The sequence below is a fragment of the Melopsittacus undulatus genome, chromosome Z (assembly GCF_012275295.1).
Source record: "Melopsittacus undulatus isolate bMelUnd1 chromosome Z, bMelUnd1.mat.Z, whole genome shotgun sequence".
Lineage (NCBI taxonomy): Eukaryota > Metazoa > Chordata > Aves > Psittaciformes > Psittaculidae > Melopsittacus > Melopsittacus undulatus.
In genome coordinates, this window is record NC_047557.1 from 13,491,756 (window position 1) to 13,780,113 (window position 288,358).

The window sequence follows — 288,358 nt, forward strand, 5'->3', positions numbered from 1 at the left end:
TTGAAAAATGCTATTTCAGAAGCATTTGCTTCAACTGCGTTGCCACAGACTTTCATTAGCAATTTACCTTCCTGGAGAGTAGGAAAACCAGCATATTTACAAACAGAAAAAAATCTAAAATAGCTGAACTTTTTAAGGGACTCTTAAACCTGCTGTGTTTCCAAATGTATTTATCTAAAACAGGTGTTCCTCAATAAGTAAATCTTTCATTATGCTATGTTTCTTTAAAAATTTAATTTATGGTAGGAGACTGTTTTTAGGTTTTCTTTGCAGAATTCTAAGATGTTATTTGATTTGTGAGGAATAGTAACAGTATTCCAAAGCATTCTCATGTACAAAAGAAAATTAAACAAATTATTAATAACTCCTCAGAATCCAGTTAGTAATTGTTCCTATGGGAAATGCCTTTTTGCTGTTTCACCACTGGAGTTTTTCTGAATAGAAGTATTTTATCATCTTTTTGTTTTCACTGTTAATGGTGTTTCCACTGTACAAAAAGACATCTCTTAGGCTAGGATAGCTATTGTTAAAGTAGGGAGAAGTAGGAAAAGCATAGTAACTCTTCTGCAGTTCTGGAAGCAGGGCATTTTTGTAGCAAACAATGAAATACTGTATTTCTCAGGGCTAGGAGCAGCTTTTATAGTGGGAAATTTGTACTTGGAGAATAGAGGGGTTGTATGACATGTCATATGTTACTACTAGAAAGAGGTGAAAATACTTTACAAGGAAACTTCCAGATGAAAAAAAAGAAGATTCACACAGATGCAGTCTCTCATAGGAAGTTGTCTGTTAGCCATTTCTAATGCTATTTATATTAAAGCATCTTATTTTTAATAGGTAACATAAATATTTCCTTGTTCATAAACAAATTGTTTCCTGGTCATGCGGCTTTCCCAATAGCAAAGAAGTTTGTTTTTTTTTTTTTTTTTTAATTTCAATTTGCTTCGTATTTACTGGAATAAAATTATCAGAAAGAAATAATAGAAACCTGAAGTCTAAAGTTGTCTTAGTTGAGAGGGTTTTGGCCGTTAATATGTTGTGTGGTATGCCGAAGGGCATACATAGTCCTTGATGGAATCTGTTGGATATAATAAAGATAATACACACTTCCAAAGTTACAGATTATTGAAAACGATTCTAACTAGTTTACAGTTGGATTTTCCCCTTCTGTACTACCCAGAGTATTATCCAGTTTTCCTTTGCCTATCACAAGGATTCAAATTACTTGATGTGAAAAAGGCAGTAGTGTTCATTTTGGGGAAAGAGCTCCCTGGTTGGCCATGTATATAGCATGCCTCACGATTTGAAGCAGAGAGCCCAAGGCTGCAGCGGTAATCAGAGCAGTCGTCAGCCTCTGAGTCAGTCACAGTTTTACCAACATGAACCATGTTACTGGCAACAGCACATACCAAGATACAGAGGTTTCTATATAAAAAAAAGTAGTATGTTTCTTGCTTTGGTTGGGTTTTAAGTGCTGCAGTGCAGAAATCAATACTGTGACATTTTACTCTATGTTGACATAGAGCCTTCAAGTGTTTTTTCACTGTATGGCTATAAATTTTTTACATATATAACTATAACAATAACTGATTTTTAGTTCTTACTGTTTTCTGCCTTTGAGTACAAGGTCTGTACATGGAAAACTTGTTGTGGTATCTCCCCTAATGAAGTCAAGCTTTTAGAATTAACACTAGCCATACTGTGCTTCTTAAGAAAACAAAGACACTTCCACAATCTAAATAAAAATTATTTTTAATCTTCCACTTCAGTACTGTCAAATTGCATAATAATTCTTGAGTATTTTCATTATCTGCAGCTATAAAAAATCACAGTAGTTTTTTTTGCAAAATTTTAATTAGAAATAAGTATTTTTTAAAATGATTCAGTAATGCCCTTTTGTATTTTTTTGGGGTTCTCTATCGCTTGTATAAATAAGTCTAACACAAAGGCAGGCATGGGTAATATTCAGCATAAGTCTTTTAGTGAGTTGTGGCTATTAAAAAACTATTCAAAATTTTAAAATGTGAGTCAAAACTTTAGCCTTTATTCTGTTGTCGTGGTGTCACTAGTGAGAATATTGAGGTTGTGCTAAACATTAGATCTAACATGAAATGCTTTACAGCACTTATAGCAGTACTTAAATGTGCTTGTGACTCATGACAAAGAAGTTTGTAACCAAGTCTGACTCATCTGATTCCAGTGTTAAGAGCAGGCATTCTGCAGGAATGCAGGTGTTACTGATGCTGCAGGGTGATTAATGGTCAGTTCAACTGATCCCTGCTGTAAAGCTGACATGTTTTAACTCCAAACCCCAGACAGATACTAATGAGGTTGAATTCAAAACACTTGCTGCTTTTGTTGTGGGCCCAGCACCCCTAAGGTATCACACCCTAGAAATAGCCAGAGACCAACACACAAACCCTATATCCTCATTTGCTTCTACTCACTGAAGAGCCATGTCATAACCATACAAGTGTTTCCATGTTCCTCAGATAATCTGTCCTCTTATGAAAGTACTGAGTTTGTAATGGATGAGTTCTTACTGTAAGTAGTAAGTTTTTAGATTTCATGGTTCCTTGACTAAATATTAAAGTTATTGTTGTATACAAATAAATCCATAGTATTTTCATATTTCATAAATGTTTTGAGAGTTCAGTTTGAAACTTTCCAAAATTAAACTTGCAGGTTTTCATCCTAGAATGCACGTACAATTCATTAATCCCTTTCTCATGCTCACTATGCTCAAATTATGCCTGCAGATCCTGTAAGGCATCTAAGGAATCCATTTTTTTATTCTGAGAGAATTCTTGATAGTCTCTGTTCAACCCATCAGATGTGACTGCATCATTTCGAATGATTCAGATGTGGTTTGCCACCTAGAGTTTTCCTGTATTAGGAAGGGATAGTTTCCACTGGCATACATGAAATTGCATACACTATTTGAAGCCTCCCAAGGTGCTGTGTGTCTTCTCCAGAAAAGAAACATAAACGGAGGTTTGGGGGTGCCAAGGAGGTGGGAGGGGAGAGTTTGTTCTGTGTAACAGTACCAGCTCCAGGCAGTGGTGTGGTGGTGGTTGGAGTGTGTGGCATGCATTTTAGCAACTGTCCCTCCAGGCACAGGGTCTGCTACACTGGAGTTGCAAACCTTTGTCATCAACAACCTGACTGTTCCAGTTACAGGTTGTGGCACAGTATTCCTTATTATTCCAGTGGCTATTTAAAGCAGTTTGTTTTGACTTCAAACGAGTTTTTCTTCATCAGTGTTCTTTGTGCAGCTCTGTTGGAAGGTACGTATTTCTGTTTTGAAAACAAGAATCCTGCTGTGTAGAAGCTTCTCATCGACACCTCTCCAGGAGACTGATCATTAAACAGGATGTTTTTCTTCTGTGTTTGTCATGTAGCCTCTTTCGGAAGCTGTAGTTACGAGCACTAAGCCATGTTGCATGGGGGGTGCTTCAGCTGCTGGCTTTGGCTGTAAACCTCAGCTCCCCAGCACCATTTTTGTCAGCTCGTTTTCAATGCACTTCCTCCTTTCCGTTCTCCCAAAATAGCTCCTGAATTTGTTTTAAATACTCCTACTTGCAGTTCTCATCCCAACCAGAGGACTACAAAAATTCTCAGAAATGTACTATGTCTGTCACTACAGTCTACTTATTTTTGAGAAACCACACGAGATCATCTGCTTCTCATTTTGCCTTCACAGGCACAGACTGAAGACTTAGGCTTTCACTGAGGAGCAGCCTTTTATTTAGTATTTTATATGTTCTTGTTAGGGTTTATGCTTGTACAAAAATACTGGAGAACAATGTGCCTAAATTCCTATAAGCCAGGAATACATGCATAGAGAAGAAATTCAATAGGTTTGTGCATCCTGCTTAGACTAAACACACTGTGAATGCTGGGAACAGTATAATAATTCATTGAGAAAATCTATTTCTTTCGGGTGCATGAGGGCTTTTTTGATTGTGAACAGTCCTGTGTGCAGATGGATATTCAAATTCAAAATCAGCCTTGAGCACCTCCCGTCTGATGCATCCTGCAGTTCCAAATGGTACCGCTCCATCTCCATTTGCAAACCCACATGTCAGTTTCATGTAATACCAAGTTCCCTGGTATTTGGATCACTCCTCATCACTCCTGGTTGCTGTCCAGAAGTACTGATATTGCTCTAGTTGACAGGGAGGGAGGATTCCCTCTGAAGTTCTATCACAAAAACAGGACTGACTTCTAGTATTAAACTTTTCCTCACTCTGCATCTCCAGCAGAAACACAGAAAGCAGATGGATACAACCTTCACAGAGTGCAGTAAAACTAAATTCGGACATAGCCATTCAGTGCAAGTCTCAGCCAACTGCAAGCTATGTGAAGTAAGTATTCCTATTTTGCTTCCATCCTCTACTCAGAGTCTTCCAAACTTTTCTACTTTTCCTGCAGTAAGTCAGAAGAGGAAGCTGTGTTCCATTCATCTCAGCATGCTGCTATGTTTCTGGTAATTCTGGACATCTCTACACTCATGAGATAGCAAAAAAAAAAATCAAATTACATCAGCATTTCTCAAAAGAAAAAGGAATATCAGAAAAACTAAGCCAAAAAAGGGGAAAAAGGAATTATTTTAACTGGTTCACAAGAGAATGTTTCTACAAATAAGTTTTTTTAAATGCACAGGAACATTGACTGCGCCTAAAACACTAGCGTATTTTTTTGAAGATAATTTTTTTTTACCTGCGTACTGTGAAAGCGTCATCTACAGAGATGCTTCCAACTGTTATGCTCTCAGGAGAGAAGGATCAACAGAACATCAGAATACTTCAACTAATACAGTATCCATCCTATTTGTACCTCTTAAAATTGCTCCTTATGGACTCAAAAAAATGCCTTGGGCTTGTATCGACGTTGATTTGAAATCTGTCCTCATGATAGACAAAGATTAGCTCCATTGTTGAGAAGCCACCTACCCTCAGCTAAGGATTTTAGCAAACTATAAATATTTGTCTTAGCAGCACATGGCTGAGGAGGATACATATTGCTTTTGTCATTAAAAAACGGCTTCATACCCCATTGTTTCCTGCAGTAAAGAACTCCATAAGCACGACCTCAGCTCCAGCGACAACCTCACTCAACAATCCAACCTCAAACACTCAGCTGGAGTAATCATAATAGCAATAAAAGCAAACCCACAACAACAGCAATAGTAATAATAATTGTAATAATAATAGCTGTGGGTCTGGCTGTGTGCTGTCCAGCCTCTGAGGCCCCCTCCCAGTGTCAGCGACGGCGGGGTGGCTTCTTGGGGGGCTGGGAGGGGTCCTGGGGGCTGCCAGCCCCCCTCTTCAGGGCTCGCCGGCGCCTCCCAGGGCAGCTCTGGCTGCTGCGGCTGGGAGTGGAGGGCCCGGGCACAGGCTCCTGCGGGTCCTCCTGGGGCTCTGCTTGCTCCCCGTGGGTGCCAACGGGGGTGCTGGGGGAGCTGCCGGGACCCCTGCGTAGTTCTGGTCTGGGGGCAGGAGTCCCCGCTCGGGAGGCAGAGGAGCCGGGAGCAGCCCCGGGGCTCCCCTCCCGGCCCCCGGCAGCACGGGTGTTCCCAAGGCCCAAGCGGTGTCGGGCCTCCTGGCTGCACTGGCGCACGGCACTGTCGATGAGCTTGGTGGACGAAGCTCGTTGTGCGCCGGCCCAGTGAGGGCTGCAGCACCTGGATCAGAGCCTCCTCATGCAGCCCAAAGAAGCGCAGGCTGGAGATGATGAGGCTCTGCACTGCCGGCACTGCCTGGGCATCCTCCACCAGTTGCCCCAGCTCCTGCTGCAGCCAGGGCAGCAAGGGATTGAGGACAGCGGGGTGGAGGCGGAAGATGAAAGCCCAAACGTACACGTGGAAGCCGCCCAACGCGTCCATGCGCAGGTCTCCCGCAGCTGGTGGCTGGGGTGCTGCAGGGCCATGGATGCCTTGGGCGGCTGCGTGTGCCGGTGCCCCTGCTGTCAGGCGGACGACGGGCAATGCCGCTGCAGGTGGTGGCAGGACGCGTTCCTCAAAGTCGTCGTCCGCCCGCACCGAGTGCACAATGGACGTCACCCTCCTCTTGCAGAGGGGGGCACTCGGGCTTGCTGTCAACCCACCGCGTGATGCAGGGGTAGCAGAACTGGTGGAGGCATGGCAGTACGTAGCTGGCCTCCTCCCAGCTGTCCAGGCATATTGGGCAGCGGTCCTCCAGCTCCGTGGCCATGCTCTCCATTGGCTGCGGTGGGCTGGGGGGAGCAGGCAGTGTTGAGGCGCTCCCTCTCCCTGGGGCTGCAGCAGCAGGTGTCACGCTGGAAGAGGGGCCACAGTCAGTCATTCGCTGCTCCAGGGAGGGCTGGAACAAATGTCCAGGCTCCTCAAGAGGGAAACCCTCTTGGCTTCCCAGGGTGAGCTTTCCAGGCACAGCTCACCTACCTCTGCTGCTGCGAGCTCTCCTGCGTGGTGTGCCGGCTGCCTGAACCAGACAGGGCGAGTAAAATCCTCCAGTGGCTCTGGGGTCGGGCACTGAGAGTTGCAGTGAAGAACTCCCTGAGCACAACCTCAGCTCCAGCAACAGCCTCGCTCAACACTCCAACCTCACGGACTCGCTCAGCTGGAGTGCGGGCACAGCCGATGGGTGAGACGCGGCGGCCGCCTATAAGCCATGAGGGACATGACATCACAATCCAGCGTTTGGGGAAGTCGTGTTCCATCACTTCGAATGTCACGTTCCATCCCTTGGTGACATCAGATCCCGTTGCTGGGTAACACCACGTTGGTGTTGGGCTCAGTTGGGCGTTCACCCATGTGCCTGACATCACTGCAATGCCACTGTGTGCTAACCTCCCATCTCTTGTTTGTGCCCAGTATCAGTGCTTCATGCCCGTCACCGAGGCCTCAGCCACCTCATCCTGCTTCAGCATGAGGTTGCTCTGGCCGTGGCTGACAGCCCCAGGCACATGCGGCAAGAGGGTCCTTTACATAACACCTCGTGCCTCCCTTGGAGGCATCAGGACACAGTCCCACAAGCTCTCTCCAAACCCCAGCACTGCCGGCAGCCCTCTGGGCTCCCGGCTTCCTGCCGCAGCAGGTCACAGGCAGCAGTCTGCTCTCAGGGATCTTGTTTGACCCAGGGAGAACCCCAGTGGATGGCTGCCTCCAGCCCCAAGCCCTGGCTGTCCCTCTGCCTGTCAAAGATGGCTGCACCACACACAACCCCATGCACATGCCACAGGACGCGGGCCCTTTCCCAGAAGGTGTTTTGTTCAAGGCCACTTGATGGGGTCGACAGGTCCCTTCACACTCAATCCATCCTATAGTTCTATCATTCTGGCCAAAGTTTTTGAGGTGAGCAGCAGGGATGTAGAAACAATAGAAGCAGGAGGTGGTATGATCTTTGTTAACAAGGAGTAACAATGTGAAAAGGGCAAGAGCCTCATGCACAGCAGCAAATCGTAACAGTGATGGGATGGAGATCCTAATGGAGCATCACCAACTACCAGCACCTTTAATATTCTTAATAAAGCTTAATAATATTCTTTAAAAAACTTTTTTTTCTGCTGTGTTCTATCCTTATTCTCTCGTCCTGCTTCATCAGTAGGTCTACACTAGTACTTAAGAGTCCAAGGGTACATTGGACAGCTGTCCACCAGCTTGTTCGCCATGCTCTTCATGGGCTGCAGTGGACTGGTTGGAGCACGTAGTGTCGAGGCACTCCTTCTCCCTTGTTGTTTTGGTCATGAAGATGTCTGCCTGGCTCTGCTCCTCTGGCCCGGTACGCATGTGCTGGCATGCGGTAGCCAGGTGAACTTTCCTCTTTACCTATAGGGTACATGGTCCTCTCTCCCAGCACCACGAGGCCCAGCAACATTTGGTAGGAAAGGGCTGTGCCATTCTCTTGTACACTGCTTTGGTGCTGTCTGGGAGAGTGCTTGAGCCACTGTGGGGCCTTTGTGTCCTCACAGCCCAAGCTATGTGCCACTGAGCCCCAGGAGCCCAGGGGCTGCACCCACTGGTGGCACTGCCAGCCCTGGGCTCTTGTTTGCTATCAGCACTGGCCCTTTTCTTTCTCTCTGCTGACCTGCCCAGAGCCAAGCTGTGAAGAACACAGAACCCTGGCTTTCAAACCAAGGCAGCACTGAATGCCCTGCAAGGGCGATGAAAGGCAATACTCCAGAACAGTTCTGCTACCTATCATTAAGTCCCTGCATTGCTCTTGTGTCATGGTTTGTGTGGCACAGGTACTAAATATCTGGGAAAGAGAATCGGTCATTAACCCAATGAGGGAGGGAGGGAGGAAGGAAAGGAAGGAAAAGAATAAAAGGAAAAAACGAAGGAAGGATTCACTATATGGACACTGTATCTGACAGAGTGATTACTAAGGGTTCTGTGTGAAACTACATTTTCTGCTGAAAACCTAAGCAGCAAAGTCACACATAAACTACACACATTGAAACAATCCCACATCTCATTGGGCTAAAATGGTGTATTGGTCTATTTCTGTTGCTCAGTAGGATCACTGAACTCTGTAGTAGGAAGCTCTTGATATGCAACCCTGGATGGAGATCTGCATCACTTCTGCAGAGTGCATGCCATGCAAGTCAAGTCAGGCTGCATGGGGGTTTTAGCAACCAGATCTAGTTGAAGATGTTCCTCCTCATTGCAGGGGGTTTGGACTAGATGGCATTCAAGTGTCTCTTCCAACCCAAACAATTGTATGGTTCTATTCTATGATCTAAGGGGTCTATGACCAAAAAACAGGATGGCAAATGCAAAGCAGACTCTAGAACAAAATCAGGAGAAAAAACGCGAGCCGGTTAAAGAAGGAAATGGTATGTACTAACTTTTTCCTTTTGCAAAGTTTCAGCTTCTGTGGCTGGGTGTTTGCAGAGATTCTTCGAGGACAAGCGTTCAACTCTGCAAGATTTTGATCCTCAAATATTACAAAATAGAGCAACTTACGTGTAAAACTTGCAGTTAGTGATTTTTTTTTTTCTTTTCTAAAAGAATGCAATGGTGTTAGGAGTTACTGGGTTTTGACTTGTTTGATCCTCCTAGCTTCTATGATAGCTGGCACTTGGTGGTATTTCTTACTGTGTATTTCAAAATTTCATTTAGAGACTGGCAGAGGTAAAAAGAATATCTGGTCCTCTGAGGAGACATACTAAGAAGTTTGATCTCTGCCCCAGAAAGAAAAGTGTCATAGCAGAGAAAGTGCACAAAAACGTGAGTTTGTGGAAGAAACAGGGTTTATAGGTATTTCCTGATCATCCTATTCCCTTGTGTCTTGAGTGCTTCTGTATAATGGCTGCAGTGCAGCTCTGCCTGGGCACCATCTTCAGTCACAGGTCAAGCAAAGGGTGAGTTTAGCCCTGACCTCATGGTCTTCAAACTGCCTCTCTGCTCTTGTATAGTGACTCATGACAGTATGGATCATCAGGCACTTGAAGAAAGGATTCCTCAGCACTCTTAAATGAACTGCTCATTTGCAGTTTTTTCTTCCTTCACACTTTTGACTTCCACCAAAAAGTCCAATTTATTTACTATGAAAAGATAAAAACTACAGTTGTTGGGAAAGCCACCATGAATGCATCTGTTCAGGCTATCACAACTAGCTGATGACCACTGAACATATGGGAAAATTTTCTGCCTACATCTGGAGGATGCCAGAGAAGCTCTAATAAAATAGCATTGCAGCACTTTTCTTTACCTCAGGAAGTACTTGTCCTTAGTGTCTTATACTGGTGTCTGATTTCCCTAACAGAAGTCTGTATTTTATTTACTGCTGCATGACTTCTTGTACCTCTATCAGTCATTCAAAATCTTGAGATTTTTCTGAAATATTGTACAAGTAAGCTGGGTTTAAAATACCAGGGTAATGCATGTGCACATGGGCAATCATACTGGTACACAACAGTAACTGCACTTTGTAAATCAATAGGGACCAGCAGAAACTAATTTTTATTAAACCAGTTTATCACAAAATGTTAAGTTACAAAAATAAGTTCATCTGTAATGATGTTAAATATTAAATACAAAGGTAAACCAGTTATATAGTGCTCTTAAAATAGAATAGAACTTTTTATGTGTAAGTAGCTGACCCAGAAGTTCTTGTTTGAGACTGCTGGTCTGCATTTATCAACGGTATTTAGTTCTTGTGACTGGATGACATACAGAAAGAAAACTACATGTTAAAGAACTGAATTTCACGTAGGCAAGATTGAAAGCAGTGAGTTTCTGTGCTGCTTAAGAACATCACAAATGCAAGCCTCAAATCCATTTTAAGTACAACAATGAAACCAAACTCCAGCAACTGTTCAGAAACCAAACTCCAACAACCACTGAGACATTTCTTTCACTTGTCTTCCACATCTGCAACCATAGCTTCAACTGCATCCCAGTCCAGTTTGCTGAGGATACTTCCTGTGCTTTCAGAAACATCATCAATGTCAACAGTGCCAAGAGGAGAGAAACTCACAGGATGCAAGGCCTGTTGGAGGAAAAGAACATTAGCTGAATCACTGCATATCATTTACGGACAATGCCTCTGTATAGCCAGGAAAAACAATATTGTTATTTTCAGAAATGTCCTAAACAAGTTACATATCTGCATTTATGTGTAGGGCCTACAAGAAATCTGTAAAGGGACTTTGTACCAGGCATACACGGATAGGAGAAGGGGTTATTCTTTGCTCTGATGGTGGCAAGGCACTGGCAGAGTTTACCCAGAGAACCTGTGGCTGCTCCATCCCTGGCAGTGCTCAAGATAGGGCTGGACAGGGCTTTGAGCAAGCTGGTCTAGTGGAGCATGTCACTGCCCATGACTGGGGATTGGAACTACATGATCCTTAAGGTCTCTTCCACCCCAAACCATTCTGTGATTATGCTGCAACAAATACAATTTATTTTCCTGTTTATGCACTCCCACTAGCCATCTGTTGCCTGGACAGACAACATGCCTATACAGTTGTTACAAAGAACTTTCATTTTCAGGGCTCAAAAGAATGATTTTGCTTGTAAAGACAAAATGTAGTTCTGTTGAATCACAACCATTTATATCCCCCTGTATCTACCCCATCCACAGGTTTTGAACAGAGATACACTTTTTAAATAAAGCAGAAGTAAACAAAGTATTAAATGGCAAGTAGCAGATCATTCCCAGAACAAGCAGAATTCTACCTGAAACAGGGAGTCATGAGTATCTCGAAGTATTCTTTGGATATCATCAGGCACAGTCCAGGGGCTTACTATGTCTCGATCAGTTTCTTGATCAAGATCTTCTGTCTGAACTGTGGTGGCAAGGTGTGGATGCTTTTGTTTTGATGTTCTGCTGACTTTGTACTCAGCAGCTGAGGAGAAAACAAAGCCAACCATGGCACTGTAAGATTTCCTGCTGTTTACTTCTGCATGTCTTGAAACTTCTTCAAGAACAGAAACTCTGAGTTACAAAAACTGAAGCTATGTGAAAACATGTGAAGATCAGCATGACCTGTTGTCTTGAACTAATGCTTCATGCTCTGAACTGTCTTCCATACACGTAGATATGTGGAATACAGAACACGAACTGGAACAGGACTATCCACAGTGCCTACAGCATGCAGGCTCTGTAGTGCAGTCCTCAAAAAGGGATATTGATACATTATTTGACAGAGGAAAAAACCTGGGTAAATTCTGGATTAGTGCCCCATAGAAGACATGGAACTTCAGTGATGCCCTTAGCAGTAACAGTATATACCAAAGGATCTGATACAAGAAGGTGATGTTAGAAAAAGGTCAACCTGCATTTAGAGCTTAAAAAGAGACTATATGGAAAGGAGAAGAATGACTTTTTCACACCTGTAGAGGTGTGAAAATCTTACATCTCTTCAAGAATATGATTAGGAGTAAATATTTATGTGAACAAATTTTTCTGAATCCAGACCTACAGAGACAGGCACACAGAAAAAAAAGATTACTAAAATCCCACATTATTTAAAAAAGTTCAGTCATAGATTTTTCCACTCTATGATAAAATTACATCTAAAACAGATACTATACAAAGTGATACTCAGAAAGTAAGCAGTGCTAGAAAGGTAACAGAGAGGCAGAATACTTGTGTACTGTACTGCTAATTAACTTTCTCTGTGTTTCAGCTGAACAAAAGAAAAGTTCTCTGTCCCTCACGACATCATACTGCCTGTTTCAGTATGCTACAGTAATGCTGTATCTGTGGTTTACATTGCATAAATTCTACCCAGGATGTTTTCTGAAATGTGTTTGCTGTCTTGTTTTCCCCCTATCCTATGTAGCTGAACAGCACTATGTCATTGCTCTATGTAACTTACAGTGTCTAGAATTAACAGGACAATTTGCAGCAGTTTTCATTCTTCCTCTGGAAGCACTTTTCTGAAGGAGAGCACAAGCTTTTCCTGGAAAGACAAAGAAAGTGTTTCCTCTATTAGGTGCATCAGATCGAAACTCCACAAAAGATGCTTCAAAACATTCACTTGTGAGCTTGCTTCCTCCTACTATGGCAAATTAAGCTACTCTGGATTTAGAAAGAGATTATAAGGAAAGGTTAACTCATAATCTAGCAGACCAATGACAGCACTGTTACAAAAGTCAGAAGACAGGAAGCCTTCAGAATTATTAATCTGACTTTCTACATAGGTATTAAAGCTCCTCCCTCCCAAAATCCTGTAAAAGTTAAAGATCATCTCCAGTTTGTGCTTTTTTAGGAAAGTTCTGTACTTACCCCTGGAATGTGTTAAACCAAGAGATGGAGTGAAACAGTGTACTTTTTGCCCAAAGCTGGGTTTGGCAGTGATTCTGTTCCTTTCTGACACAACAGAACTGTTTGGATGTCCTCTACAACAAGAAAAAAACAAAGCCCAAATACTTACCACTGTCTACCACACAGCATTCCCCCACACAACTTAGATCTAACAGGTCTTACTCAGATGAGGCAAAAAGACCACAGAAACCTTCTTCAGCCCACTTAGCTGAGGATCAGGAAAACATGCTGCTTGTGGGGCCAGTCAGTCCCACCAGAACTGCTGGCAATCAGAGTGAAGACATACCAAATTGGCTTTACAAAGAGGCAGCCCACAAAACTTAGAAGCTATTACCATTCCTAAGGTGGCTTCCTGCAATGACATTCTCTAGTGCTTCTGATTCTGACAGGGCTGATGTACTTAAACTGCCCTCATAAAGTTCTGTTCTGGAACTTCAATTATTAAAAACAGATGCAGAAATAGTTAAGTTTGGAAGTTACAGGATTATTTCTTCTCCTATTATTCTGGAAAACATAAAATAGTATGTAGAAGAGGAAACTGCAGTATACACCTGGCTTACATATACACACACAACATTAACACCATCAAACAGAATAAATCTACCAATTTATAATACTCATACCATCATCTCCTCAAAAGGCAATAAGCACCAAAGTGCAAAAGAAAGAACAATTCCTAGGTAATGAAAAAAAAACTAAAAAGGAAGACAGCAAACCTAGAGTATGCTGAATTCAAATTAGTCTGTATGCATGGACAACAGTATTTTTATTTGCTTCTTGTTACTAAATGCTCTTCCGATCATTAACTATGTTGCTGGCTATAATCCAGGGCAATTGCTTTTGAGTGGAATGGGTTAGGACACTGATTACAGCTCTGACTAGAGTTGGCTCTGAAAAGCATTTTTAAGGTTCCTTCTAAGACTATACTAGTGGATGGAAGAAGACTGGTACAGGAACTTAAGACACCTCTGATACAAAGCGTATCTTCGATTCTGCCAGAATATAAAGCTTCTCTCAAGCTAATCCTGTATCAGCTTCAAACTGCAGACCGACTTGAAGCATGGTAAAGACACCAATGCATTAGAGCAGGTTTAATACTTAAAGTTGTTACCTTTTAGCAGATGCCATACACCTTTTTTTGTATTCTTGATGTGATCTTGTCTTTGACAGTGTTCTATGTTCATTTGCAGTTAACACCACTGTTTCAGATAACATTTCATTCATCAGTGAAAGTGCTTGTGATATTCTTACATTGTGATGCTCAGTTAACAGGGCTCTGTGGAGAAAAATGTATTACATATTACCTCATGCTGTCACTCATTTAATTGCAGCTCGCTTGTGACTCTTGTAAGGTTATATGCTAACCAGAATAGAACACATTTTTGCACTTTCAGAGAAGATATACTAATTCTTCCCAGCTCATCAGCAAAAAGCTGAAACATTTATTAACAATGGGTTTGTCAGAATGAATAAGTCAATGTTGGGGGAATAAAAAAACTAAAGCAAAAATCATATCCAGGAAGTGAAAAATAAAGTCAAAAGATGAAATATGTTCTGAGTTTTCCTATATCATAAAGCAAATACGGATTATTTATGCTTCTGATTGAAATGTAATTTATAGCTGAATTTTCATAGATAGGCAACCAGGGATATTAATAAATAAACAAGGATACAAGAAGTTACATTTATAGAAACTTACTTGTGTTTTTCTTCTTTCATCTTCTGGAAGCATTTAATATCCTTAGAAGTAAGACTACAATGCTGTGCAAGAAAGAATAATAATCATTAACTTACCATGTATTTCATTCCAATCTCTCACTCTTAAAATGTATGCCTATTTGACTTGACAGTTACTGTTTAAGACACTCTCCTGAATGAACAACAATATGAAAGCACATGAAACTTACACAGCAGAAGTTTAGATTGGATATAAAGAAAAAATTCTTTCCTGTTAGGGTGGTGAGGCACTGGAATGGGTTGCCCAGGGAGGTAGAGAATGCTCCATCCTTGGCAGTGCTCAAGGCCAGGTTGGACAAAGCCTTGGGTGATATGGTTTAGTGTGAGGTGTCCCTGCCCGTGGGAGGTGCTTCAGTCCCCTGATCATCCTCGTGGCCCTCCTCTGGACTTGTTCTAAAAGTTCCATGTCCTTTTTATGTTGAGGACACCAGAACTGCACACAATACTCCAAGTGAGGTCTCACAAGAGCAGAGTAGAAGGGCAGGAACACCTTCTTCGACCTGCTGGTCACGCTCCTTTTCATGCAGCCCAGGATATGGTTGGCTTTCTGGGCTGGGAGTGCACACTGAAACTGGCTCATGTTCATTTTCTCATTGACCAACACTCTCAAGTCCTTCTATGCAGGACTTCCATGAATTTCCTTTTTGCCCAACCTGTAGCTGTGCCTGGGATTGCTCCGACCCAGGTGGAGGACCTTGCACTTGGCATGGTTAAACTTCATAAGATTGGCATCAGCCCACCTCACAGGTGTGTCAAGGTCCCTCTGGATGGCATTCCTTCCCTCTAGCATATCAGCCGAATCACACAGCTTGGTGTCATCAGCAAACTTGCTGAGAGCACACTCAATTCCATTGTCCATGTCAGCGACAAAGATATTAAACAAGACCAGTCCCAACACCGATCCCTGAGGGACACCACTCGTTACTGATCTCCAGCCGGACATTGAACCGCTGACCACAACTCTTTGAGTGTGACCATCCAGCCAGTTCTTTATCCACCGAGTGGTCTACCTATCAAATTGATGACACTCCAATTTAGAGACAAGGATGTCATGTGGGACAGTGTCGAACGCTTTGCACAAGTCCAGGTAGATGACGTCAACTGCTCTACCCCTGTCCACCACTTTTGTAGCCCTGTCATAGAAGGCCACCAAATTGGTCAGGCAGGATTTCCCCCTAGTGAAGCCATGCTGGCTGTCACCAAGCACCTTGTTGTTTTTCATGTGCCTTAGCATGCCTTCCAAGAGAATCTGTTCCAAGATTTTCCCAGGCACAGAGGTGAGACTGACTGGTCTGTAATTCCCCGGGTCATCCATTTTCCCCTTCTTGAAAATGGGGGTTATATTTCCCTTTTTCCAGTCATCAGGAACTTCACCTGACTGCCATGATTTTTCAAATATGATGGACAGTGGCTTAGCAACTTCATTCACCAGCTCCTTCAGGACCCGCGGATGGATTTCATCAGGTCCCATGGACTTGTGTACATTCAGGTTCTTAAGATGGTCTCAAACCAGATCCCCATGTACAGTGGGCCCAAGGTCTAGGTTTTCACAGTCCCTGCGTCCGCCTTCCAAGACTCGGGTGCTGCGGTCAGAGCCTTTGCCAGTGAAGACCGAGGCAAAGAAGTCATTCAGAACCTCAGCCTTCTCCAAATCCTGTGTAGCCAGCTCTCCTGAAAGTTTCCGGAGGGGGCCTACATTGTCCTTAGTCTGTTTTTTAGCCGCTACATACCTATAAAATCCCTATTATCTTTAACATCCCTTGCCAAGTTTAGCTCCAATTGGGCCTTAGCTTTCCTAACTTGGTCCCTAACTACCCGGACAACATCCCTGTATTCATCCCAGGCCACCTGTCCTTGTTTCCACCTTTTATAAGCCTCTTTTTTCTTGTGAATTTTTCTCAGCAGCTCTTTATCCATCCAAGGAGGTCTCCTGGCCCTGCTGCTGCACCTCCTTCTGGTCGGGATGCAACACTCCTGAGCTTGTAGCAGGTGATCCTTGAATATTAACCAAGAGTCTTGGGCCCCCTTGCCCTCTAGGGCTATATCCCATGGAACCTTGCTAAGCAGATTCCTGAAGAGGCCAAAGTCTGCTCTCCTGAAGTCCAGGGCAGTATAACAAAAGCATCAAGTATATATGAGCTGGCAACAAAGGAGAGGGAAAGAAGCAGGACACATTTTCCCTGAATCACTTCTCTCTAAACATGTACAAAAGAGCAGCCAGGTTCAACTCTAAAAGACTGTTTAATACCAGGGGAAATGCTGTAATTCATAGATGAGATCTGTTAATCTTTCTAAAGTGAATACAATTATATTACTTAATAACAGGAAACTTTTGTGTGTTACATGTTTGTTGCTTGGCAGTTAAAAACAGCGTAACTTCATCATGAAAGAATTTACAGTATACCCTGCATTCTGCTGATGATCAAAAAGTACAGGGAATAATTTGCTGTTGCTAGGTCTCATGTCCTGTACCCCTGAAGCTTTCTCTGACTCAGCAGTGTCTTTTCTGGTTCTGAAAGGTATCCAGGTGACAAATGCATACTTTAAGACTTAATACTGATTGAGAAATTATTTCTGAACTACATTTGTACTTCCACTCTCCCATACACCCCCCCCCCACCTTGGGTTACTTCCAGCACAGTGTAGATCAGAAGAAATACATTAGGCCATAAATGTGTTTTTACTAATTAAACTTAAAACTAAAATAATTCTGTAAAGGAAGGCATTGTTTGCTGAGCCTGCATTGAAACCAGCCTTCAAGTCTAACATCTCTGCTGACCCTCTGTAACTGCATACACTTATGTGTGTGTGAAGTTTAAGGACGGCTGCCCTCAGTATCCTGTTGCATTTGTAAAGGATGTTGGCACCTGAACTTCACCTTTTAATTTCATTGAGGGTCTTAGGGAGGTGCAAGGGCAGGTGAAAACAAGATGTAAACACATCTTTAAAACCTTTTTAGTTATCACTCCCTGACAAAATACAGCTTTTATCCATTATATGTTACAGCTTTATCCATTACAGTCAATGGACTATACTTCCTGAATCTAGAGCTGGGGAACAGGTTATAATTGCGACCTGTAGTGAACAGTCTTTACTGCAACCTGGTGTATTTGCTTACTGATCAATTCTGACACAACTACAGATGGTTCCAATAAAACCAACATTAAAATAGAAAAAAAAATCACCAACAACCTTTGTATTTTCTAACCTGAACAATCAACACTTGTAACATACAGAACAATTACTCTTCAAGATATCCACTATTCTTACCCCACTCTTTCTTTGATTGAATGGATTATGCTCTTTCTGTCTTTGTTCATCCAGTTTCTTCACATATTCTCTCATTCTTTCCTTTTGCTTTCTTTTCATCCATGCTTGTATCTCTTTCTTCTCCTTTTCTGTTTTTTGAGAATGTCCAGCAGCAGAATTATGAACCCTGAAAGCAGATGCAAATGGCAAATAATCTAGCTAATCCTCTAAACTGCAAACAATTGCAGCTACACATAATAATAATAATACTGCAATTCATTTACAATTCTAATTCAGCTGAAAGCATAAGTAATGAAAAATTGAGAAATTTTCTTTTACAAAACTTTACTTCACAAAATCCTGCAACAAAAGTAATTTCCAAGACGTTTCCTAATTTTTTTTCTTATTTGTCAACTACATTCCAGGAAATAGGACCAAAGCTTTAAATGTGGACGATATGTTATTGTCTTTATAGGATTAATAGGACAAAAAACCTGCAAGTCACTGTGCTTTGATCTTTCGTTTCAAGCACATATAAGTATCTAAAAAGAAGACCAGCGAGATTGCCATCTTTTTTGTTCCCTCCTGTCAATCTATGATCTTCTTCACATGTCTGTCTGTTCAATGTAATTTTAAAAACACTAACTCAGAATATTAACACCAGAAGACCACAGCCAGTAAGAAATGCTAACATAACGGCATCCTCAGAGTTCTTCAGAAACATTTACTAATTCATCTTGCAACTGTCTTTAAAATAAGCAGCTGGGAAATACATGTTTTCTTCACTGCAAAACTGAAAGTATTGCCCCAGAATTTAACAGATTTTTCCAAGATGAGTGTTTCAATTATAAATGTCTGATTTTTAAACTTCTCTCATTTTCAAGGCTGGTGGGTACTAATAATTCCAAAAACAAAAGAAGGTATGATTGTAGAAAAATAAGATACCTTTAGTAGCTCAACTGAACCTTTAGTAGTTCAACTGAAAGCTTATGGATCAAAGCATTAAAGTCCTCAGGGAATTGCAACTTTGACACATCTGAATGTGATTTACTTTAGGGCAATGGGAAGTGTCATTATCAGAACTGTTCACAGTCATGTATGAAAATAAGTAGGTGATACTGAGTTGCGTTTAGGTCTTTGGTCACGTTTGATTAAATACAACTTGAACACATTTCTGAAATTTTTAGTGATTTTTAAATATTCATATACTTGCACAAAACAGCTAGCAGCATTTAAATGTTGATGTAGTCATTACTATGTGTTTGTAATTCTTGAAGGACTGCAAAGATATATTGATCTCTGCAGAGATTAAAATTTGATGCTCTTGAGATCCTTTTACAATCTAAATAAATCTTAGAACATGTAAACCAGAGCAGTACATTCTACTCAAATCAGTCATTAGAACATCCTGAAATAGGTATCTTAAACTGGTGTGAACTGTTGCACTAATGTAACAGACTGTTTGGCATCCTAAACAGCTGTATTTTTGTCTTGTAAGCAACTGATACCACAAACAACGGTAGAAAACAGCTGTAATTTCAGCCTATCTCAGGAAAGAATACAGCTGATTTTGTAACTGACAGGAAGTTGTAGAAACCTCCAGCAGGGAGGGGAGCGTGACAAGCTGGAGACTGGGGCTGGAAGGTTCTGAAGCTGCTTTGCCACTGACAGGAAATTTCTATTTTATCTTTTAGAAGTCTCCAATCACCTTGCCTGAACTGAATTTCCTGTATATATAGAGCTGTGCTCTAGCCTATACCTGGTAAAAGATGAACAAGCAAGTAGGAAGGAAAGAATTTCAAATCCAAAATAATAAAAATGTAATCAGTACATTTGACAATAATAGCCGTAAAATAGTGGCTATTAAATGGTTTTAATACCAGTCTAATTAACATCAAGTTAAATTACACGCTTGTTTCTATTGTTTACAGGGTGTGAGCTATGAGAAGAATTTAGTGTGAGGTGTCCCTGCCCATGGCAGGGGGGTTGGAACTAGATGATCTTGAGGTCCTTTCCAATCCTAACTATTCTATGATTCTATGATTATTTAACTAACATGTAACAAAAAAGCAGCCATGGTTTACCTGGAGATTTTCTCAGCTTGTAGTTTTGTAAAGCCCAGCTCCAAAGGAGAGACATCACCTTTTACTACAAGATCAGTAATGATATCAGTAACACCACTCAGACCAGTAATTTCTAGGGGATCTTCTAAACGGCTTAAAGTCAGGAGAAAAAATTGTTACAAATTTAAAGTAGAACATGCCTGCAAGAAGAACAAGCTAAAATCTTTATTTTTATGCTTAACAGAAGAATATTCATGTTGTTTAAAGAGAAGCCTTTGGCCTGAATATTCTTTCCCCTACATCTCATTATGCTAATGCACACAAGCAAAACCTGGGTATGTGTGTAGATGCATTGTCTTAAAAAAGTTACCAGACACCACCTTAGCTTTGCTGTCATCTTGTACACTTCAGACAACAATTAGCCTCACAAGTGTGAACGGGACAGAACGAGTGAGATCTGACTAACAACAAGGGTACTGCAACAAAATGGGCTTTAAGTGAACCAGCCAGAAACATGGCCCCATCCAGAGCTGAAATGCCTGACCTCCACTGGGGCGTGGGAACATGGCTGGCCCAGAGAAGGCTGGGCCTGGCAGGCCAGAAGACCAGGAGCATTCGGAGTGCTTCAGTCTGTTGTTCTACCCTGTTCATACAGTAACACTTCCAAAACTTTCTGGTGATAGCTGGCCACAGTAGATGACTACTAGCAGCCATTACATATCCTTGTTCAAAAACTAGTGCTTTGCACATAGAAGAAATAACACATGCACATAGACAATAGCAGCATCTATATTAACAGCTCTGTTACTTGTAACTAGAAAAGCAACTTTGAATGCTAACAACAGCGTTCGCATAAAGTAAATTTAACAGACATTACAGAAGCCGAAGTAAATGCCTGAAATTAATTAATAAAAAGGCTTCCATTCAGTTTGAAAATGAATGCCTATTTACATACGTGACGGTTCCACCTTGACAGTCTGCCTTCTGGTAGGAGTTTAAATTAAACAAAGTTTCAACAAAGCCAGTATCAAAATACATACCTATCACATAATAGATCTTTGCCTGAAACAGAAACAGCCTTTGTTATAAAACGTTTTTCACCTATAGACAAATTAGTAACACAAGTTAAGCAGCCCACAGGATAAAATACAGAAACATATCAACCTGAATATGCTAACATTAAAAATAAATTAATATTGAACATAAGTTTAATGACCCAAGAGAGCATGTCATCAACTGCTAGGTTAATATGTAGTCTTCAGAGAACATTAACAGCTCCCCGACTGACATGGCTAGTTTTGTTAGGAAGACAAGATCACTCTGTTAGTCTTCTGCCACAATCAAACTAAGTTTATTAGTTCCAACTGATTGGAAATCATAGGCTTCAATAAGCTATACTGTGTTCTATGGCAAATTAACAATTGCCATTTAGTTGAACTCCTGGAATTCAGGAAGCGCAGCTGGAGAGCAGTATGGATGTCTTGGAATGAAGAGCATTATTATCCTTCCTAGCCCAAATTCCACTCTCAAAATATTATAGTTGCAATTCAGGATCACCTACAGTGTTTTAGCTTGCAAGTAACAAGTTTATACTTCGAGAGAAAACTAAGTGTATTACTGTTCATAAAATCCATCTGTGTGTGCATGCCATTTGAGATTCACTTCCGCTGTATGCAGAAACAGGAGTTGTGTTTTAACACCTTTTAAGATAGATTGCTGCAAATGTGAGTGGAAAAATGTATGTCCACCTGTACAAAGTACATATCATTTAGAACTTAAATGTATGCAATGCAGGCAACGTGCAGACAAAAGAAGACACACTACATTTTTAAACACAGGCAAAAGGTTGCTTGCATAGTGATTTTTCCTTCTCAATGCTACTGCAGTATTCACAATTGCAAAAATCAATTTACTGTCAGTTTGCAAAACGAGATGGGAATAATGCTTTAGGACACAACCAACAGTTACTGTATAGTGATACAGAACAATTTATTTGCTGATGTGGGTTGGATTTAGTTGAGATTTCACCTCTCTAGACATAGGAGGAAGGTAGAATAGTGACAAGAGATGATATTGACAGCTTTGTGAGGAGGCTATGAGTGTTTTGTGGCACAGCGCCTGTTTATATTCAGGTAGACTTCAGAAATAATTACATAGCACAGTGATGGGTTTGAGAAATAGACCCAAAGTTATTAATTTTTCCTCAATGATGGTGAATTTGAGTGCAAGTATAATTCACAGCTGAACTGTTTTAAAAGCTTAGTGATACTGCTCTCTCATGGAACATATGAACATATTACCAAAATACATCCATGAAGCCATCCTAAAAGCCTGACAACTGACTTTTATGAGCTCATTGGCATTGCGTTACAACAGGAATGAGAAAGTACTACATTGGGAAGAAAAGCTTTACTTATTTTTAAAAGGGGAAAAAGGCAAAAATAAACATTGAAGATTATACCAGAAGATGACTTTGTACTACTGTGAAGTCTAGAAGCAGAAGCTGCAGAGGCAGGGGAGTGTGCTTCCAATGCAGTGTAACTGGGTACAGTATATTGCAGGTTCAAGCCCTCCTTGTCATGACCTGTAACATCTGCAAAAAATCATGCCCCACAAATGATGATCAGATTTTGTAAAAAAAAAAAATAAAAAAAACCAAACCAAACAGTAATTAGTGTAAACCAATGAAAAAAACCAAAACCAAACCAACCCCCCCCCCAAAACATAAACAAAAAAAAACCAAAACTCCACCACAACACATATACTATTAGTCACATTTGTTAGTGGCATAGTTTATCTTAACAACCTGAACCAAGACCAGTTGTGACAGGGCACTACCAGAGCTGTGATGCATGCACCAGCCCCATACAAAGAAACAAAGACTAAAATCTAAGTTGATCGGTGTGAGGCTAATGAGTATCTTAAATAGTCCTACATATAAATAATAGCCATGAGTTAGTTCTACCACTTAGCTTTGTATTAACTTTGTAAGTAGCTTAGACTATGTTTCGGTATGAATGTAAAATGGACCTCACATAAGTACCCCTAGTATGCTCCTCCTTGGCACAGTACAAAAGCTATAATAGACCCTATACAGTCAATTGTTACACAAACAATAAGCCATTCAATACGTCAACTCTAGCAAACACTTCAGCTTCTGTAAGCTTTTATTAAAATCAGCAGATTTTACAACTAAATAGCCATTGAAGATTCATGGAGAAAGTTTCTTTATATATATAATGAAAGCTGAAGATAATATTCTTTAATATCAACAAGCAAAGCACTTATAAGCACCATGATTTGATTTTATGATACAACAGAAATATGTACTTATGTTTAAAAACCTTTTACCAAGTGCTGAATTATGGTTTTGGAAAACATCAAAATACACAGATACTTTCAAATGCATTTTTGTTGAAGTAGTATGCATAATAATCATATTCTCTATCTTTGACTTTCTTTCTCTTTCAACTTTCTGCATATTTCTGCATATTTCAATGATGCCTTTTGGGACTACATTAAACTTAAGTGGTAATTAAAAGTTAATCAACCTTCTGTTAACTGAACACATACCGTCTTTGTTGACTCTAGCATCTTCAGAGAATGAAGGATGAGCATCAAGGTCTGAACTGGCTGCCATTTCAAAATCTTCTATCATCTTCACTAGCTATAAATGAAACCCAAAAACTAAGCAGTGGTATTTTTTTCACGGTACTTCTGAGACTGGCACCTCAGACATTCATGCAAAATTTGCTTTTAATACATTTTTTTTTCTGATAATCTTGTATATAATTTAATGGAGTACCCTATTTTGGTTCAAAACAAGTAAAATTGTTCAGGAAGCAAAGTAGCTCAAGTAGGTTCACTTCAACTAAAGATTTTAACCTGGATCCTTATACTTCTTCTCTTCACCAGTCTGAACAACCCCAGTGCTTTCAGCCTCTCTTCATAGGAGGGGTGCTCCAGCCCTCTGATCATATTCTTGGCCCTTCTCTGGACTTGCTTGGGCAGCTCTGTATCTCTCTTGTTTTGGGGGCCCCCCGAAACTGAATGTAGTACTGCAGGTGGGGTCTCATTTTACGAAATAAACAGGAACAGGTTCCAGAAACAGTTACATATACTGCAGAGGTACAACTGCAGAAATCTTTGCCAAAAACATCTACTGCTCAGATTGAACTTTTATGCTATTTCATTTTCCCAGTTCCAGAGAAACTAAGTATTCTATCCATTCACTCAGTATTCTATCCATTCACCGAGATAATCACAATCCCAGACAGCATTTGGTCCATTGTATGTAACCATGTCAGCCAGCAGATACAGCACAAGAAGTGAAAGAACTTGTTACTGTGAACTTGATTTCTCTCAACACATACTAATCAGATGTAAACATATATCATTCCAAGATGTACATTTTGCCTTTACCTGAAAGAAGTTACGAAATAAATTGTTTCAGACACAAGTTAGCAGCCAGAACTCACCTGTTTAGTATTTCTGAAATCCTCCTCCATATTTTCTGTAATGTTCTGTAATCTCTGTAATTGCATATCCATTTCCTGCTGCTTTGTGGAAAAGTATTCTTTACCAATTACTTTGAATGGGAGCCCTGAAGAAGCAGCTCTGTCATCTTCATGCAGTATGTTCCAGGTTACACTGTCTACCACAGAATCTGGCTTATCTTCCTTCTGCACTTGGCTTGATAAATTTTTCAGATGATTGTCTTGGGAAAAAAAAAAAAAAAGAATGTACTGACATCTTTGAATGTTGGTGCAAAAAACTGCACCAAATTAACTTCACTGTTGGTGGAAACCTGCAAACATTTAAGTAATTAGGCATAGCTGTGCTACACCTAATCACATGTTTTAGGAAGCAGGAATCATCACAAAAGAATTTAAATGTGTAAATATTTTTATGCATGAGGCTAAAAGAGCAGGTAAGTTGGAGAAAGGTTGCAGGCTTTCTGTGGGAGATAACAGTATTACAATGAAAGTATATACCTCTTTTTTTCTGATTTAAATATGAAATAGTTTACCTTTCTTCTGAAGCATCTGAGGTGGAACTGCATTAGTAGCAGATGCTATCATGTGATCAAGTTTTTCAGGAGATGGAATTTCAAGCTTATCATTTTGCTGTGCAGTAGCTGTCTCTTCTGCAGATTCGGGTATCACAGGCAAATTGTTAAGTATATCACTGTCTTCAATATCAATCACACTGATATATTCATGTTCACTCTAAAAAAGAACAAGTTTATGAAGAATTATATGGTATGTATCTTGCATATATTAACCACCTCCTGTGTTTACTTCTTACCAGATTGAATTGAAAGGCTTTTTGTTTTGGAGACAGAATAACTACAGTCTTCCTTAAAGTTTTATACAACTGACTCATCCAGACAAGTCTCAATTCATGAGGTAAGACAGACAGTACACTTGAAATTTGTTTCAATTATTATGTACATTGGACCACTAACCAAATCAGGTGCATCTGACAGAAAGGATGGCAAAGGTGTCTCATTCACATCAGTGGGGAATCTCTGGTTTAAATATGTGTCTTGTACTGGTATCTCAGAGACACTATACATTCCTATGAGAAAAGAATAAGTCAGTGTTATATTTAGAGTTAAAGCCACGAAATTTGAGACAAACTATTTGGAAACAGGTCTGCATTCTAAATGGTAAGAAAAGCTTGGTAAGTATTTCTTTTAAAAAATAGACAATGTACCTTAATAGATATATTTAATGTTCACTTCTAACAATAAATTAGTAAACTATTTGGTGACAAATTAGCAGAAAAATACTCAAAAGATTAAAACCAGAGCAACATACTGCATTCTAAATTGCTTTTCATTTCCAATTCCCTTATGAATATACTAAAAAAGTATATTTTTACTTGATCCAAATATATACTACTTGGCAAGAAAGATCTCCAATAAACTATCTGCAAAGAAGTCATGGGATGTAGTAAAATATTCTTCCAAATGGAACAACACTTGAATTTTAAAAGAAAGGAAAAGTCAATATGCTCATTTGTTACTACAGGAAAAAACACTTAGCTACTGAATTACACATAGTACAATTTATCAAAGATGTATAAAACAGGGGAGAACACCAAAACAAAAAAAAAAAATCTTTCTTAGCCCAAAATCAAACTTACCTTCTAGTTTTTGTTCTACAAACTGACCCAAAAGATGACTGGTTGGGAATAAAATTCCTGTTTGAGACTGGAACATTGTTACGTTGCACATAGCTATTACACAACTCACCATTATGCGTGGAACTGTTTAATTAGCTGAGCTACTACAGCTCGATTTCATGTGGAGCAGTGATCTGTCCCAACATCCCACTTATCAAGCCATTTGGACTACATAACACCAGCTCCCCAAGATTAAGCAGCATTAAAACCAAGCTAAAATTCACAAATGTAATTCCTCATAAAGGAAAACAAAAGCACAGGTATAGTGCACCCATGAAGAATTCCAGTCAAATTCTTCATAGTCTGCATTATAGCTATTTCACAGTTGGTTTTGAGAAGTAGATAAATTATCACACTCTTACCTATATCCTGCATTAAGCTATCTCATTATCAAAAGCCATGTTAAGATAGCAGTATTTTTTCATAATTCCACAAAACTAAATGAAGTAGAGAAAGACTGAAGCCACACCTGACACAGGAAGAGACATGACTGACTTGTTGTTTTGAGGTTCAGAAATTTCATTTCCAGCGCTGACTCCAACATCCTGATATGATTTGAGCACTGGATAAGGGTAAAAAATTAAAAAAAAAAAAGAGCATGAATTTAAGGAAAGTAAAGACATAGATGGCATTATCTGAATGGACATTCCTAACTTCCTAGCTCACAACCAAAGTTGAGGGGAAAGAGGCAGGGGAATAATTTCAGTGACATACTGTCTGAAATGCAAAGATGAAGTCCATCCAACGTACAATCAGCTTTCAGAGAAAGTCACAGCAGAACTGACTCAGAGAAAGCATGTGGAGACTCTTACATGACTGCATCAGTAATATATTTATTTATCATAATGTTAATGTAAAATTGTGTGACTTATTTATCGGTATCTTCTGATTTAATACTTTTTGAAACAAAAAGTTAGGAGCATGAAAAACTATTTTTCCCTTTAAAAACTTCACATTGGAAACTGATAAAATACTTAATTAACAAGAAGCAATACCAGAAATAGTTGGCTACTGCAGGCCACACCAGTAGCACTTACCTGGGTGAGTACTTGTACTTGCATCTTGAGTTTCTGCTGGCTTTTTTCCTGTAGAAGCCACGTAATGTAGAAACGCTGAAACAGTAATTGCTTCCCCTTTTGTGTCTAAAATGTGACAATATACAATAGGCATCCACAAATAATGCAAGTACTATAAATCTATAAAACCAGTGACACTGACTCAACACTAAGGGTTCTAACAGATTTTTCTTTGCATTTCTGACAGATAATTTTAACCTTTCCCTAAGCATATTTCATGAATGATTTTAAGCAAAGTCTGTACTACCTGCCTTGTATGAATATGCTAAAACCTACAATGTTATGTTGAATTAATATTGAGGCTTAGTCTGGATGTGTGATTTTTAAATTAGATATTTTAGTATGTTGTACAATAACAATTTGGTTCGTATTTTAAAAAGGGAGAAATATTTGACATTAATACCTTTCTTTCTTTATTGGTGTTTCTATAGAGATTTGCCAGCCAGTATTTCTTCTAATGCCAGACTTCAGAGAATGGCTTGCATTTTGTCCTTTGATAGGACTAAATATTGTGCTAAAGAAGCAAATCTTTCTATAGGCACTGTTTTTATTTTGCAAGCTAGAAATATCGTAAACATTCAGTTTCTTTCAAAGGAGTTATATTGTAAGTAGACAAAATTATAATAAAATAAATATATTTCAAAACCAAATTATTTAGAATTTAAAATCATTATTTACAGCATTCTTCTGATAAATCATATTAACATAAATCACATGAACGTAGTCACTGCGAGCCATAGTTGCTGAAATTCACTCAGCATACTGATATTATTTCGTGAAGTCTGTTGTTTATAAACATAAATGCAAGATTATCACTGATTTTTAAAAGAACCTAACATACTTCTATAATGTTCATGAGAATTTTCCTGAACTTACAGATAATTGATAAAAGATCTTAAATTTGCATGCATCTCTCTCCACACCAATAACTCAAAAACTGACTGTCCCCCCCAAAAAAACTGAGTATCTCTTGTACATCCTGAAAGGTTTTGCTCATGTTCTGGGGAAAGATCTCACAAGCCATCACACTGTATGGCCCACCAACTGCACAACTTGAGTTTTTTAACACCTTGATGACTGCAGGGTTTTCCTCTGAAATCTAACAAACTTCTGTTCCTTGACTTAGTTTATTCAAGCACACAAAGCATTAAGAAGATTTGTACTTGCCCATTGAAATGAAAAACGGATCTTGAAGGTAAGAGGTAGATTTTGCTTCTTGTTCCTAATATAAGAAGAAAAATAATTATCTTAAAAAATAGTTCCAATGCCAATTAAAAGCTTTCTTACCCCGTTTTAGTAAAGACTGGGGGAGGATCATTATAATGTACTTTTCTTAATTCCCTTTTTTAATACTTCTGATCCATTCCAACTTAGTGGAATTACTGATTATGTACCATTCTTAACCATATGTACCTTGAGGTCATCTGCAGTAACAAACTTCTCTGCTGTCCTATAATTAACATCTCCCGTGTCTGATGAGGCTCATAGAGCCTGATGCTCCTGAGTAGGTTTTAATCTGGTAGTGTTCCAGCTTGAAATCTGATACTTCCAAGGTTAACCCCCAAATATGTGAAAAGATAGCAGAAAAGCCTAGGCAAACAGTAGAGCTCCATAAATCAAAACCCAGCTTGATGAAGACCCTTCTCAGTTTCTCAGCTGAGAGAAAACTGAGACCTCATGCTCCCCATACTCACTCTTGTACTGTCACAATTTAACATCATGTGAAAAGAGTAAAGTCTGGGTCATCTGCTCTACCACTGCTAGGCTAAATATTTATTTATTTACTTATTTATTTATTTAAGCAATTAGTGTTTGTGTGTATATTCATTTTAAATGTACATACACCCAAATATTCTACCAAAATAGCTATGTTAATGTCCCAGGCAGAACAAAAGCAACCTTGGAATATTTCATAAAAAACAAATCTCTTCTTTACAGGAAATGCAAGACATACAGTGTCTCTAGGCTAAAGCCTGAAGGAGATTTACACAATTGTTTTGGTTTACAGTTTCCCGCTTCTTTCTTTCTACTTAATACTTGAATGGAAAATAAAAAAAATATTTTTGTATACCTCAGTCCCTGATTCAACAGCCATCACTGAATCACTGATACTGATGATAGAGTCATCTGAGCGGAAGGACACACTTTGTTTCTTCTTTTCCTCCTTCTCTTTCATTTGTATCTTATCACGCCTCTTTCGTCTGTCAACATATTAAATACAAAGAACAGCACTGAAACAATGAAAGTACCTCTCATTTTCTAAGAAATATTGCTGTTAAGAAATGTATAATGAAATAAAGATGGAAAAGACAACCAATTCAGAAACAGAGCCTGTATTTTGATTTATACTGAAAGTGAATAACCCTTGCCAAAAATTAATACAGTGATGACAGTGCAGATAGTAGCTTGTTGGGATTCACTGGGTAAGCAGCAAAGCACTTCATAAACAGTATCTAGCAAACAGCCACAAACCACAGGTACCAGGCATGTAAATCATTCCTCTTGAAACCTCTTCCTATCAGCCTGGTAGCAGCAACAGCCCCTTCATAACCTAATGCTAAACTTCTCCCACTGAATCTTTATTAATATTTACTTTTTTTTTCTCCTCCACTTTACTTGAAGCTTCTGTAAAAACTCCCACTGATTTCAAAGCTAGAACATACAGGTTACCTGTAAGTGTTTCAAGATAAAGACCCACTTTAAAAGTTGGCTTGCCTTTTTCTATTATTCTGCATTCTTAGTTCAAATGGTTCAACATCAGTTTTTAGTAACTGGATGGGTTCACTTCGGTCTTGTCCAAAGGAAGTACTGGGCACAGTATCATACTGGTGGCATTGCTCAAATGCAATAAGATCTTGAAGTGGAATGAGTTTTGGTGCCTGAGAGTATTCAGAGAGAGAAAGAAGCAAAATGAAACAATGATGCACAAAACAGGAGGGGGACGCCTGTCAGATTGGATGAAAATTTTGGATCTCAGTTATACAAATATCACTCCCATAGCTGTTTTAGAAAGTGAAAATGTAACATGAACAGCATCAGACCAGAATTGCAATGAATGTGTACGTGTGTAAACTATATTCTGAAAGTAAGCAAAAAGAGGGTTGGACTAGATGACCTTCAAAGGTCCCTTTCAACCCAAATTACCCTACGATTCTATATGAATTTTCTTCACAGAACATATTTCACTAATATTTGCATTTCTAATGTATGTAGTTGAGGATGATGGCAGGAACCATGCAATGTACAGAAGGACTGAAGGAGCACCTTTCAAGGAAAATCATTTCCACTCCTTTCAACTGGAATGCATATGTCTATTAGAACACTTCTCAAAACATCAAATTTTGAATCTAAAGGTAAGGTTTTCTTACTAATCCTTTTAGCATTCCATTTCTGCCCTTAAAAAAAGAGAATTCCTTACTGCATTCTTTGTATTTCTGGAAATAATTCTACTTATATTTCTGCAAACAACGGAACTGGGTTTTGTCGTATAAATATTATGCAGTTTTTTAGAAAAAAAAAATCCTATATTCATTACTAATTCATGTGACTTTTGATAGATAATGGAATGTGGAATCAATCTAACATCATTAAAAACATTTCCAAGCTTGCACCATGCCTAATATTGACATGCCAATAAACAGATACCTTAGTTACAGACCCCTTCTGGCAGCTGTGTCAAATGCTTCCACGTTCCATAGTCTGGAAACATTAACTTACTTTTGATGAGTAAGAAATAAGAAAACTATAAACCCCTACAGTTTAGAAAAACATATTATTAAATCCAGTACCTTCTTTTTTTGAGGTAAATTAGCATGGAGTAACGATATTCCTGTGTGCTGTAGTGTTTCTCTGCAGTCAGTCTGCTTTGTTGCAAGTTTAAAAGGTAATAAAGTAGTAGGGATTGGCTGCCTTACAACTGGTGGAACTCTAGGTACTTGTTCAAGTTGCAGGTGCAACAGTGGAATACCAGCCAGGTTCTGGGTGATCAATGCTTTGCCCATATTTACATTTGCAAAGAATTGCTGCTGAGGTGAAACTTCTTGCTGTCTTTCAAACTGATCTAGATTCAGATGTTTGGGAGGTGCCTTACGCACTGCTTCTGCCCATCTTTTTCCTTCCCCATGCATCTGCCTCGGGATCTCAGGGTCATATCTACCCATACTGAAATCTTCTTTTGCCTTACTCCTTCTTGGTGTGATTGCCGACTGATGATTCCATGAGGAATCTGATGAACTCCAAGCCACTCGTGGTACTGGCGGTGGTCTGGCAAAAGCTGGTGACATTTCAATTGGACGTAAAAATGCTGGTTTGCAAAGATAACCTGATTCAAGCTTAAGCAAAGGAAATCCATTTGAGTGGTGCATTTTTTTTTCAACAGGGAAAAACTTTGGTCTTTTCTGGATGTCTGTGGAAGGAGCTAGGAGATGGAATGGTTTAGTAGGTGCTGAAGAATGAAAACCTTGACATGGTGGCATAAATCCCGCTTCTTTGTTGTGATTTTCTAACAGGCCTGAAGAAACATTCACATCCAGATGATTCTAAATCAGGAAAGTGAACAAACCAGCATTTACAAGTACCTTGATGTAGCAACCATGCACTAAATATGCACAAGAATTTTATATATCTTTTTGGCCTATAGCAATCACTACAAAAATATTTCATATTTTAGCAGGACAGATAACATGTCAGACATACAAAACAGTCTTCATAAACAACACTTTGATATACCTACTTTCATATAGCCATTGTTGCTTTCATCACTTGAACTATTCCTTAGTTGAAAATCAGAGCTCTTTTGACCAGGTTTTCCTTTGTCTTCTTGAACAGGCACTTGTGTTTTCAGAGAGCCATTGCCTTCTGCAGTGTGTGCAGGCTGGCCTCCTTCCAGGTGAACAGATTGATGCTGTTGCAAAATTTGTTGCACATTTGGCAGGCTGGCAAAGGATGATTGTACTATTTGCATTAAACTCAGGAAGTTGATTTGCTGTAGCTGGATAAACACACACAAAGTTAACACTGTAAACAAAAGGAATCTTAGCAAAAATTCTGTCTAGGCTATATTATAACCTGCTCATCATCCTGTTAGTATAGGTAACAAAATAAGAAACATCTTGAAGTTTTAATAGTGATTCACTTGTATGATTGTTTATTGTACTGGACTTTAAGACACATTAAATACTTGCTAAAGTAAGACAAATTCCTTCACCTTTTTGTGAAGTTTGAGTAAGTTCAAGGTCACATAAAACTGTCTCAAGGTACTAAGAAAAAAAATAAATCTTAGTATAGCTGCAAAGTTATCACAGCTTCAGAATTTTCCCAATTAAAACACACTGAATTCTGCGAAATTAAACACACTCAAATTTTTATTATTACTCATTTTCTTGAGTCAGAAGTAACAGTTAAGTCTAAAGTAAGTCCACAGTAGTTTATGTGGAACTCGTAAGTTCTGAAGAACTACACACAGAATACATTTAAACCAGTCACTATCTCTGTTGTTTTAAATAGCATAGTTTGTATACTGTAAAAACTATTTTCAATAACAAGATTCTCTCACCTGAACTAACTTAAACATTTCATCTTGGAGCATCTGCCTGACAGTTCCTGATGAGTTTAATTTCTCTTCTGTAGGGACTTTTTCCTTGACTTCTTGCTTCTTTGCAAAAATAGAAGTAGCAGAGGCAACGCTTGACATAGTTGACACAACAGTCTGAGAAGGCTGATCATCACTTAAAGAAATATCTGTATTACTTAAGAAGGAAAAGAACAAAACTATGAAAAACACTCATAGGCAGAACACCTACCTGAGGTTGCCTTAAATTGACCCAGAAAATTTTAAAGATACCTTAATTTTTCTAAAGCTTAATTAATCTCTAGGAACAATTTAGTAATTAACACTGCACAGTTTTGACTGGACAGTATGTACGATATCTTTTTCCTAATACTCCCTAATATACTGAATTAAAAACAGTAGCAAAGATGTAAGTTCTACCCAGTATTTTTGTCACGAGGATATCTGAAATATTATCTTCACTAGATATACAGGCAGAAAACAATGATATGACAGAAAGAGAACAGGTTAGTTGAAAAACCAAATAGCTGATGGAAAACGGAGAAGGACATTATTAACTGGAGTAAGAGAAACAGCATATTAACTTTTATTTAAATAACTGAATGCGGCTTTATATATTTGGAACTGAAAATCAGTAACAAAATTTAAGATCAGAAAACAACTGAAATAATTTGTACCAGATGATACAATATATTGAATTTTCTCAGAGATAATTAGATATTTCAGTAGGTAAAGACTATTAAGTAGTTAAGTCCTTAAGTGAAGAAGAGATTGTTAGAATTTACATTAAGTTACAAAGAAACTGAATGATGACTTTACCTGCATCAACAGAAATTGCCCCAAAAGACATTTCTCTATTTAAGAAAAATGCTAGCATTGCTATATTACAGGCAACTTTTGGAGTATTTCTTGCAACTGAACAGGATGACTTCCAATCATGTGAAGAAACATAAGCATAAAGCAGTGGCTAATGAGCAAGACTGAAAAGGTTTTGGGTATGCAATGTGCGTGAACAGGCACAGGAAATCTTCTGGAAGACAGAATGTGTAAACATGGCCCCAAAGCCTAAAACTTTGAGAATTTTACTTTTTTTTCAAGCTGACATGAAAAACTTAAGAAGGAAATGAGATTAGAGACATGTAAATGGAATCCAAAGTGATGTACAGTTCAGATCTTCCTCTAAATGGAAAGAGATCGTAGAATACCATTCTAGAAGTGAAAGTCTGAGATTAACTCCTGATTCATTTTCCCAATTCCAACATTCTCTGTTTATAGAAATATAATATATATTTATGTGTATCTAGCAGTTACTGTATGACATATATATTTTAATAATTTAATTAAAATATGAATAGGTCTATTATGCTACTGTTTCAGTGTTTTACACAACAATGTACCTTCTATACATACAATGACCCTGTCTGGAACTAGGAAACAAAAGTATTCTCTCGAAATCTGGTAGTTCTGAGTTAACCTGTTTGATTCATGTGATAGTCTGCACAAGAATTAAGAGTATATTATCCTCAATGATTACAGTACAAAAATATTTCAGCAAATGCCACTTAATACTACTGCTTGAAGGTACAATATACTATATCTGCAAATACTTTGTAATGAAACCTCTGTATCATGTTACTTTAGCCTGAAAATTTATCAGGGATAGTCCACTTCTTATTTTACAAAATATTACAGGTTTATCTTACCTGGGAACTGCTGCATCTTTTTCTAAAGAAAACAAGTGAGAAATGGTGCCAGTGACAACATCAGTCATGCTACAAAGAAAGAAAAAACAAGTACTGTAAATGCTACAATAATTTGTTGTGTATCAGAGCTATACTGATCTGCATTGCTTCGACTACCGTGTTATACTGCAATCTGAACTGGCAAATATTGACATCTGTGCTTTATCTCCCTAGCAATAAGGAACCAACTCAAACAAAAGCACTGAAAAGGTTCTGTTTATTCAACACAAACATGAGGGAAAAAAGAAGTTGATCTGAGCTGACAAAAGAAGAGAAAAATCCAATTTAAGCAATGCTGTTAATATCATTACAATCTGCATTCCTGAAAAAGAAAAGCCAGTATCATAAGAAATCCTTGGGTATCATATGTGCAGTTATTTTTGTTTCTCTCAAAATAAAAAATACACCACTTTAAAACAGTACAGGATAAGTCCTTCCATTTAAAATGCTTTCATAAACACTATATATACACAGGAATTTTTATTTATGTGCCATCACAATTATTCAGATTTTCTGAACATTAAAATACTCAGGCACTGTATATCAGAGGAAAAGTTTGCAGTACTACAAATTTAGTGGAATCAAGAAGAAAGCTAACTGAAATGGTAAAAATAGGTTGATACTTTTCTGTGATTAAAACAAATGAAAAAATTTCTAAAGACCAAGATTCTGTATGATAAACATGATGAACTCCGTGTTTACAGAATACAAAGTTTCTTCCCTTGGAAAACTCTGGAGAAATCACATGAACAGTATTCTGTTCAAAAGATGGTTTGTCTAACAGGTTTATGGACCTTTCCTGTAATTTCATACACCTTTATAAATGTAAACATATTTCAGAACAAAATTTTAAAAATATCACAATGAAGTAAATTTTTAAATTGTACAAAATACCTCCTTCTTCCTTTCAGGCGCTAACAAGTTTACTGCCCATATCCATTTTTATCTCACCTTCTGCTCCTAGACACCACGCTCTCTTCTGTATCATGTAACAAATTAACTGTTAAAAATTCCTAGAGTAAGAGATCCCCACCTGTCTTTAGCCTGAAAATGCTGCCCCTATTCCAGCTATGAAGAATGAACTGTGCATCTGAACGCTTTTCCAGTTATTCTCTATTGTTTCCCCAGATATAACATACACATTCCCCAAATCATGCCTCTTTAATTTAATCACTATTAAATAATTGCTCATCCAGCCAGCATTTTGTATTGTGAAATTTGTATTTCAATATGTGAAATAGATGACTTCAATTTTTTTGTGTGTTGAGTTTTGCCTAAAAATTTAAAGTAGCTTTGTTAAAGTTAAAAGAGAAACTAAAAAAAAAAAAATGTCTCTCACACATTCTCTTCAGCCTTCCCTTCTGTTGTTTTTGCCACATTCTGATCTTCCTGGGGATTATCTACTTCTGAAAAGGAGATCTGCTGGAATATAAAAATATGCATATGGACTTGTAAATTTTTATATCAACCTTCTGCTTCAATGAAGTATTACCAGCCTAAGGCAGACATACTTTTGATTATCAGCCACTCGAAAAAAATATGACTGAAAAATAACCAAAATTACATACTTGTCAGAGCACAGCTACAGATCAGAAATAAAGAGACAGCCTAATGATCCATCTGGGAATCTTTCTTTCTAAGCCACTATTATGATTTTTCATTTTGAAATTTATATCCATAAAGTATCCTGGAAAAACACTCTGCTAATCTCACACCTCTTTGATAAAGATGAAAATGCAGAAAACCCAATTTATTTTTTTTATTTACCTGCTTTTTTATATGTGTGTGCATAATCTTATATATTTATTTGCGGTGTTATACACTATTTAATGTAATTTCATGTAATTTACATGTAATTGTATGTACTGTGCATCTAGGCATATCTGTAGTTTTACAAACAGTGAATTTGTTTTCAAAAGGGCTCACAGCACATCTCACTTTACTACTATTTAATTATTTGTGATTTTTATCACTGATTGAAGCAGGGGAAAAAAGAACCAATCCTAAATGCTTTAAGCCCTCAATTACTTGTATTGAGGAATTCAGGGTATTTTGAAAAGAGCATTCATAATAATCTCCTACTCCATGCAAGAGACAGTAACTTGCCTTTCCTCTTTGATGTTCCACAGGTTTGATTTTGACAGAGCTATTGGAGCTCTTTGGAGTTTCATATGGCTCCTCAAAAAACTCTACAAAATAAGCACAATTACTCTACGTCAGAAAACCACATGACATACAGCACTGTTACGTGATTTCTGTCAACGGATCAAATGAGCCTACATTTTCCCTTCCCACAAAGAGAAAGGGATTGAGCAATGTCTCAGAAAATCTGAAATTTCTGCTCTGACTAGTAATGATAAAGACATGTGAAAGAAAAAAAAAAAAAGCTTATTTTCACAGCAGGAATATGATAAACAACTTATGCATACTCAGCTCTTGAAATTTTCAAATCCTATTTTACACAGTTGCATTGATACTTTTGAATGAAAAGAAATGAAAGAATGACATACATTAATATATATTGTCTTATCTCTACAGCAAATACACATTATGGTGTAAAACATCAATCTTGAGAAAGCAACTGTATAAAATTTAGTTATAAAACCTATATAATAATAATTTCAGCAGAACAATAAAAAAATATTTCATTTTTTTATTAAATAAAAAAAACAGACATATATTCCTATTCAGGCAAAACTCCTACTGTCTTAAATGTCAGAGCATAGTAAAATGATCTACCGTAAAAACAAACCTAGATTTGATGTTGTATCTGTCTTCTGAACAAATGGTCCCACTTCATTATCATCTTCAATCACATGAGGTACAGAATAATTCCCATGCTTAAGTTCCTTCTTATTTAAATATTTTGACTTTGCAAACATTCTGGTAATTTGAATTACGAAAGATAATTAACAATAGAAATAATGTAAGTATCTTAGTTTAAGTATACTGTTCTTCTCAAACTGCAGGCTAATGCGTAGTTGTAAAATAAACACTACTGTGCAATAATCAATCTTCATCCAAATTTTCTGTCTGAATTTCCCTTAAACCAAGACTAATACTATTTTTAGATTACATTTATCTCCCTCACTGAAACTTCCTTTATAAAACAAAAAAAAATCTTGTGAGAGAAGATACACAGTAGTATCTCAGAATACTAATACCAAAGATTTTTTGCCTCTTCAGTGTAGCAGAAGATAAAGAGAAATGCCACAAAAGACATTTCCACCATCAAACTGTGTAAGACATTCACAAAATATTTACTCTCTTTCCATCTGTTTTTCTGCACCAATATGAGCATAGCTAGATTACCTATCCAGTTTTAACACTGTGAACTCTCTTCTCAACATGAAGAAAATTATACTAAAGAGTGAAAGTTTTATGAATCCTTTGAGAAAACCATGATACCCATTTTATCAGAAATTTACGTTCTATTTCCACATCACCAAGTCTACAAACAACCATGTACAGTTCACTTCATATGCAACAGCCACATTGTTTTCTAGCTAGAGGTACAACTGCTGACAAAGAATATTTAATCTGCTTCATGCAGCTGTAACCAATATACATGAATTTGAATTTGCACTCAAAAATAAACATGTATACAACATGTATTAACAGCAGAACTCTTCATGCTTACATGCTCTTAGCTGAGGAATTATGACCAATTACAGTTCTCAGGTTAAACAAAGGTAAGTTACCCCAAACCAGTTTCAGAAAGATCATCATAGGCTTGTACGCTCTGGACATCAACAGAAGGATTGGCCAGTATGGAAGAGCCTTCATCTGTACTACTTTCTTTCTCTGTCCTAGACTGTGCTTCTGATAGAGATGCAAATTCTTTTAAATTTTGATTATCCGGACTCTATTAATAATGACAAATAAAATTTGTTTAAAAGAAAAAACAAACAAAAAACCAACAATCAACGAACCAACCAAAAAAACACAATACTCTAAAAAAAACTCAACAACTTCATACAGTATGTTTATGCTTAACTTCACCCCTTTTCTCTATTATAGAGCTCAGAAATTCTGGATTCACAGTTGCTATGGAACCTAAGTTTCACCCCTTTTTGCATTAAATGAAGGTATGGTCCTCTGAATTATCTGAAAAAAAATACAAAATTAAAAGAGATTTGTCATAGTCAATTGAGTATAAGTTGTCAAAGACACTGTGTGATAATATTCTCTGTACAAAGATATATAATTAGATTTGGCCTTCATCACACTCAATACAAAACTCTAAAATTATTACTGAAGATAGTGTAAGTGGCAAAAAGCCATACATCGCCATGCACTTAGATGTACACACAAAATTTCTTCAGTAAGTTCTAAGTAAGATACAGGTGGCACTTGTCAGAAAACTGAGAATACCCCCCCAAACCAAGACAAAAATCTCTTAATTGGGAGAAAAAAATCCTCAAAAAAACCTCCACAACCTTCTCCCCTCAAAGCCTTTCATGCAAAGTTAATTAGAGGATCAATGATCTAGGTGTACCTAAATACAAAGCCATACTCATCAGGTTCTTCTGGAGACCTTTTATATTAACACACATTCTCCAATTCTTTGCAATACTGCTAGTTAGAAATTCAGAATTCACTTTTCACCAATCTTAACTAGTTTAAGTACTCAAGTCAGACTGTATCTGCTGTGTCCTCAAAGACGAGTGAATCTAAACTAAGTAACCCCAGAGAAACTAATTCTTTGTCTTAACACACTCCTATCTCCAGTACTAGCTTTTTCAAAGTTAATGGTTAAAACTAGACACAGAAGCTAAATTTCTAGGAATTTGGTCAAATAACTTAGTATCTAGATAAATGAGTTAGCTTTTGAACAGGACTTCCAAAGAGACTTTTATCTCCAACCAAAGTCTTCCTACATACAGAATTCCAGTATTCCTGGAACATTTCCCTTTTCCTAGCAACAATTAAAGGAAAGGCTATTAATCAATATTCCAGGCTTTACTGAGAACAGAACTATGAGGTAAAAGATGTGTGATAACTCACCATTTCACTGACACACTTATCCTCTTTCTTACCTTACATTTTATGCTCTTTTTTTGAGATCCACCTCCATATAATTGTTCTAACAGCCACAAAGAAGTAAGGACAGCAGCCGCTGATGTTTTCACATGTATCATTGGGAGAACTTCTTGTAAGGAATCTTGTTTATTGGAACTGCAGAGCAGTCTTTTATCGGACCATCTGATCATCCACTCAAGCAATTTTGCAATATTGCTCAACTTACCCGTCAATTCTACAGGTAGTTGCTCTCCTGGTACAGTATCAACCATACCAATAGTTTTGCAAATGTACTTATAAGTTGCCTGAGTTTGCAGGCTTGAGAAAGTATGGTTAGGAAATGTCTGGCTTGCTGATTCAACAGTGACTTGATTGTCACTCTGAGCTCTGTAAGTGGACCTGCGTTTTAAACCAAATAATCCATCATTAAATCCTTTCATTAGGGTACACACAGAAGGTTCTGTTATCTGCAGAGTGGACCGTAAAATGGCTTGATTTTCAGAATTATTTTGGTTTTCATTACAGACAGATGGCGTTTCAGGATTACAAGATGCCAGGGTGACAGTATAGCAAGAACCTGCTCTAAACACACTTTGGCTCCTAGTTTTGCCTTGTCGACGTTTTAGTGTTGTATGAACATCAAAAAAGAGAGAGTTTAACTCATGTTCTCGAAGAAGTCCAGAAAAGCTAGTAAGAAATGGAATTCCAAGGTCACTGTAGTTCACCAGGTCTCTCTCAAGAACGTAACTCAAGAAGAGTTCTAAAAAAATTACATATTCATCATCATCACGTTCAAATTCCCATTCACCAACCACAGGTATAATACATTGATTATGCACATCTTCTCCACATACTTTGTCTTCAGGCTTCGTTTTCCAGTTAAAAGCTTTTATCTTGCTTGTGGTAATTTTACTGCCTATTTCACCTTGTCTCTGATGTTCATTATCCCTGTAAACAACAAACGTAAGTACTGTTAATACCAAAATCCATTGTTAGAAGAATTACATGAAAAAATGAGTAAATGCAACACTAGCTCCTTTACCTCCCACTGCTAAAAATGGGAACAACCTCAAACTTACAGGAACACTTTATGTATTAATACATTAATAATTAAAGTGGCAAATTAATCAAATTCAAAATCCACAGTTTTTACACAGACAGTAACTCAGTAGTACCTATCATATATGAATGTCATCATAGCTGATATTACACTTCAAGAACGTATCAGTCACAGAGTAACTGATGTAACATTGTCATTCTAAGATTTGATAAATTTTTAATTCTGTTATTTGATAAATTATCCAATGTGACAATTATCCAGTTCAGTGAAAAGATTATTTAAACAGGAAGAGACAACTTTTTTCCATTTTGTTTTTTTAATTTAAATAGGAAGATCTCTGCTGCAATTCTTTTCATACCTTTGGAGTGAAGGTGTTTGAGCTCTCATTTCTTCAGCAAACAAAGCATCAGAAAGTGCATCTGCTGTGTCAGCATCACTATATACCTGAGGATTCCCAAGATCAGTAAGTGTGCTTCTGCTTAGACTAGTGCCTAATGAGAATCGGTCGTAACAGTGTTCATCATTTGCTGCTCTCTCTTCTGCCGGCTCCCAAATATTAATTTCTATAGGGCCTATGTTCTTTATTACATGTCTCAAGGCCTTCATTCTCACTTTTTCAGTAGCCTGTATAACAACAGACATAATTTCTTCACTTTCAGAACCTACCAAAAGAAAAAAAACCAAGAGATTTTAAAAGCAAACTTCCACATCTCAATAATTCTCTCAAGTTGAGAAGATGAAACTTCTAATTGTCATAGATTATAGCCATTTAGAAATACAGACAGAAACTGATTAAGTGATGAAACATCACCAACTTGGAAGTCATGATATTCTATTATGGGCGCAGACATAATCAGAAAGAAAATGCAGAATTTGCCACAGAACTCTCTCAAAGTTGTCTAGCTGAAAACTGTAATTGTTTTACATGGATGGTGTGACAGAAGGTATTGTCACAAGTCAATTAATACTTGGGGTGAAAAAAAGGAAAGTTTGTTTAATATTTTGTGAAGAAGGATGCACACTACCTTTAACAATACTGTGTCTCAGTCGCTGCTGAAGTCCATGATATTTATCTCTTAGTGGAACTCTTATATCTTCAGGATTAGGAAATGCTTTTACAAAAATCTCTGCCACCTGCACAAAATAAACTGTCTTTTAAAGTAGCAAAAATATAAATAAGGTAGCATTTCCAATAGAATTTATACTTCTAGGAAGTCTAACTAGTAGATTTTACAAGGAGAAGAAATATTTGTGATAATCTCCATTGCTTTTGGTCTAGCTTTAATGTCTTTTACCTTTTTCACGGGTGGCAATTCTCCAAGCAGACTCAAAATTACATCCTGAACTAATTCTTCAGCATTCATGAACCTGCAGAAAGGAAGCATTCGACAAGCCCACTCCACTGCATTCAGACAATGCTCAATTCTGGAGGCATCATATTCATTCTTCTTCAGATCCTAAAAAAAAATACCTTGCTATAGAAACATTAACTGATACGAACAATGTATTTCAGCTACACTATTCATGCACTGCAAATAGTAATGATTCTTTCCTAGCCAACAGAAGATAAACATCTCTAGTTTAACTACCAAATAGAGAAGTATGTGATGCTAGGAGACGGATCAAGGTTGTTATAAACCATGACTTACGTATTAAATAAGGAGCAAGCTTTTTTAGATCAGTTTAGGAAACAATCTTATTAACACTCTGCTACAGAGCTTGTTTGCAAAACTTCAGGATTTGACTAACATCCTGAAAGTAAATATTTTTACTGTGCTTTAAAGTGATCATAAATTTGTTTTTAAGATGGAACAGTTTATTTTTAAACAGTCAGTAGTTTCTATCTCATTTGTCACTGTCTCAGCACAGAAAAAAAACAAGAGTATCTACCAGTTAAAACAGAGTCTTCCTGTTTCTTTAAAGCTTGTTTTTTTCTTGTTAAGAGAAGTGCTGGATTTGTTGTAAAAAGGAAGCAACCTTGGCTAAAGATAGCTGAGTTACTAAGCCAGATTCTGTACTGTTACAGAATATATGACAAATATCATGCTAGCAATTTCTTACTTTTTCTTCCTTGATCACCAGCAATGATTGATGAGGGTATAATTAGAAAAAACATGATTAGATTTGAACATTTTTATTATTCTTTAAAAAAAAAACCCATGTATTTAACACACCAAATGGATATCCATTTAACATTTTTGGTGTGTTAAATATGCATCCATCAGATAACACCTAAATTAATTTAACCTAATTAGAAAAAAAAAAGGTAAACTTTGGCAGACAACAAGTGTAGAAAACTATTGCTCTTCTGACAGTATATATTCAATTAGAATCACAGGATCATAGAATAGTTAGGGTTCGAAAGGACCTTAAGATCATCTAGTTCCAACCCCTCTGCCATGGGCAGGGAAACCTCACACTACACCATGACACCCAAAGTCTCTGTCCAACCTGGCCTTGAACACCACCACAGGTGGAACATTCACAACTTCCCTGGGCCACCCATTCCAGTTCCTCACTAACCTCACAGTAAAGAATTTCTTCCTTATATCCAGTCTAAACTTCCCCTGTTTGAAATTTTAACCCATCACCCCTTGTCCTTTCACTACAGTCCCTACTGAAGAGTCCTTCTCCAGCAGCCTTACAGGCTCCCTTCAGATACTAGAAGGTTGCTATGAGGTCTCCACACAGCCTTCTCCTCTCCAGGCTGAGCAGCCCCAACTTTCTCAGCTTATCTTCACACAGAAGGCGCTCCAGTCCCCTGATCATCCTCGTGGCCCTCCTCTGGACTTGTTCCAACAGTTCCATGACCTTTTTATGTTGAGGACACCAGAACTATACACAATACTCCAAGTGAGGTCTCACAAAAGCAGAGTCAGGATCGCCTCCTTCAATCTGCTGGTCACAGTCTTTGTTATGCAGCCCAGGATACATCTGGCTTTCTTGGCTGCAAGTGCACACTGAAGCCAGCTCATGTTCATTTTCTTATCAACCAACACCCCCAAGTCCTTCTCTGCAGGGCTGCTCTTAACCACTTCTACACCCAACCTGTAGCTGTGCCTGGGATTGCTCTGACCCAGGTGTAGGACCTTGCACTTGGCACGGTTAAACTTCATAAGGTTGGCATCAGCCCACCTCACAAGTGTGTCAAGGTCCCTCTGGATGGCATTCCTTACCTCCAGCATATCAACTGAACCACACATCTTGGTGTCACCAGCAAAATTCCTGTGGATGCACTCAATCCCACTGTCCATGTCACCAACAAAGATGTTGAACAAGATCGGTCCCAGCACCCATCCCTGAGGGACACCACTCTTTATTGGTCTCCTGCCAGACATTGAGCCACTGACCATAACACTTTCCGTGTGGCCACCCAGCTGGGTCTTTATCCACTGAGTGGTCCATCTATCAAACTGATCTCTCCAATTTAGAGACAAGGATGTCATGCGGGACAGTGTTGAACGCTTTGCAGAAATAAAGCTAGATAACATCAACTACTCTACCCAAGTCCATCAGTTCCATAGCCCCATCATAGAAGGTCACCAAGTTGGTCAGGCAGAATTTCCCCTTTGTAAAATCATGCTGGGTGTCACCAAGCATCTTGTTTTTCATGTGCCTTAGCATGCCTTGCAGCAGAATCTGCTCCAAGATTTTGCTAGGCACAGAGGTGAGACTGACTGGTCTGTAGTTTCCTGGGTCATCCATTTTCCCATTCTTGAAAATGGGAGTTATATTTCCCTTTTTCCAGTCATCAGGAGCTTCACCTGACTGCCATGATTTTTCATATATGATGGACAGTGGCTTTGCAACTTCATTCACCAGCTCCACTAGGACCCATGGATGGATTTCACCAGGTCCCATGGACTTGTATACGTTCAGGTTCTTAAGATGGTCCTGAACCAGATCCTCTCCTACAGTGGGCCTAAGGTCTTCATTCTCACAGTCCCTGTGTCTGCCTTCCAAGACTTGGGTGATGCGGTCAGAGCATTTGCCAGTGAAGACCAAGGCAAAGAAGTCATTAAGGACCTCAGTTTGTTTCTAAATCCAGGGTAGCCAGTTCTCCTGATAGCTACTGGAGAGGGCCCACACTGTCCCTAGTCTGTCTTTTATTTGCAATGTACCTATAGAATCCCTTCCTGATATCTTCCACATCCATAGCAAAGTTTAATTCTAACTGGGCTTTTGCTTTCCTAACCTGGTCCCTAGCTTCCCGGACAAGATAACTGTATTCTTCCCAGGCCACCTCTCCTTGCTTCCACTTTTTATAAGTTTTTCCTTCGAAGTTTCCTGAGCAGCTCCTTATCCATCCAAGGAGATCTCCTGGCCCTCCTGCTGCACTTCCTTCTAGTTAGGATGCAGCACTCCTGAGGTTGCAGTAGGCGATCCTTGAATATCACTCAACAGTCTTGGGCCCCTCTGCCCTCTAGGGCTATGTCCCATGGAACCTTACTAAGCAGGTTCCTGAAGAGGCCAAAGTGGGCTCTCTTGAAGTCCAGGTATATGCTCTTCTCACTGTCCTGAGGATCTCAAACTCGACCATCTAATGATTGCTACAACCAAGGCTGCCCTGGAACATCACATTTCCAACCAGCCCTTCCCTGTTGGTGAGCACAAGGTCAAGCATGGCACCTCTCTTTGTCAGCTCCTCTATTACTTGCAGAAGGAAGTTGTCTTCCACACAGTCGAGGACTCTCCTAGATTGCTTATGCTGGGCTGTACCATCCCTCCAACAGATATCAGGGTGGTTGAAGTCCCCCATGAGAACAAGGGCCTGCGAGCATGAGGCTGCTCCTATCTGTCTGTGAAGAGCTTCATCCACAGATTCCTCTTGATCAGGCGGTCTGTAACGGATCCCCACAGTAATGTCTCCCATCGCTGTTCTACCTTTAACCCTGCCTCACAAACTCTCTACTAACTGATCACCTGTCCCCAGACAGAGTTCCATACTCTCTAGCCTATCACTGACATAAATAGCAATTCCTCCTCCCCACCTGCCAGACCTGTCTTTATTCTAAAGAGCCTCCAGCCTTCCATTCCAACACTCCAGTCATAGGAGCCATCCCACGTTTCAGTGATGCCTATTATGTCATACAGCCGTAGACATCCACACACCGCTAATTCCTCTTGTTTGCTCCCCATACTACAGGCGTTTGTATAAAGGCATCTCAGCCAAGCTCAAAATGAAGCTGGCTGATTGGCTGGAGCAGCTGGAATATCTCTACATTGCTCCAGGCATTTATTATGGGTGCTAGCAACTGACTGGGTGTGTTGGATGGAATGATGCCCCCCTCCCCCAACACATCTAGTTTAAAGCTTCTTTGACCAGTCTGGCAAGCCTCCTACCAAAACTTCTCTTCCCCTTTGCTGTCAGATCAGCTCCACCAGCCTCCAGTAGTCGTGGCGTCCTAAATTGAGTCCCATGTTCTAAATACCGAAACCCCTGACTAATGGCACCACTTTTCTAACCATTTATTAACATGCCAAATCCTCCTAGCCTTTTTAAGGTCCTCCCCTTTGTCCTGGAGTATTGATGAAACAGCTATCTGAGCTAAGAGGTCATAACAACCTCTCCCAGTACTCTGTAGTCCTTTTGTTATCCAGGCTACTGCTGTCTGTACCACTAGCACCCACATGGATCACTAGAAGTGGGTAATAGTCAGTGGGACTTCCTAGACCAGGCAGCCTCTCTGCAACATCCCTGATCCATGCCCCTGGTAGGCAACACACCTCCCTTGGGAGTGGGTAAGGCCAACAGATGGGTGCCTCTGTGCCTTTCAAAGTAGAGTCCCCTACCACTATGACCCGTTGCTTTTTTCTGGCAACACCAGTAGTGATCTTCTTTACCAGTGCATCAGCCGGTTGCTCATGTTGCGAGTGTTTCCTCATTAGCCCCCTGCAGAACTGCAAAGTGATTCTGGGGAGGGACAACAGATTTAGGAGGAAGCCCCTTGCTTTTAGTTGTCCTCTTCCTCCTTTTTTTGTTGGTTAATTATTTGAATTAAATACCAAGCAAAAGCACAAAAGAAGTACTATTAGAAAGTAGTAGTTGACGCGGACAGCACTGTTCTTTAGCATCAAATATTGGATATTGCAGCACTGTGCTAATTTTGTCCTACTAGGTAAATAACAGTTCTCATAGAAATATGCAGCAGACCTTTAAAATTCTCCTTACAGCTTTATACAATTAAACTGAATCTTTAATATACTAGCAATGTAATTACCTTGTGATTGTTAATATTTTCCCTTGCAGTTTGGTATCGCCTACAGTTGTCAGATAATCTTTCACGAACATGAAACATCCAGCACAATGCACACAGCTCTCTGAACCAACCTACAACACAAACATGCAATTTGGTGAGATTCTATTTAAATGAATTGAATAAACAGCTTGAGATTTTTAGCTAGAAGTAACTGACATTATCATAATAGTAGTTCAAGAAAAAAAACCACTCGTTCTTGAATTTTTAATAATGCTTTCCAGCTAGAGTTCTTTAGTTCCACTTAGCATTCATGTTCTTTCATAATTGTCAGATTCATAACACACACAACAATCCTGAACAGCAACTTTCAGATTAGAAGTTTTGATAACTAACAAAAAACCTGGAAGTAGAACCTGGAAATAGAACATGTTTCTGTACACACTGCAGTACACTCAGGGGAGTGTAGTCTCAGAAAACTCAAGAAAGCTTTTTGCACTGTAAATTCTCATTCTTGTGGGGATTCCTTTTCAGCTCTAAATGATCCTGTTTTGTTGTATACAGACCTAAAATTTTGCAGGTAATATCATCAAACTGATGGTCTCTGAAAGTTGTAGTTCTATAGAAAACATTGTGGAAATTGGAGTAACGAAGCAAAGTCTCTGGGAATGGACTCAGTGGAGGAAGAGATTCTCTCGTTCGAATCTACACATAACATAAAAAATAAATAAATAATCAAAATTGAAATAAAACTCAGTTAAAATTTCCTGTATTGCTATTAAACATGCAGCCTCTCAGTTATTAGCAGAATACTCCCAAGATCAGTAAAATTCCCTTATGCTTGCTTTCAGTTTTCTTCCTATCAGTATTCTGAAAATTCATCTTAAGGAATATGTTTAGTATGAGCTATGGCACAGCAAATACTTTTGTTTGCACGGTACTCATGATATTCACGATAACCATGAAATACAAGAGCAACAAAATGTAAGAGTAACTGATATCATGATTAGGAAAACCAGTTTAATCCAACACAGCCCAGGCTGCAGTCAACCAAGCCATACCAGTTTTTGCTCTTGTTTCAGCTGGTATTTCTGATCACCTCTCTGTGCCAGCATTAGGCATGTGACCATCAATGAGCAAACAGAAAGAAATATTTGTCAGTCAGCCCAGCTCCTGATCTGTATCACTACATGAACACTGGTGCAAGGGAGCTGAGGGAAGGCAGACAGTTACACACATCCCCTTCTGTAGCAAGGCAACATTCTTTTAAGTGGCTGTGTAATGATGACCTAAGAAAAGCCAGAGTTTACACAGATTTAAATTTTAATCAATATATCTAAGTTTGGTTCTGTGCAAACAAAACGCCTGAGTAGAACGAGACCTTACAATCCCATGCTCTGTGCACAAGGATTGGCCACCTGACCTGCTGAAGTGAGTGTCACCTTCTCTGTTACATATTCCACCCTAAGTGAACTCTGGTTTCCTGAAAGAACTTAACGAACTGTAAAACTAGAAGACTACATGTAATAAACATAACATCAAAGTCCGTATGGGATTGAATGCTTCTCCAATGCAATTGGAAGCTTGTCAGTAATATTTATGACTGGTAATCAAGTTACAAATACCAAGTTAAATGCTTACTTTTTGCATAACTTTTCTTGCCCGCTTCAGTTTTGTGATATACCACTGTGCTGCAGGGCAGGAACAATGAGCAGCCCGGAACAGCAAGATTATTCGCTGAAGAATTCCTGACACTTTCTGACGACTTTCTCTCTCAATTTTTAGAAAAATGTCATTGCAGTCTTCCTGAAAAATGCAAATTCCAAGACAAAAACAAGACCCAAAATCAGAAAGTACATACACAGTAAGAATCCAACCCAAAGGCTGTGTCTGCTCCAAGAGTATTTCCATTTAGATCCTTTACAGAAAAAAAAACACAGAGTCACTACAGTTCTGTTTAAGTAAATGAATACCCATGGAAAAAAACAGACGAAAAATGAGCTGAAAGGAACTAGAATAAAGATCACTATTATTTCATAAATACATTTAGAACCCAGGAAGCCCCAGGAAACTTCAATCATGCATGCTTACTTCACTGAGAGAAGCTGGCTGAGGACAGTACAACGGTGGCGCTGGAAGATATAGCCCATCTGGAACTAAACCATACAATTTTCTGCTAAGTTCCTTGGCAGAATCCATCAAAAGCTGAAATGTTTCTGAGAGAATATCAGTATCTGCCATAGCAGCTGCTTTAAGTAGTTCCTGTATGGAATTATAAAGAGCATCCACATCTTCCTCTTCAAAGGAATCTATAAAATATTAAGCACAGAAAACAGTAAGTCAATTGTCTCAATACATTACAAAACTGTATTTTCAGAATTTGTATTCACCTCTTACAACGTGTACAACACCTATATTTGCTTTAGGATAAGATCTCTAATGTCTCAAAACAGTATTAGTAATTTTTGCTTCTGCTATGTTAAGGAGAAAGATATTGCCTTTCTAGGTAGCAAATTTAACTTTTCAGCCATGTATCTGCTTGGCATAAAATCCTGGCAAATCTTTCTCATCAAGCAGGCATAAACTAGGTATACTATTTATAATGATCAATAAAACCAACTCTTTTTATCAGTGAGCATGATTATCAAGGAAAGGCCAATGTATTTGTTTGATCTCTTTTACGTATTATTAAATTTTTCCTCATCTCCTAGAGGTAGAATGCTGAAATTATTATTCATTAATTGGACTCTGAAATTCACATAGTTCTATACTGCTCTATTTTCATTTCTACTCCTTCTTCTTGTTACAAAATATGTGCTACCAAGTATTTTCACTACCTATCATACTTAAAGAGTGTTATATATAACACATATGTATGTGTTTCTGTTTGAAATAAAAGCTTAGAAATTGGTACAAAAGAAGAGTTTACAGTGTTTTGGATATGGTTTAAAGATTGATTAACATCAGCCTCCTGAAAGACCCCTGAAATGTGTTTTTTTTCCAAACACACACACAAAAAAAGAGAGTAAGGAATAGAGATCATGCCAGTAAGATTTCTCTAAAATGTAAACAAGGACAGGTGGATCTAGCTAGCTTCGGGAATTACAGCTGTAAGGTATTAAGTTAGGTTATATGATAAGATTATATACACACATACAAAGGAGCAGAAGACAATAGCAGGAACCTGAATAACACCTAAACCCATCCACTCACAGTAGAAAAATCAGCTTAAGAAAGGATCAACTCCACAAGCTCAGAGACGTACAATAGCAAATTAAGCACTTGGACAAATGGGCACCCTGTCCAGGCTCTTCACAAGAAAGCCATCATTCCCAGTGTCCGGGTATGAAACCCATCAAGAAGAGACAATGGGAATGTCCCTCGTCAGGACTTTTTGGCTTGAGGGACTCTGTCAAGAAGGATATTACATGCAGAGAATGCAGGGTAAGAGTTTTCTGGGATTGTAAAAGGCTCATTATGGGACCTTTAAGATAGAAACCAAAGGTATGGTATAGAGCTGTGTCAGCCTCACTTTCTTCCACTAGCCCCTGTTAGTGTATCTATTTTCCTGGGTGAAGGGTTTTCTGCTCTGTGTTCATGTAGAGGACTTTAAGTGCCAGCAACTGGAGGGAGACATAGATCAGAAACCCTGTGTATCTGGGATCTGCAGACTGGAGTCAGGTAAAATCAAGTGCCTGCAAGTGGAGTGGGACCACAGGTCAGGGTACCCACATATCCATAGTACCAGCAACCAAAGAAAGTGAGGCTATGTGACTGCATTGGTGTTACCAAGTATCAACTCAAACCAAGTGAAGTACCCTAGGAGCTAGAGGTGTGTGCATCTCGCTTATGCAAGACAGACCATAGGAGCTTGGAGGGACTAGAGGAAACAGTGAAGACCTGGCCAACTGCCAGAGATGATGGGGAGCTCAGCTTGTGTGACTGCATGTCCCCAAGGGCATGAAAAGGGAATCTGGATACTGTAGGGACCACGCAGGTTGTGATCGTGTGTCTGCAAGGGTGAGGCACATGGAAAGACTGAAGACTGCAGACCAGCTACTAGGTGGACAAAAGATTCAAGGCCATCTACTGTGGGGGTGACTAGACAATGTGTGCGTGTGAGGAGGAAGGTATCTTGTGAGGTCTGTACCAGGAAATGCAGTGGGGCTGGGCATATGTGTAGACACCAACAACTTGGGAGACTCAGCTACTAGCTGTAAGCCTAGCTACTGGAGGGATCCACATTGTACATTTAGATATCTATATGAAGACCTTCATTCTGGCTAGCAAGAGAGGGAAATGGGATGGGATTGTTGGTGCTGTTTGTACAAGTGTTGAACATGTCTGCAGGTGCTGATCTGTGCATGTATACAGGTATAGCATATATGTGTTTGTGTGTGTACCTACTGGGAATACATTCTCAGGTTTGCTGCCTGTTGGACCTGCATGAATGGAGCTGTCAGACTATGAGACACAACTCCCTTTCACCATTAACAGAAAAGATATGGGTGATGTGGTTTAGTGGGAGGTGTCCCTGCCCATGGCAGGGGGGTTGGAACTAGATGATCTTAAGGTCCTCTCCAATCCTAACTATTCTATAATTCTAAGACGGGCAAAAAATTAAAACACCATCATGTAACAAATTTTAAGTATGATGATAGTTTCCATATTGTTTATATGTTCACATTTGCTTCAGGGCATTTTTTTATTTTGTTTTAATGAAACTTCAGCTTTTTTTCAAACTGAAGATAATACCAAGACCAGTCACATAAGGTTTTGGCTGATATGCACAAAGAAGACAAGATTGATAATACAATCCATTCTTTCAATTATGAAAGCCAAAACCATAATGCCTATAAAACTGAAGTATTTTAATACATTTTAACAATAACACACACATTGGAAAAGACAAGGTAATTGTTTCTTTTAAGACAGTGTATAACACAGTATATGAAGTGAAATAACATGAAAAATAAACACACCTATTTATAATTTTACATACCTGTAAACCTCTCGTATTTAAGACACCCTGATGTTTCAGAAGCAACTGGCTGTCCTAACAAAGATTGCAACTTTTCCTGAAAAGTCTGCATTGGTGATAAGCTTAATGGCAGGTGACACTCTCTGTTTTTCAGTCTGGAAGTATAAAAAATTCTTCATTAATAACAGAGTTAAACCCATAGATAATCTAATGAAGGTCTGTTAAATTAGTATCTATGATAAAATAACTAATTTTAACATGTTAGATCCTACTTGAATTTGGGAATATGAACTTTTGATGCAAAGGCTACGTCTTGTTACAATAAATTTCAGCAAATAACATTAATAAAAAGATACAGTGTACTAAATTCCAAGCACAAATTTACCTTGAGAATTCATCAGAGTTCTGACAATACAGCTGGTAGGCCACTCCAATTGAAACAGAGAGTTTCCAGTCCCCAAGTCTGTGTGTTAACCACACAGCCTCTGGAATAAGTCCACCAATAAAGAACAAATCAAGAGCATATTCAGCTGTCCACACAGATGAAAGTTTCTGGTCCCTTACAGCTCTGGTAACCAAACAGTGTTGCAGTGGAATAATACGAGGAGATGTATCTGTGACAAAAAAACCCCCACATTTTAAAGATTAAATACATGTGCACACTGTCAGATGAACCATCTAGAATTCGTCTGTTCACACTTCTTTTGGAGTTGCTGCAGTGCACAACTGCTCTTTATTAGAGGCATACACTAAAGGGTTTATTTGCAGCACACAGATGCAGCTCTGCTGTCGTACAACAGTGAGGTCAAAGTAGGCTGCTTAATAATGTGGGATATGCAAACAGCTGCAAAACCTGTGGGTTATTCTTACTTTAAAGGTTTAATCACACTGATGGAACATTTGCAAGTATGCTACCACATGCTCAGGATATTTCAGAGAGTACACTTGAGATAAGTGACAATGCTGAGTTTTCCAAGTGCTGCTTACTGCAAAAGACAAAAAGTTACAATGCATTTTTAAGAAGAATAGTACATGATTTTAAGAGAGTGTGTCCAGACAAACTGAAGACAAATTTAGTATCTGCTTGTTTCTTGAGGTTTAGGTTTGTTTTCTAAGGCTTTACTTTCTGGGTTTCCTGGAGAGGTGCTGACCAACATTAAGGAGTCACTTGTTCTCTTACAGTTTCTGTTTACTGTTGATGCAATGACAATTATTTAGGGAAATACTCACACTAATTGAAACTTATGCAACACAGTTTTTTCCAAGACTGTCTCACCATGTATACGGATCTTTGACAAATGCAAGTATAAAAATCAAGGTCACATTTTGTAGGTTTTTATCTGGAAAACTGGCTGATTAGAACATCCAAAAGATCATGAAGACATATATACTAGTGCATGCTGTAGTACAAAAGTGTTAGAAATAGTTCATGTATTCAAATGCATGAATACTGCAGAAAATCTAATCAACCAAAATAAGTTAATACAGTAGAGAAATAGCTGGCATTGTAATATTAGCTTAGTAGTACTTACAATACTTTCAACTAACTCTTCATTCCTGTGGACGTTAAATCACTCTGAAAATTAACTCAAACTAAAAATTTCCTAACAAGGGAAGTCTTTAAAACAGACTCTCTTGCAGAAAACAGATAAAACTATCCACTGTGACAAATACTAATTCTCAAAAAAATGCTGAAAACCAGAACTTCAAAGTAACTGTTCAACAAGAAACTAAGTTGACATTCCCACTTGGTCTGATGATACAGTGTCTGAAGCATTTTGGCTTCCAAAAACCGCTTTCCTCTGGCTCTTCAGTTTGGGTCACACCATATCATGAATCCAATTCAACTATTCATAAATCCACTGCTTTTCTCTCACTTTTGGGAGGGTCAGAGTCAGTCAGAGCCACAACTTGAGGCAAAAGTAGTGCATGAACCACAAATTCTAATGTTACTTAATTTAGGTGAAAATCCTACATCATCCTTTTACCTGAATATCAAATTCAGATCACTAACTTCAAAGCGCTGGAAAAAGAAAAAAAAAAAAAAACCCAAACCAACAAACTCATGAACTCGAGGAAAAAAAATCGTAAGTATATATATTGAGAGGCAGTTCTGAAGGACAAAAGTCTCCACGGGGATTGGGTATTCTTAAAGATGCAGGAGCAGGCCATCACATATGCTGAAAGATGAGCCAATGGGAGAAAAATCAGCCTGTCTGGACAGAGAGCTCTGGCTGGAACTCAGGAAAAAAAAAAAAAAGAGTTGAAGACCTTTGGAAGAAGGGGCAGCCAAATCTGGAGGACTACAGGGATGTCATGAGGTTACGCATGGGGAAAATCAGACGGGCCAAAGCACAACTAGAACTTACTCTGGCTACTGCTGTAAAAGACAATAAAAAATGTCTATATAAATAAGGAGCGTGACCGACAATCTCCATCCTTTTCTTTGATGCAGTGGAGAACAGTGACAAACACTGACATACTTGATGCCTTCTTTGCCTCAGTCTTTAATAGTAAGACCAATTTTTCTCAGTGTACCCAGACACCTGAGCTAGGAGACAGGGATGGGGACCAGAATTAAGGCCCCATAATCCAAAAGGAAAAGGCTAACAAGCTGCTCCGCCACTTCAGCATACAAAAGTCTCTGGAGCTGTATTGGATCCACAGTGGATACTGAGAGAGCTTGGTGGAATTGTTCACTGAGCCACTTCCCAACATGCATCTGGAGTCCTGGCAATCTGCAGAGGTCCGAGTTGATTGGTGGTTAACAAATGTGACACCCATCTACAAAGAAGGGATGGGAGGAGGATCCAGGGAACTATAGGGCTGTCATTCTCACCTTGGTGCCAAGAAAGGTTATGGAGCACTTCTGGAGTGCTATCACATAGCACGTACAAGACAAGCAGGTGATACAGCCCAGGCAGCATGGCTTTATAAAATGTATGTCCTGCTTGACTAACCTCATCTCCTTCTATGACAAAGGTGAACCACTTAGTGGATGAGAGAAAGGCTGTGGATGTTGTGTATCCAGACTTCAGTAAAGCCTTCGACAGCATTTCCCACAGCATTCTCCTGGATAAACTGGCTGCTCATGGCTTGGATGGGTGTATGGTTCACTGGGTAAAAAAAAACAGCTGGACAGCTGAGCCCAGAGTGTGGTGGTAAATGAAGCTGGTGGCTGGTCACAACTGGTGTTCCCCAGGGCTCAGTACTGGGGCCAGTTCTGTTTACTGTTGTTACCAATGATCTGGACAAAGTTTAGTGGTGGACTTGTCAGTGCTAGGTTAACACTCAGACCGCACGTTCTTAAAAGTTTTTTTTCCAACCTAAATGATTCTATGATTCCATTCTATGGATGACACAAGTTTGATGTGTGCAAGGGAATTAACAACATAAATATTTTCAGTAATGAAGAGCTACAAAACATTAATACCATACACAGGCACACACACTCCTCACCAAAAATTTACAATGAATCATGATGAAATAAATCACCAAGCTAAAACGTAACAGACCAGCATCAATATATATGAAAAAAAAAAGAGTTAAGCACAGCAAGTCAAACTGCTTTTAGAGAAATACCTTGCTTGATGTGAAGTGGATGCAGGATGTCTACACTGTGTGGGGGAAAGATATAGAGCAGTTGATTTGTGAAATAAGCGGCCATGAATCGTGCCATGGACCGAATCACAGCCATAGCAGTTTCAGTATGAACATCTGTTACCATCCATAGTTCATGCTGAAAATATTTGGTATCTAAAAAAAAAAAACAGACATCAAATTATAACATTATGGAAATTATTTTAATTTTGAATGCTTCTTGATAAGCTTTCAGGACTTGGAGAGCTAATTACATGTTATATTGATATTATAAGACTTTTATAATATGTTGTTAATAACAAGACCTGGACATCTAGTACCTAAATTTAGATCAGTGTTGAGTCAAAAATCTTTGAATTTGGAAATATAGATATCATACTCTGACTCAGCAGAGAAAAAAAGATATAGAAGCATCTGCAAAAGAAAACAAAACACATCAACTGTCAATTTAGGACTGGTGACCAATCTATCATGTTTTCTCATAAGAAATATTTTAAATCAATATAAAATGAAATCAGATAATTCAATCCTTATTTTTCTTATCCAAAGTCTTTCTTTGAGCAGATTTAAATCTAAGAACATTTCATGGGCCATGATTTCACTATTAGTTATACAATTAAATGTTGTCTAAACACTATAAGGGCAGCTGAAAGAACAGCTACGGATCAGAAAAAGATCTTTAAAGTCTTCAAACAGACTTCAGTCCAGTATAAACAGAAAAGTGTGCTGCCAAACATGGCTGTGATGGCACAGAAACTAGACACTAGATTATTCAAATAGTTTCAACATACCTTATGCAATAAGGTATTTTATGCAATATAAACATACCAGAAAATTTTTCCATCTGACCCACTGTCAGCTGTGATCGCCTTAGAATCTCTCCTACCAGATGATCACAGAGTCCCTGAGCTTCACACAAGTTATACTGATACAGGTGGCAAAATAATATTGCAAGATAATATCTACACTGAAGAAAACGTATTCTTTTTCCCCCTGCAATAAAACAGAAAAAATTAACAAACACAAAGACACAGCAGGTTTGAAAATACAAGTTCCTTCTTCTTCAGAAACAAATCTATGTAAAAATATACTCTGAGAAGTAGCAACCAGCACCAGGTATTTTCGGAGATAGGATCCTTCTACGGCCTCTAAGTTACAAGCGAGTTAATGCTCATCAACAAGTTTTACTTCTGGATATTTGGCAGTTTTCAAATAATACAGTGTATAATTGTTTCAGGAGAGCTTGAGAGCCTAGTCTAATGGCTAAATGCCTAAACCACAATGAGATTGCTTAGACATCCACCATGCTTCCAGTATCCTGAACTCTGCATGAGGTACTCCTCATTATAATAACCAGCAAAAAGTATTTCTCATGATGTATGGAAATACACTCTGGAATATCTGTTTCAAATCACCTCCTTAATCAACTCCTGCTACAAATTATTTTGTTCCTCCCCAAACACTAAAGACCAACATTTTTACAGCTCCTAAGGGAATTGATTTTTGTTACCTGCTTTTCATTGTCTCCTTCTTGCTCAGAGGCGTATCTAGAGATTTTCTGTACCACATACTTCATAAGAAAGCTGATAATATTATAGAAATGCACGGAATCTTACCAGGGAACAATCAGACCTACATTTTGCTTTGTCTCTATTTAAATCCCAGCTTAATTACATACATGTGTCATATATGTGTCTTGCCCCGTTTTTAAAGGGCAGAGACTCATAAATAACTATATAAAGTGATTCTACAACTTAACGCCTCCACACCCAAAATAGAACGTATCCCTTACCTTTACCCTTGATTTCACAAAGAGATCTTTTCCAAATGTCCAGAGAGTCTCTGTATGAGCCTAAAAGGAACTTCTCCTCACCTACAGAAGTCACACATATAACAAATTAAAAGTGCTAAACAGATAGTTTTACAGGGGCAAACACACATGCATTTACCTCAGTATTACAGATTTATTAAAAGCACAATGAAATACGTGAGTCTCCAGCAAATTTCTATTGTCAGAGCTAAATCTGTGTTGAACATCTGAATGAAGCTGACTTTCAATACCCTCCCCTGCCTTTTATTTAATTGCTACATCACTATGGGGAAAAAAAGAGATGTTTTAATCACTCCTAAAAAGGCTTTCAGTAACTAAGTTTGTTTGTTTGTTTAGATTAAATAAGGTTATAAACATTAACTATACTTACAAACTTCAGCATTCAACACCTGCAATAGTTTATAACAGTTTACATGGAAAAGCATTTCATCTTATGCTTTCATTTTTCCTATGATGTAAAAGATATTTTTTCATTATAAAATGTAGTTATGAAATTATTTAGCAAGTTGAATACATGTATTCTTTTTCAGTGTAAAAGCACTTTCAAACAACAGGTCTGGATTGTTAACATTTACAGCAATGAAATGTGTTATCTCTCCACCTCTATGCTTATTCCAATTTTTAATACATTGGTCAATTCCTAGATACTTTGACAGAAAGGTAACTGTAAAAGAGTAGAGTTCCTGGGCAAAGGAGAAGAAGGGGAAAAAAAACCCCAAGCCAACCTAACAACCAAACCAAATCAGATAGCACTACTGCAGAAGAAAAGCCAAGGACAAATTTGCCACTCTATCCTGCTTATCAGCAGCTAGCCAGTGCAGGTATTGGCTGGCCCATCAACATATGTGTTACTCTAGCTCATCCATAAACCATATTGTATCTATTTGGCAAACTGAACGCAAACAAGGAACATAATGAATGGGTAGAAAGCTCCATATATTGTTAGGATGAATGAAAGAGACACAAATCAGCTAATGTACGGAGTGATGTAGAAAGAGAAGATAAAAGTAACGTTTAAGAGAGAGATCAAGAATATGAAGAGGAAACAATTTCCGTGGGAGACATAAATAGGAAGTGAGGCTTATTATTAGTTTTGAAGGGGAAAGCAAGACAGAGCATAGGGCAGCTAAGTGTAGGAAATTAGGCTATAATCATGCACCATCTGCAAAATAAAGATACTGAGTTAAGTCTAGTACATTGTTATGCTAAATTAGATGCTTAGTTGAGACCGATTACATTTACATATATGACATGCTCATGCCAGTGGTGATCACATGACGTGAACAGAACTTCTGCACAGAAATTCAGTAAGAGACACATTGTATTGCCAATCTACTTCAGAGGAAATAGCACAGTGCAAGAAGTAAGAATTCAGATCCTGTGTTCAGATTCTCTAGGACATGATTCAAAGCAAACTAAAGTCATTGCAGTCTTCTTATTCAGCTCAATATTGTAATACAATCCACAGGTGTACTAGACATGAAGCACAGAGAGAGAGTTGCAATCAGAATTTTAAGAAAGGTTCCACTCGTAACTTTTCTTAAATCTGGTGGCTATTGATTATCCTTAAGTTTGAACTAATTTTCCTATTATTCAGTTAACCATGCAACTACCTAATACCTGTAGTTCTTTCCAAAGTACTAACCAGCTACAGAATTAATCTTCAGATGTTGCTCTAAGGTCACTCCTGAAGACTGGAGGGTGGCTTGTATATGACATAAAAGCGATTGGGCAACAGACTCTTCTTCTACATTCTTGTTTACTTTTCTCTTCAGCTGCACCTGATACCAAACCACTTTCTTATACAATAATTGCCATAGAACAATCAACCTGTAGTTAAGAAAATAATCAAAAATTAAGTTATATATTTTATTTTCTTATGTTTTGCATTATGTATCTCAAAACTAGAGTTTATTTTCTGCTAGCAACAACTTTCTTGATTTCAATGAGGGGGAAAAAAACTAAACACTTTCTGCCTTGGTTTTTGTATTTTGACCAACATTGATTCTCCTGAACTTGCATAAAAGCAGCATTCTATGTCAAGCACTGAAACATCCCCCAAAATAACCCCTTGCTATCTAAACTGTAGGGAAAATAAATAACCTAGATAAACCTCAAAACACATATCAGTGTCTTTACAAACAAGACTGATTAAAAACACAATGAAAGCGTAACAGAGAAAAGCAAAGACAGGGAAACAAAAAACTGCAGAACATGATTTTAGGGCTTGCAAGTCCCTGATGCCCAGCACAATGCTATTAGATGTACCAGCTCAGATATGTAATAAGTTTTACCAATACAAGCAAATATACATTGCCAGGTACTTGACAAAGCTCACAGAAAGCTGCAACATATCTGCAGCTTCTTCTCTACCATTACTGCTTTCATTATTTATACACACATACTAAATCAAATTCACAGTGCTCAGTACCTGAAGCACAATTAGTCTAGACTGGACTACCTTCTCAGAGAACACTGAAATTTGTCTATCAAATTCACAATAAGAACAGTATTTTAAGATTAAAGAAATAAATATTACTGCAGTAAGATTAAATTTGTGAGTTTCTTCTCACACACCAGCGATACTAATGTATTTCCCAAATAGTTGGATAGCACACTTCAGTTTAAGCTTCTTTCAATTTTACGTATCTGCAAAACAGAAATATCTCTGCTGATTTAATAAAGTTTCCACACAGTGGGGTTTTTCTTTTTGCCCCAGGACTCCATATCCATAACCAAGTGCAAACTTTGCTGACTAAACTGACATTGCAGATATATTGCATATGAGCAGCCTCTTGGGTCCACAGAGTTTGGAACTTTTACATGAAAAAGAGTAGAATGAGCCAGAGGCAGTAAAAGCTTTTGAAGCCTTGTAACTGGATTGATGCTACACTACCACACCAGGTGTGAGCTGTTAATCCACTAATTATCTCTGAACTGATTGGCAGTAATTAGTTAAATCAACATAACAACTATATTCAACCATAGATCTAAACCATAATCTGCATGCTTTAGCAGATTACCACACTTTTTCTATAGAGTATGACACAGAACAAAAACAAAAGGATGTTGTAGTTACTATATTATAGAAAAATAAAAAATGTTCCAACATAAAGAATCATAGAATCATTTAGGTTGGAAAGAACCTTCAATATAATTAAGTCCAACATTAACAAAACACTGCCAAGTGCGTCACTAAACCATGTCCCTACGTACCACATCTACATGTCTTTAAATACGTCCGGGGATGGTGACTCTATCACTTCCCTGGGAAGCATGTTTCAGTGCTTGACAACCCTTCCCATGGAGAAATGTTTCATAATACCCAATCTAAATCTTACTCAGTGCAGCTTGTGGCCGTTACCTCTTGTCCTATCACTTGTCACTTGGAGAAAACACCAACCCCCACGTCATTCAACCTCCTTTCAGGTAGCTGGAGAGAGCAATAAGGTCCCCCGAGCCTCTTTTTCTCCACACAAAACAAGCTCAATTCCCTCAGCTGTTCCTCATCACACTTGTGCTCCAGACACTTCACCAGCTTTGTTGCCCTCCTCTGGACCCGCACCCACACCTCAATGTCTTTCTTGTAGTGAGGGGCCCAGAACTGAACACAGGATTCAAGATGCAGCCTCACCAGTGCCCAGTGCAGGGGGATGATCACTACCTTGGCCCTGCTGCCACACTTGCTTATACAGGCCAGGGTAACAGTGGCCTTCTTGGCTGCCTGGGCACAATTCAGCTCTGTCAATCAGCGCTCCCAAGTCCTTTTCCACCAAGCAGCCTTCCACCCACTCTTCCCCAAGCCCATAGCACTGCATAGCATTGTTGTGGCCCAAGTGCAGGACCTGGCACTGATCCTTGTTGAGCCTCATGCAATTGACTTTGGCCCATTGATGCAACCAGTCCAGGTCAGCCTTCCTACTCTGCAGCACGTAAACACTTTCACCCAACATGGTGTGTCGCCCACAAACTTACTGAGGGGGTGCACTCAACTTTTTTGTCCAGGTCATTGATTAAAATAATATGCAGAACTGGCCTGAATCCTGAGGGACACTAGTGATCAGTCACCAACTAGATGTGACACCATTCACCACCACTCTTCAGGCTCAGCCATACAGCCAGTCTTCTACCCAGCAAACTGTACATGCATCCAAGCCATGAGCAGCCAGTTTATCCAGGAAAATGCTGTGAGAAATGCTGTCAGAGGCTTTACTGAGGTCTGGGTACACAACATCCACAGCCCTTCTCTCATCCACTAAGTGGTCCACCTTGTCATAGAAGGTGGTGAGGTTAGTCAAGCAGGACGTGCCTTTTATAAAGCCATGCTGCCTGGGCCGAATCACCTGCTTGTCCTGTGCATTCTTTTTCCCCGCATAAAGATCATTCATACCTTTTTTCTGTTTTTGCATCATAGTTTACTGTAGGAGGAGGCTCTCTAAGCAGAGATTTCAGTAAGCCGAATTCCTGAGTAGCACTCTCATCAATAGCTAGGAAAACAGGCACAGTGAGGGAGTCAAGTTCTGTGAGACTACTACCATGAGGAGATGAAAAAAGTTCTCGTATTTTAGCACACACACATTACTTAAACTGTGAGAAACCATTTTCAAAAGACAGAAACATGCCAGAAGGTTTTTTGAGAACAACTGATCCTGTTGCTGTATAAGCATCAGTTTTAAAGTTTGTAGTGTCAGCTTTGCCACATGCCCAGTTGGACTGGCTCTTGAATGCCAGCATAAGATTGTTAAAAACTGCTGAAAATATTTTAAGACACAATGTATCCAGTGAGTATTCTCTGCAGACTTGTTTAAAGATGCATCCTGGTTTAACAGAGAGCATTTCACAAACCGAAGAATGTTGAAAAAATGGATAACGCAATTCACTACGTAGTTCAGCATCTTATCTTTCTCTTCTACATTTTTTGAAATCCCTATCTGCCATGCAGCAAGAAGATTTTTCTGAATGGAATGTAGCTCCACTGATAACTTATCTTTCTCTTCAGTATTGTCTTTTGCATGGATAGTATCAAACACTGATGCAAATTCTAAGTGGCCTTGATCAGCTTTACTAACAAATGAATGGGTTCTTTGGCTATAGAAGCTGGAAGGGCTATTGCAGAACTCCTTTTCATCATCCGATTCTTCTTCATAATCCTAAATCAGACAAAACAAAAAAAACAAAAACCAACAGTTTAATTCAAGTCTATTGAGAAAGAGCATAGTCTGCGAGCATCACCACTAGTCAGTCTCACAAATACAATCTTTATTCTTAATTAACTTGCTTAATTGGTAGTAAGTTTCATTCACAGCAGTTTCATCTAGATCTTGAACTAAATGTGGCTATTCGGAATAGCTGTGCAGAAAGAAATTAAATTACCTAACAGCAAAAACAAAATTACAAATACAGCAGTAGTTTTTATACCAGGAAGTGAAACCCTGCCTTTTATTAAGCACAGACCATGAGGAAGAGTTTTTGCTAGATACAGATAATACCTAAAAATCCATTCAACGAAATCTCAGAAATGTCAACAAACAAATCAAAAATTGAAAGCAAGAAAAAGCGTTTGGGAAGGCTGCACGGTGACTTTTATCACAGAAGCCAGAAAGGGGAAAGCTGGGGCTGTTCAGCCTGGAGAAGAGAAGGCTGCGTGGAGACCTCATAGCAGCCTTCCAGTATCTGAAGGGGGCCTACAAGGATTCTGGAGAGATGCTCTTCATCAGGGACTACAGTGACAGGACAAGGGGGAATGGGTTTAAACTTAAACAGGGGAGATTTAAGTTGGATATAAGGAAGAAGTTCTTTACTGTGAGGGTGGTGAGGCACTAGAACAGGTTGTCCAAGGAAGTTGAGAATGCTTCATCCCTGGCGGTGCTCAAGGCCAGGCTGCACAGAGCCTTGAGCAACATGATCTAGTGTGAGGTGTCCCTGCCCATGGCAGGGGTGGGAACTAGATAATCTTAAGGTCCTTTCCAACCCAAATCATTCTATGAGATTTTGGAACTGATGGAAGAATCCTATAAGAATTGAGGATTAATATCTTATTTACCAAGGATAATAATATTGTTGTTATTATTATACTTTAGAGTCTGAGTATATTTAGTGGTGTAATGTTACATTTTATTATAAAGTATGAAACAATAAACTCATGTACAAGTAGATTAGTACACATTTTTCAAAAATTTAACACACTGCTAAGAGAAATAATGTTTGAAAAGGAAAAAATCAAGTTTCAGTTGAGAAAAAAACCATATCTCTTTAAAAAGATGAGAATTTTAACCAATACTGAATTACTTCAAATATACCTAGTAAGAGAAAATATATTTGAAAAAAAAAAGAAAAAAAATCTTTTCGAATCAATTAAAATCAAATCATATCGTCTGCATAGCTTTAACTGAAAAAATGCTATTAAGTACCAGTAAATCCATGGTTTTCTCTCTAATTTCTGCTGTGTCCTCTTCAAGGAATTTTGGAATGGTGGAAAAGATGGAACTTCGGTTTTGCGCATGTTTCAGAAGACTAGCTTTTAACGACGACAATGATCGTAAACACAGTGGTCTCCCTTTAGACTAAAAGAAACAAAAATACCACAAAACATATTACCTGTCTCTAGCAAGATCAAACCAGATACTTCCTACACAATACAAGGAAATTGGTCTCTTCTGCAAAAAAGCTTCAGTTTAAAAGTCCCAGACAAAGAGAGAACAGATCAGCAGGCATATGTTGCACAGAAACAATCATTTGACCATGCTTCAGGCAGGCAGAATTTTCTCAACACCAGATAACTTTACTCTCCTTCATGCTGAAAGAATCTGCTTTCATAATCACTGAAATGATCTTACAATTTTGCTAGTATGTAGGACTTTCTTGCCTTCTTACTAGTAACATGTCTTTTTCAGTTGTCAAACCTTTGCCCACTCTTCTACCTTATACATGAATACCATCATAACTCCCTTCTCCAAAAATCAGAAATACAAACTGAATAGGAAGAGAAGTTGTATTCCATTAGCAAATGAAAAAATCTCAGTTTAGTATCTATTAGATCTTACGTGGTTGCCAAATGTTGCAGGACCTGTTTTTCCAAAGGTTTCCCGTCTTTCAAACTTAGATCAACTTGAAGAGACAGAAAATACCAAATGCTTTAAGCTTGCTTTAATTGACAACTTCAACTGAGGACCTACTGGACACATGCACAGAGCACCACTGGGACTGCTGCTGATCATGCTAAAACAGCAGCAACCTAAGATAGGAAAAGTCTTACAGAATCCTTTCTGAATCATTCTGAAAGAATAAGTTAGTCAGAGTACTGTAATACCTGTCAGTGCTCTGAACCAACTCTATAGACACAGAAATATCAATTCCTTTTAGTTACAGAAAGAACATTTACTGACAGGTAATACTGACCCCTTTACTACATTTTACTTAAAAATTCAACCAAAGGAATAAAGTTTCAGGAAAAAGGTGTATTCATTGTTTTCCAGATCAACACTATTCTCAAAACAACTTTATAATTATAAAGGAATTAATACAAATATCAAAGTACATACAAGTATCAAAGTACCATGGAGAACATAAAGAACTCTGGAGAACATGAAGAACTACAGAGCCCTGGGAGAGGTGGTTAGGGGCTCTGGAGCTCAGATTGCTTTTTTGTCAATTCTCAAGGATACAGGGGAGAATGCTAAAAAGGCTACAGGTTAATAAATGGTTAGAAGAGTGGTGCCATTAGTCAGGGGTCTTAAAACACAGGACCCAAGTTAGGAGGCCAGGTCTACCAGGGGCTGATAAGGGGGAAGACTGGTTTTCGTAGGAGGCTTGCCAGACTGGTCAAAGAAGCTTTAAACTAGATGTGTTGGGAGAGGGGGGCATCATTCCATCCAACACACCCAGTCAGTTGCCAGCACCCATAAATGCCTGGAGCAATGCAGATATTCCAGCTGCTCCAGCCAATGAGCCGGCTCCATTTTGAGCTCGGCTCAGATGCCTCTATACAAATGCCCATAGCACTGGGAAAAAAACAAGAGGAATTAGCGGTGTGTGGATGCCTATGGCTGTATGACATAATATGCTTCTCAGAAACATGGTGGGATGGCTCCTATGACTGAAGTTTTCAAATGGAAGGTTACAGGCTCTTTAGAAAAGACAGGCCCGGCAGGCGGGGATGCGGGAGCTGCTATTTATGTTAGGACATATGAGAGTATGGAACTCTGTCCTGGGGACTGGTGAGCGATCAACAGAGAGTTGTGAGGCAGGGTTAAATGGAAAACAGCGATGGGAGACATTACTGTGGGGATCTGTTACAGACTGCCTGATCAAGAGGAACCTGTGGATGAAGCTCTTCACAGACAGATAGGAGCAGCCTCATGCTCGCAGGCCCTTGTTCTCATGGGGGACTTCAACCACCCTGATACCTGTTTGAGGGATGGTACAGCCCAGCATAAGCAATCTAGGAGAGTCCTCGATTGTGTGGAAGACAACTTCCTTCTGCAAGTAATAGAGGAGCTGATAAGGAGAGGTGCCATGCTTGACCTCATTCTCACCAACAGGGAAGGGCTGGTTGGAAATGTGACGTGCCAGGGCAGCCTTGTCTGTAGCAATCACGAGATGGTAGAGTTTGAGATCCTCAGGACAGTGAGAAGAGCATGCAGCAAACTCACTGCCCTGGACTTCAAGAGACTCATGAGGACAATCAAGGGACTGGAGCACCACCTTTATGAAGACAGGCTGAGAAAGTGGCGCTGTTCAGCCTAGAGAAGAGAAGGCTTCACGGAGATGTCATAGCAGCCTTCCAGTATCTGAAGAGGGGCTATAGGGATGCTGGAGAGGGACTCTTCATTAGGGACTATAGTGACAGGACAAGGGGTAATGGGTTCAAACTTAAACAGGGGAAGTACAGATTTGATATAAGGAAGAAGTTCTTTACTGTAAGGGTGGTGAGGTACTGGAATGGGTTGCCCAGGGAGGTTGTGAATGCTCCATCCCTGGCAGTGTTCAAGGCCAGGCTGGACAGAGCCCTGGGTGGCATGGTTTAGTGTGAGGTGTACCTGCCCATGGCAGAGGGGCTGGAAGTAGATGATCTTAAGGTCCTTTACAACCCTCACTATTCTATGATTCTAAAGTAAATTAAATTGAGGTACTCAGTTTAAAACATTCCACATTTTTATACACTTTTTTTTTCATGAAACCATCAAAGTAATGCATAACCCTACCTTGGATTTCAGCAAATTAAAACGGATACTTTCAAGCCGTTGGGCTGAATCAAGCAAAAGAGTTCTTATGAATCCTGATGGTGAAAGGTTGCTAGGAAATCTAAGCACTGTTATCATGTATCCATCAGAGACAATGAGGTAGGGTAATCTTGAATGTGAAGCAACCGAAAATCTCTGTCTCATAAGGTCACTTTCAGAGGCTGAAGAACCAACAGACTGGCTAGAGTCTTGAAAAAAAGAGTGTTGCTGTCTAAAATAAAGATATATCAACATTTAAGCAATAATAATTAAGTAATAATCATTAATAGAGAAAAAATAACATATGAATGTTTAATACCACTCACATTACTGTCCTTATAGGTCCATTCAGAATTCTAAGGAAGCATCTAAATTTTTAGGATGAGCACTGCAAAGAACACGATTTATGCTTGCAAGAAGCCAGGATTTTGCACAGTTGCAACTTTTTTAATTTAAAGAAAAATAAAAATGGCTCTTACTACTCTCTTCTTCATTAACAAGTATTATACATATTTTTCAGAATATGACTTCAAATTTCTGTATCACACTTTCTTACCTGGCTTTCAGTGTCCGTGACAAGTGCTTGAAGATGGAATTTTAATCAGATGCTAAAAGTCATGTATCATTTCAGACATTCCACAGAAAAATTCTGTATCAACGCACAAGTCTTCCCTTACAAAAGACGGCTTACAAAGTCTATTCTTACAAAGTAATCGGCCCTTACTGAGATAGAAAAATCTGTGTTGTGCATGTAGCCCCATAACACTTTGACATAATGTTGGTGGGTTTGGGGTATTTTATTATTTCTTAATATTCCAAAAGTTAGTACATAAGGTGAAAAAAGTGGCTACATACATTCAATAAATTACTGTAACTGAGGTATTTTAAGGTATTTTAGTATCTGATTTTTCACCACTGTAAGAAGGTATTACACTGCTTTGAATGTTTTCATCAGATGTTAACATTTATACACTAAACAGCTTTAGGCACTCAGAACTAATATGATAAAAAGAAAATTAAAGTTGGGATTTTATTTTGTTTTCCTCTAATTATTCACACTATTTTACTTTTTGTAAGTTGGAATTGATGGTAGAAAGTGTTAGAGATCTTTCTATTTCCCCAAGCATCCAGTAGCATAATTCAAAAATTAGATCTGCAGTACCCCCACATAAAACACTAAAAAAGCTAACTAGCTTTTGTCATACAAATATGTTATTTATGAGACATATAACTATGACAGAAAGTTCTGTAAGTAAAATCAAATAGTGAGCAGAAAAAATGCCACTGGATTAGAATAAATCTGCACTTTCAGTAATTTTGTTAGTTCGATTTCTTCTTATATCATAAAATCATGTAATTTTTAATTACTACTAAATTCAAATACTTCTAAAAATCAAATCACTTCATGTATACTTAGTGTCATAATGCCAATTTTCATCAAAACAAATTCATTATACGAAATAGAAAGAATTATGAATGAGAACAGATATTGAGAAGGCACATGAAAAGCAGAAGAGTGAATCTGAGATAGGAAGTTTATGTGAAATTGTAAAAAATATTAGTAAGATATGATCATACGACAAAAATGTATAAACATTGTCAAATCCTTTTACCTGTATGTTATTAGTGGATGAAATGGAATAAACTCTGCTGGTCCAAACTCTAAAGAGCAGCCAGAAGTAATCAAGGTCAGCAATTCACCCATGCATGTCAATAAAATCAAAGATCCACGTTTTAACATGCAAGCCAAGAAAAGGCTATCAGGCGTCCAACTCATATCGCCAACCCAGTAAGATCTAAATTGGACAAGAAAAAAAAATACTTTTCTCTGTCAAATTTCTGTATCAAACTGTTAAGTTTAAAAAAAAAAAAAAAGAAAAAAGAAAAAATCCAGAACAGCAGCAAAAACCAACATCAGTTACTGACCTGATGAACTTGGATGGAACCGTGCTATTCTTGCTACTACAACCTTTAAGGCTACCCGAAACAGTTACAAAATTCAACGTGTTTAAAAACAAAATCTGAGTTGCCTAGAAAGAAAAAGTAAATGTAAAGAAAATATGCATTTGTATCAAATTGTCACTGTTGTAAGAACCGATTTTCTACTAGCAGTACATTTTTATGTACTGGAAACATTATTATATATGAAAGTGACAGGACACTTTGATATTTTTTTACTAATTAGAGTACTTACTAATTTCTATACCTATTTCTACATTTAATGTATACTCAATATATAAAACAATATGCTTTTTAGCACAGTTTTTTCTAAAACCCTCAAAACAACGCAAGATCACTCTTTTCCAGTTTAGCCAATAAATAAAACCTGGAGCTTTGAAGGACTGTATCATCCCATCCTAGTACACTAAATAAACTGTCCTGTATTCTCTTCCTGTCACAATTAGCACTAAAAACAACATTAAGATTTGACCTCCAAGATGTTAGAAGGAATAACAATATGAAGTGGGCATACAACTTCCAAGACATGTTAATCATGCCTCAGCCTAAGAATCATCTCAAATCTTTGCAGATAAAATGCAGTATCTGAAGCTAATCCATACTGTATTTCCTGGAAATTGGAAATGTCAGAGGGTCTTATATGGATTTCTTAACTGAACAATAGCATTTAAAATATTGCAGGTTACAGCAGAATATTTTAGCTTTGGACCATCAATGTGAATATAATCACATGTATCAACAGGAATGCTGAAAAATCATTCCTACAAATGTGTTATTAAATCACTGCTACCATTTCATTTAAACTGAACTACTAGCTTAAATGATGCTCTGTCTATCACCCATATACCTTTGGATCAGTTTGATTAACAGCTACTGCAAGTAGAAGTCCGTCTCTTGCAAACGCACACAGCAAAGCTCCTCTTGACTTTACAGACACACACTGAGGAACCAAATTAAGAAGCGAACAAGTCTGTTGTACCCAGTGGACCTGGTATGGCAAAGAACTGAATGCCAAAACAAAGACAAGATGTTACTCAGTTATGCTTAATGAGATGATTGATATATAGAAGAAAAATCCCAAACAATCATGCAAGACAAAAACACATAAAGCATGACCAACCAAAAAAAAAATAATTACATATGCATATTTTTCTTCAAAAGTCTTACAACTGAAAAATACTTCATATTTGCAAAAGTTTAAAAATTATGTCCGAGCACTGAGAATTCTTTTTATGGGATGGAAATTTGAGCTATATGTATAGAACATGCAAATAAATATAGATGTATGCAGTATAATTAAGGTGCTTGCATTCTAGCCAAGAATAGCTTCCTCAGACAGCATATCCTCCAACAGAGGAGTTCAGAATTCAAAAATGAAAATCAACAGTATGCTGCAATGAACAAAGAAGCTGCAGATGGCCCATCATTAAAGTGTGCAAAGTGAGGCTGTATTTGTCTTCCACTAAACTGATCTAGTGGAAGCTGTTCTCGCCCATGGCAGGGGGGTGGGAACTAGATGATCGTTAGAGGTCCCTTCCAACCCAAACCATCCCAAGAACCTAGAAAGATTCTTAACATGGTAGAAAATACAAGAAATATTCCATTTGGCAGCATGCCACCTAATACAAAGAAATGAAGCAGTACCATGAAAACACATATTAAACAATAGTAAACAAAAACGAGCCATAGTTGCCATAAAGAAATCATGAGTAACACAGCTGAGAAATGTTACAATTTCAGGCTGCAAGCATTATAGTGTATATATAATATGCACTTCTGCAGTGAGAATGTTATGGCATATTTACTTTTTTTATTAACAGAAAGGTATTAGCATCCTACTGACAAACTGAGTGAAGAGTGATGCAGCCTTAAGAGGACAAGGAGGACATCAGTATCAAGAGTATCATTAACAAAGCAGTTGTATCATGTCAAGTGTAGGGCAAACTTCTAACAAGTTACTCAAGTTATATTTGCAAAGAACATATCTATTTCATTTCATATATAATTGTATCTCACTTAGAAAGAAGAATGGACTATACATGGAATGGACTCAGGATTATTGTTCAATTGCATTTTTAAGAGGTCATATCAGTTCAACTATGTCCGTAATATGGTCTCAGCCCAGATAAAGAAAAAGAGACACACACTATTGTCTAGGCACACATGACAAAAAGGGGAACAGGAAACAAATAAAATCCCAACTCAAAAGCACTTCATAACAAAAATTTTCCTCAAGCTAATTAACTTCAAATATCTTTGAACTTACCTAACATATTTAAAACTATTTTCATGCCATCGAATAATTAAAATGTGAGTACCAGATGTTCTCCAGAGTAGAACACAAATGAGCACAAACAGCAATCACCCAGAACCTGTGGAAAAAAAAAACAACCAAAAAAATCCAAACAACAAAAAAACCCAACACAATCAAAAACCAGAACAAAACCAAAAACCTAGTAACACACAATTCTGTCTGTAATTGTTTACATATTTAGATAACTTGCTATCACAATTCAGATTAAATAACAATGTCATTCAGAAATAAAAAGGTTGTCAAGAATATTACTAGACCAGATAAACTTTTGTCTGATGCAGCAAAACTGTTATGTTTTCATTATATCCAACTGAACTAATAAGCCTACACACAACACCAAACAGGTGAAGAGGCAGACTATGCTCTCAAATTCCCTGTAGCTTCTGTGGCTCTAATTTAAACGAGAGATTGAGTGATTGCTTTAGGGCTTATTTTTTTACCTCATTTTGTATGAAGGCAGCATGCACTCCAATTTCCTTTTCTTCAGCAGAAGGCAACATGACTGATTCATCAGGCAAAATCTGTGTCCAATGCCCAGGAGAATTTTTAAAAGAAGATGTATTTTCATGTTCCGTGCTTTCCCATAAAAAGCACATGCTGTTTGAGTAGTTAATAGAGCTTTTCTGCCATCTCCGGATACATACAAGTACAATCTCATTGAACGCTCTAGGGGAGAAAAAAAGCAACACCACCACAAAAAATAGAGTAGTTTCTGCTCCTTCTGTGAGATTTGGATTTAAAATGAATCATAGATAAAGGAGATTTCTTCTCTATCAAACAAAATCCAAGCTGCTACCCTTAAGTGTCTTTCATTTTCAGCTTCACCATTGACAACAGACCTTGGGCAGCAGGGATGTCAGAAAGGACACCCATTTTTATGCATTTGATTAATTATCTTCCCCACAAGGCTCAACCAGTAGAGTTGTTTGCAAAGATCACCTTTCTTGAAATCCATCTTTCATGAAAATGCTTAAGTGCTCTACTATCTATTACTTTTAGTACCTAAATGCACTACTGATCATCCCCAAAATGAAATAATTGCTTATACAGTACTTCACTTTACAATCTGGTATCAGTCAAATTATTTCATACTTAAATTATACATTCTCTTTATTCACTTCAGTTTATATTATTATAACTATAATTATATTATTCTCTTCAGTTAGCATTTGTCATAAAAATCTACCTACGGAATACATTTAAATTATGCATACAGGTTTTACATCTGATGGATGTCTGTTCTAAGCTATTCAAAGCCTAATAAGGAATGTTTCTGTTAAAAGTTAAAAAACTAACCATTAAAAATACTTACTGGTTTTAAAAATTAATTACTACTTACAGGAGATAACTAAACACAGAAAACTGTACCGTTCGAGTAATACTTAGGACTTTTGTCAAAGCTTAGCCAGCACACAAATTATACAAATGCAAACCAACAGGAAAATACAGGTTTTACTTGTACATTAACACTTAACAATAAGAAAACCACTGTTGGCTCTGTTCTAATTGTTAAAAGACCATTTGGAAAAAAAAAAATACCTTGTGCTGATGCAACTACTTTCCTAGACTCTTCAACTGCTGGCACAATTTTCAAGCAGTCCTGATCTTTATTCCAAAGAAACAGATCTCCTGTTGTAAGTATTCCTGCCAACCAAGCACCTGTGTTCATCAGAAAAGAGATGTTTTCAAGGACATTATTACAAAGTCTTGAGAATTAGTTTCCTTCCATCTTAGTCACAGTTCCAAAGCTGACATTTATCTGTCAGTTCTGAAGCTGACAGTTATCTGTCAGTTAACTTACTAATTCTTTAGATATTCTACCTTTCTAAACTCTAAAAAACTATAAATGAAATGAGTTTTTAAAAGTAAGATGTTATACTTAACCATTTCTTGATGTTGTTAAAAAAAACTACATTTTTTCAGCAATGACTGCAAGTGAGGGATTTTCTTCTTTGTCTTCCCTGATGCCAGGTTAATTTCATTTATACGTTTATCATCTAGAAGAAAAACAGCCTCTTTTTCCTGTTGAATGAAAAAACAAAAGAGCATTTCGGTTTCTAAAATATTATTTCTACCTAAGCCTGGAAAACAATGCAGCAATAAAAAATGTTAGCGAAAAGCAAGAGGAAAAAACATGTTACAGCTGCAATTACGATATCAATTTCATTCTACAATATATTTGCTTTACAGTACATCACACCTAGTATCATTCTACACTGCTAGGATGGTTCACGGGTTTCAAACTAACTAATTTTGCAATCTTTCAAAGAATCTCAACTGAGCTATCTGCCAAGAAATGACAACACAACAACGAATTAGATACTAGTTTTCTCTTGTTGTAGAGTTTAATTTAGGGAGAATTTTGCCAGTGATTTCAACAAAAGAAGGAATTGATCTTAAGTGGTTAGCTACTTCAACGTAAATTATACTGCAGAAGAAAAATATTATAAAAAAAGTTTGAGAAAGCATGTCCCTCAACAAGTGCAAGATGGTATGGGAAAAAAACATCTGTTCACAATTTCCAACAATGTACTTAAAAAAACGGTTATGAAAAACTAGAAGCATCAAAACAACAATATCATATAAGGAACAGGTCTTTTGGAAAACCAAACCAAATGACTCTCCATTGTTTATTTGAGAACTTTTTAATCTTCTGCCTCCAGTCAGTAAGAAAGAAGAATAAGCCTTTTATTTCAATAACTCTTATACTCATATACTTCCTGAGGTTTGCTTCTTTTGTTTTGTTTTGTTCGGGTTTTTTTTATACAGTCATCACCACTACACAGAAGTGCAAACTGTTACATAATTTAAAACCCACTCTTTGCAATTGTTTATTTAAATAAAAAAACAAGAGTTAATTACATTTACCTGTCCAATCCATGAGACACGAGGCCATGGCCTTCTTTGCTTTATAGATGTAGAGATGAGTACATCTAGCTTAAACTCCATTCTTATTTAACTTCTAGGTAGCCATTACAAAGAAAGCAAATAGTGGCATTTTCACCTATCTATAGAAAATTTGAAGAAACAAAGAAAAAATACAAGAAGCTTTTATTATCTGAGAGTTGGTAGTACAAGGTTGGAATCTAGACACAAACTTTTCAACAACAGCAGCTTCCTGCTGAACACAAACAGAACTGATACTTGCCTGCCGTCTACTTTCCTGGAGGCCATTTGCAGTTCAGATTACATTTTTCCAGAAGCGAAAGACGCCTCAAGACCGATGGCTTTACTGAAAGCCTCTAACACAAAACGCAGAAAACAAGGAGGACACATAAAGCCTCCTAACCGAGAGAGATCACGGCCAGAGCACGATACCGGCCAGCGCTCCCCTGATGCTGGAGGAGCGCTCCCGCCCATCGCCGCCTCAGGCCGCGGGACGACGGCGCGCCAGACAACCCCAGTAAAGGGGGAGAGCAGCGGCGGCCCCGGCAGCTGCCACACCTCTGGGACTCACTCGGGGGTGGGTGGCCGCAACCACCGAAGCGGAGCGCGGACTGCTCGGGGAGCGAAGCTGGGGGGAAGACTTCACAATAACTCCACTGCCGCTTCTGCCCGAGGAGCGCAGGCTGCCCCTCAGGCTAACTCCTGCTCGGACGGCGCAGTCCCCATCCACCCACAGCCGCGGCCCCGCCAGCCCAGCGTGCCCAGGCCGCACTCACCACCCGCTGCTCTAGCGGCCGCCAACAGCAGCGAGCTGAGCGCGGGAGGCGGGGCGGGGGCGGAGCAGTACTTAGTGCGCAAGCGTGCGGCCTCCCCGCGAGGGCAGCTTCGCTCTGCGGAGGAGCGGATCCTTACTGGCTCTGCGGGTCCGGATCTGCCTGGGAGATGGGGGGGTTGAGTGACAGTAAGAGGCACAGCGCTATCAGATACAGGAATTCAGGTGGTGTGCAAGAAAGGTGAGCAGATGATCACTGCTTTTCATTCCCTTGCAGAATGCCTTTGCTTTCCTTAAAGTAGCTACTCTCTCAAACTGGTGCTTGTTCCTGAAACCACTTCATACAAAGCTCTTTCCTTCCCTCCCTTAACCAGTCTTGATCGAGAATGAGTAACACTAGGATAAAAGAAAAAAAAAAGACTATCAAAAGCAATTATTCAGTTGTTGATAACCATTTTAGTGAGATGAGATTCATACCCATGTTGTCAGTTACTTCCTTGTACTTCTCACAGGTTTCACTCTACGGCATTCACCCATCCCTCTCTCTCTTCTGATCACAGGCTTCCATATTGCTCCAAACTTAAATTGGGAAACTGAACCCACCCTTTCTCCACCTGAGAGCAAAGTGCGTGCTGTGAAAACATAAGCCAGTGTCTACGCTGAAACTACCTCAAGTCAGATGAACAAAAACTAGATAACTCGCGATACTCTTAGAAATGCTCTTACTTTGAAAACCTTGTAATAATTGCCAGAGGCATTCTTATTAACTGGAAAAAAAAAAAAGCTGAAAATCACATCTGTGTCTTGTACCTGTTCCCAACTTTTTAGTAACTTCTCCAGATGTAAAACTAGAAATCAGATTACAGAATATAGCTCAACACAACATTTGAACCACTTACATGCAAATATTAAAATTTAGAAATAAAAAAATACATCAGGCAAGACCTGGGACATCACTTGTATGGGGTATGAACTGAACTGTAAGAACAAGACCTGGGTATATGTACATGGCATCCTTGGTGTGGAACACAGTACTATCTAAAATTAATGTACTTTTATATGGAAAGATGCAAATCTTTTTTCCCAGGACATAAAGCAATTCCTCCATTCAAATACTTTGTGAAGGAATTTCAACACTGACAAAGAGAAAAAGCCAATATTAAGACTGCAGCTCTATTTTCATCTAACAAGGTAAAAAAGGAATATAATTTACATATTACTTCACTAGGTGCATTCTCCAGCTGGAAACCATCATAATGTACCTGACAGTTCAGAGAATAAATTTTAATACTGCACTGTAAACAAAACTTCAGAGCATAGTAATCACATCTGGTAGTAGAGGTTTTAACTGGATAACTTGCATGTAAATGTCAATCTGTACTCTTTTTCCCTGTTTTTTTTAACACCTCTGATGTGTATATCAGCTACTAATTCTCCTGGGAAAAAAACCCAAGAATACATTCATCTACTCTGTACACATAATTTGCTTCTTCCCCCCATTAAAAAGTTCTTTGATTATTTGCTTATGTGAAGAAGATATTTGAGAAAGACTTAAGACTAGCATGAGCTGGTTATTTCTTGTGCACACTACATAGAGTTTATGTTGTCCAATATGTACAGAATGCATAGCAGTAAACCAGACAAAACAGATTTCCTTTTAAGGAATATACACGATTTGGTGCTTGTGTGCATGCAATGGAAGAAGACAGAAGTCACATTTTGAGTATTTTGTTTTAATAGATACAACATATTCATTAAAATGGAATAAAGTAAGTCGATGGGCTTTCAATACTGTTATTTCATTTGCAATACAATTTAGATTGCTAGTGTCTGCAATTTCATCCAAAATATTCTACCTGCAGAAAACAGTCTCTGTTTCAAGTAAGATTTATGAAATAATGATTCTTTGTTATTGGAAGACCTGGAAATACAATCATGGAGTTATGATTACACCACTACTCCCTGGTATGGCCATGTTTACAGCCTGAGTCATCTACATGTGCTTTTATCATCATCTTGCTTTCTGAAGTTGTCACTGTTTTGATACTTGTGAAAACACCGATAAATTAGATTTTGCATCCTACTTTTCTCCATTACTTCAAGTAAAAAAGAATATTTTCCAAAGTTTTTAATCATCAAGGGAAAGATCACACAATATGCTTTATTCCAAGAGTATAAAAACACTTTCCATTGTTAAAAAAAATTGTAGTAGTAAACAAAAATCTGTCACATTTACATTCTACAATTTGTAGATACCTTTAGAATAGCAAGAATATAGGCCACGCAATCTGTAACTGCAGCAGGAGATACAACTTTCTTAGAATTTCTGATGAGCTCTTCTTCCAGAGATTCATTGCAGACATTCGAACTTTCATTTCACAATTCATTTTGAGCTACTGCTGTGTTATTGGATTAGTCAATTAGTGGAGCCTTTCTAACTTAGCCTGTAGCGATTTAAAATTCCCAATTGTGGTCTGCACCATTAGTGTTGGGGTCATAGACTGAAGTTCAACCAGGTAGCAACTGACTGCATCTAAGCAAACATTTGTGAATTGTCGCCTGTAAAGAAACATAGAATAATGATAAGTTCCTTTTTGTTCTTGTTTATTATAATTAATCTGAAATAGAGTGAGCACTCTTTGAGTTTTAATGGAATAACATACCAGCAAGACATCTATCAGCTACTTTGAAGTATCTACCTTAGAAAAATAGATTTTTGAAATGCAATGCTTGTGACTATGGTATAATGGGAAAATAAATTAATCAGTACTGTTTATCTGGTATTAAATACAAATAATAAAACATGATGCTTAATAAGAATGTAAAATATTTAATATTTAGATACTACTTTATAAAGACAATAAATATGTTATTAATTTAGATAGTAATTTTGAATTCCTCAGTCTCAAAATTTAGGTATTAGTATCTTCAGTAGATTATATTAGACAACATTCACGAAGTTACTAGAACTTTAAATCAGCTAACTATAAGAGATCAACAAAGTGAGAAAAAATAGGTACAAACTCTACATGTAAACAGGGCTATTTATGTGTATATCTTCAAGAGATTAAAAAAATACAATAGGCGAGTTACCAAGAATTTGTCTAGTCTAGCTCACTGCTTCTGAGACACTGATTCTGAGACAAGATAGTTCTGACTGAAGCTTGTATAATTTATTCGCAAAAGTTACTGAAGCTAGAGATTCCATAATATGCAGGCAACTTACTCAAGTACATGGCTGTACTTCCAGGTAGAAACTTTTTTTGTTACAACTGAATTCTTCCCTGTTGCTGACTAAGCAGAATTAAAGTGTTAGAGTGATTCATCCAGCAACCTTTTCCAAGCAACTTGGGACCGTCTACCCCATGTTCAGTCTTTTCCACAATACAAGAACTCAATGCTTTTAGGCTTTCTTCATTAAGCAGTTCAATATTTCATTCACAAAATGCCTAATTCTTATTCTTCCTGACTTCCTTTGATTCCCTCAAATTTGTCTGTACTAATCCTTAAAGTATGTTGCCAAAATTTACAAAATAAGCTTCTTATTCCCTTATGAATCTTCAGTGCAGTGGAGAAAATTATATATATTGAAGCACTTTATAGATAGGACCCTACAGATTTCCACCAACTTGTTTTGAATGAAATATCTTAGTAGCCACTGCTAGGACAGAAATACTTAGTTCACTCAAAAAAAAAAGAAGAAAAGCTTTGGGGATTGCTGAATTGCTGTGCTTTAGGATATTTTTACCTCTGTCACTAGTTACTAGGGTATAGTTGCATTTCTTACCTCAGAAGAACTCTGCTTGGATCATGTACATATGCTGATAATAATACATGAATACACTCTAAAAGGTGTAAAGGCTTTTTCATTCTACTCCAATAAGGATCCTAAAAAGATTCCAAAATATTAAGGAGGCAAATAATGAGACGAGGAAAAAAATTGCCAGCTGATGTAATTACTTATACATTGTAAAAAAAAACATAAGAGAAATGGGAATCCTATTGTAATCTATGTCTATATTTAAGTACTATTTTGACTACTAAAACTGTATGTGAATTTAACTTAGTTTTACATTACCTTACAGTCCATAAAATAATAGATTTTTAGGAAGATCTGAACTCCTTATACTCTAAGATATCTGGGTAAAAAGAATTTGTGTTAATTCTATAAGCCTGTTTTACAAACCAAAATTTAAAAATATGACTTCTTACTCTTTATACTTATTGCATCCATAAATTAGATAAGATGCAATAATACAGCAAATTTTAATCATTAATAAGAATCAAATAAAATTAATATACTCAAGATACGCTGTTTCTTCTGCAACATGACAATTCTAATCCTATTTAATCCAAAATCATCTTTAGGTAAAACAAAAGAATTAAGAAATTTTCTTCATACTTTAGGATTGAAGTGAATAAAATCAACAGGTAGGGGAAAAGCATCAAGAGCCTCTCAGTAAAAAAAGAAAAAAGAACAAAAGCGATGAGGCTGGTATTTTGATATATCATACCTTTTGTTATATAACGTTTCCTGTTAGAGAGAGACCTTAATAGCAGTTGAAAACAAAAATCTTTTCTTTTGTGTATATTTTCCTTACCCGTGCTTTAAACAACTGGTCATATACTTCAAGCAGCCTTGGCAATGGTGTTCCAATTTCTTGCATGGTATATATCACAAAACCTACATCCCAGTTCAAAGTGCAGACCTGTTGCTCTAGAAACTGCACTAAAAAATCTGCAGGATGAAAATAAAGGGATGTTTAGATTCCAATTTGTTACTAGGAGTCTACCAAAGAAAGCTATTTAAAAGCTTTTTATATCTAGCATTTAAAAGCTATTTACATCAAGTTTAATTTTCTGTCTTCCACACAGCTTTCTCCTGTGAAATGCATGTAACAGTTTTCCTGCTCAAAGAAAAATACGCAAAACAAAGCTTAGTCCTATCTTTGGCAGTATAAATGCATGGACAATGACTACTCATATTAAGTATCTTATTATGATTGTGCCATGGAACTGTGCTGTTAAGAAAAAATTACTAAGTTATGTTTCAGCAGAAACCAGTATAATGTAATTTCATTTGCCAGAATAGCCAACAATGCTACTGCATTTTTTATCATGTTGAAGTGTCAGTAACCATTAACAGTGTACTGTTCACCACAAAATGTTCTTACAATACTAAAAATGTGTTGTTCAGCACTATTCTTTCATGATATTTTAGTACTGTAAAAGAACATTTAGTGCTGAATGATATATTTTTCCAGGCATTTATATGATACCAAATTGTCAAAAAAAAACCATCTTAAAAGCGGAAAAAAACTCCAAAAAGTACTAAGAAACCTCCTGAATTCTTTTTTTAAAATCAACCCCTGAAGATAGCAGTAGATACTTTAAGCGACAGCAGACTAAAATCTTACTATATGTATAAATACACATTTTTACTTTGTACTTTGATACAAACAAACGGTATCACTTTTGAAAATGGGATCTGCAGAGCTACCCAAAAATAACTTGCTGCCTTCTAAGCTTCACTTCCCATTCAGGGTGAAAAACTGTAAGTTCTGGTTAAATCCCTAGATACATTCTAGAAAAAACTGCACATGTAAAAACTGTAATGGTTTTGTAATCATACCTCATGATCAATTCCATCACTACTGACAGTTTAAATTATTGGTGAATTTTTCTCCATAGCTGAAGCAACAAATTACTACAGTAATTACATATCATAAGCATGTAATTACATATAACAAAATTATCAATATTCTTTCCTTTAGGATTTAAAAATCTAGACATTTCTTATGTTAAAACCTATTTTAAGAGGCTAAAAAGAAAGCTGAGACCCATTCATGTAAGGTTCATGTTTATTTACTATGCAGGCAAAACAACTTGCCTAAAGGGAAGTAACGAGGTGTGCCAGCATATATCTTTCCAAGCAATACCATCTTCAGACTAAGTGCTTGCATTCTGTCATCAGGGCTCAGGGACAAACTATCGCTCAGCTCTGAAAGTGAAAAGAAATCATGTGAAGTTGCACATTTAAACACAACTATATTGAGGTACTAACACGTCAAAAATGTTACGCTATTGTCAGTGAAAAAATCAGCACGTGGAAATTAAAATACAGTTTTTTTCTGGTGTGTACGTATATGTATGTTCACAGATTTTTGTCTCCTTGATGTTCAAAGCAAATCTACGTAAAAACAAACCAACCCCCTAAAACCTGACCACCAATCCCAACAGCAATCATCCATCACTGTCAGTAATTGCACAGTGGAAACCTCCAGTCAAAACCAAAGTCAACAAAACACTACCAAAAAAAAAAAAAAGGGCGGGGGGACGGGGGCAGCAAGAAAAGAGTGAATGACCAACTCATGGTAAAGGGTGGGGCAGACAATCATAGTAAGTGGCTAGGCTTGTAGAGCTGTGCCCACTACTGTTCTGCTCTGTAAATAGAGAAAGCTCTTGCGTTTCCACGACTGTCAACATTACAAAAATTCTGATCTCCCTTAAGATTATTTAATCTTTGTCACAAAAAAATGAACATTTTTTTGTAATTTCCTACTCATGAAACCTTTGCACACAATTTTAAAATGTTCCGCAGGCCATACATAATGGTATCTAAGAACAAGGAATGAAATGACTTAAATGTTACCTGAAATGTGATTCTTCAATCCATACATGCAATATACTCCAACATATCTATACAAATATTACTTTTCTGTCCTTCAAGCACACAAATAAAAAGCTAGTAACATTAAAGAACTACTAGGTAACTACATTTACCAAATACATTACAGAATAGATCAGAAAAACAGACATCTCACTTGGACAGCATATCAGTAACAGCACACAGTCAATCTTAAAAGCTTCAATTATATCATTTTCCTACAGGTCTAGATTGTACTACTGCTAGTCCATTAAGACCTACCTTTCTCAATGATTTCTTGCCATAGAGTTTGTACCAAGATGGGATCAGAATGACCCGCACAATGTATAATCGCAAGCTTACACTCTGAGAGCTTAAAAGGGTCAGCAAATTCTCCATACAGCTGAAAAAAAAAATTTACTAGGTTTACATTGCAAGCAGGATGAAAAGGAAATCAGCTTTTCTTTATTTTGTATGGTAGACATCAGACTAGCAAAGGTGCAACTTCAATAACTGTTGTCAAACACTAGATTTTTTTTTAATTACATTTAGTTTACTTCTTAAATACAATCCCCAAACTGATTAGAAGTTCAGTTAATACTGTTAACTTTCTAACAAATTTCCTAATAAATTAATAAATGTGAGAAACTTATTAAAGAATATAAACATGTGGAAAAAATTAAAGTACTGTAGATTGAAGGAGTATCAAAGTACAAAAAAGACAAAGTATAAGGTAGCAGACATTCTGAGACTAGGCATGCATAACTATTATTTTTTCCTAGTCTGCATATGATCATCCTCTGCAAAAAATCCCCCTCCCCCCAAAAATGTGATAAGTTGATTTTTAATACAAACAAATTTTTCATCACCCTGGTTATATCCATCAGCTCTGCATCAAGCTGGGAGATGGCTTCTTGCACTGAAGAATGATGGGAATACTGCCGTTGTAACGTTTCTTGTATCTGAAGCTGAATCCTTGCAACCTTGTTTAAAAAAAAAAATACTGTATTTCAAACTTATATTAATTTAAGTTTACAAATACACCCAGGCTTAATTTTACCTTATTTAAATGTAGAAAACATTACTGTGTTATACCTCAGAGTCTCCTATCAGCTGCATAACTTTGCCACATCAGGAAGAAAACACAGAAAACTGTTTCTTCAGAATTGGTAATCAAAACATCATATGCCAATAAGTCAAAGTGAACTAATGCATTCACAGTGTAGCTTAGATTAATAGTTTCCTTACATCCATTTTCTCTTCTAATTCATGTAGGAATTCACCATCTGCAGCTACACAGGACATAGCAGTGGAACTTTTGGCACTCAAAATGGCACGTGCAATGTATTCCAGACGCTGCTGAAGTGAAATTTCTGTGCTGCAAAACAAATATTCAAAATATTAGTTTATTTCCTCGCCCCCAATTACCTCAATATATATAACAGATCTCACATAATCCATACCTGTGCAGGTCAGCCAACTTAGCCAAGATTCTGGCTGCATTATTAAAACTTCTGTTCTTTTCAAAGTATCTCCACAGTAAATCCATGTAACGGACTTTGTTTTGGTCAAGTTTGGCCATCCGTACAAGGTAGGGCTCCAAAAAGGGGGCAGTAACCTACAGAAGTCGTAAGGATAATATTTATATTCCTGCTCTCTCTTTTTTAAAGCATCAGCATTATTACAATTAACTCTTCCAGTTCAGTGGAACCTTCTGACAAATTAATTACTTGTAAAGAGATGAGCTCACCTGTAATAATTTGTCTGTCAAGTCAACTTGTATCAACCAGTTGTAAAGTGTAGTACTGAAGACTTCATCTGTGGAACGCTGAGCCAGCTTTAGCATTTGTTCAAACTAAGGGAAGAAAATGCCAAAGCTGTTATTCCAGAAGTGGTTAATTACATCAAGCACTGAATAATATATGTGACAATACTTAAGTTCATATTATTTGCACATCATCAATTCTATGAACACTCGATACATAAAGCTGCCAATTCATGGCAAAGTTGGACTTTTATCTACTTTGCTAAACTACTCTGTTTTGTTGGTTTTTTTTTTAATAATAAATTCTACACCCCTTCAAATAACACTTTTTTATGGAGGGCAGTAATAATTTTGAGTTTCTTACATGGTGCCCTGCTTCTTCATTGCTTAGCATATTGGGGTCAGATGATAGCACAGGAGGACCTGGCTTTTTGGGTACGCTGGAGACTGAGGAGCAGCTTTACTTTGATTCACTAACTCTTGAAGGGTGTCAGTGATACACTTGTAGCTGTTCAACCTGTGAACAGAGCAAATGAAAATAAAAACCTTACAGTTACAATTATCTATTAAATACTCTTCTCAAATATTATTATTTTATGCCTTTCCAGATACAATTTCTGAAATTCCGAAAGGTCACAAATTATTGTCAGCTAGTTGCTGCAATCCATTTTGTTCTCAGCCATGTCTCGAACAAGTATTTCTGTAATATTCATATCACAACATTTTCTGCATCTATTAGTTTACCCTCTGTTCCAGATTAATGGTACCATATTGACAATAATAAAGAAGAGCATGCTGGGCAAAACCATGTGTATTGTGTCTCACATTATAAAAGGTTTGTTTGTCATTACCCTTCATACCTTCCCCAAGGTACTTTTTCAATCAGTTGGAAAAAAAGTACCCCATATAATGGCAGTAAAGTATCCTGAATGCTTGCCTCTCTTGAAAAGCTTGAAGTCCAACAATATCCTCTTCTGGTTCTCCATTTTTATAGAAATGAAGGCCAAGACCTTGGGGATCTTTCTTCTCAGCAGCTGTGAGAGAAAGCTCAACTACTCCCTCATAGAAACGCACTAGGAAAAAGAAAAAAAAAAAACAACCCGATATCACCATTAGCTATGAAACCTATGACAAAATGGTTACACCAAACACTTCCCATTTTAGCAAGCAAGAAAAAATAAACCCTATTCACTTGAGTCTGTATCATATGAAAGTTTACACCTGTACCTTACCTGTGTGATTCTATGCAAGTTTGAAGTTACATATTTGTAGAGGCAAAAATCTTGACTGTTGCAGTACTTATATCCATATCTAATTCATGTACTAGCTTTTAATGCACAGAACAGGATTCTGAACCATCTTTCAAACAGCATATTTGTATGAAACCTTATCTGCAAAATAGTCATTTACCCCCCACTTACATACAACCCAATAATTTTCAAAAAAATATTTTCACCACATATATATGAAATAAAAAAAAAGGGACAGTGCAATATGAAATAAGTGGAAGAGAATATTTTTATACAGAAGTGTTTTTCTGGTTGGTTGGTGAAATCTAGAAAGGCTTTAAACACAAACAGTTAACAAATACTAATTGTAAGTGTTATTAAAAGCTGTTTATTTTAAAATACTATAAAATCAGTTGAAAGTTGGCAAACAAATCAAACAAAAAATAAGATGACCCAAAAGGATACTACAGATAGTATTTGCCAGAATATGACCAGTGATTTCCTCTTACCTTGCCTATACTGTGCACAAACATTAGCAAGGTCTACTTGATTGCTGATTTTCTGGTCCTCTTTCAGTGACTCTCTTAGCATCTTCTCTTTCTCCATTCTGCTTTGAGCCTGTCGAGAACGCTGAAGCAGTTCATTTGCCTAAAGTCAGGTAATGGGAAAATGGAAATTATTCACATGAACAAAACATAGATACTGTTAACAAGTGGTTACCATACCAAACTTTGAAACAATAGAAACTACATCCTCTCAAAAACACTCTATCATCACTTGGTAACACTAAATTTCCAGCAGAAAGACTGAAGAACAGCAGTAGAAAGAAGGGCTTAAGACTTTAACCAAGTGGTCCCTCATTCTCCCCTCACCAGTTACTTTTTCAAATTTATTTCAAAAGCTTCTAAGATCACAGTTCTTTAGCACAGTTATCTTTTGATAAAACTGAAAGACTCAATATGAGCTGGCAGGGTGCGCTTGCAAGCCATCCATGTCCAGAGCTGCATCAATAGGAGTATGACCCAGTAGGTCGAAGAAGGTGATCCTGCCTCTCTGCTCTGGGGAGAGCTACCTGCAGCACTGAAATCAGCTCTGGGGGCAACAACAACAAGAGGGATGTGGACCCGTTGGAGTGAGTCCACAGGAGGCCACAAAGATGCTCTGAGGGCTGGAGCACCTCTCCTATGAGGCCGGTCTGAGAGAGTTGAGGTTGTCCAGCCTGAAGAGGAGATGGCTCACAGGAGACCTTAGAGCAGCCTTCCGGTACCTGAAAGGGCCTATAGGAAAGCTGGAAAGGGATTTTTTACAAGGTCATATAAGGATAGGACCAGGGGGAATGGTTTCAATAAAGTGAAAGAGTAGAGATTTAGATTAGATGTTAGGAAGAAGTTCTTTACTGTGAGGGTGGTGAGACATTGGCACAAGTTGCCCAGAGAAGTTACGGAAAAAGCAACTGTCCCTGGAAGTATTCCAGGTCAGGCTGGACAGGGCTTTGTGCAAACTGGTCGAGTGGAAGGTGACTCTGCGCAGGGGGCTTAGAACAGGGCAATCTTTAAGGTCCCTTCCAACTCACACAGTTCTGTGATTCTATGTAATTCCACTAGATCAGGAAACAGGCAGAAAACAGGAGACTATGCTGAGGAAACCCTGGATTACATCAGGACAACAGTTTTATTAGACATAACACTTGAGATAAAGACCCTATGAACACTACTAATAACTGCAAATGCTTCAAACCAGAGTTCACATAAGTTTCAGTGTTAGTCAACTACAAGACACAAATATGCACACAACCGGCCTTCCTTAGTTCTTGTGCTCCTGAAACTACTTGAGTGTAACTATTTACTAGCTCCCCAAGCCTAAAGTAGTAGTTTGGTACTGTCAAATCTGGAAGCGTGCTTACCTTCGAACACACAGCATCATCAGTGCTATAAAGAAGAGGACAGATATCTTGCAAATGGGCCAATGATGCCATCCACAGCAGCGTTATCTCTGATGTAACAGTTTACAAGAGAAGCAATCAGTGCTCCAGTCAACTCTCTGTCTCTAATTACCAAGTCTTTAAAAGCAGTAACCTTTAGGTGTTCTTGAAGTTCCTGAAGATAGACAGAATTTCATTAGTTTATGAAAGCTTTTACTTTATTCTGTTTAGAAATGTCACCATGTGGCAGGAAAATTGTTTTCCATTGAATAGAAACACCAATGTGCACAGCACAAAAAAATATTTAAATAAATTATTTAAAATGCACATTAAATAGCAAAATGGAAATAATAAAGCAAGCCCTGTCAGTGAAGGCACGAGACTCTGGGATGCCAAAGGACAGCAAGAACTTCTCTGAACAGACACATCTTTCCTAAGTACCACTTTCAGTTATCTGTACAAATAAAATTAGCAGTCCCCCTTACTTCACAGGCCACTGTCAGAATGCACACCCTATAAAATGAGTGTATCAGATTTTAATAATTTGAGTACTGTCATAGGTGAAAATAAAGACAGATTCATAAAAAGGAGGAATTTTAAGAGTTTGAAGTCTGTGGTCTTTATGTTTTTTTATATTAAATTACATTGATTTTTTTTCTTATTAGGAATATTTGCTTACATAGAATTGCCAGTAGTGGCTGTGTAGTGTCTATGGATGTTCGCTAGAATCAAGAAAATACTATTACAAAAATATTACAAAAACACTGAAACTACTGGTGATAAAAGACTGCATGGTACTGTGCTACCAGTTGGGCATAAACCATGACACCTGCTCTAGGTGACCTTGCTTTGAGTACAGGGGTACAGATAATCTCCAGAGGTCCCTTCCAGCCTCAGCTGTTATGCAATACGTTCTAGACCCTTACAAAAAGGTGTAAGGGTTTCAGACTTTACGGTCATATTGCTCTCCACTGTTAAACCTTTATCAACAGTAAAGGAAAGAGTGAATTCCTCTCGGCTGACAACATTGGTCTGTAAATTTCAGCACAAATTTCACGTTGTGCTTAAAGTGACAACACAGTGATGATAAAACCATACCAATTATTAACTGTCAACAACAGTAAAATAAAATCATTGTGACACTTCAAAATCAGGAGACAAGGTCAATACTTCAAGTCAGTCTCTTAAAAATAAACATAACCCAAATAAAAATCTGTATGTAGTTTAAAATTAATTATGTATTTCTCAATGAATTAAAGTAATATTTCTTTGGGAATATTTAGGGATCAGAAGAAAGTCAGATGTCATATACAAACAAAGTAAAATAGTATGATTCAGTTCGTACCTTCTGAAGCTCACCTACTACAACACTGAATTGGTGCTCACACAGCAACTTCCATAAAGCCAATGCCTGGCAGGTTTTGCGAACAAGTTGCTGGATGCCTTGAAGTGAGGTCTTCTCAGTTAGCTGTGCCTCTGCTGGAAAAACAAAGAGATTGTCAATAAGTAACCATTTTATGCATTTTAAAGTAGCGTGCAAATTTTCAAGGTTTTACAATAACAATCTTCTTAAATTCCCTTTTTTTTTTTCCTCTGCTGTTCTTGATTAATGCTGTGTAGCTCTCTCTGGAGGAAAGTGCCACATTAAGATTTCTTCAAGACATACAGTATCTGTTAACACTTAAATGTAGCAAGATGTTTCATATTCACAGAATAATATGGGCACACTTATTACCTGAGTGAAACAGAATTGCAATAATTCATGTATTTACTTTTGAGTGCTTGCAGTTCAGAAATAAGGCAGCAATGATTGTATCATGTTATTTAGCATTCCAAAAGGGTTTATGGGCTTTGGAATACATAAAAAAGGGGGAAAAAAAATTAAACATCTACCAAATTCTACATAATGACTGATGACTTAACCCTTCCCCAGCCCCTGCCAAAAACAAAACCAGAAACCTTCCCGCTATTGAAAGTGAGCATTACATTGATTAATGTCAAATTTGTATTGAAAAAAAAATTATTTTTACTTGGAGGTTTTAACAAGAAGAGTGAGAAAAACAACATTCAAATGCACCATTCCCTCATACTGTTCAGAAGTAATTGCATACCATGGTATTTCCTCTGGAGTTCTTGCTGGACTTGCTGAGAACTTCCACCATCAGGCCGCATAAAACCCAGGAACCTCTGCTGTAGATCAGCTGGTGTGCCAAAACTGCAATTCAAATAAAAAGATGTTAATATAATTAGAAATACTGAATCTTTTAAAGTGAAGTCTTAACTACTCATTTTTAGCATCTGAATACTTGAAGCTGGAGACTATACATACACCTTCAATCCAACACAGACACTCATGGTATATTTTTTCAAGAGCTGAATATGAAATACCGCTGCTAAACATAACACAATTAATAATACCTTGGGTTTCCAAAGGCTCCTACTGTAGCAAACTGAGAATTTCTATCCAGAAATTCTTGTAAACCTTTTAGTTCCTGTAATACACATTCGAGCACATGGGATGGAACACTGCTTTCTACCTGTAAAAGAAAACAGACTTCTTTACAGAAAGCATAGTTTCCAAACATTTACAATTTTAAGCTAAAGCCACTAAAATACAAACACAGAGAAATTATAACAAATAACTACAATAACAGTAACACTGCGACTAGAGCACAACATTGGTATACCAGTCACTAAAGTGAGGGGACACAGGTGAAGATGCAATAGTCCACTGAACAAACACAGTATTCAACATGCCACCTTCTTTGCCCTTCTGATACCTAAATAAGCTGTATTCTACTATATCCGACTCTGAACTGAAATAATGACTGAGCACTGTAGTGTATGACTGTCAACATCTTCCAGTCTCCCAGTTACCTTATAACTGGAGGAGGAAAGCTCACCTAGTAGTTAATTTGCATTGCTACAATTACTCAGGCAGAAAAGATATTGTTATTTTGACATGGAGAAAAAGTGAAACACTAAGAGGTTACATTAGGGAGATGCTGGACATCTTTTTTATACTGTCACGTAACTGCAATGCTTCCCTAACCCATTTAATTTTCAGCCTTTGTCTGAAGGGAGTAAGCAGAAATGAAGGAAGTGCAACCACTGAATGTGGAGAAGACTGGCCATCGCCAATTAACAACAAAGATCAAATTACAGACAGGTTTCCTAAAAAGTAAAATTTAAAATAGTAGCTTAAAAATATTTAGAACCTAAAATTACTCCTCAGTTAAAAAACACAGAACTTAAAAAAACATTGAGATGTCAGTATTTTTTTTCTCATCGATCTATAATTGGAAACATAAGTATAACAGGACTCCAGACATATGCCATAAGGAACTTTTAAAAATACAAAATTATCTTTTACATACTGCAACAACTTCTCGATTGCCACTTTTGAAAACTCTCTCCACAACTATACTGCCATCCCAAATATTTCTGCAACACAAAAAAAAGTACTGTGTTAACAATGTGTTAAATGCCAATTAATTTAAGTAATCTATAACTTAAGAAAGAAACTGTAATGTTTTTTTACTCCAAGGTGTAAAACAAGGATTTAATTTGAATGACAACTAAACAATCAAAAAAGTTATCATTACACATTCCTGAATGGTACAGATATAGATAATTGACAAAGTTTCAAATTTTAAAACTTTAATCATACTTGAAATATAAGCTGGTATTATTCTCTGGACATAATAGTGTAGGCGAGCAAATGTCGTAACAACCCAACCAGCATGCAAAAAGATGACTAACTAAACAGCTCTGTTCTTGCTTGGGGTGTTTAGCAACTCAGGACTCAACATCCAACTAACAGAATCTTCTTTAGTCTTACTTTATTGCACTGATTTGTGCATATACACTCAATTGCTGGATCAACATCTATGCAGATTTCCTATTCCAGCCATTCACTGGATTTACTATTAAGACAGCAAAGAAGAGAAGGTATTGTATCAATGGGTACCTTAAACACAACATCAAAATCCATTTTACTCATTTCAAATTTAAATGCTATTAAGATAGGATTCATCACCTACAAGCATTAAGGGAAAGAAAAACGATGGAGTGACAGAATCTCTTTTTACGCGAACACCTCACCCTATAATCCGCGCAAAGTATATGCAGATGCCATTGTGCCTTCCAGAAAATACTATGTCAGGGCCCATCATTCCAGCACCAGGGTGAGACATGGAATTCGCAGAAGGATATATGGGAGTTGACATACTACGAGGTTGTAAACCTAGGGTAAGAGTAGGTATGTATCACTCATATGAATGCAAATAAAAAAGCTTGCGTAAAAAAAAAAAAGACATTTTTTTCTTCATTTGGCCAGCAAAGGTGTTACCTTGCCCAGGTGTTGTCAGAAAGCTAAAATTAGGACCTGGAGTATCAACAGACAAGGAGGAACCTAAAAGGAGAAAGAAGTAAAGGTAAGTTTGTTTAAAACAACCAATCAAAACTGAACCAAAGTATAACCCATAAAATCCCTGTGCAAGAGCAGCAAAAGTGTTAAATCAAGTACTTTAAAGTTAGAACTATTCCAACAGGTTTTTTTTTACAGTCAAGTACACCAGACTGCACTCACTTCGTCAACTCAATACTCCATAAGTGAACCAAATGGATATGCTCCCTTCAGGAGCAGTTATTAATGCATTTTTTTTCTCTCCTAGCATTCACATTTTACTTACTGCACACCATCTGTTTCCTGCAGTTAATACAGTACTGTCCATATACTGCTTCTTGTTCAGTACATTCTGACTGTTATCATTCCTGATATGGGCATCTATTCTCAAAGCACTCACTTTCACTCATTTAGATATTTCCAAAGAATATGAATTTTACCTTCAAACCACTCAGCTCAAAGAAACTGGTATTACTGTTCTTAATTGTTACATAGGGCAGTTGAACAAATACCACAGCAACACTGTAAACTTAGAATATTCAGTCTGAGACTGTCTACAGATGCAGCTAAAGTGACTACTCAACCCTGCTGTAAATTAAATCTGAATACCTAACTTAAAACACCAAAATATCAGGAAAACACGTGGTCATCTACAAAAATGTCCATGTACTATCAGCACATAGGATGATACATGACAAAAGGGCAAGAAATGTGTCTCTGGATGACTGGCTTTCATCAAAGAATTTGTCTCTCTTGCCTTAATCACTGCAGTTCTCTCAGCCTGGCAACACAGAATTGCACAAAGGATAACAGTCTTTCCCTATGGTGCAAATGCATTCTCAGAGCACGTTCTCCTGTGTGCCAGGCAAACTATAAACTTGCAGAAAAGCAGCATGCAAATGCACAGCTAGACTTTCAACAGTGAGAACAAGAGGGAACAAAGTTAAAGGTGCCTGGCTTTTTAATGCTAACATTATTGTAATGTAGTATCACATGCAAAACTTCAAGGTGTTTTAATCAATTTCTGTCAGTGCTGTCTGACCCACCACACAGGACACCACAATATCCAAATCTTAATTTCACATGACTGTTCTCTACCCTTTGAGCAAACAGAGTAAGGAGTAGCAGAAGAATGGTGCCATCTTCCACGTGGAGCTGACACTGAAGCAAAATGGAAAAATGTGGTTTGATACTTAATTTCAAAAGGCATGTATAACAGCAAATGATAAAAATATTGAAACATTTAGACTTGGGAAAAATATATTTACTTATAAAAGGAGTCACCATGTTGATTACTTCCCTTAGACATTACTTTCATTCTCAGTCTGCTTTTAGCACCTGCTCTTCCCACAGCTGCTGTCCTCTCCAAATCAGATTTCATTTTACATTCTGATGCCCTGCCGCAGCTCCTGCCCATATTGCTATTGTTCCACAATATCAGGCTTGGAAAGTGATGCCACTGATGCATTAAAAATACCCACTCCTTCTGGTGTTTTAAATACTAGCTAAGAATTCTGGAAGCAAAAAAAAAAAAAAAAAAAAAAAAAAAACCCAACAAAATCCAACCAAAAATGGGTCAACTGTTTTTTCAGAACTCCATCCCAGTTCAGTATACCTTGCTACAGAACTGAGGAATTTGGATTTATGTCAAAAACTGATTGAAATATAACTTCTTTGTATTCTAGGCAATCAAGTTTTTTCCCCAAGTCTGATGTGTAAAATGGAATGCTACATATCAGGTAAGGGTTAAGAGCTTGAAAATTAATGAGCTCCTGATTGAAAAAAAAAATAAAAAACCATTAAATTAGGTAATTCAAAATTACAAGTTCCAAATTCATAATTTCTTTTTTAAAAACCCTTAAGATCTGGAATTGAGTAAATCCTGAAGCAAAGTGAACCTGAGTAATACAGAAAGGCCTCCACTCCAATAAGCGTCAAATTCTGAGGAGCAAGAGCAGACCCTCTTCTCATCTGTAGGTAGAACTGACCAGCAGAAACCAAATGCTGAAGCTTTTACAGAGAGAAATCACTCTAAATGACTAACCCATTTCTTGACCAAAACTTCTGTTTTATTGTCATAAGCAGTTATTTGCAGAGGTATGACAATGACACTGTCAGAAGATACTCTGTTACAACCACAGAACAATAACGTCTGAACTACAGCATTGATGAATTGATCTCTGGCTGATGAAGTGCCTCTGGCAGCAACAAATACATACCTTCTCCACAAAATCTTAACAGATTAAATGCAACATTCAGACATATTTTGAGATCCCATCACCCTCTCATTGACTCCAAAAATCAGTCAAGAGAAATAGAAAGAAAACCATGTAGTTAATTAGACAAGAAGTGGAAAATTACGGACTATTTCAGACAGTAAGAACACAGGTACTTGCGAGGAGACAAAATACAACATAAACTTGAGGCAAAAAAACCCTGTCCAAACCATGAAATGGTTGCTACTTACTCATAGGAATAGGAGAACCAGGAATAGGTGCAATGTTGCTTGGAGCTGATGAAAATCTCATTTGTGCTTCTCCACCATACCTAATGTTTATGTGAAAAGACAAAAATTCCTCACACTTCATACAGAGTTCATTTAATTTTCACATCTTTGAGGATTAACAGCAGTTTTTAAATGGGGAATAAAAACCCATTAGCATAACATTTCAGAAATATTCTGTGTGATACTTTTGTCAGAAGAATATAATTTCTATTCACCTCTCTCCAATAGTGCTACATGAGCACTTTGTAATATCTTTCCTTCTTAACACCCATCTTTCTAGAGTTACCCACATTTTTCCTCAGATAACAAAGAGCAAATATTCGCAGCCTACTGAGAATAAATGACTGGATATAACATCGGCACAAGTTCTGCAAAAGAACAAGCAAGCTTCTGCGAACACAACGTTCAATCTTTTGCACAAGCATACAGTCAAAGCTGCGCATTTTATCATCGTTCTCAACAGCTATTTCTTACCAAAACCCTCTTTTCCTCCAGACTACTTGCCTGTGAGGACAGCCAAGATACCTACAATATATCAAGTTGTTTAAGGCAGCTAATTAAAATATGTATGTCTGCATCATACCTAAGATAAGCAGTACTTAATATAATAGATTACAAATTAATCCTCCAGAGTGAAGGCCAGTATTTCTTCACTCAATGTGTACTGAGTTGGTCTCATTAGAGATACTTCTACGCATTGCATTTCAATGATCAGAGGTACTGTGAAGTATAGATAACTGCATTTCAAACAGATTAAACATTTTCAGTAGCCTTCTCTACAAGTGGAATGCAAGCATCCAAGAAGAGTATTAAGCAGAAATCACTATAGGAAGCTTCCTTCGTTTATGAGCCCTAAGTGAGTACAGAAGCATATGCTACCAGGTTTAGCAAGTCTATGCTTATTCTGAAACAGTGCTGATTCAGGCAGTATGTTAAAAAGCCCGTACAATTACTTAGTGGGTACAATATTCAGAACAACCCCCAGAATTGAAACTTACCTGAAGAATGCTCGAGTGGCCCAGGCAGATACTTCTCTGTCACAGGCAGCATTAGAACATGCCAAGATAAGGCAAGTGGCACAGGCCTGATCTTCCTAGAGCATATTATATTATCAATGTAACAGCTTTTATCAGGTTGGTATGAAATACATAGGAGTTCTACTGCTCAACAACTAAACAGTAAATACTTTTTGCATCATTTTATTTAGAAGGCAAGGAAATTAGCTCTTTCCAATTAATATAGACAGGAAATGAACTATAGTAAGGCATCCCATAGTAGCAGGTAAGTTTCCGTTACGCAGTTTTTGCAAACTCAGTATGCTTACTGGTAGGAAACATTCCCCATGCCTATCAACTAAGCATGACTAAGACTCATGCATTTTCTACATCAACATATATTAAGAAAACTATATAAATAATGGTTTGCGTATTCTAATGGCACATTAAAATATCATCAAGTATATTCTATCAAAGTTTCAAGAGTAGACTACAGTGAACATTCACTACAGATATTAAACAGTACTAGTCAAAACTGTAATCCATGACAACTTCCTTCCTGCTTATTATTTGCTGTAAACAAAAAAACCCCAGACCAATACTACACATCTTACTGGCTATCAAAATGTAAACACATCTTGCAGTGGCAGGAATTTAGCCTTTTTAGAAACTCTTCCTCCCCTACTCTTAGATGTATGCTTTTCTGAAACCAAGAAGTACATTATACTTCTGCATACAAGACATAAGAATTTTAGGAAAAGTGAATTAGACTCACATTTTTAGGTACCAGAAAATGAGAAGTTATTATACAATCTTATGTAGACAATACAGGAGAAAAAACTGATACTTTAACCAATGAATGAAATGTTAACTACATGTTTATAGCAACAAAAAATACTAAAAGTGATTAGATTTACATAGATTTACCTGATGCAACTTGAAAAATCTTTCAATCTCTTCTCCATCTCCACCTATATTGCTAACAAGCAGATGGCGCAGCTGATCGACAGGTCTGAGCTTATGAAACATAAAGCTCCCCTAAAAGTAACCCAGAATAAGTCAGAATGAAGTTTGTCTTTACTCTGAGCATCCCAACATCCGCTTCCCACAATGCTTATCTTTAGCATTCTGAACTTTTTTTCCTAGCAGATCAAAGTATAACATGAGGGGTGCCTAAATCCCAGTTCCCATCTGCTTGCAGAAAATTCTCTAGTGAGTCTAGGAAAGGCTGGAAAAATGCCGCAAAGGTTATGAACTTCCATAAATGGAATTAATTTTGACATTCTTAGCCTAACGTGAAGCATACAGTGTAACATATAGGAAGCATATACAACATCAAAGCTGTATATACCTTGCAAATCCTCAAAACTGTCTGGAAAATATGCTTGAAAAATTAAGGATCAAAGTCATGGCAAGACTCTAGACTCAATCAACTTGCCTGCATCCATACTACTGTAGAAAGTCCAATCAGTACCTTTAACAGAACAGCTGCCTTTAAAAAAAGGCATATTTAAGTCTAGAAATTACAAGACGTTAATGATTAAACTTTTTTTTTTAATTTGCCTGTCAGTTAAGATACTTAAATGACCTAAAATATTGCTCAATGTAATCAGAAAAGAGAATTAGGCAAGTTAATATCTTTTTTCCTTTTGTGGATTTTGTTTTTTGAAAGCCCTTAAAAAAAAAAAAGCCCAGAACAAAACAAAAACTTTGGGACTTTTTCTATGACAAAGACAAAAATTATTTCTTGAAATTCCAACTGCCAACAGTATTACTCAAGCTATTTCTTCTGGGCAGCCAAATGTCTGTTTCAACTTAATAATAATATAATTCAACTTAATATATTCAACTTAATAATAGTATAATCCAGAGCATAATCAAGGTTGTAAGAACTTCTCAGATGATCTGTACTGCAACAGTCTCTGGAGACCAGTAAAACTTATTGATACATTGCACAAATGTAGCTGGCCCAAAAGTTCTGCATAATTTTAAGTAGAATCATGGAACAGTTAGAGTTGGAAAGGATCTTATGCCTAGTTCCAACTGGTTTCATCAGTCTTCTTCCTTATTTATTCTTATGTTCCGAATATAATCCTTAAAACATATTCAAAATGAATAACCATTTACATGTTTAGGTCAGACTTCCAACTTCATATTTCTTCTGATTACCTATATTAGAAAATTAATACTCACTTGAGCTGAAAGCAGAACAAACTTCTTAGATGGCAGCATGTGTTGCTGCACAACTACAGGTGAATCAGTTATTGGAATAATGTCTTTATTTAGTGGTGTTACTATCTTCTGAGCTTTAAATTCATCAATAGCAGAAAGAGCCCAAGAATGTCCATCAACACGGGTGGTCATCTGAACAACAGATAGATATTATCAAAAGTCTGGTAGCAGACATGGCATAGATTTTGTGCATCCATGGTAATGTTTTACTATTTACATTTGAATTTATACAGAATAGAAACTATTCCTGACATGAGGAAACCCAAAGAAAATAGGCAAATGCCTTGGTAAAAAGAGAGGTGTAAACTTTTGCAGGACAGGGATCTGGACTAATTATATAACTCTTTTGTAAGTCACTCATAGCAGCCGATAAAAACCTGACTTTGAAACTTAACTCACACATTCTCTCCTGACCTTGAAACTTAATTTGCACATTCGCTCCTGACCTTGAAACCTAACTTGCACATTCTCTCCTGATCTTGAAATTTAACTTGCACATTCTCTCCATTCATTCTCTCCAAAACTATCACTGCTCTTCCCATAACACTATTTTTGACATTACTCCTTTACTTCAGCACAAGACTTCAAGCTTCCTTCAGAGCTGCAGTACATGAAATGTTCTCCATGAACTGATGGGCAACTACCCAGCTTCAGCCACCTCTTACAAACCTACTCATGCAGCAACCAGGAAAAACAAAAGGGGAGGGGGGAATATATAAATAAATTAAAAAAACAAAAATATGTCTGAAATTTAACAAAGATGTTGCATATTAGTTTCAATAAAGAAACCTGAAGTCTCTACCACCTACATTTTAAACAATTTGTGCCAAATTTTATAATGAGCAAACAACACTATGGACTGTGAACCACGTCTTCCCATGCTTGATCAAAATATGCAGCATATTACAGATAACAGCACTTTCAAATATATTAATTAGAAGTCTTAGAAGTCAAGGCAATTGCTTTTGATACACAGCTGGCATCAAGCTAGAAAGTATGGCTGAACTAGGAATTCCTATTAAGGTATCAGCTACCATTCACTGACAAAACTGCCTATCTTTTCTTTGCAGTGTATCAATTAGTAGCTTTGTAAATGTTTCCAAACTGTTCATGAAAGCTCTCTATGAACTACGCATTTCATGCAGATAGCATTATTCAAGTATCTGTTATCAGAACGAAAAAAGTAGTATCTGGATTGCATCAAAACTGTATAAAAGTTCACTTTAGTACCTGTGTTTCCATCATTGGCTTTTGAAAAGGGAAAGAATCGTGATTAATACACCAGAGGATGTCATTATCTTCATTTTCTGAAGCTGCCATCAGAAGGACCCCTAGCAAGAAGAGCAATATTAAGCTTGCATTAGAAGCAGTAATCATGCATTAGATCCAAATTCATTCACTCATTCTTCATTTAGTAAAAATCAAGTCCTAACGATACAATGTTCTCTCCTGAGTTTGTATGTCACAGGGTTCTCCAGAAAGTCACTTTTAACATCACTTGCCATCTACTCTAACAGGTATAAATGAAAATGAGGCTATAATAGGTGGAATATGACTCAAAAATGAGATGTTTGAACTGATCATGGAGGAAAAAATACCTGGAAATGACTTAAAGGATAAAAAATCACTACATATAACTAAAAGGGTCGGCAACATAGAGACACAAAGCCCCCTCCCATTTCTGCAGCAGTATTTAAAAAGCACTTACAATCAGAAGTGATTTAAAAGTTAAATCATTTAGCAGCTGTTTGGCATCTTATGTGGTTCCAGTAGCTAAATGAGTTAAAAAATAACCAGCAAATGCTAAACTCAGCATGAAAGGTACTAACTAGTTAAGAAGCCTATTCTATTCCCGGCTTTGAAGAACTAATCACACGTGACTAGGACATGTAGTCAAATTTTGAACACGTTAAGTCTACTTTAGGGGGAGATTAGAAGAAAAAAAGGTTGAATAACACATAAACAGAGTCTTCTGTATGACAACCTTCCACTTCAAAAAATCTCCCATTAATGTAAAATCAGTGTGATAATGACTGCAACACACACACAAAGTCAATCTCACGTGAACTGTGCCCCACTACTTACCTTTGCTATACAGAGCTCTGTGAACCTTTGAGGGCTTCTCCACATTAGAAGAAGCTGAAAATCCAGGTGGCAAACGGATGTGAACCAAGGTTAACATGGAGGGACGAGCTGTTGGATGTTTAAATTGTGAAGTACTAAAGTACAGTCGCACACCTGAACAAAAGAAAAACAGGTCACAATTTCGCTAAACCATGCAAATGCCATTTATCAGTTTAAAAAGGAGGCAATTAGAACTTTTCTTACCTGCATGTGTGACTGCTAGTAGTTGACAGTCTATGGATTCAGAATTTTCAATTGCTGCTATTTGAACAATAGGCTTAAATACAGAACGATCTATTGTTCTAAAAAAACAAAACCAAAACACAAAAAAAGATATACTCTCCATGCAAAGAAATAAGCAAACAAAAGTTTTCAAAAATACAGCATGAAACTATTGGCCTTAAAGAGAACTTCCAACCTTACAACTGTCATAAACATACCTGGCAATGCTCCCAGCAGCAGACACTATAGCATTTTGTGAAAGAGAAGTAACCCTGGTCATTCCCTCACCATCTTGTCCCAAATCATAAACCTGTAATTCCAATAATACAGCTTAATGATTTACAGGGGAATTCATTAATACAGCCTCGCCAATCAAACAAGCAATTCAAACTCTACTTTTTTTTATCCTCACGTTACCATAAAATTGAGGGGAAGACAAAAAGGACACTCTTTCCTCAGAAGGAAGTATTTTAGGTCTTCAGCACACACTTTTTACAGAAAGATAAACTGGATTATTATCCTGACATACCTACATGGAATTCTCAAGTACTGAGGAAAACTTTTAAGTTACATTCACATTATTAACACAGCCAACATTCATTAGAAGAAGGCACATACCTGCAGCACTCCTTTTTCTGAGCGGGTGTATAAGATATTTCGAGAGTTGTCAATGGCGATTTGAACTACAGGATCTGGTGAGGGGGCCAAGAAAGGGGAGAACCAGTAAATCAACACAGAATTTAGTGAAAACAAGTTTAAGATAGAATATAAAACAATCATAAGTTAACAAAAACTTCAGAAGTCATACACAGGACTTCCACCAGAAGTGATTTAAAATGCAATCAATTTCATGAATCACTAGTAAACTTAAAAAAAAAAAAGTCAAAAAATTTTATATTTTCACATTAATTTTTCACTAAACAGTGAAACAGAATAAAATTCTACGTTTTGCAGTGATCTCACTAAGAACATACTAGTTTTGTACTAGAGAACACTAACTTTAGTTATAAATGTCAAACTTTCCAGGCTTTTGTATTTATATCTGGAACTAGACACACAGGTGACCTGATTTTTATAACCATCAACCACTGCAAGTGACACTGACAGTAACTAAATGCTTTGAATGAGGAAACTATTCAGTCTGACTTTGTGGTAGAATTATTTAAAAAGGTTACAAAAAATTATTAGCCATGTCTTTAATATCAGTACTTACCATCCTCTGAGAATGTGAACTGCAGCAATGAAGGAATAAGGAAAGACAGCGCACTCTTTGAATGATTAATTTTTCTACAGCGTTGGCTAAACCAGCCTGCTTCAGCCTACAATTTAAAACAAATGTTGTGTTGAAAGAAAAACAAAGAAACACATACACAGCCTCCCATCAAAAAAACCCCACTAATTATATTAATGTAAGTTACTAACAGGACAATTATGAAAGCAAGCAAAAGTCCAACTACACACCACTGACTTAACTGAAAAAGTATGTATTATTCAAGTGAAAGAAACAGGTGATCATTAAGGGTGACCATCAAAAGGAAAATTTTACATGAAAACAGATAGAAGATGTCACAATTTTATTTTTTAAGTTGACCAAAGCTACATTGCTATTCCTCATGTAATTACTACTCTGTCAAAGAAAATGCATGTACACTAAGTCATCAGAACTGTTGTACAACCAAGCCATGCACAATTATGTAAGAAAAAAATACGGAAAACCTGACATGTTTTCAAACTTTTAGTGCCTAGATGCCACAACCATGAAATAATGAAAAATAGTTACCTGATACGCTACTTCATATAAGCAGCCATCTTTTCCAGCCAAAAAGATACGCCCGTTATCACTGGATGTTATTGCCATAACGCAAGTATTGTCAGTTGGGAGTGAATAGAGAGGATCTGGTAGCAGCTGCATTCCACCAGACATACTGTCATTGAGCGATCCAGCACCTTAAATGAATAAATAAATTATCTTTAAGATTCTAAGTTGCTGTAATAAATATTATGGGTCTGTGATAAGAAACATTTCAGAAAACAGACAAGTGTAATTTTCATAAATACTGAACACGCTCTGGAACAGGTGTTCTCCAAAGTGGACCACAGAGTAACAAATCTGGTTTAAAAAAGAACCACAAAACCCAGCAAATTTTCTTTATAAGTTTCCAAATAAGAAAATGCAATGTTTTTCATTTCTATACATTGTCACGTTCTCTAAATCTCAAAAAGTCCATACCACAGGTATTTACTTTTTTTTGTCTTTCACATCAAGATAGTATAAAAACAGAGCAAAAGATTGTAATCCTCTTACTTTCTCCAAACAATTTTGTATTTTCTCTATTAAATATATATGACATAAAAAAAAGTCTTTCTTATCAGGTTTTCATTTCTGTGGTTGGAATACAAATGCCAACCAGCTTAATGAACTGCATTCACCAGCTCAAAGATTCATACTCCATCTTTTCTCTGTTTTTCCAAAATGTTGTTTCATTAACAGGAGCGCCTGTTTTTAAAAGCTCTTTTTATGTTAAACAGGTGAATAATGCAATTCAATGCTCCTATGGGAGTCCAAGTTTTATCAAGTGCACACCCCATAGAAACTACTTCCCCCTGTCCATAACACGACCTAAAAATTAGCAAGGTGCTTCACACATGGTCATTTTCTTTTTATTATTATTATTTTTAAATGGTTGCTAATAAAAAAATCATGTATATTTGTTAATGCACAACTGCATTGATAGTTGAGATGCGAAGATAACAGGAAGAAGAGAGAATTACCTCCTTGTATATTAGCACAACTGAGCCCTAAAATCACAATATCCACAGGGGTAGCCAGAACAAGTAAGTGTCGTACGTGTGGTTGGAAGATACCTAAAAAAGAGTAAACAAAATATTGGTTTGCAGTCAGCCTCTCAGATCAAATGTCATGTCCAATGTGTCCATGAGAAAAGACACACAGTCTGATTAGAGGAAATACATTATACTCAAGACAGAATGATCTGTGAAACTCTAGAATCAGGAAGGAGTTTCAGTCATTGGCTCAGCTTCCAGTTCATGAAATAAAGGATCTTTAAAATTACATTTTTCTAATAAACATACTTCTTTTAAACACAGTCCCTATTGCCAATTCAGCTTTGACTTCAATGTTATGTGGGCATTAGCTTCCAAAAGAACTGGAACACCTAGAAACCCAGGATCTCATGGAAATTATCACTTGAACATGTAAATTTATAAACAACACAATATTATAGTATGATGTAGAAAAAAAGCAAGTTATCAGCATAAATGATTGAGAAACTATGTATAATTTTTGGCTTGTAATTAATTTCCTGTTTTTAAACCCAAAACAAACTCATGTGTCATGTGTTTAGATATGTACACACAAAGCAGATTTTTACATATTTATATATATATAAATATATATACATAAAGCATAGACACAAGGTTCAGTAACTGCCTAATTCCAGTAACTGTCATGTACTTCTTACCTCCCTTTGGCTTTACAAGACCCACTGCAAGAATAGTTTCACTAAGTCCATCAAAATAAGCCAGATCTCCCCTGCCAACAAACAAGAAAAGTAAACAAACCAACTTGCATAAAACTTATTGTACAGTATCACATAAATTAAATCAGATTCTGTATATTTAAACAATAATTAACACTCTGAAACCATCTACCTCTTTTGCTTTGAGTGAAAGGTCTAGAAGAATAGCATGACAGAGAAGTTTCACAACAAAACTATATAGGCAATCATTTGAGCTGCCTGGAGTGCCTACAGGTGAGTGTCAAACCTGATGCCCAGCTGCATTGTTTTGGATTTTTTGATTTCGTTAATTCATACTCTGAATTATGCAGTGCTTCATCTGCAATATGGATTCACATCAAGATGGAGAAACTTACAGGATTCTCCCCCACTGAAATTACCTAAATCATGAATTCCTAACCTACTTTCCAGCATTTTTTGAGTAACAGCATGCAGTGTTGTTTTATTTATGGAATGTATTTAATACACTGTGACGCAATGTAAATGTATGGATAAGAGCTATGTGAGCCACAATCTGAACTTTAATCAGGAAATGCGATAATATGTAGAAAGCAATTCTTACTAAAAGAATTCTTACTACATAGGCAAGGAAAGAAGAAAACCTGCAAATTAGAAACATATCACTGCCACTTGAAAATATAATCAAGTTATTTTTAGTTTTATACATCTTTAAAATAAGCTAGGCAGGAGAGCTTCAATCACAATACTTCTAAGTACTACTGCTATATTACTTACGATTGTGGAAATTATCAGCAACCGTACATGCATCAGAGTACTTACTAAATCTACTTAGAAAATTTAGGCAATTAGTGTAATTTTTTTCTACCTTTTTTTTTTTTGAACAAGCAAAGTAACAGCATAAATACAGCAGTAAGTTTAGGGTTAGCTATGTCTAACCCTAAGCAAATCCCTTTTTTTCACCTCAAGATGATTTGGCAGCAATATTACTAACTCTTTAAAAATCCTTAAAGCCTTATTATTTAAACTTTTAGTAAAACCTAAAAGAAATCAAGATCATGTAACTGACTGCCACACCTCTGAGCTACCAGTAAACAATCTCTCCTTACCGCAGTCACTTAATTCCATGATAATACCAATAACACCATATGCCCACCAAAAATGCGTTCTTTACATACCCATCTTCATAGTTCCACATAAAGATGTCACTGTCAATAGTCAGCCAAGCTCTACTAATTTCTGGAAATACTCCCATCATGCAATTGCACTGCATATCTGAAGTTCTGCAGATGTAAGGGCTAAATGCATTTTGGCTAGCAAAAGCAAAATCCCCTTTGGAGCATTTAGAAAAGAAATAGTATTACTTTATATACAGTAGTACACACACTGTTTATCATAATCATTAGAAGTTCTTCATGCAGGAACTAGTTCCACCAGCAACCCTATGAAAATGGATCTTGTTACCACTTAAGAGTGTTAAAAAGGGAAAGTGAACAATATCAAAGTTCATTATGGGACTCTGACAGAAACACCATGAGAGAAAATGCTGGGAAAAAAAGGTTGATTCTAACATTATCACTTAGGCAATCTAACACAGTCTTTTTCACAAGGATACGTCCAAACTGCTCCACTAGCTCTGGGGGAAGTGGGACTCTGCGGACTGAGCTGATTTCTGGAAGATTAGGTATTGACAGCAAACCTGGTCCTTGCAAAGGATAATCCATATCTGACATTCCAGAAACAGTAGGGCTACCTGCAAGTAATAACAGTAAAAAGACCAGGATTCTTATAAAGAATGAAAAATTACTCACCACCTCCCCCCCCCAAAAAAATTATATTCTCTGTCTTAACCCAACTGCTCCTCAATCTGTGAAATCCAAATTAGAGTAATCATATTTCCCAATTTGCTCCAGGTAAATAGGACAGGCCTTCAGACTATTAAAAAAAACCAAAAATTAAGAGAAAAGCCTTGATCTGAAGTGACTTTAAGCACGTAAATACCACTTTTCACAAGATATGTGTGAACCAAGGCTTCTGTAGGAACAGGTCCCTCAACAACAAACCTGTATCTCAAATCAGACACGAGCAAACAGATTTGCAAACAAACTCTTACAGTAACTCATCTGGATCCCAGACTACTCTTTACCTCCTTTTTACTGTCAATCATAGAATCATAAAATGGTTAGGGCTAGAAAGGACCAGTTGCAACCCCCCTGCCATGGCTGGGATGCCTCAATCTAAATTATGTTGCCCAAGGCATTCCTATGGCCAGACATTAAATATGCATATCAACAAGGCAAATTCCTTCACCTAAGAGCTAATCTGTACTCCCAGTACAATTTAAAATACCCGTATATGCCCATCACTTTATTTGATGCATACCCATGAGGCTGCCAGGGCAGTTACTCTTTGGCCATTCACATCACATTGTATCATAACAGTAAGCAGATACTTTTTGTTGCAACCTGGCATTCCTACATCTTTATTCATTAGGTTACATACAGCTTTGGAGCAGCTCTTCAGAGCCCACCTTGCCAGACAGTAGGCACCAATGAAGTAGGAAATACTGGCATGTTTTAAAGGAAAGAAAACCAATGCTTGAGAGAGATACCTTACACTAACTGCATGTGACATACAGCTATAGAAAAATTAAAGCCAGTTAAGGAAGCTTCAGAGTTTTTGAGGTTCCTTTGATTTAAGGATGGTGCTGGGCATTTAGTGACCCTAAGAACATTCTGAGTAGTCTTCAGAACAGACATAAAAGAAAATAAGGGCTATTTTATTCACTTTCTGTAGGGAAATGGGACTGCGGAGCCAACCCAAACACACTGCTCCTACAGCGCACGCCCCTGCCACGAAGATATCTCGCACCCACCCCTTCCACCCCGCACCAAAGAGCTCACTACACGCTCTTCCCTCCACCCTTCAAGTCTCAGGAGCCGCGGGCTCAGCCCTGACGCGCTGCCGGAGAACGCAGGGCCCGCGACTGCTGGTCCCGGGTTCTGCCAGGGCTGTCGGTAGCCCCCCAGGAGACAGAGATTGCCGCGCGGCCGGCCGGGCAGCGCCGGCCAAGGCCGCCCTGCAGGAGGTGTCGGGGCCCGAGTGCCGGAGGCAACAGGCAGCCGAGCGCTCCTCACCAGGCGCCGGCACGGCCAGTAGTTCAGACAGGTCCGGGTAGCAGCGATCATCTTGGATCTGCCGATCGATGATGCGGCCAGCGATCTCCAGTGCCTCCTGAGCGGTGGGAGCCGCGGGGATCATGGCTGTGGGCATGGCGATGGCTGCGGCCGCACCGCCGGGACAAGGGCCCGTGTTCCGCGCGCAGCGACAAGGCACGAGCTGCCCACCTGCTGCTCCGCCGCCCGCCAAATCCCGGCAGCCCCCGCGCGCATGACGTACTTTTACTGCGCCGACGGCTACTTCCGCCGGCGGGCATTGTGGCGGGGCTGCCACCTCGTGGCTGCGCTGACCCGTGGGGGGGTCCCGTGTCTGGCCTCCATCCCTGGGGATCAGCACCGGCTGTCGTGACGGGCCTCAGATGCACGGGACGGCCCCAAGGAGACGGACGGGAAACGTATCCCATCAGCTTTGTGTAGCTTCTTGTCTGCCCGGCCGTCACTGCTGCTCTTGCGGGAGCGCTGAGACAGCCTAGCCAGAGATACTTTACACCGCGAGCATGCTGTGGTATTGTGGCGAAACTGCATATATTAAACCTACTCGAACATGCGCTGATTTTAAGTGTAGTGATGTCAGCTAAAACCACTGAGGGGACAGGCCTTCAAAGGCACACATGTTCAGTTCTGGGCCCCTCACTACAAAAGAGACATTGAGGTGCTTGAACTGGTCCAGAGAAAGGCAACATAGCTGATGAAGGGTCTGGAGCACAAGTGTGAGGAGTGGTTCGGAGAAATCTCCAGGATCCCGCCAACAAAGCTTTAAGTTGACAAGCAGGTATTCCTTATTGTGGCGCCGGAAGACACGGGGGATAGCGCCTCCTAGCGTGTCTCTCTCGAACATCAACCAGGCTGTGATTATATTATCCCTAAACATACACATTCATTAGATTACATATATATTCATTGAGTTATTGTCCTGGGTTCAGCAGTAGCAGTCATTTTCCTCCTTCTTAGTAGCTGGTGCAGTGCTGTGGTTTTGACTTTCAGCCTGGGAACAATGATGATAACACTGATGTTTTTTTGTGGGTGCTCAGTAATGTTTATTCCACAAGGACTTTCCAAGTCTCATGCTCTACCAGGGAGGAGGGAAGCCAGGAGGAAGCAGAGACAGGACACCTGACCCAAACTAGACAAAGACGTATTCCATACCACAGCATGTCATGTCCAGTATATAAACTGTGGGCAGTTACCTGGAAGGGCTAGATCACTGCTCGGTCGGGCTGGGCATGGGTCAGCGGGTGGTGAGCAGTTGTATTCTCTTCCCTTGTTATTTCCCTTATTATTATTATTGGTGGTAGCAGTAGTGGTTTTCTGTTATACCTTAGTTACTGGACTGTTCTCTCAACCTATGGGAGTTACATTCTTTCGATTCTCCTCCCCATCCCTCTGAGAGCGGGGGGAGGAAGGGGGGAGTGAGCTAGCATCTGAGTGGTTCTGGGTTGCCCGCTGGGTTTAAAGCATGACAGTTACTTATACATTACATCATAAAACATTGTACCATGCCTTCATCACTTCATTTTAGGATTCTTGTCATGTCAGTAACCACCTGGCTGGTTCTGGCCAATTCTTGCCCAAAGCTTATCTTGCCATTTCCTTATCTCTGTAGTTGCTAACAAAGCCTAATGTCCTTGAAGTTACTAATTTACAATCCGGCTCTTCAATCAACCCCATTCTTCATGAGGAATGGCTGAGGGACCTGGAGGGGTTTAGTCTGGAGAAAAGAAGGCTCAGGGGGAGCCTTATCCCATTCTACAACTACCTGAAAGGAGGTTGTAGTGACGTGGGGGTCTGTCCTCTTCCTCCAAGTTCCAAAGAAATAGCCTCAAGCTGCACCAGCGGAGGTTTACTCTGGATAGTACAAAAAATTTCTTTAGAGAGGGTGCTCAGGCATTGGAACAGTCTGCCCAGGGCAGTGGTGGAATCACCATCCCTGGAAGTGTTCAGAAATCTTAGTAACATGATTTAGTGGTGGACTTGGCAGTTTTTGGGGTAATGGCTGGACTTGATGATCTAAAGGTCTTCTTAAATGTAATTGGTTCTGATTCTGAGTACAGTGCCTGTGGAGCTAAGCTGTGCAAGCAGAGTTAAAAGTTACCTTTGCACTGCCCTGACCTGGTATGGCAGCTGTTTTTCCATAATCTGGGATGACACATCAATGGAACTGTAGCTGACAGTAAATGCTCTGGACAGCACAAGCATTCCCAAATGTCATAGAAGTATCAGGGCTGGTTAAAACTTGCATTTCAGGGAGTGGGTGTGGTTTGTAAATCATGTTTGCTGCCCTGACTGCACTGACTCTGCTAGTGGATTGGTCTAGCACCTGTTCTAGAAAGATTTGGCTATGGGAGAAGCACCTGGCATGAGAAAGGAAATTCCAACCTCCTGTCAGTGTCCAACTGGAGAAAACCCCAGTGTCAGACCCATTTCCTTCATGATCCCAAGAATAAAATTAAGACACAAAGGAGGTCTCTCTGAGACAATGGTCCACAGAGTCCCGATTCAGTTTCTCACACCCTTCTCCAAGGCAATAGACATTGTAGTCTTATCTCAATACTTCCCACTCATCAAGGGTTTGGGTATCTAGAACACTGGACTCAATTTAGGAGGCCAGGTCTACTGGAGCTGGTGAAGCTGATCTGACAAAGAAGGGGAAGAACGGTTTTGCTGGGAGGCTTGCCAGACTGGTCAAGGAAGCTTTAAACTAGATGCGTTGGGAGGGATGGGGGGGGCATCATTCCACCCCAACACACCCAGTCAGTTCCCAGCACTTATAATTAATGCTGAGAGCAATGTAGAGATATTCCAGCCGCTCCAGCCAATCAGCCAGCTTCATTTTGAGCTCGGCTCAGATGCCTCTATACAAACGCCTATAGCATGGGGAACAACCAAGAGGAATTAGCAGTGTATAGATGTCTATGGCTGTATGACATAATAGGCATCACAGAAACATGATGGGATGACTCCGATGACTGGAGTTTTGAAATGGAAGGTTACAGGCTCTTTAGAAAAGTCAGGCCTGGCAGGCAGGAAGGGGGGGTTGCTGCCGCAGAAAGGACTCAGTAAGAGATCAATATGATCAGACAAAAAGCCATTTATTGCAAAGCATTAACTCCTTATATACTATATATATATATACCTAAGGCACATGAAAGACAACAAGGTGATTGGTGACAACCAGCATGGCTTCACTAGGGGGAAATTCTGCCCGACCAATTTGGTGCCCTTCTATGACGGGGCTACAGAACTGATGGACAGGGGTAGAGCAGTTGATGTCATCTACCTGGACTTGTGCAAAGAGTTTGACATTGTCCCACACGACATCCTTGTATCTAAATTGGAGAGACATCAATTTGATAGGTGGACCACTTGGCAGATAAAGAACTGGCTGGATGGCCGCATGCAAAGAGTTGGGGTCAATGGTTCAATGTCCGGCTGGAGACCAGTAACGAGTGGTGTCCCTCAGGGAACGCTGTTGGACTGGTCTTGTTTAACATCTTTGTCAGTGACATGGACAATGGAATAGAGTGCGCCCTCAGCAAGTTTGCCGATGACACCAAGCTGTGTGGTTCGGTTGATATGCTGGAGGTAAGGAATGCCATCCAGTGGGCCCTTGACACGCTTGTGAGGTGGGCTGATGCCAACCTCATTAAGTTTAACCATGAGAAATGCAAGGTCCTACACCTGGGTCGGAGCAATCCCAGGCACAGCTGCAGGTTGGGCAGAGAAGAGACTCAGAGCAGCCCTGCAGAGAAAGACTTGGGGGTGTTGGTTGATGAGAAAATGAAGCTATCAGTGTGTGCTTACAGCCCAGAAATCCAACAGTATTCTGGGCTGCATCAAAAGAAGTGTGACCAGCAGGTCGAAGGAGGTGATCCTGCCCCTCTACTCTGCTCTTGTGTGACCCCACTTGGAGTATTGTGTGAGTTTCTGGTGTCCTCAACATAAAAAGGACATGGAACTTTTAGAACAAGTCCAGAGGAGGCCACGAGGATAAGGGGCCTGGAGCACCTCCTGTATGAAGATAGGCTGATAAAGTTGGGGCTGTTCAGCCTGGAGAAGGCAGCGTGGAGACCTCAGAGCAGCCTTCCAGTATTTGAAGGGGGCCTACAGGGATGCTGGTGAGGGACTATTCATTAGGGACTGCAGTGACAGGGTAAGGGGTAACCGGTTGAAACTTTAAACAGCAGAGGTTTAGACTGGATATAAGGAAGAAATTCTTTACTATAAGGGTGGTAAGGCCCTGGAATGGGTTGTCCAGGGAGGTTGTGAATGCTCCATCCCTGGCAGTGTTCAAGGTCAGGTTGGATGAAGCCTTGGGTGGTATGGTTTAGTGTGAGGTGTCCCTGCCCATGGCAGGGGGGTTGGAAGTAGATAATCTTGAGGTTCTTTCCAACCCTAACTATTCTATGATTCTATGTTCTCTGTGATAATGGATTGGTGGAATTACACCCCAGCTTCTCATACCAATCTTTCAGGCAATGGATGATGGAGTCTGATTTCAGTTCATTCTCTCACACCCCCATGCAGCTTTCCAAATAGGGAACCTGAAATTAAGCCCCAAACCCCACAGGGTTTGCATGGGAAAGCTGGAAATGCTCCTTGTATCTCCCCAAGACTGAGAAGCTTGGAGCCAGTCGCCAGTGGAGTTTCCTCAGGACTCAATTTTAGGGCTCTTTAATGTTTTCATAAATGATTAATGATTCTATGATCTAGGTAAAAAAATACATGCTTATTAAGTACGTTTGCTGATACTAAACTAGGAGAAGCTGTGGACTCTTTCAAGTGTAGGGAGGCCTTACAGAGATATCTGGATCGACTGGAGAGCTGGGCAGTCACCAACCATGTAAAATTTAACAGGAAATGCCAGATCTCTACCTGGAACATGATAATCCCAGTGACAAACACAGACTGGGGAATGAGAAGCTGGAGAAAGCCCTGTGGAAGGAAATCTGGGTTGATGGCAAGTTGAATACATGTCAGCAGTGTGTCAGCAGGGAATCTATACCTTCCTCATGAGGGCTGGGTGCAGCAGAGGGGAAGGCTCTGAACTCTCTCTGGTGACTGCCAACAGGTGTAGCAGTGTGATCCCACCACTCCCAACCTGACCTTTATGTCCTAACCCCTACTCAGGTGAAAACCATCATGGTGGTGATAATGTGTCATGATAGCTTCCACCCTCAAGTCATAATCCCAGCCAAGGTCTGACTCAGCACAAGTTTCTGAAGATGGTATGTAAACATGAGTCAATTATCTTACTCCATAGCTGACAGCCCAGGGCCTGTGAGGCTTTGCTGCATGCAGCAGGTTGCATGCAGGATCTCCCTTTGGGTAGACACCTCTCAAGGTTACTCTTTGAGGCTGAGAGATTCCTTGTGTCAACAGATTCTTGGTGAGGGATTAACAGCCTGCTAAACTTTGTAAATCTTAGCTGAAGGATTGATTGTACATTTATTATCCTTTAGATGTAAACATGCCATTCACAGTCTGGATCCAGCCACATGTAGACTGCTCTCCGGGGAGTTTGGAAAGCAAGAGGGCCCTTTCTGAGGCTCATGACTAGTGAGAGGGTGTCCTGACAGTTTTGTCTTACCCTGTCCTCTATGCAGTGAACAATCAAGTATATCTTGCCATCAAATCTCGTTAAAGCACTGTCACATTTACTAACAAGCTTTGTTAAATCCCAGTTTTACATCAATATTCATAGAATCATAGAATGGTTTGGGTTAGAGGTGACCTTAAAGCTTATCTAGTTCTAACCCCCTGCTATGGGCAAGGACACCTTGCACTAGACAGGGTTACTCAAATCCCTGTCCAACCTGGCCTTGAACACTACCAGGGATGTGGCAGCCACAGCTTCACATATTGCTGCTTTTACGCATGACGTGCATCACTCCATTAGTGACAACAGGAAATAAAATGAAACTGTGTAAGGGAAGTTCAGGTAGCACATTAGGAAAAGGTTCTTCATTGAGAAGGTAGTCCCTGGAGCAGGGGGTCATAGCACCAATCCTGTAGATTTCAAAGAGTGCCTGGATGACAATCTTAGTCATGTTGTTCAGTTGAGGTGGCCCTGCGAGGAGCAAGGAATACATTCGATGGTCCTCGTGGATCTTGATCTTACAGCTTGAAATATCCTGCATTTCTATTGATTTGGAGAAAACTCCAGGAACAAACTCACCAGCAGAGTTTCAAGTTGACAAGCAGGTATTCTTTTTTGCAGCACTGGGAGATGAGTGGGATAGCTCCTCCTATCGAGTATCATCCCATTGCTAAACAGGCCACCCTTATATAGTCACTGGGCATACATACATATTCATGAAGCTACATATGAGTTACACCATTTTCCACAGAGTTTCCTGCATGCATATAAAAATGTGATGGTGGTCTTTGAGGGTCGTTTACTTCTCTCAACAATCTTCATTACTTCTGGCAGTCTTTGAAGCACCAGCTTAATAAACATTAGAGACACAGCAATCATCCTGTCCTGCTTTTCAGTTAGTTTAATTGTGCCCATCCTGGACATCTGCTAGTCCCGGATACTCCTCAGTAGATGTTTACACCATCTTAATGGGTTCATTAACATCACAAACATAGCAATTATCCTGTCCTTCTGCTTATCAGTTAGTTTAACATTGCCCACCCTGGGCATCTGCTAGTTCCAGATACTCCCCATTCCCAGGTCCTGTTTCTCTATTTTGCTTTTCTTACACTTTTTGTACTAAGCTCCTAAGCTCCTAAAACTGTGTGAATTACCTTCAAGCACCGAGGTCATTTTGCCTTACAAAGCCATCAACTTAACATTCATTAGAACTGATAACATTTTATTCTATTGTGCCACCTTGTCTCACTCCGGCGATCTCCCTGCAGCCCCGCCCAGCAGCGTCGCGAGCTGCTGGGCGGAAGAGCCTTCCTGACCGCTTCCTGTTGGCTCTGTTGTGGTTCCGGAGCAGTCGCAGCAAGGAGCCGGCGATGGAAGGAGGTGCGTAGCGGTACGGGAAGGGCCTGGCGGAGCCCAGCCCGCGCCCCTGGCTGACCCTCTCTGTGGTCTTTTCTCTCTCCTTGCAGATACAGAGATGCGAGGGGGACCCGACCCGGAGTTGGCGGCCACCATGGGCTTCTCTGGTTTCGGTGCGTTGCTTTCGTTGCGGGTCGGGAGGGTGCCGGGGACGCGGTTAAGGCACGCGGGGTGCGGCTGCTGGGGCTGGCGGGCCTTGGAGGGGTCCCGGGAGAGGTTATGATTGGAGTGGGGAACAAAGCGGCCGTGCCTGTCACCCTGTTGTCCCGCAGCTGGCAACAGTGAGTCTGTGTTCTAACCGCTTTCTTCTTCGTTTTTAGGGAAGAAAGCTCGGACTTTCGATCTCGAAGCCATGTTTGAGCAAACAAGAAGAACTGCGGTGGAGAGGAGCAGGAAGGTTCTGGGTAAGTTATGCAAGTGTAGTCAGCTAGTTCATTTTAAAACATGTTCTGTGGTTTTCGTTTGGGATGATGTTTAAAGTGTCTCAGACTGGCTGTCTAAAGAGCAAAAAAGAAATGCAGTTTTTTTCTCAAGGAAGAAGTGCAACTGTAGAACCATGGAATAGTTTGGGTTGGAAGGAGCCTTCAAAGGTCATCTTGTACAACCCCCTGCAGTGAGAAGGCATATCTTAATCTAGGTTGTGTTGACCTGAACCACATCCAGGCTGGCCCTGAATGTCTCCAAGAAAGGGCTTAAACAACTTGGGTGTTTGTAGATAATAGTATTATTAATTTACATGTGTTATCTGAGTGTGTAAGAGCAGTTTGTATGTGCAACGTTCCTCTTGTGAGGCACAGTGCATTACAGATACAGGAAGAAGGTCAATTTTTCTTTTCTTTTTTAACTTAGCTGTGTATTTGTTTCGCAAGGGAAGGTGGTATGGACACCTTTAATCTAGAGAAAATAGAATAACAAATTAAAAATATATAACTTATACCAAACAGCAGGCTATATAGCAGGCCACAAATTTGTCTATATCTTCTGCAGTGCCAGGAGCAGATAAATTTTCAAGGTAGTGGTTTAAGAGTGGGAGGTAGAGATACTGGTTTCTTTTGTTGCCCATATTAAATCAAGCATCATTCGAAAGAAGGTCCTTGAGAGACACTGGAAGTGCCTTTGCAAATACAAATGTTCATGCTTTCTCATTCTGCTTGGGCAGTTTGTGAAGAGTGTGTGGGTTTTGTTTTGGTTTGGTTTTTTTTGTGTGATACTGTCATGGCTGAGCAACTTCTGCCCTACTAGATTGCACTTAATCTGCTCTCTAGTGTTGCAGTTTATGCAGTTAGTCAACAAAGCACTTTTTCATGAAGAAATCCACTCTGGTATCTTTATATGATCAGTTTGTATGGTAGTGTGTATAAACTAGCAACTGGAAGGTGTTCTCATTTCCCCTGTGACACTTAGTTTTTTTAGGTGATCATTGCAGTATCAATGGAAATTGAGTTTATATGGGAAAGTAGTGCTTTCATGTGAAATCTTATTTGCTGTTACCTTTTCGAATATTTCATATAGGTCATAAAGTGAAGAAAATTCCTTTAGTGTCCTCTAGTTTCTACAAGTCTTGATTATTTGTCATGTATCTTTCTGTATACAGAGGCTCGTGAAAGAAAGGAGGAAGAACAGGCTGAAAAAGATCTTAGAAGTTTATGCACCAGTTCATCAACTTCAGCGTCCGATGCAAAAGGCACTGGAACCACATCAACCCAAAGGTAATTGGATATTTTTCCCACCTGCAGATACAGATACACTTATTCATGACTACTGAATAAGAAACTAATAGGTGAGGTGCCTCTGTATTCACAATGAACAGAATAGTAATGGGGTTGAGGGAGTTCTGTTTTGACATCCGTCTGAAACTTACTTTCAAACTTGCCAACATTTGTGTTTTATTGACAAACTGTAAGTGCTGTTTGGACAGCAGTTTTGATTGGACAGTTTGGATTCTGAAATGCTGGGAGATTAAAGTAGCTGAAGGTAACAGGGAGCACTCTGTTTTGTGGCAGGGATTATGGAGATCAGTGTACTGCAGATTTTTAGGTGTTTAGGTTTCTGCATCTATGGAAGCCTAATAGCCTTAAATATAAGACTTTGGTAGCTTGTATGCATGCATTTTATGGGCTCCTAGACTCTACATGTGGTCTGTTATTATAGACAAACTTGTAGTGTTTCAGATTGTGAAAAAAATTCTGTGGCAAAATTTACCTTTTTGCCTGTTGCTTTATGGAAAATGCAGATAAACCATGGACTTGCGTAAATAAGTGATCACACAATATACTGCCCTACAGAGTATACCACCCTGGAGAACCTGTGTTATGTCTTGTGCATAAGGGAAAAAGATTCTTTGCTCTCATTTGCTTTTGATAACCTCAGGTATCCTCTGGTGAAATAATGAAGGCTCACAAGAATTTAGATGTAATGTGATTGCCTATTGTATATGTGTGATTTCAGTATAAAGATCAATTACAACAATTGGTGAGACGGAAATCAGTCAAGTGATACAGAACCTTTCCCTAGTCAGTTTGTTTCACTCATGGCCTTGACATAAGAGAACTCCAGGGACATTGTCTAAGGGAAGATAGCAAAAACCTTTCTGTATTCTGAGTTACTAGCTAGGTTCTAGTTGCTCACTGGAATTCTGTTGATACTGTGCTGGTGTTTTTTTTTGTTTCTTTGTTTGTTTGTTTTGTGTTTTTTTTTTTTTCCTTTCTGGGGTTTTTTGGTTTTCCTGGAAGTTTTATATTTCCTTGTAAAATACGATAGGTAGCTCGGTACTTGGTGGTGAAAGCATAAAGCTGGTGAAGGAGACATTGTGACTCAGCCTTAATTCAGAGGTATAATCCTACAACTGACTACTCTGAAATATAGGACTTTTAGTCCTTTATAATGTAGAATATAAGTTTTTTTTATAATGTTAAATTCAGTTATTTATCTAATAATTTATGTAGCTTGTTCTATTCTCTAAAAATGGCATAGCTTTTCTGATTATTACTTTCTTTAAACTTCCAAGTACTTTCAGGTACCATAGTAGCCCTTACGGTAATCTTTTAATTGTTAAAAAGGGGTTGGGCACCCTGAAAAGATGCAGAGAACAGCAGTTGATTCTTTTTGCTTTTGAGCTATTTCACTGTAGAGAAATGTTTACAATAGGTACAGTATTTAATATTTATGCATAAGTATAATAATAGTAATGTTTGAAAGCATCTGCTAGTATATAAAAAGAGAAAAACAAGAAATAGAGTGGATGATGTAAAGAGAGTGAATATGTGGGGGGAATATTCCCCCATACTTGTGCAAGTCTCAGAAAGTTTTTTATTTTCCCTGTGTGCCACCCATGCTCTAATGTAGCTTGTTTTTTTTCTCTCCCTGCAGTTTGTTTCACTTTCTGAGGAAGTAATGAAGGAAACAAAAATTAGTTCCGTTCATTTCTCTAAATCCAGAGAAATGGGCTGGCAAATTGTTTCCTATTTCTTTATAACCTCTGGTAGAGTAAGGCTGAAACTTACAGGAAATACCACTTGTTTTGTCCTTTCTGTCAGTACCACTCCTGGCTGCTGTCAGAAGGGTGGTGGGCTTTTGGTCTGGCTGCATTGGATGTTTGACTTCCACTCAGGACAGAGATTGCCGGTAGCTGTAGCACTTGGATGTTCTTGCCAAGCTTAAAGTTTGGTGAGAAATAGCACTGCAATTCTAGCTATTTCACATTCAGAGTGATTACACTGCCTCTCAAAATATTGAAATGGTTGATGATTTATCCTTCTTAGCAAATGCGGGAATTTGTAAGGATAGGTAATTAGAAACTAACATTTATCCTTTGTGTATTATGTATTATTCTTTGTGTCTGTAGAAAGATCTGGAAATCTGGGACTGCAGGATTAGGAAAGGCTTCATAGAATGTTGTACCCATTCTTCTCACTGGCAGCTACAACGTATATTTAGTTCCATTCCAAAATAGTTTGGCTTTTTGGGTTTGCTAGGCTGGGAATACATACTGACTGTTAAAACATAACACTTTCACATAGTTTTGTAAAATTGTTATATTTGGGGATAGCTAACTTGAAGAACTTTAAAGGTCCCAACCCATTCCTCGTGTGCTGGAAAAGCTTCCTATTGGTATAAGGATATTGATTGTCCCATTATTGCATAATAAGAGAAGCTGTTTTAGCTGAATTAGATTTTTTAGCTAATCATATCCTGATCATGGTCTTTAAATGTCTCTTAGCATGCAAAACAAAGTTTGTATGTAGGGGTATTATCTTTTCATAGGCTGGTAAATACAGTTGGAAAAATTAGACAAGCTTTGATACATGCAGACCCTTCTCATCTTTGTAATATCTGAGGACCAAATTCATGTTGGGTTTAGTTTGTTTTGATTTCTTCCTAAAATAGAATTTCAGTTGCTTGTCCAATGCAAATATTTGCTTAGTAATCTACTACCTGCTTGGTCTACAGCAGGTTTGGGGCACAGTTTGGAGCTACATTCTCTGTCACAGTTACACATATTTTCTTTATCCTTTTTTATGTTCTTGGAGTTGTGTATTTTTCTTATAGGTTTTAAATGATAACCAAAACTGTAAACAAACAAACAAAAAACAAAACAAAAAACCCAATACTTCAGTAGTCTTTTTCTGTTTCCTTTAACATACCTTTTGTGTTCAGCTCACTTAATAACTCTCATACGTGCTCCTAAAATATAAGCTCCCAAACCAATTTTTGCAATTGCAGTTTTGCTTATCTTGCTGAAGCTGAAAGGAACATCTGATTTTACCATTGTAATGGTACAGTGACACCAATGTAATGATAGGATCTGCTTACCACCTTCTGGCAGTTAGAATACGACATCGTCGATAACTACCAGCAGGGGGAGAGCATTTATTTCAAATAAACTGAATGAGGGCAGCCTAAAGAGCTCAACTTTTCAGAAATCGTCCAATGCCAAAAAACCCTGTTCACACAACTGATTTGGACAACAGTAAAATGATAATTTGAGGTGACTTTTAGAATCTAGATTTGTGAGAGTGTCAAGTATTTGGTTGAAAGTGCCTGATTCCCTGTTATTCTCTACCAGCATCATAAAGCAGGTGCCATGCTTTGTGTCTCATTCTGGTTGCGGGCCTGGGTGGTCACTGTTTGAATTTCATGAGCCAAAAGAGGTGCAGAGCACCTGCACAGGATACAACCTGAAGCAGAATCTGGAAAATGTGATGTAACAATGTTGGCTTCTGTTGGCTTCTAAGCAATATTGAAATCCATACTAGTGGCATGATACTATTGTTTTTACAATCCATCTAACTTTTTTTTTATTTTGTCCAGTTTTTTGAATTGTCTGTCACTATGGTATGTTTTTTTTTAATTTATTTTTTAAGGCTTTGTTTATGCTGAAAGATGTTGGTGTGTGTACACTCAATCAAAACTAATTTGTCTTGCTGCTAATTCAGTGTTCATGAATTCACAACTGTGCTCCACATTTTTGCTGAAAATTGTTGTGAAATTGCTGATGTTCTCAAAGTAGTAATTTCTAAAAATTCTCCATGCAGAGGGAAAGTCTGGAGTGAAAGTGAAAATAGTTCAGATGATGAAATAACTCCGCCTTTCAAGCAATCCCTGACCTCTGCTCAAGGTCCAGCGGGAGATACTGATGATGAAGATGATGACTTCATTGGGCCACCACTTCCGCCTGGGTTCAAGGATAGCGATGATGATAATGATGATGATACAGAGGAGGAAGATAATGTAAGTATGTTTTTTCTCTTTAATGTCTTAACACTTTGAGTAAATTCAAATTTTTAAGTCTGTTCTTTCCTTTATGATTGAATTTGGAGTTCAAGCATGACTTGTTTGAAATGCATTTTGTGTGTGTATGTGTTTGGGTTTTTTTTTAACCCTAATGATTATTCTATAAATAAAAATAATTACTTTCATTTAAAAATACCAGGATTTAAAAAAATGCATACATGTGAGTCTCAAGGGAAATTCATAATCAATTAGTACATATTTTGTTTTCACATTATGAAATGATTATATAAAAATATATAATTTTTATAGCTTGTTTACTAGTGCATGTGTAGATTTTTTATTTTTTTTATTGCAAGAAAGAGGAGATGGGTTTGAATTTAGAAAGAACCATACTGCCAAAACTGTGGTGAAGGCTTTTCCTTTTGGTTTTTTTTTTTTTTATTTTTTTTTAAACAAATCTAAGAATTTGCCAGATCAGTTTGGGCGAATATAGATTGCCTTTCTCTATCTGTGTTAAAAAGCAAGAAACCCCCTAAGAACCTAACTTGCGTATTGCAGTTACTTGGTTGCCAAATCTATTTAGTTGCAAGTTTAATGGTTTCATGTTCATTTTTCAAGACTTCCTGGATTGAATATTTTGTCGCAGTTGATTTTATATGGAGGGTTCCATGCAATTTTGTAGCAACAATGACAAAAGTCCTGTAAAAACAGCCTTGCAAATGCAACTGTGAACTGCTGGTAGTAGAAAAAACCTCTCATGTCCAGTTGCACAAATATGGACCTAATACTAAACCCCAAATTCCCAGTTGTTTCAAGTGTTTCTTTTAAATTCCATTTCAGTTTTGACTAGATGTTCAGTTAGTTTGTTTTTCAGAAAAGCTCTTAATAATTGCATCTTGTATAATTTAAACATAAGTTTAGAGTGCTTACTTAAGATGAGTGAAAGAAACTTCATAAGCAATAGCATAACTGATTTTCAGAGTGAGCCTTACTTGTATGATCACAGCTTTTTGTTTGTTTTTGTGTTTTCCAGGAGGTAAATGATGCTTTGGTTTTTTTGTTACTTTGATCTGCCTGATTCACTGTTGGCTATGGATTTTTTTTTTAGTTATCACACTGTACATATTAGCACTGCATCTCCTGTAATTTCATCTGTACCCCACACGTGACTTGTGTCTTAGGGAATCAACTGCGGTTAAATCCCAAACTTTCCTTGAGAATGTTGTAAGCCTTAAGTTAAGACTTAATATAAAGGTGTATCAGGCATTTGCTTAGCTGCTAGGTGTCATGGCACTGTGGAATAAGTCCATATTCCTGAAGGTGTCATAGACTTAGTAGATTTCAGTTGCTGTGAATCATGTCATATTGAAGTTACTGCTTCTTTTCTGCTTCTTCTGTGCCAGCTTCTCTGGAATGCCAAAGGAAAAATGATGTGTGGAACTAGCTGATTTTTACTTCTAAATGTCTTTATCAGTAGTCACGTTGTTTGCTGGTTGACTAGTTTAATTTCTAGGAAGATTTTGGTATTATTGTTTTTATTTATAAATGTTTGAATAATGCTGTAACTAGCTTGATAAAATGGACTTCCTGGAAACTGGAGTTAAAAGACCGCAATGTAAAGTTTCAGACAGAAAGGTAACTTGCAGACTGGTATGATTTAAGCTTGTCTGAACATAAGACAATAGTTACAAAACAGTCTAGAATAGATTTGGTTGAGAATAAGCAGAGCAGCAGAAATACGAGACTTGTGGGTTTTCAGTCTAAACAGTTAATTTATAACTGGGAAGATTTTGTGTCAGCATGGATGCCAGAGGCCTTCGGGGTCTGGAGCCTCCCCTTACTGCTGCTTATGAACTCGGTTGTTTTCTTTCCTGTAAAGGGAATCAGGAAGCAGCTGTGCTTTTCTGATTTCCTGTTGATCGATTGGTGATCATAGTATGATCCTGTGAGCCCCAAGGAAAGCAGGTGTTGCTGTTACGAGAACTCTTGTGATTCCGTTTTTTCTTGCTTGTACATCAGGCTGTGGTTGGTACGTGTGGGGGGCAGAACAGGGAGAGGAGAAACGGAAAGCTCCCTTGAATAATTCTTTTGTTTCCAGATGTGCTGTGAGACTGTCTCTCTTTTGTTATCATATTTTGCTGCTGAAGTAACTTTTTTAAAGCACAAGTGTCTGTATTTTTGACCTTAAAGGAAACATTTTCCTTGAATTCTTATGAACTTTGTATAACAGATAAAATGCATCAAAATACTGGCTTTGCCCTGGCAGTTTGCCACTGTCTCTCAAGCCTGACTTTTGATGTGTTTTTTATTATAGGAACATTCTTTTCCACCATTGCTTGTTCAGTTGTTTTTGCTTTCTTGTGAAAGACAGTAGGGATATTTGTCAAAATTGCTTACTATGAGGTTAGCATCTTTTGAGTTGGCCCAAGAATACCCAGCTCACATTGGGTATTTTACTGTGTAATCATCAGAATGAAAGAGTAGCTGGTGGTTATTATCTTTGATGGGAGTTTTTCATACCTTATTGGTGCTTTTTATAGGAAGATGAATACCAGTGTTTAATGGCTGAATGTTTTGGGTCAGCACTGCTACATTTTTACTATTGTACATTTCTGTAATTTACATTTATATGTGATATAAACTGACTATCCATTTTTGAGGTGAGGTGGAGGTACCATATGGTGGTACATACATGAATTCTAAATTGAGTAACTTTTTTCTTTGAATTTATGCAAGTTCATTTGATATACTCCAGTTTTGTGGTAGCTGTTCTAAAGCATTTTTCTGTCTTTAACTAAATTCTCTATTAGTACTTGTTCATTTAGTGTAATTTGCCTCCATTCATGCCGAAGTGGTGATTCTTAACAAGGCATAATATGGTTGTAAGTGCTTATGCAAACATTTTGCAGTGTCTGTTTTGTATTAGTGTAAGGAATACTGCTATATGAAGTATATTTTAGGGAAAACAGGTAAATCTGGTAACAATTCCCTTTGATATTTTCTTCTTATAGTGTTCTGTTCTAAGTGACAAGTTCTAAGTGAGTTGTGATAAGTGCTTTTCTATAGTGCTTTATATTCTAATGATGGAAGAACCTGGTTGGAGTTCAGTGCCAGTTTTTTACATGGTCATAAGCTGAGAGGAGGAGTGAGGAAGCAGAGTTTCTCCTGTAGCCTGAAACTTTTCAGGTTTAGTTTCTGTCCCCAAAAGCATGCCTTTCTGGAAAACTTGAGGAAAGTATTTTTGTTTCCAGGCAGAGGAATCTTAAAAGATTAAACTGTTCATTTTGCAGAGGGCAGATTCTTAATAAGGGGAATATTTCATGTGGTAAATGTAGAGGTTGGATATAGCAGAGTCTTTGCCAGCTTTTTTGCCCTGGCAATATGCACTGGGAGTGTATCTGGTGTTTGTGCAAGTAAAATAAAATCTGTCCGGATGGGGACAGGAGACAAGCCAAAGCAGTTATGTTATTAGGATTGGTGGGTGGAAAGCTTTAAATGTAGGACAGAAGCATTTTTCTATATAATGGATCACACCTATTAAAAGCATTAGTAAGGTGTGTATTCATTGGTAATTTTATCTTACATGGCTTTAGAATTTGTGCTGAAAATCTTCAGCAGAACTTGATTGAATGCTAGCATCTTGTGGCACTTTTCCTCACTTAAAGTAACAGGTGAAGAATAGAGGTGGTTGTCAGAAGAATTTGCCAGATGGATTTGCAAGGCCATATCTTCTGCCTGGAACTTAGTTACAGTCAATTCTTCTTTGGAATGGAGATCTGTTTGTCTCTGTAGTACCAAAGGAATTCATGATCATATTATAATTATGCCCCTGAAACAAGTACAGCCTTGGGCATTTCAAATTATAGTGTAGCCTTGGGCATATTTCCAAAATGATAGTGTAGCCTTATTCCAACTTTTAGAATTATTTTGAGATACTTTTAGATTTTTGCAGAGGTTTAACAGGACATACCAGTAATACTCATTTATTCAGAATGGAACAAAGCCATTTCCTGCTTATTTTCAGAGAGAATAAGTACATTGTAGTCGCTCCACTTAGAATTTGGCTATTCTACCAGGCTAAAAAATAAAGGTAGTGTAAAAATTCCTCTACATTCTATTCTTTGAGAACCTAGATTGCTTACACAGTTAAAGTGGTGGCTACCTTCCCACATGACTCTTTTGTTGGCAGTTGCAAAAAATTTCCAATTTGCTTTTATAAAGAAGCACAAGTGTAATATCGTTCCTATCAGTGTTAGAATATATGAAGTATTTCCAAATTCGGAAGGGGAGCTAACAGCAGTACTAACACTATATTTGACATTGTCAATGTCACTGGGGAGTACAATAGCAGGTTTTCTTTGTATCTGCCATGTGAATGTTATCTTCTTGAAAAAGTTGGAATCATAGAATAGTTAAGGTTGGAATGGATCTTAACATCATCTAGTTCCAACCCCCCTCCCCCTCCCCCCCCCCCCCCCCCCCCCCCCCCCGTCATGGATAGGGACACCTCACACTAAACCATGTCACCCAAAAAAAAAGTTGTTTATGGTCTACCCAGAATAATGAGAAATACAGGTATAGAGAACTCTTAACTTGAATGAAGAGTAAAATAAAGTGGATGATAACAAGTATTAGAAATATTTATAGTGGAGGATGATTAAGTAATTTAGAATGGCTATATTTGAAGGAAGAGTGTAATTGACATGCAGTTACATTTCCTTTCCAAAACAAGTCTTCACAGGATTTTCGATTAACAAAGGATTTATGTGAAACTGTTGGAACTGTGGACTGCTCTAGTGGTATCCTTGGAGAGCAATTTTGTTGACTTGTGGAATGTCTGCTGTTTGTTAAAAAGATGGCTTTGGATTTTTATGAATGTGAGACTGCCACGTGTAATGTTTTACAACTACTACAATGGCATCTCTTATTTGCAGGTGGGCACTTAGCAGGATGCAGGGAATATACATACCTGATGCTAACACTGTCCAGATCACACAGCAATCATACTGAAATTTTTACCTTTAGTCTTTTTCCTTTTTTGTGTTTTAATACCTAATACAGTTATTTTCAAATTGTTAGGACCTTGTATAGTGTTTTATATAGTTATCTTGTCTACTATTTATAAAGACTTATTCGGTGCATCAACTCAGACATAGTGGCCCATTTACAGTACAGAAGGCCCATAGGTCATCTTTCCTATAATAAGTATTAAAGCAAGAAATAAATCCTGGAAAAGCTATAGAATTTAGGAATGAAACTTATTTTTTCTGTGCATGGCCAAAACTTCTGCTGAGGAGAAAACAGTTTAAAGGATATTCAATTCAATATTCAATTCAATTGAATATTCAATTACTTAGTTTAAATTATATCTGGAGGGAAAGCAAAAACTGAAGTTCTCACTAAGAGAAGTTGTTTGTGTGGAAATGCTGGAAGGCATGGCTTGTTTTTTTAAGTATTTCCCAAGTATCCCAAATAGGTGATATTTCCCTATTACTTAATATATGGGGTGTATCTGCATATTACTTTAGGTGTCAGAAAGAGCTCAGATCATTGTAGAGATACAGTGCCCTATGGATTATGAAAATTTTTATGTTAATAGCTGTCCCTGAAGTCTCTTCCTATCATGTAGTACAGGCAAATAGGTCTTAGTACTTTTTACTTTTTAATTTAAAAAGGGAAAAAACAAAATAAAAGAGGAAATAATTCTTTGTTATATATATAGCCTTTTTCTTTTTATCCCTCCTGTTAAAAAAATTAATTGTCAACTTTTGAAGTGCATTCCTGCTGCTGTGTCCTGTGATTTGGCATTTTTACATTAGTCAAACATAGAAGGGCTTAAAGCTTCCTTGATACCTCAGTGTACGTCTGTGGTAGTTCATACCTATTTTGAAATACCAAAAATGAAAGTAGTAAGACTCCAGTTTTCTTGTAATACGCAGATATTTGCAGGTTATATTGCTGTTAGTCATTGTTTCTAAAAGACAGCTATCAAAAACAGGTGACATTTCTAGCATGTTATTTAGCCTTCATTTCTGGGGGCCTAGTTTGAAGCCTGCCTTTGTATCTACTGCAGGTTGAGTAAATGTCTTGTTTGCATATATTGCAGTTGTACTACAAAGGTGCAGGCACAAAGCAATGTAAAAATGTGGGGTTGACAGGACTGAAAAAGCCAGATTTCATTCAGAAAATGAACTATATGTACATATACGGTTGAATTGAAAAGGCAAATCATAGTGGCATAGATTTCAAGATGAATTTGCAAGTCTTCAGAAGAGGTTAACTCTCAGTCTTCATTTAAGCAGAAGGGGAAACAGTGATTACTTCTTAACCTTTTGAACCACATATGAATGGCAACAATTATGGCACCTGAAACAGCCTTTCAGAAGTTTACAGGATTCAAACTAGAATCTTTTCAATGTTTTTGGTTAATACATAATATATATCTGTATAGATCAAGAATGTGGTAGGCTTCACTGCAAATATAAATTTGAGTGAGAAGAATCATAGTTTATAGAATAATTGCTGCTTCTTTGTGAAGTCAGTATCTTCCAAGTTCCATGCATCATCAGGATTTATATAGATTTATCTGGCATTTTCTGACCATCCAGAGTCAAATCTGGATAGAACCATGCTCTTCTATGTAAAGAAGGCAAATCTACACATCAGGTTATTACCACAGTTGTGGGGGTCAGGTTCCTTTCAGTACTACCAGATTTGTAACATTTTTCAGCACAAATAGTGTATGTTTCTTGCAGAGTGAATGTCACGATGTAACTGGTCTTGTCTTACATATAAGAATAAGCACATTTCCAAGTGACATTCTTTTAGTACATTAATTGTATTACTAACTTTTCTACTGAGTAGCAAAAATGCTGGGAATGGAAATTATGGAGAAAAAAATAGCTAGCCGAACCATCTTCAGTGTCTAGGAATTGCAGATGCCTATTTTACAAGACCACTGTGACACAGAGTGCTGAAGCATTTTAAAGTCAATCCCTTCTTGTTCTACACTTTTAAATATTGGTCTTTGTGAACATTCTGGGCTTTAAAACCATCTTAAAAATAAGTTGTTTTTTACTCCGTTTTTTTGTGTGTAAAATAACTGAAATTATGGAGAAGTTGTAAACTCCTATGTGTTGTGTTTTTTTATTACTTGTGTATTTCTTGAGTATTTACTTTTCCTCAGGTTTTCCCTGAGTTTTAAAATTGTAACATATATCTCTTTCCTGCCTAAGATGTAGTAACTTCTTTTAGTGACCTGGAGTTTATTGCCTGTCATTTCAAAGAGTCCTTCAGAGTTGCTCCTTGGATATAAGGAAGAAATTCATTACTGTTAGGGCGGTGAGGTACTGGAATGAGTTGCCCAGGGAGGTTGTGAATGCTCCATCCCTGGCAGTGTTCAAGGCCAGGCTGGGTGAGGCCTTGGGTGGCATGGTTTAGTGTGAGGTGTCCCTGCCCATGGCAGGAGGGTTGGAAGTAGATGATCTTAAGGTCTTTTCCAACCCTAACTATTCCGTGATTCTATGATTGGGTGTTGCCTTATCTAACATAAACTTTGGTAAGAGCAGCTGGTTATTTTGGGGCTTCTGTTTTATTTTTCCCTCTGTTGTAATTGGTAGGGATCAGACATCTTCTGTGTCCCGTTCCTGCTTGTATTCCCATCTCTGGTGACTCCCCATCATATTTTAGTCCTTTCTGAAAAGGAATCTCTGGAAATAGGCTTTTAGCATGCCAAGTAAATATTTCTGTTTGTATTGTGATAGTGTAAACCTGTAAGGAGGTTTTTGCATTTAGAAGCTGCAATTTTAAGAGCAGATCCTTTCACTTAAATCTAAATTAATGGTATAAATAATGCTAGGCTTAGTCCAGTTGCTATCCATAGATCTACTTTTCTTCTGGCAGGCAGTTTTGTTGCGTTGAATAGACAGCGAATTTGAGTAGGCCCAATGGTATTTTTTTTGTAATTTCTCAAAGACTTGTGGTCCCAATAAGAAACTGAAATCAGTGTTTGAATGCAGAATGAGCACTAGTCAACTAATTCATTGCATTTTCAGCAAAAATACTAACTCCCCAGAATAATCTAAATCTGAATTAGATATGTTATTTATAATGCAATTTTAAATGAGCATCTGCCCAAATAACATGATAGTTAAGAAAACTAGTTCTGTCAGCTGTAGTTCAATTGTATGTAGTTTAATGCAATTTGCATTAATGTACCTCCTGGGAGTAATTTCATGCACTGTAGGAACTAAGGAACCTGCAACCCTGTCTGATACTTTTAGAGAGTAACCTTATGATGGACTCCGCAACCAAGTGTATGTGGGTGGCAGAATATGATTGCGATCATGCAAATTCTGTGGCTGATTAGGAGAAAATTTTGTCTGCCTGCATCTTGAAATACTGTGTACAATCAGATTTATGATAGCAGATTTTATAATACGTGTCATGTACAGCAGTTAAAACATAACAGTCAAGTTAGGCAAATAAGAATTGGTAATATGAGAAAACACTTAGTGGTACAGTAAGTCAGTAGGGTAGGAACAGAGTGTAAGTCCTCTGCTCTTTGGGAAGGAGGGAAGAAGAGTTAGTATTCCTCTTAAGTATTGCTCTGAAAAGTATGGAGGGAAAATGAAATTGTGGGAATGCAAGGATTCACAGCTCTCTCTGGCAGTTATGTACATATCAAGCATGCTTGCTTTCTAAGTATAGTAAAAAGTTTTTTTTTTCTGGCGCCAATCTCGGCACTGCCTGTCCACTTTTTTTTTTTTAATAGTAGTTGGTGATACAAATTTTCTTTGGCACATTCAAAACCTAATTTATGTGTAGGCAAGAAAGTAGCTTTAAGCTGTATTTTCTGTCATTGTTGCATAACCCCTAATGTAATTGGCTCACTTTCTGAACTAAATTGAAAAGAAGTTCCTGGTAACTGCTTTTGGTTCAAAGTTGTTTGTACATACTGCAGTTTTTGCAGATAAAAAAAATTAAATTGGGACTGATTGAGGTACAGAGTGTTTGAAAGATCACTGGTTTTAGGCTTTCTTTGTTAGGAAATGTGTCTTGTAGGTCAGGAGTTGACGTGAGAACCAAAACACATGCAGAATGTTTCTTTGAAATAATGTGAATAAATAATATTTAATTTATCTTCAATCTGTAACCACATTTCTCTCATTAAAGAAATTAACGTAGCTTCAGATTTCATGAGTTTTTTTTTTAAACTCATAATGGCAGCCCCTGGTAGTACACTGCCTGACTTTGTGCCAGTCTTCTTGCTGAAGAGGCATGGTGAAGAACCTCTGAGGCGCACTGACAATAATTTCTCAGCTTGGCACTTTAATATTGGGAAGGGTTTACTGTGTAAACCTTAGGCTTAACATACCATGCCTTCTTGTAATTACAGGTTCTAAAGAGGTCATCTCAGGTCTTTCATCGACTGACATTGATAGGTTAAGTTGCATGCAGTTCACTATAAAGCTTATGGGTTGAATTCCTGAAGTGGATGTTTGTAAACAAGTCTGTCTCTTGAGCAGTAATTATTATCTTGAAGCAAATATCTCAGTTTATGGAAAATTCCAGTGTCTTAGTTAGAACTCCTCCACTCCCTTTATTGTGTAGAATTTTGACAGTGCACTGTGTATCTACCCTGTGTCTGTCAGTATTTATAGACACTTCTAAGCTTTTGATACCCACAGCCAACTGCAAAATTCTATTTATATGCATTTGCTCATTCTTGATAGCTTGTCCCTCACCTATGTTCTACACTGATGAAATTGTTCAATATCATAGTGACTGAGGATTTGAGAATGCGTGAATAGCTTTCGATAGGGCTGAGTGATTTTTGTAGATGTTTGTGTCAAACTGATGATTGTATTTTAAAAGCAGGATTCTTGCTTTTTCTGTTTTCTAATTTCTGTACTAGACTGAAATTCCAAGGCAGGTGGTTCAGAGGTAGAAACAGATTATTGTCAATGTCAGGGTTTTCCCATTTTAATAAATTGCCATATATACTGGCTTCTGAAATAATTGGTTTATGAAAGGAGTTTGTCCTTTTCTGTAGAGGATCTTAGGACAGGAACCTGAAGACAAGAGGATGCCATTTTTCTCTATGCAGAGGTCTGGTTTTGCAGTCTAAGATTGTGTGTTTTCTGTGGTAGTTAAATGAAGTGAGGATCTGGAGTATCTGAATTTATGATATAGAAGGCGAGGGAAACTTAAAAAGCAAGCCTGTAAAGAAAAGTGCCTTCAAGTGATTTATACCTAGGAATCTATACTTTATCTGTAAACAGAATAATGGCATTGAAAAACTCAAGGCAATACAGCTTACATAAGCTTATCTACTGTCCTTTCAGCATGGCTTCCAAGAGGTGAAATGTAAGTTCTTAAAAGGCCTGGGGAACAGTCAAGCTTGGGACAGCAGTAGGTGTTAGGTGAGATAGCATTTGTTTCAGAATTACACTGTATCATCTCATGGATCACATGTCCAAGGTCTCCCTTGTCTGGAAAATATCCATGGCAGGGAATTTGAATGAACCTGAACAAAAATTCTTGGGACTGCATTTCACTCAGGGTATTTTATGGGTTATATATTTCTTCCCACCACTTCAACTTTTCCCATGGAAAGCCAGTATGTGTTTATAAGCTGTCTGCTACTCTGACACTCATTTTTGGCTTATTTCATACTTTGTTTCTCTTTCGATAAAATAGCAAGTTGGACCCATGTTTAAGCACTTGCTTCTTACAGGGGAAGAACTGCTAGAGGGGTTTTTTTAAGCTTGTTTATTTATGGGAATGGTAGTTAACGGAACTACTGATTCCATGCTAACTTCACCAATTAAGTCAGCAGGAGACATGAAATACCCATATCTTTTTTTCTTCAACAATTGCAATATTTTGCTTGCAATATAAACATTATACACAGGTATGTAATCAGTAGTGTGTTTTGTCAGGTTTAATTGTAATAATTTGGAATTTTTAGACTACATGCATAAACATCAGTATATTTGATACAATATGCTGGAGGGATATTGACATTGATAGTAGAGCAAGAGATACCATATGAGTGGATAGAAGGTGAATATCACAATTCTTGGGTGTGACTTTTAAAACTGATGGGTTTTAAGATTTGAAGTAAAACCAAGGTATTCACACAGGCTGTGGTTTTTAAGATAGTGCATAGTATTTGCACTGATATTTTGAAAATTATTTTCAGTGTTGTTGGGTATTGCAGCACACTGTGAGTTACTGCAATATGAGATGCATCATCTGGCCATACATGATGCACTATCTTGTTCTGATATTAGAGGAATATACCTGAGTGAAGCATGGAGTGAGATGTTTCTTCCAACTGTGGACATCCTTGTACAATATAAATGTATCTTTTTCTCTTTCCAGATGCATAGTTAGTGTTACTTAGTAATTTATTCTCTTGTCACATTACATAAAATTGTACTGCTATAAGACAGCTTAAATGTTAATGTTTTGACTGTAATTTATGGGTGGCGTGGGAGAATTAGTAATCGAAACAGTAATAGAATTGGAACCAGCTGTGGGAGCTAGATAGGAAATTGGCCTTCCTTCCTGCAGTAACTTAGATATGCTGTAATTTTCAACCCCCACCCCATGCCTTCAACCTGTGGTTGTAGATCATCTTTGCATGATTAGCTCAGTCTCATCATAGACCCATTCCTCCCTGCCCCCCTTTTTAATTCCTTAACCTGATTGATTAGGTAGACAGCTGGAATATTGGGTATTGACTGGAATGGTGTGCATAAATTACTGACTCTTTTAAGATGCTGGAGTAAACTTTTGAATGAACACTTTTTCTACACTCCCAGATGAAAAACTGTTGAAAAGTGGTGTCTGTGGACAACTCTCTCTCTCTAGAGATGTGATTTAGTTTTGCTGGCTATACTGTGTTTGCTAGGAGCAATAGAATCCCTGAGGATTTTGAAGAACTTCACCAACATGGCTGAATAAAACCGAGCATGTAGCAGATTCCTTATGATAGGTATTATTTATTCACATTTTTCAGATGAGGAAATGGGTATGCAGGAATGAAAGTTAAAAGGTCAAGGAATGGTCTGCACCAATGATGTGTTGTTTTAGTATTGGCCATTAAAACATGTATAGTTTAAAAGAGATGGCTCACTAATGAGAGAGGTCTAGAGGTTCTTATTTGTGTTGCCTTGATGCTTCTAAAATTCTGTGCTGACATGATCACCAGAAGTCTTAAAGTGAATATCAGGCTCTTCTTTTGATGAGAAGAAAAGTACATTTTTATTTGCATTGTAGTTATCTCCATGTCTTAGGCAGCAGTTCCATGTATTGAGCATTCATTGGTTACGTTGGATTTTTAAGTTTTGAGGAGTCCAGAATTAAAATTCAGAGTGTAGTGCTGCTGTTGGACTTAATTATGCTGCTTACTAATGCATGTCTGTAGAAGAGCATATAAGTAAAATTGTCTTTTGCTGCATGAATTACAAAGGCTAAATAGTGCCACTGATATGTAGAGGGAGAGTGGTTTTTGTTTGTTTGTTCAGGCTTTTTAAGTTTTGTGCATATATGGTTTTGAAATTCTTACATACTTACTTACATTTTAGGACATATGGTAAATCTGGAGAGCCATGAAGCTGTTCTAATGACTGAAAAACGTAAGGGAGTGTTCTAATTATTAAAAAGAAGGATACTGCTTATAGAATTCTTACTTTAATCTTGATTTTCAAGGTTTCTCTTGGAAGGCAAGTAGAAGAACTTCACTTTTTTCCCTAAATTATGCCAAAAGGTGTCTGTATAGTTTAGACAAAGGACGTTTTACAGAAAGTTTAATGTAAATACTCAGGTGAACTGGCTAACAAGCTGAAAAAATGTTATGCATTGACTAAAGTTAGGTTCAGTCTGCTTCTACATGCCATGTTGTGTTCCTGGGTTCTTTCATAGGTGTCTTTTTGGGCGTACTTCCTTGGGAGGAATTCTACGTGGAATCTGCGGTACAGAAGTTCTTGCCAAGCTGAATGTGATATTTCACATATGGAAGCTTTAGTGAGGCCTTTTTGCATCTGAACTAAGCATTTGACAATTAAGCTTCAAAGAGTTAAAAATTATTATTTGGCCTTTGGTGATTGTGCATACTGGTTTAGCAAATACGAAGTATTTATATGCATTTGAAATAGAGATGATAAAGATTAAATAGGTTGTTATGTGAGCATATCTGTAATATCAGTAGAACACTCAGCGTAAATAAATCAGTCCCCCAGAAACTGCAAAAAAAACCTGAATGGCTGGAGGCAGTTTTAGATTTGAATCAGTTTTATCAGTGATTACAACTGGCTTTAGAAAAAGCTCAGGAGAATTCCTCTAGAATACATTGTGAAAAAAAATCCCCAGGACATAAATATTAATATAAACTATGACTTCATAAATCAAGGGCTTGTTATAAATTTAGAAATTATCTGAAAGAGATTTTAGAATCTAGGTGAAAAATAGCAATCTCCTGAAATCTATCTAAAAATATCTCCCAGGAGATGGATCAGGCAGGCTTTTACTGTACTTCGGAAGTATGATATTTGCAAACCAAGATGAGACTCTAGTTACAGTACCTTTTCTAAATTCTTAAACCATTGGAGTCTTTTCAGAAGGGGTTGTGTCATTAAGTGGCATGAAAGGGAAGAAGAAATTTAATTTATGTTACCTGTTGTGTCTGGAAACAGTCTCTGAATTGCCGTTTGAACCGTATCTAATAAAAGATGTTGTATCTGACCTATCATAACATTACAAATTCATTTTTAGTCAGCTATGTGTTGGAATGAAGATTTAATCTAAGGTCTTTTCCCTTGCTGGTTAAACCTTACTAAACACTCTGGTTCAGATCATAAGAAAAAATTTCATGAGGCTGTGAATTACATGATGTTGAGAGAAGCTAGCCACAGTACTGTTTCCATATTGAATAAACAAACTTGCTTCCTGTAGGCATTCCTAAGGAAGTTCATCTACTCAAGCACCTCTTTAATTCTTGAATGCACCCTTGAGGAATGTGGTGTAGCTCACTAGAGAAAACAATAGCTTCTCCTTTGTCTTAAAATTCAAGACATAAGTTCTAAGTGTTACCCAAATTAAAAGATAACTGGGAGAGATAGCATTTTGTAGGGCTCTTCCAATAGTTCTTTTAAGGTTTTCTGCATTTGCCATGGAGTTACGAGTTATCTACTTTTTTCCATGAGTAATAGGTACTGAGGGTGCTTAATGGGAATATCAGCCAAGGTGATTAACACTGGTGTGTTTGTATATATCCTCCTGCTTTCTGTAATATATTCTTTATATTGTTTTAGGCCAAAATTGCAGATAATACATACACATAGGCCCAGATTCATCCAGGAATTTAGCTGGTTTGCTCCCTCTGTATAATTCATAAAGAGGAGAGGTCTCCATATGATTCATGTTTCTTGACACAGTAATTCTTCTTTTGGAGTCATCTGTCCCTTTTTGAAAGCTGTAAATGAAGTCTGAAGCGTGTTCAGTGTTTAGGTGCATCACATTCAGAAACTTGGATTATATGAATCTGAGCCAAACTGAGTTTAATAACATGCAAGTCTGCATCAGAATACATCTGTCAACTCTTAACACCTAAAAGAGAGGAAATTAAAAGTTGTTGAAATGTCTTTTCAAATCTGGATGCTTCTTTCAAGTTTGTGGATAGCGCACTCCTATTAACCCAACAATGTTTCGGTTTTTCTGTTGCTGTAGAGCAAATGTTGCTCATCTCTCACATTGTGTTTTTTCATGCTCCATCTTTCACTTGAGCCTACACTTGTGCAACCTTATTGTATATTTTAGACATTTATTTTCACTTTTACGTTTTTGAGGAAAATACTGAAAAATACTTGAAAAGCCTGCACTTTTTAGAAGTAGTATTTTAGAATACTATGCAATATTTCTTCAAGTATTCCTCCCTTGCTTTCTTGTCCTTGCTTCCACCCTCTGTAGGCTTCCTTTTTGTGTTGGAGTTTGTCCAGGATCTCCTTGTTCACTCATGCAGGCCTCCTGGAGTTCTTGCCTGATGTTCTCTTTGTTGGGATGTATTGCTCCCGATCTTGGAGAAGGTGTTCCTTGAATTTTAGTGGTTTTCTTGGGCCTTCTTCCCTTGAGGGCTTTATCCCATGGTACCCTACCAAGCAGATCCTAAGTGGCCAACGTCTGCTCTCCTGAAGTCCAGGGTAGTGTACCTGTTGTGTGCTCTGGTTTTAATCGATGTAGAAGGAGTTCTAATCAGTGCATGCGGAGTAACTTGTGGAGCAAACCATGAACACTAGTGTGTGTTTGTGTGCAAAAAAGTTAGAAACCCCCTAGTTTAACAGTTTGTGTACAGCATTCACTGCTGTTGTGGAAAACTCACCTGGGTGCCTAACAGTTGAAAACATTCTAGTCTGAAAAGAAGAATGAGTTATATTTTCTTTCAGATCTGTGGAATAATCCTCTCCACATCATTTTATCTTTCTTGTAATAGTGTTTCAGAGTCAATATTGAAGGGTGGAACAATATTCTGTACTCTGTTTATTATCATGAGAATAGTCTCTCGATTCATTCACTAACACAAATGTACTAGCTCACAAAGTCGGATGTGTGGTATAGAGGAAGAACTGTATGATTGTGTCTCTGAACTTAACTCCAGTACAGGGGGTTTGTGCATGTGTCCCCCTATGATGTGTGATGGACTTTTGTCCCTGAAAAGAGAAGAATTTTTGTTGTATTTTAGATAGCGTTTGAGTAAGAATACTTGGACCTGTAAACCAGATAAATTTGATACAGAAATTAGCAATCAACAATAAGCATGAGTTGCTTTTTTTTTCTTGTAACTTCTGAAATAGAAGTATTCAGAAGAGTACTTTTAAGCCTAGATACTGTAGCAGTTGAACAAGGTTTCTGTGGTGGTGGTTGAGCAGCATATCTGCACAATTCAGTGGTTTTTTTTGTTGTATTTTGCCTATTTAAACAAAATATTTGAAAATAGGGACTTCAATTTTCTCAATTGTTTGAAAGCCTGAGATTTGCGTGATTAAAACCATGGTTTTCTGCTGGGAGCTCTTCATTTGGAAGTTTGAATTGCTGCAGTTTTCTTAAGTAGATGAAGGCAGTTCTATCCATTCCATATTGTTTTACTCCGTTCCCCCCATTCCAATAGCTTTTCCTGCTGTCTGTTATTGACTCAGTTATTCCATCTGTCTTGTAGTTAGGAAGCAGTCATCTTTGTCAGACCATCTCTGCTGAATTCGTACTGTGAAACCCACAGTTCCACCAGAAATGGAGAAATCTCTGTAAAGTGTAGTTCTTGCTTTGTCCCCCTTTCCTGCTGCCCATGAACAAGCAGCATCTTCTATGTGCAGTGTACCAAACCAGTGACTGAAAAGACCAGGGTGTGAGCACTTATGCTTGCAGCAGAAGGGAGTTTATAATATAGTGCTTAAGGTATTTAAATTAAGTTGTAGCCAAGCCAACTTTAACCTTTTCTCACCCTCATGACAGAAAGTGCTCACCTTTATCTTAACTTGTTGTAGTTTTTCACTTTTTTTTTCCCGTGGTGTACCACAGCTCTGATCCCACAAATAAGAGGTCTTCAAGTCTTCAATACGTCAGTGTTTCAGGAGAGCTCTAAAGAAACAAGAGCTATACAGAGAAGGGAATCAGTATTTTCTTCTAGGGCAGTATATAATCCTGAAATCCTTAAGGAAGGCAAGATCCTCTCAGCTGGAATCAAAGGACCGTTGCAAAAACAGGAAAAAAAAAGTATTGGATCCTCTGTTAAAATGTGTTCTTGTGGGTGCCCAGGAAAGTTCTCATTTAAGGACTTGTGAAAGATTACCTATAGCTTGCAAGTGTCTTTCACAAAGGATAGTTTCCATTTAGTGATATACACACTTCTGCAAACAGAGCAGTTGAGGTACTTTTAGGCTTAAATACATTATTTTACCTTTCTCTGATTGAGCCATGAAAAGCTGGAGGACTTGTAGGGGTATTTTTAGTGCAGTTCACAGATACTGTGTGTGTGAGGTCAGCAGAATATGTTTTTGGAATTTCAGTTTTGTTTTTCATAGTCATTGCTTTTATCCATGTAACCTGTGAACATAATTTAATCGTGTTAACCCCAAACGGTCATTCAAAATTAATTCTGAAATGTCTTTTGGATGCCCAGTCTGTTAGGCTAACAGATGATAAAGGTTGAATTGCAAATTCCTCTGATGCTGTTTACTGTATTTTTTTATTATTCCTGTAGGACCTTTATTCCCAGTCCAAATGTTCCGTTTATCGAAAAGGTACCAGCCTGTTATTTTCTCACCTCCTGTATCCCTATGTCTTCAGTCAAGTCCCAGAGATTTTTATCGCCCATATTCACAATCCCAAGGTTATTGAAGGATATGTTGTAGGATGTAGAAATACAAATTCTGACCATTTTTTTTACCTTTTGCATCTAATCCCTCCATGACTGGTTTGGCCTACATCATTGGCTTACTTTTTTTTTTTTTTGTTTTGCCTTTGATTTTTCTCAAGAGATTTCGGAGGCTCTGACGTAGTTCAAGCCTGTGGTTTCTAGTGACATATTTTCTGAATATTGCTTGAGGATATAGAAGCTCCCAAAAGGAACAAAAAAAAATCACAGTATTTAGGGACAGTGGTGCAGTGAGTAGAATCAGGCGGCGGAGCTTAACAGTCAGCTAAGGCTGGAATTCTTTGGGAAAAAAAGTAGCAGCAAACTGCAGATGTGATGCTGGTCTTGTAATATCCCCTTGCAGATGTTATTTAAGAGGTAAGTTATTTAAGAGGTAAGACAGATTTTTGAGGAAAACCTGTGAGCTTCTAGAATTTAGTATTTCACAGATTTAATGGGCATTAATGTGTAAGACAGGGAATTAAGAATTTTAGAGATTTTAACACTAATTTTTTTTCTTTACTGGTTCTGCATATTGGTTTAAGGAAAAAGAAAGCCAACAAAAATCCTGTAAAGATTTAAAATCATGTAGTTTTAATTAGAATACAAATTTTCCAGAACAGCATTCTCGAAACAGTAAATTTCAATAATTTGACAAAGTTGTGGGAACTTAACAGCTGAAATCCAAGCAATAACTGGAATACCTGGAAGTGCAGGTAGACTTTGGACAAACTCTAATTTGTTTTTTCAGACTTACAGTAATATTTCAATATACATTACATCCTGATATTCAGCATTAAAAATATTAACTATATTTTCCTTTGATAGTTTGAAAAAAAACAATTTATGGCATTTCTTATTCTTTGGTATCTAATAAATGGAACAATGGTAGTTGCATCTGATTTTTTTTGTGCATACAAGCACTTGTAGGTTAGAGCTACTTAGAGTGTTTTCAATCATTTAGGAAGTTCATAGTTACTAAAATAGAATAAGCCAGCATGGGTTTTTTTGAAATGGTTAGCTAATCTAAAGGTGTTATGCCAAGATACATTCCTGGATGTTATCTCAATTTTTTGTTTTGAATAATCTAAACAGTCATGCATCCCTTGGACACTGCAGAGAGTAGCACCTCTGGCACTCGCCAGATGTCTAACTTTCAGGCTCAGGTTGCTTGATTTATCGGGTGGCAGAATGCATTCCTATCAGTTCTTCTCTCTTGAAGATAAGTGTTCAACATGAGTGCATTGCAAAGTGCTCTGTTTTATTTTAGTGACTTGCTCCTCTCATTAAAAGAGGGATTTGATTATTGTCACCTGGAGGACCTAGGAGTTAAAGAAGTTTGTTCTAGTACATTTTGTTTATTAATATTTATTAATAGTTAATTTTTTCTTTGGATTATTGGAGGAACTCTTAAAGTAGGTAAGACATCCTCTCAAAATGCAGTGCTGACACAATGTAGACATACAATACCTACTTTCCTGGTAAGGTGTATGAAATGAGTAACCTTATAATATTCCAGTAAGTGGGTTGGAATACAAAATAAGGGACCTTGTAGTGATTAAGGTGAGAATGAATGATCAAAATGGTGTTTCTTCTTTCAGCAATGATAGTTTATGTGAAAGCCTTTTATTAACAGAAGTAGTATATGTTTTGTTGTGAGTGATGGCAATGTGAATCTGGAAGCTGTTTCCTTTTTTCTCACCTGTTTTTTTAGGAATGTGCTTGGAAGCAAGTAAAGGCAGCACCAGTTGCTCAGCTTTTTGTATCCCAAGATCAACAAACACAATTTATAGTGCAGGGAATAATGAGGCATGGAAAACTTCATATTGAAGTTGTATCTTTGTCCAGGTGCTTTGTAGCTTGTAAACCACTGTGTCTCTTGAAGTGTCTTTTAATGCCATGTGGGCTATACCTTTCACAATGTCATGTGTAGCTATTTGTAAACTTGTGATGGATTGAGCATGGCTGCACACCAGTTGCCCACCAAGCTTCTCTATCATGCCCCTCCTCAGGAGGACAAGGAGGGGAGAAAATAAGATGGTGTCCTGTGTTCAGCAGTAGCTGTGATTTCTCTCCTTAGTAGCTGTTGCAGTGCTGTGTTTTTGATTTTCAGCCTGAGAACAATGCTGGTAACATCAATGTTTTTAGTTGTTGCTAAGTCATGTTTACTCCAACCAAGGACTTTTTGAGGTCCACGCTCTGCCAGGGAGGAGGGGAAACCAGGAGGAAGCAGAGACAGGACACCTGACCCAAACTAGCCAAAGGGGTATTCCATACTACAGTATGTCATGCACAGGATATAAACTGGGGGAGTTACCCAGAAGGGCTAGATCACTGCTTGGGTCGGGCTGGGTATCAGTTAGCAGGTAGTGAGCAGTTGTATTCTCTTCCCTTGTTATTTCCTTATCATTTTTATTATTCATGGTAGCAGTAGTAGTTTTGTGTTATACCTTAGTTACTGGACTGTTCTTCTCTTAACCCATGGGAGTTACTTTCTTTTGACTCTCTTCCCCATCCCCCTGGGTGCCGGGGTAGGAAGAAGGAGGGGGGAGTAAGTGAGCGGCTGCATGGTTCTGAGTTAGTGGGTGGGTTTAAACCACGACAGATGGAAAAAACCTTATGGATCAAGGTAATGGCAGCTTAATAAAGCAAAAGAAGAGGGTACACATGGAAGCAAAAGAATTCAAAAGATTTATTCTCTGCTTCTCGTCAGTAGGTGATGTCTAGTCACTTTCCTGGAGGTGGGGCTTGTATATGTGTACCTGTTACTCTGGAAGATAACCACTCAACACATATTCACCTTCCTTCGCCTGACTTTCCCTATAATTGCCTGAATTACATTGACCCTGTTATGGCTGTTGTCAAAGTGGCAGTTGTGCAGACCCATGAGTAATGTCACAAGTGGAATGGGAAGCCAGTCCATGATCTTATTGAACCACATAGATAACTTAGCTCTTGTAATGAATGACTAGATTTTTTTAATTAATTTTGTTAACTTCTTAGAGCACATCCATAGTGATGGATTGACTAAATCACAATTCAATATTAAATATCGATGAATAAGAACCTAAACAATTTAATGCATTTCATATATTAATATGCTTACATATTAATATATTCATATATCTATATATTTCATATATTTTAATAGCTCTTTCTAATATTTTTGAGGGTATATCCATGAAAAAATCTGGAATTAGTCTCTTTCTTAAAAAAGGAAAGAACCTAAAAAGGAACTAACCTATTTTATAACCTTTTATTTTAAAGGAAATAACAATGTGTTTTTTTTATTTTGGTCATAGCACTGTTCTTACTGATGTGGATTTTCTTTTCATTCTAGAACCCTGTCAAGAAAATTCCAGATTCTCATGAAATTACACTACAACATGGGACAAAAGCAGTAAGTGGTAACACGTTTTGTTTTTCCTAGAACTGAGCTAGTCTATGAAATAAGTTAGCCCATGATTATTGTCAGCTGAAGATCAAGAACCTAGCTATTTTTCTTTATTTGTAATGTTAGTGTAGCTCTTGCCTTATTGCAATTGAAAGTGTGTTTTAGGCCTGCCTCTTTGATTTTTTGTAATAACCCAAACATGGCTCTATTTAACTCAATCGAAGTCTCATTTTCTTCTTCCTTTCTGTCAACTATCCTACCTGCAATTGTTAGTGTTCCTCTTCTGGGCTAGACCTTCTTAAACTAGACATAGGTCTAACCTATACCTTTCTTTGACTGTTCATGGATTTTAAAGAATACAGGTCTCCCTCATTTTCCTTGAATCTTTAACTTCCTTTTACATACCATTTTTAATTTCTCGAAACTTTGTTCTTCCTTGTTTTTGAATGTATCTTTTCTAGGTTTCACCTCCAATATTGCTCCTTTACTTCTTCTAAAAAACCTCTCTCTGACTTGGAACTGTACTGTTCTGTAGTCAGTATTTTTATCTCTGGGTAATCTCATTTTCCAACTGTTTTTATGTGCTGGTTGATAGAAGATCTATTTTTGTACTATGGAGTTTATTTTCTGGCTATGAAGAGCCTTGAATCTATTTCCAAATCCTTTCCCAATTTGTTTTATTGTTGTTATATCCCTGTGAAGACACTGCCAGCTAGTTAATAGGATTTGTACTTATGGCACTTCTGAAAGTTTCTTTGGAGAGGGGGGGAAAGAAAAAGAAAAATAGAAAAACTAGTTGAGCAAAATGCTTTCTCATGAGGCTTTAAACAATCCAAGGAAATATATAATTTTCTTGTATTAGATTCTAAAGAAAACTCTTATTTCCTGTTTATGTAATATTTTCAGAAATGTCAAATCATTAGTCTGGCATCAAACTCTGTTGTCTCTCTTAGACTTTGGAGAGGTGGTAAGGCTTACCCAATTGTTCTGTCTTAGTGCTAGACATACAGGCATAGAGGAAAGAAAACGTAATGAATTATAAATGAAAACAGAAAAAAATTCTCTTAGAAGATGTGTAAAATATGCATACTATTACATGCAACGTCTTCACATAATTTCTGTGTATACTAGGATTTGGAAGCTATTTTCCTTTTCTACATGTGTCAGTAATTGCTTCCTCAGTATGCTTGATTCTTGAATACATTTTATATATTTTAATTATTTTCCTCTAAATTACAAGAGTAAATCTGCTGTTGGCTTCTGAAAACATTTGCTCAGTTTATTTCTAACTAAAAGGCTTTGTAAAATGGAAGTTAAAACCTTGGAGGTATTTTAACTGCATGAGAATGCATCTGTCGTCACCTAGAGTAGAAGTGAATTATAATATAGGTATATTCAGCAAAGTTGGACTAGACTGGATGCAGTTAATTAAAAAAAAACCAAAACAGCTCTTCTGCAGGACTCTTCTTTTAGAATAATGAAACTGCTTCTGTCATTGCACACATGTAAGGATGTGTGCAACTTAAGATCTTTATCGGGGTTTCACCTCAGTGTTTGAAAATAGTCTTCTCATTACGTTCATACAGTGTACTCTATTTCAGCTAAACTTATGTATCCCATTTGTACCCCTTCAGTCTAATGAATGTGGGTTTGCTGATGACTCTATTCCTGTGCAGCTGAAAAGCTTTCAGAAGCAAGCTGGAGATTCCTTCCAGAAACCAGATAGATTTCTTTGCCTTGCCTCTGGGGTGCAATAAGAGTTACTTTTCCCAGTGAGACTTCAGCAATATATAAATTTCTTTAGCGTTTTTTTCCTTTTGTTTTACTCTTTTGTTACATAGGTAGGGTATGAAAAAGAATACATAATCAGGTTACATAGGTAGGTATGAATACACAGTAAGAGGTATTCTGAAGAATCTGCTTTCTTATGTCTCATATTACAGATGGTCCTTGTTATACTTGTTATTGTGGGATAGAACACTTGAATGCATTTATTGAATGCATTATTAATTTGAAGAAGGCCATTTTTTGCATGCTAGAAATCATATTAAATGAACGGGATTTAAAAATTGCACTAAATGGTAAAAAGAGCTTTTCTTTTTCATGTATGAAGTTGCTTTTATTTTATTTGAAAATTGAATATGTCACTCTGATACAAGCACTCCGTGGCATGTAATTCGTTCTTAGGAATAGCACAAAGTAGTATATAATCGGGAAAATAAAATTCTGTTAGTGTCACTTCTCCATATGGTGATTTGTACACTAATAAAGTTCTTCAAATAGAGGGTTAAAATATAAATCCGATTTTAATCAACCTTTGATTTAAGGGTAACAAATGAGAGTAGTGAGCATTAAGCATTCTTTCCTCAAAGTTCTCGGTAGTTTTCAGCATCAAGCTTTGTATATGAAGCAAATTTTTCTGATCTTTTTTTTTAGGTAAAATAGGATTTTTTTAAGTAAGTTTATACTTTATTTTTCTTTTCAGAACCAAACAGCATATGTATGTACATGAGTTGCTTAGAATAAACTAGCACAAAATCTTGAACTGGTGATGTTTAAATGCCATTTCAGTCTCTTATTGTTAATATTATTTGTACCTTTGAGAAAAGTTTAGGGTACAGTTTTTTTATGGAAATAAAACATATCCAGTTTCTGCAATGAGATGATTAGAAACTAGCTCTCTTGCGTGGTTTATTGTCATTCTCCGTACCCTTTCCAGAATACTTGGGCATTATACAAAGTCATGAAAATCCACTACTAATGAAATACTGACATACTTTAGGAAGAAACCAGCAGACTGAATTGTTTGGGTTTTTTTATTTTAGTAGTAGTGTGTTTTGGTGACACCTGAAGACTTGTAGAAAAGAAAAGCTGAATAACCTTAATTTTTATTTATTTCTTTATTTAATTTCTTTATAGGTTTCTGCATTGGGGTTAGATCCTTCAGGTGCCCGTTTGATAACTGGTGGATATGACTATGATGTTAAATTTTGGGATTTTGCTGGAATGGATGCTTCTCTGCAAGCTTTTCGGTCACTCCAGCCTTGTGAATGGTAGGTATGAAGACATGTAAAATAGCTTTTGTATCCTATTTCGTGGTTTTGTGGTTTTTGTGTCATTGAGACAGGTTGAGTTTCATAGAAATTACTAGAATTCATTTTCCATATTACTCTGCTTATATGAAATTAATGAAGTAATTAAAACAGTTGACCTCTCTGTGAAGAGGTTATGTGGTTGCTGCCAGTATTTCTGAGTGTGTGTGTGGGGTATCTAGTGTTCACTAAATCCTGGAAGTACTGGTTCTTTGTGTTGCGATGATAAATTAATAGTTACATCGTGTGCATTATGAAACGTGAGTCTGCTGTCTCTTTTAGTGTAAATAGCTATGTATTTACTTATTTTGGAGAACTGGAATGCAGAACTCCTTCAAAAGGAGTGCATTTATCATACACAGCAAACTTTCAGATAGAATCATTAATACATAAATAGATAACAAGTTTTTTTTAGCAGTGTACTTTCTAATGTCTAATGTGCACTATGCAGGATACGTTTATACTCTTACAAAAAGGGGACAAAGTTTATTCTGTGCAGTAAGTCCTTGGAAAGTCTAAGTTTCAAAGAATTTTTGTAATTTCGGAAGATTGGCATGTGTATGACTAATTACAGATGTAGCAAGAATCTGGGTAATGAAAGAGGAAAAGAAGTTGGGACTTTTAGCCTGAGTTATGAGCAAAATAGAAGGGGTGTTCTAAAGTGAAGAATCAGGAAAATAGAAAGCGCACGATGTTTCATTATATGATTTATCTGTGACAGACTTACCTCGTTATAGCAGACTGATGATGGGTACATTTATATTAAACTGTTAGTAAACATGTTGCTTTGAAATAAATGAGACTCTCCAAATATGAAGTCACATTCAGATGTCTCTGCCATGAGTCTCATTTACATGGTTAGTGCAATACAAATGGTATTTTCCTCTTTGTCATAACTGAGCAGTAAGAAAGAGCTGATAGACTGCCACAGTAGGAGATTATTTTAACTGTGTTTTAAGTATTTCCAAACTGAGTAGAAGAGTGCACTCGCATTTAGTAGTACTCTGTAATAATGGTATAAGACATAAATATAGTGTAAAACCCACAAGTACAGTGTATGTTAATGTTCCAGTGCAAGGAAGCAGCTTTCAAATAGATTTGTAGCCTCCCTTTTACAGAAACTAGTGGTAAAATATGAGTTGCAAGTGCTTGTTATCCCTGACAGTGTCCAGTATCCCTGTCCATTGTCCACTCATAAGTGTTTCTGTAGGGATGGTTTTGGTGAAATGTACATTATTGTGGTTTGCATATGTTGAAGTATAGAAAAAATTTAAAAAATATTCAGACTTAAAAAGTTGCTTATGCTGACACTGAGGCATGCTGGTGAGCAATATATGGAATATTATATAGCTTTTTACACCTATGTGTATACATATATATATATATATATGTCTTAGATTACCTTTTCCACTATAGAATTTATTGCAAGGACTATTAGTATTAACAGACCTTACTTTCAAAGAATTCTGAGGAATTCTGGTATGGAGGCTTTAGGTGTTAGCAGAAATCCAGTTCTGGAGCTGTAAATTTAATTTCATTTTAAGAATAAAAACCCTAGAGAACAATTTTATATTGTCCAGGCTTCATTTTGTAGCATAGTATCAGGTTACTCTTGTTAATTTCTCCTTGGATTTGGGATGTAAGGTTAAAGAAAAGAGCATGAAAAAAAAACTGGTATCTTCAAAGTGCACCTCAGTGTTAAAGGCAGAGTCAGTGGTAAGTCAAAGCTGTATTATGTATGTAGAAATTATTTGTGTGTCACAGTGATTCTTCCCATGTATGTAGCTCTGTCCCGGCAGAAAGTACTATGCACATTTGGCAGTTTTATACCAAAAAGTCCTGGATTAATGCTGTTAAGGGGAACTGTTTTTCTAAGTTTCCAAATATTTCTGCTTTAACATTAATAAAAATGTTCTTTAAGAACTACCTCTTCAAAGCCTCACTGTTGGTCATACTCCAGAAAACATCTGCAAAGCTTTGCAAATACCTTGTTTATAGAGCCAATTTTTGGATGCGATTTTAAAAGCTGTATTGCACAGTCACAAAGTTTTGGCATTTTTTTAACTTTACATCAAAGCCGTGAAAATCCTTTCTCTCAGATTATTTTTTTACATCACTGATTTGATGAATTATTAGTTATATTCTCAGGTTCTTTTCCTTGTTAGAAGAAACTTTTGTTCTAACACTCTGGTATTGAAATACAAAGTAATGAGACAGTAGTAGTCAAACTATGAACAGTGCCATCCTGACAGTATTAATGTCTTTAGTTTTAATTTCAGTACTTCAGTGTCTGAAAAACAGTTTTCTCAGACTCTGTGGTCCTTTACATATTACGGATTCTCTCAGAAATCAGAATTTAGCTCTGGGCAAGCTATTTGATCAGATGTAGTGATCAGACCCTCTGAATGCATGATGTATCTATCAAGCAAAAATGATCTTTTAACATAGTTTTTAAGTGTTCCTTTTTGGTTCTTATATTTCAAAAATGGGAAGTGGAAAGCATGAAGATGTGCTTTGTAGATGTATCGGGTATTTTCTTTTGACAATTTCAGTATCAGAAAGCTAGATAGGTACTTCATTCTGCATGCTGTGTACTCAGGTGGGGCTCATGAATATTTTGAGGTTTTGTGAATTGTGAATATGCCAAGAGTATAGCTGGGGGAAAATTTTTAATTCCTAAGATAATGCTTTTAGCTCTAAAGTTTGGTGCATTCTTTAGTTTTATCAACTGTTTGAAGGGAATATTCAAGACTTAAGATACAGTTTTTCTTGTGGTTTTTGTTTAATACAAAAAAAAATTTTGTTTAATCTTCTGAGCAAGTATCCATTTTTGCTCTTGAGGCTCAGGATGCTTTTTCAGGCATTGCTCGTCATATGTTTTAGAAATGCCCAGATTTGAGTGTCTCCTTTCTACTAAAAATCAGAGTTTATAATACATGGGCCAATTTGGCTGCCAGTTTGAATTAGATAATACGGGGTGCTTGACGCAGTTTTTGGCTTTTGAATCATAATGTAATCAGTTTTGCGAGACATTTTTTGAAAGAGAAACTTATGCTTACTTTATATTACTATGATTAATGCAGAACTATGTATTAGAATTATTAGAACATATGTATTAGAATATGTATTAGAATGTTTTTGTGTACTAACTCACAGTTTGAGGTCAGATTTAACAGATAATACCTACTGCTGAATGTGATGAAGTTGCTACAGTGCAAGACACAAAATATTTAATTATTACCTTAAAAGTTGCATGTTTGCTTTTGTTGATCACCTGAGTGTTTTTTTGACTTACGTAAAATTGTGTTAAAAATCCTAGGATTTGAATGTGCATGGTTATGTTCTTCACAAGAAAGAAGATACTACTTTGAGAATAGTTGGGATGCTATAGGAATGTAAATCTAGCTGGCAAATGCAACACAGTCTTTAATTTGGGATTAATTTAGTGGCAGAGTTGAATAGCTAATATGACGTAATGTTATTGTGCATGTTCAGGATATGAGTTCTGGCAGGTGTAGAGTGGATAGACAGGTTTGCATTCTTTGCCATCCTTTTAATGGAATATATCTGGGTGGTGGATCAGAGGGATAAATGAACTCAGTCATCAGCCATCCTCCCATTTTCAGTAAAAGAATTTTGTTGCCTTGCATTTCATGATGTCTTTCATGGTTTTCTCAATCAATAGAAGACATATGTAAGAGAACTTTTCCAGCAAGTGAGCAATGTAGTCTTCCATAAAACTCCGCTGTACAACATTCTTTTATTGTAATTTATGGATTAATGTGAATCCACATGTTGCTTTTGAGAAGAAGAAAAAGAATGTCAACCCTGAAGAGCTGAATCTGGCACATGCTATTCTTATGGTGGTGTTATAAGAGCCTTCTTTAAATTGCTTGCCAGCAGTGACAAGTTTTTAAATTATGTTTACAGTTTTATGTGCATTGTGTATGAAGAAGGAAACATTATATGTGCACAAACACACATACACACACACGTGAGGAATAAAAAGCTTTAATCCATTCATTACTGGTGGGGGGTCCCACCTTTTTGATATAGGAAAGTACATGGGTCTGTTTATGCAATCAATAATTTGTCTAACTATTGACGCTTTTGTTTTAGTCTAGGCTCATAGGAGCTAATGTTTTTATTTTTTTTTCTTTTTGTTTTAGTCATCAAATTAGATCTTTACAGTATAGCAGCACAGGAGATGTCATTCTTGTTGTCTCTGGAAACTCTCAGGCAAAAGTTCTTGACAGAGATGGCTTCCCAGTAATGGAATGCATAAAAGGAGACCAGTACATTGTGGATATGACAAACACAAAGGTAAGGTCAGAATTATTTGAATGCCTGAAAACTAAGTGGTGTAGTTTTTCTCTTAATGAGAAACCACATGAAGTGTAGTAAGAAGAATAATGCATAGCCCTGTCTCTAGGATGCAGTAGTCCCCCCATTGTTACATGCTAGAAGCTGTGAGCCTTTATCCATGGAGATTTTCAAGACCCATAGCTAACTTGATCTGTTTGTTGGCTATAAATCTGGCTTTGAGCAGGAGAGTGACCTAGGTGTACTCAAAAGGTCTCTTCCAACTAATGTTTCTCTGAAGCTAGAACAAATTCATCTATTTAACAGTATATCTCATAAAAATTTTCGGTTTCTCCCATACACTTGTCCAGACTGTGAAAAAGAAAAAATAAGAAACTCTTGATCTGGTCGATATTGCTTTCTTCAACCCTCCTTTCCTTCGCTGTTACAATTTACTTCTTTCAAGGCAATGTGATTATTCTTACTTGCATGCCACAAATTATTAAGAGTAATAAGTAGCAATGTGTGCAGTTTTAATAGTAGCTAAAAATGCAAATGGAGATGGACTGATTAATATTTTTGAAGTATCTTTAAATGGTTGGGTTTTGACTACTTTGCCTTAGTATTTTCACAAACTATGTAAGGCAAATATTCTGTTAACATAAATTCATTTTGGTTTTAAGACAGCTTAAACCTAAAAAGTAATTATAAAATCTCAAACTGATGATAACTGCTCAAACTCATGATTTTTTCTTGTATATTGCCAAGTAACTAGGCTAAATGCTGTTCTTATCAGATTATTTCTTTTTGCTAGTGATACATATATAAAGTGATCAAATAGTAACATGCTTCAGTTCTGTTTACTTAAAAAATAATTCAGTTTCCTTTACAGACTCTTGTAACCTTCTAGAATTCCAGCATATTTTGGTCCAACAGTCAAAATGCTAAAGTATTTGTTATATAGCTCCATTAACTTTTCAGTATTCCTCTCCATATTTGTGCTGAAGGCAAACTGAAGTGATTCCAGCATTGCCAGGAGTAGTTTCCAAATTCCTTTTTAAGTGTAGTCAATGAGGATGTTCCTGTACTTCAAAAAAGAAAAGCCAACTGGAAAAAGATGTTTTATATTGATGGTTAACAAAATGGCACTTGTTTACTTGGGATAAAATCCTTCCGTTCTGTTTTTTTCTATCCTAAACAAACAGGGCTGACATGTTGACTCTTGAATTCTGTTTACTTAGTTTTCTCCAACAAGGTCTTTGGCTAGTATAGTTTGGCATTGATTATACACATCGTGTCACTGTGGTAATTTGTTACTCTTGGCTTTTTTATTTAACTCGGAACAATTAGCATAACACTGTATTGGTACCTGTTTTTTGATCCTTTCTTTGTATTACAGTTCTCCCAAGAGAAAAAGGGGATGTGTGTAAATAGCAGGTTTTCCTAATTCAAAATGAAAAGAACCAATGGTGTAATGGATTAGCATACATAGTCTGTTAATTCATTGTAATGTCAGTCATCCATTACTATTGCCAGAAAGGTCTGATTTGTACTTCAGCTTTCATGTGATTTCACTTGAATGATTTGGAGTAAAATTTGGAAAAAAGAACATCTTGCGAAACATAATACCTCTTTGTTTTTATTTCCTTAGGGTCACACAGCAATGCTCAATTCAGGCTGTTGGCATCCAAAGATAAAGGAAGAATTTTTAACATGTTCTAATGATGGGTGAGTATTGAGGTCTATCTTTGTCAGGGCTTTTTTAGACTGTGTTTTAATATTGTGTCCTATCATTCTTTAAGATCTTGAGAAAGTACTCAATGCAACATTTGGTAGAGATCTGGAAGCAAAAATTTTATGTGACTGGCAGTCTTCTGTCTAGAGAGAAGAGGTCTAAATGGGGATAGGATGTGATCAAAGTTTGAAAAAATGTTTAAGATGGTGGATAAGTTGAATTTTGAGCTGTTGCTCATCAAAACCTCGTGGAAGCTTTTGTTGGAAGTGGCTCAAATTATGTTTAAAATTAAAATACTTCATTTTGATTACTGTTCAAATATATTCTGGAATCTGTTGTTGCAGGAGATTGTGGGGGCAGGTTTAAAAATGATAAAATTAATATTTAGGAGGTTGCATAAGCAGATAGGAAGTACAGTAGGCATTATGACTTCTCTTAAATGACAGTTGTGGATAGTAAGGGGGATTGGAAGGAATAAGCCATCATGGCAAGACTCGGTTAGCATTACTGTTGTGAACAAAGGCTGAATACAGGACTAAATTGATCTATGGCCAGATTTAGTAATATATTTCTTACATTTTCTTATGTTCTTCAGTGAAAGTAATTTAGAGGGAATTTCATGCTAAACAACTTTTGAAAATGTAATGAGCGTCCTCAATATACATTACTAGAAGGTTTATCAAGCATTGGAACAGGGTAGTGGTGTTGTCACTTGGGGACAAGGTTTAGTGGTGACTTTTGATAGTGTTGGGTTAACAGTTGGATTCAATGATCTTAAAGGTCTTTTCCAACCTAAATGATACTACAATTCTGTGACAGTACACTGCCACTCTTGTATACATTGGAGATGAGCTTTGGAAATTTTGCAGTAGATTTATACAATTTGTACTGGATATAAGATTAAATTACTTGAATTATGGTGATTACTCTGGAAAGTCTAGTAGGGAATGAGGTACTATCTCTAACTCTACATACTGAGCTTTAATCCTCACATTGGAAATGGACTGCCACAATTGGCAAATGTGGATAAGGACATCTAATGAGGAACACCAGAATGGGACCCTTTAAGGGGTCAATCCTGAGTGAATATACGGGAATGAAACTAGTGTTGCATGAAGGAAGACTGAACAGTTTCCAGTTTTGCTGATTGTAGTCTCTGTTAGACACAGAATACTGAAGCAAGGCAGTATTAGCTCTTAACTACAGACTTCTCCAGTCATTCAGTCAGTATTCCTGAGTGGATGCCAGACTTTTCATGATGCATAAAGGAGTTAAAAAGCAAACTTTGCAAGTAGACCTAAGGACACAAAAGAAAATACATTTTAAGTGTATTTGAAATGCTTTAGAAATAGTCAAAGTACTTTTTTTAAGTTATACTGTTATAATTTGAATTGCTTGGGGATGCTCTTATGTGCTTTTGAGAGTTTATTTTGATTCTGGGTGATTAAGACTGTAGTAACTAAAAACTTATTGAAATGAAGGCTTTTAGAATTGCTACTGTAAAATAACTTTTGAAGGATGGTCCTGTTTCTTGGGATTTATTCTGCATTCAGATTTGCTCAAAATTTTAAAAATATAAATCCTACAAATTAGGTTTTGACTACTAGGTGTATTCTAATTTGTTAGGTTTTTACACTTCTTCTAAGTTTATTACTTCAGACTGCAGATATATGGGTTACCAGCAGGGAGTCTCATTGTGTTATCTATGACTGTTCAATGACAAAGTGTTGAACTCAGAAAAGACTATATAAAAAATAGACACAGTTCCTTCTGACTCTGATATGGGAGCAACAGAAGCTGGTCAGCTTACATGTTGAAGTGAGCCAGACCTAAGTCTGGCAGTTATAGAATAAGCCTGAAAACTTGTGTTGATTTGTATAAATTCATGTCCACTTAAGCAATTGAGTGATGTTAGTGAACACATGTAACTTAGAGCAGCTCACTTAATTTATTTTCCTTGAAATATTTCAGATTGTTTGTTAAAACATGTAATACCATTTTTTTCAAGTTACACTAAGATTTTCTAAAAAAGAAACCACCTTATTTTTAAAGAAATAATTTCATTTTGGCAGGAGGTTGGATCTGTACAATCTTAGGGTGCTTTCCAGCACTAACTAATGTTTGATTCAGTGGTTATTCTTGAAATGGAGATGAAGCATAATTTTGTTGTGCCGTTACAGGTTGATTAGCTTGCCAGCTTTTAGTTGCAGAAGGAAGTAGGGAATTTGTTAGTTCTATAAGTAATCTGGTGATTAACCTTAAGCATATGGATGAATTATTGTAATTAACCTAGAGATTTAGCTAGATAATTCTTTTATTTGAAACTGTTTTTTTACTAGGTTAAAACTTGTGCAGAAATTCTCAGAACTGCATAACATTGCTTTTAATTTTCCAGCTTTTCAAGTGATTGGAATAAAATCATATCAAAAGAAAAGGCAGACATAAAACCTAGGTGTTGTATGTCCCTACTCTCATATACACACACACATATATGTATATATTTTTCTTTTGCAAGTAGAATCACAGCTACACTTGCAATTCAGCAGTGCTCATCTTTGTGATTTGTCATTGCAAATAGGGCCGTGGTTCCTTAACAGCTCGTCTCTCATAAGTCTTCTCTCTCTTCCTCTACTAAATTAAGTTAATCTTCATACTCTTTACAAGATGCCTTTAAGGATATTGACTGCCACGACCAGGTGATCTTTCTAATAAGTTATTTAGGGTTGAATTATACATCAGTGTAGATATATTTACAATTAAATGGACTAAATTATTTCAGTGAATAACTTCAAATAAACAGCTTTAAATGCATTTAAAGTACAATTTAATCCCTAGACTTTTGAGACCTAATTTATGTCTCAGATACAAAACTATTCTGCTTCATGGGAAAAGTTGTTTTTTTTTATCATATACTGTTGCTTGATAAGTGCTCTCTGTGTCATAATGAAAAAGAAGCAGATTTCTACCAGTTGTGGTCTTAAGTAGAACAAGTGATGACCATATATAGCATTCAGAAATGAAGGAAAATATATTCTTAATACTCTATTTTCAGGTTTAAAACTGGAGATATGATTTGTAGGGTTAAGCATGCAAAATACAATTTCAGAGGGATGAGTAGCATAGGTTGCATAACTTCTATCAATCAGCAATGCTATTTAGAATAGTTTTCTCTCCTTTAGGATTTTCATTATGCCTCAGATGCTACTTGGGGCATTTGAAATTGGATACCTCTTAGTAAAGAGTGCTGTTTCATGATCTGTCTCTTTCTTTTTTTTAGATGTTAACCAGTTCCATCCTGCTAACCAGTTTTACATGGCCGATGTCTTATTTCCCTCCCATTAGCTGCCTTGTTTCTGTGTCTGTGTAGGTGGTAGCTGTCAGTATATGATGATTTCATGACCATAATTTTCTGGCAAGTGTTCCTGTAATTGGGTCCAGAACCACATAAAGGCTCTGATAGCTTGGCAGGAAAGAGATTTGAAGAAGGTCTGGAATAGTACTGCTAATAATGGCCTGCAGTCAAGTTTTCCTGCCTACAGAGCAATGAGTTGCTCTTCCTCCCACGGTGCCATTCTGCTTGTCTTGATATGGAAACCTCACGTCAGCCCAGATGATTGTTTTCATCGATGAGGTTATGTTTGTGTACATAAGCTTTTGAGCAAGTCACTGACTACAGCTCACATAGTTGCTTCTTTCCCATGGTAGTATGATCTTAAGAGAACATGAGATGTTGTATCTCCAGCTTGCTTGACCATGCACTGTGAAGGACAGCTCCACTGGCTGTGAAATAGGGATTATGTGGCATTTCTCATAGCTTTATAGAATCTAATCTTCAGGTTATATACTGTCTGCTCACTCTAGGTTGATAGCTTCTCAGCCTAAGCTGATTACACTTGAAGTGAATACTACCCAGGAGTTCGTCTGAACTCTTAAGGCCTGGAATGGCTTGGTTGGTAACTGGAGAACTGGAGCTACAGTTTTGATTTTCTTGAATTTTTAAGTATCAGCACTACTGTGCATATAACAACATAGGTGAGAGCAGAATCTGGACTTGTGCAGTTCAGTGTAAGTGTAGTTATATTGTCTTGCTATCATGCAGAATTTACAGATTTTGTGGCTAATGTATTGGAAGAAATATGACAGTTAAACATATGCCAGGGTGTTTAGTTTTTTTTTCCCCGGTTTTGTTTGTTGTTAAAAGCACTAAGCTGCAACACTGTAGAAGGCATTTGAGTAAATGTTATTAGTCAGAACTCCTTCAGTTGTGTTAAACATTTTGTGTAATAAATACAGTTAAGGCTGTTGAGTACGCAGTTCTCGAAAACTGCTGATACATTACTGCATTAAGATAGCAATGTCAAGGCTACTACCAAGTGTTTGTATAAACTTTAATTATAATCTAGGTTTCAGCACTGCATCTGTCTTCACTGTGTTGAAGAATAGTTGTCAAAGCATACTTGAAAATAATTTCTAAGGTTTCACCTTTATGTAGGGGTTCATTTAAAAATCTTTGTTTAATTGCAAAGACTTAAGCTTGTGCTTTCATGCTGTTTCTTGCAAGATCTGCTTCTTAAAACAAGCTGGGTGCTATAGAGTGTAGGACCTGCTTTGGGGTCTAAAGTTATTAGTCCCCAAAAAGTTCAATTTTGAATTACATCTGGCTTCTTCATAACTGCTTTATAGGGTAGGGAATGCAAGTAATATTGAGATAAAACAACTGAATTAGAACACGGCATGTTGTCGGTTAAACTTCCATCATAGGAAAAGAAAGAATTCCTGCCTAGTCATTTCAGTCACATTTGTATATAAGTGTGAATACACATTCACTTTATGTGGAATATTTCATATGAAGAAAAAAGTACTGAATTTTGAAAATTTTTTGTCAAGATTTCATAAGATACTTTTCCCTGGGACAATATTACAGTTTAGGCAAATTTTCACAATTAATTTATTATGGCAAGAAATCTGAAAAGCTATTATCTGTGTTAGATAAAAATACACATTGAAAATTTGGTTTATGTGGTAAGCACATAATGTAAACATTCACAGTACTTTACAACTGTGCAGAGATTGGAGTTTTAAGGGATAGCTAAGGAAGTGCGTGTATGCTAATTGATGGCAATGTTATTTACGTAGCATGGAACGCCAGTAGTTTTGCAACTTGTATTTGCTTCTCTTGTCCCAGAACAGGTAGTATTTTGCTTCTCACCTAAATTTATACAGGTTAGAATATGTGGATAAACTTTAATTGGGACTTCTTCTCTAACCTCTCTTTGTCAAAATGAGACAGATCGGAAAAACTGTTCAGAATATTTAGTTTCTAAAACTTATCTAAAACACAGTTTCTAAAACTGATGCAAAACACGGTTTTGCGCTGTAGATTGTTGAGCAGACACTTCCATTGTGATGACTTTGCCCCACAGTATCTTTTACTGGTGGTTCCCTTTCATGTCTTCTCCCATGAAGAATTGATTATGTCTTTTATTATATGAAGATGAAATCCTTTGCTCTCAAGTACTCACTGGTTGGTTATTTTAACCTGTAATTCACTTTAAAGGACTATTTTCTCATGAGATAGTCATCTTATTTGAATGACCAGAATTCTCTTATTATTCCAGTAATAATGGGAAGTTTGATAGACTTGGTAAACTAATGCTCAAATGTTTTTGTTAGATAATGAGAAAGTAAAGTAGGGTAGACAAGAATTTATTTTGGCACACTTGCTTTTACAAAGATAAAGTATGTATGCTATTTAAGAAAACAGAATTAAATTGCCATCATTAATGTTCAAATCTAGTTCAGTATTAAAGTTGTTGAGTAATGACTAATGTTAGTTCATATCCTATAGATCAACATTCTGTGAAAATGATTGCTTTGGGTTTTTTGACATTTGAAATTGCAGGTAATTTTGTTGCATAATTAAATTTAAAATTGTTCCTTTTATCAGGGTCCTCATGTTATATAAATATATGTTTTAATTAAAATTTGAATGATAAGTTAATTGTCTGGTGCTTAAGAGAGATATACTGGGTGGGTTTTGGTTTTCATGTAATGAATTGGAATAGTCTGAAGTTGCATTTCTCAGGTGGTAGTCTGTTCAGAGGTGTATGGTTCCACTAGATGCTGGTTGGTCTGTAAATGCTTTCAGTTCAGAAAACTCTGTTTAGAAAAACTGCTAGAAAATCTCATTTTGCAACCAGGATAGAATATAATGGAAATTCTCTATGGCTTTTTTTTTGTGAAACTTCCCTTGCTTATTTAATCAAACATTTTTGTATAGTACCTATTCATAAGTTACAAGCTGTAAATTGTGATCCTAAATCTATTCCATTTTCTTTTCCTATTAATTCCAGTGGGTTTGTTTGTGGTTAAGGGATTAATCTTGTAAATACATGTGAGACATTTCTCATGTATCAGCTGGACTGGATAATAGGAAGAAATGTTAGAACTGGTAATTTTAAGTAATCAAACTAATGCAGTTTCAGATTGAACTCTTGTCTAAAAACGTCTATATTTTTCTAAAAGCATATTTTATCAGAGAAAGTGAATCTATAATAAAACCTGAATACTAAGAATTAGTCACTGATAATGAAAGGAGTTTGGTAAGAGAACTGGGTGAAAACAACAGCATGTGAGGTCATACATGGAGAAGAATATTTTAACATTTTGATCTGCTTCCTGAAAGTTTTGTAGGGTTAATTGTGTATAAGTTCTTAGTATGAAGCTATGAAAGAGCATATACACATATTTTAAAAATTGTACCCTCACAGAGAATTAACTTTCAGTAATGACATCAATAAATGGTATGATGGTCATGTTTTGTTTCAGTAATTACAGTTGAGGCTGCAGTTGAGTTCTGTGACTAGTTCTAATGATAAGAGCATAAAATCTTGGAAGACAGGAAAAAGGAAAAGGAAGAATGTCAGAGAGAATCCAGAAACTGCTTAATGTAGACTCTAGGAGCTGAACGTGCTTCAGTTTATTGAATAGAGTATTAAGAGACCTGGCAGTGTCCTGAAAATGGACATAAAATGTCTCACAGCTGAAGTTTCTTTAAATTGCTAAGACATAACTAGATCAAGTGGTTGAAAGTTAGCAAGGTTTGAATAGGAGAGAAAAAGTGTTTTGTTGTCAACAGAGGGATTATGTGACTGTCAAACTGATGAGTAAGGAAGAAACGCAGTAAATTCTTTACCATTTGTTGCCTTCATACAGAAATTGGTGGGTGAAATACCAATTCACCCACCAATGACAAAAATGACAAAACAGACAGAGCCACTGATTAATAAGCTTCAAACAGAAATGGGCATGTGGATTTCTTGGTAATAAAAACTTATCAACTCATATATGTGACTTAGTTCCTTACGGATAAGGATTAGGCACTTGAGCTGTGAATGTCTTTAAAAGTTGCTCATCTTCGTTCAGTTTATTGAGGCTAGGAAGAAGTCCATATATAGTCCTAAGGATGTCAGAAGTGCCCATACCTAACTTGTGGTGGGAATTGTTCCTATTGTAGCACACTAATTGCAATATTTTTTTTTTCTTTTTTTAGTTTTTTAGTTGCATGTCATCTCTGCAAAATCAGTCTTCTTTCACAGTGCTATAAATCAATTTTTAATCAATCAATTTTTACCCACCTCCCACCTTGTTGTCTCTGTAGATTACTTAGATTGTGTTGATAGTGTCCCAGTAGATTGTTTGTTCTATTTATGACAATAATTAATTTTATATCAAGTATTTGCTAGTAAAACTTTATATTAAATGCATCCACTTTGAGAGAGATTAGTTTGGATTTGAAAGCCTTTCATCTCTTTCTTGAAATGTTTCCAGGCCTGTGATGCGTGAAGTCTTCTATTTGCTAGGACAGAAAACATTAATCAGTATTCTTCAGCTTTGATCATTAATAGTAGTGGAAACTTCTAGCCAGCTAATCTCTACAATTAAGATCTACACTCCTTGGTGCCTGTGTTTTAGAACCTGCTTGCAAATATTTCAGTCTCCTGAGACTGAACTTTTGGTGAGATAAGATACAGATCTTCTTTCGTCATCTTAAACTTACTAGACCGTATGCATTCCTCCCTTAAAAATAAATAATTTACTTACGCTCATTTGTAGGTTCCTTCTCTTGCATGATCACAGTGAATTAAATGCATAGCTCAGTAAAAGGTACTGAAAAGTGTCCTCCCTTTTTGATGATACACACTTAAACATTAAAAATTAATTATTCTATCAGCATTTTTAGTGTAAATCCTAGCAAATAATATAACTTTAAACAGAGTTGGTTTGAATTGCATTAGGCTTTAGAACATTACAAGTAGTGGATTTTTTTTTGTTAATTTAGCAAGAGTAGTATGTAAGTGTAGTACTGATATTTTATATTTTAGTTCATTTTTGGGTCATTAATCAAAAATTCCCATTGAAGTTCTGTGGAATATATGTTTCCACTTTCTCGATGTAGAGAGACTACCTCAGAGGACCAAAGTGTATTCATACAGTACATAGCCAGGGCTTGTTTGCTTTGCAAACTTTTCCAAGTAGGAAATGTCCCATGTTTGTTCACATGATTTTAGCCATCAAGTAGCAACTCTCGCAGTCACTCCACAATCGCTGGTTTTTAAATCCAGGACCCATGTCTAGAAGGTTCTAGATGAAACTGATAGTCTCTTGAGCACTGTACCTGAAAAGCTATAGCATTACAGTTTAGTTCACAGTTTCTGATACTTTGGTACTTCGGGGAGTAGTCCATGCATTTGTAAAGTAGGTGTCTTTTTTGCTTTTTAAAGTAGTTAGCTTGATTTATAGAACCTCCTAATCAAGTTATATTCAAATGGATGAATTAGCAATTTCATTCAAAAACTTGTAATTCATTCAAGTGAAAGCTGAAGTACTCCTGCAGTCTGTCAGTTTCAGGAGTGTAGGGTCTTGGGAATATAATGAAGTATTGCAAGTCTTCCATAACCAGTAGAGGTCTTCCCACTTTGTTTGGCAATGCATATAATTATATGGAATATGGCTTAAAAGTATTTTATGCATATTCAGTACTGTAATACAGGAAGACTTTAAGGTAGGGAGACTTACAAGTTTACATCTTGTAATGACTGTTAATCGCAAGTTAACTTAAATAAGGCACTTTCGAACTATTATATTAAAGATATGTAACTATTGCTACGTCTGTAAAATTCAAAGCAGAAAGTAGAGGTAGAGGTAAAGCAAAAGGCAGAGGTACCTGAAATAACAAAATTTTATAGCTTTAAAGAATTCAAATGTTTGTGCACATGCATGCAGTTAAGCACAAAGTAATGAACTGATAGTCAGTTACCTGATCCCGACATTTTGTTTTTCTATATATATTAAATTTTTTTCCTTGCCAGTTACAGATATTTTAGATGTCTTTCTCAGTTTTTACCTGTGTAAAATATGATACTTTTGCTTCCACAAAAGTCTGGTTTAACCATTGTCTTATATACTCTGTATACCAGAATTACTACTTAAATACCTACACTGAAATACCATACAAATTATATAGAAATGTGTTCTGACAAATTGCGTGTTGTAAAAGTAAATTGGCATATGTGAAAATCAAATATGCAGGAGGATTTGTATATCCACCTTATCTATCCTCAAGTAGTCGATGCCTTAGTTTTTATTTCAGCCATAGCAATTTAGCTGTTTCCAATAACGAGACTTAGGAATTGCATGTGTCAATTATGTTATGTTATGGTGACTTCTTTCTTCTGTCTCTGGAACAGCACAAGTTTTCATCCTATGGCATAGGTGCATGATACTTTGCAGCAAGATAGGGTACTATGGTTGATTAGGTGTAAATAATGTTGCTTTATGAAAATCTCCCCTGATCAGTCAAAATTTTAAGACTTTGGAAAAATCACTTCTGGAGACTTGCACTGCATTGGCATAGTAGTTTGCTTTTTGTCTTGACATGTCTAAAGGTGTGAACTCCACTCTAGATACATAAAAATGGCTTTTTCCGAGACTAACTTATCTATTTATAGATATATATGCAGTGCAGAGCTGATTAAGAGAGCATAGCAAAAGAGCAGGCCTGGTTAAGAGGAGTTTGAATAATGACTGTGCTGGCCCTTGCTGAAAGCTGTATGTTTACAAAAGGGTTAGTAAAGCTATTTTTGTCTTTATAAACTATGCATGTTTATATTAATATTTTTCTGAAGTTTTTCCTGAATAAAACGTTAGCTGTTGCAATAAAAAATGCAGTCAGTTGTAAGGCCTTGTATTTGTGAGCTTTTTCAGACGACACTTTTACTGTATAGTTTATGCAGTTTCAGGTAGATTACATTAAGAACTAAAATTTAAAGCAAATGGAAAACCTGTTGCAATGCAAAGAAAATGGGGAATCAAAGCATGCTAAATTGTGCCAATTCTTTTTTTGTTTGTTTATTTAAGCAAGTCTTTCTATTGCCCATGGCTCTGTGGAAGTGAATTTCGCTTGTGCTCTGCCCATGAACACAATGAAATGTCTTTAATTTTAAAACTCAGATGCATTTGTGCACAGACAGGAACAAAACTCTGCTTTCCACATAGCGTGGTTGAGACATAAACATAAACTTTTCTGAAGACTAGCTTTTTAGTTAAGCATTTTCCTTTCACCTTCCTATTTCATTCAGAGGTATTCCAAGAATAGATAGTGGTTGGTTTGGTGGGGTTTCTGAAATGGTTAGTTTAAAACGCAGAGCTTCCAAGTTATCGTGTATGAAATAGGAGAAGTTCATTCTGTTTGTTAGTGCAACAACCCACACAGGAAAAGCTAAGGAATCACCCAGTGGTGATGGATCATAAATTAAAAATTTGTTTGCTCCACAGTAGCCTGAAATACACATGTTCGGTGTGTGTATAAATGCTGTGGTTTCAGTAAGCTGGTGAAGTTGTTCATGTTGTTCATGTGCAAACATCAGGTATGGCATGAAAATACAATTTTTCTTTTTTTCCTTCATTTGGAAATGCAACTAGTTTTGTAATCCTAGTATGCTAACTTAACATGTTTTCACCAAAGGCTGAAAGTATCTGGTAAGCATCTGACACTGACTTCTCTACAGTTATTGTACATAATTTCAAACAAGTTGGTTCAGCTTTTTTGGTGGTAGGAACTGAATGTCAGCTTAGGAATGTCTGTCCTGGGCTGTGTAAAATCAGCTGAGTTCTGCTGAGTGTTATTTCTAATCTAAGTTATTTACTGGAGTGAAGCCGAAACTGAGATCCAGATGAGCCTTAATTATTTTATAGCCATGACTAACCACCTATTTAGAGAGCATCCTGTTTTCCTAGTGATTTACTCTTCCTGCTTTTGCAGTATCATGCAAGACTGCTCTTGAGTCATTTCAGTTCATGCAGGTGACAGTAACTTGAACTGTCAAGATGTTCTTTGCTAGAAGTCTTCCCCTTTGATCTTAGTCAGATGTACCACATAAGGAGATTGATTACATCCCACTCTTCACTAAGTGGGAGGTGAGATCTGAGTTTGTGGCTGCCTTGCCCTATTTGGAAAATGACACAAAATTGTACCTTCTCTTACTGTCACAGCTTTCAGAAGTGAATCACATAATATCTGTAATCCGTCTAATATTCTGTATAGAAATAATAATATCAAAGTTAGATGTTGCTAGAATAGTAAATGAAGGACTGACTTCTTATGTGCAAGGTGTTACGTAGTCTCAGTAAGATACCAGTGGTCAGATTTTTTTAGTAGCATTAACATAGACTTTGAATTATTATTAGTTCAAAAGGATATTCACTCTTAACAGAGCCTGATGTACTTCATTAAAATCACTGAACATTTTATTCTTTGGATGAAAAGATCTTGAAGGGATGATTCATTAACCTACGCCATAGACGGTTAGATGGTTTGCTGATTTGAACTGGAGAAGTGGTATACTTTGGTGCAGACATTCATGGTTGTCAACCTAATGCTTGATGTAAAGAAAAACAACTTCTTTCTTCAGTGTAAAGACTTCATTAACAAGAAACAAAGCAGATTAGCTGTCAGCATGGGTGAGAAAGTAATTTAAAACTAACATCTTTTAGTGCAGTCTAATTGCCCAAATGCTTGTCACTACTGCAGTCAAAGTCAGTATTTCAGGGAAATAAGAAAGGAAATACCTTAATATTTAAGGAAGTAAAGTTCCCATTCACTGTTGGCAGCATTTAATCTTATTTTTCCCCAAACCCTAGTAATTTTAATTCAGCTATAGTTACCCAAATGATTGTTAATTGCCCCTATCAAAATAAGGACTGCCAATTTTATTTGAGAATATGGAAAAAATACAGTTTCATAGTTGGTTTGTATTATTCATTTGCTGTATATCACATGAAAGCTATTTTTTTTGTTTCTTCCTCTGATGAAATATTTGATCTGATTTTTTACATTTACAGATTATTTAAGTAACAGTAGCTGAAGAATTATCAGTTCTGAAGTTGTGTCAATTTATTTGGCAGTTCCTTCCATAGTTACGATTTTACTTATGTTGGATATGACTTTTCTTGTATTCTGGTTTAAATTATTTCAATTCTGTTCAGATGCTGGGGATGGTAGTTTATTTAGAAGTTTTTTTTGCCAAACAGGTATGGAAAGTTTCTCAGGATTTCTCTATCTGTTTGTGTGTACAAATTTTTTTTTCAATATCTGGCAGGTGATTCAGCCTTCATAAGGTCCCATGTGCTCAACAGATGATGACTGCTGAAAGAGAGCAAAGAGAATACACTAGTGAAAGTTTTCTTGTTGACAGTCATATATGACTTATGGTTGACCACCATATATGTGAAGTGCATCTTTTCAGATGTTTCTCATCTATCTGTTGTTACATATTCTGACTTGGGCAATTTTTTTCCTGTATTAGATAAGCATCTTAATTTAATTATTACCTTGTAGGTAAGCTGGTTTTATGTCATAAAGATGTGAAAAAAATCAGATACTTCTTTTTTATGAAGAGGCTTAATTTAACACTCTGGAAATTGCATTTTCTGCCACTGATGACTTTAAATTCTGTACTCTGTTGGTAAATTCCATTGAGGCACAGCCTTGTTTGTGTGATTATTTTAAAATGTTACAGCCTTTTCAGGCAACCTTGTGACAAAGGTAGACATTATAATATATTTGAAAGATAAGCATTATAATATAGTTACTAGATACATTATTGCTAAAAGTAGAGGTCATGTATTCTGTTCCTTTTTTGTATTTTAAGTGTGATAAGAACAGACTTAATATTAGAGAATATATTTATACAATATTAATTACCAATAACATTATTGTGCAGGAGAATTTTGCAGTCCAGTAGAAACAGAAGAGATGGACATGAAGCTTAGTGGTATTTGACAGGTCAGGCTATCTATGTTTGAGTTGGTTCACTCCTTGATTTTTGGCAGATTATATTAGAATTGTATTGGAAAGGGGAGTGGCTTGCTGAATTGGGACATAGAGAAATCTTTCTATTTTTCAGGCTGGGAAATGAAGCTACAGAAATACCTTTACTTTGTGAATACAGCAGCATTGTCTTTTTAATTTTGACCTAGTATCATCATAAAAACATTAGATAAAAGGGGTGGAGAGAGAAAAACCATTTGTGGGGAAAATAGCCCAGCATATTTCTTCCAGAAAAGCCCAGTAATTAAATTAGCTTTTTCTTATGGGTCACTTAACTTCTCAGTGGTCACAAAAGTACCCTCATTATCTTTACAAAAGAACAATCCTGTCCTTTTCTAAGTTCCTGTAAATTGCTCTTTTTGTAAGAGCTTTACAAAATTTGACATGCAGATGCGGAATTTAAACTGGTGTATGTAGAGCCTTTTCTATGGAAGTTTTCTTTGAAAAGATATTTAAGAAACATAAATTAAAAATATTTATGTGGTTGTGCCTATAATTCAGTATATTAAAATCTGATGTGATGAAAGACTAACATTCTGTGTGATAGTTTAAAAAAATGTTAAAAACCTTCCTTTTATCTTTTTATTAAAGAATTGACTTTTATTAAATGTAATTTATTTTCAGGTGGAAAAAGCTTCATTCAGGAAATATTTTTTGTTTGTTTTCAGTAGAGTTCAGAAATATTTTGGTATAGCTATCAACAGATAAATATTAGTATTATACTAATACTGCTAAATACTGCAGCATAGAGCATAAAACAACATTGGTTTTTCTCCCATGCTTCTTTAGGTCTAAGAGATACTCTGTGTAAGAAGTTTGAGGTTTTTTTTTTTTTTTTTTGACCAAAATGGCTGTTCTGGAAATTATCTGATTTATCAATGGGTACAAGTTCTTACTTGTTTCAACAGAAACATTAGGCTGGACTCAAAGTAGGTTAGGTAGCGAAAATGGGACTAATAAAATCTAAAGAGTATTTTGTTATCACAGAATCACAAGATGGTTTGGGTTAGAAAGCATTTTAAAGACTGTCTAGTTCTAACCCTCTCCTGCAGGCAGGGACAACTTCCCCTAGGTTGCTCAAAATCCCATCCGACCTGGCCTTATGCCTGAGGTGGAGAAAGTATCACTGAATGGTATAAAATACTATGTAAACAAAAAGAAGGCCAAAAGGAAAAAAACAACAAACAAAAACAAGCCACTTAATTCAAAATTGTGTGTTTTGAGTTGAGTGTGGTATAGTAGAGTGCTTGAGGGTCTGTAGCAGAAGGGGAGAGAGAATACAGAGGTGGCCTTAGCTGTATTAGCTGAGTTACCATTTGTTTGTCATCGCCTTTTTAAAGACATGGTCCCTGAAAGTAAATTGTTTAGATTTCTGTGCTTCCTTTCTTCTCGTTTCATTTTTCTTTTGGCTAGAATGGAAGAAGTTAAATATTAAAGGTGGGGTTAGGTGCTAGGAGGGAAAGGGACTGGAAAAAGGCTTCAAGTAAATTTGAAGTGTAAACAGTAGACTAAGGGAAAGCATCCAAGTGCCTGCTGAAAGAAGAGACAGGATTCTCATGTAGTTATGACTGAGCATGAAGGTAAAAAGGGGATTATCAACAAACTTGTTTATGTCATGACCAGACTATTTAATGAAGGTCCTTGGGGGGGCCAGTAAAAGTATCTATCTCTGATGTCTCTCAGCATCCTAGGAGATGTGTTTCAATATATGTGTTTTCTCATTACTGTCATTAAATGTGTGTGATTTCTATGAGCCATTTATAAGCTCTTTTTCTTGTGTTGTCGTTGTGTCCCATTTCCCCTCAATTCAGCTCTGTAGTCTGTGTAGTCCTATATGTTAAATGGATGTTACACCATGGTGTCTTGCCTTCTTTTGGAGAAAGGGCAGCCTTTGTTAAAATGGTATTTGCTTTTCCAAGGACCAGTGAATTACGTGCTGTTGGATCATAGGCACTGTTTGTACAGTCTAAACAAGTGAGCTTGTCTTGAGAACTTAATCATGTTCCTTCCTTTGCCAAATCCTGAAACTCTTCTCTGCATTAGATGCCAGAAGGGTTTTGAATTTTTATTTGGAAAGAATTCAACATATTAAATGGACAGAAAGCATTTGTGTCTAAGAGTTTAAAGAGTCCACCTATACCTTAGTGTTTTAGTTCTCTCTCAGTTAGGTGTTTCTGTGTGTCTAAGAAACATTGAAGATCCAGGCAGATACTCTTTTTCCATCAAAAACAAGAAGGATGTATTTATTTTCCTAATAATGTGGGAAAAACTCAACTTGAAACTACAGTATTACATAAATGAGTCTGTGTATTGTGTTTGAAGAGCAACTCCTAAGACCTTCAGGACTAGTGGAGCAGAGCTATAATAATACTGCAGTTAAAATAGCTCTTTAAAATAACACCTGAAGAACCAACCAGTATGTAGTCTTGCCAGTCAGTTTTTGTCATGTCAGAGCAATTATGACAATAGGTTTAGCTGATGAATTTGTGTAACCATTCATGCCTGTTTCCTGAAGTCTTACTTCGTGTAAAGGACTTTCTTGTTGATTTCCAGTGACAGTGGAGACTATGTAGTACCTGTGCATTAACCTTAAGTCATTTGTCTGGTTGTAAATAATTTTACATATTTACGTGACAGTTTGGGAATAACTGCATGTTAGTTATTCTCACATTAGTTATGACTGCCATGCCACATCTAAATGCTGTAAACTTATTTGAATAATGCTTAAAAAGGTATTTGATTATGTCATAAGAAGAATTATTTAATATGTATTAACCTTATGTAAAACAACTCTTTTTTTCCAGAACTGTGAGGACATGGGATATCAACAATGAAAAAAAGCACAAAACTGTATTTAAACCACGATCAAGTCAAGGTAAACGGGTGATTCCTACAAGTTGCACATACAGCAGAGATGGTAAACTTATTGCAGCTGGCTGTCAGGATGGCTCCATCCAGATCTGGGATAGGAATATGACTGTAAGTCAAGTATTTGATAATAGTATATGCTTCTAATGTATGAAGTGATGAATGTTTAATCTTCTATACTTATATTCTATATTATTCTATATTCTATATGTATCTTCTATACTTAAATTTTCTTCTAAAAAACCTAAATAATCTATAGAAAAAAAAAGAAAAAGTTGGATACATACCTATATTTAGAATATTATTCATTGCAGATGGGTGTAGTTGGGGATTTCCCTGCTCATTGCAGTGGGTTGGACTAGATGAAGTTTATAGGTCCCTTTCACCCCAAACTATTCTGTAATTCTATGATTTGGCATGCTTGTGAAAAAAGCTGTAATTTCTTCTTATGTGATAAAATATGGAAGTATGCATTTTTAATTGAGGTACTGACTGCGTTACACAGTAACTCACAAAACTTCATACTGAAATCAATTATTCATTCAGAAAATAGTCAGAGGTGAATAGCATCCAAGTGGGAGAGGGCAAGAGTAATGCTGTGCATTAAATGCCAAATGTTGTTACATAGTCCAGTGTGTAAATATTAACACTGTACAAATTTGTACAGTTTTTATAAAATGCAGTCTGGTCAGAGGCAGGATGGGAACTATTTTACATTCTCTAAGATTATAAAATATACTCTATTTTTGGATGTTCGTATTGAATGTGAAATTGAATTTTAGTAGTTACAAATCTAACTGGCAAAGAAAATGTACAATTCCTGCTACTACTTTGCAATTCAAATCTTAGAGCAGTTAGTGCTCCCTGTTGCTTTGTGTAATATAAATTTACAAACCAGTTCAGTTTCAAGAGTTTTGCACTGTCAAGTGCAAATGCACACAGTCAAGTCCTATTGCTTTTAAATTAATAATTTAAAGATCATCTATATCTCCTTCATGGCCATCTTAGCCAAAGAGTTGATGCCCAGTCCCTTTCACTTCAATGGGATCAATTCTTACCCCATGCATAGGAGGAGGAAGTGAGGTTATGATCAGTTGGCTTGGAAGCCAAAGTTGGATTACAAATAGAAAGTGGAGGTTGGGGCGGGAGAATCCTTTGAATCAAACTGGCATCATAAATCTTTGAAAGCTGTACCATTAGGATGGCATTGGGCAAATACTACTTCATCTTTCAAAACATTTGATTTTAAAAAGGAAAACAGGCAATTTATGGAACTTTTCATGAAGATTCTATAAAATTTGATTGCATGAGGCAAGAGGAAATATATAGATGTAAAAGGAAAAAGAAAGCCCATTGATCATATTCAAAGTAGAGCCTGTATTTTGGGATTGTCATCTATTTTTATTTCTGTTTTTATTTCCACTATAAACCCAGTAAAACTTCCTAATGGCATGAAGCTTGAGAATTCATCCTAAGTGTAAACTTCTTCTAACAGAATAATAAATTTTTCAGAGACTGGCTTTCATCACCTGTGTATGTTGTTTATTTTAACATACACAGTATTGAAATATTAAGCTTTCTGGTGTAGCTTTAACAATAGTGCTCTTGGTAGTCTGCTTTTTCATGTGCTTTTCCTTTTGAACTTTTGCATGTCTATAAGGTGACATATTGCAATGCTGATTGAGTGCAGTTTAAGGTGATTATGAATAATTTAAAGATATATCCTGTGCATTTTGTGTCATTTCCAACTACTAACCACAGTATAACAATGCAAGGCTAAAGTAATTTCCTAGTGGAAATGAAGTTGGTAGTGTTCTTGGATTTATATTTTTAAAGCCTAAAGAATTTTTGCCTGAGCTTTGATTGGAGTCATTAAGAAATATGCAAGCTTTTCATGTCGAAGGAGCAGTGTCAATTGTTTTTTTGTAGTGGCATACTGCTGGTATCCTCCTGAGAACTCTGTGTATAGTTAAAATCAGGTATTTCAAAAGGCATCCGGATGAAATAATTAAAAAAAAAGACATCGTTATTTTGGGGAGGTGGGAAAGGGTTAAAAAGAAAAAAATATGCAGAAAGGAACCTGTGTGTAAAGTAGGTTTTAGAAAGGGGGGAAGATTGGATTGAATCCTGGACTGGAATGATGAAAGCAGTTACTGGCCTGACAGGATGCAAAGATATTTGTAAAGGTAAACAAGAAAATGTTAAGCCATGATGAAGTGATGCAGTTTTGGGGGTTTGAAACACAGGACAATATGTAAAGCAGTGGAGAATCAAGACATGAGGGTTGAGTTGCTTGAAGAAATACAGTAGAAATAATGATTTCTGATTTTTGAAGAGGAATGTTTTTTGTTCCCATCCAGCAAATACAATTTGACTTTGTTTGAACAAGTGTAGAACTATACACACAGATTTTGCTGTACTACAGTACAGATCTGTTTTAAGTCAAAATTAAGACATCATTTTTGTTTAGCTTGAGAAGGCTGTATTGAGTATGTAACAAAAATCACTAGTGTTTGAAAGCAGAAAATAGTTGCCATAATTTCTTACGTTTGATCAGTTAGGAATGATTCTGTCATCATTATTTTAGAATATGCACTTGGCATGTATTCATCAGGAAGGAGGAGAGATTCAGGAAGGTGTTTAACTGTAACTTAGTTGATTGTACTGTCATGCCAGAGCTGATCTGATAAAGGCTTCTTTTGCCTGTTCTCATTGTGTACTGTCCCTCGTGGTGGTATCTGTGAAGGTTTTTAGATACATTTATTTTTGATAGGAGTAAAAACACCTGTCAAACACAGAGCCCATTTCAGGGAGAGAAAGTTTCTCTTTGCTTCAGTGGAACTATAAAGCCCCAGCTTTTCCACAGGAGAAGAGTCATGTAATCAGCAGTATGAAGGGCAGAAGTGGCTACCTCTATAGGAAGCCAGGTCTTCTAATGGCCTTTCCTAAAGCAAACTGGGTGCTCATTAGAGTAAGGCACACTGCTGCACTGCTTCAGTATTGATAGGAAGCGATCCTTTGGGTGTTTACGAAGACCTTACTACTTTACAGAAGGTGATCACAGAAATAATCCTTTCCACTGTAGCCATAGTTTCTAAGGGTTGATTATCATTTGCTAATGTTACACATAACTACAGGAATGTCTGTGAAAGTGCTATTCTGCAGAATAAACCTTTGTCCAGAATGGTGTTATTCAATAATTGCTTGAATGTATTTTTGTTGTTAAGAAGAAAAAAGAAATAGAAAATAGAGAGAAACAAAATCTTTTCTATTCCATGTTATCATCACTGCTGAAGTCAAAGTAGCTGTTTGGTGTAAGTTCGTGTCCTGGATGCAGCTGTAACAGTTATATTTCTCCTTCCTAGTAGCTGGTGCAGTGCTCTTAGTGTCATGAGTTAGCTGCTTTTTCCAAGCCACTTGAAGCCACCTTAGTATATTCTTTTTTTTTAAATTATATTGTTATGCCTAGGGAGTGATTTTTGGTATGTGATCAATTCCCTTCTTTAGTCCTGACTAGTAATGCACAGTATGAGTGCTTCATTCAGTTTTAATGCTTCCACTGTTTTTTTGGTGCAGTTCCAATTCTCCCAGCTGTTAGGCAGTGAGAGTAAAGACACTTCTGGAACTTTAGGAGGGAGGCTTTTTTTTGTCTTCATGACACTGACATTGGTAACTTGCTAACAATGAAGTTAGCCAAATGCATTCCGGCTCTGCCTTGCCTTTCTCCAGACTTCCTCAGCGTGATCATGATCCATTATAATCCTACCTCAGAGGATTTTTTTCATTTTGTCATTAATCTATGTTATTTTCTCACATACGTTATTTTGTCAGTGTATTTTTTTTTCTTTAAGGTTCATGTACAGATGCATTTACAGTGCACATTAGCAGAATGATGTGTCAGCATGTTTGAAATATTATGAACACTGTCAACTTGGCTTAAAATAACAGCTTCAAAGGACATAAAAAATAACTTTCTTCAAACATTTAATGAATAGTGGAAACAATAGTGTGATATGATCATAATGTAACACATTAGAACACTCTCAATTTAAATTTTCTGAAACATAGAGAAGTGTCTGGCAAATATGGAGTGGTTTAGTGGTCAAAATATGACAGGATCATTAAAACCACTGAGTTTACCTGCTGTTCAGATAGGTTCAAATTCCTCATCTTGCCTGTGCTTGACCATTCAGAGATTTTTGCAAGGTCAGTAATAACACACTGCTGAACAAACTGATTTGTAGAGCCAGTCTTCAGTGTCAAGAATGAAGTGCATTTTGCAATCAGTAAACCTCTGTGCCCAGTTTTGCTGAGTAGAAGTGGGAATGTCTCATCCAGAGAGATACGGAAAAAATTAGTAATTTTGTAAAGACTGTTAATATACTTGGTAGAATGAATCTGTACTGAGTTCAGATTGATTGAAATTTCTTTCAGGAACAAAATGCTCCCATCATTTTCCACACTAAACAGGAAAGGGTCGGGATGTTTTACATTGATTCCAAAGAGGATTTATTAGGGTGAAAAGTAAGAAGTTTAGCTTTGCTTAATCTTCCAAAACTACCTGATGAGGCTATGTATTATGTGAATTTTCCTTCCATTTCTTACAGGGTGTGTTCAGCGCAGGACTGTATAAACAACTTCCCTGCATATGGCAGCCTAATCATGTTTTCCAGTTTCATAGGTCACATGTCTTACAATACATCATTGCAGCTGTGATACAAAAATGCTGATAAGGGTGTTGGGGAGGAAGAGTTTATAAGGAGTGGCGATGTCTTTTAAATGCCTTTAAGAAAATAGTTCATACATCCAGAATCTTGTCTGTTGGTTTGTTGGAGATTTTTTTGTTGTTTCATTTTGTTTTGTTTGTGTTTTTCCCCATAGAGATATTAAGTGGGGTCTGCTTAAAAAGCATGAGTAACTTTTGCAAGCTTTTAGCTATCTAATGGCTACACTAAGTGAATGTAAGCTTTGCTAGATGTATCTGTAATATGTTATCTTTTCACTTAGTGTAAGTCTGAATAGGAAAGATGCAGTGTGTTATGATTTTCAACATACTGTTCTCACTGAACACAACTTGATACAGTGATCAGGGAAAGACATGTGTATATATATATGCAGAGCTAGTGATAAACTTCTATCTTTCTATTTATTTTTTTTTCTTTTAGTTTCTTGTTCCATAAAACACCCAGTGGCATATTTAACTCCGTTCTTCAGCTATTTCCTGCTCAAAACTGAGCATCTAATACTGTTTTTAAAAACCTTACTTGTGTTTTAAATTTCTAGAATAATTTATGTATTTTGACCAGTTGAAAATTACTTAGCCAAAAAGTGATTTTACAGATTTTAAAATGCACAAAGATAATGAAATCCAACACTACACGAATATAGTGCCAACATGAATATTGCCAAAAGTGATGTGATAAAATGGTAATTCCAATAACCTGTTCTCCACATGCCCTTAAGCCACTGTGTCCTGAAAATGTAAGCGGAAGGAAAGTGTGATGTCACAGTATGCACTGAAGTTAAGCAGATCTAAGCTCTCTACATTTTAATTACAAATACTCACGTTAAAAATACTTTCCAAATAATTACATGATTTATAGATGTAAGATAAATACATTTCTATATTTAGTGATTGTTTGCTTTGAAAGGGTTTTTGCAAGCTTTAGTTTTGTGATGTGTAGTATGAAGTTTTAGGTAAAGTTTTCAGAGTTGAAAAGTTATACAAATATTCGAGCCATTTTGAAGAAATACTGTACAACTAAGGACAGAGATTTAGGTAATGCAGAAATACCATGTAAGATACTTCTTTTATAGAGTAATAACTAGAGTAAGTCTTCTGTTTTGGAATGGGAATCTATGCCCAGATCTTATTTGGAATTTTTTTGGTAAACTTTTTGTTGATGGATTTTACAGCTGATTCTTCCAAGATAGAGTAATGTAAAGTAGTAGTAAAATCTGCAATTTGCTATAATTCTTTTCTCCCTTAATTCGAAGGTCCTTTGAGGACCTTATACCTGTGCTTTGGGAAGATGAGATTGTTAGATCTTTGCACAGTTATAGAGTGAATTGAAATGCATGTCTTTTATGTCTGTCTACCAGAGAGCTTTACTAGTGTGCATACAGTTTTTACCAGGCAAAGTTCATGGTGTGTCTTTGGCATCTGATCTATCACAGCAATATAGGATTATGTTCTTTCATAACAGCTAGATTTTACTCATTATTTTGGCTACAGAGTATTCACTTGTCGATTTGGATATTTTTGTTTTTCTTAGGTAAAAATCAGCATTTATATTGATATCTTCATAGTACTAAAATTATTCCAGGGAAATGTCAATATTTAATTGCAATAATTTAAAGTGACTGTTCTTAAATTTGCTGAATATCACTACTACAGTAAAACAGCAGGCATATCTTCCAGTTTTCCCCAAAGTTTGTAACATGCTTTATGCTTTGAAGAGGGCAGTCTGGCTACATGTGGAAATTTCTTGTGTAAATACAAGATGAAGGATATCCAAATACACTATATTCCCCTTTCAAACTTAAGGTAAGTTTTCCATATCCATATTATCTTACTGTTTCATTCCATATTTATATTTGCCAGACCTCTGCTCCAGAAACTGGAAATCATACACAAGCTTGCCAGCAGCAAATATTAACAGATTCATATATTATTCCTTTTTGTATACGTCTGGTTTAGCCAGTACATCACTATCTGTACCCTGAAACTAGCTGCGTAAAGAATCTGACAATCATATGCTAAGATAAAACATGCCCTGCTGTATCTCTAAGTGCATTTCTCTCTTAAGTAATAAACAGTTTATAGTTAAGAACTATCTAAATGTTTGCACTATCTAATATGGTGATGAAAGGAATTCTAAATCTTGAAATCTGTCACACCCCAGTGAAAATAGCATAAAGGATTTTACTTTGGAAAAAGGTTTATCCTTCAAGGATTTTATATCTTTCTTTGATTTACTGTATAGAAGAGTAAAAGTAGAGATTACAATTTGAGAAGAAAGGCATAAGTATTACAGCAACATGATTGGCTTTATCAATATTATAGTGTTCTTAATATTTATGTAAAAGTAATAATGCTACAGAAATGGAAAAATAAAAACTAAAAATAAAAGACTAATGAAGCATAAACAGAAGAGCATTTTTGAACTAGCTTTATTATTTTAGAGCAAATTTTCCTTTCATGCCAAGGCAAAAAATTAAAAGTACAGATGCTACCTTTTGTTAGAACAAGAATTAACCTTCAGAGTAGTCTGGCTTATCAGAAAAATAGCTTTTGGATACTATAGTATATGCACTGCTCAAGCAAACTGAACACAAACGACAAAAAGAATTTTGTGCTTGATGTGTGAATTAGGAAGCTAGTTCTGTGTCCAAATATTTTTCATTGTGATTCACAGTATGTCACTGTTCGTTGATGGTAGTGAGGAGATTAACAGCAGGTTTATGCTGTGATTTTTTTGTAAACAAGTTTGTACAACTTTTAGTCATTAACTTTGTTTTATTAGAGAAAGCTAAAACTCCCATATTTTAAAATACTTATGAAAGGAAAACTGTTACAGATTGATCAAGTGGATTTATTTAAGAACAAACAAGGTAGAAAATAATGACTTCTTACAAAAGAGAAACTGACAAAAAAGTAAGATTTATTTTGAAATCTGGTCAGTTTTATGGGATTTAGGAGTATACTCATTTTGAATACAAAAATATTCTGTGAATCTGTTAAAAATTGAGACGCTAAAATAATTACATCAAAGCATAGTTTTTATATGTAACACTAGGTTACAAGCACCTGGCTCAGAGGACAAACTGTTTTTACACAGAGAATAGTTTTTTAATAGATACATCCATTAAAAGGTGAACTTATGTGAGGATATAGTTTTAAATGTGCTTAAATGGTTGGACATAGTATACTACAGATTGCACTCAGTTTATAAAGAGCCTCTTGTAAGTCTAATTAAGAAAGTTTGCATGGTGTTTGTAGACAATTCATAGGAAGATTATAAACCAAAGAAGTTATTTTTGAGTCTGGATTTATCAATTACAAGAAAATTAACTCTATCCCAGCCAAAATCAGGGCATCTCCCTAATTCATAAAGTTTGTTTTCAACAGATGTTAGTGCTAAACAGCAGAGAGGATGGCGGAATAGGTGGAGCATTGTCCAGCTGTGTTCTATTTAATGTATGACTGCAGTGATACTACACAGACTGAAATCAGATACATCCGTGGAACAGCTGCCTTCCTTGAGCCAAGTTTTACATTTCTCATGAGATAGAGAACTGCATTTGGAGTTGGATATGACTACCTTTATATTTCACACATTATGTATAAATATATATACAGCATTTCTCTCTGTATTGAAGTATGCCCACAAATGTATAATGAAATTCTAATTTAATAGAATTTCTGAATGTCTATTTTCATTCTAAGCTCTAGTTATTTGACCAAGGTACTCTTAGGTTTCACTGTACGTAATTTTAATTAAGATTAAGCAGTGTGTAGTGCTTTAAAAATACGCATTTCACTTCTTACTGTGTATATGTATCACATATTTGGCTTATGTGTATATGTATCACAGATTTGGCTTATGGCTGTTTTGTGCTTAAAGCAGCTACCTGCAATTAGTGCTAAAAGTTAAGTTGCATTTAATTTTAAGTGTAATGCATTTTATTCAGGTTGGTTTAGGATGGCCAAATTAGTACTGTGCAAGGTCATACAAAGAATGACATCTTCTGGAAATAATCCAGTTCATTGTATGATCATGGTTTTTTGCAACCATGTCTTTATGCACACTAGGAACTGCTGTGATCATCACATACCCTGGTAAGAGCTCACTAGTATGCAAGTCTGTGGTCTCCTTTGGAGAGCAGTTTGAGCCTGAGACCTGTGACTGAAGTTCATCTCTTAGAGGTCAGCAGAATATGCCACTGTGACCTTTATAGAGGCTTTGTCACCAGGGCTTGCAAAGTCACAGGTAGTGTTGCAGTAATGGGAGGACTGGCTTATATTCAAGACCACTTTCAAGAGGCTGAGTGATTTTTCAGAAGTAGGGACACCTGTTGTAGTCAGCGGAAAACATTGTCAGCCATTCACTTGTCACTTGTCACAAATGTGCAAGTGTCTGGTTGGTTTTGATATTTGATGTGTAAAAGTGTGCTGCCAGACTAGGCAGCTGTTGATGGGGACACAGGATTTTTTTCTGCACTCCAGATAGGTCACTGTTGCTTCTCGGCTATTGCACTGAGGTAGAAGACCAAGGCAGGGCTGCACTAATGAGTGCTGCTGTGTGAATGTGTGTACAAAACAAGCTTTTTGAATAAGCAAGGCTGTGTGCAAACTCAGTTGATATTTGTCTCCCCTTTTTTCTAATCTTAAATGGTAGTTTACTATATGTGCATAAGTGTTATAGAAAAGGGAGTGGTGTTTTTGTTTCTTTTGATTTTGTTTCCCTTAATGTGAGAGAAACACAGATGTGTCTGAGGATTAAGTGAATATTTTGTACTTGCTATCATTGCAAGACTATCTATGCAAGTCATTGGGGAAATACAATGCTCACAAAGTAATGTCAGGATGAACTAAAATGTTCAGCAGACAGAGAATGATACACCTTTTCTTGGAAGGGAGTTTAATGGCACGGAAATACTAGTAGTCATCATTGTGAATAAAGTTTTTTCAAATGCATTGTAGAGTGAGAATCTCAATGACAAGGGCATTGAGTAAAACATGGAGTTGGAATGGAGAAAGAGAATTACCCATAAAGAGGGTAGTGAATGAGCGAGCCAACATGTAGAAGATGTATGCGAGATATTGGACCTCATAAAACAGTGAAAAAGGCAATAGAAATCAGATGCGTTTTCCAAAGGCTGTTGAGGAAGGATCACTGGATTTGTTAGTGACAAATGTTTAGACTCAGGAAGGAATTTAACTGAGATTGACAAGGAATGTGGATGTAGGAGAATGCTGTATTGGATGAAAAGGCCAACGTGGGAAAAAGAGTAATGGAGAGAAAGAAACACATAACTACTTAGAGAAAAGCAGATGATGCAGATGAAGCTTCTGAGATACAGCTTTCACAAAGAGCAATTTGTTTATCTGCCTGTGCTCCAAGATGCTACTTACTAAGTTTAAAAACAATACATGTTTGAAATATATTCAGGAATCTCATTATGGAATGCAAGCCACGTTTTTCTAAAAGATACAAGATTTTTCACTCTCCGTAATGCGTAGGTGATTGCTGATAAACTTGAGTTTACAAATTCTGATGCCAAGTGGAAATTTATTTATCTTTTCCCTGTTGATCGCTGTGTTCAGTTAACATAAACTACTTGTAAACAATTATTTTTTTTACCCTTTTCCAATTTTTTTTTGCTTGCAAGTGTATATTCTTTTTTGTATATTTGCTTAGTAATATATGTAGGTAGTCAATTATATAAAATGTGAGGGGGAAAAAAGTCAATGACAAATAATCATGAAACAGAAATAGGATTTTTTTTTAAAGAAAATAAAGGCTTTTGAATTACTGGTTTTTTTTTTTTTCCAAACCAGCTTCTTACTTTTCTGTTTTTCTCATATATATCTCTGGGGCCTAATCCTGAAGTTGCTAAACCCTTCAGATGAAAATTCTGAGGTAACTGAAACTGGAGGTAGTTAGCAACTGGGTCTTGCAGATTAGTAGTATCATATCTTGGGTTAACAGTGCATATCCCTCCCCCCCCCCCCCCCCCCCCCCAATCCACAAGTGCTGATAAAATATGGCATAACAGTATGAATTACATTTTTATGAGAAAAATTAGATAATGTAGAAAAAACAATAGCTCACTATATTACAAGAAGTGTCGTAAAAATGACCACTGATTTCTTAGAGAAATACACCCATCTTGTTGGAATATACATGTTTTAGTAATTTTTTTCAATGTATTTTTCTCACCTGTATTATTAGCGTAGATAAGTTTGGAGGAAGCTGTGGAATTTTAGTGGTGTTCTTAAAGAAATTTAAAGTATATCAACTAAATTTTTAATTACAGAATAACATCAAATCTGATTTGTTCTGGAAGGCAAAGGAACCTTCACCAGTTGGGCAATGTGTTATTAATTTATTTTTGAAAGAGACAAAAGATGGTGTTTGAGTTTTTTAATTTTATTGTGTACAGAACCCATATTTATACTAGTGAATTTTGCTAGGATAGTATGGCATAGGTTAGATAAGTTATGAAAAGATACAAAGGAATGTTTCTTTTGCATCTTTGTACGTTTTTCTCTTGCAGTATAAAAAAATCCCCAAAGGAAGCCAACTGAACAGTTTCCAAAAGCTATTTTTATCAGCAATATTTGTCAGTTTTGTGGCCAAGATAGATTATTTTCTCAAATACAAAGTTTGACAGTGCAGCCAAACATTCAGCTGGGGTTTCATTTTCAAACCATTAGGCAGATATTTAGCAATGCTGTTAAGAAGCCATTTTTCTAAAATGGTTTTCTAAAATCTTTATAGAAAAACTTTCTTGATTACTTAATTTAAACAAGAAGAAATTGTTTCTGCTGTTAGCAGTGTTCTTGGAAATTGCATGCTCTTAAGTGGTGCAGGAAGCATGGATAGATAGGAAGGACTGTCTCACCCCTCTGCAGTGGTTCAGGGGTATCTCTAAGGCAAGCCAGGCTTCTTGCTTCCTTGTTTTGTCTAAACATATAGTCAAATATGTTGGGTGCCTTGCCTCATTTCCTTGTGTCTAAATGTTAGAATTTTTCTTTCAATAGAAATCAAATTTTTTATATCGATGGCAATTAATAGAATACCAAATAGCTAAATGGCTAATGTTTTTGTGACTAAACATTTAACACTTGTGTTTTTGTTTTTGTTCCATGATATAATGCATGATTCATTACAAGAGATTGAAGATTGTATAAACTCTAAAAATAGCCATAGAGCTGTAGAGCTGTTACCTTTTCTATTTTTTTTCCTCAGTTATGTAGGCTTTCCATCACAAAAGTTGCTCAAGAAAAGCTGAGAATATATTAAAAAACCAAAACAGCGCAGTCTCTTTTCTATTCAGTAGTGGCAAATAAGAATGAAAGCATCTGTATGAAATAATGCAGAAGTTATTGGAGGCCTGAATGACTCTTCAGTACAAGAGAAGAAATCCCAAAGACTTTCATCCCCTATAATATTCATCTCTCACCCAATAAAAGACCTTAGTTGCAACAGGCAAGAATATAAGGGACATACAGGACAAAAATGCAATTGCCAGTCAGAGGTATTGATTATGGTAGATAAAGTTAGATTAGTATATTCATAATTGGCTAATCAGGATTGAGAGAAGACAATCTTGTTTTGCTTTAGTGTGGTCATTACTGAAACAGCATCCATTTTTACACTATGGGAAGTGGTACTGAAGAGCTGGCACATAAGTTGAAAGCCCAGGGATCATGTTTACAGAGCTTTAAGGAAAGCATCTGATAATATAGCTTGCACCTGCCTACTCATTGTAAAAATTGAGAAAATCCTGAATTCTTTTGGCACATGCAGACCTGATAATTTCGAAGTGATATACTAACCCCAAAAATTACATATTGCAATTGAGTGCAAAACAGATATGCTTCCTTCAGTAGAGATGACCAAATAGGGGATGTGGAAAGAGCAATTTGGAGCATGCAACTAGTGGCCTGGGAACCTGCCTGTCTTGTCAGATGTGATCACAGCTCTGATATAGTTGGCTGTTTCTGATGGGATCACTTTCCACAAAGACCCAAACAGCTTTGCTCTATTGTGACTAAAAAGGAGGCTTCTGGTTTGTCTGTTTGCTTCTTGCAGCTTTAGTAGTGACCTTTGTCACCTTGAAACTGGTCTATGATAATATGTTAACTTGAAAGACAGCATTTACTAAGAATTATCAGTTTTGCAGTGGAATATTGTCAGTGTCAGCTAACTTACTATACCGAAAGTATCTTAGTTGGGTGAAATCATCTGTTTAAATCTCCAAGACATACTGACATAGGATTTGCCTGTCTGGCATCTCTGCCCATCTAATCCCACCCTTTTGCCTCATGTTTGAAATGAGCATAAATCCCCATTTCCAGCTCTCAAGGAGCACTGGAAACCTTTCCTTGATGTGAAAGAGGGGGAACAGCTGGTAAGCGAGCATGGGAAGAATCTCTAAATAGGAGCACATTGTTGATTGCACTCTGTTAGTGGCACACTCAGTATCGGGTAGAGTTTCTTTTGCTGTAGACATGATTATGGTTGCATGGTTGATTGTGTTCACACTAATAAGTAAAATCTTGTTACGTGTCTGTAATACAGGGAGAGATTGATGTAACAGTCACTATATATCTCACTTTCGCCAAGGTCTTCCTTAATTTACTGCCTCTGCTTTTAAAAAGGTGTTGAAGATGTCAGGAACAAGAAGAAAAAACAATGTTTTGGCTGGAACATTTGTTGTTGCATTAAAAGAAAAAATGTTGGGGAAGTGTCATCCTAGTTTGAACTATTGAACTTTCCACATTGTTTCTAAGATGCAAAAACTTCATTAGTTAAGTGTATTGTTTTTCTCATGGATGAGGCTTGGGTATCTGAGGTGAACAAACTGATGAGTTGTCTTCTGTTTTTCCTAGAATATGTTTTATTTAGAATTCTGGAGAAGGAAAACAGTTGTGTGGCACAGAATTCTAACCATGTGTCCATGTTGCATGTCAGTCATTTCTGATAAACAGTTAATGTGACTACTGTCATAGTCACCATATTGGTCCTCTTCAGTACACCCAGAATTTTGCGCAAATATTCCATACTGACATTCTAGTCGTGTATCTCCCTGTCTTCTCCTTCCCAGTTCTTTCACTGATTTCCTTTTAGCTTCCAGTTCTCACCGTTTCTGTGAGGACAGTGGAGATACTTGCAAACCCTGACATTTATCTGTTATCCTAGTTTTTTTCAGTACATACAACTACATCCGTTCGCACATGTGCTTCATGTTTCCTACCTGTCATCTCATGTTGCACACAAGTCCAGTCAGCTGTAATTGCTTAACAAAAATGCATGTGCTAATACTAAGTTAGAAAGAAAATGCTTACATTGATAGAGTTATTTGCTAGAAAGCCTTCAAACAAGTTGCAGAAGATTGTGTGTTACCACAGAATTTGCTGAAATAAGTAACCTTTATAAAAATCTTAAGGACTGGTGAACTTGTTAAATTTTCTATGGCACATTACTAGTACTTCATAATAGCAGGCACCTCTGCAACAAAAGGAGGGGAGTAATGAAGGAGAAGTGTAGGTACAGTTTGCTCTAATTATCTTTACATCTTTATCTAGAGTTTTAGTGCTCTCTCTGTCCATCCCTGAATCAAACTTTAGAATTGTGTACATTAGTTCTGTTGTTTCATGTCTTTCCAGCAAGAAATACTCTGATAAGATTTTTTTTTCTGATTTGTTAGCAAGATTAGACATCTGTTAAAAATGTTAAGGGGCCAGGGGCCAAACTCATTATTTTCTCTGAAAACTGCAACGTACATTTACCGGTCTATGTAAAACCTTCGTGCTCAACCTTCTATAATTTTTAGAGCAACCTTCAATCATTGTAGAATATTTGATTTAGTATTACAATTCAGGGTTATATTCCTTTGGAGAATAATATATGGAGGGCAAGCTTGCAGAGCTCAAAGTTAGGAAAACAATCTTTTAACAGGCAAACTGAGCAAACTTATTTTTAAAGACAGGCAGGAAAAAGGATAAGAACTTGTCAAAGTATGTGTACTTCATTGAGAAGGCTCCACAGTGGGTAGCATACTTAAAGTGAGCTGTTTTAATTCCTGAAAGATACAATCTAGGTTTGATTCATTAATTCATGATAAATAAAATCAGTATCTTTGACCATATGAAATATTTTATTTTCTTTTTCCTTTTTCTATCTACTTGTGTGTGTTTGGGTTTCTTTTGGTAAAACATAAAAGACATTGGTTGGACCCCAAATCTTTAATTTATATCCAAAACAAAAGGCATTTTAGAATGATTCAGAATGAAAGGAAAAAAAAAACCCAAACACCCTTGTATTAACTTGTGCAACAAGATGAAAAGCTCTTAATATTATGTCAGTGTAACGCTGCCAGAAAGGAACGTGAGTGTTGAGTAGACAGGTGTTGTGGAGTACAAAGTAAGTTTTTTTAAACGACTTACAGTGCTTTTGCAAGTGTCCATGGTATTCCTTGCACAGAAGAATGCTTGTTAGTGTTTAAAGAATATTGCTAAAAACTTATTTTCTGATAGCCAATTCACAATTATCCTTTTAATGTTAGAACATGCTTGGAAAATCTTATGTAATTGGATGCATTTATAAACACTTCACAAAGACACACAGTTGTAAACTGAATTCTGTTAATAGTGTTTCTGCACGATGTGAACAACTGGCTAGAAGTGACAGTAATTTTAAAACAAATATCATGGCTAAATGAAGGTTATTGCATTCTATCTCCAAATACCATAAGAAGCATTTTCTTGGTGTTAGAAATCCCACTTTGAATTGCTATTTACGGAGGGACAGTCTTATGTGACTCATCTTGAAACTGGACTAAATGCGCTCATCAAAGCGTGCAGTCATTAATGTCATCAAACAAAGGTTGTCTAGCTTTTGGATCAAATTTAGAACAATTGAAAGGGTAAACAACATTAATTACTAACTTTTGCATACAAAAAAGCTCATAATAAGACGTTCTGTAAGGTGCGTAGTCAAAAATTAGGGGATACGTGACTGAGGATTCCTGTGCAAGCTTGATTCAACCTGTGTTTTGATTTTGTGATCACATCCTCCTTTTTTTGTTCTGTAGAATTGTGTCTGATTTTATGTGTAGATTCAAGTGTAATCACTAAGCAGGTGCTCAGTATTTTAACCTCTTACTGTTCTGGGTGTCATTCTAGATCTGACTTACTTCATGCTGTTTAAACCCTCCACTGAAAATATATGCTTGTATGCACATATTTCTGTTTTGCTCATCATGATAGTAGATCATGGACTTTTATTGTCCTGTCCTCTGTATGAGGAAGCCAGTGTTTTAGTCCTCATTTTACTGTTGTGAAGCTCAGTTACATTTGCAGAGGCAATTTTTAAATGCATTACTTTGTAACTGTATGAACTAGTGTTGGTAGGAAAAAGGGGGAAAATGAGAAGTGCGATTTCCTAGGTATTAAAAAAAGGAATCATCCTGTCTCAAACACCTTCAACTCTGTTTATGTCTTTTTTCTTCCCTTTTTCCAATCCTGTCTATGAAAAGCATCTTTGTACCTCAGATGTGACTTCTGGTTTTGTTTGGGAAGTAGGAAAGCTTGATTGTACCGAAGTGCTAAAATGTAATTGAGGTCTTCCCGTTTTAATAGAATTTTTATGTATTTTACTAAGTAGTGTCTTAATAAAGTCAGTTCATGGAAGCAATTTCTACCTTTCTCTGGGATTATTGGCAAAATAGAAAAAAATTAAAATCATTATACATTATTCCCACATTTAAATTTTATTGCAGGTAAATTGTAAAACAAACCTCAAGATATCTGAGTTTGTTCTGCTATATAAGCCATGATCTTTGGCAAGGATTAAATTTGACAAAAGTAAATTATTCCAATCCTTCCTTTAGGTGCTTTTCAAGCTATATATTGTATTTTGATATTTATTATAACTATCAGCTTGCCTTAAGGGAGTGTTGAGAACTGTCTTAAAGTGTATTTTTATCTTAACCAGGCATAGCTACCTTTATTTAGGTGCTAGTGGGAGTTTTTAAAGAGCCCTGGTGCTATGTAAATGTAGACGATATAATTAAACCTATGAAAAAATAAATTTTTGCCTTAAAATTCTTATTACAAAAGCCTGTTCTGAAACATACACGACTTTTAAAGGACTGGCAATATGTAGCTTCTGTACCTTGTGAAAATGCAGGGTTTTCTGTTTAAATTTAGGAATAGTATCATAGTACACAAACTGTTATAAAGAAATATTTGCCCCATTTTTAAATAAGCAAATGTTTTATTTGTTTGACAAACAGGTACACACGAAGTTCCACTGCAGGCAAGCTCATGCTCCGGGCACTGATACTTCATGCTTGACATTTTCCTATGATGGGATTGTCCTTGCCAGCCGGGGAGGTAAGTGATAAAAACATTTTCTGTTCGAATGTAGGATGATTACTGAGTGAAATGGTTCAGTGAGCAAAACATTTAAATTGTATCTTTGTTAAATTTAACTGGATTTGATGGAGGTAAGATAGTGAAGTCAGAAACTAGTGATTTAAACCTGAAGTGTATCACAATTTACATCTTGATAACACCATTCGATACTGTTCCTGAAATCACATTTTAAAGCAATTAAGGAATTTTGTAAGAGGACTTTATGTTACACAGCTCCTGATCTTTTTGTCTTGCTTTAATAACATGCCAAAAGGAATTGATTAGCTTAATTAAAAATAAAATGAGACCAGTTTTGTTACTTAGTTCTTTCAAGGCAGTATTTCTGTCCTGAATTTACTAATTCCTCAAGCAGCTTTCTTATGTAAAGTCCTTTTCTGTTCTAATTGGAATTTCTATCTAATTTATATCACAAACATCGAGAGGTGATGACTGGAAGTGAGAGGCCAAGATGTAGTTGAATGGCAGAAAAAATTTGAAATGTCTATAAGGCATGAAAAAACTCTTGTTTTTTAAACTTCAGATAAAACGTCCGTAGCCAGGTCAGAATCATAACAGAACAAGTTTTGAGAAGCCACAGATATTTTTGAAAATTCATTCTCTCCAGTATTAGATGTAGTGGACCAGTTGGTGTCTGCCTAAGACAGCTTTTCATAGAGAGATTTGTCTAGGCAGTATTTTGCAGGCAGGTGCAAACATACAATCCGAGCTGTCTGGATGGAAACCAGTTGTAACCAGAATCTATGTGTATGCATTAGCATGGCCCCAAGGCCAAATAAATAGATCTAGGAGAGGCAGTCTATGTTAATGTCAGCTAGCATTGTGCCTAACATATGTACAGGACATCTGGTCAGTTTGCAACGTAGACAGAATGAGATTGCATATACAAAACACCAAGATAGAGGTATTCATAGACACGAAAAGCTCTAAAGTAGGGGATGTGCTTCTAAGCTAATGGCCATAGCTTGCAATTACTTTGTGTCCTTCCCTTCCTGCTGTCCCTCCTAAAGCACAGTGGCACTGGTGACTTCTACAGTGATAAAAAGCTGCTATTGGATGCTACTTCTCTGACTTCTTTGCCCATCCTGCCATTTTTCTAGGATTCCAGATGTTATATTCCCCAGGTTACGTTTTTCGGAGTAAGATGATGGTAGTCTTGTCCTTGACAGCCCTAGGCCTATTAGGGCATGCTCGTGGTAATTGGATGTTTAGTTGTGAGTCAGGCTCTTGTGGTCAGAGTTCTCTGGCCGCTGTACTCATAAGGAATGAGGCTTAAGTCACTGAGATAAAAACTTGCAACCTTGCTGGTCATTACTGTATGCTTACTATGTGAGAACATTTTCCTTCTTGGAAAATGGATGAACCGTATGTCTTTCTGTTCTGGGCTAAGTGAAGTGCTTCATATGTCTGACAGTGGTGTTGCCCCTGGAAAATTCACACGGACATACTTGATAAATCTGAAGGAGAAACTCTAAGTAGGCTTTTAAATATTAATATCAAGCAAAGTTAGTACTTACGTGAGGAATATTCACTGGTGCTATCTTGAAAACTCCATTTATGTAAATTCCCTTACTTCTCATGTTTATGAATGGAGATCAGAAAGATGGCCTTTGCTTATTCTTATTGCATGTGGCACTTTTGGTTGCCTGCACTTCCTCATATGTCTCTGTGTTGTGTTAGACATACTTTCCCTTACTTACGTTTTATCTAGCATGCTCTGCTCTATACTATATAAAATATGGAGTGATTGTTTGCAGAATGTAGAACTGTACGGAAATTTGGCCTCAGTGTGGATAAAAGTGCTACCTTTGTCTAGCATATTAAAAAAAAAAAACTCTGTGTATGCTATGCTAGAAAATAAGGAGGATTCATACCTTATTTTGACTTGTTTGGTTAGTGCTTTGATATGAGTATTGCTTTGGATCTGTCCCAACAAAAGCAGATGTGGATTCAGCATTCATAGATTAACACACCTGCCAAGTGCTGAGGATCAGAGAGAGGATAGTTCTTTGGGGCATGGGGACTTTCACTGAAAGCTAGATGGACTCTTCTGCATCTGATGTAGATTGTGTTGTGTATGGGAGAGATGAGGCAGGACTCAGCTGCAAGCACAAGGGAAATTGAAAAACTAAAGAGCTGCTTATGGGAGTTGTGCGTCTTATTCTTGTTGAGTAGTAGGTAGTAACTTGACAGAAACTTGTCAATATAATACTTGTGGTATTTTTGCACATATGTAACCATGAAAGTAATTTTCTAAATACAATGAAGATAGTGTTTGGGGAACGTTTTCTTTGCTTAGCAGCAAAGAGGTAAGTGTTAGGATTGGACTTGGGATCCTGTTATAAAAATACAAAAAAAAAAGTTTTGATTCCTAGTATGTACAGAATTTATGTACTTAGTTTTTGTTATAAGATGGAGCAATGAATTCATTAGTTCCATCTAATGACAGCTATTAGATTGATTCAACTATTTTCTGTGTTATGAACAGTGTGCAGACTCAGTGCCTCCTTAATCAGTAAACTTACATAGCAAATAAGTAAAACTTATAAAGCAAGTAAAACTGGCATGTAAAATCCAAGAAGAATTCACATCTAGGCCTATCAGACGGCTTATGCATATGCATGCTTTATTTTGAGCTCAGTTTTCTTGTTTTGTTTTCCTTTGGATGGTTTAGGGTTGGTTTTAGGGTTTTGGTTAACAAAACAAATAAAAAGGTTGATTTTTCTCTCACCCAGAGGAAAATCTTAATAGTATCAGTGCACTGGCCTTATTTTGACTAAAAGCTGTGTGCAAATTGTCTATTCTGGCTCTCCAAAGACTGGCTTTTTAAGGACCTAAATGTAACCTCTCAAATCCAATGCTTAATACCGTTGGTGTCTGACCTGATCATATCAGACTAGAGCCTTTTATTACTATCCTGCTTATTTAAAATGGCAAAGAGAAATACTACTAAAAATGCTATAAAAGCTTTAAATAACCCTGGCATGCTTAGGAGTAGTCTGCCATCAAGAAAAATACTGAATGATCTGAGTGGACTGTTTTTAATGCTTCAGACTGAACTGCACAACTTTGGTTTATATGTTTTTGTTTAAGGGTAGCTATTTTTGTCCATGTATGAAGTAACTAAAAATAGATCTGTACTGCTGCAGCTCTTGTAAAGAATCCTCTTAACCATTGATGGAAGGATGCTACTGGAAAAAGTTATTGGTGTTGTGGAAAATATATGTTTTCTTTGTTAGTGATTTCAACTTCAAAAGCAAATTAGATTCAAGAACCAGTATAGTATTTGCCATGTGGATAATTATAATTAGACAAAAAATGGGCAAATTCTTAATGGTAATAGGAGTTTCACAGTGTTGGCCAAGTCATTCTACTAGCAATTCTGCCTTTCCAAGTATTAAATCACCTATTTCTGCACAGTGCAAAACAGTGTTGATTTGAAATCAAGCACAACTTTTTTGAGTCCTTCCAGAATATTCTGATATTTTAAACCAGCAGATTACATTATCTTGTTAGCAGAAGAGCTATAGCTGAACATCTGCCTGCAACTCTCCTGCTAAAGCCTGGCAGGACTGCAGCTTAAAGATCATGTCAAGGCTCATTCCACTAGGAGCAGAGCAGCCTTGGCTGCTAGCCTCAGATCTGTCCCTAACCAGGAGATTTGCAGAGGGGCCAAATGGTATCCTTTGCATACATTTGTAAAGTGCTGGTGCTTCAGATACAACATCTCATGGATAAGTGTTTTTTTGTTGGGAGTGGAAGGGAAAAGAGAGGGTTCGTATTACAAGACCAAATGCTTTGAAGTGCTTGGGATGGAGTCTGTTGGGAAACAATAAGAAAACAGATATTCCCAAAATAAAGACTCAACATTTTTCTTTCTTTACCATTTTTCTTGTCATTTTTTAGCTTCCTAATGAACAGAAATATACCCTGCTCTAGACAACATTCATTTAAGTTGTCCACTGCTTAAAAATATTTTGTAGTAAGGAGTTATCCTAGTCTTAGATATAAACATCCATGATGCGCAAGGACACGCACTGCTGCTTTCCCTGCAAAGGGTACTGCTAGCATTGATTCCTTTTGTTGCAGCATGTTACTTATTTTATTTTTATTTAACATTTTTTTCTAAGGCTCTTGGTTTATGCTTTGAAAAGAAGTAGATCTGTGGATTACCTATCACTTGTCTTCCTTTCCTCCGACCTTGGGAAGATTTTGTAACTTTTTGTCTAAAGTTAATCTCTGGCTTTTCTTAAAGAGAATTGTTGTTTGAAAGTCATTCTTTTCACCCTTGAAAGTCCTGAGGCACTGATGTCTAATGCAAGGAGATGTCTAGGTGCCTGAGTGATGTGCTTCAAAGATCAAATTCTGTAGCTCGTCTCATGCTGGAAATACATATCTCAAAGGGATGATCAGCAGAGATGTAGATCTCTCTGAGAATAACTAATAACTTGGTCACCCCCACCCCGTTCTCACTTTGTTTATATGTCGTAACTTTTCAAAAAGGAATAAACAGCCTGACATTTACTGGGCTAAGTCAGACCATGTTTATCAAATACAGACAAGAATTGCTATACATGTAACCACAGTTCTGGCTTTTATGGCCAAAGGTGGTTTAGAGAGGTGTGAAAAGGTTTCATTACAGCAGGTGTGGTTTCGCTTGCTTTCCTTCTTCCTGATTGTCAAGGATTTATGACAGATTCCAGGGCCTGTTCTCCATACTGAGATTGCAGTTTTTTGCTGTTTGACTGATAAAGAAGGGGGAAGACTTCATGTGCCTTCTGTTCTTCCTGATAATTTCTTTTCATGGCAGGTAGAAACCAGACACTTGTTTAGTTTTTGATCGTGACCATCCATGATACTATTTTAATTTCTTTGGTATCTTAAAGGTTAAATTTATTCCAGTTAGCAATGCTCACAAACCGAATAAATTGGTTTTTAAGAATTCTGATACCACAATGGATAATTCTTTGTGGCAGTGATTGTCATCATGGAGTTGAGTCCTTGAAAAGTTTTTGATCTACTGGAGCAGCAGGTGGAACTTCTCATTCTTGCACTACCATAGTCCTTTAGGGACAAAAAACTTCCAAACTACCCCCATTTTGACTGCTGCTCTTGTGTCATTCTGTTCTTGTTGTGTCTGAATTGGAAGATGGAGTTTACTGCATATCTAAATTCTTGATTTTTTTTCTTGCTAACCATGTCCCCTTTGTTTTACAGGAGATAATACTTTAAAGTTATGGGATATCAGACAGTTAAAAAAACCTCTTAATTCAGCAGAAAGACTACCCAGCTTCTTTCCAATGTAAGTACTTTATAACAGGTAGTAGAAAGAGCGGTATTTGTGCTGAATGGGAGGGGGCCTGCTGGAGTTCTGTACAAAACCCACTGCATAGGGAGGACTGTACAGTGATGATTCTTGGCTATTTTAAGGCTTCATGCTTGTTATATGCTTGTTTCATGCCATTTTTCAGTCTCATGTGTTTTGTTGTAGAATCATGTGACATGATCATATGTCTTATGCTTAACGAGATTAGCAACTTTTCAGGAGGAGGCCAGTTCATTGCCTGATGTTTGTGTAATGAGATATAGAAGTAATCCTCATTCTTATTTGGTCTACGATTAATAAAATTATCTGGCTTGAAAAGTAGACATAACATAAAGGTGCATGGCATGAATTCATGGCATGAATTATAATGTTTGAAGTGCTGACGACTCTGTTCTTTGGTACTAAAATACTAAACTGTACTGCATAGTGCTAAGAATGGTATTTAATATTTTCGTTGGTATTACCTGCATGTCTGTAGCTGTAGCACAGCCAAATCCAACTCTAAGGGCAATTTATACATTTGAAATAAGAAAGGCAGGTCATGGGTAGCACAGCCTTCACTGCAGTTTGTAGCATAGAGGAAAAGTAAGCAGACTTTCTGATGAGTACCAGCTTTGAAAATACTCGTTTTGGGGTTGTTTTTTTTCATATTGAAAAGTTTTAAAGAGTTTTGAGAGGTGGGGAATTTTATTGGGAAGAAGATTTTTACTGAATCTGCCTGTTTTGCACATTCTGTGCACAGCAGAAATTGCACATGTGAACTGTACATGTACTGTCTGAAAACTATAGTAACAGATGACAGCTGACGAGGGTTTTTTTAAAACTATTTTGAAAGGATTAACAAATAGAAAGGATTATTTTTAAGGAGTGCAATTTATATAGAAGTTTCCTATACATTCGTTATGATTCACCCAGTATATTTTGTTTTCTTCAACAGGACAGATTGTTGTTTCAGCCCAGATGATAAAATACTTGTCACAGGCACCTCTGTTAAGAGAGGTGGTGGAAGTGGGAAGCTTTGCTTCTTTTCCCGGGAAACATTGCAGAAGTTATATGAGATAGAAGTTACAGATGCGGTATGTATTTTTGGGTTTTTTTTTTGTCTACTATTTAGAATATGAATGAAATCAATGAAACCATATGCTTTTTTCCCATTGCACAGGTAATGACTGACTAACACTACTGTAATTTTTCTACCCCATAATCAAGAGGTGGAGATAGAGTTGCCTGATTAGGCAATTTTCTTCAACTTTGGAAAAAAAAAAACAGACCCCCAAAAAATCAAACCAAAATCTTAAGAAAAACACTAGGAGGTTTCATGGCAGAAGGAATATGACACAAAAAAATGCCATTTCCACCAGAAACATAAAAATGTAAAATTGCAAGTCTCTAATACAAAAGAGTGTGTATGGCTTGAACTGGCTACCTCTTCCTTTGCGCAGCAGGGAAAAGCTTAATATCATAGTTGAAGAAAGTCTTTTTGCTGTAGTGTTGCGCACAAGTGCGCTTACAAGGGTATGACAAGCTGATGTAGGAGAAGTTTAAGCAGAATTGCATTGCTTATCCATGACAATGTATGCTTGAGTCCCATTAGTTGTTGCACCCTGTCAGATAGCAACTTTTTGTTGCTTTATTTCAGGATCTTGTTTTCTCATTCTGGCCTTTTCTTAACCAGTCTAACAGTCTCTCCAAGTACAGTGGACCCAAACAGCTTTATGCTGGAAATCATTTACACAGAATTTGAATTTGTATTTATCTTTCCTTTCATATTCCATTTTCTTTTCTAATTCACCCTAAAGCAGAATCTGCTTACAGATCAATTTGTTCTATCCATCATTTCAGTTGAGCAAACTGAAAATGCAGAATGCATGTCAAAGCGGAAAGCTTGTGTTTCTTATGGATAGGATAAAAAAAACAACTGTTTTTATTGTAAGCATACATTCTAAGTACAGTTTTTATACAGCATTGGAAATTGTATTTTAAGAATTTAAAGATTTTTTTGCAAACATAGTATAAATTCAACTCTAAAATTTTCTTCTGTAGAACATACCAAATAACAACTTAAAACGATTTCTAATGGATTTTTATTTTCTGATACAAGTATTATAAGCAAGTATTTGTACAGATGCTTCAGTATCCCCTCTGAAACTTCATGACAGAGAAGAAGAAAATATCTATATAAAAGTGAAAAAGGTAGATTGTTGTAGGAGTTTTTCTGTCCTTGAGCACAGGAAGCAAAACAGCTTAATAATTCCATTCGCAATTAGTTTGAAAACCTTAGAACGGAGTGTCAGGATGTGGTCATATTGGTGTCTTTATTTGGTTGTGGTAAGTCAGTAACAGTGCATGGAAACATCACCTGTTGCAGTTTGAAAACTGCAAGAGTGAGGAGCTTGTCAGTGGTGGATCCTGTAGCTCCAAAAGAAGTAAATGAGAATTATTGCTGACCAACCTACCTTTTTTGTGCTCAAAGGAAATATAATTTTCATTTGCTTTATTTCCCAGAAAAATATTTCTTTAATTCTCTGAAATAAAGGAATCATTTACCTCTTGTTGTGGCAGATAATTCTAAAGGAAGATCCAGAAAAAAACATTGTTTTGCTGACAGTTTCTCTCAGAATTCAGGAGTAAATTCCTGCTCATTCTTCTTCAAAATGCAAAAGAGCTATGAAACTGAGAGCCAACAGTAGGAAATGGTTGGAAAAACAAAAGTAGGGGTCAATAAGCAAGTTCACTGGGGCCACTCACGTAGTAAAATTTTAAGTATGTGTACAAATCTCAGCAGGTTCATAATTTTATATAGGTGTTGATATTTATATAGTTCTTTTTAAGACTGCAGTAAATTACTTTTGTCTGTATAGTTTTAGTGCTGCTGTTTTTCTTCATTTATAATTATTAAAGTTTCATTCTCCTGCTTTGAATATAATGGATCAAATGAAAATAATGGGAATAATAGCTTAAGAGTCATAGAATCATAGGAAAGGAAAAATCATAGGAAAAATCATTGGAAAGGACCTTAAGATCATCTAGTTCCAACCCCCCTGCTGTGGGCAGGGACACCTCACACTAAACCATACCACCCAAGGCTTCATCCAACCTGACCTTGAACACTGCCAGGGATGGAGCAATCACAACCTCCCTGGACAACCCATTCCAGGGCCTTACCACCCTTATAGTAAAGAATTTTTTCCTTATATCCAATCTAAACCTCTGCTGTTTAAGTTTCAACCCGTTACCCCTTACCCTGTCACTGCAGTCCCTAATGAATAGTCTCTCACCAGCATCCTCATAGGCGCCCTTCAAATACTGGAAGGCTGCTCTGAGGTCTCCACGCTGCCTTCTCTTCTCCAGGCTGAACAGACCCAACTTTCTCAGACTTAGAAATGCTGATCATATAATTTTCAGCACTAGTAGTATCTCTACAATAGTCTATCTAGCTTTCAGCTTCAACGCTACATGTTGAAGAAAAACAGTTAAGCATATCAACAGTAATCTAAAAGAAGAAAAATTACTATAAGTGGTGTTATAAAATAAGTGTAGCATGTTCTTTCATGATCTTACTATTGTTTATATCTTTCAGTTTCTCCATTGTTGTTCTTTTCTTGTTCTCAAATTGTAGTGTTTGATGAAATGTAAACACATAAATACATGTTGAAAAGAAATTAATTTTCAAGAAGCAATCCTCTGTAGTTTTTCAAGCAATACATGCTGTTTGTTGGGGAGATCATTGGCCTGTAAATTGGTAGATTAATATAGTGTGTGTAGTTTATCAAAGTATTATTTCAGCAGGGTAGTAATTACTTGCTTTCTACAGGTTACTTTCCTAGTTTCCATTTTTCCTTATAGTCTCTCGAAACCACAGCATTTAATGTCATTAAAGATAAACACATAATGTGGTCTAAGATGTCAGTTTGGCCTTTGCAACTAGGTATCATACTTTTTTAACTTTTGTATGTTATGTAATGCTTAAATATGTAATCTCTTTTTTTGGGGGGGGGGGGGAAGTTAGGCATAGCATAGATGAAGTTGCACTATGACAATCTGTATATTAAAAACACAAATACACCAATATCTGTCTCTGCAAAGAGCTTGATCTGCTCTCATTCCTCATGAAAATAATTACAGTGATTTTAGTTGGATTTAGTCCAACTTGTTTAAGAAAAATGGCATCATTATTTATTTCAAGTCTAAAAAGAAAATAATAAGTCTTTTTGTAGGCAGTTGCATAACATTTTAATGGCAGAACATACCTAATCAGAATAAAAGAAAATCTACTATGAAGAGAGAACATAAAGTGTTAATGTGTTACTTTTCTAATTTCATGAGGATTTTTTAAAGGAAATGCTGGTAAGCTGAGAAAATTGAAAAACAATAAAGAGCAGCAAACATTATCTTAACCCTCCTAGGTAAATAGCCAGTGCAGCTGGCCTGTAAATGAACCTGGAGGGTAATGGGAAAATATTTAATGGGAATGTTTGACCAAAGCTGTGTCTGGCATTCCTTTCCATCATACCACACAAACCTTTTTTCACCTTTTCTTTCAAGTTTTCATGGGAAAAACCATTACTGCTTCAGAGCTGCTGGAGTGAAACCTTGAAACCTTTACTAATGGACTAAAAGTCTGATTAGTCTCTGCTGCTGTGGCTGAGTATAAAATATTAATTTGCTTTTATTCGTTTTTATTTGTTTTGGAGAAAAACTAAGTAAATGTCAGAAGTGGTGCAGACCTTGGGCTCTGTGTCTGGTCAGGAGTAGTGTCCCTTCAGGAGGAGGAGTGAACAGGGCAAATATACAATGAATACACAATGATACTTTTCTAACTACCATCTGTGACTTGGAGGTATCTTAATGCAGTCATAGGAATTGGGCAAATATACAATGAATACACAATGATACTTTTCTAACTACCATCTATGTCTTGGAGATATCTTAATGCAGACATAGGAATTTAAAAATTAATAGTATTAATGGATTTTTCTTCCATGAGTTTATCAAGGACTGAAATACCCATGTAGCAGGTCACTGGCAGGGTCATTTACTTATTGCAGATTAGATCAAAATTTAGGAGAGGGAGATCCTCCTCTCCCACTCTCATAAGGAAGTTGATTCCCTACAGGCAGTACTTCAGCCTTAACTCTGGCTCAGTGTGTACAGGTGTCGTTGGACATCATGAAGGCTCTGTACTGTGACCATAATTATGTATGCTAAACTGTACAGAGCAGCTCTTTTTAACATGAACCAAAACCTTATTATGCGTTTGTAGTTTTTTCGTAGTTTTTCTGTCCGTTTCTTCTATCTTGGCAATATTATCTGTGAACAGTTCTTGTTCTTTTGCTTTCACCACAAATATCCACAAGAAAATATATTAAAATTTCTCACTTTGAGCATTTCAGGCTTATTTTATGTGAAAGATTTATAATTGCGTACAAAATGCTTCTTTGGTCCATTAAGTGGATGAGGGACTTAGACAGATGTCAGGAAATATAACTGACAGAAGAGGGGTACATACAAAGTGTGCACACAGAAACTCAAAGGCCACTTCCCTTTCCTTTTCTCAGGTAGTATGAGAGGAAGAAAGACCTGTAGGTGCTTTGGGATGAGGTTTCATCTTTTGCGACATCAGTAGCTCCACTCTCTGGAATAAAAGGGAGATTTCATTACCAGATGCAAGTCAGGGAGGGTTAATTCCTAGTTCTTCTTTTGGTTATGCAAGTTCAAGATCTTCATGAGAACCGATTATAAATACCTAATGTATGGGAAACTGAGTTGGGTACACAACATTTTCTCCAGTGTCAAATTAATTGAAAATAGCTGTGGATAGCCACTTGAATGACTTTCATGTCAATCGTTAGTTTGGCTGGGTCAGACAGATCACCCAGTAGTTATTAAGTCACAATTGATTTTGGCAGCTGCAGAGCAGTTGTCTTTCCCCCATAGAAAGGAGTAGTAATACACCCATTACTGCCAAGCAAGAGTGGGCACTGAGAAAGTAAAAAATAAAAATCCAGAAGCAGTACAATTGCAGATACTGTTATTTTAAAATGGAAATGTAAGTGATAATTTAATCTAAAAATGTGCAATTTTTATATTACATACATTATCAAATGAGATGTGCAAGTTTTCAAAATAGCATTCAGATTTTTGTACACATGCAACAATCCAATAGCATATATATGTTGGGTTTGGGGGAGGATTCTTCAATATTTTCTTAGTTTCTCAAATAAAAGCAGAAGTTAAATTATTAAATACATCTGAAAATACCTCTAAGGGATGTTTCAAGAAGGTCTTCTGAGACAAGCTATAAATAAAGCTGCTTTTTAGATTAAAGAATGAAAAGGAAAGAAGGAATAAGGAATATGAAACTTCCAGCATCCTTTATGCACAGTTGATGTAAGATTGCAGTATTTCTTTTGTTGACCTCAAAACGGTATAATTTACTATTTATAAGGTGCAGTAATATAATAAAGGGCTTTTCCACTGTGGCCCATTTCACTAAGATTTAGAGCTTTTGAATTTAAGAGAAATAAATTTGTTTAACTTCTGGAAGAGATCATCATGCCGCCTTTTTTTTTTTTTTCTAGCAATTTAGTTTGATAGGAAAATCCAAATTTTCAACAAGGAAGTAAGTGCAGTACTTAAGATTCGCATTTTTTGTGCTCATTAAAGAAAAAAGGTAATCTAGCATAAAATGTGAATCACACATCACAGGGAATGTGTTTTCTAGTGCAGCAACATGTCAGTTTTTATTCTCTGCTTTCATGTATGTAGAGATAATTTGGTCCTTCCCTTTGTATATCCTGTAGCACCATGTACTTTGTTTTAGGGGAGCTGTCACTAGAGGTTTAAGCTGTCTGAGAGAAATAAGCTGTGCAGGTTTCCTCACTGCAAGAGGGAGCGAGGGGTGTGTGTGAAGATTGTCTGCCTTAGTTATGTGAAATACTGTGATGAATGTGTGGCTGCAGTTTTAACAGAGCAGGTGCTTAAAAATTCCTTACCTTGCAATTACTACAAAAAAAAGTTTCTTCTGTTCACAAACAAAAAGTGTGGTTCAAAGGCTCAGTTCAAGTCTAAGAACTATAGCGAGTGTATAGCTACATCTACATATACTAGTTTATATCTAGTTTATAGTTGTGCCTTGAAATATGATGCAGCATTGTTATCCTTGTGTTCAATACTGCTTTAAATTATTGGCCTCTGAAAATGTTATTAGAATTTTTCTTGTTTCTACATAGAAAATATTAAATTTTAAAGATTTCTAGTCCTTTTCCTGTTGAATGTTTCCACACATTTTCTAAGTCATGCTTCACAAGCAAAAAACATTAGTGTTGTTTCCCCTACTACTGTATTCTCGTGAGCATTTTAAATCTAATGATAGCAGGTCACTGCATTCTCGATATTCCCTAACCTCCCACCTTATTTATTGTAGTTGGCTCTTTTCCTTGGAAGAGCTCCAGGGGAATCTCAAACCTGAAGATTCTTGCAATTGGGTTTTAAAGTAGTTTTTTAATACAATATTATTATATTTTTATTGTGTTAGGAGCATTTTTTTTCTCCCTTTTTATCATAGCATGCATAGTATCAAAATGAGTGTTAGCCATTCTTTTTTTCAGAAGAAGAAATAAGGTAGAATACTGGTAGCATTTGTTGTTCAGCTTGGCAGACATTTATAAATGGCATAGTTCCCTGTCTCTCTTGGTGGGTGCATCCAGGAGGCAGACCAGCCTATCCTAGATAGAGCAACATGGCAAGCCAAGTTGTTGACTTTTTTGTCACCAGTGTGCCCTAAGTCACCAGCAGAGATTACAGAGGGTGCAGTGGGAATTAATGTCGTCTCTAGGTAGCATTATCTTCCTATTATTCTTAAGGCAGAAAACTTCTATTGTCCTTGTAGGGGAGCAGACAGTTAATGTAGCTGATATTCATACAGATCTTCTGCAAAGAAGTAAATATGACTGTAGAGGAAGGAGAGACCTATCTTATGTAAAAGCCTTTCCTTAGTATGCTAACTTTATAGGTCAATTCTACTTTACATTCTCCATGTCAACCGTTATTATTAATTAACCTCGATTATTACGTAGAAATAGTGGTAATTCAGCAGGTAAAAATGTCATTAGCTTCAGAATTTAATATTGAGTTTCTGATTTGGTTTAGTTTTTTAAAAATTTCCCTTTAAGTTGCAGTTCCATAAATTGGAGAGAAAATATCTCTCTACATTTGGGAGAAAATGTGCTGAAACATTTGGCTGCAATATAAAGTATGATGGCATCAGAGGGAGGAATAATTGTTTCCTTTGAAGCTTTGAGATCTTTGAGACAGGGAGGCATCATTCTGCTGCCTTTAGGCTGAAATGCTTATGGGCTTTTCCTGCAGCCCAGCATCATGAGATTTCTTGTCTATTTTGAAGCATTTTCCTCTTTTAACAAGTAATGTGTGCAATTCTTGCTAGAGTGTATTTTATAAGCAGTTTGCAGAGAAGTTTTCAGTCCATGACAAATGTGGGCCACTTCAAACATGTTGTGAAGATTTGTATGAGAACTAGATTTGTATCCCCTGTACAGTTGTCTAAGTATCTAAGGTTTCTAAACAGTTCCACATGTTCATTATAAAATGGAAAAGGTTGAAAGCCACTGCTTTAATATCTTTCCTAATTACAGTTGTTTAAAAATGGCAGTAGCCAAATAGGGATGGGTAACAATTGTGATAGTGAGAAGCCTTCTAGTTGTTAGCATCCAAATATTTTAATATTTTATTTAATGACATACAAGTTCTTTGAACTAATTGTACTAATTTTCTGAAATAACTTCTTCCCTTCTCTGATGGGAAGACATATCACTAAAGTCAGATGGACTTAATGTTGTGTGAGTTCCAGCACTATGGAAGATTAAGCCAGAAGGACACACTGAGATTTGGTATCTTGCTCCACCACAAGCTTGAAATTGCTTACCCCTCTTAAATATAATGTAATATATCTATAAGCTTAGGTAATCAGTAATGTTAATTTGAAAGGTAATTGCTGACAAAACAAACAAAAAACAGACAAAAAATGCAAACTAATAAACAGTTAGGTTTCCTTAACCTTAATTATGTTTTAAGCTCCTAGTATTTTAAAAAAGCTGCATTGCAGAAGTAGTTCTTCACCGTGAATATGTAGGGGTTTTACAGAAGAAAGGACAGTGCTAAATCAACAAGTTGCACTCAAATTTGCACTGATTTTGACAGATTTTTTTTTTTTTTGCTTTTATTTTTCTGGCTATGTTGGAATGTGTGAGAATTACAGTTAAAATACATATTCAGTTCAATGAGAAAAGCTCCATTTGGCCACTGCTGTGGTGACCTGTCCTTACAGAGTTTACAGCCACGGTCAGAATGTCATTATACACGATTGCTATCTCCCTGCTGACATGCCACTTATGTGGCTGTCTGGACAGCCAAATGCAGCAAATCTGAGCTGTGCTGTTCAAACAGAACTCATCACATACCGTCATGGCCACTGAAGCACAGCTTGCACATGGGGAAGAGGGAAGGTTTATTTAAGTTTTTCTTAACAAAAAATATTTTCTTAAAGCAGCAGCCCTTGTTGTCACTTTTGTATTGTATAGCTTCAAGACAGACTCTGAAGGAATTGTTTGTTAGACTGTAAATTAGCAAAGGGGTAAGCAGTAAGGGCCAGCATAGGCTGGCTGATTTATCCCTATTTGGCTTTTTGGTATTTCCAAAGCTAGACCTGATCTTTCAACATAAGATTCTAGAGATTTGTTGGCTAGTTTTAGAAGTTTGTATCTGCTGTATTCTTTGTACACTAGGAGTATTTAATTTGGCTTCCAGGATCTTTTATCCTTGATCTGTGGAGTTTTGTGTATGTAGTACAATTGCTATAATATAGGTCCTCGTTAGTTTTTTGTTTTTCTTATATAGTTATTTTGGCCACTGTAGGCTTCGGGTATTCACCTGACCAAATATAGATGTCTACTGCTTATCCAGTCATCCTGTGCTCCTTTTCTAATCAACAGAGAAAAATAAACACATCTGAACTGATGTTATCTTATTCTAAAATAGGTATCTAGAATAGGGTAGATGAAGGCCACTGTAAAATTCTTGTTTCTCTCTGTTAGCTATAAAGGGAGGTGAAAGTTTGTAGGCTTTTGAAGGGTAGACCTGTAAAGATTAGAAGTGTAGACATTGGAAGTTTTGTGAGGTAAGTTCCACCTAGTATCTTTACTTCCCTCCAGTGGTGTTTGTTTTGTCCTGCTAAAGCACTAGAATGTTTCAGGTCTTGTGCTCTGACCTTGTTAATAGCAAAGGAGGGGACGATGGATTACTTCTGCACTCATTTCTATTGATACAAGGATTTTAACTGTAGGCAGCTTACAGAAGAGCCTGTCACTCTATGAAGAGATTGTGCTGAGTGAAGACTGTATTCTCTTACTTGCACCTGATTTGCAAACTTAACTGTCAAAACATCAGCAACTTTGCCTTAAGATTAGAGAACTTTAACTAAATTTTAACAAACCTTTTTTGGGGGGTGTTTGGTTGGGGTATTTTTTGTTTGTTTGTTTGATTGGTGTTTTTTAATTGGTGGAAAAATCACATGAAGGAAACATTCAAACCTCAGGAGCTCTTGCTGCAACAGTTAGGGGTGTGTGAAAGTCTGTGATTAGTATGTTCTCTTTCCATATTCAGTATTTATCTGAAATTAGTTTTGTTGGTTTTTTTTTCAGCCGTAATTCACAAGGAAATCACTTTTTTTCCAGTTTGCAAGTGAGATTTGGCTGTAGACTCACCACAGAGATAGTACAAATAGTAGCTGTATGTCAGCATCATTCAGTACAGATTTCCACCCTCTCAGGGTAGTTTTCTGCAGGTGTGGAAGTGTATAGTTGTGTCTTCTCCATTTACCAGATGTGTTTGTTTTTTCATTTTGTTTTTGCTAATAGTCATGAAAGTGGATATTAATTTAGTGAACTTAGCCTATAAGTCTGATAGCTGCAGATAACTGAATAATCAATGCTGGTATTTTGGAGCAAGAAGAAGCAGACTGAAAATGAGAATTATCAGGGAAGAATGAATGGCTGTATGTAAAGGAAAATTGAAAAGGTTCATTCAGACAGTGCTTAACTGATACAGAAGCATGGCAGGAGGAGCTTTAGTAATGAACTTGAAAAAGCTGATACATTCTCATTCATTATCTGAAAATACAAAAAAGTGTTCATTTTAGAAGACAAATGCGTGGTATTTAACCTTAAAACTTGACTGTCTGTAGGGAAAAGGGGTTGTTTCCAAAGAAAACAGTGCCTGATAAAGAAGCAGTAAGACCCCCTGAAGGAGGGTAAAGAAATTAAAACATCATTGTAAAATATGGCCCATCTAATTTACTTTTCATTTTGCAGTAGCAAGGAAAGAGTATAGCCTCATTGACCTAAGTGCTTCAGAAGTGTATGCCTATTTATGTCAAAAATATGGCTTTTTTGGGGGGGGGATGAAACTTGATATAATGCCTCTCTTGCAGCAAATTTTGATGTCAACAATCAGTATATGCATGCACATATACATGCCTGTTTAACGAAGTTTTGCTAGCTACAAAAGATTGGCTCTCGTCTTGGGGGGTTTATGCATATAAAGGTAGTTACATTTGGTTGGGTGTCAGTCAAAGTTTCAACTGAAATGCAAAATCTAAGAAGTCAATAGTTTCATACAGCTTCAGCTTACATACATGTAAAATGTTAGGAATGCAAGAAGACAGCAGCGGAGGGAAACCTTATTTTCCCTATCTCTCTTGCAGCAGGGTGAAAGGATAGAGATGAATAATGCTTTTGAGAGACATTCTTTATATATACTCTCCTTATTTTGCTACATAAGGGGCAGCCTTCCATTTTAGTAGATTCAAAAGATATGTATGAGCTTAAGTGAGTGCTTAGGCTGTGGTATGAAAATACATTAGGTCTAAGAATTAAGATTTATGTAATATATAGGAACCAGGTAAGCTTGCTATATTTGCTTTGGGGATTTTCTTAACAATGCATCTGCTCTGAAACTTCTCACAACCCACATAATCTCGGCCAGTCCCTGTTACCAATATGAAACATCTAGCCCTTTCTAGTTCATCTTACTAGAATTTGTTAACTCCTCCCCTACTCTTTGTGCCTCCAATCTCTATTGACACCCCTGAGATACTTCTTTCTATCCTGGACTCACTCTATCCATGCTGTAAGTCTGAATGCTTTTACCTGAAGCATGGACTAGAGAACTGAATTTCGTCTTTGCTGCTGCAGTCTTGAAATATCTTTAAGCAAACATCCAGGAGAATTCTTTCAATCCTTGACATCAGTTTCAAGTTTAATGACCTTACCCAGCTTCATGGTTTCATCTTAGGGGTACATTTTCCATTCCTATGCCACAAATCATTTTAATCTTTTCGTGCTGACCTTGTAAAATACCCTCAATGTATTGTTTACTCCTGTTGGGGAGTTACCCATGTGCTCTGGAGAGTTTCAGTTGAGATAGTTAGCTTTTGCTTGCTGAGAAATCTGCTTTGGTTATTCTTCACTTTACCTGCTGAACACAGGAGTATATTTCTAGGCCAGAATAAATTTCCCATTCTGTGTAACAGAAAACTATGTTTCAGGCATCAGTTTTCTCATTTAGAGGCAGAGCTCTTAAATCTCATCCAAACACTGTTAATGTACATAGTGCCAGCAACACTATGTGTGTAGTCGCCTAGTCAGCTAAGCCAGACAAATAACCTAACAGAAAAATTATTTGGTATAGTTTATTGTTTATCTGCATCAACAGCTCTACTTCATATGATACAAAGGGAAACACACAGGTGACAACAGGTTAAGAGTGAGACTATTTGTGAATCACCTGAGAATTTCACATGAGCTTGGACTGCATGTCTCAGAAGAAATGCAGGTGGAGTAGCACACAAGGGAATAGCAATATCATCACTTTTGCCTGCCACCTTTCTCTGTATTTGAGTTTTATGGTTTAGGATTACCACGTATTATTAAACTTTTAAGTTACAATAGGTAAAAGTTTCTAAATCTGGAGTTCATTTTAAAAGAACTGTGAGTCTGACATAAGTATAGTGCTTAGTTTAAAAATAAAGTTATGTATAGTTCAGATAATTCATATTTTGTTTTAACCATGCTATGGCAGCTTCAGGAAAAGATATGGCAAGTTTCAAGAACAGTCAGCAATATGTTCTTATTTCATTGGGCAGTTGTTTAAGATGACAAGCATTCTCATCCAGATTGAAAAAATGATGTCTTTAAAATAATCTTTTAATTGACTTTCAGTTTAAGTAGCATTACAGGACAATTTGTTACCTGAAAATAACAAAGGCCTACTGTCAGTAACACCCATGGAATCTGTTGTAGCGTCTTCCACAATGGCAGTGAAGAAGGTGAATTTGGAGTGTTTTTCTTTTTGTTAAAATTTTTAATATTTTCCTTGCCTGACTTCGCAAAAACATTTTCACAATCTTTGACCAGTATTTCCCAACGCAGGCTACTGTGTTCATATATGCAACAGACATTGCAAAAGGCTATTGAGATTGGTCTAATTTGAAGAACTTAATGCTTTTGTATCTAAGTGCCGTACTTTCAGATCTTACAGAGCTGGCTTCATTAGTTCCATGGATGAAATTATTTTCGGAATGATATTACAGGCTGCCAGGACTTCATGCTCAAAAGATGTAGTGCCCAAAACATCCAGGAATTACAGACATCTCTATTTTAAATATTGAAGTGGTTAATGTGATGATACATTATGCATTTTATTGTGCAGGGCACAATCTTAAAATGAAACAAGGTATTCTTACAAAGTTACTGTGGAATGGAAATTCTCTTTCCATCTCAGAGAAACAGAAAGTGGCAGTAAGAAACCCATAGCCATTTGCATCAGGCAAAAGAATGTTGCCAGGAGATTGAGGGAGGCCATTATTCCGCTCTACATAGCAGGCACACTAATTGCAGGAACGTCCACTTAAAACATAAGGAAATAGTTTGAGGTTTGATAATTTTTATGGTGATGGTGGTCATACATTGAGACAGGTTGCCCAGAGATGCTGTTAGAGTCTCCATCCGTAGAAATATTCAAAACCAAACTTAATGTCCAGAGTTACATGTTGTCCAGTCTTAGAGCATGGGGGGTTGAATTAGATGATCTCCAGAGCTCTCTTCTAATTGGAGTCATTCTGTAATTTGTACCATTCAGTATCGGTAGGTGGATATCTACGTATGTACATAGGTAGGCAAAGCCAGGAAGACACTTTTTCTGCTATTAACTCACTTGTTTGCCTGGAGAGCTGGGAGGTAGGACCTTCTTTGAGCTGGAATTCAATGATTAGCATTTCCAGTGATATTTTATTTTAACTGAAGTTATTTTAACTGAACAGTAGGGAGGTTAGAGGCATCAAAGGCTAAATGCTCTTTATGAAGTAACTATTTTTTGTATGATAAAGAATCCCCTTTCCCCTCATTTGCAGTGTTAAGACGTAGTCCACAGTGACCAATTTGTTGTGTAGATATTTAGAGTTTTTACTTCTTTAGATTTATATCACTGAGGAAAAAAGTCAGGATCTAGTTTAGGAATTTTTGTCTTTTTAAAGTATTGGTATTAAAAAGACCAAAAGTAGTTTGGTCTTTTTAAAGTATTGCCCATTTCTAATGTAATTTGAAAATATATATAAGCATCTTTTTATTACTTCTTGTAAAGTAGTTTCTATGCCACTGGATTAATATAATTGCATGTTCTGAGCTTGTATTTATTTAATTTTTAAGAAGTTATATTTTGGGGATATTTTACAGCTTGAGAAGATTTATAGGTCTGTGTTTAATGGTAGTTATTTTGCCTGCTCTGGAGCATGTGCCATGGGTGGTTTTAAGTGTGTTGTGCATGTTTGACAAGTTAGAAATTTAGCAATCCCCAACAGTGCTGAGCCACACTGTCTCAGACTTTGTTTTTGTTGGCTGGTATCCAGTACCATGCTATAAAATACATTTACTTGACAGTAGAAAGTGGAGAACCACATGAATGACAAAGTTTAAAAAGGCTGGTGAAAAACATGCAATAAATATTAATAAAAGGCCACCCACCTCTGACCTTCAATGCTTATTAGCTTTGTGTGTTTTAAAGTTACTGTAGCACTTTGAGCATTCAGTAACAGTATGTAAGAATGTCCTATTTAAGTCAACTTATTAGCAACCCTATATTGATTATTTTGATTGCTTTTGGCAAGGCTTATGGAATAATAAGAGAATTCTACTTTGTACCTTTAGTTATCTCGTAATAAATTGCTGTCCTTTAGTTATCTCATAATAAGCAAACCGGATTCATTTGTATGTGTAAGCATGTGGAAATGTATGATACTGTATGTACATCTATGTAGAAAGAGAATGTTTTGCAGAGGAACCTTGTAAGGAATGGTCAGTTAATTTATGTAAACTCAATTAATTCAATTTTCCTTCTTAAACAAGAACTCAAAGCAGTAAAATAGCTCAGAAGAGAGCTATCTCATATAGTAAGAGATAAGAGCTCATCATCTTATAGTAAAATGAATCTCTGATTCATGATGGCCAAATGGGTGTTAGAATTTTTTTCAATATTTTTAATACCGTATTTCTCATAACAGTAAAAAAATTGGGATCTGAACCAAAGCAAAAATAGTATGGAACATGAAATAGGGATGCTGGGGAGGGACTCTTCATTAGAGCCTAGTGACAGGACAAGGGGTAACGCGTTCAAACTTAAACAGGGTAAGTTTGGATTGGATATAAGGAAGAAATTCTTTACTGTTAGGGTGGTGAGACACTGGAACAGGTTGCCCAGGGAGGTTGTGAATGCTCCATCCCTGGCAGTGTTCAAGACCAGGTTGGGCGAAGCCTTGGGTGGCATGGTCTAGTGTGAGGTGTCCCTGCCCATGGCAGGGAGGTTGGAACTAGATGATCTTAAGGTCATTTCCAAGCCTAATTATTCTATGATTTCATGATTCTAAGTGATTCAGGAGTCTCTAGAGCTAATAGGTAACCGTGCTTTTTCAGATTAGATGGTTCTTATCTCCCAAGTCATGGGGCTGTATCACACTCCTAATTATATTTTAGCTGTGCTGTGTTTCTCTTAAGGCATCAGTAGTTCCTATTCTGTGAATTTCATGTCCTGTATTGTGTTAAAAATTAAAGTGTATAGGTAGATGGGTGATAATGGTTGAATATTGAATTATTAATTCACTTTGAGAAGAATCTATTCCTGGCTTTTGAGAAGAGAGAAGTATTTAGCTTAGGGGAAATATAGGGCTAAAAATTAGCATTTTTCAGTTAAATACTAATGGAATGGTGCATCCTGCTAATGAGGGATACATTTATTACATAAGAAATACAGACACTGTTAAGACCAGTCTTCAATTTTCGACAATATCCCTGTAAGAAATTGTCTCTCAAAAAGCAGATACTCTTCCCTGGGTTAGTCAGAGTCACATACAGGTTTTGTGTTTGTGTTGGGGTGCGTTGCCCTTCACACCGACTTCCTTGGTGCTCCTGAGTCAGAAGATTGACTCTTACGGAGTTCCTGTGCTGGTGTTCTGAATCAGACTGAATACATTAATCACATGGAGATTCAAAGTCACATGGAGAACCACACTCTGTGTGTAAAAGAACAATACTCTTAATGTCTGAAAATTAGTTTCTGTGCTGACCAGAAGTGTGACAGAGCTGTGAGACACTGTCTTCAATTACCCAGTTCTTCTGGGTGTTGTGGGGAAGAAAGAACCAAGAGTGGAAATCTGCTGCTCTTCCATTTCTTTAGTCAGCAAATGAAAGGTCAGCGCTGTGTGAGAAGTGAAAAACATAAATTAAAGAACAGGGTGGAAAAACTAAGAACTAAGAATAAAAATGCAAAAGTCATGAAGGCCTGTATTGCTGTATCTGAAGCACTTCATTGTTCTCCTTGCTGTCATTATTCAAATGCGCCTTTAACTTTCCATTTTCATTATGCTCACTAAGACCCTGGAGTGGTTAATCTATGGAAAACACTGTCACGCTGCCACCAATTTGTACTTTCTGCCTACATCCATGTGTTGTCACTCCTTTTACATTGTTCTGGAAAGGAACTTCTATTCATTCACGTATTAATATATTTATTCATGTTCTTAAGCATGTTCTTGCTACATTGTGACCGTGATCCGCTATTTGACAATAAGAATACTAATTCTAGGATATAGATCAATGACCACCTATCAATATTTTGTTTATTTCAGAGTGTTGTGCGTAGCCTGTGGCATCCAAAGCTGAATCAGATCATGGTTGGTACAGGAAATGGTTTGGCCAAAGTCTACTATGATCCTGTCAAAAGCCAGAGGTATGTAATGATTAATGACTAAGAACATTATCTTTTTCCTTAAATTTAGCCTGATTCCGTGGTTCTTTGGTTATACTAAGAAATGAGAAAAAACATTTTAGTTACATTTGTTTTGCAGGAATTTTCAGTTTTACTTATTTAGTAAGAGTAGAAAGAAATAAAAAACAACAAACCAGCTTGTTTCTGCAAAACAGCATGTTTGCCTCTGAGCTTTTCCTGGTGCTGTATGCTTGCTGTCTGTTCTACCTGAATTTACATGTACTTTCAGTTTCCTGTTGCATGAAATCTGCAGTAAAAATAACCAAACTTTCATCCAGTCTCTTGGAGGTTGCTGATGTGGTGTTACTGAAAGGAAATTTATTTAACTTAGTAATATTTTTTTTATGAGACTGTGTTTTGGGTTTGGGTTTTTTTTTTAATCTCCTGAAGTAAAAATAACTTTTAAAAGCCTTAGCTTAAACATCAGTGTCTGTGAAGTATTACTGGAAGAACCAGCTTGAGAGGGTGCAAACCAAGGAAGCACATTCACATCTTTCTGCTAATCTTTTCCACTGCCTGCACCTATACAGTGGCTTTTGCCTGTAAATCTGATGGAAAGGTGGTAGCGATTCATCAGACATGGCTTCTCAGCATGGAAAGAAAAGAAGAGGGCCTCACTAGTCTATAAATAAATACTTCTTTTGCAATTCATTTACTATCTGGATTGGCTGGTGAACTTGGGCATGCTCGCTTCCTGTCAGCTGGGAGGAAATGTACACTTCATCAATACTGAATGGTATAATGTTCTGCCCGTATATGCACTCATCTTTGTTTCAGTGGCATCCAAAAACATATTGTGTCCAGATGCTTACTGTGACACTTGGAGATGAAGGTAAACTCTGGTTTACAAGATTATTGAAAATGTTTTATTTTTCTGGTCTTTCTCAATTTAGAGAACAAGCGAGGTGGTCATCCTTGTTTGAACCCCTCTTCAGAGGGTAGCCTGCATTTCCTAGTCACAGACCACAAGAATCTTAACTCAGTTTTGTGTCCAGTTTGTTTCCTGGGACTTGCTATGAGGAGGAAGATACCACCAGTTTAAATCAGTCTGCACCAGCCAGGCTTATGCAGTTTTTTCCAGCTGCAGTGTTACAGACACTTACAGTTAGATGACCGCTGCCTCTGCAGTTTTTAAGAAGAGTACTAGGAGCAAATCACTGCTGATGTTGGGAGAGAAGCACTTTTGTTGTGCATGCTGCAAGTGCTGTGGACAAATGAAGTGTGAAATGAATCTTCCACCCTTGTTTCCGCATGTCATATAAGCTGCTCTGTAACAGGATCAGTAATCTGTCCTACACATATACATGGACAGGCAAAGATACACACATCTATGAATATTTGAAATGCTGTATAACTTTGTTGAGGCTGTCTTGAATAAAAACATGTTTCTGTTTGATATAAACAGACCAACTGAACTGCTGTGTGTTTCCTTCTAGGGGAGCAAAATTATGTGTGGTCAAAACAAAACGAAAAGAGAGACCAGCGGAGACTCTTACACAGGATTACATTATAACACGTAAGGAACTTAAGTATATGTTTATCAGAGCATCTTTAGTTCTTAGGTTTGAAGTTATTTGTAGATCATACAGCTTTATATTTTTCCCTCTAAAAAAATTGCAGCTTTTCATCAAGTGTTGCTTACTGGTATGAGATGTTAGTGCTTTGTGCAAATTTTTTTTTTCTAGCCTTGCACAATCAGAAAGTTATATCTTGTAGGCTCTGTAAAATTATCAATAATGGTTGCTTTTTAGGTTCTGATGCACCTGAAAGCCTGAAAAAAACTGCATTTAAAAAACTGCAAGCAAACAAAACTCCAGTATTTTGGAGTTTCCCCAAATCTTCAGTTTTATATAACTAAATCAACGATTGTAGATGGGTTTAGGAAGTGTTTTCCCACTTGGTAGCATTAACAGTATCAGTGACAAAATCAGAGATAGAATTTGAATAATTCCTAGTGATGGGTCTTGGAAAAAATTCCAAGTGATTTTTCAAAATCTAGAACTTATCCAGAGTTACATGGGATTTTAAACAGCTTAAACACCTGTATATCCTCAAGGTTGTTCTTGTATAAGGCCTTATGTTCATATTAAGGCTTGCCAATGCATAAGAAATAGTTACAATTGTTATTGTTACTATAAAGTGTTCAGTGATCTGCCTTTTCCCAAGAGTGAATTTTCCAAAGGGATGAGGGGATCAACTGAGATTTTGCCCCTCAACATTCCCCTAATGTAGTGTTTCCTCATGTAAAATGAGTCATGCAATTGTGCTTTCCTGCTTCTCTTCGTTCTCTTCCAGTTCCATGGTTGTTTGGGTTCAGCTGTGGTTTCCAGTAGTTTTGGTACTGAAAATAGCTGAAGCCATTTCTGTAGAACAGGATAATTGGTAGCATAATAAACAAAAGAAAGCCTCAGCAGTCTTCTGGGTTCCGATCTTGGGTATTTCCCAGCCACAGCTGTTTTCTGCTTGCCTCACTGCTGCAGATGTCCAGCTCTGATTTTTGGGTAGCAGTGGGTAAAGTAGAAGCTGTCAAAGAACAGGGATATTTCTCTCCCTTGGGTGCTCTTCTCAATCCATCCTTACTACAGCCTTGCACATGGTCTCTTATCTAAATACTTTGTGTGCACTTTGTTGTTAGTGTTTATAAGGTAAAGAGCTTTTGTGATTAAGAAAACTCACCTTTCTGCTTACAAGCGAATTGAAGTTGTGTATTTGATAGCATTTATAAATACCATTCAAAGATTTCTATTTTTAATATAGGAATGTTGGTTTTAGGGATAAGGTGTTACTTTTAAAACACAGGAATACAAAGTTTGGGTTTCCCTTAGACAACTTTCACTCCACAAACAGCAAGAACGTGGATCTCTGAGTCACATGGTGTATGTAAACCAGTCAAACTTAGTGCTTTTCAGTAAATTCTCCCAGGCATTTTAGACTTCATGAAATCTGCAAAAATAAGGCCTAAACATTTATTTGCAAAGAACTACTGGTTTGTCACCTAGTGGTGACTTCCGTCACTCTAATAAATTGAGCAGGCTTCCAGAAACAAGCTCAAAAATCAAACTGATAAGTCCCTAGCGTCTACTTTCTTCTTTTTTTTTTTTTCTTGTTTTGATCAATATAGAGCTGGTGCTTCTAAATGCTAGGCTGAGTTTTGGCTTTCTTTGGTTTTTTTGACCCCAGCACAATTTCCTTCATTTTTGGAAACAGCAGCAGTCAGCATATCTGAATGTGAGAGCTAAACCTCACTGTAAGAAAACTGTGTTCCTGAACATGGTGTTTTTCTGTTGCTGCCAAATTGCCCGAGTGGACCAAAACAATTACTGTGATTAAGGATACTGAGGATATTTTTTAGGAAATAGAAGTTTTAAATACTGATAATTGGCTAAATTGTCTCAGTAATGGGTATTCTTCCAACCCTGATTAATCTCATAATTTGAGAAAGAACACGATTATGACTTCATATGCAGAACCATCACCATTTAGATCATTGAGAGGATTGCTTCACTTTGTGTTACAAATCGAAGAATGTATCCAGTGTTTTGTACTGCTCTTGGAGCATTAGAAGACTGGGAAGTTCAGAAAAGAGCAACCAGTTGGTCATAGTGCTAATGCTGAGAACTGAGTGATAGAAGAATAAATTAAATATACATAAAATGTGCAAACAGTGTTTCATATGAAAGGCTTCTGCCTGAAGGAAGCCTGGAAATGTGAAAGATTTCATCTTTGGAAAAAAGTCAGCAGAAAGAAGCCCTCAATATCCATCAATAAATCATTATACAGAAGAACTGTATCTAACTGGGCTGCTGCTTCTGCCACATTTTCCATAGCAAGGAAGAATCCTAGTCTTCATCTTTGTAATTAAAACCTTATAAAGAGAATTTCTAACTTTCTTTTTCTCCAAATTGTGACCCTTCAGCCCATGCACTTCCGATGTTCCGTGAACCACGACAGCGAAGCACCAGGAAGCAGCTGGAGAAGGACAGGCTGGATCCCGTGAAGTCTCACAAACCTGAACCTCCAGTAGCAGGACCAGGTAATCTAGGTGTAATGATTTCAGGCTCTTGTGTGCCAGAGGGACCATCATGTTGGGTCCTACACTTTTTAGGGTTTGCTTTCAGACTTTTTTGTGTGGTGACTCCTTATGTATGGGCAATATCTGACACTATTTACGTTGTTTTTTGATTGGGGTGCTTGCCTGGAATAAATAAATAATCACAATGACTTGTATTACATAATCAGTAAAATATTTATGTGAATGCAGCTCTAAATTAGGTTCTTCCTACAGTGTTAAATAACGTCTTTGCATCAGGTCACCATTATAGACATTTAGTTCTTAAATATTTATCTCTAAAACAAACTTTCTTTTTTTTTCAGGTCGTGGTGGGCGTGTTGGAACTCACGGAGGTACCTTGTCATCATATATAGTGAAGAATATTGCATTGGATAAGACAGATGATAGCAACCCGCGAGAGGCTATTTTACGTCACGCAAAGGAAGCGGAGGAGAATCCATACTGGATTTCTCCGGCATATGCAAAGTAAGGATACAATTAAAAATACAAGCAATATTTCTGGAGGCCAGTGGGAGTTTGGTAAAAATAGAAGACACACGTTTTTAATGGTATACTTTGCCTTTTTTGTATTGCTGCCCTGAGTATGTAAACTAAGAATATGCCATACTCTTTTTATGAAGAGGAGGTTAAATTGTTGAAATTTGATATTTCCATTTTTAAAATATACCTATCAGTGCTAGAAAATTATTTTAAAGCTTTCTAAGCTGTTTAGAATTTCGAATCTTCTCAATGTCTATAATTGCAATATAATTGCAATATAACAATTTGACAGACTGGGACAATAAGTGTTCTAATATGCCTTCTAGTTCTGGCCAATCCTTAGGTTAAATCTTAAAAATATTTACTTAATGTTATGGCAGGGTATTTTAGGTAATTTCTCAAATGTCGTAAGTTTGTGAGGCTTTTCCTGCATACGGACCAGAGTACATGCTTAAATTAAGTTGGTGTTAAAGGTATACTAGTATTAAAAATTGCACTGATAAAATTTCCTATCAGGACTTCAACTTAAGTGTTCAGTAGCTGTTACATAAATTAAAGAGCCTTATTGAGATTATGGTAGTAAAATCTTGGTAATCCTACAGCTGGTAACTTAGTTTAGATTTGTGCGTGAGTGTGGCATTTGTGTGTATGTGTTGCTATGAAAATTGTGCAATGTGCTTCTAGAGTGCTTTCTATAAAAGACTTCTTTTCTCCTAGAACTAAACACAATTCAAACCATTAAATAGATTAATTCATCATAGTACTAAAATAAATAAGTGGATTTAATACTGATGAACAGAAAGTAGCACTTCAAAAATCAACAAAATTTTCATATTTTGTTGTTATCATTGATGTTTTTGTTACACAAAATCTACGTAGTGTAAGTAGGATTTTCAAAATGCGTAAGGAAAAGGTTGTGAGGAGCAGAAATAGCCTGCACAGAACAGTCTGCCAATAACAAACTGGTTTTTCATATTTGCAGCCCGGTGTTTTTATCTCCTAGGCTGTATGTTCATTAGTACTTCACTGACTGTACTTTCTTTATTAGTATTTAGCTCTTTAGTGACCACCTCAAAAAAAAACCCTCAAAATATATTAAGAATTATTTAATAAGTATGCATTTGATGATGTACGTCAAATCAGTGCATTATACAGAACCACATTTCGCATCAAAGAAGAAATATTTGAAAGCCTGATTCTGCAACAGTTGTAATGAATATTGATCATTAATTGTTTGATAGTGCATATGTGCTAGAGGTAAAGTTTACTTTGAATGTGTTGATACCTGGTTTTATTTGAGATGGGCATCTATCCATCTTTAAAAGTAAATACAATCACACATTCCATCAGGTAGATAGATAACTCGGTATATTTTTGGCTCAGTAACTCCATTGATTCTGTGTTAAGTTTCATCCATGTGTTGTCATCCCTGACACCTGCAATGTAGTAGACATGAAAGTTTTAAAACATAGCTCTATTACAGAAGGCTTACAGTGTCAGGTGGACAGATCTCATTACAGTGTCTAGCTGAAGATGTAGCTGCAGGGGAAGAAGATAGCTGGCTGAGAAGTGGGAGGATCCAGGTCCAGACTGCTATTAACTTACACACCAGACGGTGATACATATGTGGGGGGACTGGACTACAGCCAGCAGCATGTTGCCTTGATGGTTTTGTCAGCTGATAAATCTCATGCCAGTGAAACTGCCATTATCCTTGCTTTAAAAGCTTGACTTTAAGATGTAGTCTATGCAAAGAGCATTTTAAAGTTATTATTCTTGTTGTTATTATCATCCATATTTGCAAAATAATGCAAAAAATGTGGTATGGTTTTAATTTTCAGAAATATTTATTAATATGCAGTCTATATTAATAGCTGCAGACCAATTATAGTCATAGGTTTTATTAGCTACTTCCCCACACACACAGCTGTGTTAATTGTATCCTATATCTAACTTTACCTGGCATGTATGTTTACCCTGTGTCTAAAACATCTTGCAGATATTATTATGGATGCATATTTAATAAAATATGCAAATTACAAGTAATTGATACAAATCATCATGTAATACTGAATTGTCAGAGTGTCCCTGGTGGCCCTTTTAAAATCAGTAGTTCATAATAATGAGCAGTATACAAACCTAGGGAAGCTAGTTGGTTAGCTGTAGCATAAGATACATTATAGAGTTAGGAAAGTTGATACTGTGATACACATTTAAATTGCATTCTGTCTTGAGACCTAAAAACATATATCTACGTTATTTTCTTTTTTTTATACTGTTCATTCTTTTCAGTACTTCATTTCTCTGCTCTCATTTTTTCCAATTTCTTGTAGTAAATTTCCACTTAATACACTTGATATATATGACAAGGCTTTTGGTTCTGTGTTGCCTAATGGATGGTTATTCACCTAATTCTCCTTTTCAAGAAAATGTCTAAGAAAACTGTAGTTAATTTTATTCAGTGATGGTTATTACATAATTTTAGACTGAGAAGACTAAGAAATTTTTTTTTCAGTTGATCAGAATTTTCATAACTCTGATGACTGGGTTAGAGTTTGGTCCCGATTCATGCTGATTAGGTCATTCTAAATCAGATAACTGTCTTCATGCTTTTTTAATTGTATTTCAGTTCAGTAATTCTTATAAAGAAATACCTGCAACGGGACTTTTGGTGTTAGTTTATACATTGTATGTAAAAATATTTCCTTCTTGTTGGAATTCAAGGTGCCTAATTTATTCTTGAAGCCAAATAGTCATTTGTGTTATCACTTGAAAATTTTTCAAGCTTGTTACTGTTAGCCTGGCCTTTCTATTTCTTCTAAAATTTAAGCCATAAAAGGAGGGGAAGTACATAAAAGGCAAAAGGTTGGGTGAAAAAGCAGATGCTGCTGAAAAGGATACAGAGGATTATAAGACTTGCATGCTGAATTAGGAGATGACATGTCACAGAAGTACAGTGTGAAAAAGATGTGACCAACACAGCAGAAAAGCCATAATGGGTGAGGATAAAGAAAAGTTCTTGAGATTTTTCAGAAGCTTTTTAGAGACTTTGGCAAGAGTCTCTAACAAATTTAAAATTTCAGTGGAGTGAAAGGAAAGGCAGGACAGATTGAAGATTTCAAGCAAAGAACTACAGGAAAAGAACTTGAGGCATCATTTGTAAATGTTTGAAAGTTACATTCTTTGTGAGCTGTTTGGTTTAACACAGCTGTACAGACATACTATGACTTCAGATGTCCCTCTGAAGGAATTGCTAAGTATTGTAGCTGAGGGCCTAATCAGGCCCAGATGTAGCTCTCTTCTGTGAGGGTGAAGTTTTCCTTCTCACCAAGATAGACTAGAGTTCTTAGTAAATACCTTTCTCTTCAGTGATGTTGTCTTTAATTTGCTGTCTTTATTACTGCTGCCTCTCACAGGCAAAAGGGAATGACTTGAAGCAACAGCCTGTAGCTGTGCTGTGTTCACTGAACTTTTTCTCAATGGCAGCAGCAGTGTGTGAAGTGCTAGTCATGCATTGGCTCAAGTATCTTTAGTTGAAGAAGCAGGACTGAAGAGATTTTTTTGTAACAATGGTTTCGTTGGTGCATGTTGGTATACTTAAATCTGTTTTAATAATTAGTAATTTTGGGATTCAGAGAAGAGTCAGGCTATTTGGTGGGATAAGGAGTATAAAGGGGTCATGCTGAAAAATCTTCATTTTTGAGTCTGGAAATAGCCCTTATGACATTATTGTGGTTTCTGAGCATGCTCGAAAGTAGTCTTTTTTTCTTTATTCTAGTGCAATATAAACACAAATTTCAAAAGTTATTGCAGCATGAGTCACATGCTGTGACGTTCAGTTGTCTTCTCCAGCTGGTTTAGCTGTAGCAATATTTTTTTAGCTGCTAGTCTGTGAACCTCAGATGTCAATAAGCTACTTTCATTGGATCCCTAAAAAGTAACTAAGAAAAACAACCGATACCAGAGGGATTATGGTGACTCAAAAGCAGTCTGCATGGCCCCTGGAAATATAGAGGTCTGCATATCTGTATTTGTTGAGAAACCAAAATAAAGAGAATCACACAGTATGAGGAAATCATGTTAGTTTTTTTTCCTTGGTTTGGTTTGCAGCCTGTTAGTGTAACCCACAATGGGAGTGCATTTGTCAGTGCATTGAGGTTATTTAGGGACTTGCCCAGCCAAGTTTGAATATCCTCAATGATGGAGATTCCACAACACCTTTCTGGGCAGACTGTTCAGATTGGTTGCCAGGCATAGTAATGATCTTGCTAAATCTATGCTGAGTGTTTCCATAACCTTCTTGTCTTGCCTGTGAACAGAAATGTGTTCAATGGGGATTGTTGCTATAGCCTTCCCAGGTACTTAGGTAGAATATCCTACAGTTTCTCCAGTCTTCTTTTGCCCTTCGTAAAGATTATGATGTTTGCCTTTTCTAATCATTGAGAACCAACCCCAGTCACCATGACCTTTCAAAGATGATGGTGTGCCCTTGCAATGACATTGAGTCACATGGCATTGAGGTACCAGCTCCCTTTGGATAAATCCCATCTGATCTCATGGATTTGTGTATGTCTAATGAGCAACGTACTCCCTGTCTCCATCTTCCTCTTCTGTTGATAATGTCTCACTCCTTCCCAAAGAGTCTTCTGGTAGTATCGGGGTCCTCTGAGACATGAGGACAGACCTAACCAGGGAAGACTGAGCCAGAGAAAGCATAAAGCATCTTGATCTTTTCCATATTCTACTTCAGCAGGTTTCCCTCCCCACTGAGCACATTTTACTTAGCATTCCTTTGGCTGTCATTGTACCTGTTGAAGCCCATGGTGTTGCCATTCAAATTTCTTCCCAGTTTCTACTCCATCTGAGATTTTACTTTTGTAACTCAGTTCCTACATCTTCACTTAATATCTCTCTTCCTCTTGGCTAAGGTTGTCCTTGTGTCCTCTGTCTGTGTTCGTCCTTTTTTCTCAGACAGGACATCCCTGTGTATCCATAATACACTCCTGCCAGACTTCACTTTCTGCACACAGATGGAGTGTTTTGAGGAGGTTGTGTTCAAAGATCAGCCAGCTCTCTTGGGTTCTTTGCCCTCTATGGCAGTGTCTGATGCAATATGTCAACTGGATCCTTAACAAGCTGAAGGCAACCCCAAAGTCAAGGATAAATAAAATATAGGAATTTGATGGGGAAAAAGAACAGAGTTTTCCCCATGTGTTATTTGGCCCTCAGAAATAAAAATATTTTGAAGTAGTAAACCTGTTCTGATAACTTTTGCATTAATCATGCAGCAAACTGCTACTATGCTAGTAATCTCTATTTCAGTTACTAAGCGGAACATTTTGTACTTAAATTACAAGATCACTGCTGATAATGCTAAAATGAAAACAGTGTTTTCTAAGCTTATGCCTTTAAAATGATCTGGCATACAAATCGCCCTGGGCTCCAGTTGCTGCTGTGTGGCTTGTGGAGGTGGAACAGTTTACATTTCAGCTGAGCTGATGCTACAGCCATTTCATGTTAATTTTCAAAAACAAGATAGCAAGCATAGTCGATTTCCTCTGTATGTGTTTGCTTTAGCTGGTTACTGCTTCTTTCTTTTCACCTCCCACCCCCAGTGTTACTATACTCAGTGTAATACTTACACTAGTTGAAGTCTGTGCCACACCTATCGTGGAAAATATAGGGGTTCTGCTGCTTGTTTGACAAATTAAGTCATTCTCCTTAGTTGGAAGTTTCTAACCAAAATTATGACAGTAGCAGGCTTTGTGGTCAGAATTTATACATAATTAGTTGTGCTTTAGTAATAAGCACCTCGATACTGACCTGATGTGATCCTATATTTCTTTTAGATACTTTTTATTTGTTGTGATAAAAGGAAGTTACACTGTTAAAGAGGGTTAAATAAACTTCCATTGACATGTATGCAGGAAGATACCATACATTCCACCTCTTCAGCAGCTAACAAAATTCCAGTATTTTTGCCAGTAAAGCCTTCATCCTGGGTATCTGTTTTGGATTGAGTATTTTTATCTTTTGTTGTTGTTGTTTTGTTTTGTTGGGTTTTTTAACATCCTCCTTCAGTTACTGGTGAAGTGGAGTTTATGTAACTTTGTAATGAAATTTTGAAATAGGAAACTTTTCTTCAGTCTCAGCTGTGCTTTCCATGGGAGCAGAATGGCTTATCTGACTTTCAGCAGCATTGATCCCATCTGGTTGCAAGGTCTCCTTAGGTGTAATGAGATGTATAGACTGCACCCAGGGACCATGTGCCAATAGAGTCCTGCAGCAGGACTTTTAAGCATCTTAGTATGCTCCTTACCTCCATGACAAGTTTGGAGGATGGTGAAGAAAACAGGCCAATAATAAGATCCTTTGTATAAGGGAAGTTGTCTGACTAGTTCTGGTGACTTTAGATCAGTTTTGTGCCTGTATTTAACAAGCAGAGAATCCTGTTCTTTAGTAACTAATGGCTTGCTATTACTCATCAAAGTCTGTGGCAATACTGAAATATACCTATTGTGTTAAATAAGGCAGACACAACTTTAAGGTTTGTGCCTTTTGTAGAGTCTGCCAAATAACAGTGGTTACAGTAATAGTGCTTCACATCCTTAGACTGCTGTAAAAACATTAGTTAATACATTAATGAGGTGATGACTGCCCTGGCTGCATTTTATACTTTGTCGTGTCTGTTGTAATGAGACTTCGAGAGCATACAGCTCCACAGTGATTGTGCTGATAATTAGGTTGCAAAAGGGGACCATGCAGTGATTAAAGTGTAAAATAGGGGAACTGAACGTCCAAACAGTTTGTTGAAATGTTACTTGATACTGTGTTTGTTTAAAAAGTAATCGATAATTATTTTTATAAAGTTTAAGTGTTATTTAAAATACAAGTAAACAGTGGAGGAATAGATATCATCAAGATTGACTGTAGGATACACTGTGTTCTCATATGCAGATCATTAGGGTTTTTATGTTATGGCAGTGTTGGATAAAAAGTCTTCAGATAAGTTGGTTTTTTTCAGGCACAGGCTAAGCCAGAAAACCTGGCTTGGCTGTTCTGTTTTCACTTACTGACTGCTTTCATACTATAGTGTATCAAAATGGAAGTTTCTGGTTTTTAAAACCACAGAATGAGAAGATCTGCAGATCCATTTTCCTAGCATTGTATTAATGATTAGTTCCTCTCTTCTACCTTAATTTCATTAATGGAACATACAGATAATGATTACAAGCTGATGAGGAAATAACACTTTCAGAAGATGTGTGTTTGTTATGCTTGTTCTTTGCCTGAGAGCCTCAAGTTTCTTGAGTTCTTAGAAAATTAGTTGACAGGTTTCTGTTGAAAATGAAAATCAGGCAAGTCTAGGATACTGTCTTTTTAAGTATAGAAAGGATGTCATTTGTGTCAAGTGCATGTCTAATATAATTCCTGATATTGTAGTCTGACAATTTTTTAATCTTTTTAATGTTTTCTAGAACACAACCAAAAGCAGTTTTTGCAGAAGTGGAACCAGAAGATGATGAAACAGACAAGCCAGAGTGGAAAAAACGTAAAATTTGAAAGATTTCATGTAAAGAAGAATTTTAGAGTATTTGAAGCAAAGTTCAGCATTTATTTCTTTATTGTGTACAGTGGATCAAAATATAAAAGGAAAAAATACTTCATAAAACTTGCTGTAGTATAAAAAGATTGTTGTGTTACAGTGGATTGTGATCCCGTATTTGAATTTTGTAATAAGGAGTAAATTACATTGTACAAAGAACTCCTCTTTATGTCAGTTAGTTAGCTTGATAATTTAGGTGAAAAACATTTCTTTAAAAATAGAACTCTAGTGAATTCATTATGTTGCCAAATATTGTCCTTTCCAGCCCTAACGATTCTATGATTCTATGATTCTACTGCCAACTTTACAAATGCTGTATCTTGACAGTGTTCAATGACTTAAATTGTGCAAACAAAATAATACGGTTTTTCAGACTCTTTTTGTTTCCAGTTAGAAGCTAACAAATTACCCCGTTTGTTACAAGTTTATCAAAGTTTACACTTTCATTTAGATTAGTTATCTACTTGGTGAATAAAGAACTGCTGTCTGGCCACACGCAGAGAGTTGTGGTCAATGGCTCAATGTCCAGCTGAAGACCAGTAACGAGTGGTGTCCCTCAGGGATTCTATAATTTAATGTGGAGTAATCCAGTTTAATTCATTCCACTGTTCACACAAGTTCCAATTTATTTCATGCTCCTGCATGACTTTCAGAAAATGTTTTTTAGTGTGTAACCCTTATTTAAGTCATGTTCATTTTAAGTATGTGTGTAGTAGCTCGTAGTGCTTAGTAGTGTTTTATACAGCTTTTGTTTTCCAACAATATAAAATTGGAATGGCAAATTATATATTTTGGTTTAATAAAAGTAATATGGTTATGGCCTCATTGCTGCAGAATTTTGTTCGGGCTGTTCCCAGGTCTTTGTACCTATTGACTTTGTTGTATGCCTGAATTACACATATCATGCCTCACACTCTGAAGACCAATACTGTCCTTTATAAAGTGGTTTTTTAAATATTGAAAGTTTCTGCTGTGTAAAACATAATTGCAATTCTGAATGTCATAAAAAATTAAAGCAAATGTAATTTAGAGGAGAAAGGATGCAATGGTTTAGGCATTTATATTGTGATTATAATAATAAACAGTATGCTAAGTACTGTGATTATAATATACAATATAGCAAGCACTTTGCATTTCCGCTGAGAGTAGAGAGTAACAGGCATCATAAACAATCAGGCTTTCTTAATTATGAATAGAATCTGAAGACATATTTTTAGACTATATTTAACCAAGCATTTAATCACCTTTCTATAACCTCAAGTGTGCAGCCCTCATTGTCAGCAGGTCTTAGATTATTTTTTTGTTAAGCATTGTTCTGCATCAGTATTTCATGGTATGGTTTCCTTTTTGAAATTTAACTTTCTTTTTCAATTACCATTTTTATACTTTTGGGGGAAGTAAACCTGACTTCAGAAGATGTAATGAGCATTGGCATAACATTCCCAGGTCAAAATATGTCTACTGCTTTCACTCAGTGTAGTCTTTTGATAAGTGTGGAGCCTCGCTAAATAATCCACAACTTGTTTTGTCCCTTGTAAAAATATTTTCGTACATACTTACATAGAGTAGTAAATCAGTGCTTAATTTACAATTGCAGCTGTAATATGTAGAATGAAGGACTTAGTACCTAGGTGGATAGTAAATGGAAGAGAAAAAGATGAACCAGATGAAGAGCAGCAGTTGTTAACAAGACCGCTTAAAAACCTCCTTGTTCATTGTCCCTCAACAAATGAACATTAAATGGCATTGTTTCATTTAAGGCCTTTTTTAAATAAAAATAATTCACTACAAAATAAAATACTATCTAATAAATTTCTATAAAACCTTGAATAAGATTTTCAGAGGATCACTATGTCCTTGGTTTTAGGCTATATTAACAGTTTATCATGTCCATTGTTCACTGAGGCAGTATGTCTTAGGGAACTGAGTTGCAGCTGTTCTCTGAGCTGGAGGGAAGGTTTTCCTTTTATGTTACTTATGCATATCAGCTAGATCTTGTCATCCAAATTCTAGGATGAATGAGTTCTGAAAGTGAACCCTGCAGGAGTTGTGTTAGAATTTCTGGAAGAACTCATCATTGTTACTTAGAGTGAATGTCTTGAATGACTGTTTTAGCAGCCTAGAATTGAAAACAGTTACTGTGCAGATATACATATGAAAACCATTTAAAACTAACATAAATTGTACTTTAGCTCTTGGCTTGGTTTGTTCGCCGTAGTCGTTATGCAGGATTTTCAGGCATGTTCACCACCAAGGCAAATCTTAACACATTTTTAAAAGCATATTTTAATCTTGAACAGCTCAATGGTAGGAGTTAATCAAGTCAGGAAGGAGATATGAACAGTCTGCTTGACCGTACTTGGGACAGCAAACTCTGTCTCAGCCCTTTGAATTGCACAAGGAAAAATCTTAACATTAAAATATTAACATGATTAAATATTTTGTATGAGAGATGTAGCTCTGTATGCAAACTGGATTATTAGAAACTATACTTGTATATACTTTTTCAATGAACTTCATTTTTTAAGCTTCATGAAGCACCTAGATTTTGGTAATTGTCAGGTTGTGATCTTGGTCCTCCATGCATCCATACTTAGTGTCAATGTGGCAGAGTCCAGATGGGCTTTCTTTTCCATAATTCTGAAACAAGGTGGGCTTTTTTGGTTTGCTTGCTTACTTACAGCCTTGCACAGAGGTGACACAATCATCACAAGCATTTTGACATGCAGAATTGCTTCCATGGTGCTTTCTCCAAACCTGTATTTTTCTCTTTATATTCTGTGTAGCTTCTAGCTTTTGTAGCAATTTATGGTCTTTTGTCATTTGTGCTAATTACTAGTTAAGACCAGCTGTTAAGTACTACATGTCAGTCTCTTTCTTCTATATTATTTTTTTAAGTCATCTGCAAGAGGTGAGAAGATTACTAAGGCTGTCCTTGAGTCCTGGCCCTTTTCCTCTGGCTGTTTGGAACTACTTTATGATTGTTTTAAGTTTCTCTCTGGTCTGCTTCTTACGATCTGTAGTTTACTGGTGCTTGTACTTCCACCTCTGTTTTTTGGATTGATAGCAAAAACTGAATTTGTGCCCAAGGGCCTCCAGTCATTGGCTTCTTGCTAGTAATTAGATGCCTCGTGTGATGTTCTTTGTCACACATGCCTTTTCTCTGTTGGGCCATAAAAATACGTGTAATACGTATAATGGGGAGAGAAACCATGAATCTTTATCCTATCAGTTCCATATCTGCTAGACCCTGAGGAGTGTTTTGCAATAAGTGGCATTCCTGAGTCAAGTGCCATCCATTATCCATTAGTTTCTTTGACCTCTGATGCCTTTGGGGGTGTCCAGCTTGAAACATCTGTAGCTTTCATCCTCCCTTAATACTGAATTGTCTGAATTTTGATGTGGCCTGTTAGTCACAATGGTATTGCAAAATCCTTTTTCTATTTCCTTGTCATGTTAAATGCCTGTATATCATCCTGTCTTGCCTCTTGGCAATGGGAACTTACTGAAAGCCCTGAGTGCCCTCATTAAAAATCGGTAGGCCCTTTCTGAGTTTTTACCACAGATTGACTAGGATTTCGTGAGGTTCTGTCCTCTGTGGTTGATCCCACAGCTCTTGTCATCTGTTGAACTGTTTCATGCATGCATGTAAATGTAGAGTTGGATAGTTGGCTAGCAGAGATGTCCTTACGCTTGCCTTGCGTTGAAGCATAGACACATTTTATTACATCAGTTTTAAAATCCGCTAGGATTTTTGATTAATACCATTTAAACACGATTTTGTATACTTCGTCCCTCCTCTGGGACTCCAGCATCTAATTGCTTCATGCAATCTGGATAGCTCTGGAGCACAAGATAGAGCATATCATCCTGGGTGAAATTTGCCTTTGTTGTCAAAAGCTCCCATCCTACATACATGCAAAGGTATATTAGAACGCTGGCAGTCTCCCACTTTGGCAGGAGTGTCTTCCACTCAGATCAGTGTGTTGGAATTTCCATAGCCTATGTGTTGGTGGAGTGCTTTGGCAATACTTTGTGTTTTTTAATGGCTGATGATCAGACAGCATGTTCATCTTGTACTCTGAGAGATGACTCAAAAGAAAGCTGATTCAGAAAGCATAGCCAGTATCTCTTCCTTTTGTTTTTTCTTTTCTTTTCACCTTAGCTGTAATGCAGGGCTGTTGTATGTCATGGCTAGTACTTATTCTTTCAAAGAAGTGTTTCTGTATTCTTGTGGGCTCTGGCCTTTTTCTGTATTGTCTCATGAGAAACTATGCCACTGATGAAAACCTGCAGTAGATAAACTGTACTAGAGGGATCCTTAAGAAGTTACGTGGTCCATCCTTGACTCAGGTTACAGCTATACCTGAACCAGGTCTGTCTGGCATGTTTATTGGATCAGCTCTTAAAACACTCCCATGACAGACAGTGTACAATCTTCTGAAACAATCTGTTTCAGTGCTTCATTCTGCTTAACAGTAGAAAATTTTTCATAATCTCTAAGAAAAACATTCTTGCAGCTATTTAAGCCCACTATTTCCTATCCAGTTCCCAGCAGCCATGGAAGTCAGTTTATGATTTTTCCCTTTGCAAAAGATTTTATTATGTTTGAATTTTTGTATCATCTCCTGTCTCCTCTTATTCTTTCAGTTTTCCTTTGTGGTTTATATTTTCTGGTATATTATCATTTATTTGATATATAAATATATAATATTTATGTATTATTTGTTTTTTCTGCTTCATTCTGATTCCTCACATATTTTGAAGTGTTTCAGATTAAGCTACCTTTTTAGCACTACAGAGTAAACAGGAAAAATGTTTGCATGTCTCATTATGGTCACTTTTTTCTCTGCAGTTTGGCATTACAGATTTGTGTTCAGGTCCTAATCCCCCTCAGACTTCAGAACCTTCACTACAAAGCTGCTGCCCAGACAATTGACTGTCTGGGGTTCTGTATATATCTTAAGTGCTGGATTTAGTCCTTTGTACTGAATTTCATTGCATTTTTTCAAAATGTATCACCATTTTGTTGAGATTATTTTGAATTTTCTCTTGGCTCTAAAGTGCCTGCAGCTTTTTACAGCTTCTAGTTGTCAGCAGATGTAACGAATGTATGCTTTGTTCATTCAGCTAAGCCGTTACTGAAATTGGTGGTTAGTGGCAAATCCATAAGGTTTTCCATATATATGGGAGGGAAATGTTTCATATGCTGTTAATTTTCTTAAGGGTTCATAAGCTTTCAGTTATTGTACTCAGAAATTTTTGGAAAAAGAGTTGGCTTTCTTAGAAATTCCTGGATTCCCTTCATATGCTTTGAGTTGGGATTTTTTTAATGGCTGTCCGTTTGTGTCCAGCCTTAATCCTTCTGACATTGACAGATGTGGGATACTTCAAGACCTCCTTATGTTCAGCATATCAGTACTCCACATTTTAAAAATATTTCCAGTTTGTCCCAGATAGGTGCTTTGGTCCTGAATTCTCACTTTAATTCTCCTTCTATAGTAAAAAGTGTGTTTTCTGCTACTATCTTGTGTAATATGTGAATTAGAAGTGTGGCTAGCCACACACCTAAGGGTGTACATCTGGTCTGATCTATGCAAAGACTGAACATTCACACCTGCCAAGAACTGTGTTACTGCAGTAAGATCTGTGGTTGCCTTGCTTGTGGTGTTGTGGTGATTGTGTTGCACACACATTGACTTCCTGAAACTCCAGGCATGATGGAAGCAGCAGCATTCCTTGTTCCTCAGTTTCCCTGTTCACCATCTGCTCTTCCAGTGGCCTCAGGAACTGAAAAATCACTCCTTAGTAATGGGCTAGAGAAGTGCCTAATGCTTGTCAAGATCACCAGGACTGCACTGCAGTTGATTTAAGAACACAAGAGTGTACATGACACTTCCATTTGTTAGGTGATTAGGTGACAGTGCAGGTTTCCATAGTGCTCAAATGCTGAGGATTTTGGAGCTAGTTAGAAATCTTCCCTGAAAGTCTCTGTGTTCAGGCACTACATGCACTTCTGTTTCTTGCATGCCACTGACCACCCAGTATCTCTTGTCACATCCTCAAGGGCACCATTGTTCCTAGATTGGAAATTGTCTTTTGCTGTTTCTCCTTGATTTCTGCAGAGTGTGCACCTGTCTGTGAAACCTGTGTTTCTGGTCTATCCCTGTCCTGTGTTCCTTAGCTTTGTTCTGTGGCTCTGCTGTGCAGTCTAGGATGCCCTTTACTATGGAGTTACCATTGCTATTAACTGGCCAAGGTTCTGTATTAAGCTAAAAGGCCTCAGGACTTACCTGGGTTTGGATCTGCCTTGGGCTGCCTGCAGCTTTCTTTGAGCTTCTTTAGCTACTGTCTGGCAGCCAGGTGACTGTTGCTTCATTTGTGTAAGGTGTTGCTTAGCTTTGTACGATGATGGGGAAACCAATCTATTTCATGAGGAGAAGTAATTCCATGTGGTTGTTTTGTGTTGAATGAACTACCAATGACCCTAGAATTCAGATATACCATGGAGGTGTACAGTTATGGAGTGAGAGCAGAGGCTTCAAATGTGTGGATGCAGAACTAACAGCAGCCCTAGAGTGAATAGGAACTCACTAATGGTAATTACTGGTCATTCACAGAATGAAGTTTTGGGAGCTGGATATGCTGGTTTTAGGCACAGCAAATCAAGTATCTTACCAAATATAAAGCAGTCCATATATGGTAAATATGGCTATAACATACAGAGCAGCAGAGAAAGAGCAAGGGGTTAGTATGTCTTTCAAAATGTATAGAAATAATTGCATGCTGACTCTAGACGAGAAAGAATGCCGTCTCCTCCTGCCCTCCCCATCAACATCAGTCTCCTGGTGAAGAGCTAGAGATGTTAACAACTTGTCACAACACCCATCTCCCCATTTGCCCTTCAGACTTGTGCCGTGAGATTAGGACCCAGGAGGGATGGCAGAGGGTGAGAAAGGGATCCTCCTGGGAATTTTGTGTACCAATTTTAATTGTATCTTTATGCAAACTTCTGTAGTAATAGTATTTATTTTTGTGGTGGTGTGCATAGGCATGTTTCTGCATCCCACATAAACTGTGCAAGATGTGGTGCCAACAGTCTATGCCAGTTGGGAATTATTGTCCTTTGTATTACTCACTACCCTTGTCACTTGGTCTTATCTCTTTAATGCAATGGTTATGCAAGCAAAGAACTCTGAAACTTTGGAGTCTGCATGTGATTTTAGTAAAAGACATCTCTTAGCAAACAAAATTCAGATTTTTCCAGCACTGTGACTTGTGCATCAGCAAAGGGGCCACTCTGCGATGAAGCTGGTGTATAGTGTCAGTTGGCTTTTCATTTTAAATTACTTGGCTAGTCAGGCAAACATCAAGAGTATTCCAAATAGAAGTCAGCATCTTCAAAACAGCCACTGCAAGCAATGTTATCAACAATGGCTCTAAGTTTTTATGACATTTTCCAGTAAGATCTCCTTGATTATTCATAGAACAATTTCAATGTGTCTTGATAGAGATTTATATTAACTGACTGAGTTAAAAGTATACACTTACTATAACACTTTGGGGAGAATATGAAATTTCTAGTATGCTACAGCAATACCACTATAATTTGTAACAGTAAAGTGCCTACAGCTGTGTCCCCATAGCCTACTAGTGCATCACAGAACTGGGACAAAACTGTTGTTATTGCAGTGATTCAGAGAAATTTAATTCGATCCTTCAACGAACAAAGGACAAAGGAGAACCAGAAGCAATCCCAGGCTAAGAAACTAAGGCCTAGTGACTTGGGAATTTTCACCTGAAAATGGCATGTCATATGAACGTATCATGAGCTCTTGCATGACGAGGAAACAGGTCATGATAAATAATAGGGCACAGAGATGAGTGGGAGGTGATCAGTGGGAAGCTGCAGGAATAGGGAGTTTATGTCCGGTTTTATGTAACATCATTTTAAAGTACCCCCTTTGAGATCATTAAACAGGATGTTAATGAAATTAACAGATGATGCAGATGAATACTGCAAACACCACTGAAAAAAGAGAAGCAGGAAGTAACAGGGAGTCACCCTGACAAATGCAAGATAATACATCTGGAAAACAGTAATTCACAATGCAGATTAGTTTTTCCTCTGTGGTGGGATGAGTCTCAGCTACACCAGAGTTGGTGGATGGCAGTTCATGTTTCTGTGTTCCCTCTGACAAGGCCACAGAAAAATGCACGTGGAGCTTCTTGCCAAAAGGATTGCTCCTGGCGGAGCAGCTGGAGTGACACCAGGACTGTGAACAGAGCATGTTCTGTCTCGCAGCCACTGAGGAGCACAAAAGTAGTTGGGAAGGCTTTAGTCTGAAAATCAGCTTGATGCAGAGTAGAGGGGTCTCCTTTTGCAAGCACCAGATGCTGATGTCGTGTGTGCTACAAGTAAAAGTTCTGCTCTCTGTCTGCAGTCTTGCAAAATTAGCTGTCTCTCTGAGAGGCCAACTCTTGTCTCCTATCAGCTTTAAAAATCTGCTCTCGCTCTCCTGCATGTAATTGCAGCAATTTGTGTCCTTAAAAGCCTAGAGTTGTCAAGAGATGTTGCAGGAAGATAGGAGACTTTTACTCCCTCTTTCTCTCGCTAGTTTGGAAATCTTCGCATTTCAGAAAGCAATTGTACTGATCTTTCCCCACTCATGCTGTTTTACATACGATGTGCTTCAGGTGCTCTGTTTCAGAATTTTTAGGAATGATGAATTCTTCAGACAGCTGTTTTTCCTTGTTAAAAACAATCTTTGAAGATTTTGGGGTTTCATTCATCCACCCCCCTTTTATCCCCCCCCCCCCCATACAGTATATAGAGATCTCGAGGAAATACAGTAATGAAAAAATAAGCTTCTTATTGGGCCTGCCAGCTCATTATAAATTGTCCCCATGTACTGAGAGGGAAAACAATTCCTGGTTTCTTAATTGACTAAACAGCCTATGCTTAACTTCCAGATCCATGACCCTTGTGAGATTTGACGTTAGGACCAGCACAGCAGGCTCCTGAGTGACAGGAGGATTCCTTGTACTGCCGTGACACCACTACTGGTGACTGCTACAAGGCAGATTATCCTTGAGTGCTTGGGGTTACCTAGAAAATTATTCTGAGGTCACATGCTAAAGGAACTGACATCAGCTTCATCACTGCTTTATCTTTGATGTGATAACAATTTGTATACACATGTATGTATACGTATATTGTTTCTTTTATTGATGGGGACATGCTATGCAAGCAGTTATACCCGAGAGGTAACATGCATCATATCTCAAGTGGTTCATTAACTGTACAGATGAGCAGTTAATCTTGTGGGGTGTTTTTCTAAATTAAGGCAGTATCTTGGGTGAAATGTGCAGGACCAGAGAAACTGAAGCTGGCCATGGATCAATGAGAGGCACGGCCAGTGAAGGAACAAGTGGACGAATCTGCAGTAAGTATTTTAATCTGAGAGACACTGAGTCTCCCTGATCCCAGCTGGGATATGCTGAGGGAAAACACTAATATTAACCCTCTGCAGAAAGGAACAATGCACTGGGATAACCTTGAAAGCCACAACATGGAAAAAGAAAAATAAGTACAAAAAACAAGAGTGAGATTGACATAGTGCTGAAAATGGTCTTCTCGGTGAGATTTTCCCCAGTGCTAAGGTAACTGTTTTTACTTACCCTCAGCTCTGAAGTTCAGACTTGTGGGGATCTTATTGCACTAACACTTTTTTAGGAAACCTTTCAGGAGTGTTTGGGCTGACAGATGGGCACCCCAGGCCACTTGTGGAATGAAGATGAGTGATGGAAGATGATGCACTCCCATGCACCACAGCCCATGGTCATAAAATAATAATTCCACTTTTGAAGGTAACATAATGTTTTCCAAAACCATTAAAAGGTAAAATCATCCTGTAGCACATGAAAGATTGTGGAAGAAGAGGGTTTCCATGTAGATGATGGTTGTCAGATTCCCAAGAGAGAGATTCTGTTGTTCACAAAGTTATAACATTTTTGGTTGAGGCTCTATAAAATGTCCATTTGTAGGATTCTTTTGTTTATTTTTACTAGCTTTTAACCCATGTTTACACTAAAAAAAGTAAAGGGAAGCTTTTTTTCTGGAAATGAAGTAAGTATCACAGTGGGATATGTATTCCTCTGTTTTTTTTAACCACTCATTTTACTGTCCAGCATAGTGTCCTACTCTGGGACGCAAAAGAGTTTAAACTGTTCTATAAGAAAAGTTGTTAAATAATTTCATTTTATTGGGGGAGGGAGGGATAAATTAATCAAATCCTACAGAGTATCCCCACTTCCCACACTTCCTTTTTACTGTACAATAAGAATCCTTGCTCAAGTTCAGGCTTTTATTCTCTTAGGTGCTTCTCAAACATAGAATCATAGAATCATAGAAGAGTTAGGGTTGGAAAGGACTTTAAGATCATCTAGTTCCAACCCACCTGCATGGGCAGGGACACCTCTCACTAAACCATGATACCCAAGACTCTGTGCAACCTGGACTTGCACAATGCTAGGGATGGAAAAGAGACAGTATCATCTGCTCTAAGAATCCAAATTGGAAAACCAGCTATTACTGCAGGATTAAAGAAATGGAAATACTAGATGAGGAGAGTTAATCAAAGTCAGTTTAGTGGCAGATCTAGGAATTCTAGTCAGCTATTTCAGTGTCCCTTTGATGCTCTTCACCGGCATCTCTCTGCTGCAGAGAATTCTGTATGACATCTTTTCATACCAGGGAAATACTCTTATCTTGTGGCTGTAATCTAATTTTTGTGGTTTATGCCTGTAGCTGAGTTACAAACAGCATTGTGTAACTGCACAAGCAGCAACTTGGTTGCAGGAGAAACTAAATCCTTCTGGCCTGGCCATATCACACTGGGAATTCAGGTTGAAATGGCTCATTTGGAAATACACACGACTGACATGTCACTTAATTCTGTTTTGTGCTTGTCTGCCTTCAGTTTGCTCCTTACTTGCTCCTCCTGGTGCACCATTCTCTGTGCATGACTGAGGAGTGTTTCACTTTGGGAATTGAGTGTTCTGTGCTGCTCTCCACAACGAGGCTCAGTGTTGGTGATGTTTATTACTGAATCATGCTATGCTCCTTCATAGCCAGGGTTTTGTTAATTAAAAACAATTGGAATATCAAATGTGGGGCCCTCTGCCTGCAGGAATGAATGCAGGGGCTGCAATCCAACAGTCCTGGGCAGAATCAAACCTTGCTATTTCACTCATGCTGTTTATAAATACCTTGACAAATAGACAGGACCCCAATGGTTTTCTTGTCTCAAGGCATGATCAGCATTCCCGTTTGCTTCACTCACCATTCCTGCATGGTTGGGCTTTGGTTGAACTTTAAATCTGTCAATTAAATGCGATTTATATTTAAAAGGAAATAATATAGTTCTTACTGTGTGGAAGATTTTTGTTGTTAATTACCATGGTGTCATTAGCATAGAGTAGATGCTTGTAGGGTGAAAGCTTTGCACAGCTAGCTGCCCTCGGCAGCACATTCAGCTCCCAACATTAACATGATTTGTTTGACGCCTGCTAGTACCACAATCAAAAATATTGTGCTAGTAGTGCAGAGTGAATGGGAGTTCAAAGCCAGCATCTCCACTGGTGGAAATGAGTGCTAAGGAGCTGCTGTTACTTAAGCCAGCACAGGATGTTGCCTTGGGTTTTAGCATGTTTGTTTTTCCAGAAATTGTCACAAAGACACTAGTTTTGTTTTAACTGGATGGAAAGATGGGACAGAGCTCTGTCTGCAGAGCATAGCATTGCAAAGTGGAAGAAGTGAGCCTGTGCCAGCACAATGTGAGCATATCTCCGAGGTGAGCTAGTTGATTACACAAGGGATGGAGACTGCCAGCTCTCCCGGCTGCAGAACAGCTCTGGGCAGCAGCGAGGGAGAGTGTGCTGAGAGAGAAAGTCAGATGTCCAGTATGGAGATGGGGGAATTAGCAGAACTGTGGTTTGGGGGATCATAACATATGGGTCGGCTTTTATATGTAATCTCCTTCTGTATGCTCCATAATGAAGTGCCTTGATACAAGCACTATAGATAATCCTCTGTTTTTTCTGTAATTGTGAAGAAATTGTTCCACCTCTTTTCAGTAAGTTTCTGTAGGCACAGGAATTTCTGAGCAATTAGAACTTCATAGAATTAGTATGTTAAGTGATTTAGATGAAAAGAGCTGCAGAAACAGGGTTTTTTTTAAAAGCTACAATTCTCATTGCCAGAGCATAGTTATATAAAAATATCGGGGGAGGGGATGGGGGGTGGGAAGCTGAAGAAAGGTGAATTGGATCAAATAGGATCACTGGACTGGTTTTGTATGTGGTGTGATCTCTGGAACCTGTGTGAGCACTGTGCATAATATGCAATTTACCTGGAAGGTGTGCACAGTGCCTGGGTACAAACTGTGCATGTGATTCCTGCAATAAAAGCCCTGTTTTCTTTCTTCTTTTTCAAAAGTGGAATATCCATCTGAGGGATTTCCAGCACTACTGCGGGCATGTCTAAGCTACCACATTGAATTTGTATCTGGTGTTTGTACCACTGAATAGCATCAGATATACATGTGTCTGCTGTTAATTGATTGCAAGGAATAGGGGCTGCAGATGCTGCTGTTGTAGTGCATAGCAAAAAAGAATTCCCTCCCCCAAATGTTTCTGGTTTAAAAAGTATTCTCATAGATGTTTTGTAAACCTACAAGAAACAAACCAGGTGCTTTTATTTGAGCATATGAATGTCTGGTGTTTGAATTAAGGCTTGTATCACCTTACTGCTTTGTTAGGCTGTTCTTATTGACAGTTGTAAAATCCCTAGGTCCTGCACTGTACATTAGTGACATGAGCACCAATACAACGGTGATGACCAGCTAATGATGTGTCAAGGTGATCAGGAGCAGCAGAAGTCTTGAACATGTTTTGAAGAGAGGGTTTGCTTAAAGGGAAATAACACGTTGAGATTTGCGTAACGAAATAGTTTTAAAACAGAAAAATAAAATAACCTTGAAAAAAAGCATCTGGATATTAGACAGCTATTCAGAGCTCGTAACACACTGTGGTACTGTATGTGGCTCACTCAGTAGCTAAAATTAGGTGATTATGTAAGGAGACCACAGCGTACATCTGAATAGCTACTGTATTGGGTTAATGATGTCACTCATCTTTATTGAGTCTTTAGCTATTCTATGGCTTGGCTGGGGGGCAGCGTGAATTCAGGAGTCATGAAATCATAGCCAAGTTAAACTTTAGTGAAGTAAACACAACAGAGCTTTTACAAGGGAAAGCAAACCAACTCCCAACCAAAGGTCTCCTGTCAAGACTCCCAGGTGACATTACCACTGCTGTTGTTCCCTGTAAACCTTCAGGAAAGCATGCTTATAGTTTGTAAACCAGTGATAATAGAAATGCTGTGAATAATTTGTCGGCTTGTAGTTGGTTTGGAGAGATCAGATAAGCAATTAATTTTAGCATTTTGACTGTCAGCTATAGAACTGGTAATATTTGCACTGAGGTCCTATCCCCAAGACAATTTGTGAACTCTGTACTGTATACAGTGCTGATGTGTTTAAATAAAGACATGTATGCCAAAGGTAAAGTGAGAATTAAATTTTACCCACACATAATAATAATATGGCTTAGCTTTCACACCAAATACAATCCAAATCCAGTCTCCGATCATATTTTCCATGAAACTGGTTTATTTGCTCACCTGTGTTACATGCTGTACCTTTTTCACACTTAGTGGTATATATGCCATACATTTCTGCACCTAGTTGCTGAGCCCTTTTCTGAATAGTTGCTAATTCTGTATCAGAGAATGACCAAGGAGCACCCCAAGTAAAGGCATGGATGTAGAGACAGAAAGGTTGGTTTCCCCAGATTTTGTGTGGCTAAAGGGCTCTGAGCTGTGTCAGCAGTCACTCTCTGTTATGGCTCTGGTGCCTTCATCTGGAACATCTCTGTTTTGGTGAGCTTTGGGGCTGCCTTTAAAGCTTCTCTGTGGGTTTTCTCTTCCAGTGTCCTTGGGTACTGGTATCACAGGCCTTGGCAGAGAAAGCTCCTGGAAGTAGATAAGCCTGTTTCTCAGAAGGTGCCCAGACCTGCAAGGTCGCAGAGCTTTAAAATGCCAGAAGGAATTGTTCTGGGGAAAATCTGGAAGTGCGGGACAAGGGTCCGTGCTGAGAGCAGGGCGTTGGTGGTGCCTCTAGTCTGCAGCCCTAGCAGTGCCTATGTGAGCACTTGTGCTAGCCACAGGCAGAGCTCTGCTCCTGCAGAGCAGAAAGCAAAGGCTGCATTTGGAAACTTGCTCTGTTCCTATGTATCTACTCCTTTCTTTGAAGTTCCCATTCTCACGCATTTCCTGTCAGGGTCCCCTGGGCCCCCACATTCTCTTTTCACTCACTTCTTCTTTAATCCAGCAAGCTGCCTGCTTTGGGAAAGTTTGCCTGGGATTTCACTGTACCCATTTGTTTGCAATGAATGAGAAGCATTTTTCATTTTCTCTCAATTATTGTTGCCAGATACCATGTGTATACATGTTGCAAGCCATCTTGCAGAAGGAGCTGGCAAATCTGCAAAGCTGATGTGCATGGCTTCAGCAGCTGAAATGAACTCCTTTCAGCCAGATCCCTGCTGAGGCCAGGAAACACACAGGTATTGCACTCTCTGAGATTTCAACAAGAGGGTTTTCTTCAGATGGATTGAAAAGTGTTCTCCCATCTCCAAGCATCTTTCTGCTTTCTCACTGCATTCTCATCCCTCCTGTTTGCTGAGCATTTTGGCAATTCTCAGCATCACAGACAACCTAGATCAAGAGTTAGGCTTTTGGAAAACACTTAGGAACCAGACGGGTGATGAGATTAAAACTGCGTGGCTTAATGCAGTGTTAGGACTCTCTTTTAAAGCTGTTTTGCTCGTCAGGCTGCTGATGTGAAAGGTATTTCTGCTATCTTCTGTCTTCAGCAGGATGGTTCTGTAGTGGTTAGCTGTCAGAAAGGAGTGGCTTTTTACTGCTTTTTTGTTTGTTTCACAGTCCTATAAAGTGTGAATACCTATGCCCTGATTAGCATCCCATCATTTGGCTGATCACAGGACCCACCAGGGTGGGCACAACCTACTTGCAGACCAGTTCTGAAAGTGAAGTACCAGGAGAGGGTAGCTAAGGATTTCTCTCAAAACCTGGTGGCGTATTTCATCTGTGCAATGCCAGAGCATTTTGTTTCAGCTTTGATATACAGCCTTATATATGATGTGAAAGCCACGGGAGAGGTGACCTGATGTCCCTTTATTGCTTGCCATAGCAAGCATTGACTGCATGGATGAATTATCACAAAAGGTTTCCATTTTGCTGAGCTGACTTTTGATGACCAAACAAAACTGCTGAATTTGAAATAGTGTAGGAAAACCAGTCTTTACTGTTCTTAAAATATTTGTACATGGCAATGCATTAAAGTCTGAGAAGCAGATTATTTGCTTGGTTCCTCTCCTAAACAGTTGTCTGTGTGAATCCCTGTAGGTCTAAATGAGGTTGGTAACCACTGAGGTGGTATCATTTTTCCATGGTCTTTGTGTGCTATTCCTTGGACAAAGGTCAGAGGACATTCTTTAACTTGGTCAGCCCTGAATTGGTCAGGCAGTTGGACTAAAAGATTACTGCAGGTCCCTTCCAATGAAATAGTCCAGTCCAGTCTATTCTGAGACTTTGTATGCACACAGATGGCCCCACAGTGTTGGTAAATTCTGTGCATGATGGAGGCCACTACACATTTTCATACCACCAGTTTGCAGTGTCTTGCTACTAGTAGTAGACTTCTGTTGGATGTGAATATGGGCACATTTGCGTTTCTCCATTGCACTTGGCCTTTTTGCCCATGGTCACACAGTGTTTGCACTCGGGGAGAGGGGCAAGGGCGGCGCATGGAGAGCAGCAGCCTGGTGCTGTGGACCACAGTGCCTACAGCTTCTACATTTGTGTTACTGAGCAGAGCAGGAAAAGGGTTTCTCCATGGGGCCTCCTGAAGAAAGACAAATCAGTACAGAGGGAGTTTCCACTGCTAGTTATGGCTCTTGGATGGTTTTGGATATAAAGATCAAGACATCAGCTGGGTCATTTCTAGCATATAAGAGATTATTGAGCCAAAACACTAAAAAGTGAAAAAGAGGCACCATTTTAAAAATACGCTGTTTCCTGGGGAAAAAACAGCCATAAATGTCATCAATAGTCTAGAGAAAAAAAGGCAGTAGTACCAAATGATGAGTGGGACTAGGGGGGATGTGTGTTACAGAAAGCAGGTCTCTCTCTTATAAGAAACAATGCTTGACAGTTTGAGAAGAGCTGACAATAAAACACATGATTAAATGAGCACCAGAGAGCAGGCTCAGCCATAAAACTATACATTTAGTGTCTGTCCTAGCTAAGCCATAGCAGTATTTATTGAGTATTACACCGGAAAAGGTGAATAAACGTGACTGAGACCATGAGGTCTCAGACAGACTACCTTTGCTTTTAGGGCAGGCTTTATCATATTTGCTCAAAATCTTCACACAGTATGATATTAAAGGATGCTTGTGAGTCTGTAGTTAGTGTCAAATAAAATAAAGAAGATTGATGGTTTATCATGGGATGGGTACATTAAACCAATATATGAAACTTTTAATGAGTTTTCTTGTCCTAACTGCAATAGCATAACTGTGGCCTGTGATTCTGGGCACCCCTGTTTTCCATTTATCCTTTAGATGGTAGGGATGGAGAAACAATTTAAGGCTGTGCATTATTTCACTTTGTGCAACAAAGCATGTCATGTCAGCAATATCATATAGGAAAAATATATGAGATTTTTTTATGTTAAATATAGCCAATATTATATCTAATTCTAAAAGAATAGACAGATTTAAACAGATTTAAAACCATCTCTCCAGAGCATCTAGCCAGAGAGTTATCATATGATGACACAGAGGTTCTTCACCAGTTCATACTAGCACATAGCAAAAAATATACAGACTTAATCGCAGTTAACTATAAAACAAATCTACTACTGAGACTTAACTTGCATTGTCCTATAACAGTCACATATTACTGACAGTAAGAAATCAGACTAAGATGTTACCAAACTTTTCTTAATAAATCTATGGAACAAATTCCAAAGTACTATAGAGTTTTTTTTTTTTTTTAATAATTCTAAATTCTGTTCTACCAGTTGTCAGAATCAGAAAAGGAGGTTTCTGTACCACATGAAAAAATGCCTTGAAACTGATTTGTTCTGGGTTTTAAATTAGATTCCCACTTGTAGCCATATCCTTTCCTCCAGTAATTACCGTTTGAAAGAAGGGCCAACATACTGCTTATGATTTTTTCTGCTTTAAGGCAGCCCTCTAAGTAGATCCCAGAAGACAAGATCCCTTTAACTCTCTGTGATCAATCAATGACAAGATTTGTTCCTAAGTCAGATGGCTGCCTCCAACCTGGAGACTGTGTGTCTCCATACAGACAGGTCTGGGACATGGGTATCAGTGGGTAGTGCACAGTGGCCCAACCCTAGGGCAATGCCTTCTGGCTCCACAGATGGTTTCACATCACAAAAATGAAATCTTCTTTTGGCCACCATATGATAACTTGTAGAGATCAGCACAAATGGAGTTAGTCGGGTTCAGACCTGACACATTGCAAGAAGTTTGTTGTTAAATAAAGGGTGCTTCCAAAAATATGCAACATGTTGCTTCTGAAGTCATGTCTCTGATAAAGTCATGTCATTGATGAGTTCCCTATCCATCACCTCAAAGGAGTTATTGGAAATAACATGGAAAACAGAACAGAAAATATCATTGTGCCTCTGTGGATATCCATGGTTTGCTTCTGTCCGACATTCTTACAGAAGCATCTTCCCCTCAGGAGGAACATGGTCTGATTGGAAGATGGAAGATATGAATGGTGAGAGATTATAGAATCATAGAATAGTTAGGGTTGGAAAGGACCTTAAGATCATCTAATTCCAACCCCCCTGCTATGGGCAGGGACACCTCACACTAAACCATGCCACCCAAGACTCTGTCCAACCTGGCCTTGAACTCTGCCAGGGATGGAGCATTCACAGCTTCCTTGGGCAACCCATTCCAGTACCTCACCACCCTAACTGTAAAGAACTTCTTCCTTATATCTAACCTGAACTTCCCCCGTTTAAGTTTGAACCCTTACCCCTTGTCCTATTGCTACAGTACCTGATGAAGAGTCCTTTCCCAGCATCCTCATAGGCCCCCTTCAGATACTGGAAGGCTGCTATGAGGTCTCCATGCAGCCTTCTCTTCTCCAGGCTGAACAGCCCCAACTTTCTCAGCCTGTCTTCATACAGGAGGTACTTAAGCTGCTTTATCATCCTCGTGGCCTCCTCTGCCTTATCTATCCATCAGTTCTGTATCCCCATCATAGAAGGCCACTGAATTGGTGTCCTTCATCACATAAGAGGGCTCCTTAGGTTGGACAGATCCATGTAGACTACGAAGGTGAAGGAGAATTGGCAACTCATCAGGACACAGGAACGAGTGTGCAGTTGATGAAATGGAGATTTAGTATCAGCAGAGAAGCTCTTACTCTCATTGCAGAGAATGAAATTGCCCCAGAGTACAGGGGAGCCCAAAATAATAAATTCACAGAGGAGGATGTTGGGTGCCTTCCCAGGGAGACAGACCTGCCAAAGGCTGTTGGACACCAATAAAACATCTGGCTCAGAAAGTTCCTGAACTGCAAATTGTTGGAGCTGGGGTGGGGTTTCCAGGGAAAGTATCACTCTCAACTTGCCATTTTATTCTACTCTTTCCTTTCCCAGCTGTCACTACCGAGACAGGGTATTGAGAGATTTTCATCCTTGCCCTGGCTGTGCAGCCACTCTCACCCCCAGAGGACCTGCATAGTGCTGCAGGAAAGGAGTCTGTATATTTTGAAATTCGGAGTTATCCAAAGTTGATCTCTAAGCTCTGGGATTTTATTGAGGACATTTTTCATCTCCAGATTAAAACTGCTATTAAAAATAATACCAAATGCTAACAAGGGCTGCCTGTTCACCCCTGTTTGTATCCTAGAGGGGGGATGATTTTAACATGAAACAAGGGAATATTCTGACATGTTTACAGCATCTGTGGTGCCAGAGATGAATGTGGAAGTGATGAGATAATCAAGAAAAAGAAAGAGAGCACCAATGGAGAGGGAACAAAGAAGGGCAAATTAATAACATGGCAAGAGCACAGTGAAATGTCTCGAAGCTCTGAAAATCCCAGGACACATTAAATTGGTAGGAGAAACTTGAAAAGGAAAGACAAGGGAAATTGTACAAGTCTTTGAACATGAATATTGCAGAGAGCATCAACAGCTTTGATATACTTACTTCCATTCCTATGAAACTGGAGATACTCCACCACAGTCAGTGGAGCAGCTCTGGTGAGGATGTTGGTGGCTTTAGACCTGTGAGGACCACTTGGGCATAAGGTGTGCAGCTCTGGACCAGGGACTGATGTTGGTATCTTCTCTCGGGTGACAGAAACAGAAGCGTTCCTCTTCCATTGTGCTGGCAGATAGGAAACCAAAAATTTGGGGCAGCAGGAGGAAACCTGAGGCCCGTGGCATTGCTGTCAAAACCCTAGAGCATTTGCCCAAGAAAGTTCAACCCTGTGGGTAATTAGAGCAGCCTTTGGTACCCTTCAAAAGCCCATCATATTCTTTTTCATTTCAGTTGCAAAGCAGAAAGGCTTTTGAGTGACCTTTTTGGGAAAAGTGAAAAAATGCTGCTCTTTCAAAGTGAAAAAGCCAACAGCAAGTGAAGACGCACTGGTGTTGCCTCTAGTACTGATGCTTGGTGCCTGCCCAAGGAAACTTCCTGGCATCAGGCTGAGGTGAGCACCGTATTTCTCCTGGCTGCTGTGGCTTGTCTGAAAGCGTCTGGGATTAATACTACTAGAATATATGGTTTGTTTAAGTTATTTTTATTGACCTGTGAATATATCTACTGAATGACTTATTGTAACGTTAGTAGCTCAGACCTGTGATGTTTGCTATAGAAAATCTTCTCTTCAAGACAGTGAGAAATTTTGCTAGGGTGAGGAGTGCAGGCCTGGCCTCTGATTTGCCTTTTTTTTTTTCTTTTCCATTGCAACACAATTAACCTTTTCATTAGAAGAGCTCTGTTCCAAATAAGCAAACTTCTCAATGTGTATTACTGAGCCATTTCAAGCTGTCTCTTGCTTTGGAACAAAACATCTTTGTTCCATCCATGCATGACATTTGAAGACCTATTTATACAATGTGTCAGTTCCATTTGTTTTCTTCATCCTGATATTTTCCTCTGTATATTCCCCTGTATTTTTGGCTAGCTATCCAGACTGCAAGGAGTGAGGCTGCTGCTGGTTTCCCCCTGCCCTCCTTCAGACTGAGGCACTGGCTGCTTTTTGCCTTTCTCCACTTTGAGGGCAGAGGTGAAACAACCCAAAATCTAACACAGGTTTCCCTACTTCATCCTCTCCTCACTGAGATCAGCACCACCAGACAGCTGTGGGATGTGGTATTATCACAATTTCCCTCAAACCTCTAATAAGCCTTTCTTGTCTGGCAGTACAATGCTAACTGATAGCACAAAACCCAATGTAAAATTAAAAAGAAGAAACAAAATCCTTATTGAGATACTGAGTAATAAAACATTTTCCCAACTTTAGTATTAAGTGTAAATAATTATGGGGTCTGGTCCATCCTCTCCCTTGTAAATAATTCCTCTAACTTAGGACATACCTTCTCCTTCCCAAAGGGGCACAGGGTAGTGCTGCCCCTCGTACTCAAGCAGTGACATGTCTCCCAGCACTGGCACTATCCAGTGACAAAGGAAAGCTTAAGTCCTTTTTGAAATCTTCTACACAACTTGCCAGCTGAAAGTTTCAAGCTAGTCTAATGCATGCAAGATGCCAGGGAAATACTGCAAGCCTTATTGTAACCAGAAAATGAATCTGAAGGTGCCAACCCAGCAGCAATGAGCTTGGGGTTACAATAGCAAAACCCCATCTTCTCCCTGCAATTTTATCCTCTCCAGAAAGATTGGGGAAGGAGCATAAACAGCTCCATGCAAGCAAGCCTGCTCCTGCCAGCTGTTAAAGGCTCTGATGAGGTCAACAAGACTTCAGTGTTAACCTTGTTCTTCCCATCCACACAAAAGGAGACAGAAATTTTGGGCTGTAAGATCAGAGATTAATCTTCAGGGCACCCCACAGTTGTGTTTTACGTAGACACTGCCTCTAGCTCTTGTTAAAGTGCTTGATTTCTGCTGAACAAGAAGTTGCAGGTTATTTTCATGCCAAACACTGCACGTGTACCATATTAAACCAGACTGCAATCAGCAGCCTTTGTGCATGGTGGATGGGCTTCTGCTGCAAGGAGTGGAGGTGGTGACATGTAAGGAGGAATGCCTTCAATACCATGTGCTTCAAAAGCAGTGTTTGAGAGTTTTGTTTTGTGTTCCAGCACTGGGCTAGAGCTGCGTGCATGGCCTTGCTCGGCACAAATGAAATCAAGGCATCCATATGCTGTATATTAAGAGTGTTTGATCTCCTGCTCACTGGCTCACTGCTGAGACGCTCCCTCTTCCTCTCTGTAGCAGTTTTGAGTTGTACAGAGCCCGGTGTCAAAACCTGTAAGTCTGCATGCATTTCCCAGCTCTGTGATGGGAACTGCAGCACTTAACATGAAACAGTTGAGAAAATGTTGCCAGCCACAGCCACAAAACCTGCTGTCATCTTTTCCATGATGGTGGTGGAAAAGAAAATTCCTCAATTTTCCTTATTAAAGATGAAGGGAAAAGAACTGCCAAAGTGGATGGAATCTAGCCCAACTGATGTAACGCCTGGGCTAGCAAAGCAAAATGCAAACTCCTTCTAGTGCAGAAATTGTGGCCATGCACAGCCAAGGCCACAATGATGCTACTGCATCCCTGCATGGACAAGAGACAGCTTGGATAACACCAGGTTTCCACTGTGTTGATTACTGTGTCACTGATTACCATGCATTTTTGAGTCATTTATTGCAGTGGCCTAATGATCAACTCTGACCCACAGTAGAGATGCTGGAGAGATAGGAGAGGAAAGCTTCACTTCATAGAGGATTTGCTGGCTCTTCAGCATTGCTCCATGTGGTTTAGGAACTGGGAAATACTGTAACTTGGAAGTGGTAGGATGGTGAAGAAGCACAGGCAACAACCAGGTAACAATAGAAATGAGTTTTATTTTGTAAAAAGTTATAAAACGAGTATTGTACAAAAATAAAGTCTGTAGAGAACTTTGGTTGATTAACACGAATGACTTGAGACATAAATCGCAGGTGAAGTAAAAAACTCCAGAGAAGCACACTCCTGTCTTCAGTAAGGTCTAAAAGATAAAAAAAAAATCACAAACTTTACCCTTTTGTATTTTGAACATAGTGCTTTGCTTTTCTTACAGCTTCCTCAAGCTGCACAGAAAATGCTTTGGGGCAAGTAAAAGTACAGCTCTGAGTGCTGCCGCTGGGCAATTGCCCAGCAGCACAGCTGACACTCAGCTTTGCAGGCTTTTACTGCCCAAACCATACCAGTGCTGGTGGTACCAGCTGTACCAGCCCTGGCCAGCACGGAGGGTGAGGTATCCCCATGGCAGTGCAAGAATGAGCCCTGCAGGTGGGCTCTGCGCCTGCCCTCCGTCACCCAGAAAAGCAGAGGAGGCCAGGGCTGAATTACATTTCATACACTTTGTACATCTTTCTATGCCTGTTTTCAACTTCCTTGACCTCTGGACCCTTCTTCTGTGGTGCCCTGAGGGGCCCAGGGCAAAATGAATATGGAGAGCCATTGCATGCATGAGATAAAAGGTCAGACCATTGTTTTTTTGGGCTTCAGTAGGGATTTTTTTTTTCTTCCTGTTGTTTTTGTGGGAGTTGATGCTTCACTGGTTTTCAGGTATGACTAGTGACCTGCATTGCTGCTCCTTCAGGAAAAAAGTCTCCAGAACTAGGGCTTGCATTATGAATGCCTTTGCTCTACAACCTTCCTCATCCTAAGAAAATTCAAACTGTTCTGCTGTGTGGGTATGTTTTAGCAAATTATACAAAACACTTTGGTTATTTAACACAATTGTTTACCTGCAGACTATATTAAATCCAGGGCTAACTAATAAGAGGCATTTAACCTCCTCTATATGGAAATACGGAAGGAAAAGCTTAAATAAATACAAAAAGAAATTATAATGCTAAATGTGATTATTTTCCATTTGTCAATAGTTATGTGAGGTCAGTTGGCAAAAACTGTGAGAAAAAAATGTGGCTACATTTAAAATATGACTAGAATTAGTTCTTCTAACAAATTGCTAATGTTGAGCCAAGTCCTGCGACCCTCGCTTATCCAGAGCTGTTGCTGTTCCTGCACATGTATGACTGCAGTAATTTCTGCAGTATTAGTGAACAGGAGGAAGGGCTGCAGGCTTTGGCACTACATTTTGCGAACACAATCAGGATTTTGTTTTAAAGGAAAAAGGTAAAGTAAGTGATTTTTTGCATTCAAATTAACTATTTAAATCAAAAGCATGGACTGTTGCTCCCAACTTCATTGTCTCTCTGTATCTTCCAAGCACCTTCTACTTTGGCACCTTTGAAAAGAATCTTTAATAAATAAGGAAAGGAGACTCATTACTGAACTGTAATAAATAACAATAACTTAATCTCAATAAATATCTTCTGTATATTTATGTCTCTGAATGGATGCATTGCATCAAGTAGTCTCTGCTCACTCACAATGACCAAATAGAAATGTAGTTACGCAAGTGACGTTAGTCCTTTGTAAACCAAAAGAAACGCGTTTTGTTTAGGTGGGGCTTGTTACTTGTCTTACTATACTAGGAAGAAGTGCTTAAAAACTCAACTTGTTTTCATAGGTAGCAGAATAAAATCCTACACTCCTTTTGCAAAAACGCAAGATGGAAATAATCAAACTTAACCAGTAAGTGGAACTGTTTTGCTTTGTATCAGTACTGGCCCTAGAGAACTTGAGCCTTGAAATTTTGATATTTGCCTGATATCATCTTACTTACAATGTTGATCTTATTATAGTTTTGAAGTTGTCCTAAGCGCTTAGGAACCACCCTTCAATGAGCAGTAGCACAATGTGTCTTTCAGTAAAGCTGAGGGCACAGGGGATGAGTAAGGTATTCCTAAACTACTTCTTGGCTAAGCTTCCTGGCACAGATGGTATAGTTACAACACAACATGGTATGGCAGGGTTGTGTTTTTAAGCACATTCCTCATGGATCCGAGTCCCACTGATGGTGAACTGTGTCAAACGGGAAAGGGAGCACACATGCCATCCAGCCGTCAGCATCTCCACCTGAGCTTTTATGTACTTTCCCATAGGACGTCAAAAGCCTCCATCCTCCTATGCCGCCTCGCGCCCTCCCCAGGCTCTCACAACACCTCGTTCTGCATTCTTGGTCCTTTTTTCTGCTCTGAGCAGACATATCCCCAGGAACCTTGGTCCCTATTTTTGCGTCATAGCAGGAATGCAAAACAGGCGCTGCCTCTGGCGTGCAGCAGTCAGACACATCCACACCTTTTTGCGGAATGTTTTTTCAGTATGTGGTAAACCAAGTTATCATCCAAGAAGGACAGGTCATCATCAAAGGCTGTGGGTCTGCAACAGGCTTGCTTCACTTTGTCAGTGACCAGTTTCTTCTTTCTGGTTAAGTTTTTTAAAATCTTGTCGTAGGTGGTCTCGGCTGCATCACAAGATCCACTGCAATACCGAAAAATCAGCTCTTCTTTGGTTTCATATCCCAAATCCAAGTCAGTCACATTTAAATGTATTTCTGTTAAGACACATCCCCGATTTTTTCCCTTTTGATTCCTCCTCCCCTTTTTGCTGGTATTCTCTATGTTTGTGGCTGCGTTTTGCCGGTTTCTCTCCCTCCTGTTAAAAATTGGTGTCTGTTTATCTGGTGACCTCCTCAGTCTTTTAATAGTGGCTTGAATAAAGTCCACTACCTCATCAAATTGATCTGGATAATCCTCTGGCATGTTAGCTGTTTGGGAAAAGAGAAAAAACGTTTTGTCACAAGGCAATTTTCATTAAGTTAGTCCATTCATGGCTCAAAACTAAGAGACACACACAAGCTGCTCTGCCCATCACTTCAGAGTGCATTCCCAGCACCCCCAAAAATCAGGGAGAATTTGGAATGGTTTGGATCATCATGGAAACTCATTTGGAGAAAAATAAATGAGATAGGTATGTATCTCCGTAGGTGTCTGATGATGCTTGGTAGCACTCCAGACATATTTTAACACTGAATGAGCTCTACCAAAATCAAGAGAAGGAAAAAGATGCCATGATACAAATATTTGTTAATGGATGGATGAAACTAGTGTAGAGAGGTTACACAGGCACTAGGCTCTTCCCAGCAAAGTAGCAAAAGGACAAGGTTTCCTTAAAGGAGCTTTGTGATTATAAATGTTAACTACTGTATTTTCACACCAGCAGTGGTTAGGATTCTGAAGACACCTATTGATAAAGTTTTGGGGCATGACAGAAAGAGAATTTCCTGGGGTACCAGGCTGAGCTATTAATCCTGGCTGAATGACTACTTTTTTTACTGCTTCTAGGGGATAGTTAGTATCAGGGGTTTTGAAATCTTCTTGTGGAAGTATTTTGTGGCACAAGATGCCAATTAGACTGAATAGAAATAGTTCAGAATAGAATTATTATGTTAATTTTCAAAGGAAATGTTATTAATTAATTTACTTCTTATGAAGTTAAAATACCTGTTTAATTTTTCACTTGATACATACCCTAACAGTGAAAAATTACTCAAGTAAATGGAATGTTTTGATACTAGCAGAATGAACCTCTTCAAGGAGGGTGAAACTCAGTGTGTTCGGAAATGTTCTAAGATTCCAGCTTTTCAGCATGATTTGGAAAAAAAATCATGTTTTGAAATCTTTAAACTTCACATTGACCAAACCCCTCAGCATGATCTACTTTAGTGAATACAGTGATTTAATGGAGAGTCAGGTTGTCAGAAGTGCGCATGTAAGGTGTCCTTATGTTGTATTATTAATGATTGTTTTTTAAACACATAAACTACCTTGCAGTATTGAAATTTTCTTTACTCATTCATTGTGCCAAAATCAAGAATGGAGGACTTCCTTTGCAATAAGATATAAGAGGATGCTTCCTTCTGCATGCAATTCCTATGTTCCCACCCATGTAACAGACCAATGTCATGTACCCAGCCCTGCATATAAGGGAGCTCCATCTCCAGAAGGACTTCTACAAATATCCCAGAAACTACAAACATTGGGAAAGGTGATACCCAATGCAGTGCACCTGGCGAGGGGTTGGTACCTTCAGCTGAGTCACAAAGGCTCTCACCTGGTCAGGTGCTGAGATAGGAACAGCTCCTTAGGCAAAGGCTCAGCATCACATTTCCCTAATGAGCGCTGTAACAGACAAGAGCTCTGATGGGAGACCAAACAGCACAGGTACCCAGCTCACACGTGGTGGCATGGACTCTTAACAGGCATTAACAGAAGAGAGGAAGAATGAGATGGCTGCTTCCCATTGCCTAGCAAAGGTTCATCTTCATATCTTCAAAGGATGCACCAAACATAGAGGAGATGGGGCAGTAGGATCTTAACTCGGTTAGTGCAAAAACCTGCTAAAACACTGCATCTGCATATAAGGAGGAACATGGACCCCTTCTTGAAGCAGCCACATCCTAGAGGCCCCCTGCTCCTTGACAAAACAGTGATGAATCAGAAGTACAAGATTTACAAGGATGGTTCCAGCAAAATAACAGACTGTTAAAAAAAGAATGAAGTCAGGCAATCTTGTACCTTCACATAATGAGGGTGGCAAATGGTAAGCAGGATCCTATGAGCTGCAGAGTTTTGGACTGCAAAAAGTGAATTACACTTTATTTTATAGACATCCATCCAAGTTTGCAGACCAGTGACTGTCAAAAGACATGAAGGAGTGCTATCTATAGAGCTATATGGGACCTGAACAAAGCGGGACCCTGTAGTCCAATATAGCCATGACACCAATGGTAAGTGCACTCTTCTTGCACACTTCATTACCTGTGTAGCAGGTATCAAAATACACACTACAAGCCACCCCTACTGTTGGGGGATCACATGGATAGATGTGTCCATTGGATGCATCACCCAGCTCTGTTGTAGGACAGGCTGGTCGGCCTATACCATACAAATACTGCCCTACTGAGCAAGACCCAGGTTAAGGTGATGGGTGGGCTACATTTCTTAAAAGCAAGAAAGGGTAGACACTTTGCTAGACACAGGAAAACAAGATGACCCTTGTGGAGATGGCATAGTCACTGTTACTGTAGTACAAGCTTGGCCCTGGCAGAGATATAGATGGTGAGGGGTTTGGTAGGAGGCACTGGTTGCTGTGGGACTGGGTGATTTCCAGGTTTCTTGTATAGAAAACTAGGTTTCTTAGCTTGTAACCTGATAAGGGAAGAATGTGGCTTTGAGCTCTACCTATGGCATCTTCCACTCTCACCTTCAAACTACCCTTCTTACAACCACTGTAACTACCCCAGCCTACACCTCTGTCATATAATCCTGGCCCAACCCTTGTAGCAACACTATAACACAATGGCAGGTTGGCTACAAAGAGTGAACTACAACCATGAGAGAAATATACAAGGGTTTAGCGGAATTCATGCAATGGTCAACCATCAGGAAGAGGATGGCATACTGTCATGAGGAAACCCAACCTGTACATGGAGATTCCTGTCTACAGCCTTGACCCTCATATTGGGCTGCATCACAAGAAGTGTGGCCAGCAGATCAAGGGAGGTGATTTTCCCCCTTCACTCTGCTCTCACGAGACCCTACCTGCAGTGCTGTGTCTGGCTCTGGGGCCCCCAACACAAGAGGGTTGTGGACCTGTTGGAGAGAGTCCAGAGGAGGTCACAGATATGATCAGAGAGCTGGGGCACTTCTCCGTGATACAGACTGAGAGAGTTGTGGTTGTTCAGCCTGGAGAAGAGAAGGCTGAGTGGAGTCCTTAGAGCAGTTTCCACTGTCTAAAGGGGCCTACGAGAAATCTGAAAAGGGACTTTTTGCAAGAGCATGTAGGGATAGGATAAGGGGGAATGGCTGTAAGCTGACAGAGGGGAGATTTAGATTAGACATTAGGAAGAAATTCCTTACTGTGAAGGTGGTGAGGCACTGGCACAGACTGCCCAGAGAAGTTGTAGATACTCCATTCCTGCAAGTGTTCAAGGCCAGGTTGGTTGGGGCTTGGAGTAGTGGAAGGTGTCCCTGCCTATAGCAAGGGGTTTGGAGATAGATGATCTTTAAGGTCCCTTCCAACTCTAACTATTCTATGATTCTGTGATTCTGATACTTATCTCAAGCCCAGTATGCTGCCAGTGCAATGAGAGGAATAAATGTCCCCTACCTATGAAGGGAGAAACAGAACTATGCATTATCTGAATAGATAACAAACCCACTAGTCACATCATATTTAAACTGCTTGCAATTCAGGTACAAAACTATCACCTACCCCTGTAATAGTGCTATATGAAGGAGTCTACTCTGGTTAAATATTAATCAGACAGTTACAGGATTCAAGCACTGTCCTGCCCAGGCTAATCCAAGTATGCCTTGGAGGGTAGATAAAGAAGAGGAAAGGTCCACGTTTTGGACTGTGGCCCTTCTCAAAGCCCACACTGACCCCTATCCTAGTTTGTGCATGATCACTACCCCAACCTGAACAAGGGAACTAATGTTGCTGCAAGCGGCCTGTGATATATAAGTTGGGGGAAACACCATAGAAGAGTTTATGTGGTCTGTAGCATATGCAAGACTAACTATGCACACTGCTAATGCAGGCATGGGGTATCAGCATTACAGAAGGTGGAAGCATTAGGGCAAAAAGCTAATCAAGTAATCAAGCCAACAGTGTATCCAACTAGAGAAGCCTTAGCTACACACATGGACTCACTGCAACCAGAAAATGGGTTAACTGGCAGAATCAGTGGTCCTGCTGATGGTCACTGATGGCCACATAGACCTCAGTGGTCACTGAGGTCTAACAGAAACCATGGAAGAAGCACTCCAAGATGTAAGATGCAACCTGGGATGAGTTGTGCATGACTGATAGCTCTAATGGAGCTTGAGATCCCTGCTCAGCTCATCTCCTGTTGCAGCATTAGGCCACTTGGGAGACTCACTCTGACGGATTACTGAGGGCTGCCAGCACTATGAGTAACGTGAATGCCAATTTCCTCTCTCCAAGGGGAACTGAAGACTGGAAGATATCCCAAGCAGATATCCAAATCTCTTGAGAGGACTTCTACAGTGACCCCCAATATTTGGAGATTACATCACTGGAGGAGACACAAAGTTTATGGGTTGTATTAGAGAACCTGTGGGAACAGTGGGCACAGAGCTCTGCATAATAAAATGTGCTGGATCTCTTGATCCTGGTCAGTGTCTGCCCCCCTACAACCACACATGGTGTTGTTACACAGCTGTGTAGGTACACCTCATGAACACAATGCCAGCAGCATTACAAGGTTATGAAATGATCCTTGCAAGTTTCTATAAGTAACTGCCCTTCTGCCTGTGGATCCCCAAACTAGTCATGTAATGATTCTCTTTCAACAGCTTCCACCTGGACTGCCAATGTACCCCAAGTTGTCATCCATAAGTTAGCACTTATTTGAGGAACATCTCCAGTCCCTGCTATCAGTCAGCCTCTGGCTGGTGCAACTCTGAATTTTTATACAATTCCACAGAGCCAAGTTTCAATGCACAACTGGCAGCATGAGCCTGTGCTCTTAGTACTGCATCAAGTACAGCTGCACCCAGCAATCACTGAAACATGGACCCAATCAATGGAGCTCATGCTGATCATACGTGGCCTAGAGCTAATTTTCTGATGCTTAACAAAGAATGATTATCAGCATGATTACAAACAGTCACTAGGAGTGGTTCACAGGGGTTTAAGGAGAACCTTGACAGGCAGGAATGAAGTGAGAGCTGATTTAGCAGAGCATGCTAAGGTGCCAGTCACAACTCAGTAGGGATATTCAGCTTTCCAATAAGCATTGGTACAAAGCCTGAGAGCTGGAAACAAATACTGTAAAAAACTGCTCTAGTAAGATCCTGGGCAACCAAGTAGAAAAATCAGCATTAACACCTTGTCCAGACAGGTTGAAACAAGGCACTAGAGCTAAGGAAGCTACCACCAGACATCACACATGAATAAGCAATAAACATTGACCAAGGACCAAAGACTGTAAAAGGCTAAGGGACAGAAGGGAAGGTGGAGAAGACTGACAGCAGGACCACCTCATCCTGATGGGCACTTCGTAGATGTGCTCAAGGGGTGCCGAGACCTCTCTACATCACAGCAACCACATGCCGAGAACTTGTCTGGTCTCTGCACTGTGGAAAGTGCTACTGAGACTGAAGGGGGTGCTGAGCTGAGCTGCATGGCCAGGGAACACCACTGGACTCATAAGGGGCTGCCTTAGCATCAAGTGCCAGTTTGTAACCTGAATGAAGCCACTTGACTGCAGGGGGGTTGGACTAGATGATCTTTCAAGGTCCCTTCCAACCCTTGGGATTCTGTGATTCTGTGCTTAGTTAGCCCTATGTCTCCAACAGTGTTTAGAGAACATGTATATCCTCAAATGAAGGTCAATAGCCTGGCAGCTTTGCCTTTTTAATACTGTTTGTGCTGACTCGACTGAGCAGCAGACAGAGCTTTTCGTGGGGATTTCACACCCTAGGGAAAGCATATATTATTATCCCTTCCTGTAACATACACAGATTGCACGTCTGCATATATGTGTTGTATTTACACATACACACATGCAAATATATCTAATTATACATACACATATTTTTTTCAAAACAAACTAGTTTACTGACAACAGTTGCCTTCTGGTGGAAAAGCTGAGAGAACAAACACATGACAGATGCCTGTCACACTGTACAAAGTGCCAGCAGAGAATGTTCAGATACTATGGCAATAAAAGCAGTAAAGATCTCTGAGCAGTAGGCCCTGGCTGCAGCTCCAGTGTGTGAAGGAATCAGAATTTGAAAATCCAAAGCTATCGGGATTGGGACAGGATAGAATGGGACAGGACAGGTTAGAACAGGATGGGGTAGCCCACAACAGCATGTACACAGTTATCTAAGTTAGTGAAGGTTGGCTCACACAATACACCTCAAAGGAGGTGCTTCCCAAGAGAAAGGACCACATGTCCTTGAAATTAAAATCAGGGAACATGAACCTCAGTGTATCTTGTTCACAGCATGGGAAAAAGGCTCACAGACTCTACTGTGGCAGTATGATGGGTTGAGCTCCACCGCTTAGCAGTGCCATGAACACTCACAAGACTGGTGCAAAGTTATGAGGTTTTGTTTGGGTTTCATGTGACGTTTCTGAAAGCTGCTTCCTGACCATCCAGCTCACTGGGGTGGTCTCTTGAAGGAAGTCTGTGTGTGGGCACATACACACATTTTGCATCACCTCTGCCTAGCACCCCACTGGCAGGAGTGTGGGGATGTCAGTAGTGCCTGCGGGAGCTGTGGCCAGCACTTTGTGTTCTGCTCCCACTCATCTCTCTCTCCTACAGCTCCCTTCCATGCTCCTTCTTCCAGTGCTGTGCCAAGGACCTGGCCACCCAGGCAGAAACAGGCAGAGTGTTTTCCTCTGATGGCAACCAGAAGATGAGTCTGCTCTCTAGTGCTGGTGTATCAAGAGTGGGGGTATGGATGGCAGTCCAAGTGACAGTCTGGCTCTGCGCAGTTTCTCTGCCTCCCATGTCCAGCTGAACCAGGGCTCCTGACCTGACAGGAGTTTCTCACATGACCAGAAAACAAATAAAAAAGCAAAGAAAGAAAGAATGAAACATCACAGGACTGGTGCACATGGGAATCCGGAAGAGTGGTCAGGCTGGGGGCAGAGTTGGTGAACACCAAATGTCCAGAACTCCAGGAATCAAACAGAAGACATGATACTCATTTAAAATACTAATTAGAAAAAAATAAAAATCCCACAAGAATATTTGCTTCTTCTGATTACTGTTTGCAAGCTGTTTGCTTCCTTTCTGAGCCTTAGGGCACACTCAGATCATCAATTTGACACGTCCTCTCAGGCTAGGAATGTCCCTCTTGAACGCAAACTGAAATTCTCACCTCACTGATGCTCTCCAGAACCTGAGGCTTTGACCTGCTGTCCCCAAGCACAGTCATGCCCCCTGGCACTACGAGAACTGGCAGTACAGGTGCAGGATCCTGAAGCCAAATGTGCGTGGCACTCCCCATCAGCCTCTGCTTCCATATAGAACTCCGGAGCTCTGCTTTGGGAATGCAGGAAGGCATGCCTTCCTCCCAGCATCTTCCCCACTGCGAACCCCCCACAGCCTGCCCTTGCATTTCCAATTAATTAAAAGCACCACGTGCCAGCAGGACTGTGATCTGATGCCTGTGCTTTTTAGAAGAATAAATTACAGAGTGTTCAGATAGACTTCTACATAAAATAGATTTAAATGAATATCCAAACCAAACTCATCAAATTCTCAAGAAAACAGCCTCCATTAAAGAAAAATGGACAATTTATTCATGTCTGTTCAAATGTGATCACAATTACATTTTGTAAAACTATTCCTTTGATTTCACTAGCAACAGATTTATTTTAAAGCCAAATATTCCCCACAGTGACAGTAACCCAGCATGGTAGAGCAAGTTTGTACCTGACCACAAACTGATTTCAGTGAGAGCAGATGGATCTTCAGCTTTTGGGAAAAAAATCCAGTTACTCATTTGGTCCCTGGTTATGGACATAAAACGCTAACTACAGCCTCTTCTGACCATGCTGTCTATTATGCCTCATAGGAAAAGCTTAAATTCTATTAATTACAAAATAATATTTTTTAGTGGGTTTTCAAAAAAATCTCATAAAACATAATGGTTTAAGTTATTTGAAACTGTGCTTTATAGAATAGGTTTCCATACTGATCTCGGGAAAATATGATCATATCACAGCGGCATCATCTGGTACTTTGCATGTTCTGAGGTAAAATAATGTAACAGAGGTTGCATAAGGCATACCAAAAATTATACTATTAGATTTTTGTTCTGCATTGTAGCTTTTATGCATGCATTTGTGGCAGCACACAGATACTACATCAAAACATCAGGCCAAACATTTAATAAAATTACAGGGATATTTCACAGCTGTCTTTCAAGTAGAGAAGGTCAGACAGCAGGAGACTGGTTTTAAGTACGACTTAAAAGTTCAAGTGGGTTAATCCAGCTCATTATAATGGCAAGCATTATTTAGAAAATTCAGATCCAGATCTGTATTAGGATCAAATGGCCCTTTTTCAAAAACAGTTCTGGTACTTTACTCTGCACCCTTCATAACTAAAATATTTTCATTTCCTTTCTTTGCTTGGCATTTTTTAAGTTTCCTGCAAAGTTATGCTCACAAAGATGTTTCTTCATAGATAATTTCTAGTCAGAAATAGACAAGTAATGTGCCTCTAACAGTGACTGCAACAAATCATCCTCATTTTTTTGTTGCTTGGTATACCGTTTACTTGGTATACCATTTATTCATTGTCCTCCATCTCACATCACAAAGATGTACATTAGTCTCAGAGCAACCTGTTCGTGGAACTGCAGCCTTAGGTTAAAATTACTGATACGATGATCATTCTATTTTGCAAAGTAAAAAAGCACCAACTGTGGTGGGGGTAAACCATTTATTTTATTGAAAACGAAATGTTTTTCATTAAAACCGAAGCCTATCATGCACACATCTGAGCAGTGGCAGGTGTTAAAAATAGTTACGCTGAAAGGTTTTCAGGATTTAAACAATGAAAATATCACCTCTCTGAGGCATGACTTTGCTTTCATGCCTTGCATGAAAATCTGTGGGGCTAAGAGTGAAATGAAAACCAGTCGGTTGTGTCCATTAGGAAATGGAGCATCAAACACACCAGGGTTAGCTCATCTCTAAATGTTTAATACAGTTCTGGTTCACTGCTTCACTCTCTACCTTGCCAGCTCTCAAGACACATTGTGGCCTCCCCTCCAATGCAAACAGCCCTGAGAAATGGAGCCTCTCACCAGTGTCACTTGTCTCTCATCAAGGTGAAGTGCTAAGTAACCTGGAGGATGACCTCAGGGCCACTCACACCAGTCAGGTATGATAAGACAGTACTGGAAAAAGGCACAGAGTTAACCTTCCTTGTGTGTTTGCTAATGATGGAGCAGCCAATTTTTTTATTTGTACCTCACTAGCTAACTCTGTTGCTTCCCATCTGTTGGTCATAAAGGCAAATCTGCAGAGTACTTTGTACTTTCGCAGTGCCTTTCTTAGCAGGGCCTCCCTTGCATCCTTTGCCTGCCTTCTCAGAGGTATGAAACACTGGTTCCCACCAGGACAAGAAAGGGGAGAAACAACAGGATCATCCAATTGCTGCCAGCTAGAGGAACTCCCTGAGAGCAGGGGGAAACAACAAGCTCAAATGAACTGGGTGAAGTAAAGGAAACTGCCTGGCAAGCTGACCTGTCAACAAGTGTTTCTTGCTCTTCATCTTGTCTACATGGGGCTGTTCATAATGTTCTGCCTGATTTTGGGCTGGCACTGGTGCGAGGCCTGTCCTCTGGCCTCTCTGATGTGGGCAGAGGAGTGTCTCATCTAGCAGTCATGCAGCAAAAGTGCCATAAGAGAATGTGGTCTTGCCTCCAATACAGAGCTTTGAAAAACCACCTCTCAGTCACTGAGGAGCAGTCAGCTTTTCAACAGCAGCAGACAGCTTTTCAGCAGTGAGACAACTCAGCAGCAGCCCATCCACACTACAGCCTTATCTTAGAGGGCTGAGTGGGCACTGGATCACCCACAAAGCAGTCTCTGGATCTGAGGAAGTTATGGCATGGAGTGTAAAAAGGATAAAAAGAAAAAGTGACAGTGCCCTGCCTGAAGCTATTGATGGAGCTGGAGCCAAACCTGGGCAAGGCACGTACCTGCCTATTGTTTCCTCACCAAGGTCTTGTACCCCTCTAAATCCATACCATTCTGAATAAATATCCAGCTTCCCAGTAAACCCTATGTTTATGCTTAATATTTGGTTCTGTATGAATCCTGCAATAATCTAAAATGAATATGTATGAGTGGGGCGCAAAACCTGTGGCCTCTATTAGCAAGAACACATGCAGCCAGCTAACAGGCATAGCAGTGAGACTTTAATGGAGGAAATACTGTTGATAATAAGAATAAATTCTCTTTAGTGTGCCTGATGCAGAAGTGACCCAGACCAGCCCTCACATGACATCAGTAAAACCCCACATTGCTCACCCAGCCCCACTTCAGTGCCAGCTCACTGAATGGGAAGAGAATTCCTAAATAAGTAACAGCAACTCTTCCCAGGCTGCCTGCTCTCTTACACTGCATCTCCTGTTGGCTGTTCCCAAAGAATAAGCACAGGCAGTAAAGCACGAGGAAAGGACCCTATCCCAGTCTGTTCCCTAGGGGCAGTAAAGCAGGGCTGTCCAGACAAAACCATAGCTGATGTCCCTCCTGTAGCTATCTCTGCTGCTGTCAGATTTTGATCTGACCTATAAATAATACATGTTCCTCCACTGTTGCCTTTCTCTAACCGCATTTCAATGTGTTCACAATGGGAAAAGTTTTAATATTGCAGTTTGGAAACTGTTGTCATAATAACCAGTCTTTTGTTCTAGGTCAGATGCTGTGTCCTCTGCTGCAGAAGATCTCATCTTGGGATGTGTAGATCATGGCCTGCCAGAGAGAACTGGTGTGTGCTCGGAAGAGCAAGCTCATTCCTAGCTACTACACTGGATCCATTACTCTCTGTCACAAACTTCCCAAGTAATATCTGGTTTTGCCAAAGAAATCTTACATGCTTGAGATGGGAGCAGAGGTAGTCCAGATGTTTGTATATAGCTTGTTAGCTAAAGCTTGTAGCTGGATTCAAACAGCTTGCCTCTGAAAGCATGGCCACGTGAGTTCTGGCATACTGCTCTTAACACTGCTTGGCCCTGACACAGGAAAACTATTTTGATTTCAGTGTTTGCTTCTTTTGAAGACTATTCCTGTTCAATAATGATTAAAGCATGAGTACAAGTCCCACTGACTTCAAAGTAGTGTGCCTGCAGGTATCAGTTTGAGCACTGTACCAATACATACAGCCTAAATATCTGCTAAGTCATACACTGTGGCATTACTTCTTAAAAAGAATGTTGATATTTGACATGCTTCAAATAATTCTCTGTCCTTGATCTTAAAATCAGACATATCCTAATGTATATTTTGTGTCTGATGTCCATCCCCATTATCTGCAGTTGTGGGGGGTGGGACCTAATGACCCCAATGGCTTCTCTCAGACTCTGTAACTAAATATTTAAGGGCTACTTTATAAAGTCCTAATCAGGAGCAGTATAATTTACAAAGACATTACAACTTACCAGTCTAAGGATCCTTTCACAGAGTACAAATAATGTCGTCCCTTTCAATTAATCAATAGTCATCACACAGCTGGATTCTCCAGCCTTTCCAGAAGGGTTTTGCAGCTTGTCATCTGCAGACCCTGAACATGGGGATTTCTAAAATACGTTGGAGAGGCTTATGAAAGGTGACCAAGTAAAGCATGTTTAGGTATGTTATCTAGCAACTTATACCTGCAAAACATCTAAAAGAATCTATACTTCCACTGGCAAGTTTTAAGGGATCCTGAATTGAAAGACAGCAAAGACATAAAACTTTATAAACAAAGGGTAACTCTTATAATGAAGAAAAATTAAACAAAACAAACCCCCCCAAAAAATCCGAAACATATTCTCTTACATCTCAGTCCTCTCCTCCTTCAGTACCAGAATACCTTTCATAGAAGCATATTCATAGAATCATAGAATCACAGAATGTCTGGATTGGAAGGGACCTTAAAGCTCATCTAGTTCCAACCCTCCTGCCATGGGCACGAACACATTCCACTAGATCAAGTTGCTCAGAAATGCATCCAAACTGGTCTTGAACGCTTCCAGGAATGGGACATCCATAACTATTTGAGGAAACGTGTTCCAGTGCCTCACAATGAAGAATTTTCATGCATATTCAGTGCTTATACTTGAGACTGTGGAGAAATCAGCTACATGCATCTGGATTTAACCAGATGTTTTTTTTTCCTTCCTCTTTCTAGAATTTTGGCCATAAATGGACAAACTTGAATGCTTAAGATTTCTAAATGCCAAGATAACCTAGGCATGCCCATACAAACAAACTTCACTATACTTATGCTGGCACAGGCACACTACGTCAGGCACCACCTAGATGCACCAGCTGCACTGGATACACACAGAGCAAATGATGCAGTGTGGCACCTGCTCAGTGTGTCTGACATCTCTCCAATACACTGGATTTACTGTGCACGGACAGGTTACCTCTGTAGCTCTGTAGGCTTTGACTAGAGCACATATGCCATGCCATATGTGTGTTGTGCAGGAAAGACTGACAGGAACATCAGAGTTCCATTTCATAACACTGAATGCGGCTAATCAATATCGTAGGAAAGGAAATGCATTCAGTTGGAAATCTAATTTAATACTGTTTTTTCCCTACAATATCACTGTTTATTCTAGATACTTTCCATATTAGTTGGACAATGTTGCAGCTAAGCAAAGTAACTCAACATTAAACAACCCTTAGCATGAGTATGAAATTTTTTTAACAGAGTTCTTTAACACACATGTACCAAGGTGTGTTACAGCATAACAAACATTCTAAAGGTACTTCAACTCAGATGTCATAAGGAAAAAAAAACCACCTTTTCCTCCTATGAGGAGGGAAAAGGACACAGTGAGATTTTTCATTTAACTCTACATGCTTACCACTAAAGATTACTTACTAAAGATGGCCATTTGATCAAGTGATTATACATCATATACTGGATCTTAGGATACTCCAGCCCTTACATACGTGTTGAATATGGCTGTAACAGCAGCAAGCATTTACAAAATGTATTGGCTGGGAACTGTGTATAAGTCAAACCAAGTGTTTGGCTCCCTCTGCACTGTCATTCTTCTGAAGCTGCTGACTGAACTTTTAGTTTATAATAATGTAGTTTATATTTGTTCTGTTTGCAGTTACTGTTTAAGCTAATTGTATCATTCCCCCAGCAGTTCTGTAGTATGAGAGAAACAAAGAACGGGTTTTCTAACCTTACACACTCTGTGGCTGCTCTTTGAGTGAAATAAGCTATCCCATGACCACTGATGTCTAAAACACCTATGAACACTGGATTAATCTTAAATGCACTGTATTTATGGAAGCTAGTCTCATTCCAGCCTCCAGTCCAATAAAAAATGCAGAAGACTGCAATTGCCAGCACCCCCTCTGCCATCTCTGATTACTGCCCTGAACAGCAAAGGTCAGCACATTACACATGATAAGCCTGGGAGGTTAGAAAGGCTGTAGCCTTTCCTGTAGGCTGGAAAGTAGAAAGGTTTCAAGCCAATCTGAAAGGGATGAGGTAGCATCAGGTGACCTCAGAGCACTTTGCAGAGAAAGCAGTCCCATCAAATTAGAACACAAAAAGGTGTCAAGGGCCTGGGAAAACAGATCTGTGCTCCAGCAAGGTGTCTGGCCTGCCCTTAGGGGCAGGATTTGATCTCACAACCCTAATAATCCCTGCTGCACATGGTGTATGGAAGACCCCATCTCACTGGAGTAAGAGCAATGAACATGTTGGAGCACAACCACTACTCCCCACCCAGCCTGCATGGGGATCACTTTAGGGAAGAGCAGTGCACTCCTTTTTGATCAGACACAGCACCCAGCCCTGCTTCACACCTACACACTTCCCTGTGCACTGACAGTGCTCCACTTCTGTGTGAGCTGTCTCCTTCAAAGGCACTCAGCGAAGCAACTGACCAAAAGTATCCGCAGAGATTTTAACACATGGCAGGTCCACCAACAAACAAAGCAGGGAGCTGCAAGCATGCCTGCATGCTTGTGGCATACTGCCCTATGCTTGTAAGAGAAACCTTGTAGAGGACAGAGTCTACATGGTACAGATGTGATTCCTCCTCTGTAGACCATTATACGTCTTTTATGTGCTGAAGAGCATATGGTAAGCGAAGAGAAACAAATATGTCAAAGACAGTGATGGTGATGACTTAACCAAAATGCTGCTGCAGCAGGAAGGCAGTGATGTGTCTGGGTAGAATCAACTTCATGGGCTTTGTATGCAGACAGCTCTCCAAAATCAACTGAAAACAGTATAAAAGTGGATCAAAGTATTTTGCTGCATTCTTACAGCCACTTTTCTGCAGGTCTCCCCTGACTCTTCTGACTTGGGAACGAAGTGCAGAGAAGAGTTTCTGACTTTTGGCTATGGGTTCTGTGTAAACTGTGCAAAGACCAGAGAAACTCCCTGGATTTTTCCCAATCTCTGTTCTGAAGAACAGCACTGCTTACTTTCCCCTTGCAGCCAGGCCCATCTGTTTGTGACCTGCAGAGTTAAGAGACTGAGGCCAAACTATCAGCCCTTTCTCAAATGACTACCCTGGGTGATAACCCTGGACCCAGCGCTTCTTGGCAAAGCCTATGTCTGTACCCTGGAAACAGAGATATGTGGAAGAGGATGTCTGTTGATACTATCATAGCTCAGGTAAAACACAGATTGTCCTTCTTCCCACTTCTTGCTTATCCAATTCATAAGAAAAGAAAAAAAAAAAAGAAAAAGAGACTCTATAGAGAAGTTTTGAACACTAGAACAGAAAACTGTTATGGTGGCCTGTCCCCTTGACCTGCTGTGGACAAACAATCACACCAAGAACTGCATTCCCAGAAGTTTCAAGGTAAAATCAGGCATAGTACAAATACTATCACCCTGAGAAGATGGAGCATTACTGCTCTCCCACTGTGTGGCTCTACTAGAGCTATAAGCAGACTGGTGCCAGGTCCCCCCTAATGCTCTTCTTGCTACTGGCACTGCAGCAAAGGCACCAGCTGTGCCAGTGGACCAGACCATGACCTGAAAAGCTGATCACTGCCTCTTGTAGGACAGTGCTTATCACACCACACAGCTTCTTGCAGAGAAGACAATCATCATGTGTGATGCCCTGCAGCCCTGGGAAGAAGCACTTTTGGCCAATCTCCCTGTATGGAGGGCACGAAAGGATGTCAGGGGCTGCCACTCCGCAAGCAGCAGGAGCCCGGCTTGGACATGCAGAGGCAGCAGCCTCAGCAAGATTCCAGCACGGAAACACAAGCAAGAAAAGGAAAGTCAGAAGATTCAATGGGAAAGGACATAGATGTGTCTGCAGAAAGGAAGATGGGTACTGGGGAGGGGGTAAAAGAGGAGTCACGGCACAATTCCCTGCTCAGTGCCTCCATGCTGCGTTAGCCTGGCTATCCCAGAGAAACAAGAACAGGGCTGTCCATGGCTGGAGCTGAGGCAGGCGCAGGGGAAGGACATGCCTCCAGATAAGGAGATAAAAATGAATCCCAGTTACTGAACACTGTCTGCATCCTGCAATGACCTAAACTGAGAGAGCTGAGCAAGGGCAAAGGAGCAACCTCCAAGCTACGCCTGTGCCTTTGCTAAGTGAACATCTTCACGATTCATGCAAGTATTTTACCACTTCTGAGTCATATTAACTTTCACTTTAAAAGCCACCAGAGTTAGCATACACTCACATACCACTATGAAAAAACTGTATCTGCTATTGTAGGAGACCTATTATTAGCAAGGTATTATTATTATCTGTCATTTGGATTGTAAGCTGTCTTACTGTGAGCCAGTTCATGTGGATTGCTCTGCATCAAGTTCCTAACCCTGCCACTGCTACTCTTCTGTGAATTTCCATGTGGACACACTAATTTTGGGATCAGGATCCAAGGAGCATTTAATGAAACTCAGCAGCACTTCGGGATGTCTATGGTGCCTCCCACCATGGAGCCCAAACTTCATCAGGACTTGCGCCCGCTGCAGGCAGTGAATAATTTCATTTGCAGGTTTGAAGCAACGGGGAAGGAGTTTCAGTGCCTGCACTGCAATCTGTATGCACCTGATCCTCCTCTCAGCTCCTCCGCACACAGCTAACTTTACCTTCTCTCCAGGTTTTTCAACCACAGTAATCTTATGACTGTCAGGAAGATAGTGCTGGTGGTGGGGCAATTGCCAATCCTGAGCTTTGAAGGATGACTTGGTTTAGAGCTGCTGGAGCCAGATCATAGCCAGTGACACTGCCTGGGGAAGAAATGGAGGCAGAAAACATGGGGGGGTCCTTTCCTCATCCTGATGCCTGAATAAAGGGGAGCAGGTTTAGCAAGACAGACAGAATGGCTACAAAGGGAAATGTTTCTTACAGTCACTGTGCACAGCATAGGGACGCAGCAGGCTGACGGGGGAGAGATCGTCTTCAGGCCCCTCTACCACTGAAGGGGGCCCCTTGAGAGGCGTCTTACCGGTGGGCAGGGGCGAGGTGGAGGCCGTGTTGAGCAGCACCACACAGACAGCCACAACATCCCATAACTTCATCTTAGATCTCCTTCCAACACGGGCCCCTGGCAGAAAGGAGGGGCAGGGTTAATCCTCTACTGCTGTGCTCCCAAGTCCTGCTCCCTGCCTGCTAGTCCCAGGACAAACCTGGGCAGCCTTGCACCCCAGATCAGCCAGATCCACCCTGGCCAGGCCCAGGGACAGAGCAGGGGACAACCTGTCCTCAGCCTCCCATCTCATTGCCTTCCAGAGCAAGGGAGGTGAGAGGTGTGGGAGAAGAAGGCCAGGATGGCTTCCAGCCCCTCCACACCCAGGCTAGCTTCTCTGGGGGATGCGGGCAAGCAGGCCGCAGCAGCCTGTGCCCAGGGACGTGGGGGTGTAACCATGTCCCTGTGCTGGCAGCCAGGTCACCTTGTGCTTGACTCCTCCAGCACCCGGGCCGGGCCAGACTGGACCGGGCTGATCGAGGGTGCAGACCTGCACAGATTTGTTGTGCTACAGGCAAACCTGCCTTTCCTCTTCCCTCTCTTCTTCCCCCTCTCCCTTTCTTTTCTTTCTTTTTTTTTTCTTTTTCACTCTCTTTCTTTTTCCCTTCCTCATTTATTTTTAGCTTTTCCCCTTTCCCATCCCTTTCCCAGTTCTTTCTTTCCTTTCCTTTTTCTTTTTTTCCCTCTCATTTCCTTTTTCCTCTTTCATCCTCATTTGTCACCTTTTTTCCCCTACCTTCTTCCCTTTTCCCTTCCTTTTCCCTTTCCTTTTCCCCTACACTTCCCATTTCCCTTTCCCCTTGTTCCCTTATTCTTTCAATTTAGTCTTTCCCTTTCCTTTTCCTCTTTGTTTCCACCTCAATTTCCTTTCATTTCCCTCTCTTTTCCCTTTCCATCTCGAGTGCCTCTTTCTTGTTGCCCCCTCCTCTTCGTTTCATTCTTCTCTACTTTTCTTTCTTTCCCCGTTCCTCTCTTTTCCCTTTTCCTTTCTCTCTCCTCCTCTGTCCTTCTCTCCTCCCTTCTTCCATTTCTCTCCTCAACTCCTCGCCCCGCGGTCGCCCCGCCCGCAGTCCGCCACCCGATGCCCCCCGCCGGGGATGGCAGCTGCCCCCAGCCCGGTCGGTGTTACGGAGCAGTGTCCGGGCCCCGGGTCCCGGGCAACGCTCGGAGCGCGGGTGCCGCCCGGGTCCCCGCCGGCCTCTGTCCTCGCACCTCGCCGCGCCTGGGAGGTGCTCTGTGCCCCGGTGGGTGCCCAGTGCCCCGGCCCGCCCGCCCCGCCGCGGTCCCCTCCTCGCCCTCACCTCTGAGCTGGTCTCGTTGGACCCGAGATGGACATTAACGCCGGGGAGCCGAGCGGCCGGACGGGTGGTGCATGTGGGCCAGGTCGGGGGCCGAGCGCCGGGAACCCTCTTTGTGCAGAGGGTTTGGGGGGTTCGGTATGGAGGAGGGGGCAAGGTCGCAAGTGTGGATGGAGAAAAAGGGCAGCCGCCAGCACAAGCCCCGCGCCCTCCCCACAGCCGCAGGTGCTGTGGCCACGGCAGGAGCGGCTCCGCGCGGATCTCTGCCCGCTCCGGCTCCGGAGCCGCGCTCAGCAGCGGCGGGAGCGGCCTGAGCCGCGGGGAGCGCCGCCTGGCAGCGGGAGCTGGCTGTGGGTGCTGCTCTTGGGACCCTGCCTGGAAATCTGAGAAAGACACTCCATCAACAACTGCGGGGAGTCAGATGAAGACATCAGGGCTCCTGTAACGCCAGCTGGTCCAGCACCGCGGGGAGCCGCACACCGCTCGGACACGCACGCAACGGCGGGAAGGAGAAAAAAGGGGAGAAAAATACCCCCAAAGAGAACAAAAAAAAACAAATCACGAAAACCCCACCTCAGCTGAGAAGGGGGAAAAAAATCTAACCCCCCCCTCAGTCTGGTGGGAGAATCAGAGGCCGGCGCTGGGATCTGTAGAGCTCGTAGCAGCAGCAGCAGCGGCGGCGATGGCGAGGCTTCCTCCTCCGAATCGGGGGTCCCGTCAAAGCGAATCCTTAGATCCAAGTGGGGAGCTCGCCGGGACGCCGGGCCGGTGCCGGGGAGCACCCGGTCGGCTGCTCCGGCAGGGCTCCCCGGGCGCCGGCGGGTTCAGTGGGGGGGGCGCTGGACTGGGCGAGGCACGGGGGGCACCGCTCCCGCGGGCGGAGGGGAGCGCGGAGCCGGACGCACGGACGCGGGGGCTTTGCCAGGGCGACTCGGAGCTGCAGATGGATTTATAGGGCCCTTTGGCAGTGACGCGCCCTCCGCTGATTCGCTTTCAGACCCAAACACACGCTGGCCCCCCGCACCGGACCCCGCGGAGCCTCCAAATATCTCCCGGCTGAAGTCACCGGCCCGACATACCGTGAGCTGCGCGTCCGCCGGCGCAGCCCCGCGGCACCCGCTGGACCCGCGGCGGCGGCGGCGGGGCCGGGCCGGGGTAACCCAACACCCCTCCCTCCCCACCGCCGCTCCGCCGCGCACGGACGGGCCGACGGACCGACGGGCGGACGGCGGCTGGAAGGCCTCCCGTCCCCCTCCCCCTCGCCTCTCGCCTGCCGCAGGTGCCGCCGCGGGTGCCCTCCGCGCAGCACGACCCCTGCGCGGGGGGCGGCGATTTGACCCGGCGGAGGCTGCTGCGAAGCCGCTGTAAACAGTCTCGGCTTTCAGCCGTGCGCCGTGTATTTATGACTCACCCAGTTGTCCGGAGGTATGAGGTCCTCATGTCGCCGGTGCTATGAAATTAACGCGGCGCAGACGGGGCCCTGCGCTGATGCTGCCTTTTTAAAGATTTATTTATTTATTTTATAATACATGTTGTGCTTTTGGGTGTTTCTTGGGGGTTTGGCGGTTGGATCTGGGATGAAGCAGTGCAACCCGCAGGAGCCCAGCTCGCTGGGGGGAGCGCGGCGCCGGTACAGCGCCGAGCTGCGGGGACGGAGGGAGCGGCGCTGTGCACGGCCGGTCCGGCGGCAGAGCTGACCCAAAAGTTGTAACCTGGCTGCGCGTTTGTTTCCGTACTCCCCCCCTCCGCCCTGTGTGTGTATGTATGTGGTTACGGCACTGCACTCACATGTCCCTCTCTCCCGGGAAACGCGAGCAGCTCCCACAGTCCGTGGTGACCGCCGGCTGCCTGCTGTGGGGTCTGGCAGGCGGGCAGGGGGGGTGCCGCGCCAAGCCTCATTCCTCCCGGGCACCGCCAGCGTCACCCTGGGCTGCCTTTCCATAGCTGCCTCTCCTGGGCCACTTCGTCAGCTCTATCCTCCTTTCCCTTTTCATTCCCTTTCCCGTTCCCATTCCTTTCTCCTTTTTAATTTTCCTCTTTCCCATTCCCCTTTCTTTTCCATTTCTCTTTTCTCTTTCCCCCTTTCCCCCTTTCCCTTTTTGTTCTTCCCATTCTGTTCTTTTCCCCTTTCCCTTTCTTCTTACCTTTTCTCCTTCCACTTTCCCTTTTTCCTTTTCCCTTTCCCCTTTTCCCATTCTCTTTCCCTCTGTCTCTCGCTCTCTCCCTTCCTTTTCCTTCTCCTTCTCCCTCTCCCTCTCCATCTCCTTCTGCTTTCCTTTCCCCATCTCCTCCCCACTGTCCCATTCCCCTGTGTATGTCCCAGACAGCCCAGGCCCCGCAGGGACCTGGTGCAGGAGGCAGGTGGCACCAGCTCCCTCTGCACAGCTCTTGCTGCCCTCTTTGCAGCCCTTGGCAAGGAAGTAGGGTGAGAACCTCAGGTGTGGATTTGAGCGCCAGGTGTGTGCACATCAACAATGTTTGTTTACTCTTCTTCATCAGTGTGAAACATGTAGAATACTCCAAGCATCCAGTTCCAGAGGAGATCTCAGCCCAGGGGCTGTAGGTTTGTAGAGGCGATCACAGTCACCTCACTGGGTGTAATGGGAGTGAGGCTCAATCCCTGAACACAGTCAGGGTAGTGAAGGCTTTTAAGATTTATTTATTGGAAATTTGGAGGGGTCTGCTAATGTAATCTGAACAGGCTGCAAGAACAAATATTTCTGCAGGAGGCATCTTCTAAATTTCGATTGGATGACAAGATGGAGTGATGAACATGTACTTCCTTGTGAAGCCAGTTGGACAGCATGGCTTTTCCATCGCCACAGTAATCTGCCTGCTGAGGGGAAGTTTTATAACTATCTTTTACTAAATGAGGTATTTGTGATGAAGGGTCAGCCTTCCTTGATAATGTGTCCCCCTGTCTACAGGAGCCACAGATTTGTGACTCAGAAATAATGTCTAAATAAACTACTTTATTTATTTATTTATTTTATAATTTCAGGCTATTTATTTTCCTAACTGTGACATTTGGAGAAAGGCTAAGTTGCACAAAAGATTTATCAGAAGAATAGCAGAGCAAAATACTCCCCCAAAGTTTCTCCCATTACAAATCTGAAACATCATTTTACATCAGTAGTTGCTTAAAAGTAATCTTCACTTTTTTCAGTACAAAAAGCCCATTGATAGGCACCTGGAATAAAAGTTTCTGAAGTGCAGCCTCTTTATAGACAGCAACAAATGGGTGGAACAGTGACAGAACAATTTGTTAAAAATGGTATTCATACAATAAAGACATAAGCATCTGATAAATGCATCTGTTTATATATCTGAGCACGCCAGAAAGGGACAGAAGGCATTACAAGAAGCAGTGGTTGGTTTGGCTCAGTGACACCATTCATGTTGTGCTACTTCTGCCATAAAGTTATTTACATGTGGTTGTGAGATGCTTGATGGATTCAAGTGCTGTATGCACCAAGTGCTGTATGCACCAAATATCCTATGCACAAAAAGCCATTCCCAGCCTGAGCAGAGCAAGCAGAAAGGTTAGAGGAATGCATACAGTGTGGAATCTCTGTTAGAGGGCAGGGGCTGAGACACATTAAAATGGAAGTCTTGGTTACCCTATTAATATGCGATGAGATAGAGTCCTAGTATTTTAACTAAAAGATCACTAACTAGATAAAATGAGCTTAGTGCAGTATTCTTTTGCATAGGTTTTGTCAGTGCAAAGCCACTGATTTTCTTTAAATAACATTGGGTGACGAAGCCAAGACAGAGATTATGTATCTGTAATACTGCAGGAGTTTATTTTTCCTTGCTATTAAAAGCCACTGAAAGCCCAGGTTTTAACATATGCGTTATTTTAACTCACATGTACCACAGTGAGACGAAATGTTATGCAGAGATGTCTTAGCTTCACTAATAGGGTGGTTGAAATAAATGGAGAGTAAACCTGCTGGTTCTTAATCACAAAAACAATGTACCTGCCTCTCCCTGCACTGATGTGTCTTCGTGAGGAGGGTTACTGAGAGTCCTTGCTTCATGGAAACTAAAGTAGCTGCTGGAAAATTTCCATAGCTCTATTAATAGCTAACAAAAACTACAAAAACTTTAGAATTGATTCTTTTTCTAGAGAGATCAAAACATTTTAAGCACAAATGTTTAGGAGCTGCTTGAGATAGAATTTTTTTGGTGAAGAATAAAAAGAACTTCTGCTGTCAGGAAAAGAAAAAAAAAGCCCAACCCAAAACAGAGAGAGAAAAATGACCCATCCAGACCTAAATAAAATGTGTCTTTACATTGTAAACGTTGCCCCATTTAAAACAAGCTAAAAAGCTGCTTGACATTTTGCAGTATGGTCTCATTTTTTGTTTATATGTGTCAACATGATGTATAGATCTCTTAAGATGTCAAGCGCTCCATATTGTAATTTCTAAGTTACCTTTGAAATATGAAACATGATTTCCTAGTCGCAGAGTGACTGCTCAGGCAATAAGCCATTGTTTCTTTGGTAATAGTAACATAGGAAATTGTGCTGTTGTTGGAGTGAATGCCCTTGGAAGTCAGCTGAGCACCGAGCACCAGCAAGTTGCCAAGTGGCAGCATGCCTTGAGAAGCAATCGTGTTTTGGGCTACACCTGCATGATCCTGCCTGATGTCTAACACCCTTGGTCATCCCTGGACCTGCAGCAGGTCCCTGCAGGACTGGGCCATGGCATGAAACTCGGTTTTGAGCATTCATTCCATTTCTTTATGATGATTAAGGTTTGTATGAATTCACATGTTTGGGTATATGGGTGGCTATTCTTCTCTTCACTGGCATCCAAGGCCGTTCCTGCATCCCTTGGTATGTGTATTATGGAGACACCACTGGTGGGCAAGGGATAAGGCCTTAGTTTAGATAAGAACCTGAGTGAAAATGTGGCAGCATAGATAACCCCCTGAGCAGTGTAGGTCTGCTGGGGCCCATGAAGATTTGCTCAGGTCCCCAGGCTGTGCTGGAGCTGCAACTATCTGCATTGCTCAAACAATCTAGTTAAAGCTGGTCCTAATTGCTGTTTATTAGAATTATTATAATAACCAGTTATTAGCAGACCCAGTGCCAAGGTCTGTTCTTTAGCCTGAGGGCCAACTGCTGCAGTTTGACCACATCCTTCCTGCTCCCTCTCAAAGAGGGTGACTGCAAGCACATAGCCTTGGGAATGACTCCTGGTGCACCTGTGTGGGGATGGAATCGCCTAGGACGGCATGAGCCCTAGCATGCCAGTGACCCTTCTCCCAGCACGATGGTATCGATGATTGGGCCTGGCAGCATCCCTGGCTATGTTTATTTTCCTGGGATAGGTGCAGCCAGCGTGTCTCCACCTGCTTCAGGCATACCTCCCTTCACAGTGGAAACAGGTCCTAAGAAGGGGATCTTCTCTTGCTGGGGGGGCAAGAAGGAGGAAAGACACCCTGCTTCTAAAATTGGCCGAAGATGTGGCAAATGGGTCTTAAACAAGCAATCCTAGCTTTTATTCTCTTTAGGTAGATATTTGCAGAATTTTATTGTAGATACCTGCTTGTGTTGTGTTAACTTGTATACTTATAGGTGAGTACTACGAGGATCACTGTGGGCAAATTGTGTTTGACAGTTCATCTGGACAGTGTCCTGTGCTCTAATTCCCTCCACAGTTAAAGTTCTTCTGTCCTTTAGGAGGAACTTTTCAGCAAAATACTAGGAGATCATGCAAAGCTTTTCAGCTAAAACTTTTCATGCAGTAGCTCTCTACCAGAAAGCTACTCAAAAGACTAGGGAATGATGAACTTAAGAACTATTTTGGTTGCATACTTCAAAGAGGAGCCTGATAACAGAGTGTTTAAAACTTGCTAATTAAAAGTACTTGTAAACAGCTGTAACACGCTGCTACTGTTTTAATTGGCATTCATCACAGCTGCATCTGTACTATGCTGCCACTGGGATCCTGGTGTATTTACTCTAATCTCAGAATGTGTCACCTTCTGAGAGATTAGAAGATCATAAAAGCATGAGGGCAACATATTTGTCAGGGTTGAAGGTCACTAATACATGCCGAAACCAGCCAAGACGGGTGAGCCATGCAGAGGACAACTGGAACAAGCAAGCAACAGTTTGCAAAAGTGATGAGCTTTTCCAATTGGATTCTCTCTCCTAAGGGCTTTTTCCTGCATTTCTGCCTTTGTATTTTGCTGTCAGAATAGAAATTTTTGCATTTGTATTCTGCTGTCAGCTATTCGGGTCAAGCTGGTAAAAAACCCCAAACAATCAAAACACACACATCAGATTTTACAAGATACGTAGCAGAAGTGTCATTCTTTTGGATGAACACCCTTCTTAGCCTTCTACTAAGGAAGAGGAATTCCAGCGATCTGAATGACTGTGATACATCGAGCAGAGTATACAGCTGTTTGCTTGTGGCAGTGTGAGGTGTCCCTGCCCATGGCAGGGGGGTTGGAACTAGATGATCTTAAGGTCCTTTCCAACCCTAACTATTCTATTATTCTATGATTCTATGACTTGCAGCTGTAACTGCATTGTCATTGTAAACCATTGGAATGTCAGATAGCAGTGGTTATCCTTAGCCAGGGCACTTAAGCAGATGTTTCTGTTAGGGCGAACAGAGACACATCATAATTGGGATTGGTTATGAGAACAACTGGGGTATAAATCTGTTCCTTGCTTATGTATATTTCATCATGTAAGGACAAATACATGATAGTTTTTCTATCCTTGTGGATGTGGAATCATAGCAGTGTTTAATTTTTTTTTACACAGAACAGTTACAACATATACTGATCATCAGCTTGTGATGCTTCAGCATGCTGGTTTACATTGTGAAAACTTCGCTATTACTGAAATTAGAAACTTTTATTTGGTTTCTGTGTTCAGAAAGAGACATTCAGGAATATCCTTTTACAGAGACTCAGAACTTGATACAAATTCAGAGGAAATAACTTACCTGCAAAATAGGTGTAACAATGATTAACAGAGCTGTGGAAATCGATCTGAAAATCTTCAGCAGTTACGAAAAAAGGTTCTGAAAACTTGAGGCTATAATCTGGAAACAAACATGTGAACTGGCACATTTTATTTATACCTTTTAAAGTCACTCAGAAGGAGACAGTGACTTTTGCTTTGATTTCTGTGAAGTCTTTGCATGGATCGTGCATAGACCTGCATCTTGTTTAACAAGGAAAAGTGTGGAGTACTGTACCATACTCTTGCACCTCTTAGCTCTCCATAGTTAGTAAGACGCTGAAGTGCAATGGCATATGTGATCTTAAAGGAAGTCCTCTGGAGGTTACATTTAGCATCTCAATTCAGCAGAACAGTGAAACTTTGACTTTGAGCCAGGGATGATTAGAATTCTTAGACATATGCAAGCTTTCTTCTGAAATGGCTCCTGGATCTTTAAATGTCTTGGCATGGAATTACATTTATACTGCTTTTGTGCACGCAAAGTGAAGAAAATAGACAGTATTAATCAGCAAACTGAAATAGAGTACAGCCATTTAGAATGTAGAGGTAAGTGAGGGAAGGTGTGAAAGTATCCCAGATTCACAGGAAACACACGATCATTTATTTTCAGGCTGGGAAGAGATGTCAGAAATGTTATAATTTGCAACACAGTTTCCTAAAAAAAAAACCCAACCATATTCTGTATCTTGGTATGGTGGCTTCAGGGATAAGTGTTGGTAAAGTTGCTACAAAGATTTCCAAGTATCTTTTGTCTTAGGTCCATGAAAGTCAATACAAGATCAATATTGGGAATTTTCTCTTCTGTTCTTACTCCAGCAACTTCCGTTGGCTTCATTGTCATGATTTCCTGAGGGACTGGTTGCTTCCAGAGCTAGTGTGAAGCTGGTAGATGAGGGAGAGTTCCAGCAGGCTTGTCCAAAAGCTATTTCCTGTGGAGAATTAATGTGTCCTTGGATCAAGTCACATCCTCATTCCCACTCCTTGTCTTTTCAGATCCTTTCACAATGTCACTCTTCCCATAAAGTATCTAGTCTGCAGACTCTGAGCCTCTGTATCAGGCTTTTGAGCACTTCTTGTTTCTATTTCCCCTTTCCATTCCCCAAGAAAACCTGAAGATGTTCTTTATTTTTGCAAGGAGAAGTTCCCTTTTCTGCAGGAGTTAAGATTATATAATTATTAATTAAGATCCCAACAAATTCACTGTTATGGAGATGGCTGAAAGGGGAGTTTCCCCACAGACTTCCTTCATAATTTTTCACTTCATTTTTTCTTCTGGACATTTAGAAAGAAGCCAGGGAAAAACTGGCAGGTCTCCTCAGGAAGGGCATGTGATATAATAGTGGGAGCTGTTAAAGATTCTTTGTTCAAATAATCAATTATTCTTTTTCTTGTCGTATTTAAAGACAAACTTGCATTTTTAGAGGGACCTGAACATACCTTGCAAGACTTTCTTTGTTTAAGAGAAAAAAATCACCCCAGCCCTTTGCTATAGGAATGGGGGCCAGATGTCAGATCAATTTAATATGTGAGGAAAAATCCAGGGAGGTTTTAATCAAAGTAATTTTTAACGTGAAGTCAGGTTACCCAACATGTGGTCAGCACACACTGAGCATCACAAATTCCATAATTCAGAAACATCCCAAGATATCAAGCTATCTGTTCCTGAAATCAAGAAGTCTTCACTGCCTGACAGCCCAGGACACAAGCTCAGTTCTGGCTTCAGTCTCAGTCAAAATTTCAGTGATGTCTGGTTCCTTTGATCCTCCTTCACACTTGTCTGACTGCTCATGTTGGGATGGCAGCAGCAGCTCTTGCTTTTCCATACTGCAACCTTCCCCACTTCACTCTCTCCAAATGGTGCAAGCAGCACCTTCTGCCTGCTATTAGTGACCTTTGTATCACTTCTCACCTCTGCCTTTATAGGTTTTCTTCTGCACCTAAACCTTGCTATTTCCTTCCCTGCCATCCTGTCCTTAGTCTTCAATGGTGCTATTACTGGGACAGAAAGGGCTTGTGCCTGAGTTCTGGCAGCTAGCAGGTGTGCAGTTGGGGGCACCCACTCCTCAGATCATAGAAGTACAGAGTGCAGGTAGCAGGAAATGGTCCTCTCTGCTCATGGATCCAGCACTTATCCCTATGCTGGCAATATAAGAGGAAGCCCCCCAAAAGGCCCCCACCCCCAAAAAAACCAACCCTCCACCAACCCAACAAGCAAGCAACAAAAGAAGCAAAAAGAATCCCAAACCAACAGAACTGCTTGCAATCTGAACATTTCATTTCTATTCCTTTTATGGGAATTCAAACTGTCCTTGTCCCATTCCCTACTTAGTACCAAGGTGGTTACAGCTTTTAATAAGTGAATTAGGGAATAAGTGAAGTAGGGAATTTTGTGGGTAGGGAGGGACAAGGGGAATGGAAGTAGAGTAGATACACACAGACCATTTACACTGATGCTATTAGACTGTCTTTTGCCCCTTCGATGTTACCTCATTTTGGGAAAAGCCCACTGAAAGAGATTGAGAGGTAGCGAGGTACTGTGGGTTAGCCCTCCTTCACCTAACCTTTGACAGGCAGCTTGGGTATCCAAGTGAGAAGCTAGTTTGCCACAGGCTTTTTCAGTAGTTCACAGAGGGCACAGTCTCTCCAGAGGACAATTCAGCTCACCTAAAGAGATGAGCAGCAGCTCTGTGTTTCTTCACTGCTGTTAGAGGAAAGTAGAGATGACCAGTCTCATCAAAGAGGCATCTCTGCAAAGCAAGCTTGGATAAGTACAGGTCCTTAGGAGGGGAGAGAGGACTTGTTTTCTGATCCTTTAATACACATTGTCAAGAGCACTAAGAAGTGTATTTTTCACACAGAGCATTTGTTCTGTGGCCTGGGCCAGCTCACATGAAGAGTTGTATCCTACAGAAACAGTCAACCCTCAGTACTCTGTGGTCCTGAAAGCTCTTCCCTCCCCTGGGTCCTGCTCTGCAGCTGCTGCTGCCAGGATGGCTTGCCCACCTAATTTGAAGTATCTCTGGCCTATATCTTTCCATCAGCAGTGCCCTGGGATGAATGCTCCTCTTGTCCAGCTTTGCTCTGTGCATACACTATACATGCATATAAAGCATATAGACACTATGTCCTCCATAATTCCCCAGAGCACAGTGGCCAGAGGGGACTTAATTGTGCTTCTCCTGGCATTGGCTCTGACAGGTTTTCTTGGCAGGAATTTTGCAGGCAGCTTCTCACAGAAGATGTAGCCTTAGAAGACGTGTCTTGTTCCCTGGCATTGAGGGAAATGCAGCACAGGTGCCTAAGGGAATGCAGCACAGGTGCCTAGGAAAATGCAAGGGCATAGGCACTGAGCACAGCAGGACATATTTAACAATTGCCAAGTTTAATGAATTCTTGCTAAGCTGATGATACTTTAGAAGACAAATGCTAACAGTGGTGTTATAAGCATGCAGTCTTTCAGGTAAGATTTCCTGGGATGTCAGCGCCTGTCTGATGGGCAATGGAAAGCAAAGTGCCTTCAGCTTTCAACAGCTGCAGACCCGATAACTGTCTGTACAGCCATCAAAGCTGCAACAAGCTCCGCATAATTTCTGTCTGTTCTCTGTGTATCTGCTTGCTGCTTATGCTGACTTGGAAATGGGAAACACATGGGAGTAGCCCGCCCCCTTGGCTTCATCACAGCTATATCAGTTTTTCTGCACGACTTTGAGTTAGCTTGGCACAAGCAATTTTAGCAAACTTCAGTACAATCCATGCAAGACTTTTTGTGTCACCACCAGTCTGTGAAGAGAGAGGATGGCTGTAAAGGTAATGATTTGTCTGAAATAGCTGTTTAGTTTTTTGAAATTATCTGAAAGATTGGTTAATTAGCAAGTTTTACTGTCATCTGTGGTCATTAATGATAATATTAAATCCTACTTTAAAACGTGCTGAGCAGCTGTATTTCTGGTGTTTTACTAGGGAAGAGAACTTACCCCAAACTTCTGCACAGGGAATAACTCTATAATAAAGCCTCTGAGATGTGGAAAATTGGAAACTCTAAGAAATTTTAGACTGGCAGTCTGAGGAGCCTGGAACAATATTCAGAGGAGTTGGCTCCTATTTTCTGTGTTATATTTATTTCAGAATCATCTAGTTTTTAAAAGACCTTAAAGATCATCAAGTCTAACAGTTACCCCAGGACTGCCAAGTCCACCCCTAATCTGTATCACTAAGGGCCTCATATGCATGGGTTTTTGAACACTTCTGGGGACAGTGATTCCAACGCTTCCCTTGGAAGCCTGTTCCAACACCCAATCACCCTCTATTTTTTCTAATATCCAATCTAAGCCTCCCCTAGCACATCTTGAGGCTGTTACCTCTTGCCCTATCACTTATTACCTGGGAGAAGGGACTGACCCCCACCTCACTACAACCTCCTTTCAGGCAGTTGTAGAGCGTAATAAGGTCCCTGCTGAGCCTTCTCTTCTCCAGACTAACCCCCCCCCCCCCCCCCAAATCCCTCAGCCATTCCTCATCACATTTGTGCTCCAGACCCTTCACCAGCTCTGTTGCCTTTCTCTGGACCCACTCCAACCCCTCAATGTCTCTCGTGTAGTGGGAGGCCCAGAACTGAACACAGGATTCAAGGTGCATCCTCACCAGTGCCCAGTGCAGGGGGATGCTCACTGCCCTGGCCCTGCTGCAGCACTATTGCTAGTACAGGCCAGGATGCTGTTGGCTTCTTGGCTGCCTGAGCACAAGCTGGATCATGTTCAGCTCCATCAATCAGCACCCCGAGGTCCTTTTCCTCCTAGCAGCTTTCCAGCCACTGTGCCCCAGTCCTGTAGACTTGCATGCGGTTGTTGTGACCCAAGTGCAGGACCTGGCATTTTGCTTTATTGAACCTCATCCCATTGGCTAAAGCCCATGGATCCAGCCCGTCCAGATCCCTCTGCAGAAACTTCGTACCCTCCAGCAGATCAGCACTCCCACTCAACTTGGTGTCATCTACAAATTTACTGAGGGTACGCTTGATCCAAATCATCAATAAAGACATTAAACAACACTGGCCCTAACCGAGCTGGTGACCACCATTCACTACCACACTCTGGGCTTGACCATCCAGCCATTTTTCAGCCCAGTGAAGAATCCATCTATCTAGGCCATGAGCAGCCAGTTTCTCCAGGATAATATGCTGTGGGAGACAGTGTCAAATGCTGTATTAGAGTCCAAATAGGCAGTGTCTACAGAACAAGTGCAAATGATCATGAAACTTCTCCCAGTTGTTAGAAGAATGTTTTCTTCCATAGCTTCATCCTGGTTGGGTGATCTGTAATGCACTCCTACCATTTCCCTGTGGTCTAGGGCTTTCCTTGTGTTAGGATGCTATGGGGATCCCCAGAGGCTTGCAGCCCCTTGGCTGATGGTACTTGTTCATTTGAGTCCCTTCACCCTCCCTGATGCCTCTCAGAGTCTCCTTTGGGGTCACTTCTCAGGCTATTGTGTTGTCCTCTTTGCTTCTGCTCTTAGATCTGTACATGCTTCACCCATAAAAATATTGTGGTTTGATGTGGTATTTGATTCTCTTCATAAGTCTTTGGGTCTTCATAAGTCTTTGTGTCATCACTTTGGTTTAAAATTCTTATTTTTTCTCTATGCTGTATGAGGGACTAGATAATCCAGAAACTTACACTTGGTTACACCCCCATCGATTGTCCAGGGATCTGCACTCCTTTTCCCCCTGTTCTGTCTGTTTGGTGTTATTTCTTAAGTACCTCCATCAGAGAAGCATAGTTGCAGGAGGAAGATTTAGTGTTTGAGTCACTGGTTTTTCCTGGGATGAACTCTGACTTTAACATTTTTAGAAATATCAGCGCTCTGTCTTCTGGATCTGCAGCTTTCCCATTTGAGATACTTAAATGTGTATTTGTCTCATCTAGATATGTTGTAATAAGCTGAGCTGGCCAAAGTGTCTTCCTTACAATATAATAATAACTTCTTTGATTAGGTGCCTTTAAATTATAGTCACTATCTGATAATTTTTTAAAGTTAAGCATTGCGTCACCTAGCTATTACATTACAAGATTTAAGTAGCTTGTGCACAAACCCATAAATATCAAAGCAAGTACAATAAAACTAAGCAAAATAAAAGGGGTCTCACAGCTGATGACAAGAACTTTTTTTAATGGGGATTTTCCTGAGACTGACACATGTTAATGAAAAGCTTTTTATTTTGCACCTTTCTCTGACAAAAAAACTGTGTCTAGCCACTTTTAAGTGATGCTTCTCATGCTGATTTCCTGCACACAAAACTTTGCCATAATTCGGTTCACACATGATTTCAGGTCTCCACCAGCTGCTGGTAAATACTATTGTACTTCTTTGGTTACACTGAGTTTCAGTATTTCCTTTGAGGTAATTTGCTTTCCACTGGCTCTGTGAAGCCCTTCTGGGTTTGAACCTGAGCTCTTTCTCTCTTTGTATGATCCACTCACACCTTTCACATTCCAAAGGGCCACGCAGATAGCAGCCTGCTTGTCTCACCAGTTCATAAATCTATGCAGACTGGGCAGCTGCTACTTCATCCCTGAAAGTCCCTGCCCAAAGATGCCAGAGATACTACTGCCCTTTCACTCTTTAAATCAAAACTGAAAGCTTCTTTCCCACAGGGCTCTCATCTGTCAGCTGGCTGCTGCATGCAGAGGTATTCTATTGTGGATCATTTGGAAAGCATCTCTTGGCCTTGATCCTCAGAGGGACTGAGAGGCCCCCTTGTCCATGAACTTTGCTGGGGGAGTGAAATGGCTTTGCAGGATAAAGCCCATTGCATGGTGCAGGCAAAGATGCCCTGTGCTGGGAGTGGTGGCAGGTTTCCCACCGACCTGAAGAGGAGCTGGACTAAACTGTTCCATTGTGTTCAGCTTAAAAAACAAAGGTCACTTATGATCAGGATGTTTTAAGAAACATATCTATTAAAGGAAAAAAGTGTTCCATTGCTGGGCACAGGTGACTAGATAAAGCAGTCCAGCAACTTGATTAAAATAGCTTTTCTATTTTTAAGGGCAATTCATTTTAAAGAATGTTTGGCTGCTTTTGTGTGAGTGATAAAATCCTGAAAACCTCTAAGGATAGCGCTTGGATTTTTCTTTTCTTGATTATTGGTTGGTAACTATCACACTTATAGGCTTTCAGATCATCACTGCTTTGAAATAAACCTGTTAGACTAAGTACATTCATTCGGATGACGTATTTTTGAGCACTTAAGTTTTACTCATTAAATAGGAAACCTGATGCAAACTGACCTTTAGCTCTCAACTGAGTCCAAACTATTAGAAATCGAACAGTTACATTTCTAGTGACAATATGAATTTCTGAATGTTCCATATTTGCATGACAGAATAACACATATGTTCACATGTGTGTGTCCCTCACCCCAAAAACATACAGAAGTGCAGATGGGAGGCTGGCTAATTCCATGGGAGATGCAGAATGGATTTTGTTAAGAGGAGAGGTATAGGGCTGGTCCCAGTTCAGTGAGTTTGTTTATTCGTTGTGCAACAAGATCAAAACAGTTGTAGTAACACTGTCAGCACACAATTGTTGCTGTTGACAGCAGGAATAAACACCACCTGAAGGGTATGAGAGAGGCTGCCATGCACCGCTGCCATGGGAGGCAGGATCATCTCAGTTTGCTATGCTGGGAGTGCACAGGAGATCTCACCAGGAGCCTGGCTTCTCTTGGAAGAAGGGATTATATAAAGAGAGAAGAAAAAAGATGAACTGGACAACTAGCTGCTGTTACGTTGTTGTCTACTTGTATGTATTTAGCACAAAAAGTGCTTTTTTGCGTGTTTTAACACATTGGGTTTTTGAAGTTACCACTCAGACCTTGACTGATGGCCCTACAAATCGTGCTAGAGAAGCTGGAGTTCTTGATGTTGGCTGTGGTGGTTAACCATTGGTTCACATTAAGCTTTTCTGCCAGAAAAAAAACCTCCTCTGTTTAAAAAATGTATTAGCTAAGATTCTTTTATGAGCAGAAATATTGACTTTTGGTGGATTTGAAATATTACACTACCAGCAACCATAATGCTGTAATCAGTCATTTTACATTGTGGTGAAAATGAGCAGCAGGGAAGGAGAAATGAAAAGTAAAAAGAAGCTGTGTTTAGATATGAGCAGTGTTGACATCTGCATTTTGATTAACTCCATCTACTAAAAAGAACCCTTCTGCAGAAAGCCAATGACATGTAGTAATGACTTTAGATGCTGAAAAGAGCTGTTTACTGCATGCAAAACCCATTTTTTATATAAATCACTAAACTTTTCCTCTTCCAAACTTAACAAAGGTCCAGTCAGCACTTAGTATATGCAGATGTTGAATTGTTGTGAGCAAACTTTTTGCTGGACTTGATCAGGTATGGCATTTCTGTCATGCAGAAATTTGGAGTTAGTTTTGCAGTGAGTGATTTGCAACTATCTTGGTGTAAAGCCTGATCTTCAGCCAAAGGTTGGGGTGCTTAGACACCATGCTGCCTGCACATACAGTAACTTCTGTGCTTGATTTGTTCCCTGTGACTGGGGGAGTTGGTGCCTGAAAATTTGCCTCTTAATTAAATGCAGGCACAATTTGAATTTTGTCTTTTCAAACTATTCCCGTGGTGGTGAGGAAAGATTTTATTTTATTTTTTTTTTTTCACTTCCATAACTTAGAACCACTGAAAAAACTGAAACTTGAAACATGTCCCAAATGCTGCAGATGGACACAAGTCGAGAGAAAATGGGTAAGAGGATGTGCCGGCATAGATGACTATGCAATGGCTGCAAATACTGTGTTCCTTCTGGTTTTGTGCCCTTGGGGTGGGGAAAAGCAGGCTGGGAAAGGCTTGGCTGGAAGGGAAGAAGGGAATAGCTGAAAAGGGTTGAGTGGTGTGGAGGGGTGAACGGGCACTTGGGCAATGTGGCTGATAGGTGTTTGGCATGGGACCGGAGTACCCAGCCAAGCTGGACAAGCCTGACGATGTGCAGACTACGTACAGATGTTATTGGTTCTTATGGATTTTTTCTACTACAGATTTTTTTTTCACTCCTGAGTCAATGTATTTGAAGGGAAAGGTATAACTGCACTTGAATGCTTCCTGCTGGACTCTGGGAGATATCCTTTCCATCACTGTGTGAGAAACGGGGTGTGCTCCCATCAGCCACTCAGACTTTTCTTTCTTCCTTCTCTGATGTGCCCAGTCTTGGTGGGGCTGAGCCTGGTTAGAGCAGAAAACAGATCAGGGGAGCTGATTAAGAGGGAAGTGTCAGGTTAGACTGGTGATGGGCAGGATGAGTCTTCTGGTGAGCAGCATGGTTTTTACCACCCTGAAGGCTGTGAAATGAGGCTCTGCAAGAAGAGTGATCTTGGCTAAGGTTGCAACATCCCTGAACCAGAGGATGTAAATCTAAATTCTGCTTTGCCTTTGTGTAAACTATTCCCCTCTGGAGCAGCCTGCACTGCTGCAGCTACACGTTTGCTTTCACAGACCCCAGACTGTCAAGCAACCTCACACAAGCATGCGTTGAACTCGTGATTGAGCTACATGTGTTTACTTTGTTATAGGTCAACCACTTGAGCCTACCCTCAAGATGAACTTAATGTTTGCAGAGGAAGGGCAGCAGCTATGTAACATCGGAACATGCAGAAAACAGAATCATAGCCTTGAACAATAGGAAAAATTATGTCTACCTTAACTAGGTATATTATTGCATGTGAGTATATGCCACTATAGAAACTGTTACCACACACTTCTGCAGTATTTGACCAGAACGTGGAAATCTGGTAGGTGAGGTAGAAATTTCTCAGTGACATTTTCTCTTAAATCTGGAAACATGATATCAACAAAGAAGCATGAATCTGGTAAACACTACAGAAAGTGAGCAAAACACAACCATAAATAAGTGTTATTTTTGGCCCATTGAGTATGGCTAAGCTTTGCACATGCTTTACCTGCAGCCAGGGACAGAAGAGCGAACTATGTGGTGACAAGCCTTTCTTGACAATAAGCCTGACTAAAAAGATGAATAAAACTTATGATAGGTCTAAATGATGATTATTCTGAATTTAAGATATTTTTAATATTTTTTTTTTTTAATATATACCAGAAGAACAGTAGTGAGGGCTTTGGTATGACTTACTAAGTTGTACACAAAAAACTTACTATAAACTCTTGTCTCAATAATGCAAATCCATTTGTTCTAAAATGTTGCCATTTTAACTTTGGAGAAAGGTTTAGTTAAACAGACAATTTAAACAGACAATTTCTGCTTCTTTTCATCTCCTGAGATCTTACATGGAAGAGCCAAAATGACCCACTACTTTGACTAGCTTTCTCATAGTTAAAATCACAAAATGTACTACTACAAACAGACGTTCAAGCTCTTTCCATAAAAATCAACACAAAGATAAACACTGCTCTCTGTTGGCTTTCATTATTTGCATAGCTTTACAAGTAAGAAAGTGAAGGTTTGAGAAACAAACATTAAAGACTGAAAAGAGCTCATTCAAGCATCTCCAAGAAACCAGCATAAATGAAAAATTCCGCTCCTCCTAGGCCTTGGGCTGTCTTTGGGTGAAAAACAATTCCAGTGTAAGATGTGAGGAACAGACTTCTTGGCATTTTCTATGCAAGCTGCTTCATGGACTTTCCACTTTTAGCTAGTCCCTAACCCTTTAAGATAATTCCTAGGTAATCTAACATGGTATCCCCACATCTGTCTCCTATCCTGGTTCCTTTCATTGGCTGTCTGGAGTGCCATGGTGACCCTCCAGAGCTGCAGTAAGGGATATGGGGCTCTCCCCATGCAGCTTCTGCTGGGTTTTGCAGGGGGAAACACTTCCCTTGATGCATGTGGGAAAATGGCCCTGATGCTGATGGGAACTCTTGTTCTGAGGCACTGCAGTGATCAGGCTGGCATTGTGCCTTCTCTTGCTGGATGGTGGAGTGTAGCCTATGTGTAACTTTTAGTCAACAGAGGCACGCACAGATAATAGAACATTTCAGTGGCCTCTGGGGAGCTTCTGTTATAATCTGCCAGAAGATTCTTTCTGTGGTTTAAACTTTGGCATATGAGGAATGCCAATACTTTATATAGACAAAATGTCAGTTATGTGCCCTCAGGCAGCAAGATAAAAGTGATATTACCCTGTTGATGGATCTGCATTTAGATATTTTCAGCTACAGTAAGTTTCTTGATTTAAACTCTGAAGATGGTTGTGCCAGTCAGCTAAAGTTGCAAGATGTCACTGGTTTTCCACTGATTTTAAAGCTCTTTGAATAAATCACCAGCAAGAAGAAAAACAATGTTCTTACAGGGACTATCACCCAACACACCAGTAATGTGCAGCCACAATGCCTTACATAATGCAGCTGGATGAATGAGCTGCTACCCAAACTCTGCTGACCTAAAGCCCGATGCTAGTCCCACTGGCTTCAGTGGCATTTGATTGTGCAGTGTTACTAGGTCTGCTGTAGAGAGTGATCCCTATTATGAAAGCTCTTGATGTCTTCGGTCATCGCTGCAGGAAAATTGCTGCTGCCCTGAGGGAAATCAAGTGTGACAACAAACCACAAGGCAAGGCTGGTAGAGCATGCCCCCCCCCCCCCCCCCCCCAGTGCTGCTGCCAGAGTAGCACACCCAGGGCAGGCAGAGTCAACAGAGGACAAAAGTCTTAATAGCAGAAGCCAGTCAACAACCGCATGTGTCTTATCTGCAAGATTAAATCACTGTACTGCAGAGAATTACCAACAATAAACAGCCAAAGTAATGCTAAACATGAAGTGCCCAGTTCTTACAGCAAAGCCACTTTTATATCCCTCTGGAGTGTGCAAGTGGTCCTCAAAAGGGAGGATACTGCAATAATTTACGGCCAGTTTATAGCTGTGTTAGTTTACAAATGAAAGTTGGAGCCCAAATGAGTAGTAGTTTGCTGGTTTTGAAGTTTCTTATGCCTTTAGAACTTGTTAAAATATTCTAACAACACTTTAGTGGGAGATTTAAATGACCAATTGGAATTTAGGCTAGAGGTTTAAATTGTTTCAGTCAACAGAAGTTTGCTGGGATGGACAGCTGTTGTTCCATAGCTGGAGAAGACTACAGAGTGCCAGCCTCTGTGGGTCTCCAGTTTTCGTCAAGCTATTAGAATCCAGGATTGTGTGATTGGTGAAGTCCAAAGTGAGTGAGGAAATAGGGACTCTGGACAAGTTTTTTATCTTACTCATACCGATGTAAACCCAGGCAAATTCACCTCAAACCAATGCAGTCATTCTAGGCTTACATAACCTTAGCTAGTAAAAGAGTCTGATCCTTTTATTTTCGGGCTACTGGAATTCCCTAAGTAAATAACATGGACAATTGTGCAAATTCTCATCATAGAATGAAGATTTTTTTTCTGATAATAACCACATCAATCAGATCAGGAAGGAAATGGGGAAGAGACAGATGGTAAATAATGACCAAGGCTAATGAAATAACTGAGCTGGGAGACAAAAGACAACTCCATGAGACCTACAATGCTACAAACATATTCCTTAAGACTGCGTCCAATTATAGCTTGGGAAGCAAAGATACAGGTAAGACCTGTGTGAGACAAATAAGTCCTTCCCTCATGGTGTCCCGATTCTCATCATCCTGTATTTGCAAGTATGTAATTACTTAGGATTTTACTACCTCACCTGCTCTAGATGCTGGCTGTTGTGTTATTTCCTAGGATCAGATTACTGCAAAGATTCACCAGGACCATTATCCACTCCTTCCTTACACCTGGCCATAAAAACATCTAAGATCTGCTGGAATAACAGCACAGTCACTCCAGTTACTAGGCAGCCAATGGCAACTACATTTCTGCCCTTAAACTCTTAACTGTTGGCATACAGCTAATGTAATTCTGTGGAAATTCTTGAAAAAGTCCTGAAAGTCTTGTTGTCTTCTACAGATTAATATGAAAATGTCTGTCTGCTTCTTTTTTTCACTAAAAATAATGTTTCTGAAGTTTGTCACTCATCTGTGAATCAAGAAAATTGTCTAAATATACAGAGCTCTATGTTCTAATATGTGCTGAGTACAAAGCCTAAAATTATATCTTCAAATGGTAAGCTGTATTTTGGTTATATATGTGGTAGGGTAAGAAGTATTTGCGTAGCATTTTGTTTAACTTATGCACAAAGAGGTAAGTAAAACAGTGTTTCCAAGAAGGTGTGTGATACCTGGCTTCATGACACAAAACAGAGAAAAGAGGGTAAAACTGAAGCTGGCCAGAGTACATGACTTCACACTGTGGGAAAAATATCACAGCCCTCCTGTGAAGTCTTATACCAGGAACTCCAGAGCAGAGTGCTTTGCCTCTGCATGCATCTGCTTTGGGGAGGTTGTGAGTGAGCATTGATTGATGTGGCAGTAATTTCATTGGTCCTTTTCCAGCACCAGTTACCACAGAAGAGGATTCTTTTCTGAGTCACTTCCCTCTGTACGCAAAACTCAACTGAATGGAGCAAGAGCTGGCGAAGAGGGACACTAGCAGGCTGTACTGCGCTTTAAGAGTGATTTCACTTTTCTCAAGTAATCTGCATACACGAACAAAATTCTAGACCTACTCAAAAATTCCCCTAAAAATCATGGTGGCTCACTGAAACGTGCGTGTGGAGAGCGGTTAATTTAAAATGTGAATTAAGTAAAGCTTGGTGAATCTTCATAGCTTGCAACTTTGCAACAAGGTGGAGAAAGGTCTCAGTTACCAGTGGATTTGCTCCATGACTAATTGAGGATATTGTCTGTTTTACTTTGAGGATAATTGATATGCTCTTTGATTTAACAAGTGATAGAAAATACTGGTGCAGCTGGCTATGTAGAACTTCTAGAGAAACAAGCATTTCAAGTGTGTTACAAGGCAGGAGGCTGACCATAATGGCTATGCACACCTTTTAATGGAACCATAGATGATTGAGGAACTAAGCAACCAATTTTAGCATCTGTTTTCCACTTGGTGCTTATTTTTGCCAAGCTATTTTTCCTATGAAGAAGTCCTAATGAAGTGAATGTTGTTAAAAGCTCTTCCACAATTGCTATTGTTTCTGAAAGTTGGGCAGGGATACCATTTAAAAAAATATAGGGTAGCAGAACTTTATTTCATGACAAGCATGGCCAGGAATTTTTAAAGGAACCCATGGGAAAGGATATGAATCACAGCTTGGATGGCTTCTGGGGTGGTGCGTAAGTGGGACAGGACATACGTAGTCATATCTGTGCAGGAGATGAGTGACAGCTAAGAGGGGAATAATAATTTCCTCAGTGTTGCATAGGAAAAGTTAAATTAGTGACAGAGTAGCTGTTCAGCCAGCACAAAGGTGTATAAGACAGAAAGTGACATTTTACCAGGGCCTGCAGTAACAGGGCAGGGGCTGGCAGTTCTAAAGAGAAAGAGAATAGATTTAGATTGGACATAAGAAATTTTTGTCACAATAAGGAGGTAAGATCCTAGAACAGGTTGTGCAGAGAGTTTGTAGATGTTCCATCGCTGAAAGTGTTGAAGATCAGAGTGGATGGAGCCTTGAGCAACCTAGTCTAGTGGAAGGTGTCTCTGCCCACAGCAGGAATACGGGAACTAAATAATCTGGAAAGGTTCCTTCCAATCCAAGTCATTGTATGACTTTATACAGCTCCAAGAAGGGTTAGGGTCCCCTGCCTCTTTTCTTATCTTCCTTCCTGGGCATCAACTCTTTTCTGGGACATAATTTTCAAACAGGTTAAGAAGTAAGAAAAAGAATGAAATATGAAGTTGGATGTGAAGGTATTTTGTACACCTTCACATATAATGCCTCCTGATAATTATGCAGCTAGTTTTCCAGATCCCTTCAATGGAAAAGAAACAGGAAAATGCTGAGTATGATAGCTCCTGAGAATCTTGCAAGAAGAAATGGGAGCACGGTGAATGGGAGTTATTCCCAGTTGCCCTATGCTAGGGGATGGAGGGGCTAGGAAGATAGAGGGCTAGGCAGATAGAGGGACTGATCCTGGCAATCTGGCAGTGCCAGGTTTGTTCTGATTGTTCTGATTCATTCTTGCTGCTTTATCTCTGTGCTCTGTTCACCTTCAGTGATGTTTTTGGTCTCTTTATGTCTTTTTAGAAACTCTACCACATATTGGTAATAGTAAAGATATGCTCTGATCACCTTTTTCAGGCAGGAGGCTTTAGAGATGGCCTCACATATACCTTTCCATTGTGAAAATTACTATTTTAAGGAAAGTTTTGGCTCAGCAGCATATACTGAACTGGCTGGATTGTACACTTCTTTTCTGAATCCAAGACATGCTTCATACTGCCTGGAGCCTCCACAGAAATGCTGTAGGGAGACCAGAGGAGGACCAAAGTGTGGGAAGAAGACCTGTCTTTCAGAATCAACGAATGGTTAGGTTTGGAAGTGACTTCTGGAGATCATGTAGTCAAGCCTCTCAGCTAAAGCAGGCTCATCTAGAGCAGGTTGCACAAGGTATTGTCTAGGTAGGTTTGAATATCTCTAGAGAAGGAGACTCAACAGCCTGTCTGTCCATCCTGTTCCAGTGTCCTGTCACCCTCAAAGTAAAGAAGTTTTTCCTCATATTCAGATGGAACCTTGCAAATTTTGTAAGTGCAGATTGTCTTGAGAATGTTGATACAGCTAATTGGCTGGATGTTGCCCTTTGCCTATGAATTCCTGCAAAAAATTTACCTGGGGACCAAGTTTAATCTCTTAAATTTCTATAGCCTAAATCTCAGACTGAAATCTTCATGTCCCATTTTATGAAGGGTTCCAGAGAAATTAACCTGTCAGTTATGTGTATATATATACATATATATATGTATATTTATACACATATACACATACATCTGGGAGAACAAACTGCAAGACATTTCCTTCAAAGATTGACTGGTTGAAGTCTATAATTTCTGTGGGAGGTAGAAGGAAACAGACTAACCTTCATACAACATAAATGTAGAGAGGGAGCCTTCTCTGGCCTCGAGATTGTGATCTAGACATAAACAGTAATTTGGTTTCAGCTGAAAAAAATTTACATCCAGCTGAAATTTGATTTTACTGCTGCAGGCAAAATTTTGTTCATATGATTTGTAACTACCTACATAACAACCTCTATTAACTTCCTGTTTAAGGATTTATGAAGATTTATTCCTACCATTTCAGTTTGACAATCTAAACAAAATGGCCACTTAATTTCAATGTTCCTGCTAATTTGTCTACTTGCTGTGGGTTTAACCTCAATTTGACTGGGTTTTAGGGATCATTAGAGTAGTGATATTAATAGCTATTTAATCTTAGTAGCACAGTAACTAAGAGATCACTGACAGTTGCATCTAGTTCAAGTCCAATGAATAGGATAACAGGCCTGATTAAAATAATTGAGGCTAGTAGAAATAATACTGGTAGGGAACATGGTTAAAAAGAGTGCTTTTTAGGCAAAAAAGCAAAAGCAAACTTTAGGCAAAACCCCAAGACTGATAGAAAATTCTACCCCTGTTCCAAATCCTTTTTGTGTATGAAATAGGAGAAAAAACCCCAACAACCCAAACAACAGAACTCTATAAATTCTTAAAGGTATCTCTGAAATTGGGAATTTTATTCCTCTTGTGATATTAAGAACAGAGGTCTACCTCCTTGGGAGCATACTGTGTGGATATCTTTCAGAAGGGCACATTTCTTCCTTGCTAGGTAAGGCTGAGAGTATGAGAAGGGCCATTGTATATAAGCCAGGATGGAAATTATAAATGTAAGTCCTTACTAGGTCCTACGTCAGCACTGGTGCTTGTTAGAAGGTTAGCTTTACCTACTTGAAGGTAAGCCAAAACAGCAGGATGATGCATCTCTGTCTGCTCCCAAAAGCCACTTCATTCTTCAGCTGTACCAGTATATCTGTGTCCTCTTCATCTCCTCACCTTTTTCACAGTCTGGGCCTGGCCTTTTCCTCCTTTAATTCTAGGACATTTTATTGTGAAGTGAAATCTGTTCCATCCTGTGGTACCCGATGAATCTCTCAATTGTCTGTGCTCCTAGGTTCTGTTATGTTTTCTTTATTTTTTGCTCGATGAGAAAGGATTTCTATAACATACCTCATTTTAACAAGGATTTTTATTTTTTTCAAACCGTGGATATATCTGTTACCCGGTGTCAAGGATCTAGCTTCTGTATTGAATATATTATTAAATGCAGTATGACACGAAGACATACAAAACCCAGAGGAAATACTGATCCAAGGGAGGTGTTATGAGGTCATGCTTTTTGCCATTATTATTTAGTTCACTGAATTTCTGTTACTGGGAAACACTGAAATTATCTTAGCATACTTCTCAGGACTTTCACTACTTGTAAGGTGAAAGTGTTGTGAAAAATTAGTGTGAAAACAATAACATTTTAGCTTCTGCAGGGAGGTAGCAAAGAAGAGCAGTAGGGTGAGGAGGATGTCTATGTCTTCATCTTCATCGTGCTTGTAAAGGTGACTTTAGCTTTGTGTTCTGCCTTAAACCAGGGTTGAGAAAGCCTCAATGTTTCTTCTCAAGGTTTCTGCAGAATGAGAGATTTAATGCTGGGAGTATAGCTGGGTAGGACCAGTGCATCTGGGGTGCGTGTCTGATCTTTAAAGAAAGAAGAGCTGGATCCTCTGAATGATGCATTGGCTATTTTAGTCTGAAATTTTACCAGTTGCTCATGACCCTTCTCACAAGCCAGGAAGGGCATGGGTTATATTCACAAGTCTTGGTTTAAGACTCATGGATATGCAGTAGATCTTACATAAGCTGCTCTGCCATGCCTCAGATTTCATAATCACAGGATGGTTGGATTCCTGACCGGCTGCACTAGGCAGGAATTTTGGGTTGCAGTTTACGCCGGACATGACAGGGACGTGCTGGCACTTTCAGACGCTGATTTTATGACTGTCTCAGTTAAAAGATTTCTGGTTCAGTTATTGTGTTTTGTAAGTGATCTATACAGCACAGGATCAACATTAATACCTACTAGAGTAATTATCAAAGCATGTGGTGTCCTGATGACACACATGCTTTGATAATTGACAGCTTCTCATGAACGGGTGGATGCTCTGCTGAGTGTAGCCAGAAAGTTCAAATCCTCAGCCAGTCAGCTGGAAAGGAACTCCCTGCATCTCCTATCCTCAGGTACTTGCATAATTGTCAAGTTTGGAGAATGACCTGTTGAGGAAAGCTTGGAAGCATCAAAATTTAAGGTTTCAATGATGAAACAGGCACATAATGTAAGCCCTCCCTCTTTCTATCAGTCCAGTCATGAAGGTTCAGGTCACTGAATTCCCAGAATTCAGACACAAAAACCTGGACTTCAGTGACAGCAAGGTCTGGCTCAGGTGTTTGAGGAGGACCAGGAGCATCATGGTCATTGAATCAAGTGAATCAACGGCCTTGTTGTGGAGCTACTGGCACTGCTGCTTGCAGGGAAGGAGTAGCCCTGCAGGGAGAGGGTGCAGGAGTGAGAGCCTCACAGGCTAGTTAGGGCCAGTGCTGTAATGGGGACACTGCTTCATCAAGGTGATAGGGTGTCCCTGAGAAACCAGCACCTTCAGGAGCTTCTTGTGAGTAACGCAAGTACACGTGTTACATGAGGTCCTAGTACACATGCTCTATGAAGTCCCCTGTGTACATGGAGGGAAATATATAAATATGAGGAGTGAGGAAAGTATATAAATATGTACTCTTCATATGTTTTCCACACATCTCAACCCTCGTACTGCTATCCTGGTTGACTCCTTTGAGATGTTTTCCAGTATTTTGTATTGTGTTCTGCAGAAACAAAGTAATTTTGTCATTAGTCTCTCAGCACATGGACAAAAAGAGAATTGTTGAGCCCATCTGATACTGGGCTGTCATTTACCTCTGGCCTTCATCTGGGACTTACAGGAAGACAGAAATTTTCTTGTGTCTTGGATCTCCCTCTTATGTGGTGAGGGGACACTTGGCTTTGACTGTATGGTGGCTTGTGTATAAAAATATTCTTAGTAGAATAGTGTCCTAAATGGTGGCCTGTGAGGGCATGGCATGCAGCTGGCACACACAGCCATGCTTTCCTAGGAGTTCGGCTAAATGTTTGACAGTAATGGTGATTGATGGCTTGTAAGTAATGCTGAGAGTTAACAGTGGGGCAAGGTCCAAAACAGCTTGGAAACCATTGCCTTGGAACATGTACTGAAAAATGAGGGCTGTGATTTATCGTTTCCTTCAGAGAAAAACATTTTAAGCAATTCTGATATGAAACAGTTAGCTGTATTAGATACTCATGAAGATAATCTGGTGTTTGCTATCATATCCCTCTTCAGCAGATGGTAAAGGCCAGGTACTAATTAAAAAGAAGCAGAAAAATAAAAGAAAAAAGCTTTAGGTTGACAAAATGCTATGTCGTGTAATAAATAGCATCTTATTTATTATTTCTGCTAACAATTATGGACTGGAATGAGACCTCTCATAAGGAGTAGATCATGCCTCCATCTGTCTGCTGCTGGGTTATTCCCCTTACATTTGCAGCAACTAGTTTTAGACTTGTTAAAGGCAGTTCATGGAACAGTTAGATGATTAGGACCAAACTTTAAGAACAGTTTCCCTCCTGGGTTGTTATTCATGAGGATAATGGCTGTTCATGGGGCTAAGACAAGCTACTCATACACTTGCAGATTTTCTAAGTCCTCTGTAGAAAGTCTGCTGTTTTGTTCCTGCCTAAACCTCTGTGGACCTGAACCAGATTTGAAATACAAAGGCTAAAATGAACTTTATAAATCAACAGATCAGGGATACTGAGGCTTTGCCAGAGAATATCTAAAAAATGAGCACATGAAGGAAGAATGTAAGTTGGTAACGAATAATCAGAAATATTTTTCAGTTGAGGATTTGATTCGAATTTCTCTGAAGTTTCTCAATACAAAGATGTAAAAACAGCTTTGACTTTTCCTTTCACTGCCCTTCCTCTTTGCAGAGGGTAAACAAAAATGAAGGTGTGGATGCAAACACAAGGCTTCTTTGAGGTGTGGAAATACAGTGGTTCTGAGGCACTCAAAGATCTTGGGGCAGCCCTTTGAGTGAAGTTTCCAGAGTTAGGACAGACAAAACTAAATTGGAATACTCTGGGCTGCATTATCAAATTGCACTAATAAAGACCTTACAGCTGAATCTGGAAGAGTATTGCTAAAGTGCAAGTACAAAATAATCTCAGTTTCCGTAATCATGAAAAATGGAAAGAAGCTAAAACTGAAGAAGAAAGGAAAAGGCCAGACAATCCTGTATCAGCTAATAGTGTCAAATAAGACAGTTAAAGTGAGGGAAATTCTCTGGGTTTTTGCAACAGCTGCAACCATTGAAATCAATCCATGAGGGCATTACCTCAGTCAAAGCTAAAGTTTTATCTGGTGAGGGCTCAACATAGCAGTCTAAGTCCTGATGTATACTGATAGATATTACACCAGAGAAGCTTTTGGATCTTTCAGTTAAAAAAAGAGAAAAATAAAAAAGGAAGAAAAGAAAGAAAGGAAAAGAACTTGGCTTAGAAGAGAAACAGAAATGAAATAATCTGCTGAAAGTTTCTCAGAATCTGTACTGAAAGGACATATTTTTCCATGGGAACAACTAAGAAGTGCTCTAAAAATAAAGTTAAAAACACTTTTCAGTGTTTCTATTGATCTACCTAACAGACATTCCTACTTTGGAAGGTATAGAGGCAAATCTTGTTTTACCAAAACTCAAGCAGATTTGCATCATCATTAAATATACTTTCTCTTTCTTGTATGTTGAGCCATACTTTAAACAGGTTTCTCTTCTCTTTAGAAATGACTGCTTTCTTTTGTTGTTGATTTTGTGTTTTTTATTTTCCCTTCCCCTTCTGGCTTCCAGAAACAAATCTGATTTTTTTTTTTTTGTATTTATGTGTATTATTAACAATGCACGTAAGTGTTTGACTCATTTGGGAAAAACTCTGTGTACCCAAGAAATATTTATCAGATGTGATGCAGATCTAGATCAAATAAATATTTTTCCTTGTATCGTAAATTGGTTTTTTCGGTATAAAATATGTGCCTTTATTGCATGCAGCTGGCCCGCCTTTTGTTGACCATATCTGTGGGCAGTCTTGGTTGCCTCTTCCATGGGTTTCTGATAGTTTCAGGGTGGAACATTTGGAATTTTTGAAATATCGCAATTATTGGATTATTTTGCATAGCTTATCTAAGTCATTGAAAATACCATCCGGTCTGTATTTGTTAACAAAACACACAATCACTTCACTTCCAGTATATCCTAATTTATTTGTCTCAAAATATTGGCAAAACATACAAGTTGTAATTGTAATTTCCTCTGAGTAGCAGTTTTCTTAGGCACAGAAAGCTAGATTCAGAGTTGCTAGCAATAGTAGCTCTGCAAGGAATTCCTAGCTGGCCATGGTCCTCATGCCCCGCCAGTCTCCTCATCAGCTTTAAAGGTATAAATAGAGAGACACTGGCATATCTCTCTTCCTGCCCTTCCAAGCTTCCAGAAGGGATGATTCCTACTGTGCTTTGTTGCTATAGAAAGGTCTGGCTCAGTTTTTGGCAGCTCAAAAGACTGTATAGGAAAACATGTCTTTGGCTGGGATTAAAAATGACTATCAGTCTCTTTCCAAAAGAGAATGGAGAAACTGGATGACATTGATGGACGGGCCCTCAGTATCACAAGTGATTTTAGATGGACGTCCTAAAGAAATTCCAAACACTAAATGTTTTAAGAAAAGACACGTCCTTTCTTCAGTGTTGTTACTGGCAATCTTCTCCTTCCTGCCCTGTTACTGAGTATGGGATAAAATACCACATTTCTGAAGTGTTAGTAATGCCACAGATGATAAAATTTTAAACCTATCAGAATGGAAATTCAGATTAAAACCACTTCTATTTAGACTCCTACTTGAAATTCTGCATTTTCTTCAGTGAGAATTTTCCTGTCTTACAATTCTCCATCAACTTTCCCTGCTGCACTGCAGGGCTGGAGTCTGCTTCTAGCCAGTAAGGACTTTAATAAAGAGGAAGATGCTTACAGGAAATAAACCCTTAGTCCTGCAGTGTGTAAGGAATCTTCTGAACACTCCTCACTTCCCCACTCCCTTTGCACTATTTTTAGACTTCTCTCTGGTTTGTCTGTGTAATTTCTTGTTCTCTTCCTGGCAAAGGTTTTCTTCTTCAACTTCAGGAGGTAACTCCTGGTGAAACAACTGTTTTTTTTCCTTTTCTTTTTTTTTTTTCTTTTTTTTTTTTAATGAGAGGGAATAGTAGTCTAGTGTTAAATCCAATCAATTTTTTTTTGTTACATGAAGCTCTTGGTATTTAATGTGTCCACTTTTTGACATTCTATTTAGCTTATCTGAAAGCTATGGGGTTCTGGTCTTACGTCCCTTATCCTTGTGTGAGAAATCTTCTCCCTAATATGGAGTTTGGAAGGGCTCTTCTACTCAGGGAGGTTTCTGAGACTGGAGAAGCCATGGACAGACTATATAATATGT

The 288,358-nt window shown here is 38.5% G+C and overlaps 4 protein-coding genes across 5 annotated transcripts; 1 reads left to right on the plus strand and 3 right to left on the minus strand.

Moving 5' to 3' along the window:
* Positions 1-9,974: 9,974 nt before the first annotated feature.
* CPLANE1 (ciliogenesis and planar polarity effector complex subunit 1) lies at positions 9,975-73,520 on the minus strand. Its single transcript, XM_031051586.2, is given in 56 exon segments — positions 9,975-10,478; positions 11,168-11,337; positions 12,313-12,396; positions 12,723-12,835; positions 13,873-14,037; positions 14,461-14,522; positions 17,769-17,934; positions 19,832-19,963; positions 20,851-20,872; positions 22,272-22,403; positions 23,384-23,477; positions 24,289-24,527; positions 24,840-25,038; positions 25,278-25,390; positions 26,469-26,561; positions 27,037-27,141; positions 28,243-28,297; positions 29,147-29,276; positions 29,791-29,954; positions 30,864-31,613; positions 31,808-32,065; positions 32,630-32,822; positions 34,348-34,416; positions 35,726-35,808; positions 36,493-36,575; positions 37,139-37,269; positions 38,088-38,251; positions 39,426-40,356; positions 40,827-41,130; positions 41,494-41,602; positions 41,764-41,925; positions 46,690-46,799; positions 47,232-47,370; positions 48,307-48,471; positions 48,751-48,974; positions 51,668-51,801; positions 52,032-52,260; positions 55,229-55,402; positions 56,075-56,239; positions 57,039-57,119; positions 58,723-58,907; positions 61,468-61,630; positions 61,633-62,227; positions 63,488-63,640; positions 66,281-66,530; positions 67,912-68,094; positions 68,225-68,328; positions 69,105-69,261; positions 70,524-70,563; positions 70,566-70,629; positions 71,012-71,163; positions 71,166-71,237; positions 72,111-72,230; positions 72,456-72,480; positions 72,483-72,593; positions 73,440-73,520. Coding segments are annotated over 56 exon segments (9,486 nt in total). The 3' UTR covers positions 9,975-10,343.
* Positions 73,521-76,487: 2,967 nt separating this feature from the next.
* NUP155 (nucleoporin 155) lies at positions 76,488-105,126 on the minus strand. The gene is given in 37 exon segments (XM_005151988.3): positions 76,488-76,788; positions 78,017-78,117; positions 78,831-78,967; positions 80,120-80,230; positions 81,158-81,278; positions 81,745-81,858; positions 82,124-82,253; positions 82,339-82,493; positions 82,626-82,730; positions 83,005-83,081; positions 83,084-83,157; positions 83,578-83,713; positions 84,379-84,517; positions 85,773-85,835; positions 85,837-85,965; positions 87,136-87,266; positions 87,902-88,005; positions 88,209-88,327; positions 89,168-89,234; positions 89,895-90,036; positions 90,142-90,204; positions 92,666-92,745; positions 93,703-93,797; positions 94,627-94,737; positions 95,893-96,063; positions 97,162-97,262; positions 98,017-98,169; positions 98,260-98,357; positions 98,496-98,587; positions 98,896-98,969; positions 99,491-99,596; positions 100,058-100,224; positions 101,050-101,142; positions 101,760-101,830; positions 102,953-103,049; positions 103,390-103,527; positions 104,912-105,126. Coding segments are annotated over 37 exon segments (4,140 nt in total). The 5' UTR covers positions 105,048-105,126; the 3' UTR covers positions 76,488-76,649.
* A 6,758-nt stretch (positions 105,127-111,884) lies between these two features.
* Positions 111,885-216,773, plus strand: WDR70 (WD repeat domain 70). Its single transcript, XM_013129784.3, has 18 exons — positions 111,885-111,929; positions 112,016-112,078; positions 112,286-112,369; positions 113,560-113,674; positions 117,500-117,695; positions 138,452-138,511; positions 141,425-141,558; positions 145,767-145,920; positions 147,551-147,627; positions 163,829-164,003; positions 180,924-181,023; positions 186,280-186,364; positions 187,326-187,464; positions 203,640-203,740; positions 205,216-205,295; positions 207,696-207,812; positions 208,154-208,316; positions 215,810-216,773. The coding sequence occupies exons 1-18, from the start codon at positions 111,920-111,922 to the stop codon at positions 215,892-215,894; spliced, it is 1,938 nt and encodes a 645-aa protein (XP_012985238.2). The 5' UTR covers positions 111,885-111,919; the 3' UTR covers positions 215,895-216,773.
* Positions 216,774-238,252: 21,479 nt separating this feature from the next.
* On the minus strand, positions 238,253-258,874 carry GDNF (glial cell derived neurotrophic factor). 2 transcript variants are annotated; one of them, XM_034073029.1, is made up of 4 exons: positions 258,818-258,874; positions 257,397-257,594; positions 240,567-241,035; positions 238,253-238,362 (listed from the first exon to the last, which is right to left on the minus strand). In XM_034073029.1, exons 2-4 carry the CDS (start codon positions 257,566-257,568, stop codon positions 238,353-238,355), a joined length of 651 nt encoding a protein of 216 aa, XP_033928920.1. In that variant the 5' UTR covers positions 257,569-257,594; positions 258,818-258,874; the 3' UTR covers positions 238,253-238,352. The 2 variants fall into 2 exon arrangements, with proteins under 2 accessions (XP_033928920.1, XP_033928919.1); XM_034073028.1 differs by lacking the exon at positions 238,253-238,362 and having other exon boundaries at positions 240,038-241,035.
* Positions 258,875-288,358: the final 29,484 nt, after the last annotated feature.

Excerpts from the sequence above, each read along its gene's own strand:
- WDR70 (XM_013129784.3), top strand. Across the intron at positions 113,675-117,499 it reads GGAACCACATCAACCCAAAG|AGGGAAAGTCTGGAGTGAAA; the intron begins GTAATTGGATAT and ends TTCTCCATGCAG. Across the intron at positions 141,559-145,766 it reads TCACTCCAGCCTTGTGAATG|TCATCAAATTAGATCTTTAC; the intron begins GTAGGTATGAAG and ends TTTTTGTTTTAG.
- GDNF (XM_034073028.1), bottom strand. The coding sequence starts at position 257,568 with ATGAAGTTATGGGATGTTGTGGCTGTCTGTGTGGTGCTGCTCAACACG. Across the intron at positions 241,036-257,396 it reads CTATGCTGTGCACAGTGACT|CTAACATGCCAGAGGATTAT; the intron begins GTAAGAAACATT and ends TTTCCCAAACAG.